The sequence below is a fragment of the Emydura macquarii genome, unplaced genomic scaffold, assembly GCF_026122565.2.
Source record: "Emydura macquarii macquarii isolate MOO-44397 ecotype Brisbane River unplaced genomic scaffold, CSIRO-AGI_Emac_v2 contig_1043, whole genome shotgun sequence".
NCBI classification, from domain to species: Eukaryota; Metazoa; Chordata; order Testudines; family Chelidae; genus Emydura; species Emydura macquarii.
Genome location: NW_027131180.1, coordinates 4965917 through 5254274, shown reverse-complemented (window position 1 = coordinate 5254274; position 288358 = coordinate 4965917). Strand labels below are relative to the sequence as shown.

Below are 288358 nucleotides of genomic sequence, written 5' to 3'. Positions count from 1 at the left end.
CTCTAATGCACTCAGGACTGGTCATTATCACAGTCAGGACTCCTGGCAAGCAAACATAAAGATAATGCATGGAATTGCACAATTTTCTTTTACTGAGTATAAGGTAGGTATTGGGGTTGTTTTTGTTGTGTTTTGTTTTTCAAATGTTTGTGTTTTTTTTTAAATGTCACCACTTTTTGTTCAATTCTACCTTTCATGTCCCTTGCGTTAAACTCTCCATAATTAGTCACTACTTGCTTTGCTTCACCCAGAAGTGGACAAACCCTCTTTAAATGGAAAATGAGGCAAACACCTGTATGCGACTGTGGTCACCAGTCACAAACGATGGATCATATTATATCTGAATGTCCCCTTTTTTTCTTTCGCCACGGGTCTGAAGGACATTCATGCTCTCGCTGCTGTGGCAATGTGCTGGCTATCAAACCTACGTATAAATTTGTAATCATTGCTACCTACCCAAGCCACACAAAAGAAGATGTCCCAGATGTGAGCCTTGCACCTTGGCATGTGTGTGATACTGTGCGATATGGTCATGTGCCACATTTAGAGAAACAGTTTCTCAGCATTTTAAGTGACTAATTCTTGGAAGAGTAAGGCAAGAGAGAGGAGAAGCTGTTCTAAGTAACACTCAGGAGTTAGTTCAAAACTATATTTAAGTCCTTTGGTAATAGTGACCATCATATAATTGCATTCTATTTCCTCTGGAGAAAAAACACACCAAAAGCTAACACTGACACAAATCTTCCATGAGGGGAATGTAAAACAAAAGAAGAATGCCAGTCAAAAAAGATCCTGCAGTGAAAAATAAGGTAATTTAAATTGTTAGGCTTAACGTAGAGGTTCTTTAAGATGTACAGACATAAAATGAAGCCACAGAAGGCATGTATTCCCCTAAACAAAAGGTTTCTTAAATGAGGTTATTGAGCCAAATAGATATCCTTCAAATAAATGGAAAATGTAGCCCAAGTGAAACCACTAGGAAGGAACTAAACTATGGCAGGAAAAAAATGTAGGATGAAAACTGGGGAGCAGAAGAAGCAATTTGAATACCAAATAGCTGGCTAGAGACATTAAAACAGATAATAAGAAACTGTTTAATTATATCAGAAGCAGGAAGACTGCAAGAGAATTGCTGGGTCCATTGGACTGCAAGGGAGTGAAATAAGCAATGGATTTTACACAGAAGTTAAATGATTTCTTTGAATCAGTATTCACTACTAGAGAGGATGCCGAGGGAGAAACCTACCACAGACCCTTTCTATTCAGTGAATAACAAGGAACTTGAGATGTCAGAAGAGGACGTGCTGTATCAAACTGACACACTTAATAGCAACAAGTCACTGGGAATGAATGGGATTTATTTAAGAGTTCATCTACATGCCACTCCACCTTAGCAAGAGTGCTAGGTTCCACTCACAGCATATCATAGCAGCATTGACATCCTTGTTACCTATACACCCCCCAAAACTCCCCAAACCAACCAACCAAAAAAAAAAATGAACCAAATGAACAAACCAATCGATAAACAACAATGAATATCCCAAGTCCCAAGCAGACATTTTATACTTAAAAGGGAGAAGAGTCTTTGTGGTGTCTGCTACGGATTCCTCTTTTGCTGCTGACTTTGCATGCAAGACTCTGAGATACTCAGATAAGAATTATGAAGTATCAGGAAGTGAATTTTTTAAAAAGAAATCTATTATTAAAATCAGCAGCTACACTGGATGTCTACAAATGTTTGCATATCTTTAAAGAAGGCAGTAGAGGATGATCCCAGGGACTGCAGACCAGGGAGCTTTTTGTTAGTACATGTGTGATCACAAGACCCCTGAATGCTATTTAGTGAAATATTCCCTGTTCTGTAACAGTAACTCCTGACAGACCTGGCAAACTCACTGCACCCAACACATTGCTTTCATAATATTTATCCAAAAACAGTCAAGTGAGGTCTAATAATTGCTAACATCATCCTGATCTTCATAATCATTGTGAGATTTATGTACAGATGATATGTAAGGAGTTGTGTGTCTGTACTGAATATATGTTTTGAAGTCTGTGACTAACCAAAGAGAAAAAAACAGGTTTCTTTCAGATAGGAGGGAAGATGTGTATCTCTGTCAAACTTAAATTAGGCATTGTAAGCCAACACAATGGAAGCTGAATTTGCATGTGAAGTCAACACAGAGACAAAACACCAGAAACTGAACCACAAGGGGTTGTCCTGACTTTGAGATACAAGCAACAAACTTTGGGGATTATAAACCTTTTCATCCTTCACTGAGGAAGTAAAAAGAGCAGCATTTTTTGCACTCATGAAACATTAATTCCAGCCATGTTGGTCAGAAATGCTGGGAGATTGTCTAAAGCAGTTTATCTCATCTAAAGAAAAAGGTTTATAGCCTGTTAAAGTTTAGATTAGATTCTAGGAAGCGTGTTGTACTTTATGTAACCATTTCTGTTTCCATCATTGTCCTTATTCACTATCTCTTAAATCTTACCCTTTGATAATAAACATGATTATTTTCACTGTAAATATATCTTAGTGCTATGATGTTGTATTGAGAAGCAAATCCAAAAAAGCCGGGGTGTATATGATTCCATTGGGGAGATCTTACCTGGTAATTACTGAGTGTCCAGTGGTTAAGGGTACAGGAATGCTTCAATGGGACTCGGGGATTAGGACCTATTGTTAACCTCCAAAGCAAAGCCCAGAGCAGATTGTTTGGGTGGCTGACAGATTGGTGGTGTCAAAGAGCTGATATCCACTTAAGCACAAGCTCTCACTGAGGCAGGAGATAACAAGGTCGCAACCAGGCCTGGACACCCCAAGAAAATGTCATAGTGACATAGTCCTGTGTCCTTACACACAGTTTTCCGGTTAGCTAAGACTCACTCGCCAAGCATTGGTAAATTAAATTCTAAGAGATGCACAGATTAGAAGGCTGGGAACAGACAAAGAAAAGTTTACAGTTTGGGTTTTGTTTGTTTATTTTGGGTGAGTGGAGTAGAACAAAAGAAGGTATAAAATGAATGAGAATAATGAACTGCTAAAAGAACTTTTGAGGGCAAAGACACAACCAGCGTGAGACAGCCATACAACTCCAAGTGGCTGATGTGGAGGTACATACAGATAGAAGAAAGAACCAAAAAGCTAGACCTGGAAGCAGAGAGGCTAAAGTTGGAAGCCGAGGAAGCAGCACACTGAAGAACACTGGAATTTAAGATGTGAAAAGATAAAGAAAGGAAAAAAGAAGAAGAAGAGAGACTGCATCCCCTGAGCATAATGGAAAAACAAGGACAGATCCCTCAGCCCCCAGGTACTCCTCCATCCCAGGAGTCATCCAGCTGGAACAAATTGTGCCCTGCATACAGAGAAACAGATTGTTTTGAAGAATATCTCATTACTTTTGAAAGAATTTGCAAACTGCACAAGATTCCAGAAGAAAAAATTAGCCAGGGTTATCTCCAAACACTCTCAGTTGAAGCATTGCATGTGTTTAATGCAATGGACATGGGGGAGGGAGGGAATTGAAATATGATGAATTTAAAAATTAAACTGTTGCAGGTTTAAATCACCCCTGACGTGTATAGATTAAAATTTAGGACTCTCACAAAGCATAAGTTAAGTCAGAGAATGGGTATACAATGTGTGATTTAATAAAAATGTGGGCAAAGGGATAGACTTATGACCAGTTTTTTGCTTCCTTTATACAAGAACATTTCCTGAGTAAATGCACTGAGGAGATCAGAGCACCATTTGGGATAAACCCCTTGCCACTCTTCAAGAGGTAACTGATTTTGCTGATCCCTATGTACAAACCAGGTCACCCAATGATTGAACACCCCAGAGAAAAGGACAGAAGCCTGATGTAAAGGAGGGGGCCCATTTTATTGGTGAGAAAAAAGAGGACAGTGGGGAGTCCAGGTACCCACCACCCCAGAACCTATCCGCTATAGACAGGGCCAGCCCTAGGTTTCCCAGGCAAAGAGCGTCTTCGGCACCCCCTCTCCATTTTTAAACTTTTGAATACCTTATTTTTATTGCATTTGTAGCCAGTTTTACAACTTTGATGCACAATTTGCATGCATGATTTATCCCTGTCATATAATACAATAAATTTGCATGCTAGGATCTGTAAATCTGTATTTATTCATGCCATATATGAACAAATAAAAAAAATTGTTTCCTCTAAGCTTATAGAAACTTTTTAATTTTAAGAATAACTGAAATGTACTAACATCAAGAAACTGAACTGGGTGAAACTGAACTGGGCACCAACATTGGGTGGACCAGTATTAAATAGTGTTATAGTAGGTGACAGCTTTAGAATGTTAACCCTAGTCCTTTAGTTCAAAAAATCATCTTTCTCACATTTGCCCTTGCGAACTGAAGCACAATGGAAGAAAGATCCAAAGACTGGCCAATGGCATTTTCAAGCGATAAAATAGCAAGTGATGTCAATCTCTCGTCAGCCATCATCGATCAAAGATGTGTTTTAATGAGACTGAGCTTTGAAAAGCTGTGCTCACCACTCATGACTGACCGGCAGCGTGAAAAGAATCCTCAAAGCTATCCACACATTAGGAAAAGTGTCCTTCAGCTTTTCACCATGTACTTGTACTTGGAGTAGAGAGTGCTTCCCATGTGGCAAAATGTGATGGATGTTGTCCAATTTGACATACAGGTCTTTATCACTGACATCACTGACATCCAAATATTCCCCATGTGTCAGCTATGGTGAATGTCTGTACAACTGTTCAAGAGTAGCTTACTGTCCGCCAGCAGCTTACTTAGGTCATACAAAGAACCTCAGGTCTTTTCATGATTCTCCGTTTGTCTGAATCTTTCTTCAATGGACACCCGAGCAGTGTTGATAAGCAAGCAGAAATACTCTTTTGAATTGTTCTTCCAAGCTTCCAGTTGCCTCATCTCTGCCCTCATAACCAAACTCTCTTTTTTCATTGAATACAAGATTCCCTGAAGACAGACTCAACTCCTAAGTTTTTCGCCATTTCTTTGGCAGCTGTGATGGCATGTTCAAATCTGTTGTCTCTCTAGGACACAACGTAATCAAGGCAGCTTTTTATCAAAGTAGTGGTGGTCACAATGTCCATTGACTGAGTTTTTAATGGCTTGCTTACAACATTTGCTTTGCATTACATTGCTTACAACAGGATGCTTAAACAGGATGTCGTCCCAAATGAGACCAGAAATTTTAAGTCAGTGATCTCATTTGCCAGGGTTTGCACCTCGTGTTGGATTCCAGCCTTGGTTTTACTCAACTGCATCAGTTCCATCAGGGTAAACCTCAATCACCTGGTCCCTCACTGGTTTTACGCTGTCAATGTGACTCTCCCAGCAAGTGTCATTTAGCAGCTCCATGGTCAGATTTGTAACTTATCCGTGAGGATCTTCCACCTGATAGTTAATGCTGAAAATAGGATGTATATCCTTTGCAGCACTCCAAAGAGAGATACTGAATCTAAAGAAGATGACGCTGCAGCTGACACAACCAGGTTGAGGGAATGGCAGCCACAAGTCAGGGAGAAAGCTTTTGGATTCAGCACAAGTATCCTTGCCCGGACACCACTCTTTCTTCCCTTCATGTTTGTGAAGTTGTTGCAGTTTTTCCCGCAGCAGCCCTGAAACTTTATTTTATTTTGATTCAGAATGTTCATAAAGAGTTCTGTTAGGCCTTTTCCAGTAGAGTCATCCACAGACTGTAAACAGATAAAGTGTTCCTTTACTTGGATACAGCCATCCTCATCATCAATAAATCTTACTGAAAATGACATCTTTTCACTGTGACTAATGTCAGAAATACAGTCCATTATTACGGCATACTTTGCTTTGCCGAGCCATATCTATACGTTATCAAACACCTTTCTTGCCATAAGGTCAATCAATTTGTTTTGAATTGCTGCAATGTAATGTTCCATAGCTTCATTATGAACTATTTGACATAGGTGTTCACGGATGATGTCACTGTATTTCTCAAGGAGCTCTACCAAACCAAGGAAATTACCATTACATTCATTGAACAACTTATCTGACAAGCCCCAGAAAGCCAAATTATTCTTTGCCAGGAAGAGGGTAATTCAGATCAGATGCTCAAGCATGTTCCTCCAATGCTGGGTTTCTACATTAATAATGTTCTGGTTTTCTGCATCTGTGCATTTATTCAGCTTGAGCCTGTACTCCACCTTCATCCATTTGGAGTAGGCCGTAAAATGGCCAGGTGACTTGTCATGTTACTTCAGAGCATCAGCTAAATTATGCCAGTAATTGTACCCAGAAAGTGCAAGCTATGATTTGGCATTCTTGCCAAATATTTTGCAACAAAAACATAACACTTTCTCAGTTGATTTTGAGTAAACTATCCAATGCCAATTCAGTTTCTCACCATTCTTGAGCACTCTTTCATAGTGTGTCTTTGAGAAGTGTCACTTTTGCTCATAATGTCATATCCTCAATTTTGCCCAGCCCATTCAAAATTGTATGACCAATACTGACAGTGTTTAGGATTGCTGGCCATAAAATTGGATCTGATCTATCAATTTGTGGTGTGCAATTTTTCTCACTGCTGTTTTTGTCATCACGCAAGTCTTCTTTATCATTTCTCTCCTTTTTGTGCAAACCAGATTTTTCTTTATCATCACTCTTCTTTCCCTGTGAGCCACACTCTTCTTTATCATCACTCTCCTTTATGCTGCCAGGAAAAATGGACGATTCTCCATCACTTTCCTCACATTTCCATTCCTTATCTTCAGATAAATTTAATTCCTTAATAATAGACTTCCATCATTTACGCATTGCTCCTCAATTTCTTCTGCACAGGGATGATCGCTACTGCCTACGGCCCAGTCTATGTTGTTCTGTTTCAGATATTTTCCCATCAAATTTGCCTCTTGCTGCAAACTAGTTTGCAATTGAGCTGTTTGATTCCTATACTGAGCTCCTGAAGCCTTCTTAGAAAGCACCTTTATTTTCTATTGAGGAAAACAGATAGCTATTGGGAGAGCAAAAGTCTATGTTCCGCAATCTTAGAAAATCATCAAATATTATGTGTTAAGCATGGCAAAAGAAGTAACAGTATTTCTTTTATACTATTGTGTAGATAGGAGTTCGATAGATATCTCTGGTGTCTCATTAAAAATGTCCTTTATTAGTCACTGCTTACACTCTTCAAGTCTTAAAACATAAGTACACTTTCATAATTACACAATAAAACAAGGTTCACAATATTGCATCTGGGCTTTCAGTTCACTTCACTTCACTTCACTACATTCTTATATCTCACTGACTGACTGGTGATACCTTGCCCCTTATATACCCTATAAACTATATATATAAAAACTAAGAGGTTTAAGGAAAATGTAGTTCTCAGAAAATCTGGAAGGTTCCATGAGATTCTATAAAGGTCCAGAACATTCTAGGGTGTTAGCGAAAAATGAATCCACATACGGAATACCTGAAACATTTTATTTCAAACATTCTATTTTCCCTTTTGTCACTAAAAACAAAAACAGTACCCTGAACCCAGTGGCCCCCAAGCACAGCACCCCAGGCATTCTCTTGGGTCACCTGCCCCTGAATCTGGCCTTGATTACAGATCTCTATCACAGGAGGACATCCAAGAACATGCTACTCATGTGACTTCACTAAGCACATGAGAAGAGGGGAATCCAAATACAAACCCAGGTCAGCCCAAGTTAATGCAACTACCTTAGACATAAAACCCATGGGGATGATTGAGGGTGTCCTAGTGAATTTTGTAAGGTCTCATCCATTGGAGGTTGATAACGAGTTTATTAAAGTTGCCAAGTTTGGAGAGATACAGACACCTGGATGTCTCTGGTCACAAAAGACATGGTTAGGGAAACTGAAATACTCCCTGGGAGAAATGTAAAACTCCTTACATTGGGAAAATTTGAAAAAAGTATGCCCTTCACTCAAGTGCAATTGGACTGTGAAAGTTTAAAAGGTGCTTTAAATGTTTAGACACTGGATAGAGCATGCCAGCAGATGTGTTAATTGGTAATGATACACTGTCTGTATCCAAAGCTGTCAATATTGTATCCTGCAGCAAAAAGCAATATGCAGCTGAGAAATGAACTTTGAGGCTGAAAAGGCAGCTGGGGTGTGAGGGATAGAGGTCTACAAGTCCCTATCCACACAATATAGCAATGTGTCTCTTGGGCCAGTGAGAGAGGGGTCAACCTTCTTAACTGAGACAACCCCTTAGTGCTGGCAGCCTATAAGTATTTACAGCAGAGCAGAGCAAAGACCCCCTCCCTAGAGAGCATAGGGGAAATCATCCTCAGTAAAACCCAAATAAGGGGAAAAGGCAAGGTTTCTGTAGAAGAGGGAAGAGTGTATAGAGAGGCCCCAGTAGGGAAAAGCAGAAGTGGGCAGCCTTTCAAACTGATTGTGCTTGCTAAGCACCATGGGGAGTTACCGTTGTTAGCCCATGATGCTCAGTTGGGATCGAAGAGAACTTATGAGAGATTAAAGGTTTTTTTTTTGGCCAAACATTCAAAATGAGGTAAAGGAACACTGCACGTGTGATGTATGTCAGAAGCCTGTGAGGCACCATAAGGTTCCACTGCACCCCTTAACAATAATCAGAGAAGTGATTGACAGGGTCTAGCACTGTTGTTGGTTTAATGCTCCAGCCAATCCAGAGAGGAAAGAAATACATTGGCAGTAGTGGACTTTGCAACCAGATAACCAGAGTCAGTTGCTGTGTCTAATACAGAGGCTGACACAATGGCTGCAGCCCTGTTTACTATATTCAGCTGAGCAGGTTTCCAAAAGAGATCTTATCAGATTTACCTTATCAGGGTAAATTTCGTGACCCAGTTATTTAGTGAATTGTGGAGAAAACAGCTGAGATCTCCCCCAAAGACAAACGGTTTAGTTGAAGGATTCAACGGGACACTAAAATCTGTGCAAACAAGAGGGCAAGTGACTGGGATGAAATGCTACACTTTTATTTCCTTATACAGAGGTACCCCAAGGATTTGCACCATTTGATTTCCTCTCTGAAAAAAGGTCAGAGTTTCCTTGGAGCTCCTAAGGGATTCCAGGGAGGGTGACACTGAAGAAGAGGGGGAACTAGTGTCTGAATATGTATAGAAGATTAGAAAGGAGTTAAAGTCCATGATGAAAGTAGTTCAAGTGAACCGCACTAAAAGTCAAGCTGCAGAGAAAGCATGGTAGGAACACAATGCCAATGAATGCTCATTTGAAGTGCAGGGACATTGTGCTGATGTTACTCTGTAAAAAGCCACAAAATGCATAAGTCATGGGATGGACCTTATGAGGCTGTGGAAAGGGTTAATGAAGTTACTTGCAATATACAGAAATCCCTGCTGCAAGGTTGTTCCACAAATTGTGCATGTTAACATGCAAAGCCTACCACAATAGAAAAGCCAGTTGTAAACATGATATGTTGTGCTGAGGATGGGTCTAAAACAGCTCCACTCATTGATCTGACGGCTGAATGCCATAATGTTACATCACTAGGGAGCAACGAGATAAGTAAAGAGTAAATAGATTGAAAGGGCAGAAATTCTGGCTGTGCTGCAGAAACACCAGTGAGTATTTTTCAGAAAGCTAGAGTTAACTCATAAGATGGTCCATAAAATTAACACTGTAGAACTACTTGCTCCTAGCAGAGCCTACCAAACCACTGGGAAAATGCAGGAGAATTTGTAAAGAAATACATAGTATGCTGGAAATGGAGATAAAGGGTCTGACAATCCCTAGGCCTCACCAGTCATTATGGTTCCTAAAAGAGATAAGACTATAAGGTTGCATGTTGATTTTAGAAAACTTAACACTGTCACATCACCTGAGGCTGTTAAGGAAAGTAGCAAGAGTCCCTCATATCATGATGTGAGACATAAAGAGATGCAGTTTTGTCATTGACTTAAATGGAACAAGATTTCAACCAAAATTCTTTCGTGGATTAAAAAGTAGAAAAGAGACAGAAGATGAAGGGAGGCAATCAATGACTAATTTTCCACATGAGAAGAGGCTAACAGGGAGGCTCTTCAAGGTGTAAAAGGACTGGTGAAGTTGATCTAGAGAAGAGGGTGAGCAGATAGGTGGCAGAATTTGCAGATGATACAAAATATTTAGATTATTTAGATTCTCTACCCTAGAGAAGACTAGTCACTAGGCTATGACTACTTCAGAGAGACTTAAAGATAGGCAGGTGTGCAGTCTAATGGCATGTGAAATTCTATAGACAAGGGCAATGCAATGCACATTGATGAGTCTTAAGTTAACTGAAACAACTTAGGAAAAATACAAAGGTATCATTTTGGACAGCTCAATTAATCTTCTGTTCAATAATCAGCAGTGGTCAAAAGGGCAAACTAAATATTGTGATATATAAAATGAGAGATAATATTAAAATATTATGCCATTATATTCATTTATGTTTAAAAATATTACTGTGTTTAATTCTGTTCACCCTATCTCAGATATGATGCAACAGAAACAGATAGGGTCCAGAGGCAGGGGGCAGGAGACAAATAAATGAAGCGTGATAGAGATAGAGATAGAGATTAGTGAAGGGAATATAGCAGTTTTTTTCTCATATTATACTACAAAAGGAAATGGATATTCAATGGAACTGAAAGGCAACAATGAGAGAGATGTCCAGCTGCGAGGGAAGCAGGGAGATACCCCACCCTCGAGCTGGCAAGCCTTGATAGGGAGGGTATGTGAGGGGGTGTTCACCTCACACCGGCAAGGAAGGGTTAAAAGAAGCCTAGGGAGGCTGCGCAGGGGGCAGCCAATTGGAGAGAGGCTCCATAGAGCAACAAATCAGGGTCCAGAGGGCTCACATAAAAGGGAGCTGCAGGGCAGAGCAGGGTCATTTGCTGCAGGGAGCCCAAAGAGAGAGGCCTGGATCCTAGTGGGCTACTGCAGGGCAGTACCTTGAATAGAGCAGTTGCTAGCAGAGATCAGGGAAGCTAAAGGGAGGTCCTGGCGGGCTGTGGGGATTTGCAGGCTTGAGGCCCTGAGAAGACTGTGAAGAAGGTGCTGGGGAAGTGGTCCAGGGAACTTAAGCAGCACTGGTGGAGAAGTTAAGAGGAGACAGCAAGAGGCTGCTATCTACAGGGTCTGTGGACTGGGACCCAGAGTAGTGGGTGAGCCTGCTCCCCCTCCCACTCACTACTGGGGAAGTGGTTGGGCTGTGGAACTGGGAAATACTTTCCTCCCCCCTTCCCCTAGAAGGGAGAAAACACAAAAGTTGACATGGTCAGAGGGCCGAGTCATAAAGAGAATGCTGCGCGACTTGGACTGGATTGGGGCTGCAAGCAGAGACCATGACAGGAGAGGCACCACTGGGAGAGGGTGCATGGGCTGAGAGAGCTAATCCCTGAGATGGCCAAGAGGAGGCACCACTTTGGTGAGTGAACCCCATCCCAGTATGTCAATTTAGTCTACCTTCAAAGAGGTGGACCCATCCTGGGCTAACTTTTACAATAACATATAAGACAAATGTATTAAGGCCCCCTTTTCTAGTCATCTTTGTCATCTACTTTTCGCACCATTTACAAATAGTGCGCCCTCTGCAATATCCTGCTGGCTTCCAATTTTAGAAAGCCAAGGGTATTACTAAAATAGCACTAAAGAGCCTATTGTCTCTTCCTCCTCCTCCAATGAACACAGTTAAATGACAGATTTGTTTCATAAACAACAGAAAACATCCTGTGCAGATGCCTATGCAGGACACTAAAAGCAGATGTTGAGCCAGATTTGAACAGTTTGTATGCGACACTAAAAATTTGGAGGTGGAGATGCTGGAAGAGGCATATGCTGCTGGGCACTCCATATTAGAAGGGGAAAGGCTTGGAAAACCATCGTTTTAAAACCAGGGGGAAAAGGGAGAGGAATCTTGCCTTTGACCTGCCAAACCACTTACTGCTAGTGACAAAAGCATCAGGATATCACTGACGAATGGGGCAGTTTAACTTGTTACACCTTCACACAATGGATATGTCTGAGACTATTTCCTGCATTTGCAATAAGGGAGTAACTTATGGCAGGCTTCCAGTCAACCTGGGCACATTTACAGTTAGATGCCATGTACAATGCTACTGGTAGTTAGTTCATGAATGACAGGGCTATGTTTTTCCACCCTGCCTCACAGTAGGTAGTACCTTATTCTATCAGCAGTTCTTGGAGATCAGTGGGTCTACTAGTAGAATAAGGTATTATTCACTGTGAAGAAGGTGACAGAATCTAGCCCGTAGTGGTTGCTTTGTTCAACACCCAGAATTATTTTTCCTCCTGCCTTCTCCTCCTCCAAGAGTTTGATTATGAATGACAATCACTATATACTGTAGAGCAGGAGTTCTATGTGACAATGTTAATGCTTGGTCACCGCAATGGTCACTATTAAAATGTTCACAATTGCCACGCCAGACTCATCCACCCATACTCACACTGGTTGGGGCCATACTCCAGGAGTGATGCCATTGGAATAAATGGGGCTACTAATGGATAAAGGCATGATTCAGAATAAGAGTGACAGAATCTGGCCCTCTGTTTGAAAGTCATGTTACTGTGGTATTCAGCGTCCTCATGATCCCTAAACATAGGGACCATCCGAAATACTACATTACATTTAATTAGGGAAAGGGTAACATTGTTCACATTTTAATGGAAGACACTGTGTTAAGTCTCAGTCACAAGAGTAACCTTGGTCAGTTGCGAAGAAGACTAATAACCTGATAGCAATATAAGCTCTGTCTCTTTTAAAAAGGAAGTTAATTAGTTCCAACAGACTCCTTTCTGAATACAAAAATCTGAGTCATCCAAAGAATACCTGGTGGATACTTCTGGTAGCTAGCAAACACAAGACCACTACTTACTGCTGCCGTGTGCCACTGCTGCCTTATCTGCACTAGACGACACATCAATCAATTGCTTTAGGAGCAGTTTAGAAAGGAGGATTTGTTAGGGGAAACGTTCACACACAGGTAAGAAACAAGAAGCATTTTTTTCATTTTTGCCACTCTTAAAAAATCTCTTATTTGTCCCAGTGTCACAGGGTGTGTGGGGAGAAGGGATTTCTCTTTCCTGTGTGATAATACTGCTGAATATTTCAGATATAATATTTGGTCCAAACCCAGGCAATCATTTGCAGGTAATTACTTGGCATCATGACAGATATTAAGAGCTCTGAATTCAGTAGAGGGCTAAAAAACAACTAACAAACAGACATTAAATTAATGTATTGTTCCACAGTCATAAAGCGGTAGACTTAAGTAGTTTTATTAAGGGAAATCATTTAAGTGACAATATAACTAGACTGGGGACGAACAGGAAACAATCAAGCACCATACGCTCACTGCAGGGAACACAGAAAAAGGTCATGGCAATGAAGAGAGAGATAAAAGCGAATGATAATTACTTTTGAACTTCTACCATTGATGTCAAAGAGCATTGAATTATTTGAGAGAAACAAGAAGATAGAAGATACCATATACAGCAAAGATTAGATGCTATGGGAACTCTTGTATCTGGTGGATGGCCCACTCTCTTGACATCAGTGGTAGCTAGCAAAAGATTGTTTTTTCTCAGGCTGGTTTAGTGAAAGATTGAATATTTTCCTCCTTCATAACTCTCTAGTTATGTTTATTAAATATTGTTTAGGCTGTTGAAATTGCCACAATTAAAGCCAGAACACTTTTCCAAATTAGACATAGGCCAAAATCAAATCCCTGTGTGCAATCCTCTTGGTTCAGGACCCCACTTTCCAGTCCCTACTCATAATCAAACAAAAACCCTCCTAAAACAAAACAAATGGAAAACATCCTTTGTGGAAGTTTAGCACCATATTCCAACATCACAGCAAGTCCCAAGCTCCGTAATACATGGAACTCCCAAAACTGAACACTGGTGTGCTTTGGGGGATATTGTATCTGACCTACTTCTTTGTCCTGTTCCTATTCTACTTAAAATATGAAAGCTCAACTCCATTTGTATCCAGTTATTTCTTCCAGGGTGGGTGTAGGTTTCACAGGAGTGTCAGCACTGAAGCTTTTCCAATCACAGACATGATAGCAGCCTTTAGAACTGGAGGTTTCAGTAGCTAATGTGGATCAGATTCAGAGGCACAGAGTTCTAGAGGACAGGAAGAGGTTCTAGGATGGAAAATACTGGGAGCTCTAGAGCTGAGACAAAGGATAGGAATATGTCAATGGTTTTAAGAACCTCTTTTTAGTAAAGAGAGGTAAAGTATTTCCTAGTCCTTTCTGGGATCCCAGCTGACACATTATCCACCAGGGTTACCCCCAACCACTTTCTCTAAATCATAAATTTTGAAGGGGATCTTCACTGATATTTGAAACAGTTTCATAAGCCATTTTGATTTCAAAGAAAAGGCACAGAGCTGACATACACTGGAAAGGAAGTTAAAAGTATGTGGTATTAAAAAAAAAAAATCAACTGAATTTCCAAAAATCTAGGGATTGTAGTTAACACAAATGAAAGCCACTGGAATTACCCAGATAACTGTCTTCCTACCACAGCTTTACAAGTAGAGATTAGTTTGAAAGAAATCCCCACACACCACAAAATTTAGATCTCGATAGGAATCCAAACTTCATGGATTTCTTTTGCTCTATCAGAGACCAAACTAAACCTCTGGATTGGAACCCCCAAATCATTCGGGGGGGGGGGGGGGAGGGGGAGGGAGGGGAGGAGGGAATCAAATAACAGTTCCAACTTTGTACTTTGGGACTATTTGTATTTAAAAGTGGTTTCCAAAATCCCATACACACATGCATAAAAGTGGATTTTATTCATGAGACAGTAAATTCAAAACAGGAGTTAAATAAAGCTTGGAAAGCCAGGAAGAGAGAAGAACTGTGTAGCCGTTTGAGTTTCATAGTTTGATCCAAAGTCAACTGAAGTCATCTGAAAGACTCTTATTTACTTCAGTGGTCCCTGGATTCAGCCTCTTCTGCTGATCAAACTTAGAAATATTATGTTTACAAACTTCATCTAGATAGTTGTGATGGTTTCAGGATTTCCATCGCTGTATGTTTTGACAAATTAAAATACCAATAATCCAGATAAGTGAGAAAGAGGGGCCAGGGATTAACATTTAACAGGAGAGAGAGTTTAAAATCCCATGAGAGATTTAAAAAGTGAAAATGCAGAAAATAAGTAACTGATAGCTAAAACTAAATGACCAACATACTATATGCCAGCCTTAAGTGGCCATAATAACTGAAGAAATAAGGTTTTCTACAAGCTGCATATTTTAAAGGCATCATTCCATTGAAGTCCATGAATTGCATAGTTGAATCTCAGCGCAGTATTTGGCCACTGTATTTAGTGTACATAAAGTGCACTAGTGCATGTCTGGGATTCTTCTGCAGTGATGTTAAAATTCCATTCAAGTATAAGCTAAGTTATATTTATCAGTTAATTAAACTTAGTTTTAGTATGATATTTTTACATATTTTTATATAAATATAAATAGTCAAGGCTGGCTGATTAGGAAAATATTTATATATTTTTAAATATTTGATATTTTCATCTTAAAATCTTTACATCCTCAGATATCCAAGTTGTTTATCAGGTAATTAAAGATAGTTTATTGCTAACTTACAGCATTCCTTGCTTGCATCTTAAAATGTTTTTGATGTTCATATTTATCCATAATTGCTATATATTTTTTTTTCATTAAAAATTATTTGTTTGTCGTAAGAATCTTATCTTTATCAGTGCTGGCAGAACTTCAAAAGATGCGGTTAAAAGTTCCCTCTAAAACTAGCTGCTATTCCTCTGCTATATTTTCCTGATTGCTTGATAATGCATGGCATTGGGCCCTGTGCAGTCAAACATCCTGTTCATTAGCCTTTGCTACATGTGGTTTGTTTGTTTCTGTTTCAGGAAGGAGGAAGGGACAAATAGTATTTTTCAACCTGGGTCTATGTATTCTATTCTATGGTGGTTCTTTTATTGTGCTCATCACTAGTGTCTGAGAACCTTCCAGTAGTGCATTAGGCAACATGAGTGCAGATCTGTCCAGAACCAAAATATAGTGCTCCGTCCTGTGCAAAAGAGGATAGGATAGTTCCCTAAAATTTCTGGAAATCTCCTCCTCCACTGCCATCTCTTTCCCCATTTTTCTTCATTTCCCTTTCCCTCAGTTCCCACTTCCTGAGAAAAGTAAAGCCCCATTGATTTGTACAGGCATTTCTTTTATCAATAAAGTTTAGGTTATGCAATCAGGAAGCACAAGAGGTACCTTGTGACTTAGCTGACAAACCACATGTAGTGAATTATAATGAGTAACAGCACTCAGCTGACCAATAATCCACTGGAGGATGTTATATGGCCTGACCTGTTGCAGATACTGCAGCAAACTCTTCATCTGCTGCTTCCCAAGATATTTTAATGGAATAAGACACCTCTGAGTTAATTCATAGATTTAGATCTGGTCCTGGTAAAGACCTAAATCTTGAAAAGTCATGGTTGCAATGTATCACTTTATCCAGGTTGTCCCTATACTGATCACACCAATGCATGGTGGCTTGTGGGGTGAATCTATATTGCCAGATAACCTGTGTCTGTGAGTTAAAGGGAGGTCTTCTTTGGCTCATAGACAATGTGAGCTATGGACAAACATTACTCTCCTTCTCCTTTCCCTCACTTGCCTTAGGATATGTAAATATAACACGATAAGACGCCAGTAGTTGCTGCAGCACTCAAATAGTCAAGACTGGCTGATTAGGAAAAAATAATCTAAGTCAACCCAAAACAATGTTTCATTTCATTTTCATGTTTTGAATAAAGAATTCTTTTTAAAACTATAAATACGTTTAGGAAAAATTAAAAAAAAAGTCATTTCAAAATGTAAAAAACAAACATTTGAATTAAAAAAATCATAATAAATGTTTTAACTTTTTCAAAATTTCTTGTTTCTGGCCAAAACAATTTGCCAAATTCACAAATAGTTTCAGTTGACCTGGAATTTGCATTTTTTGGTGAATATAATATTTGTCTGAAATTTGATTGAGCTTTAGTTGTAAAAAGAACATATAGAATAGAGAGTCTTAACTTGAAACTCCTGAATTAATTATGCTGTGATTCCACTAGAACTGCTACATCTGTCTGCAGATAGAGCTTCTGACACTTGAAAATCCCAGCTGGGTGATCAGCACTTTGCTATTTGTATCATAGCACTTAGGAGCCCCAGGCACGAAACGGGGCCCTATTTTACTAGTCCACAGCTATCTCTCTTCCAGATAGTGTCACAACCAAGTTCCCTGAGCTAGGTCCCTGTTTTGAAAACCCATGAGTGGGCAAATATATTTTTAGCCACATTTGGGTCAACCAGGAGACCACTTGCACCTACTCACACTTCTGAATATTTCTAGAACTTTAAGGCCAGTCAAAGAATTGTCAGAGCTAAGTTGAGGGTATAATTGGTAACAGCTCTAAGGAAAACAGCAGTGATGAGCAAGACAAAGAATCTATTAAAATTTTAATCAGGAAGGGGAAATCAGAGGTCAACTGTAAGGAAACTGTCAGAATAGATAAAGCATAAATGAATGGTTCTTCATACTAACTGATCTTTTAAAATATATAAAGTTGGAGCAATGGATAAATGATCCCCCCACCCAAAACAAAGTGAGTCTCTGTGCATGAAGTCTTTGTCATGCTATGAGAATGTGTAGGTTTAAATACTGAGAAAGAGAACCCTGCTGAGTCTACTGCTGCAGTTTCCAGTGTATGGTTCTGTGGTCTGTCTTACATAATAACTTCTGAAATTCTGATTCTGCAATACATGATATGTGCTTTAACAAATAATGAACAGTCTCAAATTTCTGAGGCAAATTCATCAGTAAATCTCAATCAAGCCAGTTTCAGAGCATTCCTAAAAGGAGTCCAGGTAAGATACGAAATTATTGTAATCAAGTGAAATCTGTTCTTTTTATTTTCCAACATTTGTTCCCAATGCTCAAATGTATAACCTTGTATAGATTATACATTTTAAAAGATCTCTTGAAAATAACTGGGAAAGAAAACTTTCCTTTAAGAGGTCTTGCATGAAACAGAGCAAATGTGAGTTTTAATAATAGTGAAGGATGCAACTGATTGGAAATCTCCCACCTTTATCTGAAGTTCTGCAGTCAAATATTTTGTGCTGCTCAAACAGGTCTGAGGACAGACCAGATCAAAATGATACAAACAAAGTCTGAAGCACAAAATGAGTTACACCTAGCAAGGGACATAAAGCAGAAGAAGAGGTTCTTTAAATACATTAGAAACAAGAGAAAGAGGAAGGAAAGTGTAGGTCCCCTATTTAGCAGGGAAGGAGAGTAATGACATCCAGAAAGCTGAGGTGTTTAATGCCTATTTTGCTTCATTGCTATTTATTTTATTATTTGATATTTTGCTTCAGTCTTCACTAAAAAGGTTAATGATGACCAGATACTCAATATTAAAAGCAAGGGGGAAGGAATACAAGCCAAAATTGGGGGGAGAGGGAAAACGGTTAAATAATACTTAAGTAAGTTTGCAAGGCCTGCCAAAATTCATCCTAGGGTACTTACAGTACTATCTGAAGTAATCTTGGAACCATTACCAATTATCTTTGAGAATTGTTGAAGAACGGGTGAGGTCTTAGAAGAATGGAAAAGGGCAAACACATCACCTATCTTTAAAAAGGGGCGGGGGAGAAAGAGGACCTGCGGAATAATAGGTCAGTCAGCCTAACTTTGATACCTAGAAAGATACTGGTACAAGTTATTAAACAATTAATTTGTAAGCATCTAGAGGGTAATAGAACAAATCATGACAAACCATGCTTATTTCCTTTTTTGACAAGCTTACGGCCCTACTGGATATGGGGGAGGAAGCAGTAGACATGTTATATCTTGATTTTAGTTGCTATTTTAGCCTTTGACACAGACCCACATGGTATTCTCATAAGCAAACTAAGAAAATGTCATTTGGTTGGAATTACTATAAGATAGGTGCACAGCTGATTGAAAGACCATACTCAAAGAATATTTATCAATGGTTTGCTGTCAGACTGTAACTAAGACTCCTGCAGGGGTCAGTCCTGGGTCCAGTACTAGTTAATATTTTCATTAATGACTTGGATAATCGAGTGGAGAGTATGGTTATAAAATTTGCAGATGACGCCAAGCTAAGAGGCATTGTAAGTGCTTAGGGAGGACTGGATTAAGATTCAAAAGGACCTTGACAAATTGGAGGAGTGGTCTGAATTCAACAAGATGAAATTCAGTAAATACAAGAGAAAAGTACTTCTTGTAGAAGGAAAAATCAAATGCACAGTCACAAAAGGGGAAATAATAGGCTAGATGGTAGTATTGCTGAAAAAGACCTGGGAGTTATAATGGATCACAAATTGAATGAGTCAACAATGTGACAGTTGCAAAAAAAAACAAACCCTAATATTCTAAGGTGTGTTAACAGGAATGTCGTATATAAGACATGGGAAGCAATTGTCCTGCTCTGCTCGGAACTGGTGAGGCTTCAGCTGTGTGTACTGTGGCCAATTTTGGATACCACACTTCAGAAAAAACAAACAAATTGGAGAGAGTGTAGTGGAGAGCAACAAAAGTGATAAAAGGTTTCCAAAATCTGACCTCGGAGGAAAGGTTAAAAAACCTGGGCATGTTTAGTCTTGAGGAGAAAAAAAAGACTGAGGGAGGACTTGATAATAGTCTTCAAATATGCTAAAGACTGTTACAAAGAGGGCAGTGTTCAATTGTTCTCCATGTCCTCTGAAGGTGAGACATGAAGAAATGGATTTAATCTGCAGCAAGAGACATTTAAGTTAGACATTAAGAAAAACTTTAAAGGAAGTTAGGCGCTGGAATATACTTCCTCGGGAGCTTGTTGAATACCTATCATAGTACATTTTTAAGAACTGGTTGGACAAACACTTGTCAGGGATGGTCTAGGTTTATTTGATCCTGCCTCTGCATGGGGCTGGGTTTAATGAAGTTGAGGTCCCTTCCATCTCTAGATTTCTATGCCCTTCAATAGATAGTGATAAATCTTAACTGGAGTGGATAAAAAGGCTGGACCTATGGCTTATGCTTATCCAGATATGAAATAGAAATTTACTTGTGTCCAATGAAAACTACTCAGTTTTTCAATTAAAAATGTCAAATTTGGAACAAACTGCATGTCATCAACCACAAGTTATTTCCAGAAATAATAAGGCAACAATCTGTGAAAAAATGAACACTTAAGAAAATTATATTGTACTCGTGAGTAGTTTATGAACAGAAAAAGATTTGTTGAATAACTTACGTTGCAGCTGTTTGCTCTTTTAACAAAAATTAAAATTTTGCTTGACCGTAGTAAACTGAAGTTTTGTCTTTATTCTTTAATCACTTTTCCAATGTGAAGTTTATCTACATCTTAGTATGAAAATAAAACATTATACAAAGGGACTTGGTTTGGACAGTTACTACAATCATGATTACGTCAGAAGGTAACAAAACAGTCTGGCTTTATTTTTCCATGAATGCAGCATCAACAGACAGTAGAAAAGTACATGCAGCTCATGTCTTTTGTTCAGGCTTATTTTTCCATCTGGCTATCTTAGCTTTTTCAATATTTTTCTGCACAATACTATTCCATTTATAAAATTAATTTCCAATCTGCCACAGAAATGTTAATTGTTTTCCTGCCCCAAGGGTGTAGGAATGGCTTTAAAGTTGGAGACAGAGGCATCTGCAGGGAAAGCAAACAGCAAGTTGGTAATCATTATTCTATTTGTTTTTCTTTAATTTATTCCAAAAGAACAAGATCTTATTTCTTTAGAGTCAGTAGATAACACCTGTCTAGAAAACAGAATGTGAAGAAAATTCCATTCAATACCTTCTTCCACAAGAAGTGGACCTATTTTGTTCTAAAAGGCCTGGGCACCTCATTAAGACATTTCCATGCTATATGGTGGGCTGAACTTCAGAGTTCTCCCTGAGATGAAGAGGGATCCATCCATTCAGTTGAAATAAGAATTGCTTTCAAGTGCTTTTAATTTGTATTCCCAACATAACTAATCTTTGTTATGTTTCTCTCTATTATTATTATTATTGTTATTATTATTGAAATGAAGACAGAAAATTAAAAACTATTGTTTCTTCCTGTAGTCACCTTATGAACTAATCTCCCACTTGTCCCTTTTTATAAGGCATGCCCCTTATTTCTCATTTTAACTGTGCCTCTACTCCAAGGTGACCTTACTTTTATTACTGGAAATTGAATTTCAAATTGCATAATTGTGACACTGTTCAGGTTAAAAAATAATTCTCCAGTGTAAGCCTGCTGCTCTACTATTTAGTTTTCTATCTGATTTTGATTCTCTGTCCCATATTACAGTATATGCCACATTTGTATCTTTGCATAACTAGTTTGATCAAAATAAGTAAGACCTGTCCCAAGCTTTCATCCACATATCAAACCATTTCTGATGGTCAGGACTGAGCTATTTAACACAAACTCCCCTGCCTAACTAAAGAGTCTTCTGAGCAAACTCAATGGACCTACAGAAAATCTCTGGCTAAGAAGATGGGTCTTACAATATGCCATGAAGATGAAGAAACTCAAGCTCTGTCTGACCAATGGGAAGAAAACTACAGAGGTCCCTAATGGACAGTGCTGTGTCCAAAAACTGAAGTCTAGAATTTCTCAGAATGAGGTTACAACTGATCTCAACTTACACCCACTATAAAGCACTATTACACTGCCCGAGTGGTGTAAAATGGCCTTAATATAAATCAAGAGACTCAGGCCCAATGAATGGATTAGAAAGAGTAGGTTACACCAAACTTCATTGGAGATTTTTTTTTACTAACTCAAATTCACTTCTAAAGTTGGCCTAGGGATGTAAGATATATTAACCATTAAAGTATTTGTTAGTCAAAAACTATATTCTGAATTGCATCCAGAAATGAGCCATAAGTTTATACAGTCCCTGGAGCAAAGGTGTAATGTGTTTCCACCAATAAACACCAGTAAATAGAATTGCCACATTCTACTCCACCTGAAATTTCTGAAGTGGTCTTAAAAATGTCTTCACAAGAAAGTATGTAGTGACATTGAGACACTAACAGTTTTGTTTCTGAAGAGATTAAGTATCTTGCCCCTCTGCAGGGATGAATTGCTGATCTCTGCTAATAATGGATCCAGTATCTCCCTACATGAATTTACAGGGAAAGAAGGATGTATGTCCAAATTATAGATAATATCCCAAAACTCCTCAAGCACCTCCCAGAATTTCTGTGATGAACTAGCCAAGCCCAACAATAATGACTACTTTCCCCCGGGTCCCCAGTACACATGGTTCTGCCACCATGGAAGCCCACAAATTGGCCTGATCTCAAACAACCTAGTTGATGAAGCAGACAGAAAACTCCTCAGAGTGAGAAATACTTGACTCTGTGTGAAAACAATCAGGAGCTTTGCCAGGCTATTCATCACCAAACATAATTCATTCACATGGGATTTTGCAGGTGCTGAAGGATGGATACACTTTCATCTGCAGCACATCCACAAAATAACATTGTAAAGTAATCATTGTCATAAGTGATCAAACTCAAAATGAAGCTGCTGACACTGTCCTTCCTCCATATCACATTTGCTCCATGCCTTCTTATGATGTGGTGGCAACTCCACACAGGATTGGAAGGGGTTAAGATGGCCAGGCAGGCCAATTAACTCCACAGGCTGCACCTGGAGAAGGAGCCAAGGATCAGGGCACTAATTGAAATCAGGCTCACCTGTGCAGGTGGGGCCTGTATAAAATCAGGTAGCTGGAAATAGAGGGGGGCTGCTAGGGAAGGCTGTAGGAAAGCAGACATTTCCTGGGAAGAGGGTTTTGGTGCTAGAACACCTAGGGAAAGAAGGGAACCAGGTGTGGAAGGAAGCAGTCTGGGGAAGGAGCAGTGAGGGCTGAGAGAGGAAAGCCCAGAACTGCTGAGCTGGGGGTCCCTGGACTGGAACCCGGAGTAGACAGCAGACCCAGGTTTCTCTACCAGCCAGAGGTAGTGGTACTGAGGCAGTGGAAGGGAAGACTACCTAGAACTGGTGGTAGGAAAAAGGGACTTTGCTATCCCAAAGAAAGGGGGAACACTGAGTGATCTGGCAAGAGGGCTGAATCATGAAAAGTGTGCTGTGGTTCCTGGAATGGGAGAGGGGCTGCAGACCTGAGAGAGACAGAGTGATGACATGTACATTGCAGGTGTAGTCATTGACCTGAAGAGTTAATCCCCAGAGCGACCAAGATGATGTGTGAGATGAGTCATGAGTGGTGAACCCCATGATAATGTGGTGGAGAAAACAGATACATGATCGCTCCTGTTACAAAGGGAATGTGAGAGACTGTGGAAAAACTGACAAGGTGATTATCCGGCTACTAGGGCATAGGAAAGGCTGTAACAGAGACACTTGAGGCAAAGAGATGAAGGAGCCACAGTATGTAGAAGCTTTGTTTTCAGAGGGCAGTTATATCCAGTCAGCCTGAACTTCTGAGTCCTTGCCCCTGCAGAAATAGAGTGACAAACAGCAGGAATGGATTCAGGCCCTGCTGTAGCAGGTGCTGGAGAACCAGTAGAGATAGTGGGAGGCACATGGAATCTGCAGAATTATTTGACACAGCTGGCCAAACAGCAGCAGGCTCTAGTTAAGCTCCTGCAAGAAGACCTTAGTTGAGCCCACAGGAAGCAAGCTTGGAAGGTTTAGAGGACAGGCCTGAGTTCCCCTATCAGCCAATGTGGTGTAGCAACAGCTTTGGAGATGCCAGACAGACAGCAGGTCTAGAAGGACTTTGAACTCCCTGGAAAGGGAGGACCTTAGTGACCTGTCCAGAAAGCCAAGCCACAAAGAGGAAACTGCAGTCCCTGGAGTGAAAGGAGTCGCAAGGTGAGACCACATGGGGGAAGACATTGCCAGAGGGAGAGCACAATGCCTGGCATCACTAATTCCCAGGGCAGCCAGCATGAGACGCCACTAGTGGTGAGTGAACCCTGTGACACTTCTGTATACCAAAGTAGTCTGTGATGATGACAAAGGTGAAGGAGTAATGAGAAGCCACTTTATAATTTCCCACAGTCTATTTTAACCACACCCACATTACACTTGTCCTTCTTCAGAGTCATCTGAAACCTGTTTGGTGCCATTTACCTCTGAAGGTAGATCAATAAAATAGGACTCACTGAGGCTTCTCTCTATACTCAAAAGGAAATATTCCTTACTATTCCATGTCACATAATTTATGGCAGTCAGACTCCTGGAAGTTAAGTTGTGGGATATTTAATGACTTGTATGGGTTACATGAGACTACCATGTTGAGGACGTGGTAGTGGAGAGGTTGGGAAAATCTGGTGAGATATCTGGATATAGGATCATTCCCATGAATTTTCTGTTTCTTTTGTGACAGATTTATGAGAGCAGGCTCCCCCCCTCCCCCCCGTTTGGATGTCTGAGGTTTGCCTCCATAGCCCAGGGAAGACTAATACCATTCCCAAAGTCTTTCCAGGCCCTCCCTTCAAATACAATAACAGGTCAACATAAGTTCCACATGTAAACCTGATCTGTCCCCTAACTCACGATCTTCCACAGGGTCCCAGAGGTCTTTCCCTCTGCCTCCATGTCCACACCTATGGCCCCATTCCAATCCAGAGCCTGCCACAGTAACCACCCTGCTTCTTACAGCTCCTCCCTGCATCTGATCTTTCATAATTGTATTGGAATTTGACCCCTTCCCAGCTGAGTTTGATAATTCCCTCTCCCAGGCCAAAACACCTGTTTAAAAAAAAAATCCTCTGTCTTAGAACGGGGCTGGCTAGCTCCATGTCTTTCCCCCTTAAAGGGGTAGACCACCTGTTATAAAATCCTACCCCAGAACAAGCCCCACAAGCACAGAAGTGACTCACCAGCCAATGCCCCCTTTGGGCACAAGGTTATTGGGCCTTCTCTTTGGTCATCTCTATCTGCACCTCCATGGCCTACCCATCTGGCCGAATAATTTACTCAATCCCTTTCCAGGCTATTCAAGTCTAGCTGTAATTGGTGAGGCCCCCAGCTGGCTTCTCCCAGCTCATCTATTCAAATTCCCTTTGCACAGCTCCCTGCTGGGCCAGAAACATTTTTCCAAATCAAACCTAAATCGCACTCTTCTTTCACAGAGCAGTAGGTCCCAGGGCTGCTCCCTAGGCACCTCAGTAGAACTCCAAAACAACAATCAAAAGATGATCAAAATATCTTTCAGCCTTCATCCCTTGTGGCTTCTCTTGAGCTCCCTGTTCCTCTTGTGGAACTCTGGTCCCAAGACTGCATGCCTGGAACCTTGCTCAGGGCCCACAGCAGGCATTAGCGCCACTCTTGTGGCCCAGCTCTCCAGCCACAAGCCACTTCAACTCCTTTCCTCTACCGCCAGCTCCAAACTGTTAGGCTTCATCCATCTTTCAGGTGCTGGATCCAGCCCAGGTGTGGCAAAGCAGGATTAATTAAACAGGGCTGACCAGCTTCCTAAAGGGATAGGCCACCCTGTGACATAGGGCTAAACTTCATTATGAATCAAAATGACTGCCACTGAATCTGTATCTGCAGACTTCCTCGGATGATTTGCGCCACAATTTTGAATAATGTTGTGCTGAGTTGGACTTTGGCCCAGCATGCAGCCACTACAAGTGAAAGTGAAATGTATAGTATTGCTTTAAGATTTGCCAGGTGAACATTTTGGGTTTGATCCTGCTCCCATTGAAATAGCTCTGCGTTTTCCATTCCTTGACCTCAATGGGAGCAAGATCTGCCCCAGCATTAAAAGCTGGTCTCCACTGATTTATACTATCCACTAGTAGTTATCACAGGGGGCTTAAATATATTGTCATTCCAGTGGCCTCTCACGGCATGATACTTTGCAGTGGATAACACTTTAAGCATTCCAAAGATAATAAATAAGAGTTGCTTTTTTCAGGACAATCATAGTGCAAGTTGACATTGCCTTTATGGTTACAAAGCAAAAGAAAGTGTGCCAATTCTCTGCTGTAACTGCAGAGAAAGCAGAACATTTTCCTGAGAATGGAATGTGGTTATTAAAGTGGTAATAGTCTCAAGCTTACTGAGTCACTTCCCCCCCCCCCCCCCAAAAGTCTGTTTCAATATCAACCAAAGAGCTTGCCTTATCAAACAGTAATGACTACATTGAAGAAAATATTAAATATAATGTTATTAAAGTATGGTTAGAATCATACTGCACCTTTTATGCAGTATTTACACAATATGCTGTAATCCACTCATGATATCAAAGGTCTGATTCTCCATCACTTTCTACTTTGTTTGGGGCTTACATTTGTTTTAAGTGAGTAGGTGTAGATAGCTCCTAAATCAAAATAATAATACGTATATACCACTCCTTTTGCACAAGTGTAAATGACCATGTAGGCTTTTATAGTATGCTCATCACCATAGTGTTTGTTCACCCTTCAGTAGTGCATTAAGCAAAGTGGCTATGTCACAAACAAGGTACAAGGCAGTGGGAAAAAAGGTCCCATAGATTTTGAGTGTCAACATTCTCAAAATTACTTACACATAAAATCAACTGAAAGGAGGGAAAAAAATAAACATTAGGAACAATTCTGATCTCAGTTACACTGGTCTAATTCCAGAGTAACTACAGTGACTTCCGTCAAGTTACTCCACAATTTATGCTAATTTAATTGAGATCAGAATCTGGTCCTGCGTCTTTATCATTTCTAAATTCAAAACATTGGTGACATATGCAGAAATTCAGAGCCTAATCCTGAAATCTTTGCATTCATGACACTAAGGGCTTATCTAAACAAACAGTTAATACATGGCAAGGTTAGGTGTAAATCTACAATGCACTAGCCTTCAGTGCAATAACTGTCCATGTGGACCCTGCTACCATTCACTAAAATTTCTCTAGATGTGAGTACATAAATACCTCTGTTTTAATAAGGGTGGTAAGCAGCATGGGGGCAGTGGCAGGGTGGATAATAGGACCAAGGACACTGAAGTAGAAATTACACATCTGAAGTAGAAGTCAAACCCAAACTGCTTAATGGGACCTAACTGGAGGGTCTGAATAACCTCCATCCAAGAATATTAAAGCAACTGGCATATGAAATTGCAAGCCTAATAGCAAGGATTTTAAATGAATATGTAGACTTGGGAGTTGTATCCTATGACTGGAGAATTGCAAATTAGTACCCGTGTTTCAAAAAGAAAAAAAAAAAAGATCTGAGAAACAGAACCAATAGTTTCATCCATAATATATGTAAAATCTTAGAACAAATTTTGAAAGAGAAAGTTAAGTTAAGAACATAGAGGTTACGGACATAGTTAAAGACCTATAGGAAAATGGTAATTGGGTTAAAATACAACATGATTTTACAAAAGGTAGATCATGCCAGACCAATCTGGTCTTTCTTGGAAAAGAGAACCAAAACTCCAGACAAAGGAAATACAGTAGATCTAATCCATCTTGTTCTGAGTAAAGCGTTTGATAGAATTTCTCATGGAAAATTATTAGTTAAATTGCAGAAGATGGGAATGAATACAAGAATTAAAAGGTGGGTGAGGGACTGGTTAAAAGGGGGAATACAATGAGTCATACTGAAAGGTGAACTGTTAGGTTGAAGGACATTTCTAGTGGAGTTCCTCAAGGATCGGTTTTGGGACAAATCGTATTTAACATTTTCATTAATAAACTAGGCACAAAAAGTGGGAGTGTGCTAATAAAATTCATAGATGACAACTTGGGAGGTTTTTGCCAATATGGAGGAGGACTGGATTATCATAGAGACTATTTGGACAACCTTTAAAACTGGAGTAACAGAAATAGGAAGAAATTGAATAGTGCAAAGTGCAAGGTCATGCACTTAGGGACTAACAAACAGAGCTTTTCTTAAGATGGGGACTTACCAGTTGGAAGTGACAGAGGAGGAGAAAGAGCAAGGTATATTGGTCAGTCATTTCATGAGCTGCCAGTAGGATGCAGCCATGAAAAAGGCTAACGAAATTCTAGGATGCATTAGATTAGGTATTTCCAGGATAGGGAAGTATTATTACCATTGTAAAAGGCACTGGTGAGACCTCATCTTTAACACTGTGCAGTTATAGACTTCCATGTTTAAGAAAGATAAATTCATACTGGAGCAAGTGCGGAGAAGGGCTCTTAGGATGATGAGAGGAATAGAGAAACTGCCTTATGAGAAGAGATGTTAGGAGAATGGCTTATTTAGCCTACAAAACAAAGGCTGAGGGGAGATATGGTTGCTGTCTATAAATACATCAGCCGGATAAAAACCAGGGAGGGAAAGGAGTTATTTAAGTAAAGGCCAATGATGACACAGGAACACGTGGATAGATTTGTCTTGAAATTAAATAAAGGTTTCTAGCCAACAGAGGACTGAAGTTCAGGAACAGACTTCCAGGGGAGTAGTGGGGGAAGAAAAACTAACTTGTTTCAGGGTTTAGATTGATAAATTTATGGAGGGATTGGTATAATGAGGTTGCCCACAATGGCATATGGCCCATCCCATGACTGTTTTTAACAAATATCTCCAATGGCCAGAAATGGGATACTAAAAGTGGAGTTACAATAGAGAATTCTTTCCCTGGTGTCTGGCTGGTTGGTCTTGTCAACATGCTCAGGTCTAGCTGATTGCCATATCTGGGATCAGGACAGAATTTTTTCCCAGGTCAGATTGGCAGAGATGCTGAAGGTTTTTGCCTTTCTCTGCTGCTTGGGGCATGGATCATTTGCTGATTTTAACTAGAGTAAATGGTGGATTCTCTGTAACTTGAAGTATTTAATTCAAGATTTGAGGACTTCAGTAACATGGCCAGAGGTCATGAGCCTACCGCAGGAGTGGGTGGGTGAGGTTCTGTGGCCTACAATTGTTCAGGAGGTCAGATTGTTGGATGGTCTGTTTTGGCCTTAATGTCTGAGTCTATGAACTTTTAGTGTAAGTTATGAGTAACTACATTCACGGTTAGTGCATTCACAGTTAGTGCAGGGTAGATTTACACCCCAACTGTTCATTTAGACAAGCCCGGAGAATTCAGTGGATTCATACGTATGATGACTTGATCTTAGGGTCCAGAAGGTATGTACTTACTGAAGGACCTGAGGAGGAGGCAGGAAGCAAAGGTGGCTTCACACCACCTCTGTGCTTCCCAGTTCCTAAGACTGCAGGGGATTGGTTTGGTATCTAGTGAAAGATTAGAGCAGCCTTCAGGCTCTTCATCTTCTGTTGGCTGTTATCAGCCCTGAAAAATGTGATTTGATGATCAGGTATTTGCAGCATGTTCCAGCAATGCCTCCAAAATATTTCCTGTGTCAAAAAGGTTGTGAGAGAGGAGGTATAGAGCCAGCTAAGCTCACTTGTGCTATCTGTCGATCTCCCCATACTTCCATCACTGAAATAGCTCAAGGGATCAGACACTGCAGAGGATCTTGCACCAAATTAATGAATGCCCAATAAACTGGCATTTTTGGACTACAGCGAATATGTTGTCATCTTCCTAAGTTTCCTAGATTTTTCATGATATTTTATTGGTTACATTTGATCTTGAAAATTCTCAGCACTGAAGCAGCAAATGGTACTCTTCAACTGCTTTTTGGCTTTGTCATTTAAAATCCATTTTCTAGAGCTTTGACTTTACAAGTAATTATTAATTTGTCTTGGCTTCCACTTTACAAGAATTTAAGTAGAAATAAAATTAAAGAAAAAAGGAAACATAACAAATTCTATTGTGTTAAGCTGCCAGCATCCATCTTAATAATGCCTGAGTATTATTTGTAACCATGCCAAACAAATCTATAGCTCAAATAACATTATTTGTTTATATAATCATAGGACTGGATGGGACCTCAAGAAGTCATCAAGTCCAGCCCCCTGTGCTGAGGCAGGATCAAGTAAACCTAGATCATCTCTGACAGGTGTTTGTCTAGCTGTTCTTAAAAACTAATGAGGATTTCTCAACTTCTCTTGGAAGCCTCGCCCACTGTTTAATTATTCTTATAGTTAGTAAGCTTTTTCTTAATATCTTATCTAAATCTCTCTTGCTGCAGATAACCCCGTTACTACTTGTGCTATCTTTAATGGACATGGAAAACAATTGATTACTGTCCTCTTTATAAAAGCCTTCAGGATATTTGAAAATGGTTATTGGGTCCTCACTCAGTCTTCTCCTTTGAAGACTAACCATGCCTGATTTTTGTAACCATTCCTTATATATCAGGTTTTCTAACTATTTTATCCTTCTTGTTGTTTTCTTCTGTACTCTCTTAAATGTGTCTACATCTTTCCTAAAATATGGTGCCCAGAACTGGATACAATACTCCAGTTGAGGCCTCAACAGTGCTGAGTAGACAATTATCTCCCATATCTTACACCCCAGAATGATAACAGGAGTGTTGTATGTATTATTAGCCTTTTGCACAACAACATCACATTGTTGTACAATCAAACAATCTTGAACAGATGTTTGTGGAGAACATATTCTCAAAACTTATCTTGGGTCTCCACCTTGAATGCCTGAAAAATGTATTAAGCTATCTTTAATGTACCTTGCAAGAGGAAAGAAAAAATACAGATGTTTTTTGTCTGTATAGATCTTTCATGGTGATGGTATCAGAATTTACAGCAAAATAGCAAGGGCAGAAATCTAAAATTATCTAGTGTCCTATTATTTTTACCCTGTATCAGAAGCTAGGTTCATAGATATGGGGCATCATTTCATTGGCAGGTTTTGTTGTATCCATTGCAGTAACTGCACAAGTTTTAAAGCACAGAAAAGCAATACATATTGATCTGTTAGCAAGAGTTGACAAAGAGATGGGGTTGCAGGTGCTGAAGAAATAAACTGCTTAGAGAGGAAATAAAATATATGCTTCTAAAATATAAACATTTAGTCATATCCATAACAATAAATCATGTAAAAAGAAATACAAAAAACATGACTTATTACTGTATCATTTTTTTCCATTACCCTTTCATAACTCCCATGCATATCTCCTTGCTGCATTGATGCCACAAAAGGCCAATAGGAAAAAATACTTGCATCACTTGTTTAGGTTGTTTGAACTGGTTGTGGGGGTGGAGGAAATCAGATGAGCAACACTTCCAGGCTGTATACAGCTAATAACATGCTGCCAAGTACTTAGCAACTTTAAGGATTCAAGAGTGTTACGCATGTGTATTTTAAGGATCTATTAGATGCTGCTGTCTGAAAGACGGAAAATGTTTACTTGTTTTGTGCTGCAGGGGTGTTGAACTAATGAAATGCATTTTTATTACCTCCCTTTCGTTGGCTGATGAGTTCGGAGTATGCTTGCAGGATCAGCAGACAAATTCCCTATTGAATTTATACTGTGATTACTATTGGAGCAAGCAGAAGCCTTTTTTCCTACTCTTCCTAGCAGAAAATTAAACAATGTCATAATTTGGAATGGTTATGAATTGACAATTTCCCAGTGGCTTTCACCAGAATATAATAAATGAGAGAATGAACAACGGCCACTCTTTTTCATGAAATATTAAAATAAAAATACATTAAATGCTTATAACTTGTCTCAATAAATCATGGATCAACCATTATCCAGGAGTCTATTATAAGAAAGAGAGGTTTGTTTCCCCATATGTTCGTCTTGCCATAAATAGAAGTGAAACAAAATATTCTTTACCTTTAACTTAAAAATAGTTTTATAAAATTTCTTTGAATAAGCAGATCGATCAATTGCACCATGACTAGCAGATGCTAGAGACGTGAACCAAAGATTTAATAAGGTTTGTATAAACACCAGTATGACTGAACAGTACTGCTCTCCTTGCATATAGGACTGTGCAGTCCTATAAAAATGTTTTCTTTCACATTGAACTTTCTTTCTCTTCTTTTAAAATTGTTGCTAATATTCCACCCAGACTTCTCTCTTTTCAAAGACTGACATGCTTGACTGGGAAAACAGAATTTTTATAAAGAGATTTTTAGAGGTCAATGGAGGTAACAGCTGTAGGAAAGAAAGAACTTGCATTTTGAAGATGTATATGGTATTTTGGGCCTGATTTAGGAAGATACTTAGGCATGTGCATAATTTTAATATTGAATTAAATAGGTCTCTTGTTATGCTTAAAAATAAGCATGTATTAAATAACATCTGTGAACATACAAGTAACATTACAGCAGGCACTGCTCTAGTTAGCGATAAGTGAAATGAGTGAACTTCAAAAATGTTAACAGTTTGAAAAGACTTACCACTTTCAGCACAATAGTCTCACTATCTAATAAGTAATTCTGCTAGAAATAATAGAATCTTTCAAACTTGGATACATTTTCAAGGAAGCTCATTACAGCCAGGGTTGCAAACGAGCTTGTATTACCACAGCTTTTTTCCAAGCATTCCAATGTTTCTGATATATTCCAATATTTGTTTTCTGCTTAAAAAAAAAAAGTTCTTGAAAGTCAGAGCAAACTCCATTTAGTCATTGCAAAGTGAAGAGAGACCTTAGACGTATGTTTTTCCTGCTGTGAAAAAATGCAACCTGCAAGAAAATGTCTGAAGGGTGAAAGTTTAAACCTGGCATTGACATTAAAACTGTTTTAATTTATTATTTTCTAGTATTAATATACACATTTGTAACTCAGCCAAGTAATAAAGCAGGGTAGCATAAGTAGCAAGCATATCGAGTTGTGGTTAAATTAAATGTCACAGCTTCAAATGTCCAGACAGAGTCAACCAAAGGAAATGGGAAGAGTTCAGATTAACATTAAAGGGAGGGACAGGATAGCAGTAGTAAGACAGATGTATTTACATAGACTATATATGGAACTGAGTGAATATATGATTATTCAGATCTGCTGACAAAGAAAAATCTTGGGGAAAAAAACTGGTTTGTTTCAAACTTAAACTGATTTTTTTTTTTCCTTGCCAAAATGACACCACCTCTTCCCATTCGGTTTGAATGAAACGTTTCAAACATGTTTGGAATGACATTTTCTATACGAAACGTTGATTTTAAATGACATTTAGAAAATAAATGTTTTGTTTCCAAATGAGATGTAGAAAAAATTCATTCTGAACGTGTCAAAACAAACTGTTTACACTTTTTCAATTTTTTAATCAGGCAAAACTATTCACTGATAGACCCAAATTTTCAAATAGTTTAATTTGCCCTCAGCTGCATGTTTCTATTCATTTACTATTTCACTGAAATTTTTTGCCTACCTGCAACTATGTGCATAACTTGATGGTTCCAAGTCACTTAAAGTTTTAAACTATATATAATCAATAAATATAGTACAGCTATAAATTGTCCCTAGGTAGGTATCATATTATATACCAATTGAAATATACCTTTTTCGAGTATTGACTGGTTTCCCAGTGTATTTCACCAGTAGGTGCAATTTTTAATGCACACAATATGGATTACTAAGTACCACAGCAATTTCTTTGGGCTTTTCTCTTTTTTTCTTTCTGTCTTGAAGCCTCTTACATTATTATTAATAAAAGAGTAATGAAATATAAAAACCCACATGCAATATTAAGGAAGCAACAGTGGTAAAAGCAATAAAATCCTGAGTTTACAAGCTGTCACTCTGTCCTTAGTTGCAGACTTTACTATGCGTATATAGTGTAACACATGAAACCAAGTTTTAGTAAACCTGTAGCCAACAATGGGAGCATAGGGTGGAATTTGCTCCTCCGTGTTTTGGTTCCTTTGATCATAAAGATTCTACTCTACTTGTCCTCATTTAAAGGGACTCCAGGAGCATGGAACATGATGCAGCTAAGGCATCGGGGAGGGGTCTGCATACAGTCTCTTCCTTCACTGATTATTTCTAGACTTGGCAATTGATTTTGCAGGTACTTGGGCATTTGGTTGCTGAATGCCAAAATATGGGTACATGCAGCATATACATCTGCTTGCTTGTTTGTGGGATACTTCTACCACTTTCCTTGCACTTTAAAGAATTTGTCATGGTATATATGATATCTATTATGTGTCAAGTGACACCAGAAACTGATGTCATAAAGGTTTGAGAGAGGCTGATATGGCTAGTTCTTTCACCATAGCTGGGAGGAGAATGATCAGAAAGTGGGGGGACTAAAGATCACTGGATGCCCAGTCCCACTCCCATAAAGAGCAGTAATCCCATCATTTGAGACCATGAGACCCCCCCCCCCAACCTTCAACCATGCTTTCCTGATATTAGCATCAACTTTCCTTCAGTTCTTTCTGACTCAGAGCTCTCATTATTTAGTATAATTTGGATTACGATTGAGTCCACAATGTTCTAAACTCTGTTTAGTGATCTGATTTTTTCCCCCCAATCTAACAGGTCAAATGCCTTGGAAGAAAAATGTAATCAAGATATTACGTATATAGCCCTTTATATTCATTTTAATATACATAATACAGTTACTGACCACTCCCTTACAGCTGTTCAGTCAAGCATTGTTGCTTAGCTAATTTCTTGTAGGTGTCATGGTAACACTGAGTCTTCAAAGGTGACTTGTTTTCCTAGGCTGCAAGAGGAATCATTTTCCCCATCCCTTTGAATAGAGAGAACTTACTTTTAAAATAAAATTGAATAGGAACAATATTGCTATTATATTTTCTGTTTATGACATTACCTGCCTCTGCTAAAATCCATGTACCCACTCTACCCATCCTACTCACTCATTCAGTCACCTCTTTCCTCACTTCCAGTTACTCACTGTCCATAGTCTTTTTAAGGTACCTATAACCTTTAGTATCTAAACACCATTGTATTTCTTAATCTGCTCATTAATCACTCACTATCCTCACCTATATGGAGCAATACTATAATGAAGCTGTTGGATTATTAATGGATTCCCTTGAACGCCTTCACAGAATGAACTAGAGGGAAAGATTTGAACCACAGGGAATCATGGGAAGAGCAGGGAACCAGCCAATAGAGAAGCACTGTGTTAACTGGAGTGACCAAGGCAAGGACGTGACATTCTGGAGGTAGAGAGGACTAGCGACAGGAAGACAGAGGACTGGCGTGTGTGAGCAGTGAAGTAGGCAGACTGGGAGCTGGTTATGGAAGAAAGATTAGAGGGAGTGAACTACAAGAGTGGCAACTGCTATAGCTGGACAACAGCAGGTCAAAAGAGAGGGATCCCCAACAAGACCACTGACAATGGAGGCTATTGAGGCCAATCTTCAATCAGTCCAATAGAAGAGGCACCCCAGTTAACCCCATAGGGCAAGGTTATCTCTGTACCCATGTAATGGACTCTCTTAAGTGATGAGCTAAGATTAACTGTGTGTATCCTCCATTTAAAAGGGTATAACCATGGTACATAAGGTTTTTGTACCTTTTAGTTTATACTACCCTGAGTTAACATTTTTTCTAGCCATTCCAAGTGCTCACTGGACACCTATCTGGTGCTATTACCTATAGCCTACCAGCTGGAACACCTGCACTGCTTGCCTCTGAGCTTGTGGTACACCTGGAAATTAAACACCAAGTAATTAAAAGGTATGAGTGTACCACAGTGAGTCCCTGTAGTGGACACAGTTAAGTACCTTTCCCTAAGCCCCTCTGGCACTAATTCCCTACCATCACCCATCCACCCCCACTCTCACTCAATCACCCACACTAATTATTTTCCCCTGTGTTCCATGGTAGCATCTCTCCCTGCAGGTTATAGTACAAGAATTAGGAGGAGCGGGGAATCAATGAGGATATTCTCCTTTATTGACACCCAGAAATTCTTCTCAACAGAAGCCTAAAGCGAGGGGTTCTAGCTGCTGACCCAACATGTGGGAGAACTGCACTCTCCACATATGAACTGGTAAATCTGGGCAGAGCCTGTATAAATAGGGTGCATCAGGACAGAGACTGGGTGGAAGTAACACACATGTAGAAGAAGAGTCCTCTAGGAATCTCTTGTTGCTAATTGCTTAAATTGTTTCCTTGTGGAAAAATATCCTATAGTGTGTGTGTGTGTGTGTGTGTGTATATATATATATATATATATGAAGGGGATCACTTTTTATAGTATTCTTAACCAGCTATGTAAATGTATGGCAGGAATTAAATTCCTTGGGATGGTTGAAAAATTTGATAGTATATATTTTTCTATTAAATTCTACACACTTTTAGAGTAACTTCTATAGAACTTGGAGTTCCATTCCTATTAAATTTGATGACACTTCTCAATAAGAACACACTTGCTGGGTTCCCTGTGCTCACTGTTAACCTAGAGCCTGGGACTGTTACCACCTGTCCGCTGTTAATAGTAAAGACAGTCAATAATATACCACCATTATTCTGAGTTTCCTGCAATATACAGGTTAGGAACAGGATGATTAAAGGTGATAAAATAGCTTTAAAGACTGTAGTGCCAGGCTTCTGTACCTATAAATCAGAGCCAGACACTGAACAGTACTGTAACATAGTTTACTTTATTTCATACATGGAAAATGAATATAGAATCATAAATTGTAACAAACTTAAAACACATCCTTCTCTGTAATTAAACCCACTGAATATTTTTTTAAAGTGGTGCATGTGTGTGAGATAAGCTACAGTGTCCTTGAACTCATTCAGCTGATCAAAGCTTTTTCATGGTCCAGCTGGCTATAAATGGCAAAATGGCAAATCTTGACACTTCTTAATTATAATGCAAACTCTGATTTGGAATACCACCATATACTTAGCATAAAGCAAGGTTGTTTACTGCAGTCTATGTCAAATCATTTTACTTAAGAGAAATAGAACTGCTTACAGAACATACTTGTATTGGACATGGACAATGGGAAACTCACACTGGGTTATGTTGACTCTTAAGTGTTCATAGTACAAAAAATAAAGCATCTTTCTCTTCCCTGTAAACAGGACTTTTTTTTTACATTGTGAAATAATGGCATATTTTGCTTTGAATACCGCAAAATGTGAAAATCAGTGATGCTCTGCACAAATCAAGGATGCTTGCCAAACACCTGCTCTTTGGAGCTGATTATAAACTGATATGAAAAGATATCTCCACCCTTTTTTCTCTTTTGTTATCATTTCCTTGTTGCACAACCATTAGAAGCATACCATGACACAGGTGGAGCGAAAGGTATTAAGAAGAGTTGATCTGCATAACGATATATTTAAATAAACACGCTTAATTTGAGCTGTGGTAGAAAGAAACACTCGATGTTCCGGGTAAATACATGTTTTACAAGAAGTATGTAAATGAAAAATTGTTATTCCACAGTCTGAATGCAAAAAACCTTGAAGAACTTGTGGACTCAGAGCAGCCTGAAAGGCCTTAGCTTTATGAGTCTGGGTCTCTGGAAGCAGAGGAGTTGCCTCAGTCGAGGGGCGGGTGTGACTGAACAAGAATACGAATAGGGCTTTAACTGAAGAAATATGGCTCATTTATTTAGTCATCAATATTAAGTAAAGAGCATAAATGTAAACAATACAAACATGAAACCAAAGAAAGATACAAAGGCCCAATATTTTTCTAAGCATGCAATCATTTCTCATAATACACAATTCTATTATTGGTCATTTTATGTTTACAGACAGATATTTGCTTGTAAACTCTCAGTTATTTACAAACAGGGTTGTTTGTAAAATCCTAGTTGCTTTTCACAGACAGATAAACAGACAGATGTTCGTTTGTTATCTTAAAGCAAGTGCTACTTTCATACGTTACCAAAAGCGCTTCTCTCCTTAAGCCCCTTAGGCCGAGTCGACTGATAAGTGTTAGCCGTCCCTTGGACGCTGCTGGTTCATAGAAGGGCTCAGTCCAGCTACCGAGGATTCCAGCGGGCTGCAGACCGAAGTGCCACTGACTTTTGGGGGTTTAAATACCCTCAGGCTGATCTCCAAACTGATCAGCTTAATCAGTATGTAACCAATCAGTGAACTGTGTCACTTTTGCTATCAGTATGTAACCGATTAATGAACAGTGTCATTTTTGCGGTCAGCTTAACCAATCAGTGAACAGTGTCACTTTTGGGTCAGTATCATGATCAGTGAGCATTTCTGCTGAGGCATCCTGACTTACAGGCACTTTCAAGTGTTATTTAGTTGGGTGTGGTCAGCTCTGGTCAGATTTTGTTTTTATGTTTGCCCTCTATTTGTGCTGTGCTAGCGCCCAGACAGCCCTTATCAGGTCCTTTCAGCCCTTTTCCCAAGCTATATACTTTACTATTCTATCTTAAAGCACAAAACCCATTAACTATTCTTTCTATATTCTACGGAACTAAGTACATAAATGTAATAAACCTGTCTATCATATTGTAACTCCACTTTGAGTGATAATTTTGAGTCAGTCATTCTGATGTAAAATTTCTTCAGAGTTAAGTTTTAATCAACTGAAAAGATCAGGTTTCATTCAAGCCATTCATGAGGCTTCTGTGGAATAAAAAATCCTCGAGGTGCCTAATAATATCAAGGGACTTCTTTCTTATGAAATCTCTGCTTTGGAGAATAAATTATTGAAGGTGCATAACAGCACTGTAGGAGTTCTTTCTGATTTCTTGACAGGACTATCTCAAGGTCCTCTCTTTGTTAGAACTATGTAACCTCTCTTCGGTATTTGGGAAAGCATCCAAGAGTCAGATCCTTGTGTTCTCTGTTGTAGGTGGATGTTTTGTGCCAAGCAAAGTATTTTGATGTCTATTATTTCTCCTCAGTTGCCTTCTCCTCCCTTCTCTCTGGTTAGCTCTTTCACTGATAACTAAATTAGAAAGAACAGATTTCTTTTAAAGAGGATTTTAAAAATCTTTGCTCATGGCAGATTTAAAAAACACAATGACTCACAAAAAATCACAATTAAACAGCTTAAAGAAGTATTTCAGTGGAGCTTGTTTGTGACCTACTCTAAAAAACTGAGGAGTAAGGATGAAAGGAAAATGAAGGTTAAAGTGTGACAATGTTCAACTGGCTGCTGTAAAAATTGACTAAATTCACTTCAGCTGAATTCCACCTGCAGTGTGGAGGCCCAGGCAAGATCCTCTGCACCAAGACAGCTCTGAGGTGGGACTGTATGGTGAAAGCAGGTGGCATTCAAGAAGGTTAGTGGAGGGACAGAAAAAGGATCACAGGATGTGTGACTATGTGGATCCCATAATCCAAACCTCCAGTTACAAATAATTGACAAATTACATATACATACATACATAATTACAAATAATTGACTTGCAATGTTCTGAGCAGCTGTTCGTGGCAGTGATCAGCCTCAGCTTCCACGGTAGTCAGTGGAAGGTGAGAAGGCTCGTCACTTCCTGGAGTAGCTTTATTCTCGGTGTTGTCTAGTCTCTACTGAAGTATAGCATTTTCTTTTACTGAGTTCACAGAGAGCGAAGGAGCACTCAGATTCTCCAGTTAGACTTAGAATTGTTCAGTCACAGGGCTTGATTCTGATTTTAGCACTGCACTTATTTAGAGCCAAAATTAGAATCTTGCAAAAGGGCTAAAGAAAATCTCCAAACAAAAATATTGCTCTGATGTGCCATAGTATCTTATCATGGATAATCTTTTTATACAGCCTTGAAGACTATATTTGTAAGATGCTATTCAGCAAGATCTGAAAGAGCTCTTCTCCCTCCTTGTGCAGCTTGTGTATAAATGACTTTCCTGGATTGTGTTTATTTGGTGTGTGTGTATATATACAGTAGTCCACTACACCAGAAGATGATATTCATATATAGTTAAGGTTGTAGAATAAAGTATGATGTGTGTGTCTCTGTGTGTAAATTATTTAGGGAATAGTAGATTATATTTAATTAGAGATTATTATAATGCATATGTAAAGAGAGCAGAATTAAGTTTATGAATTTGAGTGGAGTTGGTTGGAAAACTGGGGAGGGGGGGAAATGTCAGTTTGAAAAATGTTTGTTTTTCACTGAATTTCCATTGTTAATATTTTCTGACCAATGCTATACCTGAACAAGATATGGGGGGAAGGGTGGAGCATATTTTTTTTCAATTTTTTTTGTAAAAAATTTCCTGCCAGCCCTACTACAGAATGCTTAAAACAATCACATTCTCAGCATAGTGTCTTTTGTGGAACAGTAATATATGACACCCAGATCATACATTAATGGGTTAATGGATGCAAAACCAAATATAGAATAAATAATGCTACACATATTCCATTCTGAAAGAAGCTTATCAGAAATACAAAACAATTTCATGTGCTTTCTGGAATAAATTACATACGTGTTTCTGCAGATATATAATTATTAGAGAAATATCTGATTTTACACAAATTGGGACTTCCTCAGGGATTCAAATGCAAACTTCAGCACTCAGGAGGATTATCTGAATGTGCGATATGCTTTGGGACTTTTGGCCAATTAGCAAACTAACAAATTAGTCACATTCTGCACATGTATGTATACATTTTTTTAAAAATTAGTAGCACTCATTTTGTATTATTTTTTAATAAGTAATTCAAGTGTAATTCAATACAAGTTTTTCAGATAAATTAGAAATATTCTGTAGTTTACATAACTGATTCAGAATATCATGAATACCAGAATGCAACTGAATGGATATAGTCTATACAAAATGTCAGAGCGGGCAGCAGCATTTTGTGCCATGTCTTTTTCAGTTGAGGCATGCAACCAAGGTTGTGAGATGTCAGTGAAAAAGACATCCTGTGATCAGCTTTTCATTTAAATGAGAGGCACATCACACGTCACAAAATATTTGTTCTATCAGTGACAGTTGAAATCTTAAATTCTATATAACTAAGCAGTAACGTACTGCATTACAATAATGTTAGTAAATTACAGCAATATGGGTACACTGTATTTCTTGCTCTCATCCTTGATATACAGGATGACTGGAAAACAATGTTTGAAATGGAGATATAGTTAATATTGAATTTAATATCAGTAACTACAAAGGTTTGTTCAATAAATAAACAACAAGAAAGCCTATCAGGGATCTAAGACAGCCTTCCTCTGCAGCATGGGGCACGGATCACTTGCTGGTGGATTCTCTGTACCTTGAAGTCTTTAAACCATTGTAGGAATAAAATTGTAATTGTAACCCTGGAACTTAAGTCAGAGCTTTTAATTGTAATTGTAACCCTGTAGATTAATTCATAGCTTTTAATTCATACCCTTATTTGTGTCAACCTCTATATGGTTATTATTGAAATCATGTAACATTTGAACTTCTCTCAGTCATACTCCATATTGTGAATGTAAAACCCCATTTTGACCTATGTACTCCATCTTGTGTAAAAACCTCATTTTGACCCTATCTTGTGTCAAACCCTTTCTAAACCTTTAGATGAATAAGATAGTTATCTGAACAAGCTATGAATGGAGGGTGTATGTGTGTGTGAGTCAGACCCAAACTGCCAGCTTGTCCTGATGAAGTTGTCCTGATGAAGTGTGAAGTCCATCCTAGGCTGAAGAGTGTGAACATAGCCCCAAAAAGCAAAGAAGGATCCAGAAAAACTTAAACTTAATCAAGACATCAAAGAACAAGCTGAAAGTCACGTCTGCTATTGTACCAGCAATCAACGGTCACAGAGAAGCGACGTGACACAGCAGAACTCAAAAACCTATAAAAGACTGGGTGAGATTTCCAGGCTTTGGGGGAAAAACAGCATTCTACACATCATCTAAAGAAGAGCGTCGGTGCGCGCCCGACAAAGACCCTGCTCTCCTCGTGCCCAGCTTCCCTGGCCAGGTAGCTGCCACGAGCCACGAACTCCAGCAACGGACCCTAGCTACGATCTCAAGCCACAATCAGGACTGGTAGCTATATATAACTATAGAACGCTTTCTGGTACGTTTGGGCGCGTGTATGTGTAGGTTTAAGTTAGTTATTACTTTAGTTTCTGTCAATAAATGCGGCATACTGCCTTTTCCCCGTGAAAAAGTCCCGAGTGCTTAATTTTGCACAACACCATGATTTGAGGACTTCAGTAAGTCAGTCATAGGTTAGGGGTCTATTACAGGAGTGGATGGGTGAGGTTCTGTGTCCTGTGTTGTGAAGGAGGTCAGACTAGATGATCATAATGGTCCCTTCTGACCTCAAAGTCTATGATTCTATGAGGTGGTATGTGTAGAGTTGAGTTAGTGTCTCTATGCCACCTTCACTTCCAGAGAAATTATCTCAGCATGCCATAATACCATTGTTCATTGTATCCACCCAGCAAACAGGTTCTGTTATTCATCAGAATGTATATTTAATTGACCACATTCCTGCATCTTTCTTTACTTTTGTTTTTCCAAGTCATGATACTACATCCAAATAAGGATTCTACTAGTATCCTGTTAGTTTTTCTGACATTTAGATGATATTCAGTGATGCTCATTGTTTAAAAACCGAGTGCAAGCATAAAATCATTTAAATACGGACTTGCTTCCCAACTGGTTCTTGAGATTTTCAATGACAGAGCTATTTTTTGTCAGCTTACTTGAGGAAGCTAAATTTATTTGCAACATCCCCCACAGAAAACTCTGTATCTTTCAGCCTCTTGATGTGGATCAACACTTCACTTCATTGCTTTTCAAATCTGCTGATGACCCCTTACTTCTACATCCCTTCATTTACTATCTTATTTCCTATATTTTCTTTGCCTTTCTTCTTCTTATTATTATTACTGCCATAGTACCTGTAAGCCCAAATCATTGACCAGGACCCCATTGTGATAGGTGCTGTAACAAACACAGAACAAAAAAATGCTCCCTGGCCAAAGACTTTATGATCTGAGTATAAGATGAAAGAAAACAGATGAGTCAAAATGAGACATATTGTAGAGAAAAATCCATATATAGCCACGGATAGAGTGTAAATGCTCAAGAAAACTAGATATAGTATCATATCCCTAGATTAAATGCACTTGTTTGCCAGACATGTACAGAACTATGTGGTGTAAACTATGCTGGTCTTGTAGCAAAGAAAACAGACTATGAGACTATGGTTTGTAATTTCTTATTTATGTAGTCTCTAAGTCCAGTAACTTGAAGTGCAAAAATTTCTAGTTTCTCTCCGCAGTTCCTCAGAATTTCTTTCAAGAGAAATAGAAATATTTTCAGCAAGCTCTTCAAATTCTAATAAAAAAATCTATCCCTACCCATGATGTTTAGCTTCCAATCTCTCTATTCTTACTGATCAATGGCTCGATGTCCAGTTGGCAGCCACTAACAAGTAGAGTGCCTCAGGGGTTGGTGCTGGGGCCAGTTTTGTTCAACATCTTCATTAATGATCTGGAGGATGGGGTGGATTGTGCCCTCAGCAAATTTGCAGATGAGACTAAGCGGGGAAGAGTGATAGATATCTTGGAGGCTAGGGATAGGATACAGAGTGACCTAGACAAATTGGAGAATTGGGCCAAAAAAAATCCAAGATTCAACAAGGACAAGTGCAGAGTTCTGCACTTAGGACAGAATAATCCCATGCACTGCTACAGACTGGGGACCAACTGGCTAGGCAGTTGGCAGTTCTGCAGAAAAGGACCTGGAGGTTACAGTGGACAAGAAGCTGGATATGAGTCAACAGTGTGCCCTTATTGCCAAGAAGGCTAATGGCATACTGGATTACATTAGTAGGAACATTGCCAGCAGATCGAGGGAAGTGATTATTCCCCTCTATTCGGCACTTGTGAGGCCACATTTGGAGTATTGTGTCCAGTTTTGGGCCCCCCACTACACGAAGGATGTGGACAAATTGGAGAGAGTCCAGAAAAGGACAACAAAAAGGATTAGAGGGCTGGCGCACATGACTTACGAAGAGAAGCGAAGGAAACTAGGCTTGTTTAGTCAGCAGAAAAGAAGAATGAGGGGGAATTTGATAGCAGCCTTTAAATACCTGAAAGGGGGTTCCAGGGAGGATGGAGCTAGGCTGTTCTCAGTGGTAGTAGATGGCAGAGCTAGGAACAATTGTCTCAAGTTACAGTGGGGGAGGTCTAGGTTGGATGTTAGGAAAATCTTTTTCACTAGGAGGGTGGAATAGGTTACCTAAGGAGTTGGTGGAATCTCTATCCTTAGAGGTTTCCAAGGCCCGGCTTGACAAAACTCTGCCTGGGATGATTTAGTTGGCGTTGGTCCTACTTTGAGCACGGGGTTGGACTAGATCACCTCCTGATGTCCCTTCCAACCTTAATCTTTTATTATTCTATTCATTCATGGTACTGCAATTCAATGGAAAGGCAGTGGCTTCTGCTGTGGCTATTGTAGCATTCTTCAATGCTGGCATTTTTCAGCTAATAGTCTGCTGGGGTACATACTGGAGCAATCATTAGAAATCAGGGGGAAAGGCACAGAGAAATAGTTTAGGATTAACCAAACAACCCAGATGCATATGTTGCTCTCCCTCAATATCCAATTTAACGCTGGGTAGCTTTCAGTCGGACACACTTTGCTTTTTTCACATTTTTAAACAGAATCAAAAACTTTGCCCACAGTCTGAAAGTAGGACTGTATTTCTGGAAGTACAGATTTCCAGGAAATTTGTACTAAAAGTGTAGGTATCTGAGATAATGACGGCAAGCACTGGTTTGGAGGCAGGTGAAGTAATCAATATGTCTTCCTGAGCTGAGGTCCCAAAACATTTGTGTATTTGTTTTATGGAGTAGGTCTACAAGAGCATGCTGTTGAAATGCCAGAGTAAATCACAAGGATGTATGCCTAGATCTGGGATTTAAATGTACAGTCAGTTAAAGGAAAGATACAGATGAGGGAAGCTGTAAGAAAAAGGGACATACTAAGGTTGTCTTTGGAGACCTCAAATTCAAAAAGTACATCTTGGAAAGATGAAGATCTTGGTTCAAATTCTATTTGTATAAATATGAAGCAAACCTGTCAGTCAGACTCAAAGCACCATGGTTGAAAGAACCATTTGGCATCTATTGTACATCCTTCTTATAAAGACCCAGAGAGCCAAATAAAGACCAACAAGGGGGGGTCTCTGAATAACTCGATGAATCACATTTCCTTGTGATTCACAGGAATAAAGGATACACAAGGTAAAGAAAGCATGGAAGGGGTGAGAAAGGGGCTACAGTGAGGAGGTTGGGCAGAAGGGCTCAACATAGGGTCCTGTTGATAGGTGCCTAGGATCCTGTATCACCGTTTTCCAGATCTGCAGCAATAACCCTTTAAGAAAACCCTTGTTATGAATTCATTTTGCTACTGAGACAGTGTCTATGGCAGTTTTCTAAATTGTGTTTCTAAATTGATTGAGACCATCTCCCAAGTTGAACAATCCAGGGTAAATGGCAAGATGAGAAAATATATCTTTAAATACCTGCACCATTGAGACATGCCAAACAGTGCAATGGAACAATAATTAATTTTAAATTGCAAAATGCTCACTTTGCTAACCTTACCATAATGATTTGCAGTGATAGCCCTTCACAGCTTTATGTAGACTGAGTCTGAACTACTAAAAGGTATTCTGTACTGTTGATACTTTGAAATTATTTCTTGAAGTGGATATATCTTTTATGGTATGGTCCAGCTTACATACAGACTGCAAAAAAAAAAAAGTTACGGGCTATCACTAGTGTCCTGATCTTTGCCATATAACAGAGTTAGTACACAAATGAAGATTTTTCCTCTGATAGCTCTAATAACTCTATAGCAATATCTCTATAGATGATGGATTGCAACAGAAGATACCTATAACTGGAAGCAATCTGGAGAGTTAGCGTGTAGTGAAATCTTCCATGAACTACACCTAGGTCTAGCAATTGTGCCCTGAACAGAAGCTTTGAAACACTAATAGAAGTAGTTTTAAAACCTCCATGTAACGTTTAAAGACGGATATTGTTACCTGTCTTAAAATATTTCATTTAAGATGCCAATAATGGCTTTTTTGCAGTCCCTGAAGTTTGAACTTGTACATGTCAGTAAAATCCATAGATAAAATTCTCTCTAGTTCTTAAGTCTGATTTTGAGTCTTCTCTGACTTCCTCATAAATGTTGCTCTTTATATATATTCTCTAACCTGAGGAAGTATTATTTCAAAGTTTGAAGATTAAAAGGCATCGTGTCTTGAGTATGGGAAAGATTTTTTGCTTCTGGAGGAAAAAAACAAATGTTTTTGGAAACATTTTATCTCAAATATCTCTTGGTTTCCAGCTTTGTTTTATTCAATAGCACCCAATGTAAACTACTAAACAATGAAAAATATCAGGTGGGAGGTAATTTTAGAATTAAGTACAAAGACTCATGAACCCTTGCAAATTATGCCTGATACAAAGGAAACTTGAATAGTTCTATGGTTAAATCTTTGTGCAACATTACCATCATTTTATTTATTTTAAGGATGATTTTCATATTGAAATAAAAAAAAAAAAAACCCTAAATATTGATGTTGAAATTTCTTATGGGTGGTGTCCTCCTTTCCGTTCATTTTCCAGCCCATTCATTGTCAAAGCATCTCTCACCTGCTGGAACCTTGAGCGACAAAGCTGTGACTAGTGGGAGCACTGCAAAGCATCCATGCCACTTTCACAGGATGGAACAGGCAATGATATGTCCTTTAATATTCACCCTTTGTACTAGATTCTATTCCAGTTAGTGTCAGTTCTTTAACTACAACTTCAGTAAGGGAGTCAGAAAAAAAAAAAAAAGACTATTTTTTTATCTATCCAGTGTCCCTTCCATCTACAATTTCTAATTCTTAATTAAAACTTTAATGACGCTAGCATTATGATCCACCAATTTTTTTTCTCAGGACTTTATCAATGTACATTCTGTCCTCTGTCAATGGTTGTGAATAGGCCTCAACTACTCTAACTGAATGGACTTTGCTTTTATCTACTTTCCCCATTGTTGTTACTTACCCTTGGATATGTATATATATACACATCCTATGTGATTTCTATTCCTTACATCTGACGAAGTGGGTTACAGCCCACGAAAGCTTATGCCTGCAGAAATTAAATTTGTTAGTCTTTAAAGTGCTACAGGACTCTCGTTGTTTTTGTCCTCTGTTTATTTATCAGAACCTTTGGTTCCTGCCAGAGGTGTTACATAGATTTTGAATAAAGCCTGGATCTCTAAAAGCTTGGATTTGCTTTGGTGAAAGTAATGTTGTTTTGCAATAATTTTCTGCAATAACTACCATCTCTGTCACTGCAGTATGGTCTCAGATTTCCTTTTTGATGTCCTTTAGATTTGTTGATCAGGTCTTCAACTTTCATCATTTTAGTAAACAGCCACTTTGTTTTACTCTTCACTGAAGTAAGCCCATTTTAAATTAATTATTTCCATAAATTTGGTGGAGGCCTTTTTGTTCTGGAGCTGTGGGGTGCTGGCTAGCACAAAGAATTATGAGTTTGTTCAATGCGGTACTCACTTGCCAAAATGATTCTTAAGTTTGCGATTAATTTATTTACATATATATTTAATTCAGCCTTTCCAGAGCATGGTGATGTCATGGCAGAGTTGTTATTGCAATTCTAAATAAAAAACAAGCATCACAGCTGTTTTATTTGTTTCAGATTTGTACAGCTGCATTTTCTTTCAGGGCTGGAAGACTCATCACCTTTTTGAACTTATATTTTGTACTAAATCAGTGGATGTGCCCTGACCCTGTTTTGCCCTTCATCAGGGCTCCTCCAACAAACACCAGTCTCTTTCAGACACAGCCCTTCTTAGGGTCTTCATTTTTTTTCTTTTAAATTAAATGAACAAAGTTATCAATCAAACAAGCAGTGGTCTACCAAGGCTTAATCTGGGCACAGCCATTGCTTCCCTGAGGAACTCTCTCTTCCTCAGGGACCACTGCAGGATGTTTCCATGCAGCTTCACTCTGCAGCTCCCTCTCTGTAGCTTCCTGCTTCCTTTTACCCTAGGGATCACCTGATGTAAGCCTGGTGGGCTCATCCAGTGTTCAGGGCTGGCCTAGCCCCAGACCTCCAACCCCTGGGCAAGTCACCCTATTACACCCATGTATGCTTACTGGTGATATGCAGTAATATTGAACATTTACGGTCAGATTATGAAATGTACACCCCTTTTGACATGAAGGATTGTTTTGTAGAGGGACACAATTTGTTGCAATGGTTAGAACAAAAGAAGGTGTCCCAGGATATCTGGGTTTTGTTCCCATCACTTATTTACTGTGTAATGTTAAGGAAGTCACTTAACCTTTCTATGCCTTGTTTCCCCATCAGTAACAAAACTGGAAGTTACATACATGCATAAATGAGAAAATATGTCCCAAACTATTAATCAGATACATGGAATTCAACTATTTTGTTATTAGTTGATTGAATGTTCAATACTGATTTTTCTGTAGCAGTTGTTCAATGCATTTAAAAACTACAGCAGTTTGGAAAATCTTAGACAGTCCTTAATCACTCAGAAACACTACTATTGCATTTTATTTTATGTTTCAGAACTCAAAGAATGAATTGACTTCTTTTTATTATTTTGTAGTTTTATTCAAGTACTTAGTAAAACAGGACATTCTTCAGCCCAATATCTACTTTCAAATAAAATACTAGAGAACAATAACTTATTATATAATATATGCAAATTAACTGAAAACATATGGACATAAAAACAGACATGCATATACTATATATAAAGGAGAAATATCCCTTTGTGCCCAAAGACATCTTTGACAGGGTAGTTCAGGGAATGGAAAGTGAATATTGATGCTTTCACTTTTAGATCAGCTGTCCAAATGAAGCCAAAAATTACCAGTGACCAAAAGTCATCACCATTCAAAAGCCCTTTGTTGGCCTCTGCATGTGAATTGGTGTCAGTCCATATCTTAGTGGATCAAAAAATCAATATCAAATTCAGGACTCACTTGTATCACCAGAAAGGCCAACTATTGGATGAGCAAAGTGAACTAATTAGAGGGGCTTATTTAATACGGTATTAAACTGATTTTGCCTTTTTTCTTCAAATAACTTATTTGATCAGTCAGGGTTTCTGAGATTCAACCAGCTATAATAATTAAGCTCCTTTCCCCTAGAGAGGGTAGGGTTGATATAGCATTTTGGGGAAGCTTATATATTTGCTGCTCATGCTGTACCTATAAACATAGGATTAATTTTCCATAAAAGCCCTCTGTGTAGCAACGTTCCCTATTAAATTTAGTAAGGAAAAAATAAGTATTTATCTCACATTTAGAGATGGAGGGCTGTATTCTCTTTTCAATTTATTAAAATACTTGCAGTAGTGGGCGTTGTGTACATATGAGTCAAACTGAGAATATAAGACAGAATGTGCCTTTTCCATAATCGCAGAGGTACTCATTAAAACAATACTTAACATGGGCAGGGTTGGCTCAACACTGAAAAACACTTTTTACTCAAAATGTTAAGCACAATATCAATATTTGTATGTAATACCGTTGAACTCCTATAAAAGTGATAATTAAATGTGAATGGTTCAGTACCGCTGCAAAGGCAAAATGCTCTTTGCAGCTTTGCTTGGTAGCTCAGTTCTAAAATTTTACTCCTCTCTACATGCACAGAATACCATATGTGAAATCTCTACAGTAGATGTGACAGGAAAAGTTTATCCTCGTTCTGCCTCTCATCCATAAGTAAATGGCACAAACAATGTCTATTTGGTTGTAGAATGGTAAGAAGAAATAAGGCAATGACTAATATTATACCAATTCTTAAAAAGAGTTAACAGGAAGATGCAGTAATTGTATGCCTGCCAGCCTGACATTGAGTCTGAGCAAGAAAATGGAGCAGCGGATATGGAATTCTATTAGTGAAAAATTAAGGAAAGGTAATATAATAAATGAAACTAACTTGATATCTTTGTTTTTTGGATGAGATTACAAGGTTGGTTGATAAATGTAATAGTGTTGATGTAATATTATTATGTTATTAATATTATTAGTAAAATATTAATACTATTAGCAAAAATTAGAGAAAAAATTAGTAAAAAATTAAAGAAAGGTATGTAATAAATGAAACTAACTTTATCTTTGTTTTTGGATTAGATTAAAAGTTTGGTTGATAAAGGTAATAGTGTTGACGTAATATACTTAAACTTTTCTACGGTATTTCACTTGGCACTGCACAACATTTGGATTAAAAAAATTAGACCAGTATAAAATTAGCACAACACACATTAAGCAGATTAAAAACTGGCTAGCTGATAGCTCTCAGAATGTAACTGTAAATAGGGAATCTCCATTGAGTGGATCTGTTTTCAATGGCATCCCAAAGGGATTTGTCCATAGCTCTACACTATAACATTTTTATCAGTGACCTGGATGAAAACATAAAATCATCACTGATAAAATTTTCAGGTGACACAAAAATTGGGGGAAAAATAAATAATGAAGAGTACAAGTCACTGATCCAGAGTCATCTCTGTCACATGTTAAATTAGGTGCAATCAAACAATATGAATTTTAATACACATAAGGTAAATGTATGCGTCTAGGAACAAAGAATGTGTGCCATACTTACATGATGGGGACACTTGTGATGCTGGCTGGATTAGGGGGGGTACTTGAGGTGTATTCAGGATCATGTGTTATATGTGTAATGGAAGTTATGGATATGGCTGATATATCTGTATTTCAAATTGTGCTGTGTCTGAGCCACACCCCAGATAGGATGGCTGCAGAACAATAGCCTGCTTAACGGCCCATTAAGAAATTCACAGGTACAAGGGGCCCAGGGGGAGAAGCCAGGGATATACCTGAAGAGTCACCAGGACTTACTCATGTGACTCTGGACTCCATTTTGGTTCCTGTAAAATTCCACAAGCAGCATGGCATAGACCAGAGGACATAAAAGGCAGATGCCCGAGATCCATTTTGTTTTCAATCACTAGTCTTTAGTCTGTCTTTCAGTCTTTTAGCCTACCTCTGGATCAACTCATCTACAATAACTGAACTGAAACTGTGAAACAAAGGACTGAGACCCGTCCTAGTACTGGATGTATACCAGAGGGGCTATACAATACTGCAAACTACACAATTCTTCTACAAACCTGATATATATGGACTTTCAAATCATTTGTTTGTATCTCATTGCTTTAATCCTTTAACATTTCTCTTATAGTTTGTTTCTTTCTTTTTATAATAAACCTTTTTTTTTTAGTTACTAAAGGATTGGCTGACAGCGTGGTATTTTGGGTAAGAGCTAAACTTATATTGATCTGGTACTGTGGCTGACCCTTTGGGGTCAGGAGAAACCTTGTGGGTAAAGAGCATAGAGTTTTAAATAAGTGGTCTGATTGGGAGCCAGACACTAAAATGCAGTGAAGGGGGCTGTATATATTTGTATATTGGCTTCTTGATAACCGGTATGGGGAATCAGAAGCAGTTTGTGGCTGGTTGGGAAGTCTGACTTCAGTGTCACTCACCAGTGTTGGGAGGATCTGCTGTCCTTTTGCGTTCTGCCCTGACCTTGGCATTTTCAGGTGTCTACCCTGGGTATGGAAGGGTCACAACACTATCCTGGGAAGCAGTGACTCTGAAAAAGATCTGGTCATTTTTGTTAAATGTGATCTTTCCGTGTTACACAGTGACCAAAGGAGCTAATGCGATCCTGTGATGCGTAAATGGAAATCTCAATTAGGAGCAGAGAGGTTATTGTATGTCTATATTTGGCACTGATGTGACAGTTGCTGTAATACAGAGTCCAGTTCTGGTACCCACAATTCAAGAAAGATATTGACAAATTGGAAAGGTTTCAGAGAACAGACATGAGAATGATTACAAGATTAGAAAACATGCCTTTAGTGATTGACTCAACAAGTTCAATCTATTTAGTTTAACAAAGGGAAGGCTAAGGGGTGACTTGATTACAGTCTATAAGTATCTACATGTGGAACAAATATTTAATAATGCTCTCTTCAGTCTAGGAGGGAAAAGTATAGCATGCTCCAAAAGCTGGAAGTCGAAGCTAGACAAACTCAGACTAGAAATAAGGTATACATTTTAATGGTAACAGTAATTAACTGGAAAAGGGCCATCGTGGATTCTCCACCACTGATAATTTTTAAATCAAGATTGGATGTTTTTCTAAAAGATATACTTTAGAAACTATTTTGGGGAAGTTCTAGGGCCTGTGTTATATAAGGGGTCAGATTAAATGATAACATTTGGTCCCTTCAGTCCTTGGAATCTATGAATATGAATGACACTGGAAATTAGACTTTCATGGGAGCCCAGGGTGCACAATTACTCACTCAAAGAATGCAAGGAGATGCAACCATTCACTATGCTGCTATATTAGCCATTCATTATGCACAGCACAGATTTAGCATGTAGAGTAAAAGAGCTAAAAATGTACTCAAATGTACTCTTTGAAAAGTGCAATTTTGAAACTCTCATAACTCTATCAAATCAAAACCAATTGTCACTGGAACACTCAAAAGCAATTCTTCTCAATGAGGCCAAACTTCAACTTTCTGCTCATAATTGTTTTGACACTAGAACTATTTAAGAAAACCTCACACAATTGCAAGATTTCTTTTTTATAATTGGAAAACAAATGTAGTCAGCAAATTTAGCAGCTGAGCTGACTCTCAGCAAATGCTGGTCCCAAGAAAGCATGGATTCAGAGTCCTGAATCTATCAGATGCATGTTGTGAACAGAACCTGATAAACACAAAAAGGGACTAACAGGCATGTCATTACTTGGTATACTGTCCTCCATAGTAGAGGGACAGTGATAAATGGCTACATCTGCCTGGACTGGGGTTGGCTTTCAAATAAATCAGGAAAGAAATAATACTATAAAGAAAAGTAGGTGACATTACTGAGGCCCTATCTACAATGGATATACAATAATTATATTTAAATCACGTCCTGAAAAGTGGTTGTAGCACAAGTGCAACATATAACACGGTTTTCTTCTTGCCCATATAGACCAAAAAAAGAAGGAAAAAAAAATAATGATGCTAGAGATCTATGGTATCTACCAGGATTGAAAATGGTTCACTAGCATGTATTTTTCTGTCCATTGGGCAAGAACAAGTATATTACAACATGTTTTGGCCAAAACCTTTGTTCACAACTTTGTTTAAACCTCGTTATTTCTGATTATACACATAGGACTGGAGAGTCTAACTACAGCCAGTGATTGGTCAGAATGCTCTCATGAAATCTGAAACTTTCCCTCTAACCATTATTTCTCATGTGCATTCCCGAAAGCTAAAGAACAGTTGACTGACAATCTGCATTATTTGGCCTGCCAATTATGGAAGGTATCTCTAATATTTGGCAAACTTATTACCCAATTTACCTACCCCTACTTGAAGGTAGATGAAATGAACTGCTTGGTTGATGCACAGAAGGTCTTGGTGCTGTTATTTGGGATGTCATGGCTGAACAGACTGATTTGTACATCAGTGGCTCACACTTTCATTTAGAGACATAAGTCCCAAATACATCAAGGCTAATACGAACACATGATAGCACCCATCGTTTTAGAGTGTTTAGGATTAGAACTGGGCAAACAGATTATTTGGATTCTTGGCAATTCCAAAACACTGAAAGAAAAAAAGTTGGGGTTGAACAGAAAATGAAATAGTTAGCAAATTGTAAAGTTAAAAAAAAATTCCTTTTCTATAAAACAAAAATATTTGTTTGACTCAAAATGAAGCATTTTGTTTTGATTTTCAGTCTTTTTAAACATTTTAAAAATATTTTTAAATAAAATTAAAAGAAATTTCAAAACAAATAATTTTGCATCAAAAATATTGTTTTTTCAATGGAAAACATTTGGTGAAATCAAAATGAATTTGTAAAATGTTTTAGTGACACTGAATCTGCAATTTTCACTATTAAATAAATAAATGTTCATCTCTATTTGGGATAAACTCATGGACTATCAGTAGATCAGATCTGTTTAGTTTAGCCTATTCTGAATGCCCTTCTATTTCTTTAAAACCATAAAAACGATTTAAGTGCTTCATGAATAACAGACAAAGTTTGATTCATTCAGAGCAGTTTCTTTGTATTAAAAACATCAAATTAAAATGCAAATCACATCGATCTTACAAATACTGTAATAAGTGATATCCAGACATCTGGGCAGCAAAACACAATTTAACTCTGTTTAACGATACTTATGTAATCAAAGTAGAATAGGCAGAAAATCATGTACAATGACACAGAGATGAAATGCAAATGTAAGCATAAAACATTTCACAAAGTAAGATGAGGTTTTGAGGAATATATGAAATCAAACAATCTTGTTAAAAAACCAGCATATCAAAAACTTTCTATTTTCTATAGTGCTAGCTTTTAAATAATTTTTCAGCTAATATTTCTTTTTTCCTTACCTAATAGACAAAATCCATGGTGAGAAGCAGGACTTCAGTTCCTAGTTTTACTTATTACTGAGGTTACAATTTTGTCATGGTTATTTTTAGTAAAAGTCACTGACAGGTCGCGAAAAATAAAGAAAAATTCACGGAAGCCTGTGACCTGTCTGGACTTTTATTAAAAGTAATGGGAGGGATTAGACGGGGATGACTAAAGTCCGAGTGGGGCAGATGAGAGCCAGAGCCCACTGCGGATAAACAGCTCTGGGTCCCCTGCCACAGCCCAGTTGGCTCAGAATCCCCCAGATGCCCATGGCTGGGAGCTGGGGGGTCCCTGCTCTGGGTCACCCCAGCTGCCCATGGTGGCTCGGAGCTGTGGGTCCCCTCAGCTGCCTGTGGCAGCTTGGCGCTGCAGGTCTCTCAACCGCCCATGGTGGCAGAGAGCTCTAGGGCTCCTGCTGGCTGACAACTCTGGCCCTGCCACTCTGGGGCTGAAGCAGGAAATGTCACGCAGGTCTTTGAAAGTCAGGGAATCCATGACTTCCATGACCTTCATGACAATCTTATTCTTACTTATTACCATGGCATCAGATCATTCTTTAGGCTATATTGCCACTCTTAAGCCATAATCCACAGCAGATGTTTGTGAGGAAAAAGGACCTCAACAGCAGGAGTCATTTGAAGCATTCTAGCTGACTCTGCCAGAGGACATGGGGGATGCAATGAGGAGGTCTGGCCTCCTTTAGAGATGAACAGAAAGGAACCCTGGCTCACCCTCTGGTGGGCAGATCCAAGACACCCAGGCCCACTGCTGGAAGCAGATGAGCGGGATAGGAAGAGGAAGTATAAAAGGTGGGCCTTCTAGCTGAGTTTGGCTGAAGCTACCAGAGGAGAAGGATGTTTTTTTCCTGCTGCTGGAGCTCATGCCCAATGGAGACCACTATAGCACCAAGGACCCGGAGGAGCTGCTGGAGCTGCCAGTCGCCAGGGATGCTGAGGAGCTGATGTTAGTTGTGTACCCTGGAGAGACCGATGATAACCCCGAGATACAGGTACACTTTGAGGATGATAGGAATACCCCAGGGATAGCCAACCATAGTCTGGCTACATTGCTGCCTGAATCCAGGTTGGCATGTTTCAGCTGGATCTCCGCTGACTCAGAGGTGGATTCGGCTGGGACCCGGTGGAGTAGAGTGGGCCTGGGTTCTTGTGCCCCCTGATGCTGGCAACTCCCCACCTTAGTCCAGAAGGCCTGTGTTGGTCTGCCTGAGCCAGTATGTCAGTTGATAGGCTGCTTGCAGCTCTGCACTGCCTGAGGGTCAGAGTCCCAGATGCTAATTCCCCTTTGAGCTTTACATTTACATAGGCAACGCAGCAAGGGGGCAGGGCCTCCTTCCAAGATGGACAGGACTGGATGGCCCTGACCGCCTACAGGGGAACTATTTATATCTTAGGGTTTTATACTGTCACCCATAATCAAACTATCTATCTGAGAGCCTTCCTTATAAAACAGACTGGCAGTAGCAAATTCCCCAGTGGATGTCTCTGGCTTTTTTTCCCCTATTTTGGGAAACTCAAGCCAAAATGGGACAGTGCATTTTTAAGAAGGTGCAATATGTTTTCTCCACAACTCCACCAAATGCTAGCTGAACTCCAGGGACCAGTGAAGGAAGAATATGTGACCATGATCCATCTTCACCCCACACCTCACTATTCCTTCTGAGGAGTTGAATGGAGACAGCCATTTTAGAATCTCCTAGCTCTTAAATTCATTGAGTTGAATCCATGAAAGTTCTGAGTGCTTTCAACCCCAAGTCAATGAGTGATTAAGCCAGTTATCTCTTCACAGGAGGTGCTCAACATAATTAGACCCAGGGAGCAGTGATTTAGGCCCTGAGGCTGGCCCCCTGCTCAATGGTATAATGGAAAACAGGGAAACAATCTTTCCCTGACCCTTGTAAACCTCCATGAGATCAGTCAAATTCTGTCCCTTTGTATTTTGCTCAAGGCAGTATTTTAAAGTAGAACTTCACTCCAGACACTTAAGGTTTCTAACACAATTATGTGCACTATTAACTTGGGGATTTGCCAGCATCTGGAAAAAAATGCATGATGTCCTTTAATAGCACATGTGCATATGAGCATCAACAACATAACACCTTGTTGGAAATCAATGTCAGGCATAGGCTCCTATTATAAATATCAATATTTAGTCTCTACAAGTGGATTTAATTTCCTAAAGTGACTTTAAAATTAATAAAATTATAATGAAGATATTTAAAATGTATAGTTGGATGGGTTGTGATACACATTTCTGAGAGCATAGCATAATGCAAATCCAGAATATTATTTTTTAAATATCTGTGCTCACTAATTGGCAGCTCCTACCCCATCTCAACTTCTGTCCCCAGGGGATCATCACCACCGCTGAAATGGTTTTGGTCTGCGGTTCAGTCCTGCATATGTGATGTCAGTAGAGGTTTTCTAATGGATTAGAAGTGGACAAAAATGCAAACATTTTTAGAAGTGTTAACTGAGTTCTTTGAAGTTAGGCTCTAAAGATTTCAATTGAAGTTAAATAAAGAAAAAGATACTTAGGGAAAAGTGCTGTCCTGTCCTTCCCTTTGAGCTGTCTACATGAAGAAGATTCATGAGTTTAACTGAAGGTGTGATTTTCAGACACTGTAGCTAAACCTGTGCCTGTTGTATGTGGACACTATCTTGGTTTTAAAATGGCATATATTGATTTAATTTGCTCCATCAGTGTAAGTAAAGTTTAAACCAACATGTGTTTACATACACCATTTCACAGCTTTAACTACATCAATGAAACATTATATTTTAAACTCGTACAACTTTTGTGTATATCAGGCTCTTTCTTTCTACCTACCTTCCTACCTACACTGTCATGGAAGTCCAAGGCACTTTAAAACATGAGAAAGTAAGGAGGGAGATTTCTGAAGGGCACAAAGTTCAGTTAGATGTCCAAATCCCATTGAAAGTCAATGGGATTTTGGTGCAAAGCTCCCATATCTGCATTTGTAAATCTCCCCCAGGTAGAATCTGTCCCTGAAGAATTTACATTCTCATTAGAGAGCCCATAGTAAAAGGATGAGAATGGGCTTCAAATTGGTGTCAGCTCTCAAAGAGCTATTGTGTCTGAAGCAAACCGAAAGCCCCCGGAAATGCTGCGGAACACACATTTAAGAAGTCATTGTGGCACCCTTTAATAATGTACAGTGTGCACTCTCTTCAATGTTGGCTTTTGTTAGCTGGACAGTGCAGAAGTTAAGCCAGAACCTTCTTCTGAGAATTCTAGCTTTGGGATGGGTCATGAATTCCTTCAGTTCTTACATCCTGAAAGAACAAGGATCAGGCCTGTCTGGTTCCTAAAGAGGTGAACAGGGATGGGAATGGGACTTCTGACTTGCCAAAGACAGATATCTTTCCATCCCCACCACCACCACAACCCACACATCTGGCCCTATGTGCTTTAGCCTAACAATTTCATTCATCCCCAACTCTAATACATTCCAGTTGTGAATTATAGTATAATCTCTAATTTAATCAGTTCTTCAGGCTAAAACATTTTTCACATATCTCATTTTTTTTCAATTCTACCCAAGTCTACATGTTTGCATGATCATTTAATTGCTCAGGTCAGATTTGCTATATAAAACCCTAAGTCCGATAGATAATATTGCCTTTCCGTAGAGCAGTAGCAAATTGCGGGGCCTTACAGTTTGGCTGATGGTTGGATGAGAAATCAGTCACATAGAATGTGGGTATTTTCTAAGTGTAACTTACTGTATTTACTCTCCTTAAACAGAGGTGGTCATAAAGAGCCTGTAGGCAATCTCCACTTTCAGAACTCTGAACCCCAGTATTAGTGCTCATTTCCAAAGAAACAACTCTGCTCAAAGAATTGACTGTAGTTAGAGAGATCAAGGCAGAAAGCAAATTTTTTTTGTTTGCAACATCTTCTCCAGAAAGAGCCCAAATCATAAAACCAATAATATAACATTTATTCTATGATTTTATACTGCTTGCATGCTAAGAAAATTAATGGGTAAGATCATGTAATAGCAGCATCTATTCCTACATTAACAATAGAATAAATCGATTGCTTTGTAATAGTAGTGCTTTTATTTGTTTTGTTTTTTAACAGTTATTTTCTGACATCAGACTTACAGAATCTGAAATAAAATAGCTGCTTACATGGGACAATCATTCACATTGACACACTGATTACACAAATGAAGGATCACTTTACTGAATACATTTGATTCTGTGCCCCGTAACGTGACCAGAAGTGGTTAAATCAGTTTCTTAAACAAATGATCAATAAAACCCACGATTCACTTAATTTTTTGTGAAATACAGTCTTCTTTCTTTAAATCAAAGACTCTGGCAAAGCTTTAAGAAGTAGTATTACTAATAATACTAATAATAAAAAGTAAGTTTCCTTGTAATATTAAACTCTTGATTTATTATCACCGTCATCATCCCTACACCTAGGACTCTAATCATGAACCAGGATCCCATTGTGCGAGGCATTGTTCAAACACGGAACAAAAAGACTATTCCTGACCCAGAAGCCTACAGTTTAAGTATGAGAAAAGAGACAACAAATAGATAAAGGCAGATAGACAGGGAGTACAAGGAAATAATGAGACAATATATCTCATCATGAAAGGCAGTGATCTCAACACACCAAGAGCCTAACTGTGGTCGAGTTTTTTGTAGTGTTGTTGTAGCCACGTTGGTCGCAGGATATTAAAGAGACAAGGTGGGTGAGGTAATATCTTTTATTGGACCAACTTTTGTTGGTGAAGAGACATGCTTTCAAGCTATCCAGAGAGTTATTCTTGAGCTGTGTGTATATTGAAAGCTTATCTCTTTTACAAACAGAAGTTGGTTCAATAAAAGATATTACCTCACCCACATTATTAACTTTTCTTTTTTTTTTTTTTTGGTTGCATCACAGCAAAGAAGAGTTTTGAAGAATGATTTGAAGGTGAATAATGAGGATGTTCATAGATTCAATGATTTCAAGGCCAGAAGGAACCATTGTGATCATCTAGTCTAACCACTATCCATAGAACTTCCCCAAAATAATTCCTACAGCATATCTTTTTAGAAAAAATCCAATCTTGATTTAAAAAATAATCACTAGTAAAGAATCCACCATGATCCTTGGTAAGTTGTTCCAAAGGCTAATTACTCTCACTGTTAAACATGTACACTGTATTTCCAGTCTGAATTTACCTAGCTTCAAGTCCCAGACATTGGATCATCTTACACTTTTCTCTGCTAGACTGAAAAGCCCATTATTAATTATTTTTCTCCATATAGATACTTACAATCTGCAACAACGTTGTCCCTTAACCTTCTCTTTGTTAAGCTAAATAGACTGAGCTCTTTGAATCTATTACTAAAAACATGATTTCTGTAATGGGGTAGCATGGGAAAAGACATGAAGGGGCTTGTTTGAAAATTTAACAAATGAGAAATGGTATCATGGGCTAACTAGAGGTGAGCAATGACAGCTCAATAGCAAATGACAGGTGAAAGGTAAGGTGGAGATAGGCCATGAAGGAACTTCAAAATGAATACAAGCAGTTTATGTTGGAAGAAAGGGGAGCCAGTGTAGGGATTCAAAGAGAGTGGTGACATGGTCAGAGTGATGGGCTAGAAGAATGATATTTGCAGCAATAAAGATCTTTGACATTTGTGGGGGAAAAGATGCATATCATATACAGAAAACTATTGATCACTGGTAATAAACATAAAAATAAGGTGAAATTCACTCCTGGTGGAAAGGCAAACAGCTTAATAGGGCCAAAGATATAGAGCTGGCTGGGAAATTATTTTGTTCCCCATAAAAATAAGTACACTTTTAAAATTTTTGTTTAAAAAAAAAAAATAAAAAGTCAGTTTTCGGAGTGGGGGTTCACTGAAAAAACAAAAACCCTAACCATTTTATTTTTCCAGGTTTTCGGGTTTTTGAATAACAATTCTGAAATTTTAAATGAAAAGAATTTGTTCTGTCATGAAAATATCCATTTTGTCACAATACCATTTCCCATCAGACATCGTTTTGATATTTTTCAATTAGCTCAACACAGTTGGAGCTTCTGTGCAGGAGATCTGAGGCCAGATGTGTACATTTTCATCTCTCCATTGGCTTCATTTGAGCTATGACAGTATATACAAGTTGATCCTGCCATCTCTGCAGGAGAACATCTGCCTTCCCTGAACGTTCCTATGTGGACTGTTCACTGACCCCGAATAGGCCAATGTGCAAGGGTTGGATTTGGATATGGGACCACCCATGTAGTGGGTATGGAGCATCAGAAACTGCAGTTACAGTCCATAGGTTGGAATAACAGATACTGAGGGGCTATTCTGACCAAGTGTCGGGGGCATGAATTCCACTAAAACCACCCTTCAATCACCATGATGCAAATTACTCCTGGAAACTGTTTGGCTTTATGTGGGGATGATGAAATAAACCCATAAAAAGCTGATTTCATCAACATTAAAGCTAAACACTTAACTTGTTCAACTTGTTTCTTATCTGATGATATAAGAGAAGTATGTTATTTCACGTGGAAAATGGCACTTCAGAATTATGCTGCAAAGCTATTAAAATGGATGTTAAAAATATTATATTACATCCAAAAATCTATGTTAAAAGAGCATCAGTGTTGTGAAGTCAAGCATTAACAAGTTAGGAAATACCAGAATTAAGATTGCCCATGCATCCTTAATTTGGCCCGTGTGCGTATGCGTTGAAATACAGTTTTTAATAATATGATTACATTGTATATTTTCCATAGGATCCCTGCCTCATTCAGGGAATGAGTAGTGATGCAATATTTCTGTTTACCCTTCTCATTCAATGTGTGGCTGCAGCCTTATTTATCATACACCATTCAAATCCTACAATGAATACAAAAATATTAATTTCCTCCTTTGTCTGCTTATGGTGCCCTTACCTTAGTATCAGAGCTTTACAAACATTAATGAATTTATCTTCACAACACCCATGTGAAACTGGGTGGTGGTATTGTCCCCATTTTACAGGTGGAGTATGAGACAGGCAGAGATAAAGACCAAATTTATCAAACAGAGGAACCTGATGACATTCATCATGGACTCTCAGCCAAGGCTGTAACAGAACATATTTACCTACATATATATGATAGTGTACTTAAGATAAGTGTCACTACTACTCTAGCTGCCTTAAGGAAATGCGTGTAGTATGGCAATATTTCATACTTCTGAACTATAATATTGTAATATGGAAATGCGGTTGAGAAGTTTTCATTTTGAAATTAGAGAGTAATCCAAAACACTCAACTAATTTATGTGTGATGCATTAAAATAATTTCACACTGATAATGATTGAAAATTAAAGAGGGCTCTTTATGGGGAGACATTCTGGTGAATCTGAAAATCTCATCTACATGAACATCAGAAAGTGCCACTGTCATTCAAAAAAGTGACACACAGACAAACAAATATTGTGATTGCATTTCTCAACTCTTAACATTAGCAGCTGGCAGTATGAGAGATATCCAAGTAGACCATCAAAGCTTCAAGGATCCCACTGAGAAGCTGGAGGGATTCATAGTGCCTCACACGAGTTCCCTGTTAAAGAACCAATGTATATGGTTTCATGAAGGAATAACTTAGCTTTCATGACAAAAAAAAAAGAGATGGTACCTAGCCCTTTTATTTAGGGAGATAGTTTTGAAAAGATAAAATGAAATAAACTACTTCAAAATGATCTCTAGGGGAATGGCAAGAAGCAGCTGGGCTCCATTTCCATTGGCTGAGGTTAACCTAGAGGCACACATGCACTTTTGATAAGTTTGGGGTGTGTCTGCTCCTCTGCTCCAAATCTTTTTACTAACCCTTCTGAAAAATCCTTAGCCTGACCCTGTGCATGGGGATGTGATTATGGCGAACAAGATTTGTTTGACTAGATGTGGGGTGGAATGAACTCATCTCCCCCAAAATTTCAGGATGGAATTGCTTGTTTAAATATTCAGGCTCTCTGGGAATGGCAACAAGATGGATGCTCTCCAGGCAGTTGTGGCACTATTGCCCTCCTATTGCCATAGCAATTACTGCAAAGGGAATTCCCCATTAAGAACTAATGTCAAGAATTGCACAAAGAAGCCATTTGCACAGCAACAATTTAGATTGTAATCTCTTTGCAGCCAGGATTATTTTATTGTACGGGACCTAGCACAATGGAACCCTTATCCATGACACGGCTTCTGGACACTCATGCAATGCAAAATAAAATAAATAAGCCTTTGTAGTCCTTCAAAACCTAAGAACTATGCTACATATTCTTGAGAACCATCTATTGGGATATTGTCTATTAACTATTTACCTACATACAGATAAAGAGCGCTCCTGTAACACTCTCCTCCTTCATCCTCCACCAGCAATGTAAGATGCATCAGGGGAATGTGCCATGTATTCCCTTCTTTCCCTCAGACAGTCACTCCAACAGTGCCCAATGAGTTGAAGATTGTATGGGTGAGGGTGAGGAGAAATTGTGTGAAAACTGACTTGCATTACAGAGAGAAAATTGAACCTTTACTGTGAATTCATTTAGATTTGTGGAGGAGAGAGGGGAGGGAAATAATGAGTATGCTGGGGAATTCTTTATAAAGAAAACTGATGTTGTATGTGATGGTATGGGAAAATTATGTTGGCTATGGGGGAATCAGTCCCGGTCTGGAGGTGGCAGTGGCACTGCAGGAGAAGGTTTTGGTTTGACAACAGTAATGGTGATGGGGGAGGTGGCCCGTGTGATGGCTTCAATGCAAAAAAGTTTGCGAATCCTTGTATAAGTCCATGTTGCTTTTGCGGGAGGGGGCATCACCATCATATTCCCATTCAACAGGCTTTTTCACAATCAACAGGTGTTAATTTTCTACCCAAAAATAGCCTTTGAAGTTGTCACAGTGAGAATTTTCTTCTGGATTTTTGTCTCACTATATCTATTTTGCATGCTGAGAAACAGCTAAATGTCAATGAATCTCTCACTCTAGTTATTTGTAACATGAAGCAATAAAGATTTGTTATCTAAAATAAACTGTTCTCGCTCTCTTTATTTTTAAGCAGTATTTCTTTACTAAGTACTATAGGAACATCACACTGACCTCTGACTAAATGGAGTTTTTCAGGGAAGTTCCTTTTCACTGTGAACCTAGTTGATGAGAAATTCTGAGCATGTGTGCTTGTAGGAGAAAGGGGATTCACTGAAGCAAGAAGACAGAACTGGTCACCACTGTCCTGGCCATTTACCTTCCAGTCTACAACAGCCCCTTTCTGAAAAAGAGCACCAAGAGCATGGTAGCTGCACAAACTATTAGAAGTCTGAAGTATCCTGGACCCAGGAAAGCTTCAGACCAAGTCATTGTAAGGAAACAGCACTAATTGTGGCATTCAGTAACCTCAGCACTACAAGAAGAGGACAGATATCTCTGCTGATACTCCTCTGCCTCTCAACAGCTTTCTACATGGTCAGTCATACAGAGCCCCTGGCATGTCTTCAAGATCTGTCAGGGATGGACAGAATCACAATAAACTGATTCTATTTGTTCTTTTCTGATCAGTTCCAGAATGATGGGGACTGCAAAGTCTCATCAGAATCCTTTCCAGTTCGTCATGTCACAGTTCTTTAGCTAATTGGCAAAGATGGAGGCAGCAGAGAAACATGGCATTTATTCTCTTTTACTGACATCTTGAATGGCTTAGGTATAGCTTTGTAAAACATCCATCATGATCGTTGCCAAGTAATGATGTGTAATAAAATAATGATAATAATAATAATTAATAGCAATGACACAGTAACACCAACTAAACAGGTCACTTTTGGCACTACCAGACAGAGAGTGCTTCAACATGAGCCAAAGATAGCAAATGCATATTACATATTAACAAATATTTTGTATTAAACTGTGTAATTTCTCAGTGCCCCCACATTGTTTCATCGTGTGACCGTAAACATATACATGCTAAAATAGGAATGGCTAAATGGCAAGAGAGCAAACCTGGAAAGGTTTATTTCCTCCCTCTGCCTGAGATACGCAAAAGAATTTGAACAGGTTTCTCCCACCTCTCATATAAGTGTCCTAACCACACATCTATGAGATAGTCTGATGCGGAGCACTCTCTTTCTCTCCTCTTGAAGCGGTTCTACTGTGGATAACTAACAAAAGAGTCAGTAGAGCAGTGGGACTGCCCCTGTGTCTCCCACTTTGGTGTCTTAGCTCCTTGGCTATAGAGGAATTCTTACTCTCTTTCTACCCCAATGACTATTTAAGTATTTACAGACAGTGGAACAGGTTCAATAGGAGAGCTTAAGAAAGCCCCACACCAGAATATTCCATAGCTCAGTTCTTAGAACACTTTCCTAAGAAATGGATAATCCCTGCTCACATCTTTTCTCCCTCTTAGGAAGGGGGGAGAGGAATTGAACTGACTCTTCCATGTCCCTGGTGAGTGCTCAAAACACTGAGCTAAAAGCTTATAACATGGGGTCCACCACTACCTCCAGTCATTTTGTTTGGCATAAGGTGGGTGCCTAACTCATTCTCATATGAAACTTGCCTAAACTGCCTAATTCCAAAAGAGAGGTTTCCCAGCTATGGATTGCAAGCAGCGATACCTCCCTGAAGCCTGGATTTAGGCACCAAATTCTATGAGAGGGGTGGGAATTAGGACTCACCCCTCTTGTCAGCATCTCCCATTGGCTAATATAGGTTGATCCTCAGTTAGCATGCTGGCTTTGGTGGATTGCATTCTTAGGCACTTGTCTCTCCCCATTCATTGTACCAAAAGCTTAGGTACCTAACTCAAACTTTGTGGATTGCATTGTTGTTCATGTGATTTTTCTAGGCACCTAAAAGTTAGGTACCACAACGCTGAGCTAATCAGTGCTTAAGTACTTTGTAGTTCCAGACCCTAGTCTTGAGGTGCTAAAGGCAGGGGTAATCATAGCAAGGTCTACATCTAAGGCAAATGGTTGCATTTCTTTTGCTGCCACAGCTGCTACCTGAGTGTCCAGAAGCAGCCCCGGACTAAACAAGAGCCCCAGATCACAAACCCGAGATAAAGAGTGAACATACTGCCTCACTCATACAGTGGTACCATTAATCTCTCAACATCTGTCCTTATCTGAATTGCTTTCTATGTCTTCTCTTGTTTTTGTTTCCCTGACCTGATGTATATCATAACTCTCTAGATCATAACTCTATTTTCCATGTAAATTAAAGGATTGTACAGATGAATAAATACATTCATTCATTCATTCATAATAATGTTTTTGAGGCAGAGTAATCTTTGTTTGAAAAGGAGGCCTTTTCATTTCTAAGATGTGCACACCTAAACTCAGATCTTTGTAAAAACTAGCCCATTCGGTGGATACAGTATAGTTAAAAGATTTAAAAGAGAAAATAAAGGTCCCTTTTTTTGCTCCTTAACCTAACCACTTTCCCTTTGTTGATCAGCTTGGAAAGTATATCACTCTCTGTAGCCGGGGGTGGTCCCCCTCTGAGAAGGAGCCAGACCCACCCTGGCTGATTGAGCCCCAATGGAAAAACCCTGACCAGAAGCAAGTGAGCAGGTCAAAGCCTTTAAAAGCCCCAGAGACACCACCTGACTGGAAGCAGGGGGGGCGGAGCCAGGCCTTTAAAGCCCAGGCCTGCAAGCCCAGTCAAGAGAGAATAGCTAAGGGAGAAGGATCCATACTGAAAGGGAGTGGCTGGTCTTACCCACGGCCTGGGAGCCAGAGGAGGCCCCACCTGAGACACCCGCGGCCTGGGAGCCGGAGGAGGGCTGACCCGAGCAGTACAGGACCTGGGACCCAGAGAACCTACCGGCCTGGGGGCCGGAGGACCTAGAAGAGCTGCCCTCTGAGGAAGAACCCATGGATCTGCCAGAGCTGCTACCCGTGGACAAGGAGGCTCTCATCGGACTACCACGCCCCAGCGACCCAAAGGAGGCAGGTACCGTGGGTTTCGGGGAGGAAGAAGCCCAGAGGCAGCCACAAGCTCTTGGCTGAGTTTGGGGCAACCCGGGTGACGTGTTGTGGCAGGAGCCCTGCCGACCCCGTGGCAAGCGCTTTTTGCCACTGCAAGGGCCCTGGCCTGGGACGCAGTGGAGACGGGTGGGCCTGTGTCCCCCTTCCCTAGCAACCCCCGAGAGAGAGCCTCACCCTCCATACTGCTCTAGAGAGTGGGCCTGCCTACTTGCCCGCCCTGCCTGCGGGCCCGGCGCTAGACTGCTTACTTGCCCGCCCTGCCTGAGACTGCTCCCGGCAGGAGAGAGCCAGGAGGCTTGGTCCCACTCTGAGAAGGACCCAGAGGGAGGGGCCTGGACGCTGTCCGCTGTTTCCAGGGGCCAGTCCACACTCTCCCAAACCTAAGCATTCTATGAGTTGGGTTTGGGAGAGCAGTACACTTTCCAAACTTATCAATAATAGAAAATGAAGGGAAAGTAGTTAGGTTAAGGAGCAAAAAAAGGACCTTTATGGCTACATTTCTGCCTAACGATCCGTATAGATTTCCAGTTGTAAACATGCAGACAACCCTAAGTCAAGTGATACGGAAATGTTTCCTCATGCTGTTTTATGTATGTGCTGGCCAGTGCCTACAAAAGTTTCCTTGGTTTTCGCTAGTTTTTCTATATTATTGGCCTCAATTGACATAGAAACCTTCTAATAAAATTATGTTTCTAAGTTTCCATACATATTTTGTGTAGATTGAGACATTATAGACTTCTTTAAAAAAAGAGGATAAGACAGGAAATGGTAACAGTGAAAAAGAATATGAATTTAAAAATAAAATGTCCACAATTAAGTTAAGCACTGAATTCTAGTGAGAAAATCTGGCTTATTTCTACACAGCTTTGCCCTTCAGCTCAGCTGTTGGCTCTGCATTAGCATTCAGATAGCAGTATTGCCATTTCTAGTGATTCACTGAGGTATTATGAATATGCAAAATAGCAGGAGCTTTTTATGTCTATGGGTTTGTCTTTCTTAGATGTTTGAAGGAATAATTGAAGCCAATCAGCTACTGATAACATGCATATAGATGAATTCGGCTCATGGAAGAAAAATGATTTAATAATTCATTTCATAACAGCCCAAAAGGTTGATTTCAATCAGGTTTTTGAAAACAAAACCTCTTGGTTTCTTTTTCAATTACACTGATTGATTTACAGGTTAATATGTCATATCATTGTTGCTTCTCAACTTATTATGATAGCATATATTTAAGAACCATCTATTCAATGAAGTGTTTGGTTTTCTATTATTTTCTCACTTATTTATTTTTTTTTAAATCCAGGTTGCCACCTGTAAAGTTATGATCTGCCCTTCCAGGCTAAAACATTGGAGCATTTTCAAAAAAGCATCTTAAATCACACAGTCAAATCCTGCTTCCCATACACAGGCAAGTTGCCCCATCAAAGCCAACTGAGGTGAGCAGAATTTGACCCCTAATCAATCCTGCCCTCTTTTTATAATTACAACAATAATATTGTCATTAAATAGCTGGCAAAGATATATTATGTGACTTAGAAAAGGAATGTTTTTTGTGGCCTTTCTAGACTCTTTTTGCTGTTGATGGAGAAACAATATTTATCAAGAGGAGGGAAGCTGATGATAAATAATTACCATTGGCAAGAGCAGTGCCAGGCTATTTTAAATGTCAGTACCAGGGTCAGGTAATTATTACTAATGACATAGTTATTATAATTAATGGTGTAATTTCTAACATGGCTGAGACTATTTAAATATGGTACCTAATAATTCTGGCATATTGTAACTTAATTTGGGATTTATTGGTTTAATTTCATTCTCAGGCTATGTATCAAACTCTCTACATATAGCTACATATAAGCAGAACTTGTTGTGTGACACAAGGGTGACTCACTAATATCAAATCAACTAATGATGGCCTAATGCAACTTTATTTTCAAAAAGAAAAGATGACATAGCACTGCACATCTGTATTTCCAGGCAGAGTTAAATGAGTGAAAAATAGTCCCACCAAAAATTTGGATTTAATTAACCACTCACTTTAGATCTAACAAAAAATATTCTGATGCAAAATTGTTTTGAAGAAATGTAAATAAATAAAATGACCATGTTATAGACTCATAGACTATAAGGTCAGAAGGGACAGGTATGATGATTTAGTCTGACCTCCTGCACTATTCAGGACACAGAACTTACCCATGCCTGTAAAAGACCCCTAATCTAAAACTGAGTTATTGAAGTTATCAGATAATGATTTAAAGTCTTCAAGGTACAGAGAATCCACCAGCAAGTGACCCAGGCCCTATGCTTCTGAGGAAGGCGAAAAACCCCCAGGGCCTATACCAATCTGCCCCGAGGGAAAATTCCTTTCCGACCCCAAATATGGAGATCAGTTAAATCCTGAGCATGTGGGCAAGACTCATCAGCCAGACACCCAGAAATTATTCTCTGTAGTAACTCTGAACCCACCCCATCTAATATCCCATCACAGGCCATTGATCACATTTGCTGCTAATAGTCAAAGATCATCCTAGTAGCCCTTTCTCTGCACCTGTTCCAGTTTGAATTAATCTTTCTTAAACATTGGAGACCAGAACTGCACAAAATATTCCAAAAGAGGTCTGACCAATGCTTTGTTTAACGGTACTAACACCTCCCTATCTCTACTGGAAATACCTCACCTGATGCATTCTAGAACTGCAATAGCTTTTTTCATAGCCACATCACAGTGGTTACTCAGTCATCCTGTAATCAACCAATACAATCAGGTCCTTCTCTTCTTCTGTTACTTCCAACTGATGCATCCCCAGCTGATAGCAAAAATTCTTCTTGTTAGTCCCTAACTGCACGATCTTGTTAGTCGTAACTGCATCTGACGAAGTGGGTAGCAGCCACGAAAGCTTATGCCTGCAGAAATTTGTTAGTCTAAAGTGCTACAAGACTCTCATTGTTTTTGCTGTATACAGACTAACACGGCTACCCCTCTGGAACTTTTCTGCATAACCTTGCAGTTTCCACTATTGAATTTCATCCTATTTCTATTACTCCATTTACAAAGTCATCCACATCTTTTTGTATGATATCCCGGTCTTTCTCTGTATTAGCAATACCTCCCAACTTTGTGTCATCCACAACCTTTATTAGCACATTCCCACTTTTTGTGCCAAGGTCAGTAATAAAAAGGTTAAATAAGATTGGTCCCAAGACCGATCCCTGAGGAATTCCACTAGTAACTTCCCTCCAGCCTAACCGTTCACCTTTCAGTAGGACTTGTTGCAGTCTCCCCTTTAACCAGTTCCTTATCCACCTTCCAATTTTCATATTAATCCCCATCTTTTCCAATTTAACTAATAACTCCCCATGTGGAACCATATCAAATGCTTTACTGAGATATAGGTAAATTAGATCCATTGCATTCCCTTTGTCTAAAAAATCTGTTATCTTTTCAAAAAAGGAGATCTGTTGTATTTTGTCCCAATTACCATTAACCTTGATGTCCTTTATTACTTTCTCTTTCAAATTTTTTGCTAACACCTTGCATACTACTGAGGTCAAACTAAAAGACCTGTAATTACCCAGATCACTTTTTCCTTTTCTTAAAAATAGGAACTATGTCAGCCATTCTCTATTCATACAGTACAACCTCTGAGTTTACAGATTCGTTACCATGTTGATTTAATTAATAACTTAGAGTTTTGGGTGCATTGGTTTGGGGACGTGTTTGTTTTTGGTTTTTTTAAACTATTATTTTCCGCAGGTATTAGCTTTGTTTTAAGAGGAGGCAATTTTATTCTTTGTCCATTGGCAGACGGGGCACTACAGAATGGCATCATCTAAGGAGCAATACTGGGAAGACAGGTACAATCTCAAATCTGTTTCATGTCAACAAGGGAAGAGGAATCTTCTCCAGCCATTAAAACAGAAGTAAATTAGGATTCAGCAAATTGTGGTCAGCACAAAGAGAAGGGGAATCAAGAAGATACTTCCTTCTCTTTGCCCCTCCACACTTGTTTTCTTCCCTTTTGAGGATCTTGCCATAATCGTATTAAACAATTATTCACCCCCTTTTTTTTTTTTTTTTTTTGCATTGACCTACTCACATGATTTTTAGATGTCTGTTGTTTGAAGAGAGAGTCAGCTAAGGATTTAAGAGTCCCAGTCCATACATCACTTCTCACTGGTTATTGCCTTCAGCTGCATAGGATTTCTGGCAGCTGAGATATAGATGGACATAAGTGCCAGAATGGGCAGGCATGACTGGGACCAGAAGAGGAGGAGCCAGGAGTGCTTCCAGGGCTAGAAAGAGGTCAAATCAGTGAAGGGGATTAGACAGGACAGAGGTTAACATATAAATTAATAAAACGGGAAGGGAGACAGTGAAATTATTGCAAGGTTAAGTAGCATTAAGGAGCCAATACCATGGAGCTCCATTATTGTAGGTGCTATACAAACACAAAAGAAAAAGAAAATCCCTACTTACAATTTAAGTTGTTTGCAGTATTGTTGTAGCTGTGTTGGTCCCAAGATATTAGAGAGACAAGATGGGTGAACAATATCCTTTATTGGACCAACTGCTGTGGAAAAAGACAAACTTTCAAGATTACACAACAGAGCTCTCCAAGAGCTTCAAGTTGTGTAAGCTCAAAAGCTGGTCTCTCACCAACCGAACTTGATTAAGTAGAAGACAAGAAAGAACAGATGGACCAATAGGAAACACTGAGACAATATGCTCTCAGTATATCAGCAGCCTAGCTATTCTCAAGGTTTACATGAATGTTAACATGAATGAATCAGAAAAAGTTTTAATACCCACAATAGTGCCATTTCTATCTGTCATTTGAAGCAGTTCACCAAACAGAATTCAGAATTTCTATGTGCAAGAAGGATTTTAAAGTAGCATTAAACAGGGTATTTATCTTAAAGACTAATTAATTATACAACTAGATGTATAGTCATATAGTGTATAGACTAAAAAACTCCTTTAGCCTTCCAAATTACCAGTGAAGTCACAGAAGCAATTTGAAAACAGGGAATGCAGCTGGTTTACTGCCAGGAGCATTAACTATTTCAAAGAGACGTTCTTGTTCCAGGAAATTGTCTCTAAGTTAACAGCCATTTTATCCTGGGCAAACCCCTTGATTCATAACATAAAAACAATAGTAAATATGGGGCGATTAAATGTTATAAGAATGAGTGGTGGGGTTTGGTACGTATATGGTAGTATTATACTGTGTATAACCACTATTTCTTTTCCTCTATCCAGGCCAGTCTATTCCTGGGTTAATTGTTTGTGTGTATATTTTAAAAGGTATACATTTAGAACTAATCAATAAAAGGCAAATTATCTCTACACATTTTTATAAGAAAGTGCTTAAATGGGTTGGGTTTATGGGCCAAATTCAGGCTTTGTGGAAACCCAGAGGAACAACCTTGCAACTAGTGTGACAGAGAAGAGCTCAAACACAGAAAAACACCTTTTTACTCCACTAACATTTTTTTCATGCTACTGTCAAATTGACTCCTTTGGTTCTGCTCTCTGAAGTCAGAAAATTTGAGCCACAGTGGATCTTAACAACTTCAGCCGAGATCGTTAAGCTAGGTGTTCCACAAGCACATAACAAGAGGTAATACCTCCCTAGAAAAGCTCACAGTCTAAAGCAGTGTTGGAGTGGATGGAGGAGATATAGACAATTGGGTTCCTTCATCCCAGCACGCTCATAACAGGGTCAGAGATAACTTGACCCTGATTTAGAACCTCAGGATAGTTTTGTCGTCATTCTCTGTTCTACTTGGAAATATCCTTCTGTTCTTTGGTAGGTAGGAAAATAGTTCAATATTTATCTTGTGACTTATTTTTCCTAAAGTGCCTAAATGTGGCTCCTAATATCTGCTGTTTGTACTGGAGCAACATATTGTAGACCTTTTCTTCAAATGGACATTTTTAAAAGAAAAAACGCTTATTGATGTTACTGAGGTTGCTTAAATCTATACATTTCTTGCAGCGTTGTTCAGTTCTTTGAATAATGTATAACTATAGTGTTTCATCTATTGCATGTCAATGAAACGATCCACCCCTGCAGAAATGTTGCCTATGTTTGTTTTTCTAATTTTGAAGAATATTTTAATGCATTAAGGTTTTACATTTACTAGCATTGGATGCATAAATCTCCTATGGTTCATAAATATTTAGATCTTAGATTGGCAAGGAAAATATAAAAAGGCTGCATATACCACTATCTTCACACAAATATAACTGTGTTCCTAAATTACTGCAGCATGAGAGGTAATACCTTTAAACTAAAGATAATTTTTATTACAGGAAAGAATTTCTCCAAGGTTCAGTGTTTATGAATATATAACTCAAAATGTTCTTAGGAGATGAACTTTGTTGGCATGTAACAGGGGTGGCCAAATTTACTAACCTCCCCCAAGATCTCCTTCCCCGCTGTGCAGAATTCTCTAGGTCCACCACCGTGCTGCAGGGCAGAAGCTCTGAGTTCCCCATCCCAGTCTCATAGACAGAGAACTAGGGAACTCTGAGAACTGCACATTAACTGTAAAAGAGCCGCATGCAGCTCCTGAGCCACAGTTTGGCTACCCCTGGTACATACTACAACTAAATTCCTTAATTTTCCTTGTTTGGATAACAAAAACTATCTTCAGAAATATGCGCATGTACATACACACAAAGTAATAAAACATACCAATAGCACACATAGAGTTGTTGACAATCATACTCCTTCCCTGGTGGATCTGCATAGTTTTGGATCTACCACTCTCACCTTACCTCAAAATTTGCCCTCTGTGGCTATGCAGGGGAGCCACTGTTAAGCTTCTCTGTATGTTGCACATTGACTGTGTGGACACCGTACCCAAACGTCATTAATAACCGCCGTCATCTGAGTTTTGCTTTTGGCAGGGGAGCCATGAAAAGGGGCAGACAAAATTTGGCCTTCAGTCCTGCAAATCCCCTTTGAAGTTAAGACCAATGACTTCTATGGGAGTTTAGATGGAATAGGGATTGAAAAAGTATTGCAGGGTGTGACCCCTGAAAAACAACATAACATATGACAGTAACTGATAGAATGCTTTACAGTACTTAGCAATTTTCAGTCAACTGGCCAAATTCTACGTGGGGGTGGGTGTGTACCTCAAATTACCTTCAGAGAAAGGTTGGTACGTGCACATCTGAGAGCAGAATTTGGTGTTAAGTAAATTATAGAATTGATAGCAAAGTTGGTTTTGTATGACACAGCATAATTAGTAAAATCATGGACAAATCATATCCTGATAGACAACCTGTTCTGCTCTTTCAATGGAAAATCTGGACACCTTAATATGGGGGGGGGGAACCAGATACCTAGAGAAAGGGGGGAAAAAAAAAGACCCAAATCTGCAGACCACATTCATGAGCTGATCATTCCCCACAGACCTGAATGTGCTGTTTCCACCTTCATGCACCACAGAAATTCAGATCAGGAGTTAGTATAGTACGGGCACTTATTTCGACATCAACAACAACAAAGTAACATCCTATTTTAAGGAAACACGCACAGGAGTATAATAGCATTTTTGATTTTATGTCCCAACTTCCACTGTTGTTTGGCCTATAAAACATTGTTACCCCTTATAACCAAAGCTGTTAGCCAAAATTTGAGGCGCTGTGGATTTCGGTTCCAAGCCTCTTTCAGTCAGCACTCAGCCCAAAAGCTCTCTTTTCTCATACCACTGAGAGTGTGGCCCTATTTGGCTCTCTACTTCTTCTCTTTGTTTGTGTCTTTGGTGTTTCTTCTCAATGGTGCCCACAATCATACACACATTTTGCAAGGTGAGTGCCATTGGTAGTGGTGAGGAGCAGCAGCACTGGCTCCCTGCCTGCCCACTCAGGTTTGTCCCTGCCAGATCTGGGAGGTTTTCACCTTCCTCTGTACATGGGGCACAGCTCACTTGCTGGTGGATTCTCTGTACCTTAAAGTCTTTAAACTATGATTTGAGGACCTTAATAACTTAGTTGTAGGTTAGAGGTTTATTACAAGAGTGGGTGGGTGAGGTTCTGTGGCCTGCATTGTGCAGGAGGTCAGACTAGATGATCATATTGGTTCCTTCTGACCTTAGAGTCTGTTGCAGGGTCAATTGAAGAAAGAGATTGAGCCGGGTGGATTGATAAGGAGCGTTTACTTGGTTACAGCTTCTAATCCACTCGTTCCCTTCCCTACACATCCAATGAAGTGAGCCCTGAGTTCACTACTTTACATCTAAAAGAATATGTAAATACACACAACTTCTATAATATCCCAGAAAACCCCTATTTGGTGATATAAATGGTTATAAAATGAATGTTAATGGCTATGGAAGGCATATAATTATACTTGCCCCTGTTTGTTATTTAACACTTAACCTGCATGGCATATGCATTTTCGCCATGAATTTGGCTATCTTGACAGCAGGAATGACCATATATCTCCTTAACGAACCAACTGCAAGGGAAGAACAAGGGGGAAGATATCCCGAGTTTTCTTTAATAGGCATACTGTCTAAAGAAAGCACTTCTTATCACCTTCTTTGTCCAGATGGTGAGGGGAGGAATAGATAGCGGGGGGGACATTATAAACCCATTACCATGGAATCCCTCCCTAACTCCAAGGTTAGAAAACTGCTGTGATCAGCATATGATTATTGCTTGTGTAGTACATGGCCCTTTTAACCCAAGCCAAGGGTCCCACAGAGGACAATTCGTGTCCAAAGCCTGGGCCCAGTTCCCAGCCCCCCAGGAACGTGGTCCAGAGCTGACATCCTTTGTCCCGCACCCACAGAGTCTATGAGATCTCCCTCGTGACAGGGGGCGTTGTGCAACAGAGGGACAAAGTTGAGTGTATGGCAGTGCAATCTGATGCATGGGAGTCACAGAGCTGCTCAGTTTTGGCTATGTGACACCCAAGCACCACATCAAAAAGCCTTTCACTCAGTTTTGGTCCCATGCTGCCTCTCCACCCTGTGATGAGGGAGGGCCCATAGCAGTGGCATAGCTACGGTGGCCATGGCCCACTCACTTTGAAAGCAGGCCTACCAAATCAGATTTTAAGTAATTCATCCCGCTTTTTTATAGCCTCTGTTTCGCTCATGACACAAGGCTTGTGCCCACCCATGTCAACCACAGGCCCTGCCAAAAAATCAGTTCTGGCTACACGTCTGGGCCATAGGGTGGTAAACACTTCTGTTCTCTCTCAGGAATGGGAGGTGACACTAGACCTGGGCAGGATGGGCTAGAAGGTTGGACTGAGCATGGTGTGGATTTTGTTTTGCAGGTGAGGAACTGGGTCAAGTGGCTACAGGGGGGATGGCTCTACAGGAATTGATGGTGTATACCATGTCAAAAATTTCTGAGGTGCCACTGTGGTTCCTGCTTCTCTTTCTCACACACACACAGCACTCTGCTCAAAACAATACCTAACCATGACCACTCTTACATAGTTGAAATTCCTGAGGGATGCCTTTGTTTGGGGTAGTGTCTCGTGCCTGAGTGTGGGTGAAGGTCACTATTGTCTCATAAAGGAGCTTAATATTTTCTTACAGATATGTTAAATGAAGGATGGTGGTTGCACTCACCAGCTCCAATGACATTTTCCCAACCCACAACAATCTGAATGTTTTCAGGTGATTGAAGCTCTTTTTTGAACTGCAATTTACTCAGCCACCTTTTTGTTGCTTCATCCTATGTCTAGACTCTGACTCTTAAGAATGTATGTAAGTAAGCAACTGTGCCTTACCCTCAGGCTGACATTTCTTCTGAATCCCATTCTGGGGTTAGGAAAAGTAATTGCTGCTGCTTATTATCACCTTCTTTGATGGCATGTAAAAAGGGGAGTAATTCTGGTCCCTGCATCAGCGCTTGCACAACTGTCTCCTCTTTGATTCTTTGCTGTTTATTGTTAACCCTCTGTTTCTGGGCCTTCATTCAATTTTCAATCTGTGCAAGAGAGTATTTGTATCCAAGCCAATCTGAATTAATTTTCCAAGTACATTTTCAGGGATATTGTTTCAGACGTTTTGCTGGAGTGTACATCTATTCCACCTACTGCATTCACTTCCTATATTAATGTTTAAATTTGATATAAAAAGTAGTCAGTTTACAAGGCATGACTTACTCCTTTATGTTTATGTGGTTGAACTATGCCTCAGAAATATGCATTCAGCTCCCACGGGAGTTAATAGGAGCCAGAGGGCAGAATTTGGCAATGTTGTTTATTGTCCATGATTTCATGAGGCTCTCAGTGCTTGTGGATATGTTTCCCTTAGTATTTGTTCCATAATTTTGCAAGATTAGACTCACTTGATGTTAGACTCAATAGAGAGGGGTAGGTTATTCACAGTAAGTGGTACCTTACTTCAGCAGTGCTATTCTCAGAATAACAATCTACTCAGTAACTTACTGAAAAAATATAAGGGTCTTATCATATAAGAAACTAAGTTACAAATAAACATGTATGTAAACAAACTGCTGACCCTCATTCTATTGTGACGTACTAGCACTATCCACTAGCACTATACAACCCCCCCTATTCTTGCTAGCTCCAGTAGTCTTTTAGAGTTATTTTATTTCTGGTTTATTCTTTGTTGCTGTTTATTTCCAAGCATTTAATATTAGAAATACATTCTTTTATTTCCAGTGAAACATTTCCCCTCTGCTTATACTTTCTTTAAATACACACACACTTAACAAAAGAATTAATTTCTAAAAGCACTATTCAGACATTGGCAAAGCTGGTAATGATGATGATTTTTCAGATCAATCTCTTGTGAAATAAGAACACTTGCTCAGACCCTTCTGCTTAGGGTTTGCTTCTCCTCTTGTATTTCACCCCTGTATACTCTTTCCCCAGATACTATCACAACTTCCCTGTGCCTATCCTCCACATTTCTGCCTGCGCTATTATATGATGCCTAAGGCTTGGTCTACACAACAGCATTAGGTCAACATAAGGCAGCTTACATCGACCTAATTAGGCCTTGCTCCCACCAGTGTAATGATCCTACTACACTGACATAATAACTTCACCTCCATGAGAGGATTAGGGCTTATGTTAGTGTAATTAGGGTAACTCAGTGTCCACGTGGACAATGTGGATTACTTACATCATCTGTTGGCTGTCATTCTTGTCAATTTCAAGGCTCCATCCTTGCCGTGAAATTGGTAAGAAAGATAGGTGAGGAGCAGGGGCCAGCTAGAGCCCGGCGGCCCTTAGGTTCTCCATTCCCCACAGAATGAACGAATGAATTAGACAAGACAGATGGCTGCTTGAGCTCCTTGCTCCTTCTTCAGGGACGGGCTGCACCCCGGGGTCCTGGGTCCCTGCTCCCAGCCGGGCTGCTGCCCGAGGCTTCCAGCTCCCCGTTCCCAACGGGAGCCTGGGTGCTGCCCCGATGCTCCAGGCTTCCTTCTACCTGAAGTGCCCAGCTCCAAGCCAGGAGCATGGCAGCTGCTGGGGTTCTCAGCTCCTCGACAGGAGCATGGCAGCTGCCCAGCAATAAGCGGGGAACCAAGAGCCCAGAGGGGGCAGCTGTAGTCCTAGCTGGCAGCAGGAAACTGGGAGTCTTGTGGCAACACCAGGCTTCCAGTGGAGAATAGGGAGGCCAGAGCCTGGAGGGCAGCCTGGCTTGGAGTGAGGAGCCGGGCAGGCACAGCCCGTCTCTGAGTGGTGAGCGGGGGCAACTCCAGGAGGGAAGCCTTGAGATCTGCCAAGGAGCAGGAAGCCAAGAGGCTTAGGGCAGTCCCCAGGCACCCAGCAGGATGTGGGGAGCCAGGCCACAGGGGCAGCCTGGCTCCTGGTGGGGAGCTGCATGCAGAGCTGAGAGACCAGGCTCTCAGCCCCACACACTGCCCCTCTTAAGTTGGTGGACGCTCTCCTGGGAAGGGCGCACATCACTGACAGAAGAAGGGCAGCATGGACATGAACCACCACAGTAATTACTGCAAGTTGACCTATGTTAGCTCAGGGAGCTGACCTATGCTAGGTCAATTGAAGTTTTTAGTGTAGACATGCCATAACTATATGAGTTCAGATAGTTGTGCTCTTTTGAGAACCAGCGTCTCTCATTTGAGCCTATCCCTACTATCCTCACTGAAGCGGCTTGACAAGCAGATGGAAAACAAACAAACAATCTCAATCTTTTAATGTTTGGAGGGATGGTTTGTATAATTCCTAGGAAGTGTGTATGCTTATAAGAACTAATGGATCCTATGGAGAGAGACTATTTCTATGACTCCCTTTGTTATAGGGATGCTTCCTCCTCTTCCCTCAAGTGACAACTGCATCTTTTGGGAGCCAATCTATAGTCTTATGCCTGTAGGAATCATTTTGGGGAGGCTATGCAGCACTCTGACAGCGATTCCACAAACTTTCCCCTAAGCACTTGCCCTGACCTGTGCTGTTGTTGAGTGACGCTCTGCAGCAACCTGCAGGAAGCGACATCACACCTTCCATAACCTGGAGTGTTATCTGGAGAAAACTCCACACTCCTTCCTCCACCTGCAGCACCATAAGGCCCTGCAGCCTTACTCTGTCCCTCTCCATGGAAGGTTAAATGGGGAGGTTGCACCATCTCCAAACCTCAGAAGCAGCAGCTGGCAGTACTAGACTCTCTCGACTATTTTGAATACAATACCCTGGGCTTTCCTGGGGAGAAAAGCCACAGAGTTTACACTGAACTTAAGACCTAGAACATTTGAGGTTACCAGGAACAACACTAATTCCACCAGGCACCAGCTGAACTGAATGGAGAGAACCATATCAACTTTCTGCAGCTTCAAAAGCGGTCAGGCCTGAGGTATGGGTGAAGGTTACGGTTCTTTTTTATTGCAGAAAAAGAGTTATCAGAGTATGTACAGTGTGCTCAGCCATTCGATAGCATAAGCAGCAGCCAGGTGAAGAGCCGGTAGCCTGCCATTGACATAAGTCAGTGGACGCTTGTCAAGGATATGCGACGTAGTATGAAGTTGACTGCATTTACATTGCTGGTCATTAAAGAAACCCTGTTTGAAGAGATTGGCCACACAGTTGCCCTGTCCTGTTCAAAACTGGTTCAGGGATGACCACAGATGCCTTGGCAGGTCAAAACCTGATAGGCAGATGGTTGGGTCAGTGATGAGAGAGGGATTAACGACCGTCATCTCTGATTACTCATTACGCCACACAGATTCCACCATCGCGTCCTGTGGTGGTATAAAAGACTACAAAGGATGTTTAGAAGACAAGTGAACTGGCAGGTGGTTGAAGAGGTCTGACTTCAGAGGCAAGTCAATGTTCTCATGGATCTTGGCCAGGAGAATGATGGAGACCCCTGACAGCAAATATGGGGTGGTGCTATGTTACTAAATATTGGCAGCCACAGCAACAGAGTAACCCAGTAACAATGCACATATCTTTGATAAGCTCTACCTCGACCAGCCTTGTGTGAGATGAGCAACACCAGACAGGAGCACAGTACTCTGCTGTTAAATATCAAAGGGCAAGGGCTGATTTTCTAAGAGGCCGGTCAGTCACTTGCGCCCCAGGTTGAGCCGGCCAGTATTCTGAGCAAGTTGTTCCATCTTGATCTTTCCCTCTAGCTCCTGGCTTAGCCTCCCAAGTAAAACTGAACAAAATCACCACATTGAGCTGAGACCACTGCCTGTCATGTGGATTAATATTGTCTTATTGTTTCCTTGTATTTTCCCATGTCCTTGTATCCATCTGTTTTCTCTCAGATTAGACTTCATTGTAAGCTCTTAGGGCCTTTTTGTTCCATGTTTATACAGTGTCTGTCACAATGGAGTTCAAGTGGTTCCTAGGCAATACCACAATATAAAACAGTGAACAATAAAGCACCAGATTTGTTCTACAGACCAGTGACTCCATTTTTAAAAGAAAGGAAAAAACAAATTGTGCCTTGAGGAGTTATAGTTGGTTCCAGAAGAGTAGATATCCTACATTAGTAAAATATCTTACCACCCGGCTTAAGGTACATGGTTTATGGCATTTATGAAACCAGGTTTTCATGTGCATTTCTTGATAAGGTGTCATTACAGCCAACTGAGTGGTAAGTTACCTGTGTGTACCCCAGGTTGTGGGGAAAAAAGCTTATTTTAGCTTTAGTGTAACTTGAATTACTGATTCCCAGAACAGTTTTGACTGAGAAGTTCCATGCTCTCATTTTAGCCAATGTTTTGTGTGACCTGCAGTGCTAAAACATTATTTGTCTTGCTGCAACTTTAGAGAACCGTGGTTTCTGAAAAGAGAGAGCTTTCTTTTAAAATGACAGTTTAGTATGGTGAGGAAACAAACATAATTATGAGGTCAGTATGGTAGCTATTATACTTTCCCTACCTACGGGCATGCAGATACAACTACTACTCAGAGGAAAGCAAATAGTCATTAATGTAACCACAAGAACTTTCACTGTGTGAATTCAACACCTGAAAGGAGTCCCATGGACTTTAAAAATTAAGACATTGTTTGACATGAATGTCTTCTGTGAAAGTTAGTTTATTGCTTGTTTGTCAATTGCAAGGATACCTAGAGCCTGGGGAACACTATTCTCCCAAATGTTTTTGTGCTTGCATATTCCTACCAGCCCTCCCTTCTGTGAATTGTTGATCACATTCAAAGTAACTTGCTCAATGATAGACAAGCAGCACATGCCCATTCTCTCCCCTCCTTCTCTATCTCTGTAGGAGAGCCCTGTAAACTCAAGGAGGTTTTATCATATAGTCATAATTCCCTACCACATTGATCCATTCCACAGGCACAAGTGTCTGCGAACAAATGTGTGCCTGTGGGGGTTTTGGGCAAGGATATAACAGTGAGTGACTTGACAATTTTGCAGTAGTACAGTATCATTGTAATGCTCCTAGTGAGTCAAGGCAGACACCAGAGTAAAATATTGATTCTGGGCTTACCTCTTGCTAAAGGAGGAGAAAGAGGTCAGCAAACATCTTTGCTATTTACCTTCTTCTGGAAGCCACATCCAGTCTATAGTAAAGTGATAAATAAGACTGCAAAAGTCTCTCTGGAAATTACCCAAACAGCTTAGCAGTCAGCAATCTTTGTTTAGAGCTTCCTTGTTTGAAATCCAGTCCAGAGAAATGAAGCAGGAAATGAAGACAAAATGGAGATGTTTCCAAGGTTTTTATACCCTCTCCTATGTGGACGGAATTTTACTGTCCAAAACAAAGCCCACAGCACAGTTTGTGGAAAAGTAAAGGCACAAGATGGAGTCCAGGGTCACATGGGCAAGTCACATGTCCTTACATGGCTTGCTGATTCACAGGGGCAAGTCATTGGCCGCGTGGAAGCTAAGGCATCTGCAGGAAGAGCCATGTGGGTGGAATGAGTTTCTTTTATAGCTCATTATAAGAGTCAGTTGCCTTTTGATGGGCTATCAACACAAAGCTGTCTGGTTTCAATGTAGAATTTACCTGGTGGGTATTACCCCAGGAAGAGACATTTCAAGTACAGTTATATAGTCAATGTTCTTAACTTTAGATACAAAGATGATACATGCATATAAACTGGATAAGCCTATTTGATAGATGTAACTTTTCCATTGATATCTTACGTGACATACTTTGTAATAAGATTTGTTGCAATTATATAACAGTGGTAGCAACAGTGATATGCATGGTTACATTTCAATCATACAGCATCACAATACCCCTTTTTATTGTGTCTAAACGCTCTTCCTGCTGTTCAAAATTAGAGAATTTTGCAGCACTGTATTACAGAAGACAACTGTACAGTGAGGGGCACCATTGATTTGCTAAAAAAGTTCTCCTTACATCTTTTTGGTTGTGTGTATGGCACAAAAGAGACAAAAGGACAGGGTTTTCCAATTAATTGAAATGCAGTCTCTCTGTCTCCCATGTCTACCTTCCCCATCCTTTAAATCATCAGAATATTTGCTAAGGGTATTTTTTTAGACACCTATTCCAAACCTTTTTACTAGAAATTAGAAGTTTGGTTAATCGAAGTCCAAGAGGTAATGCTATGTTTGGAAGTACCTGAATTAGGAAAGAAAAAGAAGAAGAATCAGTTGAAACTGCCCTCAGATATTTAGGTTAAACCCTTAAATATGAACTAAATAATAACTAGTTGCTTGAAGATCAATTCTAAATTGACAGAGAAACTATCGCAACACTAGATTTTAAGTCAGAGGCCAGTAACAAACCCAGTGTCTGGGAATACTGTATGAATAAAGATGTTTCCAAAGTTCTGCTGTAATGAATAATGTTGATAAGCAGTTTACTGGGTTACGTAAGAAATGTATTCAGGTTGGTTTTCTACTATGTTTTTCTATCATCTTCTTTGTGGGAACCAAAACAGAGATGGTTTGAATTTGATTCAGTGTGTGTCTAAAGTGCATTTCTACTCTGAAAAGTGACTGTATGAAAACAAAACCTTCTCATTCCAAAGATTTGCTACTTGGGGGCATCATTTGAAGATAGAAGAATTGCATTGGGATAACTGAGGGCCTGCAGAGAAACTTTATTACTATTGATGCTGCCTGAGAAGGAAAGAAACAACCTCGACACCAGAAACCAGTTGGATCTTGGAAGACTCGCAATTGGGGGGAGATAGGAACAAAAAAACCAAACAGCATCTGATCCAATTTAGTATCACAGTTATTGAAAGAGGATAAATTTTGAACCACACGATGCCATTTCTACGTTGTCATTGCTGAGTGTAGAACTGTACACCAAGCAGTTCTAATAAAATCAATTGTAATTCCTTGTTAGGTCACAGAAGTCATGTGATTGAACTGAAATTAAGAAAAGAAAGCTCAGTTTTATATGGGAGCACAGTAAGGAAGTCTATAATGACTGCATTACAATAGAATGTTACTTATTACATTTCCATCTTTTTTTATTTTGCTAGTCCAATTTAATGAATATAACAATAAGCTGGATAGTAAATAAGAAAACAGTGACAATATTTCTAGAAATACTATATAGTTAAATAGGTTGCTGAGATTTACTACTGAATTAAAAAATTAAAATCCTCAGCTTTGTGTACTTAAAATTTGGGAATTTACTCCTCAATCTAGCTGCTGAAGCAGGAGGGGATAGTGTATTGACCTGGACAGCACGCACTTGATCACTGTATTTGCCTTAAGGTAACAGGATGGGAAATCTGAACTTTCTAAAAGGGGGAAAAGGTTTAAGAAAATAACCATGTGCATTGCCCTATAATTTTTAAAGCTATTGTAAAACAACATGCTCTTGTTCAAACATGAATTAATTCAGCAAAGTCCTATGGCCTGTGTTATACATGAGGTCAGATTAGACGATCAGTGGTCTCTATGGCCTTCATAGTCTATGAATCAAAGAATATCATCAACTTTAAGGTCCCTCCTGTATGTCAGAAAGCTTAATAGATTCCAGCATCTGCCTGAAGGGTGATATTTTCAACTCAACTTTAAGTTTTAAAAATGAGGAGTGCATGCAATAGTCTCCCTATTCAGTCTTTAAGATTTTGATGGATTTGGAGTGATTGAAATGATGTTCATGTTTTGTAAAGCATTACAAACTTTAGGAGAGTTGGGTACTTTGTAATTTAATATTCTCTTCTGATCTGTGTGTCAGTTGCTCTGTTCAGAGTTAATTAGAAGAAGCTTACAGTGGGGTAATGCAAGGAGGTTTTCATTAGAATTATGCTGAAGGGTTAGCAAATACAGCAGAGACCTCTTAAATTGCACAGTCTTAGTATACAGCAAATCCATTTATTTTGCAGGGTTTTAAAATCAAAGGATTTAATTAAGTAGAGCATTGATTAACTGTACATTGAATGGGTACCAAGCTTTGTTTTAGTATATTATTTAAAGGTGATATGAAATATTTAATAAATACAGAAGTGTGTAAGCCTCTAAGTCATTAATAAAATGCAGATGTATTCTTACGAAACACAAATAAAGACATTTTAAAACAAAATATTTCAGGATCATCTTTCCATTCAGCCTATATGAACCTGAATTCAGAGGGTTGCATTTCTTCTCCAGGAATTTATACTCCAAACAGCTAACACAAGCACCTTGCTCCCTCTTGGGTTTTGTGATGTCATCAGCTCTTTCAGAATCCTACAATCACACCTTCTCAGATTTAAAAGACCTAATGTCATTTTAAAATTATGCATGTATTCAGGTACTGAATCATTTGGTCTTAACCATTTAGGGACAAATACTCTTATCACAGTTTTGCAACCTTGTTGACTTAAATGGAGTTACACAGGCTTAAGTGATAAGGATTTGACCCTTAGTGTGCAATTGTGGCCTCTCTAACACTTGTGCACTAGAGGAAAGATAGGATGTTCCCTCCTCACCACATCAGTGTAAGTGTAAGCCATTTGATCTACAGGGATGGGAGGTTGGGGACATGCAAGCACTATTGTCATGCTGGAAATAGACACACTGGATGTATAAGACTTGTATAAGACTTATAAGGATGTATAAGACTTTGGGAAAATAGAATTGAAGTCCTGAAGAAAAGGGGATTGGAATCCTGTGGGTAGGGGATGCTCTTTGATACATTAGTTCGGGAATTAATCCATCAGTTTAAAACTACCTGCAGTGCTAGTGGATTAGAGGACAAGTAGAACTGCTACCTCATAATACCTTCCGACTCTGTTTCTGCTTTTGCTTATTGACCCTATACTACCACTGCACATGTGCCACTAATACAGGGTCATATATAAAGATAAAGTTGTACCATTGACACTGTCAGAACCAAACATTGATTTTTCCTTTTGAAATTACTTTGATTTTTTTACATTGCATATTGTATCAGAATAGTAAAAAAAAAAAAGTTTCAGTTTTGTTGAGATAAAACACAATCAGTTGATGTGAAACAATTGTTCTCCTTGAGTTTCTTTCCAAGAATTTTGAAGTTTTTAGAATTCTTTCCCAGTTTAAATGAGTTTCTTTTCATATCTCAATCTTTCAGGAAACAGATTTTCAGTTCTCTGCCCAGCTCTACTTTTAACATTTCTGTTCAGAGTATAAATGTTCTTTGCTTTAGCTACTATACATGTTATACAAAGAGGGTTTTTGTTTTGCTTTCAGGATATGACTTCCCTAATAGCACTTAATAAATGACAGAAAGGATATAAGGTATTCCAATAAGAACAATATATGTTGATAAATGCAGGAATTGTAGTGGTGACAAAAACTAACATTAATCACCAGAAAATATAATTAAGGTTCAGCTTCTTGTTAGTGGTTGGTACCATGGAATCCTGCTATTTTAAGATTCAGCCTGTAAATTGAATTAATTATTCTAATATTATTGGTGATTCAGCTACTTAAGTAAAAGTTGTAACTGGATTATTCTTGAGCTAACTGTATTAAGCATGTGTTAAGTATCACCATTTAGAGTACTAGGACATTCTCACATGTATTGTATTGGTAGATAGGGGGTCTGTCACAGGGTACACTCACTGCAGGTAGCACTGCCCCCTGGCTATTCTGGAGATTAGCTCTCTTCCAGGTCTGACAGCCTCTCTTGGGGTCTCTCAGTCCATTGTCCTGTTTCGCATTCTGCAGCCCCTCTCTTGCTCTAAGAGCTGCAGCTTCCTCTTTGTGACTCGGCCCTTCAGCTAAATTGCTATGTGTTTTCCCCTTCTGAGGTATAGAGTCTTGCTGAACCCAAATGGACAGGAAATGCCACTTGATCAGTGGCTAGTAGGGGAAACTGGGCCCACACACTACTTAATCTTCCAGGTTAGGGACCCTACAACACAAAAACAAAGGTCTACTCAGACCCCAACCTTGCTACTCTCTCCTTGGGCTGCTTCCTACTCCACCTCCCAGAGGCTCTCTTCTCCACCCTTCTAGAAACATCTTTCCCTCAGGGTCAAGCTCCAAAAATCCTACTCTTTCCTTGGGTTCTCTCCTTCACTCTCTAATGCACAGAGAATGGTTGTACACTTCCTCCTTGCCACTATTTCTGTTGCCAGCTTTTGGCTTTATACTAGCCCAGCCCACACCTGTTCAGCTGAGTTTCATCTTTTAATCAGGGTTTGTTTCTCTAGCCTAATCCCTTCACATGGACTATCACACTAATTGGCCCCTTTCTGAGCTTCCTTATCCCTTTCAAGGCTGGTGTGAGGAATGAACACCCCATCACAGAATCTAAGATATACTAATCACTGTTACCAAATGTAAGAAACATTTTAAAATAATGATATCATTACTGGATATGACCACAGCCATTGTTATGACTCAAGGTTAAATGTAGCTCTGCAGGGATCTGAAAATGGGATTATGCAGTTTATTAACTTTACCAGAGGAAGTGCTCTTTTCTCTTTTCAGGTAAGAACTTTGAGCCAGATCTTGAGCTGGTGTAAGTGAGCATAGCTCCATTTCCATGAAATAAAAGGAGTTATATGGCCATTTACACCAGTTTAGTATTTGTCATTATTTTACCTACCAAGAATATCACTTATTTTTAGGGCTGCCAAGCGATTAAAAAAATTAATCGTGATGAATCATGCTGTTAAACTAATAAGAGAATACCATTTATTTAAATATTTTTGCATATTGTTTACATTTTTCAAAAAGATTGATTTAAATATAACACAATGCAAAGTGTAGAGTACTCACTTTATATTTATTTTTATTAGAAGTATTTGCACTGTAAAAAACAAAAAGAAATAGTGTTTCTATTCACCTCACAAGTACTATAGTGCAATTTCTTAATCATGAAAGTTGAATTTACAAAGGCAGAATTATGCAAAAACATAACTGCATTCAAAAATAAAACAATGTAAAACTTTAGTGCCTACAAGTCCACTCAGTTCTACTTATTAGTCAGCCAATCGCTAAGACAAACCTTATGTTTACCTTATGGGAGATAATGCTGCCTGCTTCTTATTTCAATGTCACCTGAAAGTGAGAACAGGCATTCGCATGGCACGGTTGCCGGCATTGCAAGGTATTTACGTGCCAGATATGTTAAACATTTGTATGCCCCTTCCAGGGGACATGCTTCCACCATTCCAGGGGACATGTTTCCATGCTGATGATGAGTTCTGCTCGATAACGATCCAAACCAGTGCAGACTGATGCACATTCATTTTCAATATCTGAGTCATATGTCACCAAAAGAAGTTTGATTTTCTTTATGGTGGTTTGGGTTCTGTAGTTTCATCATCAGAAATGGTGCTCTTTTAAGACTTCTGATAGCATTTTCCACACTTCATCCCTTTCAGATTATGGAAGGCACCAGATTCTGAAACCTTGGATCGAGTGTTGTAGCTCTCTTTAGAAATCTCAAGTTGGTACCTTCTTTGTGTTTCGTCAAATCTGCAGTGAAAGTGTTCTTAAATTGAACAACATGTGTTAGATCATCATCCAAGACTGCCAAAACATTAAATATATGATACAATGCAGGTAAAACCACATAGCAGGAGACACACAATTCTCACCCACAGAGTTCAGTCACAAATTTAATTAATACATTATATTTTAAATGAGCGTCATCAGCATGGAAACATGTCCTCTGGAATGGTGACCAAAGCACGAAGGGGCATATGAATGATTAGCATATCTGTCACATAAATACCTTGCAGTGCCAGCTACAACAGTGCCATGCGAATGCCTGTTCCCACTTCCAGGTGACATTGCAAATAAGAAGCGGGCAGCATTATCTCCCATAAATGTAAGCAAATGTATTTGTCTTAGCAATTATCTGAACAAGAAGTAGGACTGAGTGGACTTGTATGTGCTAAAAATTTACATTGTTTTGTTTTTGAATGCAGATGTAAGAAAGAAATCTACATTTGTAATTTGCACTTTCACAATACAGAAATTGCACTACGGTGCTTGTATGAGGTGAATTGAAAAATACTTTCTTTTGTTTATCTTTTTTCACATTGCAAATATTCGGAATCAAAAATATAAAGTGAGCACTGTACACTTTGTATTCTGTGTTGTAACTGAAATCAATATATTTGAAAATGTAGAAACACTTCCAAAATATTTATAATAAATTTAAATTGGTATTCTATTATTGTTTAACAGTGTGATTAAAACTGATTAATTGCAATTAATTGTTTTAATTGTGTTAACTCAAAACAATTTAATTGTTTTAGTTAACTGTGATAAATTGACAGCCCTACTTATTTTTGGGCAGCATGCAGGAATCTGCCTCCATCTCCAACTAACTCCATTTAACATTTAAATTAACTTAAATGTGCTTACTTAACTTAACTGACTTAAGTTAGTTAAGTTTAACTTAACTTAAACTAATTTAAAATGTGGTCCTTGTTAAAACTTCCACAGGCAAGATTGCTGCTCCTCACTATTTTGTCATCTGAAGCTACTATAGAAAGTGCATAGAATAACTTTCACATCCAAAGTAAGTCATTTCCCAGGTTGGATATGGTGGATGCCACTGTCCTACTCTTTTTGTCCTCCTTGTCTCATTTTGCTGATATCTTGTGACCATTTCACTGTTGTAGTAAATGGTATCTTGGGTATTCCTTAGCACTGGATCATAAAGAGTACACGCTACTGACTCAGAGATATTAACAGGAGAGAGGAAATAAATTTTAAAGCCAAAGGGACAAGAGTAAAAAGACAAAAGAAGGGGAAATTAAACTGTAAAACAAGAAAAAGGGAACAATGCATCCCACCAGTCTTTTAACCAAGTACAATAAGAGAGCCTGCTAACCAGTAATGAGAAAGTTACCCAAATCTCTAGCTGTGAGCAATTAGGGTGGGGGCAGGGAGGGTACTGGATAGATGCTCTGACTCGTCAAGGGCATTTTTTAAAACCAGAGTCTGGAGGCAAAAATAAAGCTTTTCAGACAGCCCAGAATGAATTAAATAAACCTTTAAACTACAACACAGAACATCTAAAACTTGATAGCTTTCAGACACATCTAGACTTTCAGATCCTCAGCTGATAATAACATGCACACTGACAAATACCACAGAGATAATAAAAGTCAGAGCCTATGGCCATCATTATCAATAAATGTTTTTTCATAAGAATCAGCAGTACTGTTACAACAAATGTGTTTAGCAATACACTCTACCTATACTTAAAAGGTTCTTTGCTATATCTTTCTAATATAAGATCTCGACTTTGAGTTACATTAAATTTTATTCACTGCTGTCACTGTAGAATACCACTGCATAAAATACTTAGAACTCATGGCTACTAGAACGTTATAAAGAGTTTATATGTCTAATAAAATTCCATATAAAAATCATATTACACTTTTCATTATACACAGAGCTGGTATCGACATCTATATTTAAGATTGCCCAACACTTTCATTATAAGACACTGTTTTGTGTTATCTATAATTTTGCCAACTGTTCAGGCTAAAGGTTTCCACATTGGGTGATTGTCATTGGATGAAGTTTTTGGAAAGTATCAGCAAAAATGGTGCTGGTGTAAACAATGGAGGGTAGTGAGGGGGGAAGAAATGTATTGTTTTGTCAGTCTTAAGCTCTTACAGCTGTTTGACTGAGAAGCTCTAGTCCTGACATGATTAGGAACAGTGGCTTTAAATTTGGCAGAGAGGTCACCTTGGAACTAGAGAGGTGCCTTTTGCTGTTCATGTGAAAATACAACCAAATTTGTCTGAGTAAGTTGCCCCTGAAAATTGCTATTTGAACATGATCACTAGAGCAGTGTTTCTCAATTGGTGTTCCGCGGAACCCTGGGGTTCCGCGGGAACACTGTTAGGGTTCCGCGAGGAGCTGTTCTCTGTGCAGCCGAGAGCAGCTGTTCTCCGTGCCGCCGAAAAAGGGAAGATGTCTCGGATTTTCTGGCGGAAGGTATCCAGTGTAAGTGTAATTTAAGTAAGAAATGCCGACCTTTGCTTATTTCGACATTTGAAGACTGTTAAGAGTTTGGGGGGTTCCGCAATTATTTATAGAGTTCAAAAGGGTTCCGTGGCCAAATTTAATTGAGAAACACTGCACTAGAGATTAGTTAGTTTTGCAACTAAATTATCTGAAGATTGTGCATATCTCACCCATTTCTCTGCACTTGCTTCTCCAGGCTTCCATGATCTACTGTGGCACTGGGCACCAGAACTTCAAAGAGACTTTCTTCTGGGCTCTCAATGCGCCGCCTGTTGATGTCTTGGAAGTCTAGAAGGGAAGGTGGAAACAGCCTGACTGCAGTGCAGAATGGTGACGATCAGAGGAGAAGCAGCAGAGCCAAGCTGGTGAGGAAAGAAGAGGAGAGGGACAAGTTGTGGAGAAGTGGAATAGGGACACAGAGAAAACAGTGAAAGACTGAGAGGGACAGGAGCAGCAAGAGATAGAAGCAGAAGAAGGAAGCTTTGGAGATAGGGACAAGAGATTCTGTTACTATACAAGTACACTCCCTCTCAGGACCTGGAATTCTCATAGACTCTAAGGTCAGAAGGGACCAATATGATCATCTAGTCTGATCCCCTCCACAACGCAGGCCACAGAACCTCACCCATCCACTCCGGTAATAAACCCCTAACCTATGGCTCAGTTATTAAAGTCCTCAAATCATGATTTAAAGACTTTAAGTTACAGAGAATCCACCAGCAAGTGAGCCGTGCCTCATGCTACAGAAAAAGTTGGAAACCCCCCAGAGCCTATTGAGCCTAGGACTTCAAAGTCTCAGTTTTCCTCTGATGACTTGCAAGCTACCAGAAACATTATCTCTTTGCCCTCCAATGGCTGACCCATTGCAGCCTATTATTGCTGCTAGTTATGTCTATGATGTGGATCTAATGGTTCCAAGTAATATGGGTTCAATATGGTTTTAATGATCTGTACCTTATTTCCTCATGTGTACCTGGGGATAATACTACCCTTAACTCACAGGGCTATTGTAAAGTTAAATTCATTAACATTTGTGAAGCACTTAGATATTATGGTAATACACTCCAGAGAAAACCCACAGAGAAATTACTTCTGTGTGCAGTGCAGGGTTTGGCTGGTGTGCAGTAAGCTCTGAGGTCACATATGGAATGAAGAGGGAAAAGAGAAATATACAATTGCTACCCAGAGTTGATAGCACTTCCTGACTGTGCATGGAATGAGGCAGGGATCTTGGGGAAAAATAGTATGTGATCATGCAGTTAAAGTCTGTATTATAATGGTTATGCACAAGATGACCAAATTAAAGTTGTGCAGACAACCTTAAATCTGGTATATCCTATTGTTTCAGAGCTTGAATTTGCAATTGTAATGTTTATTCTGGTATTAGAATTACAAATCAGTTAGAGTTGATTAACTACATATGTAGTAAGTTTTAGCCCCAGATGCTTCAGCCTCCCATATAGTTAACTTTATTAATGTAACAATCAGGATCAGCTCAATGGAAGCTCTTAAATGTTAAATATGGATGCTGAAAAATGCAATGTGAGGCAATCTACTGAAGTCCTGATTCATCTTTGATATTCTAAATCTTTTGTGCAATGTGTTGTATTGTAATACAATAATTAAAAAACAATGATATTCAATCTTTACATTATGTACAAAAATCTGTATTTTATATCACAGACTAAAATTACCACTAGTTTGTGTCACATCACAACTGTACTGTAGAAAGATTAACATATCATCAATGGGACCCTATCTCTTCTCATTACTTTGGTCAAGTTTCCTTCCTCCTTTCTCTTTTCTCAGGTTCATTGTTCAAAGTTCTTCTTCTTATCCCAGGGTCCTCGCTTTTCTGTGGTACAACCCTGTTTCAGCGAATAGTCTAATCAACATGTTTACAAGGAAAACAAGCCCAAGTGATAAAGCTGCCTCCCCCTTTCCACTTCCTCTCCCTACACACAAACACAATTCCATTTTTCAAAAGGATACTTAGGTAGTAAGTGTAGTAAATTAGATATGACTGAGATACAACACGCAAGTCCATATCTGTAGGCCAAATAATGAGATAAGCAGGCCTATATTCCAACAGGAAAGTGAGTGGAGTATCTGAACACCTACAGCTCTTTCTAAACTCTTACAATGCTGAACTCTGAAAAGGTTAATGTGATTAGTAATTCGCCCACTTTTGATTCAAGGAAGCAACTACATAATTTTATGGATGAGGAACTGTTCTTTGTGCTAAAATTACTAAGTAGAAGCACTGTAGGTGGTAGCATCACAACACTGTATCGTAGGATCAGCTGAGTCCCAGAAGATTGCATTATGCTTGCGTATAATCCCCTATGGATAATTTGATATACAAAGCACACCTATTGTCCATTACATATTAAATCCCAGAGACAGATTTCAAAGTTTGTTTATTTTTTTGGAGGAAGTGAATATTCCACAATAGAAATAAATCATTTAAACATATTCTCGTGGCTATTGCATCTTTTACTATAGCAAGTTGTACCCAATGCATTATTTATTGTCACTCTGTAGAGGTGACAACATTTTGTAACTTCAAATCTTAAATGCCAACAATGTCCTCTCAGATCATTAGTGTCAGTTCTTTGGATTTAGAATAAGTTATGCCAGATCTGACAGCATCTCCATGCCCACATTTGTTTAGCTGGTTGTCTGCTAGCCTCCAAAAATGTCTAGGTCTTTGACTCCACCAGTCCTGAGTTCGTAATAGTCACTCTGCAAATGGAGACATGATTTGGGGAGGGGAAAAAGTATATATTTTTGCACAATGAATAAATTATTCCTTTTCAGTTGTCTGAAGGAGACAGATTGAGGCAATTTAGTGAATATTAATAACTTGGGCTTTAGAAACACTACTTCTCCATTTCTTTAGATGTATAGCCAATAGGAAGCTTTCTGGCTACATGAGCCTTTACACATTATTCAGCTAAATTAAAAATTAAAATGTAAAGTCTAGCACTTAAGGAACATAACCCTACAAGAAACTGAAATAGATATATGTTGCTTAACTGAGTGATAAGTAGGGGATATGGAAACAATCCATAGATACCTGAAGAATGTAAACACCAAGGACAGAGATAATTTATTTAGAATAATAATAGGCAGTATAATAGTTGCCATTAGAAAGTCAACATTTGCCAACAGATATGACTTCGTTCCCCAAAACTTCATGCATCTTCATGCACTTCATGCACCTGATGAAGTGGGTTGCAGCCCATGAAAGCTTATGCCCACAGAAATGTGTTAGTCTTTAAAGGTGCTACAGGACTGTCGTTGTTTTTGCTATATACAGACTAACATGGCTACCCTTCTGGAACTTGGTTTCCCCAGTTTTTCCATGTTATAGGAGGGAAACTAATGTGTTATATACTATTTTGTGGAAACTATTGGCAAATGATGACTTTTTATAGTGATTTGCATTAATAGGAACAGTGGGGTGAAAAGGAAGGGGGAAAATATGACCTGGACAATAGGACAACTTCCTGGGATGTATTATCTAGTGCATTTATCAAAAAATGGAAGCAGGAGAAAAAGCAGTTAGAATCTAGTAAATACAGAACAATCCTACACGTGCAGAAATATGAACTCAATGACACAGTAGTTATGGTCAATATCAAAATTCTATGATACACACATTTAAATTTTTCAATATACACTGAGAGGTTTGGAATTAATTGGCAAAGGATCAAGAGGAAGGAAGTGACTACACATAGGTCAGTGAAGACAAGTCTCTTCTTTTCACTTCCTTCCCAGCAGAAGTTATGTATTATGCTAAAAGAAGGTAAAAAGAAGACCTGGATTAATAGAAATAGGCAAAGGAGAAAGAAAAGGGGAGAAGGCTGAAAATAAAAATGGGATAAGAAAATGAGATGAAAGGAGCTGAAAATGGAAGAAAAAAGTACAGCTGTTGTCTCCCAGATGTACAAGGGAGTCGGAATATAGAGGGATAGATATTAGAAAAATCCGAATCCAGGGTATTCTAATGCCATTGTAGAATGTGTAGGAAGAGAAAAGAACAGGTTTAGTTTATGAAGGGCTGCTCAATTCTGAATTCAGAAACACTATTCATACTGCATTACAAAGGAAACAGACTGTATAAACTACTTATGCATATATGCAATGGAGATGAACAATTTTAAATATTCTCTGTTGAACACTTTACATACCACATGTAAGTGCTTTTTAAAAAGGTTTTCCTAATTGAATTGTGGTGTTCTTGTACTGATTTTTTTTTCTGTGCAGTTTGAATACTGTGTATTGTGTCAATCTCTTGGGGCAATCATGGGGATATTTGCTCATTTAACTGAACAAGAACAAAAAGAAAGCAAAAAGAGAGACAGAGAAAGAGATGGACAGACAGACAGACATCACTTCTAGAGTTCAATCATCTCCTCTGGTGCAAAGAAATGTGAAGGGAAATGAACTGCATCCCCAAACATGCACAAATTATTGAGCAAAAGTTGCACATTATTATCCCCAAAATGCCTAAGAAGATGAACACAGAGTCAGCAGTGAATAATGTCCAAAAGAGACAATGTCCATGGTCATAAAAAGGAAGTGGAGCTACAGAACCAGCACAAAATTAACATCATTGATGAGTCCTGCCAGCAATCTCAGCTATTTATGTTGCCATTGTCAGTAAGCCGTCCTGATGGAAATGGTAAATCGGACCTAGCACTGATCTAAGATATGATCACTGTAAAACTGAATAATACACAGATGGCTGATTCTGGAATACCCTTTTGAGGACAGATAAAGAAATACTGTGCCCTTTGTTTGGGATGTGCCTTTCCACAAACCCACCTTATGTTTGATACATAGCTGACTGAGAGACATAGTTTGTTCTAGGCTTCAGGTTGGTTCAGGAACTACTCAGTAAGGCTATGTCTACACTGCACATCACTGGTAGCAAGGTGTAGGTTATGTGTAGCTACACACCACAGTGAAAAGCAGGCTGCATCCACACTGCGGCGTGTAGCTACCCATGTCAGTGAAATACTCTGGCAGGGGAGAGGCAGTGGGGAAAGGCTCTGCAGTGGGGAGCTTCGGGAACCTTTCTCTGCTGCCTCCCCCTGCCAGAGCCTTTCCCCACTGCTGGAGCCTTTCCCTGTGGTGAGGAAAGACTCCAGCAGCAGGGAGGCAGCAGGACATTACACTGCTGAAAATAGCAGTGTAAATGGGGGAGACACTGCTTGGGTATGTAGAGAGCCCAGTAGGGTGCATAACCGTAAGGGTTCAGCCCTGTCTTTACTTTCTCAGCTAAGCACTGCCTCATCTTCTGTTCTGATATTTAGACCTGTGCTATGAGGGCTTGCTGTGCATATACTCCACACCACTGTAAGGCATGTGCAGTGTAGATGTCCATAAGTATAAAATGTGCAGCTTATTACTGCATGTGTATAGTGCAGAGGATTGTGCACCACAATACACTGAATTACTGAGTCCAGTCTATTCTACATAGGTTCTTAAACCACCCTCACTGTCGCTGAATCTATGTCTTCCAGTAGTGCATTAAACACTGTGGTTAATATCTGTTGATGGCTTGTCGTTCTAGGTCTATACTGACTCCATCCTCCCGTTCACGTTCTCCTAGCCATCACTGACCATAACATTGCATTATGCCTCCTATTACTACTTACACATCCCCCACCAGCCAAAGGCTTAACACAAGCAGAGAAAATGCCGCTCTCCTGATACAAGAAGGTTCTTCAGGAAAATAGGCAAATTAGAGAGGAGTGTGCAAGGGGGACCAAAAAGCTGCCTTATTGCTGACTTCCTTAGCAGAATTAGTGAGGCAGCTGCTCACCCAGAACTGAAATCAGAGCACTATTCCTGACAGGCCTCCCATGCATGGTGGCCCCAGAGAATCTGCCCCAGGATTAGTAGTGGCAATGCCTTTCTGACCTATTCAGCTGTGCATCCAGATCAGTTCTAACAATCCCCCTTCCACAAACATCTTAATCGCCTGCCCCCTAATATGCATCACCCAGTGCCCCTATCCAGAATAATTGCGTGTCGCAACATGCAGCTGCTGAGGGTAGAATCTTAGCCAGTATCAGGGTTATTCATTAAGAAGATGGGAGAAAAGAAATCATCTTCTCATCCCCTCAAGCATAATGTTCTTTTCAGTTATGTCCCTCCTTTTCAATCATCTTCCTAACTTCACATTCTCATCACACTCATTTGTCTGCTCTTCCCTTAACTTACCTTCCTTGCTGTATATAGTTTCCAGAGACAACCACTTCAGCTCTCACCTACCACCAGATCCCAACCCCTGAAGACTTAGACATGTTATGGACATGCCTAATGATCAAGCCCAATTCTCTTTCCAGGTGCTTCATACCCATCTTGAATATCCCACTTGGGCACTTATGCCATTGACCATTCTCATAATAATCAGAAATTAGGTGTGCCTATCTCTGAGTGCAGTGAGGTCATGTATGTGCCTAAGATACACCTCTGAAAATCACTTATGAACCCCTACCCCCTTTAGGCACTTATCTGGCCAATTAGGTGCCTAATAGGCTTTACTAATTCCAGTCCCAGTTCTAATTACAATGATCACTCAGTTTCACTGATCACTCTGTTATGCCAAATCAACCCTATGTTTACTATTCAGTCATTCATTCAATTTTGATTTGAAAGATATGCTACAGCTTCTGCATCTTTCCACAAAAGATATCCAGATGGGCCCAGAGTAATTTGATATTTGATTTACTCTTATTTCAAGGTGCTGTAGGAGAAATGAAAGTGTCAGCATAACTTTGAGCCATTTATTACTCCAGCTGATTTCTACATGGTTCTGGTTTGCAAAGAACAATTCTGAGAATTCCAAATCCTATCAAACCTTCACTATGAATAAAAGATTAGGAAGCTTGCCTAACTTTTTGCAGGAACTGCACATCTACCAACAGGCTGAACCCCTGCAATAAGCAGGTGTTCCAATTTACAGTTAATAAAATGAACAGATTCCAATTCTAAGATTTGAAAAAAAATTGTGTATGAGATTTCACTAGTAATTTACTAAATATGCATCCTCCTCTGTCACTTGTTTTATTCATCCCTGGAGGAGCAATTACTGCTAGTGAAGGTTACAGCAGTTCTGAGGATATCCTCAGGATGGTGGGAGGGACATGGAAAGTGGAGAAATGCCATCTACGTCCCCCCACCCCAAGTCATGCTTCCCAGGTGCATCTAGCATCATAGAAATATAGAACTAGCAGGGATCTCAAGAGGTCTTCTAGTCCACTCCCCACATGCCAAGGCAGGACCACAAACACCTAGACCATCTTAGACTACATGAGGATCTGAACCTTAGAATGATATTGGAGAGTATGATTTCTGAGCATTCCCTTCAAGACTATACTAAGAGACACTGAATGAAGTGGGTATAATCTAGTATCAGGGACTGAACAAATCAGCTTATCTGTATGACTGCAGCAAAAGTAATGGATACTTTGGTATCCATTTTAGATATGCCTAATGCTAGTTGTGTTTTTGCCTTTGCACCTGTGTCTGGTTTAGTGGTCTAATGACAAGTTTGAAGTGACCAGTCTCTCTGTAGCTATAGAATATTGGGAATGTTATTTCAGCCCTTCATCCTTTTGATGTAGACAAACTGAATAGCTAAATTCACTTTACTTTACAGGAGTGTCTTTAACAAAAGGACTTGACATAAAAGTTTTATTTGTTCTGTATGGATAAAGATCCCCTACCATGCTTTATAAGAGGGGGGTTAACCTGATGTCCTCAAGAAAATTTCCCTCCTTTCCTTAGTGTGTAACGTGTTGTGCACCAGTCATCCATCATATTGCTACCTTCTATGACAGAGTTTGCCACCTATCAGTGGTTGCTCTATGTATCATTTGCAAAAAGTTTTGGGATAAAAGGTGACAGACACTAACAATAATATCTCGCCTTTATGAATATTTCCCTACACTGAATTGAATAGGAGCGAGGTCCCTAACTCTTAGACTTCTTCGCAAATTCCAGCTATCATATTTAACTACTGGGGATAGGTAACCACAATCAGACACAGAGTTATACATAACAGTCCCTACATACAGAGACTGTCAAGTAATATATAATTGTATTAATTACCATGATCCACAAGATCATATTATAATTTAATTTGTTAGTGAAGATAAACCAATGCAGGACATAGATTTGGAAAAGTGTTTGCAACAGGTTATCTGGGACGATTCTGTGGTTGTTAGCCTGCATATTCTGCTACTGTCTACATAAAGGCTACCTAACAATTAGTGAGAGGAAGTATGGGATGCAGCTAGAGACCTGATTCAGCACAGCACCTAAGCAAGTCTAGAGGACTAATGATAGCAGAGGCAGAATAGTGGTAGATAGTGACTACATAAAACTGAATTCTGTTCTCTCTCTTTCAACAGACCACATGCAGGAGAAAGAGCATGAATATCAGTATTTGGGGGATGCGTGGAGGAGTCAGGTAAATACAGGAAGAGTACAAGTATCTTCAAATATGAGTGTCAAGAATATTTAATATGGAAATGAGGGTCAGGATGGATCAGAACACAGTATTAGGGATACAAAATAAGAAATCAAGAGAGCAGCATCAAATTACCTACAATTTGGTTATTTCTCCTGTTACTAATTTATTTCTACAGGTGCCTAATGGGAGTTCTGCCATCATTCTAGTACAAACTTCAAGTTCCACTGGCCAGCTGGAATATGTCTGTGCTTGTGAGGCAACCAACGGCCATTGTTCTTGATAATTCAACTTCAAAGTTACCAAACTATGAAGATGAATGCTAGAAGTTAACACCTCTTTTGGCATTATTGATTTCCATCTGTTCTAGCAAGAATCAAGCCGACAACAATTTGCATTGTCAAGGCTATATTCCTGACTGGAAAGGTTTGAAACCTTTTCTTAAAAAAAGAAAAATACAGGCCAAGGCTTTTAAAAGTGACTAGTTATTTGGGACATCCAATTGGAGCCAAAGGAGCCTGATTTTCAGAGGATAAATACTCAGAACTTTCTTAAAATTATGCATGGAAAACCATCGACCCCAAATCAGTAACTTCAAAATTTAAGACACAATATATATTTGTTCTTAAAAATTTAGTTTGTATCTCTACAGAGTAATATTCCCATATGGTTGTGTTGGAAATAGAGTTTTTGCAGTAGCAATTAATACCATTATATTCTGTAATAAGCAGACCTACAGTTACTATTGACAACAAGTTTCAAAAAAGTCTCAGCAAAAGTAAATAGATTCTCTATCATTGGAGCCAATCAAACTGGTCTAGACCCACAAAGGGACTCAGGCAATTAACTGTCACTTGAGTCTAACTTGCAGGCACCACTGAGATCCTCAAGACCACTGCTCAGTGACTGCATAACTTGTAAACACCTGAAGTCCCCGGGCAACTACATTTTCACTGTTAAAGTCCCCTATGTACCTAAAAGTCTGCCAATGAGCATGTGCACAGCTACCTCAGTATAGGAATCCAAGCCCCAGAGGGATCCTCAAAATAGATGTTCCCTGCCAAGCTCACCTGCAAGGTCTGGTGCAATAAGTGTTCTCACAGTATGCTTAACCCCACACAAAAGAGGAAGAAGACCAAGTAGCTTCTAGTTTAGTAGTTGGAGTACTCATCTAAGATTGGAGTTCCATTCCCCTCACCCCCTGATATGAATAAGGGAGTTGAAATTGGGTCTTCTGTCATCCTAGGTGTAGGCCATAACCACTGAGGTCCATCTCTCAGTATTGCCTTTTGAAGCTGTTCCACAGGAGGACTAGAGCCTGGATCACTCACCTCCACATGAAGGCACTAAAACTGCCTTATAGAATTGTTCTCTCTCTTTTGTTCTCTGGCCTAAGACAAGTGAAAAATAATTGATCTTAATTTAAAAGTACATAAACATAGGATCTACTATACTTTGATTATAAGCTTTTTGAAGATGGGATCTTCTTTTTTTCTGTGTTTATACAGTGCCTAATACATCAGGGTCTTGTCTATGACTGGCACTCCTGTGTTCTGTGGTAACATAAATAATAATAATGTTCACTGTATTATTCATTTTCCTATTTAGTTCATTTTAAAAAAATCTATTTTTAAAATTTAAATTAAGCGGTCATGAAATTTGCACTGTGCTACACCAGAGTACTGTAGATTCCAGAAGCTGTGCTGAAGAATTAACATGTGCTGAAGAATTAACAAGAGCACTGTGGAGTACAGAGAACCTTATGTATATGGTACTTACCGTTAGCAGTAAAATGTGGCAAAATTGCATAAATTGCTTTGCTCTGCAAAACACATACAGTATATACAGAAAGCATCCCCAGCATCCCCCAAGACCTTTTAGAATTCTGCAGAGTTCATTGCTGGGATACAAAGACAGAAAAAACTCTGCCAGAAAGAGGAAGACCAGTTAAAGTATGAGGATGACTGTCCTTATGTATGGCATGGAAAAGGATATGTATGACCTGCTATTCTTTGTCTTCCATGCGCGCTGCCATATTAAAAACCAGATTTTACTGCAATAAGCAGGCAAAACTGTTCCTACTCTAACAAAAGACAAAAAGACAAAAAAACAATAGTTAGACAAAGCATAAATGCATCTTTTATCACTCCCAGTAGGTCCTGGAGTACATTCTTCTCTCACAACATTTGTTCATGCAGAAGCAAAGTCACTGTTTCTGTCATATTGGCTGACTCAGAGTTCCTCTATGGCTTTGGACAAGTTATTTCACTTCTCTGCCTCTGTTTCCCCATGTGTAAAATTGGCATTAGAATATTTATGTATATCCCGGGTGCATTGGAAAGATTAATTAGATAATGGTTTTATTATAAAGGTTATTGGAGGAAAGTCTGACTTTGAAAATATATATATAGATAAGTAAGTTGTTACCAAATGCCATTGTCAAAGGCACATAACAAACCCATTTTTCACTCAACAGGACACTCAACAGCATTGTGATAAAGTGACTTTTACTGCCTGGTGCACCTCCTTGTGGATGGGTGTGGTATTGTAGAAATTTTTCTGTCAATAATCCCACTGATTGGCTGTTCAGGTCTATTGCTGGTCCCCTTTGTCTTATTACTTGGTCCTCCAGCCAGACTACATTTAGTTCCACCCCTTTCAGGGTAAACCACAAATAGTCAGCTCAAAATAGTCCCACGATCTCACATCAGATCATCAGCTCAGGTCTAGAACCAATAGTTCTTTTGGCCCTCATGTCTGGCTTCTTTGCTGGACTACTTCCTACATCAGTCTACCTTCTCATCAGGGGACCCATATTGTCAGCAAGGGTTCATGCCTGAGGTCCCAGTTCCCATCATGACAAAGGAAAGGTAACTAAACTAATAGATATAAAGGCCAGCACACAGGTGTTCATTTCTATGAGGATCCTCCAGCCATCTGTGCTACCACTCCACATTGGAAGGAAAGCCAATAATAGCTTCATTCTCTGCTGTGCTCCTCTCTAAGAAGTCAAAATGAGAAAGGCCTGTCTCCCTCCCTCTGAGTTAGCCTCCTTTTTAAGGCTCCTCCTCCAAATCTGGCATAGTTCACAGGTTGGGCCACCCGAGCCCATGGTTGTTCTCTAACCCCTTCCTGTCTAATGCAAGGTTGATATATCCCAGCACAAGCACCGATCCACATTATGTCCTAGTCTTCAGCTTGAAATGAGTCCTTAATCATTGCTATTCCAGTGTGGGGCAGATACACCCCATCACAGAAATCTAGAATATTTTAACACAAATTGTGAAAGTTATGGAAATTTCTGAGCTTCTGAAATCAGGAAATTAGAATGGAGACACCTATGCACCCTTAAGTATGGGAGTTGCTGCTGCATCATTTGAAAATCATAGAAAATCATTTGAAATTAATGAGTCAGAGAAATTGTAACATACATCTTATCAATGAAAGCAGGTTAGATAAGGTGTATTTTGCATTTTTCTTTAGTTTTTATTCAGAGTTCAGAGTAAAAGTATTCTTGGAATAGAGAGAGAAAAGGGGCTTGAAGACTTTTGCAGTTAATATTCTGCACAGAATATGAAGCACATCAGAGTTATTTTCAAACCTTTAGCTCCTACATAGAAGATAAAGACTGAACTTTTTTCCTTTTCCACTGATAATTACAATACCACATAGTGTATACACATAAATTTATAAGTACACAGCTAAGATTCCTCTACCACACTGTCACTCTTAAAAAAATTAAAATAATATCAATTGCTTTGGAACGTCTATTTACACAACTATCTGTAAGACTGAAAATTGTAGTGCTGACTAATCTCCATGGTATTCTTTTTGTTCCAGCAATAAGATGGTTGCTATTAAAGACCTGAGCTTGGCAGACACAAGACACAGATGACTTGCTCTGAATTCTTTTCTAACAGTGGCATCTGGGTCTTATGCTGGCTTTCTGGCTGGCTTTGCTTTCAGCTGTTCTGATAGATACAAATGGCTACAGATTGCTGAGAGTTTATATCATTTGATGAATAAATTTTTCATTTCTGGATACATTGTTTTCTTACTGTTTGTCACGTATTCAAATATAGGGCCTCACGCAAATGTCTTGATTTACCAACCTGTGAGAGTTCCATAGCAGAAAAGTTTTTGTTTTTGTTTTTGTTTTTCCAGCATGATCATACCTGATATGTTTATGTTTTCTTCATAAGTATTCACAGCGGTTTGAAAATCATCCTTTTCCTACTGGTATGTTTTTCATTTGCATTCAGTTTTCTTCTTGATTCAATAGGGTCAGATCCATAATATAATTACACTTTTTAGTTTATATGCAGGTTGTTTCTTTTCCTGAGTAAATATAACCCTAGTTTACATTAACCATTTGTAAATAAAGATGAATATGTACCAGAATCACTGGTTGTTAAAAAAAAATCTTTCCTACTAATGGCTCAAAATAATTCTGCAAAAGCTGTCCACAAAACCCACTAAGTGAAGGATGGTTTTATAATATAACTGATATATGTATTAACTTCAGGCATAGCCTAGAACTAATACTGAATGTATATCAAATATGAAACCCAATTGGGTGAACAAATGAACTGCCTGCATGAACTCTTGCACATTTTCATAACCACTGCTGCTGAAATACTTGAATCCAAACAGTCATTTTTACAGAGCTCTGTCCAAGTCCTGAATAACAGGAACCAGTCAAGAATCTAAAATGATTACTTGAAATTTTGCACTGATACCAGTTATTTAAGTTACACCCTTTGAAGCTCAGATATGGTAGGGACATAAGTGTTAAGCCAGGATGGTCAGGGACACAACCCCATGCTCTAAGTGTCCCTAAATCTCCAATTGCCAGAATGGCAGACTGGATGACAGGGAGTGGATCACTAGAAATCGCCCTGTTCAGTTCACTCCCTCTGAAGCATCTAGCACTGGCCACTGTCATAGACAGGATACTGGGCTAGGTTCTTATGTTCTTAAGGACTATATGTTCTCTTACCTACACACACAAAAAATCCCAAAAACCTATGTCTGGAAAGAAAAATAACTTACAACCCGCAAACTTATTCAGTGTATTCCTGTTAGCCAATATCCATATGGGCCTGTATGGGAGCTGAAAAAAGCTGAAATTGTTCTTTCAAGGGTGCTTTTATGGTGCATAGGAAATGACACAGAAGATTCCATGGTTCCCAGGCTCTTTACTGTTATTCTTTTTTTCTCTGTGCTGCTCTTTGTTCCCTGCCACCACAGAGCTGGCAGAACGTCTGGCACAGTAGACAGGCTGCAACCCACCCACCAATCAGAGTCATACATATAAACCACTCTGATGCGGTTCAGAGTGTCTGGCTCCAATTTATGTCTTGTGCTCAGGGGAACATGTTTCCTCGAGTGAGTTTCCCAGTGTCTATGATTCCACAGAACGAGAGGTGCACTCTGTGGCTATAGTTGGGAATGCCTGAAATTATGAGGAAAGTTGATGGTGGGAACATACTATGTACTTGCTATTTCCCTCTCTATGGTCCACCCAAAACATCTTATTTTCCACAGAAATACAGTTAATTTAGCAGCTGCCTGCATCATGATATGGAAGGGATGATATGGCTCACATAGAGTACACACTATATTTTCCTTACTTTGTCAGGGAATTTGATTTCTGAATTAAACTCTTGCACGAGAGAGAGAGAGAGAGAGAGTGACAATTTGACTCCAATGGGATCTCCTGGATCCTCAGCACTTTTGAAATTCAGGACATTTATTTAAGGAGTCAAATGCCTGACTTTAAACACACACTTTTGAAGATCATGGCTAGTGGTGTTCAAGTGGCAGATTTGGTAGTGTCAGAAAAAGCATGGTTGAACAATGCAGAAGTTGCAAGTTGAACTGGGTGAATATAAGTAGAAAAAGTGTTTATGAATATTCTTACAAATTAAAACCTCATGATGTACCCCACAGATACTTGTTGTCCCTTTTATTACCTCATACTAAAAATTTGGGTGAACAACAATATTAATGGAAAGCTCAAGTTTAGTGAATAATAAGATAAAATCTACATACAAGAAATGTTCAAGCATCCATTTAGAGATGTTCTTCTTTTATTCACACACAGGTTTTTAGAAAATTATGAATAAACTTCTCAGCAGAAAATAAAGAAATCTTTCTGGTTGTAAAGTTTGGGTTGGTCAATCAGGAAATAGGTAAAATATCATATAGTTTATGTAGCTAGAATGTGTAGTGACTCACAAGTAGTAAATACTCATAACACTCAGCTCATGAGTAATCTATAGGCTAAAATGTGTTTGCACAAAGTGTTTTGTCCAATAATTATGAATAACAAATACATCTGTAAAAAGCAGTTCTCCCCTCAGCTCTTCCTGCCCTTTCAAATCAGTCTTCACTCCCAGGCCCTTTATAGTTTAACCTTATTATAGTATTCTAAATGTTTCCAAATCTAAATATTCTAAGATAACACTGAATCAATAATACTCCCCCAAACAAACATCCAGATTAGAATAAAATCTAAATGTTATTCCTCCTTGATTCTTCTTTTCATGTGAAGTGTGTGCATAACCTATGGTGTTTTAGAATTGGAAGTAGCTTTGGACAGAGCGAGAGGGTAAGAAAGCACCTGGTCTTTTCATGAAGCTAGTAGCATTGCTGCTGCCTTCGCTAGGCTACTTGCACAAGTAGAATGAGCAGGATTTAACCCCAGATGACCAGGCAATGATGATGTTCAGATGCCTCTGCTACCCTAGTAAGAAACCATGAGACCAGCCCTCTGCTAGCTGAGCCAGGGCTTACTGACATACTTCAGAAAACCTGGTTCTTCTGCATTTTTAAATGTTTCATTTTCTGGCACCCATTTTCTATAGCTAGAAGGCAATGTGTGCCAGGGTAGGTAGCATGCGGCAATGCAGTGTGAATTGTGCAGCTATGCCACCTACAGCCACATGCATGCATTTCTGTCAGAAAATCCATTGCTAAATGTAATAAGAAAAACAAACCGAATGTAAACATGTGATGTGCTGTCTGTATTTCACATGCAGATTTAATGCAGTTCAGATCATATGAGTCTGTTCAGATAACAAAGGGAAATGCGTGGATTTGTTTGGTTAGTTTTCCAAACATAAAGAAGCTTGAAAGAACAAGAGCTGCATATAATATTGACAGGTTGTATATTATTTCTCTCCATTGAATAATGATTTAATATTTTTATGTTGCTGTTCAAAAATGGTTTGTTGTCAGCATCTCCACTGTAATGAATACATGGCTGATGGAATAAGGTTTTTTTAAAACTGCAAACGTATCCAATTGTGTCATGCACATTTTAAATGAACCTGTAATGTCTAACTATAATTTCCAACTAGCTGATATATTAGTGGTTTTATACTTGCCATCCTTTCCCTGTTGGCTATAAAACTAAATGTTATGTAAATGATTTACTACAGCAATTTTGATTTTGACTTCTTTTTAGCCATTTTCTACTCTTAAAACATAAATAACTAAAGGAAAATACAACCTAAAATAACACAATCTAAAGCCAGAGTTCCTTGGAATTTCACAGAGATGGTCATGCTTTACCTAGCAACAAGACAGAGTTCTAAGCAACCTAATATCACTGCCTGTTGCGATTCTCATAAGCTGTTGCTAGTGCTGCAATTTCTCTTCTTCAAATGCTCTGCAAAAACATTCTCAGTCTTCAAAGCACAGTTCCTTAAAATACATTGATTTCTCTCCACAGAAAATGTGTCCCATAATATAAAATGTTTAACATTTTGCAAGTAGCAGGATTTTCAAAAGGTTTGTTATTTGGAATAAGTTTAACAATCTGCAGCACAGCTATAATGCAGCACTCAATCAAGGTGGGGAGAAAAGGAGAAGATGCTTCTGATTTTGTTAAACTACTCGTGTGAATTAAGGTGCTGTAGAGGACCAAAATTTTTGTATTTTATTTTATTTTACTTTCACTTCACAATGTAGGGAAGGCAGATAATGCTCAAGCTAATCAATAGAAACCTGCCTCTTTAAACCTGTGAGACATAGTATGACAGCAGTTCTGACATTCTTCTGTTACAATACAGGATGCATTAGAATTTTTGTGTAGGGAAATCCTGAGCCCTGACATCAAAGAAGGAATGCTGATAGTTTTAGTGAAACATTACTGCTATAATTAGAAGGGGGCAGAATGTCAGATCTGTGTCTAAGGTTGGGTTGGAATACCATCTGGGCTGGACCCAGCATGTTCAGTAAAATGTTGGAAGGCATTAACTGGAGTTGCAGTTGGACAGATGTCAAATGTCAGACCAGTCAGGACTGTGCAAGTAAAAAATCTTATTCTTAAACCCTGCTTAAGGCCATTTTGTGCTAAGTGTTGAGAGAGGTTTTTCCTGCTACTCTCGATGCTTCCTAAAACTGATTGAATAAACATTTTCTATAAGCCTCCACAAGTTTCAAGACTTTTGTGGAGTTAGCTGCAGCTGAGACAGATAGAATGTTTGCAGCAGGATTGGCTAAGGAACATTTAGGGGCCCCTGCTGCCCATTTGTTTGTACCACCTCCCATTATCATCTTCCCCTGAACCTGTGAAGGCTTATTATTTAAACTAAGTGTTGATGGAAGAAGGGTTAGAGACAAAGGGATGCAGGGACCTGCAGGCTGAGATGGGTGGAAAAGAATGAGATGTGGAGAGAGACAAAGACAGATAGGTTTGGTGGGACAAGAGGAGAGGGGATAGTCAGGGTGGGACAGTAAGAGATATGAGGAAGGGGAACTGAAGAAAGCCCCACTGGAAACAAGAGAAGCTGCCAGAAGGGAGGTGTGAACTGAAGTGAGAGAAGTATAAACTTATTAGAAGAACTAGTCAGCCTTTAGGCTGATTGACTCTTTTTCACCACACCAGGCCGTCAAAGCAAGAAGCCAGCAGCAGCAGTATACATTCTTTTTCTTCAGTTTTTGAAAATGGTGTCCTAGATGGTTCATGCCCCTTATAACTTCTCCCAGGAACTTCTTGGTGAATCAGAATGGGGCACTCATCTCCTGAGGTCACAAACAAAGAACCTTTGTCTCAGTAAGTCCACAGATCGAAATCTATACCCAGTCAGTCAATCAACAGATCCATAGATATTTTGAGACATTTGAGATCCTGGGTTAGTCCACAGGTATTATCTTAACTGTGCTAAAAAGCCTGACTCAAAAATAATTTTAAAAATGGAAAGCTAGCAAAAAGCTGGAAATGAAATCATATGAATACACCAATCACACGTTCATCAACCGTGGCCAGAGAGAATAGGTAGAAGAGGGAAAGAGGTGACTGCTGGGAAGAAGTGGCAGCAGGGAAGGGAAAAGTGGTGTAATTAGATGGAATAGTGGTCTGCCTTTGAGTCATCTTAACGTTTTTCTCCAAAAGTATCTAGAAATGGTGTCCAAATTTCTTCAGATTCATATAATTGTTCTCTATGGCAATAAACTGTCCTTTCTTTGGCTGCTGACTCAGACATATCTGAATACCACTGCTCTTCCATTTTTTTCTAAAATTATGTGCTCAAGAACGAAAGCATTCATATGGGAGTTAAAACCAGTTTAGCAGGTAAATAACGTAGGATATAATTTTCAGCTTCTCCTGCTTTATTACTTTAAAGAATAACACATTTAATTTTTGTAGGCATAAGCTTTCGTGAGACTCAGCTCACTTTGTCAGATGCAGAGGTAGAATGATACAGTAAATAGGAAACACAGATATACGAGTGCATAGAGAACAATGGGGGGCTCTGCATCTGATGAAGTGAGCTGAGTCTCACGAAAGCTTATGTCTACAAAAATTATATTTGTTAGTCTTTAAAGTGCCATAGAACTCTGGTTGGTTTTCCGTATACAGACTAACACGGCTGCCCCTCTGGAACTGCTTTATTACTGTTATCCCCACCCTATCACGTTATGTCTATGTAGTACTTTCTGGTTTTGTACTGCCTGGTCTTGTGGTTTTGATAAATTTTAAAATTACATAATTCTATAATACTGTTGAAGATCCCGGGAAGTGCGCAGCGTGTGGAAACGTATGCAAACTGTAAATCATTCACCTTTTTTCTTCAGTGTCGGTTTCTTTACAAAAAATCAATTAAAAAATTAATCACAAAAATCACCATCCTTGGAGATGGACAGTTCCTGTTTACAGATACTTATAATTTCCACTTTCTGTTTTAGAACTCAGCAGCTCAACTTTGAACAGTGCTTTTTGCAACACAAAATCTGGATGGAAGCTTAGTCAGAGTAGAGAGTCTTTTCTTTCTCCCAAAATCAGAACTGTAAGGTTCAATTTTTATATGCATGTCTGTATGCCTCAGAGGAGGAAACACCCCACAGGGGCAGTAGCAGAATCAGTGGGTGTCAGGGCCCAGGTGAAGTTCATGCTATTGGAGAGCAGCAATTGTGGAGCGGTAAGGTAAGGAGAAAAGGGGCTGAGAGAGCAGAAGGTTTGTTCCAGTGGGCTGGTGCCAAAGTAAACATATGTGTTTTTATTATCATGTTTCTTTTCCTGTCTTCTTTATTTTGCTTAAATCATACTCACTAACTTTATTTCCTGACATCAATTTGGTAACTTGACTTACAAAGACCAAAACAAGGAAAATGTGGAATTCTACTTCTGACTTCCGTTATACTGAGGACAAAGTCACGCAAGCTAAAATGTGAAACAAAACCAATGTTTGGTATTATATTTGTACGTTACTGAATAAACTTTTTTTCTCTACTGAATTATCTCAATGTCAACTGTTCTCCTTACATTTGCTGTCTCCATCATTCTTTCTCTTGACCCCTTTCAAGCTACTTGTTGATTCTGATTTTCAAAGTGCCCAATTCCCATTGAAAGTTGGGCATCTCGCTCCCTTAGCACTGTTAATCTGACCCTTTATATATTTATTACATTTCTAATTCTTAACATTTTTTTTCATTTTTTTAAATCCTTCTTTTTTAAATTAGTTTATTATTCTTGTCACACTGTGGCCACTACTCACCTCTATTTCCTCTTCACCGGGTCCCTTATAAGAACTCACAAAGTGTTCCAGTCTCCTTCTCATCCCCATTGCACATTATAGATGCACCAGGTGACTGGTAGGGGATGGATAACTATGAAGTGGAAAGGCACTGTGAGATGCTGTGCATTGGTTTAGTGCCCTCAGTTTCCTGTGTATGTTAAAAGCTTTACAGGTTGATAACAAAATGGCTTTCTCCACCTTTGGGAAAAATGTAGATTTCAGAACCATGTCAGGGAAATTCTTGAGGAATCTGGCAGATGTGTAGGGTGTATAGTGTGAGGTTGACTTTGACAGTTACTTTCAATCATATCCCCGTGAATGATGAGGGACAGTCATTGCTCAAGAGCAATTCTCAAGAGCCCCACCTGCAAAGTCACACAAAACTCAGTGTTCTCCCCTCTCGTGATCTAGATTAGATATCACTGTTACACACACACACAACGAGAGAGACATAATGTCCACAGGAGAGCAATGTCTGGATGAAATACTGATGGTTGAAACTTAATACAAGCATGATAGAAGTAATGTTGGTAGGCAGAGGGAAACACACTGAGGGGCTAACCAACAATGTGACCAGGCCCACCGCTGAAGGCCTCCGACCTCTAACTGTGAAAATTGGGCAAAGTTCAGGTTATTGTTAGACTCCTCACTGATCCCTCAGAACTTGGCGGTGACAGTGCCAGATTCCATACATTTGTCATGTCAAGACACAATTAATGTAACTCCTTTTACTTTTTGCTAACAGTCAAAGCCATTAGAGACTCCAGTGTAAGTAATTTATGTCAGCTTGTCTATTCAGCAGTCAGTAAGAACACACCACACCAGAGTTCTATTTGTTCCCTCCACTGACTCCTTGTCCACTGATGGACCCAAATCAAGGTCTTGCTACTAATCATGAAGGTCCTCAATAGACTAAAGCAGGCTATCAGAGATGTTCTCTCCCTCCCTGACCTTTTAAGACAACTGCAATCATTGGGAACACACAAACTCTCCCACGCTTATCCTTGGTGACTTCAGCTTCCATGTTGATGACCCATCCAATCTCTTAGCTATCTGTCTCATTTGACCCACAGTCTTGGATGAAATCTCCCACTCAGCTAAATATAACTACATAACATCTCTAAGATATGTCTTTCCTTACCACTTACACAGCTAAATCTCTCATCAGGATCCTCATTGTCTCTTGTATCAACTACAACAATCTCCTCTCCAGCTTTAAGAAACTCAGTTATGCCTATACTATCAAGATGTCAACTCCCACCTTCAATCAGTCAAAGTTGCCAGCCTATTAGGTACATTTTCAAACAGATGTGCTTTCTCCTATGCTGTCCTTCATACGTGGGAAAAGTGTTTCCTTCAAATCCCTCCTTAGAGCTCTCCCTTGACTTGATACCTATAAAAACTGGACAAAGAATAGGCAGCTGGTGTGCGGAGTCCACTGCTTATCATGACTAATAATGTCTCATTGTTTCCTTGTGCTCCATTTGTTGTCGCCATCCATTTCCTCTTATCTTATACTTAGATTGTAGGATCCACAGGGCAGGGACTTTCTTTTCATTATGTGTTTATACAGTGCCTAGCATAATGGGGTCCTGATCTATAATCGGGGTTACTTCACACTACTACAATACAAATAATAAATAACAATATGAAGAAACTATTATTGACTGAAGGGGAACTTTCTGTAACTGGAGACAATTCATTCTCAGTGCTGGTTGCTGTGTTGTGGACAGACAACCAGGAGGGATCAGACTGTGCTCTATATTCGCTGTTTTCAGAGACTGGAAAACAAAATCTACCTTTTACAAAAGCCTTACCTCAATAACTGAAGCTGAAGAAAAATTAAATGAAGGGGAAAAAAGAATAAAGAAAAGAATAAGGCATCACAACTACAAGAAAAATCTCCAAATTCATGTGGTTGAAAACAAGGATAGCAAGAGTCTAGTCCAGTGGTTTTCAACCAGGGGTACATATATGTACCCTGGGAGGTACGCACTGGTCTTCCAGGGGGTACATCAACTCATCTACATATTTGCCTAGTTTTACAATAGGCTGCATAGAAGGCACTAGCGAAGTCAGAACAAACTAAAATTTCATACAGACAGTGACTTGTTTATATTGCTTTATATACTGTACACTGAAATGTAAGTACAGTATTTATATTCCAATTGATTTATTTTATAATTAAATGGTAAAAATGAGAAAGTAAGCAATTGTTCAGCAATTGTGTGCTGTGACACTTTTGTATTTTTATGTCTGAATTTGTAAGCAAGTCTTTTTAAGTGAGGTGAAACGTGGGGTATGCAAGACAAATCAGACTCCTGAAAGGGGTACAGCAATCTGGAAAGGTTGAGAACCACTGGTCTAGTCCACTTCTAATTATCTCTTCACAGTACTCTAAAATAGTGCAGGCTGGATTGATGTGACACTGATTTATACCAGCTGAAGCTCTGACCCTGTTATTAGTAAACAATAGCTGATGCACTGTCAAATAAATTAGATTACTATATTAGATAATTTACAACATCTGATGTAGGAGAACCAAGACAAAATTGAAAAGTAATCTGTATTTTTAGTACAAATTTGATTTTTTTTCTTATTCTTTATGGCTCAGTGAATCAGAAATCTTGCAGGGACTTTGGAACTGAGGTCACAAATAGTCCACTTTGACTAGTTTTTGTGGTATCCCACTAATTGGTGTACTTGTGAATGAGTTCTGTGCCCTTAAATTTGATTACTCTATTCATTCTCAGAAACACACTAAAGACAATGTTTGACTTTGATTGCAGGAAAAAGCTAGAAGATCAGAATAATCTATCCTGATCTGCTATCCATCCCAGTAACCATCAACGTTTCTTCAATTTTGAATTCCCATCTTCTGCTCTTTTAAAAAAATTGTACTTTACTAACCATGAATAACTGATTCATCACCTTGAAATAAAAAGCCAAATGTCCACTTTCTGAATGCAGGACAAACTGTATACTTTTGCAAATCATCCACAGTGAGCATTTCTACAGATATTTAAACGAAAACAGTTTTTAATCATTCCAAGAAGGCATCATATTGAGATAGCAATTCTGAAAACACTAGGTGATTGACTTAATATATAGTGCATTTTCATAATGGTAGAATTATGCACTGCAACATATTTCATTGTGTTCACCATAATTTAATGTGCAACTCCCCTGATGTTTCATGCTTTTATCCTCTGCTGAAGTATATTTATAAAGATTAAAATTTAGCTGTCTCACTGTAGCATATAAGCAATGATGAGGGAAAGAGACTGAAAGAGATAGAGAAGTGTGCAGCAACATAAACAGCTCTTAAACTGAACTGATCTTTGGTCTGGGGAGATATTAGTAAATCAGTTTATCAGTTGGATGCCCTTCAGGGATTGAACAAGACATTGATGTTCTCCCAGGGATTATGTGATTGAACTAAATAGTCTTTTGCTGTGTACTTAAGTAACTGTGGTTTGAGAGAGGGAAGAAAGGAGTGAACCTTAAACAAACAGAAGCTTATTGCAAAAATAACAAGGGTGTGGGCTTTGCTTTAGTTGATCATGTTACAAAAATATTGGCAAAATGACGGTTTTAAAAGTGAAAATTAAAGTGAGAAAACCACACAGGAGAGATATTGCTAGCCCTTTTAGCTGCTGTACTTGAGATGTTGATCTGATTTTCTGGTCCCTGCACTGGTAGAGATTTGGTGGACTGTGGAAACAGCAAGTTTAGCTCCACGGAGAAAGGGAATGCTTCTTGTCATCCTTAATACACCATCTCACTAATTATGGAGTGGTGCTGTCAGATTCTAATGGAACCCCTTCCCCCCTTCCGCTAGTCTTGCTCTGCTGGAAGAACGATGGCTGAAAAGCTGAGCCTAAAGGGTTTGGATTAAAGCAGGAGAAAGGACGTTGGCAGGGTTGTATCAAAGAACCAGAGAGGAAATATTAGTACAAATGAAATGGTGGGGTGGGGGATTCTCATGGGAAGCACTTGGGTGTTATGAATTAGTGAATGTTTGTACAGTCCTTTGAAAATATATAGTGCTATATAAGTGCTAAGTGTGATTATGTATTTTCTGCAATGTGAGTTTCAAGACAATTCAGTAAGAAAGAAACTATAGCAGGAGTTTATCCCTTATTATAACTTGTTTCTGTTTAACAGGCAGAAAGCTTACACATCAGCAAAGAAAAGAATAAGGAGTGTGAATCAGTGCTGTTTGTTTTTTACTGTGCACCTGCAGTATGATAACATTTCACTCAGGTGCCAGGGCCATATATAAGTATATTTTTCTTTACAAATAAGAGTTCTTGGACAGTGAGGAAAGCTACAGAGATGAAGATGGATATTTGACAGGGCAAGACTTAGCTATTCATGGAGTTAGTGTTCATTGGCTGGAAACTCTGAAGTTGCTTTATGTTTTTAAAATTATGATATACATATAGAACTATTTTATGTTGTCAGCTGGCTGGTTATTTGTTCATAGAGCTTGTGTCTATGGAGGAAAGACAGTAAAATAAATAAATAAAATAATCCCTCCATAAAGATGTGAATATGTCTTCTTGTGTAACCAGGGCAGTTTTGGTCTGCTTCGAAGATGAGGAAATAAAATCCATTTACCTTTGTAAAGGGAAACTACAATGGAAGATATTTAAGGTGGCTTAAATCACCCAGCTTTTTCAGTAGTTGTCAACAACAAAGGCATTAAGACTTCATTTGCAAGCTTTAACTTTAATGTAAAATGGCAGCAACTGACATTTCAAAACTGTCTAGCATGAGACAGGCAGAAGCAAAGAGTCGCTTAAGATGAAGGAATAGCTTGCACATTTTTTTCAGCTGTCTGTAACTAGTAAAAGGTTCTTATTTATAAAATGGCTGCACCTTCTTGACCTTAAATTCAAGAGAGTAGGTGCTGGGGGGATTTTTTGCGGGAGAGGGAAGGGTTGATCATGGATGGAAATTTGTTGCCTCTTTCTAGAACATCATTCCTAGAGTATACATGTCCCAATTTACTGTTCTTTACAGGATTTTGCTTGCAGTCTAGAAAGATGGCATTCAAAAACTTGGTTTGTTTCATTTTGAGTAACTTGCTTTTCTTTGTAAACATCAGATCCTGAACTATGTAGTTTCCAATGTGAGTTGTCAGCAGGGCCAATGAGAAGCTGGGCAGATGAATTTCTTTTTCTCACATAGTTCAGCTTCATCTGACAACAATTATTTTTTGCAGCTCATAGATAACAAGCACAGGTAACGGAGGATTTGTCGGTAGTTTCTTTGTACACATTTGTTCATGGTTAAACCAGGATAACAGAGCTGTCTTTATTATAATGTAAAAAACAGAATCATACTAAAACACATATGCAGCTATTAAAACAACCTATTCGTTTTCCACTATTTTTCCCAGAAACTCTGTTCCCATTGACTATATTTATCAGTGTATTCTCCTACTCCCTCCACCTCCAAAAAACAACTTGAAGGGACTATCATGTTTATGCATGTGTGTGTATAAATTATATTATTTTATCTATCAAGAACATATACAGAATAACAGCAGCTGCTCAAAAAACACTCCCCTGCATCAATTACTGTTGCATGCTAAATAAGGAATTTACATCCTACACACCAATCTAGTTACAAAATAATTAATTTGATTCAAATGTGAAATTAAGTATGGCAAGAAGGTTTCAGATTATAGTTAAGACTGCAGCGTTGGAAAGCCTAGAGCATATTTTGCACTGAACCTTGGAACAAACAGCTTAACTAAAGAGTTAGTTAGCCTGTTTCTTTGATGGTTGCATTACCAAGTCAAAGTCTTCCGGGCCTCATGAGGCTCAATGACAGAGAATATTGTAGTAGCTAGATGTAGGACACATAGAATTTAGAGGTTTTGATCAAGTTGTAATAAACAGCTTTAATTAACTGGGCTTCCCTGAGGGGATTAAAGAGAAGTGAAGAATTCCTGTTTTATTATTTAAGATTTGAACCAAAGCTTCCATTAAACATATGCAGTCAAAGTTTACTGATAGGGTCCTTTATGGGTTCACTTCAGTGGAGATTCCACATGCAATACATCAGATACATTAACCTGCTTGGACTCCTACAAAATGCCGCAGGTCCCATCTGTGTTTCAAAATGGTAATTAAAGCAGTCGTATTCTTGTTTCCCAAAAGAAGCATCTGTTGAAATACAAAGGGAGGGGGAGGGGAAAGAGAAAGTTTTCATACACTATGCCCTCATTTCAATGCCCGTTTTCATTTGACTCTGTATTCTGTTAGGCAACTGCAAATGTCTCTGTGTATCACATACACAGTGCAATCACTGGCAGAGGGCTGGACATTTCTATGTCTTATAATTCTTCAGTGTAACTCTTCATCAGAGCTGGTTTGTAGCATGTCTGACCTGTATGACGTCCAGTTTACAGGGATGCTGAACACTGGATCTGATCTCCACAGGAGTCTGATTAGGAATGACCTTAGAGGTCAAGATCTGTCACTCTCCAAAATACCATGCAAAAGAAATGGAGTTGCTGCCTCTTTAGTTAATCAGGATTTTTAAACTGTGTTACTTAGACAATTCTTAGGAGTGTAGCTCCTTGTCTAAGCCCCTGGCACTGCAAACGCACAAGAGCTGAACTTTATGCACATGCTCCAAGTTAAGCAAATAGATAATTGTTTGCAGAACTGAGGTCTATAACAATAACAACCAAGAATCATAAGAATTAACCTGTGTATTGCAAAACAAGAAACCTAAGGAAAGAGTTGATAGTTAAACATTTTTCATGAACATTTTCAAGAACATATATTCTTCCTTTGATGCTGAAATTTTAAATGCTCTGACCAGTTCTAACTGATACTGACTGGCCCAAAGGGCTACAAGGTGGTTTGTCATTTGTAAATTGGCCAGTCTTGCTAGGCTTCCTTAAAATCTGCTTCACCTTGTTTTCAGTTATAAGAAATGTATTTCAAGAGCTGCTTGTTCACTATTTAAAGAGCTTTTTAAAGCTCCAGCAAAGGATTAAGTTCCTCAGAGGTAAAAATAAATAAATAAATACATTAAAAGGATCAGGCTTATAAGCCTGTATGAGGTCACTCTTCTTTAAGGATGCAAATTCAGAACTGAAACATCAAAATAATGGAGTCCTATTAATCCCTCAGCAAAGTTTCAAAATGCTAATGAGATATACTCTGCCAGCAGTTTTAAAGTCTTTAAACACAGCAGTCAAAAAGACAAGGTGGGGAGGGAAGGGAAATTCTTTAAGGAAAAAAGGGAGAAAAGAAATAATGTTTTTAATGAACCACTTTGTCAACTATTTGTTTCAAATCCTGAAGCACTATATAGCATATGTTGTATTGGGTACATGTTCTCTTGCTTATAGCAAATTATTTGATTTTGATATTTTGATATTTGCATGGATCTGTTTCATTTTTTAATTATGTAATGAACTGCATAGGACTGGACCTAGTTATCATACAAATGGGAAAATCAAGTCACAGAAATGTTATAAGTATTTTAAGAAATGCACAGTTATGGCAATTCCTCACTTCTTTATGATGCTTCCTTTTTTTTTAACTCTGATTAACATTAGTGGATGGTGACTAAAGGCCCAGTTCTGCTTTCTTGAAGTCGATGGCAAAACTCCCATTGACTCAGTGGTATAGAATTAGACAACTAGCGCCCCAGGCTTTTCTCATTGAGTGAGTGGGAAGATTATTTCTGATTGTTATTATTAATTTATTATTTGAATTACGGCAGCACCTGGAGGTCCCAAATGAGACCAGTATCTCATTGTGCAGAGCACTGTAGAAACGGTCATTGAGAGATAGTGTCCATCGCAAAGGACCAACAATCTAAACACACAAGACAGAAAAAGAGTGGGAAGGAAGACAAAGGCAGAGAAAGATGAAGTGACATGCCCAGTCATGCATCAAGGCAGTAGCAGAGTTGGGAATGGAATCCAGGTCTTCAGATTTCCAGATTAGTGCCCTATCCACCAGCCCACCCTTAGTCAGAAGGACACAGTAAAAGGACGATAATAAGCCTTTTAACATATTTAAAGGATGTGAACCCTAAAGGGAGATTAGGCATTATATATGGTGACCCTGTAGGTGGAAACTGAAGTAATGAAATACAACTGAGTGAAGGAAAATATAGGCTGAATATCAGGAGAAATTATGTAGGAGGGATACTTTTCCAGTCTCCACAAGGGAAGTGGTGAAAACACTACTAGTTGAGTCATTTAAAACTAAACGAATCAGCCAGAAAATCTATTTCAATGAAAATCTCCTGCATCACCTGGGGGATGAACAAGATTGTTTAATAGGTCTTCTTCATCTCTTACTGCTACAATAATAAGAAAAAATCCCATACTAACCTGAAGAATTCCTCAAGAATTTTTAAGTGTAAGAGAAAAATCGTAGAGAATATGTTTCAATTTATATTCAGATCAGAAATGCACTGTATTATATAATGACAATGGTATGATGCAGTAATAGAGCTAAATAACACTTTAAAACAAGTAGAGCAATTAGCATTTTAAGGTGATAATGTAATAATGTATTATTTAAAAAGGAGAGTGGGCGGATGGATTCTGAAGGAAGAGCAGTACATTATTTGTTCAATAGACAGGAGGAAGAGGTATAATCATGATACTCCCAAAATGATACAGGTGAGGAGGAGATAAGACCAAAATTAGAAAGGCCAGTTAATGAGCTAAAGGAATAATTATTTCACTACAAGTAAAGTATTCTGTCACTTTTTGACTGGCTGTAAAAGTATGAGGAAGGAAGGAACATTTAATGGTTAAAGCATGGAAGTGGGAGATCATTAATGAATATCTTTTTTGCCACAGGTATCCTTTGTGACCTTGGGGAAGTCTTTTAACCTCTCTGTACCTCAGCCTCAATGACTGGCCTGTTAAATAGGGATAATATACCTTGCAAGAGTATTGTGAGCATTAATGTATTAATAGATGTAAAACAGATGGAGATGCTCAGCTTGAAGCCAATGTAAAAGGGAACATGTTATTTTTATTATAGAAGTTTAATGGGTTGGACATACAGCTATGTAACAGTACTATTGTTTTTATTAGAAACTATCTTTGGCAGAACGGATTAGTTCTGCAGGTGAGAAGTTTCACTTCTGTCAAAAATTGATGTCAGAAATAAAGCTACATTGCTCTCCCCTGAATTTGCAAAAATACAGTTTTGTTGTGATTTTCATAACAGAGAGTGTTTGTTGTAGAGCTCTTGATCCTGAAAAGCACAGGAGTGTGGGTGTTCAGAAAATATGCACTATGTATTGGGCAGTGAAATTAAACATACATGCAAGAGATTCTCTATGGAAAGGGTAATACACACCCAACCAACTAGCTCAGTTTGGGAATAAGGCTCAGAAACTTTGCTTAAACTCTAGTTAAACTCCATTTTAGCAAAACTGCTCCGACACATAGTTTGATGGCAAAGCATTCATGATAGTAAACCACGCTTAAGTTAGTAGGGAAGATCAGCTGATTCAGAAACAGTCTTTTATTCAGGAAGTTCCTGTCTTGGGATTTCAAGTGTACCAGTTACTACAGCAATGGTCCTACAGCAAGGTGCTGTGTCCATTTTTTTTTTAGTGTGAAATTAGTTACCAATAAATGGACCAATTTCTGTGCTCAGCTACACTGGTATAAATCCAGAATAACACTATGAAGCCCAATGGAGTATCTGCATTTACTTAAATGTAGCAGAGCAGAGTTTGGCTCATCCTATTTAGTTCTAGAACTAATCCACTTCTACTGCTTTCAATCCGTACATGCAACATGCAGAAAATGGTGTTCCACTGGGGACTGAGAACAAGAGATGGCCATTAGTTAGAGCACACTTAGAAAAACATCTGGCAACTACTTGCCCTCTCCGTGTTGTAAAACAGTGAGATTCATTAGTCTATTAGGGACAGGGATTGTCATTTACTATACATTTGTGCAGCCCCTAGAGCATGGGAGCCCCATCCTGGCTGAGACCTCAAGGCTATACTGAAGTATAAACAGTAAATAATAAGTGTAAAAGCCTGTGCTTGTTGTCTTACTCAGGCAAAATTCCTGCTGATTCTAACAGGAAAAATAAGGGTGAAATCCTGGTCTCATCAAAGTCCATGAGAGCTTTGCCATTGACTTGGGGCCAGGAGTTTACCAGAAGTGTGTAATCAGTGCAGCACTGTACTCCTTACACGCAGAGGTAACTTACAGTAATAGGGAGAATTATAAATATGCTTCAATAGAAGACTTTAACCTATTTTAAAATGACTTACCTAAATATTAGTTCCCTCAGGATGGAAGGTATGGGGAGAGAAAGGGAGAACGGTGGAAGTAGGTCACTTCTTGAAAGAAACTAAAGATACAAAAAATCATGTGTTTGGCATAAAAATCATAAGATTTTAAAAATAAGATATGATGGGTTCTTTTTGAAGCCATTAAAGTCAGCTTTGCAAACTCTTTACCACAGCCATGAGGGCTAAAATCTTTGTTTTTCTTTTATTATTAATGAAAACTGAGATTTTCTGATAATGAGATGACTCAAGGAGCTGTGGTTTAAGGAAAAAACCAAATATCAAGAGACTCCTGTGAGCTGACAACACGGAGTAATGTTTGTGGCACTCAAGTCTATGGTATCAGCCTACAGAGACTACAAAGACTTGTATAGCATTTCTGATTCCTCTCAGTTATTGGCCAAATGCAAAAGCACTCAAATTTCTTCACTGTGCTTAAGGGCACCTTGTAGAAAACAAGCTGCTCTATTATTACCTGAATCTAGCTTTTGTAAACTTTATTTTTATTAAAAAAAGGGGAGGGAGGGTAGTGTGTCATTTCTGCTAGGGAAAAAGAAAATGCTGTCCAGTCATAAGTATAAAGACTGAGTCACTGCCAGAGTTAAACAAATATATTGATATCAGTGTGTGATGGGGTGTCCATCCCACACAGGGCCTGACGGGGTTATGGTGGCTAAGTGGGCCAATTAACTGTATAGGCTGCACGTGAAGAAGGAGCCAGAGCATAATGAGGGTTAATTAAAGAGAACGTTCAGCTAGACAGGAATAGGAGGGGCCTCTATAAAGCCCAGTAGCTGAGCATAGAAGAGGGTGGGCTGACCAGCCGGCCACCCACCACACGAAGGTGGTATGACATAGCCCAGGGACACTGCAGTAAGGGATAAGACTATTCATATTTTGACTGCTTGTTGTAATGTCCCTGGGCTGCAGCCCATTGTAAAAGGTGGGCCTGGGTTCCCTACCAGACACAGGAGAGGTGGCACCATGAAGCGGGGGGGCAGTGTAAGAGAAGACTGCCTATGATAGTGGGTCTGGACAGACTTAAATGCATATGATTTCTCAGGAAGGGAAAAATCACAGTGAGCTTGCTGGAGGACCAAGCCACAAAGCAGGAGTAGGAGAGAAACTGAGAGACAGATGGAGTGTGACTGCAGAAAGGGGTGTTGACCTGGCAGAGCTGATCCCCAAATGTGGCCAGAAGGCAGTGCTCCAGAGGTGAGTGAATTGTGCCTGTCACAGTGATATATAAACAAATTATAGTATAATGTATTAACAAAGATGCAAAAAAACCTACAACCCCTAAGTCCTCTTTTTTTTTTTTTTTTCCATTTGCTTTTCTTAGTGAAACAAAGGGTTCCTATAAACAGGCCATTTCTGTAATACATTATCTTAAATTTGCCTCACAGGAGATCACAATAAATATCTATCAATCCCAGGAAAACTGGTTTTAATATAATATAAATAACTATTTTAAATAGTTAACATCCCCCCAAGTACTCCAGACATGAAGAGATGCCATGGTTCATCAGCATATATTAAAACAATTAAGTCAAGCAAAATGATATCTGGTATCAAGCATTCCAGCAATGACTTTTTCATAATGCCTCTTCTCCATAGGTATCACTGTTGTTTGAAATTCCACAAAGGACATCCTTATAAAATAAAAATTTAAAATGTTCTGACATACGTATTCTATTTCCTTAAAGACACTAGTTTTTTCAAATCATATAACTAATCTGTGTGCAAGATGGTGGATTTACTGACTTCCTCAATTCAGCTCAATGCATTTCTTGAAACTTATCAGATGTGACTGACAGATTTACACTGAGGCTTAGTAATTACTCCATTTTTAATGATATAATGGACAAACCTTTGAAAATAATAAAATAAAACAAAATGAATTTTAAAATCCTTTTGTATTAACAGACAGTGATGGTAATTATTCCATAATAAAAGTTATAAGGCAATTTCCATTCCATAAATCTATTCTTTAGAGTCTGAAGCTTTTCATGCTTAAGTCAAAGTTGTCCCTTTATGAATGTGGGATGTGCTAGAGATAGGGGTGGGAAGCATGAATGGCCAAGTCTGGGGACCATGAAGCATTCTGGGTGACATTCTATCTCCACTGAAGTCAATGACAAAACTCACATTGACAACTTCAGTAGGGCCAGGATTTCACCCACTGTCTGCCTGGCAGGATCTCTCAGTGGCCCTTAAGGTAGCACATGATGTAGCACTCCTCAACATAGCTTTGAAAAGAAGCAATGTTGGGTCCTTAGTGTCTGCCCCAAGCCATCACACTGGGCCTCTGTGGGCCCGTGAAGTAAAGTCAAGCCAACAGATGCATTAGCCAGCATCTAGCCAAGTTCTCCTGGGAGCATTAATACTGCATTTTGTGCTAGGTATTAGGATATGAAAAAGTTCCCTGTCCTCTTTTTCCCCTGCCCACTAACAAAAGACAGTCAAAAGTTTTACTCTTATGTAAGAGGAGAATTTGGGGCAACTTTTTTCAGAAAAATATTTTCTTTTTTAAATTGTGGGTTTGTAACTCAAAGTATCTTGGAATAAAGACTTCTAAGTTATTCCCCCTCCCCCATCATTGCATAAGAAAAGACCATTCTGGAGTAGTCTTTAGTTATTTTCACACAAACTTTATATATAGTATTAATGCTAGGCCAGCACAGCCATTCCAAAATAAGACTTAAGCTGAGCTTTCGTTGCCCCTATGCCATGTGATAGACCTCTGCTCAATGGTGAATTTCACCATCAGTGAATTACTTATAAAAATGTTGATGCTTGACTGCATAAGATTATATATACATAAAATCAGACATAGTTAAGCTTCGGATTACATAAAGCATCTCCAGAGTTCTCAAGCTAACCTCAATAAAAACATAATGCAAACCTCTCTATATTGAGATAACTGGTAATTTTCTTTAACTGAGACATTTTGAAAAAATAGTTTAGAATGATCAACCATCTATATTGAGCTAATTCAATTTATTAGTCAGAAGCTGATCAACCTGTATTTGCAAATGGTTTACATCTGACTATAATAACTAATATCATAATTTAAATCATGTGATATTTTACACTATTCTAAGTTTGCAAATGAAATGAGTGCTAAACTAAAGACTTCTTGCTGATAGGGATTTGTACATTCTCACAAAGAAAAGAAAATAAGATCATATTTATTCTAGTTAGCGCAGAGTCTGGAAAAGAGCCATGCTCTCCAATTAACCTTTACATTCTATCAGCTGACTTCTTTTCACTTCGCCTGAAATTTTGACAGGTCATTTTTACAAATCCACTTTTTCTCCTCAAAGGTGTGAAACACACAGGGCATTGCTGAACACTGGCAACTTGAAATCCAAAGGCTTTTGACTGTGATTTAAAAATAAAAATTAAAATTAAGTGGCAGCTAGTAAGGGAGACATGATTACAGAGTCTCTGGTGGCGCAGTGGGGAGGATGGATGGGATGGCTGAGAATAGTTTTCCTGGTCACTCCTAACAACCTTTAAACTGTCAGATCTATGAACTGCCTCCCCAAGAACTAAGGATGATCACAAACCTCACCACTTTCTGCTCCAAGTGCAAAGATCACTTCTTTGACATGGCCTTCTCTGATATGGACACTTAGCAACAAGTATATTTTTTTAAAAATAAGAAAACACCCCTCTGCACACATTTCACCCTCTGGGTAAAGGATGAGAGAACAAATATGTGACAGATGTGTAGTCACATTACTTAATGAACTACTGGAAGATGCTCAGATACTACAGTCAGGAACACAGTATAAAAACCTACATAGAATGGAATAGATACCCCTTCTTTGCTCCTGTAATATTGGAGGGACCAGATTGAAGACAGAAGCTGTTAGCTAAGAGGCTTTTAAGAGCTGAACTATGAGGATAGCTAGTTCATGAAACCACCTGAGGCCCTTCCTGCTATCCTCCTTCCTCTTGTATCTTCCCCACCCCAGAAGCTACCAATAGCCTCACCCTCCCAATAAACTGCTCTAATCTGGCAACCCATAGCAGGAGCATCACTTTTTAAAAACTGTCCCATACCTAAAAACAGTTGAAGGGAGTTCATTTAAAAAATGTGCACATCATGTATGCATGTGCATGTGTACACACACACACATCATCATCATCTTAGGACAAAGAACAAACAGCAAAAATGTCAGTCCATTGGTAATTGTTTCACAAATCAACGAGCTACAGTAAAGCAAGGGATTATAGTGGATTTTTTTTATTTGCAACCTTAATTATTGCAGGTATGAAAGCACTCGTAATGGACACCAAAGTAATTAAGAATCATCCATTGTGAGGCACTTCTAATGTCTTTGCATTGTATGTAATTGATCTGATCCATCTTACATATGTATCAACCCAGCAGGGGACGTCCAGTAATGACAAATGGACACAATGGCTCAATCCCCTAACATACCATGTAGTTGTATCAATGAGTGGGTCATACCCATCCTGACAGATACTTAAGGAGTCTGTCTCTCTCATACTTTAGCAATACTTGCATAGCTCATCATGCCAATAAAGTGTCATTTAAGTAAATATTTCTATTTTTCCTTGCCCAGGAGGTTTTTTTAGAATCTTGATTTTTTTTTTCCTGATGAACATTGCATAATGAAGCAAACAATGCACAAGTTAAATGAGGTTTCTTTTTAAAAAAACTTTTTAAATTGCTGTTGTCTTTAATAAAATTGTATTTGTTTAAATTTTCAACTCCACAATTTCAGCTGTGAACTGAGTGGCATAATTAGAATTTAGTCCTTGTGGTTAACTTTTATTATTTTGCTCCATTGTCCTGTAAAGAGCTGGGATTTCTCCCCCTACTGAGTGTCTAGTTTGTAGAAACCAAACCCTAAAGCTTTCAGCTAATGAAAGGGAGTCTGCAAATTATTCTTCTGATTTAAACCCATTATTCATTTATGTTATTGTGTAATCTCCCTCTGTCAATCAGATTGCTTGTTTAATGCATCTGTGCTGGTATTCTGAAGAGCAGTGTTGTTGGAATTAATGAGCAGAAATGGAACTCAGATAACAAACAGGTCCCAGTTCGGTGACTGAAGGCACATGGGAAAAGTAGGTACCATGAGGTGTAGGATCAGGGCCTTAAAAGTGAAAGGCAGTGTGGGGTGAGGGGAAGAGGAAAGCCAAATAAAGGCCCAAATATATTTCCATTTGCCTCCTACTGTTTGTCTTTCCTATTTAGACTACAAGTTTTTCAGGGCAGGGACTGCCTCCATGCTATGTCTTTGTACAGGGCCGAGGACAATGGTTCACTCATTTGAGTTGGGCCCTCTAGACACTACCATCATACAAATAAATAATAATAGTAGAAAGATGACCATATATAAAATGGTCACCTGTCTTAATAGGATTGTTGTGAGGTTAAGTTTAATAATTGGTGAAATTGGCTTCTGTGCACAGAGCTTGCACAAGGCCCATGTACTCTTAAACCCACAAGGGAGGGCTGAAGGGAGACTTCAGTGGTGCATTGGCCCTTGTGCTCAACAGCCCTTTCTATGGAATATGATCCTATTGTTTTAAACGGCTTTGAGATCCTTGCCTGGAAAGCACAAGGGAATTACAAAATAATAATAAAAATAGTTTCATCTCATTTTCCTGCCAAGTCCCGAGTTTGGATTCTGTGTTCTAGCCTCCAGGATGAATAAAGGCAGAGCAGAGAAGATTTGGGCCTTGTCTACAAGATGTGTTAGTGCTCACCAACTACAGTGTACACTCTAGGGTGCACCAGCATGTCACAATCTAACTGGCTGTGTGGACTCCATTGGCATGCACTAAAAGTTCTCTAATGCATGTTGATGTAGTACTGTTTCGAGCATCAATTCTGTGAGGTGCTGAGCACCCTCAAACTCTACTAACTTCAATGGAAGTTGGGAGGGGATCAACAGCAATCAGGATCAGAACATAAGTCAGTAAAAAGAAAACAGAAGACAGGATAGGGGTGCAACCATGTCTTGTGATAGCTCTGTCAATCAGTTCCCATATTCTATTGATCACTTTTAATGGGTGCTTATCTACTCCTGCTCTTCCTCTCACCTTGACTTTGATTTTTTTTCTGCTCCTTTTATTGTATATTAAATTTTACCACTATACATTAGTAAGGCACCCACACCACCACCATCATAACATTCTACAGCATGTTGGAGCCATGCAAGGTAACACATCATCCATTTATCAGTACAGATCTTCAGGACTGGCTGCTTTCTCAGCTGATGCCCACAATATCCTTAAATACTGCCTCTGTTCTTGTGTTGTCTGTGTGTACAGTTGGAGAAGAGAATCATGTTTAATGAATATAGAAACAGTATGTTCTCTTCACACTTGTGGATTGTAAGTATTTTTGTGGCACAGCTGCTCTTAATGTACCTCATAAGCCTGTTGAGAAGCAATATAAGAATGGCTGCTGTTATTGTCATTATGGTTATTAACAGCTCAATTTTCAATTCCTTTTCTTCAGTGTCTAATAGAAAAGAAAACTGTACATAAAAACAAAGCTTGAAACAGTTAGATTTGACAACACAAATTGTTTCCTACCATACAGTATACAGTGCATCTTGAGAATGAGATGATAAAACATACGTAGCTCCACTGATGCATAAATTATCAATAATATAATTCAGATCCAGTCCATACAAAAAGAATCACAGCAATTCAGTGTAACTGACTTTGTCAGATGTATTCCACTCTCTGGCCCTGACTCAGAGCCACAACTTTTAGATTTGCAGCTCACGAAGGAGGAGGGCAAAAGATTGCTTTATGCGACCTTTGCATCTTTAGGATTCTGAGCCTGCCAAGGGCTGGATTACCCCAAGTGTAATCTAAAGCATTCCTGGGACTGCTGTAACATATGCCTGGCATGCAATGATCCCCAAAGAACTGGCTGACACCTCAGAATAGTCCTCCCCTCAATATATCTTCCTTTCCACTATAGGCTCTTTTTATCTCCCTTGTGAGACCTCGTAAGGAAGGCAAGTTAGTGCTTTTGCATTAGGCCTATGCTTCTCAGGGAACCTCCTTGTGCCAGAGGAATTCTTTAATACAGGCCCCACTATTTTCTATCCCATTCCACTGCAGGTGTCCCAACCTACCACTCTCATTTATTTTATTCAGGAGCGGTGTGAAAGAACCAGAATGCAGCCCAGAACTATGGCCTTCAACTTTTTTCTTTCTCAGGCTACTATGACTGTTTTCAGTGTGGCAAGATAGTAAAATGTAATTTATTCAGTGTTCCATCAACGTCTGGACTAGAATATTGTTCTTACTGTCGCACAATTCGTATTTGAAGTCAGTAATAAGTAATAAAATAGTGGTTCAAAGAAATGAGCCATAATTAATAGTTTATTTAGTTGTTATCTTTTTATTAAAAATATTTGATGATTATACAAATTATTTTCTTACATAAGCATTAAGAGATATGGTGACTGTAGCAAGGCTCTGTGACCTTCCTTGGAGCCCAGGCCCACAGAAGGGCCCCAACGCCTCTGCTGGACCAATCAGGACACTGCAGGCCACAGACCCCGGGAACAGATGGGGAGGGCCAAGAGAGGAAGGGAAAGTAGAAAAGGCCGGCCTAGTGGCTCAGTCAGGGGAAAGCTGCTGCCAGAGAAGGACGTGCCTTCCCTGAGGCTGCAGTCTGGGCCTGACCCAGGCCCCGTGGCTGTGCAACGCAAGACCTCCGCTGACCGGAGCCTCAAGGGCCTGCCAGGGCTACCAGGCCCTAGTGATTGGGAAGGGCTACCAGATGCTGCTGACTGCCCGGGCCAGCCACGACCTAAAGGAGCTGCCTGTTGCCTAAGACCTGCCGGAGCTGCCTGAGCCCTCTGTGCCAGAGGACCCACCGGGACCCTGTGACCTGGGGAAGCTGTCATCTGTTGATGACCCTGAAAAGTTCCCGGACCTGCTCCTGGCCGCCGGCAAGGGACTTGTGGAACTCCCGCTGGCCATCTACCCCAGGGAATCTGAGGAAGACCCCTGGCTCCAGGTACCTGGGTTCAGGGTAGGAGGAAGTAGCCCAGGGGCAACTGACTATAGTTTGGCTGAGCTTGTGATCACACCAGTGTCAGCATGTTGCAGCTAGAGACCCACTGGCCCAGTGGCAGAACCCCTTGCCACTGATAGGGCCCTGGGCTGGGACACAGTGGAGTCGGGTGGGTCTGCGTCCCCCTCCCCTCTTCCCTAGCCACCCCAGGAGTGCTTGTCTCCTCTGGGCCTGCCACCATAAAGAATACCAAGCATTGTGTTACAGACTCTTTGTGAACTCCGCTCCGCTTGAGGGCTGGGGACTACAGGCTACTTGCCAGCCCTGCGCCACCTGGGGGCTGGGGCTACAGACTTCTTGCCAGCTCTGCCCCACCTGGTGGCCGGGGGCTAAAGGCTCTTTGGAACCCGCTAACTTTCCCCTTGGAGCAAAGCACTGGTGCCTTCCTCGGAGCCTGGGCCCGAGGAAGGGCTGTGCCACCCCTTCTGAGTGGATTCGCCAGCTTACAGTGACATACCAAAGGTAAGGGAATACAGTACAACTGGGACAGTGCAGGTTAAATTTTTTTAATAATTTATTCTATAAAAATTGCAGTCTGGTTTACCCAGAACTAGTTTCAAATTTGACACAAATAGCTTCAGCCATTCACAAAGTGACTGGAGGAGGAAAAGGTGGTGTTGCTGCTGCTGCCACCTCTGGATAATGTTTAGTCCAGTAGTAAGTGCATTCACATAGAATGGGGAAGTCTCAGGTTCATATCCCCATTCTGCAACAGATGTTTTTGATTCACTGAAAATTCCAAGAAATATTCAGGCTTTATTCAGCCTAAAGTGACTCTTCCCTGACTTATTTGGACCTGCCACTAAACTGAAATCAGTTATTCACCCAGCTGAATAATGAGTAATAGCCTCTTCGCCTTTGTAAAGATTAGGGGAAAAAAGTTACATTTAGTTTGGCCTTAGCTACTGTGTCCTAGCTAAGGCCTCATCTACACTATCAAGAGCTTATTGGGTACAGGACACTAATGCAATCCTAGGGTGCCTCAGGTGAGGTATTTCCAGTAGAGATAGGGAAGTGTTATTACCATTGTATAAGGCCCTGGTGAGATCTAATCTGGAATACTGTGTGCAATTCTGGTCTCATCATTAAGAAAGATAGTTCATATTGGAACAGGTGCAGAGAAGAGTTACTAGGATGACCAGAAAAAAGGAGAACCCACCTTATGAGATGAGATTTAAGGTGCTTGTCTTGTTAGCCTAACAAAATGAAGGCTGAGGGATAATACAGTTGCTCTATAATACATAAGAGGGATAAACACTAGAGGTGGAGAGGAATTATTTAAGCTAAAGGCCAGTTCTTAGCACAAGAACAAATGGATATAAACTAGCTATGAAGTTTAGGCTTGAAATTAGACAAAGTTTTCTAAGCATCAGCAGAGTGGAGTTCTAGAACAGCCTTCCTGGGGCCTTGTGGGGTGGGGAACAGTGGGGGCAAAAAATCTAACTTGTTTTAAGACTGAGCTTGATAAGTTTGTCTACAATGACATATGGTCCATTCACAACTGCTATTAGTAAATATCTCCGATGGCTGGTTAGAGGACACTAGAAGGGGAGGGCTCAGAATTCTCCATAGTAACTCATTCTCAGGTGTCTGGCTCATAAGACTTGCCTACATGCTCAGGGTCTAACTGATGGCCTTATCTGGGGTTGGAAAGGATTTTTCCCCAAGGTCAGATTGGCAAAACTCTGGGGGGGTTTCACCTTTTTCTGAAACATGTGTCATGGATCACTTGCTAATTTGAACTAGGTTAAATGGTGGATTCTCTGTAAATTGAAGTCTTTAAATCAAGGTTTAAGGGCTTCAGTAACTCAGCCAGAGGGCTTTTTTTCCCCATTTGAATATTGACTATTATCGAAACAACTGCAAATTTTCAGTCACCTCTGGTAATATAAAATCCTATGAATGACTAGTTTGTTGTGTAATTCAGGATTGGTTCTTGAATTATTCCTGGTCCTTAATTATATGCATTATCAGATCATGGGATGGAATATGTTTGTCTTCTAGATTTTATCTTGGAGCACTATTTACTCTGTGAGAGGTAATTGTTTATTGGTAGCCAGTCCTGCTGCTTTGGTAATCTTGGCTTATAAATGCTTATATTTTTCTTTTAATTACACTGCACAATACCTGTAGTATCTTTTCTTTTTGTTTGCTTAATTGTACATTTCCTCTCAAAATTACTTGTGTTTAAAAAAAAGAAGTTGCATTTGGAACAGAACGGGTATAATAAACAAAGACTGAAGAATTATAAAGTTATTTTTTAATCTTTGGGCAATATATCAGCTTCTGTTATTCAGATTAGCAATATGTGACTACATACAAGCAAGGTAAATTATTGGTAACTAATATTATGTGATACTACAATATAGCATCCTAGATTTTTTTTTTTTTTTAGTCATAGGGGATTGTGTATGTGGATTTATTTTGGGAAAGAGAAAAAGAAACTCACTCAGTAAAATTCACTACCAAGGATAACATGACATTCTTGTGCCCTTGAAAACTAAGTCTTCAAAAACTGTAGTGAACAGGGCTGAGGGGACAGACACTTTCTCACCCGAATACTTTGTCTGCACATACAGAATATTTAACTCCAATGTCCATTGATGCTGGAAGCCTACCATGTATCTTCCTGCTTTTTCTATCATTTATGTTTTGGAGTTGGTTTGGTTTTTTCCCCCCCTGTAGAAACAGGAATAGAAATATTGAAAGACTTATGTGAATCACAAGATTATTCTTCCTCAGACAAAAATATGTGCCTGCAAATGAAGATGAGAGTAATGAGAACAATCAGCTTTTCCTAAATTAAACGTGTTGGGTCATTCATTTACTGGTATGTTGCAAGACGAAGGAACAGTGTATGGGATAGATCATACTGTTCCCCTCTGTGTCAGCATAAGTAGAGGGGAAAAAAGGTGAAAGTATCCCTCTCTACTTTCAACTCAGCATGGTCCCAGTTCTTAGATTCATATGAAATCAAGGCTTGTGTGTGGGGAGTTAGACAATGGAAACAGTACTGAAGTTGTAAGGTCATTCCCTAGGCCCTTGCATTGACTAATGGATCTGATCAGCCATGGAATGTGTGCATGCTGCACCTTCCAAGAAGGTGACACAGTATGTATGCTGACTAGATGAAATCCAGGCCCCACTGATATCAGTGACAAAACTCCCATCGACATCAGTTAGGCTAGGATTCCAGCTAGTCTGTGTAGTTCTAGGGAGTTCTGGGAAACTGAGCCATTTCATTGTCTTTGGGGACAGTGTCTTTGGAGCTCACTTCTGCAAGGTGCTGAGCACTCTGACCCACACCCAGCAACTGCTCAATACCAGGCACTCAAGGAGACCTGAAGAGACACTGAATTCAATAGGACTACTCGAATGCATAAAGTTAAATATGTACATAGGCCAGAGAGCTCAGCATCTTGCAGCACTGAGCCTTAAGGCACAATTTAATCCTGAATCCAATATCACATTAAAAGACAAGAGGAAACAAAGGTATGCAGGAAGCAAACAATAATAAAAAAGTGGCACAGTCACTTCATCTGGAATTATAATATTACATTTTCTCCCTTTCTTTCTTGATCTTATTTTCCTACGAAGTCAACTCAAGTTACAGCTTGGTTTTGCAGAGTCTGCACACACTGACTTTGTTTTCGAGGACACCAGACTCTTGTGCTCATGCTAATTAAAATGGTTTAGCATCATATTAAATGTTAAGCCATGGTTTACACCAGCACTTTGAAGATCAACACTAAGCATTTGACAATGACAGAAAAAAGAATGAATGCAAGCAAAAGCATATATCTTGTTAGGGGTTAATGGAGTTAAATTCAATCTAAGAAGCATTCATTCAAAACTGCATGCTGTGTTACAAAACCATTAAAAATGTCATCTTAATCTTATTTTGGAATCCCAGCTGTAATTGTTCCATTATACTTAATACCAAGTGAAGTGATTCCATTTTAAAATAAAATAACGGTTAATGTTTAAAGCTACAGTATAACAAGTTTAAATTGCTACTCTTGCTACATCAAGCAGGAAATATTGGAGGCTTATAGGAAAATAATGAAAAAGCTTTCACAAATCCAAAGTTATAAGCAAACTCTATTTTGTATATATCGCCTTTATTCTGAAATCTTCCAAAATCAGTTGTCAATAGCAGAGGTTTTAAGAAAAGTAGTAAGAGCATTCATTTTAGGTCTCTGCTTATAAAAAATTCCTCATGAATTTTGGCACTACAGAAATCCATATAAAGTTATGGATTTACTCTTTTTACTAAGCCAAGGTAGCCAGCAGGAAAAGCATCCGGAATGCAAAAGCTTTTTATCCATACTCTATGACTGCATCCCACTGAGAGAACTTACATGGAATAAAAGTTCAGTACAGTAATTGTCATTTTTCATGGAACGTGATTCGTGCTTCAACAAAGTCAAAAACTCCTCTTGGGGAGTAATCAAAGCTGTTTATTAGGTATGCAGTTAATGCACCTCTAATTGAGGTTGCTACAGATACTACCTCATCTTTACAATGGTGATGGCAGATTGAAAATCAATCAGCATTAAGTTCTAGAAAGAGGGTTACTAGCAACACTAAGATGCTTTGAGAATAGAGGGTTAAAATAAAGATGAATTGAGGCATCCTCACAGCTTTAGCAGATATGTGAAAGGCCATTAAGAAAGGGGACTCTAATACTAAATACACACGGAGCAAATATATTTCCATCTCAAGGGATATAATTCTATACAACAGTGTTTCTTCTCAGCACTAAAGGGCTTCTACTGAGGGTGCTTAGCGGTGACCCAAACATCTCATCATGCATATGCTAAGTGATGTCTAAAGTAATTAGGAGTTTTCCACTGTAGCCAATCAATGGCAATGCAAGTATGGAAGCATTTTACTCAGCAAACAGGAAATATGACTACACAGGAGTTGTCATAGCACATTGAGTCAGCTGTGAATTAGTGATACGACGTAATCCAGTATATAGTGCTTATTATCAGTCACTTCCTGATCACTCAGCCCCCTACCCTCATAATTGCTATTCTCTTGGAGCCAACATAGACCTCAACCCATTGACCATGTGATTATATTTCCACAGCGCACTTTCATATTCTGCAGCACCTCAGTGGGGGGTCAGTAAATATAGGAGAAATTTGTGGTAGTGGGAGAGGGTTTTTTTTTGTGTCCCAAATTAGGATTCTGTCAGTCCTTCTGACAATCAAAATTCTGCAGAGTCTACATGACCCAACAACATAAAAGTCAAATCTCAGATGAATAGGGCCTTTAATTTCCAATATCCATTCTCAAAGTTTTTCAAACACTCAGGCTACCCTGCCATTGATCACACAGCTTTGCTGAGGTGCAACCATACTTTAAAATAATTTCAATCACTGGATTATTGCGTGGAGAATTACACTAAAATACCTCCATTTTTAGTCTTCTTCTCATAGATAACCTATTAGATTACTGTTCTGCTGCCATGCTAGTACATATGTACATGCATTAAAGGAGCCGATTTCAGATGGATTCTTTATATAAACCTAATAGAGCACTCCTATCTAAGGAATGGGTAGGAAGGACATGACTCTGTAATATTGATATGAGAAAAAATATTTGGAAATTATACAAATGGCCATGGTGTGAAACAAGGGTAATTATAATGGAATTTAACCTCTTGCATTTATTCAAAGCAAGGTGGTGGTCCATTGGGAGACCACCACCTTGCTTTGAATAAATGCAAGAGGTTAAATTCCATTATAATTACCCTTGTTTCACAGTGAGGCCAATAAGACAGTAAGACAGTAAAGAGAATGGTGCGCGCTGACCACCGTGCTTTTGTCGACGACCTCGCAAAAGAGGCAGAAAGTGCTGCAGCTCGAGGAGAACAAGGACAATTGTACAGAATTACTAAGCAAGTGTGCGGCAAGTACCACTCCACAGTCAGCCCACCCATCAAGGACAAGCAAGGAAAACTCCTCACAACACAAGCGGAACAAGACGCACGCTGGGCTGAACACTTCAAAGAAATACTCAACAGAGAATCATCGGAAGAAGGTGCTAACATATCAGGAAGGGAGACAGATTTAGATATCAACATCGATCCACCTACCAAAGATGAAATTATATCAGCAATCAAGAAACTGAAGAACAACAAAGCCGCAGGAAAGGACAACTTGAATGCAGAACTTTTCAAAACAGACCCAGAGACAGCAGCTGGAATACTGGAACCACTTTTCAGAACAGTTTGGACAGAAGCCTGTGTACCGGAGGATTGGACCAAAGGGGTGATCATCAAGATCCCAAAGAAGGGCACACTCAATGACTGCAACAACTGGCGTGGAATCACCCTTCTGTCAATACCCAGCAAGATCCTCGCCAAAGTCATCATAGGTAGATTATCAACAGCAGTTAATGAAACGCTGAGAAAGGAGCAGGCAGGTTTCAGAAAAGGCAGGAGTTGTACAGAACAGATTTTTGCTCTGCGTAACATCATAGAACAGAGTGCAGAATGGCAACGACAACTCCACGTGAACTTTGTAGACTTTGAAAAGGCCTCCGATAGTGTAGACAGAGACAGATTATGGCAGATTCTGAGGGCCTGTGGAATACCGCATCACATGGTGGAGCTCATCAGGAGCTTCTACAAAAACTACAGCTGCTGTGTCGGAGGAAGCGACATACGGTTTGAAGTTAAGACCGGAGTTCGTCAAGGCTGCGTAATGTCGCCACTGCTCTTCAATCTTGTCATTGACTGGGTGATGCGACGCACGACTGAGGAGGGGCATACCGGCATCAGATGGACGCTCTTCTCCACACTTGAAGATCTGGATTTTGCCAATGACTTGGCACTTCTTTCTCACACTCATCGGCATATGCAAGACAAAACAGACAAATTAAACCAGTACAGCTCACAAGTTGGCCTTAAGATAAGCCAGAAGAAGTCAGAAGTCATGACCCTGAACACCACAACACAAACCCCCATCAAGATCAATAACAACGATCTTCCCTTTACTGACAGATTTGTATACTTGGGCAGCATCATCACCCCAGATGGCGGAGGTAAGCAAGACATTCAGAATAGACTGAGTAAAGCATGGAATGCCTTCATCAGCATGAACAACATCTGGAAATCCTCGAAGTACAGCGTGCGCACCAAGCTGAAACTATACAACAGCTGTGTTCTCCCAGTGCTTCTCTACGGAGCAGAATGCTGGCGCATGACACAACGGGACCTTATTAAGCTGTCCACATTCCATACCAAGAATCTCAGAAGAATAATCAGGATATTTTGGCCAAATAAAATTTCCAACGAAGATCTACTGTCTCAGTGCAAACAAGAAGACATGGCCACTATAATTATGAAAAGACGCTGGCGATGGATAGGTCATGTGCTACGAAGAGAGGACGGATCCATTATCAAAATTGCACTCCACTGGAAACCAGACGGGAAGAGAAAGAGAGGAAGACCAAAGACAACCTGGCGCCGAACGGTAGAACAAGAATTAAAAGACCACCACCACACCTGGGGAACAATAGGCGCTCTGGCCCGCGACCGGCAGAAGTGGAAGGACTATGTTGCTGCCCTATGCGCCACTGGCGTCACGGGCAGTAAGTAAGTAAGTAAATTTATTCAAAGCAGGAAGACAAATGTAAGGAAATTCATGAAATGCTGCAGCACAGGCCTGAACTACAGATCAGAGCACAGGGGTTATACACTAAATTGGGAATGAACCCTTCAGAACAGATAACCTTCTGCGACTCATCTAGTTCAGCACTAGCTGTAAGTACTGAAAGAACTGATTTAAGACTCCTATTCAACCCAAAAGAGAAACAGGATTGTTCAGAATAGTCCAATGTGTGTCTTCCAGTAGCAACTTCTGGTAAATAAGAGGGCAGATAATTGGCGCCAGAACTAGAGTACACTATATCCTGATGCAATACCACAGATGATCATGAAGTCCAAGGTAGCTAGGGACCTTACAGATGTGAACCAATCACTGCTCAAAGCTGCTATTAAGTTTTAAGGTGCAGCTTGACAAAGCCCTGGCTGGGATGCTTTAGCTGAGGTTAGTCCTGCTTTGAGCAGGGGGTTGGACTAGATGACCTCCTGAGGTCCCTTCCAACCCTAATCTTCTATGATTCTAAGACAGCAACAGAAATGATCAGCAATCCATCTGACTAGATGGGGGCACTGATAACCACAGTTTCCATGGTCTGAAGAAGAGACAATAAGCGACAATGGGTGAAAGATTTACAAAAGGGATGAAAAATGACAATAAGAATGGAAGCTTATACCAGAGCAGTGGAAAAAGGAGGAATGGATATGGAAAGAACAGCAGTGACAAGAAAAGAAACTACAAGGGGAGATGAACAAAAAGATGATTGTAACAGTAAGTGGGCAGACTTACAGAAAGCCTTTGAAGACACTGAAGCCTATTCATTTCCCTTGTGGAGAGAACTAAAAGTATATCATACAGTACTCGATGCCTATAGTAAGTACCTTTGAGAGGGTGACCAGACATGCTCCTTAGCACAGAAGCAGGCCATGTGGTTTACTCCAAGCCTCAGCAGGAAGGCTGCAATGTTCTATCTGTCTAGCTGTTCCCCAGAAAAGGGTACTATCTTTGTGTTGCCTGATCCTATAATAGGCTTTCCCTCCTGCCCCCCATATGTTTTGGATGCTTTTTCCCCTTTTCATTGGCCAGACCTGAAAAGCAGAAGTGCCAAAATACTGTGAACATATATATTGTGGCAGTCCAAACTTATTGCAAGTCTTTATAACTTGGTTTAATAAATGCTTATCTTTAGTTCACTCCGTACACAAAGGCTACAGCTAAGGGTATGGGAAATGTACCATTTTTGTTGGAATTAATGGTCATGCTTTCCACTGGGCAGTAGCTGTCATAGGCAAACTTCCCTGTATGTAGGGAGCAGGTGGCTTCAAAAGAAAAGGAATGGCTTACTATCAGCCTCTGAAAAACAGGTCCTTCAGGTGTTCATGTAGCTCACATGAACTGAATTCCAGGCCTAGTTCAGGTGGTCCGCAACTCTGCAAACCATCATGACATGGAAATGTCAGAACCACAGATGAACTGATAGTTATCTATGATGTGTTGTGTAATTCTGTAGTCAGTTTTATTAAACAGGTATCTGCACTTAAACATTGTTTTGGTCTTTTTCTCAATTCTATAAACAGTTCTAATATAAAATAGCTTTTGAATATTTAGAATTAAGATGCTGCAATTTAACTCAGAATTATTATCACTGGTTTCATTAAATGGCTAATTTCTTTTTTACTAAATTCATATAAGACACTATTGATTGTGTGATTTCAGTAGTCATGCAAGCATCAGTTGCTCAGCTGGTTTAAAAGCTTGTAACTCTATGACTTCAATGGAGCTATGGTGATTTATACCAGCTGCGGATCTACCCCAGGAAAATAAATTGATGAATCCAATAGGCATATCAGCTTTAATGTATTTGTGCACTCTTGGGAATCTTTTTAATTGTTTCAAAAATTGATAGTAGTGAAATTCACAATATTGTATGAAATTAAAGAACTAATTAAATCAATTACATCTTTTATATATATATTTTATATATATATTTGTATCTCATATGGAACATGTGAAAGTCACATATTGGAAACATGAAAGGAAATTTCACTTACTGACAATCTCTGCTTGCACTGGTTTTTATAAATAATATGTGATTAGATGGTATGATAAAAGAGTGACATCCTAGTCCCATTTAAATCATTATGGTAGCAAAATCAAACACTCAGAAGTTAGGAAATGCCAATATTAATGTTGCATGTATGACATTAATTCAGCCCTTTTGTGCATATGCATTACAAAATGCCCTTTAATTACACAATCACATTATTTTTTCCACAGGACCCCTGCCTCATTCAGTGTACCGTCTGGACCATGACGCTGGGGATAAATCAGGGTTGTATAGTGAAGGAGGCTGATTGTAAGATCCCTGTCTCATTTGATGCAGAAGTTTGAAGGTGTGTAGGGGATAGCAGGCAGAGAAAAAATGGTTGAATGGTTAAGGGAGTTAACCTGCCCTAGAGACTGCTGCCCTAGAGATTGTATTCTGTCCCTGCCTGTGCCACAGAGTTCCTATGTGATGATGGGCATATCATTTAACCAAACTTTCCAAAGGTGCTCAGTCATTGTGTTCCTCATTTTTTCAGGTGGCTGACCTGAGACCCTGGGTTCTGATTTCCAGAAATGCTGAGCAACTAAAGTCAATGAGTGCTATGCTTTGAACATATAAAGTGCTCTATAATGCTAAGTGCTCTGAAAAAACAAGTCCTAGACATCTCAAATTGAGAACTCAAAATTAGATAATTTTCACATTAATCTCTCTGTACCTCAGTTCCCCATCTATGAAATAGAGATGACGAGAATAGCCCCTCATTTTACAGGGTGTTGTTAAGATTGATTAATTAACATTTGTGAAGCACTCCACTACTATAGTGGTGAGAGCCATTGGAAACTCCATGAGGAAATGATTAATTCTGTCTTCAGAGCGCATGGTTTGAACAGCAAAGAGAGAGCAAAATATTGCATAGTTGCTCATTAAGAAACCAAGGTCCATCGTGTACGCTGAGTGAATCAGAAGTCCATGGAAAAAATAGTATGTGATGCCAGGGAATTCAGAGTTTGCAGTTGCAGGAAAAGTCCTGCTGAGTTAGTGTATCCTGAGTCCAGACAGTCTTCAGAGCCCTAGCAAAAGCCTTTAGACAAGCTATAGGTCTAACAAGACTCTACTGAGCAAATTGAGACTTTTCAAGCACTCTGGCCAAATTTTGAACAGATTTTCAAGGGGATGGCAAAATGCACAGTATTGGCAAAAAATATCCCCCTCTCCAGAATTTTAAATCCTTGCTCCAAGGTGTGGTGGTGCTAGGTTTTCTCAAAAAATGATCACCAGAAAACTTGCATATGGGCAAAACAAAGTTTTTTTGTTTTGTTTTTTTTCTCACTAGCCTCATTCTCAGAAATGGCTAAACTGTTTTGGCTAAAATTCTCTAAAAGCATTCAGCCTGAGACAGATATCTGGCATGAAAACTTTCAACCCAAAAAGATGGCACTTGGGAACCATAAGTAATTTAGGACGAGATTTTATGACAGAACATGTTAAGCAACCTTAATAAAAAGTGGTGCTACTAGCCCCACCTATAATAATGATAAACTTAGTGAATAACTAAACTTATTTTTCTACTCCCTTCCACAGTTTACTTCATCTAACTATTCATGAAAAATATTCTGTCCTATCTATCACTTATTACATTGGGGAATTACAGCAAGGAGTTTACATTACATACTCACCAGATGTGCCTTCCTCAGCATCTCGGTCGGTCAAGATGCTGTCCTGCATCCAGCGGGGCTGCTCCAGGGTTAAAAATAGCTGCTGGCTGTTGGGGCAAATGGATACCCCACTTGCCTACCCCCCATTCTCCTGTTTGTCCTCTTCCTCATCCATAGTGTCATCGTCTTTGAGCCGGGACTCAGATTCCCCTGAGGTATCAACACTGCATCTGGGGGCATTGGTGAGGTCACTGCCGAGAATCTCATGCAGCTCCTTATAGAAGTGGCATATCTCTGGTAACAAGCCAGAATGACTGTTCACCTCCCGTTTTTTGATATGCCTGCCTTTGCTGTTTGATTTTAATGCGGCATTGCTGTGTGTCCCTGTTGTGCCCCTTCTCCAACATGCCCCGCAATATCTATTCATAGATATGAAGTTTCTTTTGCTGGATTGGAACTGAGCCTGAACAGAATCTTCTCCCCACAGACCGATGAGATGCAACACCTCATGTCTACTCCAGGTTGGGGTGTGTTTGGGGCGTGCAGTCACCATGATCAGTTGTGCTGGTGAGCTCTCCATGCTGACCAGACAGGACAAGGGAATTCAAACTGGTTTGCCCACTCCTCAGACTAATTTAGAAAATATACTTTTGATCATGCTTTCAGTTTATGTTTATAACTTCTTACGTAATAGTGCTATGTGCATTTTGCCATGACATTATTGATCAGTAAATAATGAGTTACAAGCATACGTTGTACAAATATTATTACAATAGTGTAGAGGATGTGAACGCAGGAGTATATTCGGTCACAGGCACAGCTTCCCGTATATTAGAGAGGGTTCTAAATTGTACCCCTATGCAGGCAGAGATGACTTAAACCCTCTGTTCCTGGAATAATTGCTTCTGAATCTAATAGGTTGATCCCATGGGTTACCAAGTATGTGTTCTTCCAGAAATGCTTTGATAAACATTTTGGCTACCCCTTGTCTACAAATATCTGAAGCTTTATTTCCAAATGTTTATTTATAGTCTATGGCTCTAGCCTACTTGTATGATATTATATTATACTTTAATGGAAGTTTACCTTTAAAAAATATTTTATAATCTGTTGTAATGTTTAAGGTGAAACAATGAAAGATGCATGTGTCACATCTTTGATGCATGAAAAAACCTGTGTAAATGCAGCTGTCAGCTTTCAGGTGATAGCTGCTTGAATTTTAATATCACCATTAAATTAAAAATAAAATGAAATGCAGATAAGACCAGGCAATTTGGAACCATTTGGGGCATACGTGTTTGCATCAAACACAGAAGAAGAGAGGCAATCATTGAACTAAGTGGACCTCTCCTGGTAATGAGACATCAGCATTTGACCTGAGTCCTACTCTTCATAAAAGGGAGTGCAAAGAATGTTAATAACAGGAATATAAGAGTCATTTTTATAAATAAGTTACAGGCTGAATGTGTTAGTTTTTTGCATAGTTCTATTGCCAGTATTTGGTCTGGTCTTTGACTCAGAGCTCGTTAATATAGCTAGCCACAGATTAAAACAAAACCTTATATCCCTTTGCTACTATTAGGGTATGGGGAGTCCAAGTAAATGAACTCACTGGAAGTATAGTGAACATTTGCAATATTACCAACTCTCACCACTTAATTGTGTCTGATGGCTTGTTTTTGATTTTTTTTTTTTCCTTAAAGCCCCAGCTCCTGGTGTTTAGATTCTTAGATGTTTTTTTAAAAAAGTCAGTTTCCAATCCTCATGGTTGCAGAGAAAGTCTTGAAAATAGAAACTCTAAAAACTCAAAATAGTAGAAAACAAATAAAAATAACCCAACATTCACTTTTAAAAAAAAAACAAATCTCATGCTGGTTCTGTTTAGTGCAGATAGAGTAAGGGACGATGAAAGCAAAAGACACATACTTTTTACACTGCTTTGCTGTGAAAACAATCACTCCTGATCTACTCACACACAGCCTCCAGCATATAAATTATTCCTACCTATACTGTAAAAGTCCTATGGCCAGCCACTCTTGAATTACATGGCAAAGCAACACCAGCAATTCCCAGTCCCAGATTTGCCCCCAGAAATGTTCATTTTGTACTGCCCAGCTTTCTTCTTCTGGATAATATAAGCTCATAAAAATTTCATCATTTTATAAATAGAAAATGATATGCACAAACCCTGTTATCTCAGATGGAGATTCCCAAACACTTCAATCCAGACACACTGGTTTTAGATAAAACAATAAACAAGTTTATTAATTACAGAAAGATAGATTTTACATGATTAGAAGTAATGAAGCATAAAAGTCAGAATTGGTCACAAGAAATAAAAGGTAAGATGCAACTAATACCTAACTTAACAAGCTAAGTGAATTGATAGTAAAAGTGCTTCAGCAGTCTTACTGGCTGAATTCTTTTCAGACAGGAATCCTCCCGCAGTCCAAAGCTGTTACTTCATTCTTCAGATGTTGTTGCTGAGGTGGATGAAGAGAAAGGGAGGAATATTTTGGGGCATCCGTTCCCATTCTTTATACCTTTTCCTCTTCTTTGAGAGTCATCTCCAGCTGGGGTTCAGGAGACAAAGTCGGTGGGGATGGCAACCTTCAACTGTGATTTTGCCAAGTTGTAAATTTCTCATTCACACCCATTTTCCTGCCAAAGAGTGGCCACTTGACCAGTTGATAGTCCATTTGAACTTTTTGACATCTGGCTGAGGCATCAGGTTGCTTTTTGTTTCTGGAGAACTGGTTTGTGGCTGTTTTTGTAGACTTGGAACATGTCTTCATAGAATCTTATAACTCTACATAAAATGTTGCCACATGTATTTTACCAGGACAATAATGATCAGCAAATCATGAGTTTTCAGATGATACATTACAAGACATAGTTTATACTAAATTTTTCATAGTCTTGAAAAAAGGGTGGGCATAGGGATACAGACTGTCACACTTTTCCAAATTCTGTATTGCCAAAACTATGCACCCTCTGGTTTAGTCAGGGAAGAGAGACAATCTGAACCACTCAAATGTCAGCAGTGACAAGGCAAGCAGGAGGTGCCAAATTGAGAGTGGTCTCTTTTCCCTTTGAGGCTGTTCTGTATCCCAACACCAGAGGACTGTGAGCAAGCCCTGGGGAGTCAGAAGACTTGGTTGCACAGCAAAAGACAGATGATGAACCTATGGAACTTCCGGCAGTACAAACTCTTTGCCTCAGTTTATTCATGTCCCAAATAGGTGCAATGTTATTAACGTTAATTCACTTGAGTGAGACAATTATATGTAAGGTGCTTTGATATTTGCATAATAAACATGCTATAGAAGTCTAAAACAATTATTATTGTTTATTGGTAGGAATGGAAGAATCCAGTGGAAGTGTCAGGCTGTGTGAGCCTGATGGTATTCTGAAAATATCTGAATGCACAAAATGTATTCAAATTCAAACATCATTTTTTCATAAATAATACACATGTTGTTTACCATGGAGAGTCCGTTCAAAACCATGTATTTAGGAAGGGAAGCTTGTGTTATGCAAAACATGAAGAATACCATGAAAGATAAATTTGTATGCCTTTGTTCTTCAAGCCAAGAACATAAATCCTACTACTGACCAGTTGCCTTGGAGATAGGTGTTGGATTGTAGTCAAATTGTTGCACACATGGAATGTAATGAAAAAAATGCACTCAATAAATATGAGGAGCCATAATGGAAGCCACCCACCCACTGTATTAAAATAAATAAAAGGCTGGCAACAGAAGTTTTATGCTGTCATTGCCAACCGTGAAATTCACTTTTCTTACAAAGTGAAAGAATTCTGGATGTGGTCCTAGATGCATAGAATCCATTATATTTATCAGTGCATGGCCTAATTAATTTGCCTGTTTTTAAGATATATATTATTTTATAGTTACTCTGTTTTGAGGCAGGTCATAGTAACACAACCATGAAATAGGTCTCTGTCAGAACCTTATTGGACTGAGCTCTATTAATTTTCTGTAGGAAAATGTATGCACAAAGAAAACTGCAGACAAAAAAAAAAAAAAAACAGAAAAAAACAAGTACTTTCCATTTATATAATTTATTCTCGGAAGGACAAATGTTGGTGGGGAAATCCTGGTCGCATTGAAGTCATTGGGAAATTTGCCATTGAGTTTGGTGGAACCAGGATTTTATTTTCTAAGGCCCAGATCCACAAAGGTATTTCGACATTGTGATGCTGAGCATTGCAATGCCTAACTTTTAGGCACCTAGAAAATTACAGAAGCACCATCACAATCCACAAATCTTGTCTTAGCTACCTAGGTTCCCTGTGATAATGAATGGGGAGAGCGAGCTGCCTAGAGTTAGACCTACAAAATCCAGTATGCTAGGCCTGGAGCCTCAGATCTTAGCCAATAGGAGATGCTGACAAGAGAGGTATGTGCAAAGCCTGCTTCTCTCATAGAGATAGGAGCCTGACTTCTGACTGCAGGGAGGTGCTTAGATCTGTTAGGTACCCAAGCTGCCTGACTTCAGAAAAGGTTTCTAGCTTTTGGATTGCTAAGTCATTTCTTGTGAGAATTTGTGTGGGGCCTGCCTTATTGCATACAAAACAGCCAGAGTAGGAGAAAGTGGTGGTGACACCCACTTTTTAGCTTTTTGCCAGGAAATAGAGCAGTCACGTGGGTGACCCAAGTTCAATTCCACCCTCTTGAGAGGGAAGAAGGGATTTGAACAAGGCTCACCTGCCTCTCAAGAGCATACTCTAACCGCTAAGCTATGGGATAGTCTAAAGTTGAATGCCTCAGTATTTCCTGCTGAAACCATTCCACTGTCTATGGCTAAATAGTTAAAAAAAGTCACTGAAGGAGAGAGCCAGAACCCTGGGACTCCCACCACCCAAGTCAGTGTCTTAACCACCAGACTAGAGCATCATTCTCACTCTCTCTCCCCCCCACTGAAAAGTTTTCAGTAAAATCAAATCAACTTTGGATAACATCCAAACTCCTTGCTGCTTCTCTGAAGTGAAACAAACTACAGAATCTCTTCACTACTGATGATTGGAAGTTAGGTATTTGAAATCTGTGGGTAATTTAGTTAATGGAGCTCAGTTTTATTCCATCCCCTCAAAATCCTTTTGATTCCAAAACCTCAGTGCTCTGGATCCCCTGGGGCATGGTAAACTTCTGAAGACTCAGAAGGATACCCAACTGGTTCCTTTTTTGGCCTCTGGCACATTTCCTGGGCACTGACTCTCAGTCTGCTACTACTTCTTCAAAATGGGGGTCCTCTGCCCAACTGCCCTCAGCCCCAGGACCAGCACTGTCCCTGGAGATACTCCAGTTACTTAAACACACCCCTTTCCCAGATCTCCACTCTAAAGATGTGAGGATCTGGTTTATAGTTAAGCTTCCTCAGATGTCCACAGTAGTTGTGAAGAAGTCAAACTGCACAAAGTGTATGTGTGTTAACACCTTAATGCTCTTTTATATGTAATCTTGTAAAACACAGGAGAATATACGTTATACAAAATAATACGCATTAAACACATGCCCCTACCTCAGTCACCTCATCACTGCAGGGCATTCATTGGGCTAGTGTCCAAGACTTTTGGGGTGTCCAGAGTGTTTAGGGCCATCTGGGCTCCGGAAAGTGGACAGCACTCACTCCCAACCCCATGAGGCATGGCTAGTGACCTCTTCCTTCTGCAGCTGCTTACCTGGCTTCTATGACCTTGCTCTCTCTTGCCCAACACTTCCTGTCTGGCCTCCGGTCCTGTGTGTTTCTTTATTTCAACTCCTCCTGGTCACCTGATCCCTTTTTTTCTACTTGTGATAAATTGCCTCTGTTCCTGCCTTCCCTGATCCCTCCAGAAGAAAGAGCCAGACTGCTTTTCTAAGGTTTCAGCTCACCCATTGTTCCCAGATGTTTGGGTCATTAAGTCCTGAACGCTTTCTATTATATCTTTCTGATGCATCTCTGCCACTGGCTTGTCAGCAATATCCATATACACGAAGGCACAGAAGATGAGCTGTATTAGGAAAAACTGATATAACAACACAATCAGAATGCATAAATTGTACAGACATATTCCCAAATAGTCGCAACCTGTTATACATATATTTCACTGGGGCTGCCTGGGTGTAAGTGAATGCAGAATATGCACTCTTGTGATGCTGTCTGGGTTAGGGGTGACCATTTATAATATTATTTAATACCAATATGACAAAATTGCAAAGATTCTTACGAGATATGCCATGTCAGGTAACATTGTAAAGACTATAATTTCCTAAGTATGATAATATTGTTTATGTGTATGTAGCATCTTGGTACTGTAAATTATGGATGTGTGTGATATATGGATATGTGTGCTACTGGGTTACACCTCACAGGCAGATAATGTCAGAATTGATGACTCATCAAGGGCTATCACTTATACAATGAACCCAGGGAGAGAAGCTAGGGCTGCGCCTATGAGTCATCAGGACATGGAGGGACATGCCTCTGGTCAGGGGGACTGGAAGTGTTTTCCCTGCTCACATGCTGTGTGGCTGGTTTTGGGACAAAGGAAGTAAAAGCCTCAGGGCAGAAACTATAAAAGGCTGCTGCACCATCTCTATCTTGTCTTCATTCCTGCTTCCTACCTCTGAATCATCTATTCTTCAGCTGAAACTGTGAAACAAAGGACTGAGATCCATCCAGGTACTGGATGTACTCCAGTGGAACTATATAAGGCTGCAAACTTCACAATTCTGCTAATAACCTGATATACAGACTTTGAAGTCATCTGTATGTATCTGATTGCTTTGACCATTTAACATCTCTTCTTGTTTGTTTCTTTCCTTTTATAATAAACCTATAGATTTAGCAACTAAAGGATTGGCAGGCAGCACGGTATTTTGGCTAAGAACCAAATCTATATTGATCTGGTAATGTGGCTGACCTTGGGGATCAGGATGATTTTTTGTAAAGGGAATAGAGTTTTAAGCTACTTATCTCTTTACTGGACCTAGTTTCTGTTTGGGAGCCAGAGACTGAAATGCAATAAATGGGGCTGTGTTTTAGCTTCTTGATAACCAGTATGGGGATCGGGCACACTGTTTGTGACTGGTTGGTGAACTTCAGTGTTAGCCACCAGTTTTGGGAGAATTTGCTCTTCTTTTTGTAGACTACCCTGATATTCGCATTTTCAGGTAGGCTACCCTAAGAACAGACGGATCACAATTGTATTAATTTTATATGACTGAGAATTAGTTTGACAAAATATCTAGCTAGTATTTGGCATTTTGGATGAAAGTGTGCCAGTAAAACAATCCAATTTTCAACTATGTATACAAATAAAGCATTAGCTGGTAGAGATATTTAAGCGTAACATCTGAGTCAAAATAACACTTGATATTTTTATTTTAAAAATTTACGCAGGATACTGCACAGCAAAATTCATTGATACATTGGAAATGGTAACTTATATACCAATGGGATGCAAAAGTGGTTCTGAATCCTTATCTAGTAAACTCCCACCTACTGCCTCCTGTCATCCTCTCCTAATAGCACATTCAAAAGAGGATTACATTAAAAAGTTTCTTATAAAATAAACTTTAATAAGTTACCAGAGCATAGCTGGAATATCTTGTCCATGGGGGTGATAATGTTCCTTTTCTTGTGACAAACCATTCATAAATTCACTTGCTTCTGAGTTACATATCTACCATGCTAAAAAGGGAAATTAATACATTCCTAGCTCATTTTGAGTGAGACAATCTGTATTTATTCCTCCCAAAGAAATTAAAAATGACATCTGATGTTCTCTGTTCTTTAAATAATTACAGCCATGAGTCAACATAGCACTTCTGCATATGTATAACTTTAGGCACATGAGCAGTCTCTATTAACACGGGACTCCTCATGTTCTTAAGTCAGGCAGATGCTTAAGTTTTTTTCTGAAATGAGGCCTAAATACTTCCACCAAAAGAGTTATCTCCCAGCTTCAGTTAGAAATTAAAACAAATAAAATATTTTAGGAATCTGTGTGTGGCGTATATACAGTTAAAGACTTGGGGAAAAAAACAACTCGTAAAACTTTAAAAAAATAAACATGAAATGTTATACTTAACCTCATTGTTAATAGGGTGCTAAATAAAGTTAAAAGACAGGGAGTAAGGAAAGAATGCCTGCACAAAAGCCACAAATGAACGTGTATATGAGGCAGAGCTCATGGAAAATTTTGATGAAACTGAGTTTTGCTGGGAAATGCCAGCTTATTGAACCCAAAAAGTCCATCAGAAACCAGCCTGGCTCCATGTGGTGTCCATGCTTCTACTTTCTGGAATCTGCAGCTCTGGGTCAGCCCCACTGCTCTGGGCCAGAAACCCCAGGGTTTCCGCTCTCTGTGGCTCTGGGACAGGCCCACCGTTCTACAGCATCCAAGATTTCCAAGCTTCCTGCAATAGAGCTGGGAGCATGAAAGCCCTGAAAGCCCCAAACCAGGACTCTCAAGCCATCCAGGGTTCAGTGACTCTGATCTGGAAGTCCTGGCTTCCTTGGCCTGGGGCAACAAACATGGTGGGGGTGCCACACAGCCTCAAAGGCAATTGCTGACTCAAATTGACATTGTTGTCAGTTCAGTGAGTCAGCAGATGTGAAACTGACAAGAATGTCAATTTCAGCTAGCAGTTGCCAAATCTAGGGAGTGAATATCATTTTGGAAACACCACTAGTCAGTGTTTCCAAAACATTTTTTTTCCTTGGGATTTCCAGTTCAAAAGACCTTTTTAAAAAAAAAAAAAAAAAAAAAAAAAAAAGTTTTGCTCCAGTCTGAATAAAACCTAACTTGAAATATCAAAATTTCTCACAAACCAGAAATTTTGAGTTAAGGTCAGCTCTAATACAATGGTTTTCTTGGAGAATTGGGTACTTTTGATCTTCAAACTTACCTTCATAAACCAAAATTTTGAATTATGTCATCTTTAAAGTCACTAATCCTAAAAGTAATAGTGCCTAGAGATGGATGTAGGCTGCCATTTGGGGATACCAGTGGGAAGTTGGATGATTAAATATTTTGCATCTTTCATCATTTTTAGCTACTGTATTCATGCAAAATCAGTGTTTAAAAAAATCTTGATTTTATTCTGAACTGTCACACAGAATTTCTAGGTTCAAAATAGTAATGAGTGACCCAAAATAAATTTAGGGGTATGGTTTTGTTTGGATAACTAGCACTTTTTGAGAGAAACAAAGATTTTCCAGATCTAATTATCATTCTTTGATCTAGATATGAGGCTGAAAATCTAACAGGAGCAAGTTTACTTCTCAGTTTTGTCCTTCTTCCTTGTCCTCCTCTGGTCACACACAAAAGGAGAATTTGAATGTGTATATGGGCATTGTTCAGTAGCTACCTTCTCCCAGAGAAATAAGATATTTTTAAATGGAGGGGGAGGGGAGACAAGATATTAATAGTGCCATAGTCATTCAATATTGACAAATAAAGACTTCAGCTGCTGTATTCTCCCCACTAACAAAACACTTTTATACTGATTTTAGTGTATCTTTAGTTCAGAATAAGACCTATTTGTTTATGAAACAGAAGAATTACATCAATTTAAAAATGATTATTTGTTTCAATGTCTAATGTGTTATTCTCTATTAATTACTCATTATTCTCATGCTCATAAAAGAAGCATTTGACTTAACTGAACAATCTGACATCCCAAATAGGAATGTCAAAGACATAGTTGAAGACAACAAATCAAAATAAATAGGTTGAAATTTGTTCAAACAATCGAACTGAAGAATTTCAAATAATGAATACATTCATAGTAATCAATATCCATTTGTAAACAATTCAGGGGGAAAAGGGCTCTGTTATCAGACAACTTACAATAAGAATTTGAGCAGGACTATTGGCAATAAGTGAAAGTGAATGGTAAAAAGTAGTGCGAGAAGAGATTTTGCTTTTCTTCAAAGTCAGTAAAAAAAGCAAACTATATGGTTCAAATTTGTATAACAGTATTTCATTGCAATTCTGGTCACTATTTTCCCACTGCCTTATTTTCTTCTGTATATTCTTGCTTATCTAATCATGCAGGTCAGTTGTACTTACTTGATAGACCAAGCACTTCAAAGCTGCTTTTCAATTTTTTATGAACGTTTATAAAGGCATAGAAAATAAAGATACTCAATGATGTAAAAACAAACAACTTTTCCCAAAGAATCCATTCCATTTTTGTGACATTTCAGTGGAAAAGTAAACTGGTAAAATGTTTAAAAGAATTGTCTATAAACTATTTACATGCACTGTAAGTAATTGTAGAGTTGTTCTCTGGCATAGCTTTATTAACAATTGTTCACATTTATGCTTTGTGCTGAAGGAGTGAGCCTTATTTTTAATGCAAATATATATAAGCCCAGACCTGCTACTATAGAAGCCAAAGCCTTGAATAATGCCTTTTTTAAAAAGAGCTCTGGTAGGTCTCTCAATACATTCATAACTTTCTGCCTCCAGATGGTGCAGAGTAGGCTATACAAACAACCCAAGGAAACAGTGGCGCTATAGACTACAAAGTTGTGCTGGATATCAGTGGTTGTGTGGCACAACAGAACAAGGTCTAGATTTTGCCATTTGAACATGTCTCATAGTAAGGGATCCTGTGGAACAATACTATCCCTGGGAAAATTCCCAAGCATGCAGATGATATGTGCCCAACCCTTTGTGTGATGCAAATTATTCCCTTTTGTCAGGCCAGCCAGTTCCAGTGGCTGATTTCTCATGAAGAGGTGGTGTAACTTGGTGGGGAAGACAAACCATAGTCCCATCTCCACCTTTTCCTCCTCAGGCCCCTTTGAGATGCAATGTATCCCCAAAAGAGGGAAAGGAGAAGTCTCTTCACTTATCAGAGCAATTTTGCCTCTTCCCTGTACCAGTGTCAAAGGGAGGCTTTTTAAACTCTCCTATCAGCTGTGTTCCCTGTAAGGGCAAGCCTGGAAGAATCTGGATGTAAGAGAGTTGTGACTGGAGGATGAGACCAAATATTGTATAGGTCCAGTCTCTCGATGCCATGTAACCTGACTTTGCACTAAACTACTGGCAATACGTTTTCCATTTGCTTTGGGATTTTGTATGGGTAATGATGCTTTATGTAGCTGAGGCAATCTTCAAGGCCTCCTTCACCCTTCCTGGCAGAGATCACTCATCCATGGAGCTATCAGCATATGAGTTATTTGCAATTAATCATCTTGCATGCTCTCAACCAATTAATAAACGTTGTGGTCCTTATTAGAATAATGAGTCCTATCCTTTTCCTCTATAAGGAGGAGTGTAAGCGTGTTGGCTCCGGGGGAGGCCACAGCAGCCTCCTACAAATGGGGGAATAGCTCGTGTTCGGCGAGTTAGCAGTCTTGGCAATACCCCTTCATGCAGAGTGAGCACCCTAGTCTACCGCGCAGGCCCCCAATCGGGGCGAGCGAGCCAGGGGTCAGTTGCTCAACCCTTAGGCAGGGTGAGCAGCAGTTAATGGCTCAGGCCCTCAGTCAGGGCGAGCGAGCACGGAGTCAGTTGCTCCAACCCTTCGGCAGGGTGAGCAGCAATTAATGGCTCAGACCCTCAGTCAGGGCGAGCGAGCACGGAGTCAGCCAGGAGAGAGATTCTCCTGAGGGTGGCTAGGGAAAAGGGGAAGGGGAGGGGGACGCAGGCCCACCCATCTCCACTGCGTCCCAGCCCAGGGCCCTAGTAGTGGCAGAAGCGGCTGCCACTGTGTCGGCGGGGCTCCCGCCGCAACACACCGACTATACTGTGGCTTCAGCCACGGGCCGTGGCTGTCCCTGGGCTACTTCCTCCCCACTGACCCCAGTACCTGCCTCCTCCGGGCTGCCAGGGTAGTCCACTGGGCGTAGCGCCACCAGTCCTTCCGCATCGACCGGGGGTAAGGTGGGGAGTTCCTCTTCAGGGGGCAGCTCCTCGAGGTCGTTGTAGGCGGGGAGAGGCTCGGCCTCTGGCAGCTCCTCCAAGTCCTGCCCCGACTCAGGGAGGGGCTCAGCGGCCGGCAGCTCCTCTAGATCCAGCCCAGCCTCAGGGGGTACCCGCCACTCAGGCTGCTCTGGGGTCTCGGCCCAGTCCAGGGGTCCCGGAGCACGGGCCCAGGCTCGGGGTCGGGGTAGCTTGGCCCAGTCGTCCTGGCCGAGTTGCCGGGTCCAACTCCGTGAAGGCCCTATCCAGTCCCCGGGCCCAGGTGGGGCCGGGGTCCGTCGGCGGCTCGGCTCTGGCCTAGGCCTCTGCAGGCAGGGCCGCACGTCTGTCTCTGGCAGCAGTCTGGGGCTTACTGAGCTCAGGGGCCTGGCCTTTATACTTCCCCTTCCTGTCGGGGCTCCGCCCCGCTGCCGCTGATTGGACTGGCTGAGTGGTCCTATCACGGCCTGGGTCCCTTGTTGCCGGGCAGACTCTGTGGCAGGACGTGAGGTGGTCCAATCAGGGCACTTGCGCCCTTCCTCGGGCTCTTGCTCCAAGGAGATTATCTGCAATGTCATGTGTTCAGTGCCCTATATGCCACATTAGAGATGTTTGAAAGTAGTTAGATAACTCACTACATACAAACCAGGAGTTGAATGTCCAGATGAAATGTGCTCAGGTTAGATAACTCAGTGCATACAAACTAGGAGCTGAGTGTCCAAATTACGCAGTCTGGCATTAAGGGTGCTGACTATTACCACAGTATTTGTCATATGCTGAAATAGGTTATACATGTGAAACAACAATATGATCTTGTAAGACTGGAGTGAGATGGATTCTCTTTAAAAAATAAATAGCATAAGGTCTAGTATTTAAATACTATGTTCTTTCTATTCACAAGCCAGAGTTCAAATCAGCTGTGTTAAAAATACTGAATTCAGCAAAATTTCTATTAAATTTATTTAAGCAAAGAGAAATAGAGAAGTCTCTGAAAAATGTGAATGACTGAGTAACAGCCACAAGGATTAGACATGTGGGAGAAATATTAATTTGATTTAAAATAGTTAATGTGGAGTCACAAAAGGAAGTCTAACAAATACAAACAAATAAATAAATACATAATACATAAATATATACATGTAAAATGTAAAATAACAAAGGATCAGTGGGGAAGAAAGCTGCGTACATAAAATTTACCTGAACATCAAGATTCCTACACAACAGACTCATTTACAAGGTCAGTCTGTATGGTATAGAGATGAGTGGAAACAATTCAGGGTGAATAGAAGTAATGTAAGACTGATGATTAGTCTCTATCATGTTTCCTTTATATTTCAGTGATATAAATGGAGTTATCTGCAGGAAGGTTACACTTGCAGAAGATACAAAACCAAGGTGGTGGAATCAATTATTTCAAAGTAAGAGGGCAACTCAGTTCTGAATAACTTGAAGAGACTAGTAGCATCCCAAACATGAAATAAATACAAACAGAAAATGAGTGATACACTGGATCTTTTAAGTCATTTGTATTGCTGGGAAACAACTGTAGTTTGATCTACAAAAGGTTTATTTGATGAGTACTTCATTCGATTAATTTAAAAAAAAATCCCTCTACAAAAATTAATGAGTTTCCACAAGTCCTATCATAGCTGCTTCACACTGAGCCCCTGAACTACAAAATATACTTGTATGAATTTATTCTGAAGGATCATTCCGACAAAAAAAAAAACAAAACCCAAGAACAATACAAAACACCCCACCAAGCTAAAAATAAAGGAAAGAGTCTGAGACCTATTTTATGAGGGTGATTAAAAAAAAAAAAAAAAAGATTCAATAGCTTATCTTTGTGTATGTATCACAAAAATGCAAAAACATTTGTATAAAATAGCCTTTAAGTTTATATTTTTTATTATCTCTTCTGGAGAATTATAGATGTGTCATCAGTCTTAGGAGCTGCTTTCAGAATGATAATGTGGGTATGATAGGTTGAAAGGCAGAGATGCTGTCTTATGCAAGCCACTCTAAGCAAAATGCTGTCATCAGTATGATGGTCTTGAAGGATATTTAACAATCCTATAGCTTAATCCTATGAAGTAAGGAGGGTAACTTTGAAAAGTTTATTTTGTGTGGTGTAGAATGAAGAATCTTCATATTCCTTATGCAGTTACAAATGCTTTATGACTAGACATTTCATCTGGGATATTAGCCAACATTTTGTGATTTTTGAGTAGTAACAGTAATAGGTATTACAGTAGTGCCTGGGTACCCAAAGCCAGGTACAGAGTCATATTGTGTTATATACTGTGCAAAAAGACATTTCCTATTTCAGAAAGCTGATAAGGTAGGGCCTCAATTCTGCCAATATTTACAAATGAGCTTCATTTTAAGAATAGGAGTGGTAATACCACTGAAATCAGAATTGGAACCTATGTTTATGACAAGATGCAATGGACAAGTACAGGGGGGAGAAGAGGCAGGTTTGAAGACAACAGTAAAGCAATCATGTTTTTACATAATGATTAGTAGACTTGGTTTTTCACTTAACCATTGTTAGATTTAAAATGTGTATTATATAGAAGAAACATACTGAATATGTATAGCATAAATTGAAATAGTGCATCATTTCTGCTGGCAGAAATTAGCAGGAATGTTTGATTCAATGATTTTACTTAGAAATAGATTTTTTAAAATGTACTCTTTTTATAGGGTTACTCAAACTGTGTGCAAAGATCTATGCTAGTTTATTATTATTTTAACCTTGACATTTAAAATAGTTTTGCCCCTAAAATCCAAAGAAAGCAAAGAGGTCTGTATGAAGTCCAGATGTTTGTGAAAGGTTATCAGAAGATTGGAATATGTCTGGATTGTATTTTATTTTTTCTTGAGTGATGACACTTTGGGCGCTGATCTAAGACCTGTTAAAGTTAATGGGAGTCTTTCCATTGGCTTCAATAGGTTTGGATCAGGCTCTTGGTGAGATACAGCAAAAATGAAATGAAATAAATTGAAAAGACAAAGCTGTATTGGTAGCATATGGAATGGAAAAATTAAATTACATTCTCTCAGACCAGAAAGACAGTGTTATAATGATGTATAAGGAAACTTTATTGAGCCTACAGAAAGATGTTGTCAGAAATGTTCATCCTCACTTTTCAGGCAGTACATATGCACCAAATCCTATCCCAAAAAAATGTTATTAATTTTGAAGGAGCATAAGTTCAAACAAAGATATGAAACTGTGACCATGGTCACTGGAGGGGCCACACTGAGAATGCTCAATCAGGGCAAACTTCAAAGAATAGGGCAGACGATCCCCAAAACTAATGTTTTATTCTAATAATTAGATTCACCAAACCAGTAGCAAGAAAGCTTCTGCAATACTTTCCTGGTTTTGGAGGCCCAGTACAATTTGAGTTGCTTGACCACTATCCTACAGGCTTAACATAGCATTCAGTTGCTTGCTTGGCTATTCTGACCCTTGTAGCATGACATCTTTCAGTTGGCAGAGACTGAATAACAGTATAGATGTCTCAGTTTCTGCATAGCACGGCACATAACAAGACAAAATACAGATACTGTATGCTTGCAGCTGCACATAGATAATGGTGATGGGAACAAGAAGCTATCCTTGAACGTCTGGGGGGAAACCCAATGTAGGTAATTAGTATATATGATAATAAGAAAAAGATAATTAGGTGAAGGTTGTTTATGGAAGGGTATAAGTAGTTATCACTTAGACAAAGGGGCGCGCTCCATCAACACCTGACTCTGTGGGAGGTGCTGCCGGTTGGACCAGAGGCCACTAACTCCCTGGCAGGGCCCCTGAAGAAAGCTGTTCCTGTATACAGCCTTCTGAGTGACTGCTTAGCTCTCCAGGCTTAGTGAGTATGATATATTGTAGTTAATTTTAGGCTTTGTATCTAACTAGTATATTTATAGAAAACCTTGCACATTAAACCTTATTGATCTGCAAATCAAGCGTACCGTGTCTCACTGGTATTCACACTGATCACAAAGTGTCCAGAACCAACACTGGTTACCAAGAAGCTAAAATATAGTTCCCTTCAAGAAATCCAGCCTTTAGCTCACACCAAACCACTTCCATATGGTGAGGATTACTTAAAATCTTATTCACCATATATAAAGTTCTACCATTCCCAAGAGATCTGACACATTACCCACCAGGTCAATGAATATTTCAGACCTTACCCAAATACACACTTACAGATCATTCTTATTAACTAATCTAAGATTTATTTAAAAGAAAAGAAAGAGTACAGTGGTTAAAGATCATTATACATTCAGAGATGAGTAAAGTTCTTAGGTCAGTTTCATAGTAGAGATGGTGAACTGACGATTTGTGAAAATCCTTCTAGAATTAGTTCCGGAGGTGATAGTCCTTGTGTAGAGTTTATTGAAATTCTTCCATGAGAATTTTCAGTGGAAATTTCCTGGAGACCTCAGTCTTGCAGCTTGAGCTTCCCCAGACAAAGTTTAAGCAGATCAGAGATTACAAAGGATCAGGCCCTAGAGTTCTTTTATATTTCTCTAGCAGGCTATGATAGCCTCTTGACAGCAGACAACACAGCAGGCGTTCCTAGGATAAAGAATAGGTAATATATATTGTTGCTTTGAAGTTAATCTCTATTTTCTAAGCACACATCAGTAAGTAGCTACATTTATTAGCATAAGATAATTAACCATTCAAGCAGTTCATAGGCAGTTTACAACAAACTTCAAAGAGAAACATAGACAATGATATTATTACACCCATGTTTCATCTAAGTGTTAATATTCCTTTCTGATCTCTAAATCAAGAGTAGTAACAGACATTTCAGAGAGGAATCAAAGTTTAGAATCTACAAGCTAATCAGATCACATTGTTATTCTTCTAACAAGATATAGGTAAACACAGACAAATACAATTAGTACCTATTCTAATTCCCTGACAATATAGGTTTACATTTCAAAGAATTTAGTCTACTTAATACGGCTTTGGCAACTATCTACAAGAAATGGCCCTGTTTACCATTTCAATACTTCTTTAATATGTTCTTAAAGATTAATTTTAGGCTGCTTAACCCTCACTGGCCCAGTGTCACAGAGACTTTTTGGTGTCACTGTAGTTTTGTAATGGAATGAAATCCCTGTTCGCTGCACTAAATATATATGTACAGAACATACATAGTGTCATAAGCCCCAGTCCTGTGAACACATTTTCAGCTTTAAGCACATATGCAGTCACATTCAAAGCACTCAGAACTAGTTTAGCTTTCCTTCCATTGAAGTCAGTGGGAATTTTTTTCATTGACTTTAATGGAATTAAAATCCTACCCATTGACTTCATGACATAAAGCTAACCACATGTATAAGTGTTTACAGGATAGCCTGGTATGATACAGGATGGCAATTTCAGATCCAAATGGGAAAACAGCCAAACAACCCGCCCACTACTACCATCACCTAGTATGATTTTTTGCACCTAACAACTCATCTAAAATCTAAACTTTGCTGTTTATTCAAAGAGTAATAAATGTATTTTCTCTCCCTCTCCCGTCCCAAGACCTGTAGCATTCTCAAAATACTTACACAGAGCATATAATCAAATATAGCAGTATACATTTTCACTTAATTGTATGTAGAACTAGGCAGATGTCCCATTAAAAATTGAAGGAGCTTCGTAAGAAATTCCCTTGAAAAATATCCTGAAAATTTACCCCAGGTAGTCTACTTTTTACCAGTTACACTTGTTATAAGGTCCAAAGCTCCTCTATGTGTGCCCAAAAGAGCCTGATCCCACAATTTCAAGGTTGGAGGTACAGAAGTGAGAAGGGTTGCCTTTGTGGCAATCTAAAGTTCTTTCTTGCAGGCTTTCACCATTTAAAAATTTTACATTTGAAAGCAACAAAGAAAAAATGTAAGTGGAGCACTTACTGTCTTAAACAGTTTAATAACTGTAAGGCCAACAATCCCAGACAAGTGTTCTTACTATTAGATATGTCAAGATTAATAAAGTTCACTTGTTTGCTTTAGCCCTGTAGATGGCAATCCGCATGACATCATATTTAATCGCTGGCACTGTCCTTTGTCACTGCAAGCTGAATCTCTGTCACAAGGTAGATTTGGATAATATGGAGTGTTTAAATATTCCTTCCATCCAACAATGTTAGGAGGACAGAAAATACATTATCAGCAGTACTGAAGACAAATTTTCAATAAATAATTGACAATAATCAATAGAATAATTGTTTTGCAGCCTATGTTAAGAGGTACATTATATCTCACTGTACTCTCTGATAATGGATATTCTTTCAGCTCTCATGTGAGTGGACTGAAAAGATAACTCACCTATGATTCTGTTATGATTTGGTTTGTAATTAAACACCTGAGGGAGCCATTAGGCTGTGGATAGGTTGTGAAATTTGGTAGTGCAACTACCTAATGAGTTAATGAAAGGTCACGAAATGTACTCTCTAATCTCATTTTTGCTGGTGGAAAAGAAGTCAGTTTGAATTTCTTTAAAGAGAGGCACTTGAGAAACTAGGTGATGGCAAATAAGTAGTTGCACTCACTGCCTTTCAATACTCTATAGAGATGCAACCTGGGAGTACCAAAGGAGCCTGAAGGCGTTAGATTCCCAGCTCCCATTAACATTCAAAGGTAACTGGGTATCTAACTGTCCTTTGATGCAGGATGCAATATTAAGACGAAATTTTCAGAGGATCCAGAGAGTAATTTATATATATTGCTCTCAGAAGAATTGCTCACTGTACCCGTGGCTGGGTGCACCACAAAGAGAGAGAAATGACTGACAGTTCTCAAATATAAGATCATGTGTTGGGCAGAGTTCGTAATGTGACTACAGATGGACCAAATGTTAGCATTTACCCAGTATTCATTATGCACTCACTCTGTCTTCAACTGGGCTGTGGGAAGTACAGTAATACCAACCTGTCCAATGTTAAATTTTACTTTATGTGGTTATATGGATGATTTTTTACAGCACATTATGTTCTGTATGATGCAAGTACTGTGCAATTGAACTAGGTTTTGTATACATAATCTTCCAATGGGAAGACAGGATCTTCTTTTACAGTATTAATGGAGTTTTACTATCAGCATAGGAATCATTAACAAAAGTGGAGGAATCTTTAGGCATGGTAAGGGAAATGATTGGTGTGAGGATATGTACTTCATTTTTTTTTAGATCTGTAGAAGAAAACAAGGAAGGAGGATGAGAGAAGGTTAAAGAAGGTCTGCCATAATGCAGAGAGAAAGTAGCTCTAGAGACAATCTTGTTTGCCTTATTCAGCGTTCACTATCACTTAATATATAACATAAAAATTAATGTTAATGAAAATTTATGCTCAACTTTTTTTGGTTATTTCCAAGAAAAGTATTCATAATGTCTATGCTCGCCTGAAATAATGGAAAAGTATTTTTGAAGGAGCCATATGTTAATACATTTCCTCACTTAGTTAGAAGGAAATTATAACTTTGTCTAACAGCAGCATAGAGAAGTTTAATGAGGAATATAATCGGTACCTTGACACAATTTTAATGAAATAACACCTGGTTTTATATTTAACCCACTTCAAAATTCAGGAAAGCTTAAGTGCTTGTTAATATGTTGTATAGTAAATATGGTACACCAGTAGAGATCAAAACAACAGTACATTATAATTAGCTGGGTAATGAGAGAAATGGAAAATTATCTCAAGAGCCTGCCTTGAAGATGTACCTATGACAGACTAGTGGGCTCAGGCTGTAATAGAGCTTAAACATGGTAGAAAGATGGGAAATCATCTTTATTTCTTTCAGTTTTCTGTGGAACAGATTCTTATACCCTTATTTTGAGTATCTGCCATTGACTTCAGTAGGACGACTTGAGGAGTAAATACTGGAGTAAGACACTATGCAACTTGAGTAAAGGTATCAGAATCTGGTCCAATGTTGGAGAACTTTCAGAGACAGGCTGCATTATGTACCTTTTTTAGAGTTTTTTTTTCTCTTTGGTCTATCAATTGCCAATAAATAATGTTTATGTTTAATCTAAGCTGAAATAAATATTGACTGCTGTAACAAGTGAAAGGTTATGTACAGGTGTTCTCAAAGAAAGCAGAACACTAGCTTCCATGGAGGCAGAGGACTGTGAACACAGTAACCAGTGTACATGGAGAATGCCACAGCCGTCCTCTGCAAGTGCCAGAGTGGGCCTGTGGGCCCTTTGTGAGCAGTAAGGGGACCATGTGCTCTAGAGTCCAGATTCAACAAATGCTTCACTGGAAGCGTGTGAATAATCCCATTGAATTTAATGAGACTACTTGTGCTTAAGTACAAAGTACATCACAAAGATTTTCATAATTGTAGGGACTTCAAGATTGGGCCCTAAATTAAGCAGTAATTTCAATAATGATTAATGCGCAATGGTGATTGAACTCTAGTAATAAAACTTATGCATTTGAAATTTCATTGCCGTCTGGGTACAGTTTTAGCTCTATTTTTTTTCCCTTCATGCTCTCCTTTGCCCACTCTTGTTGTCATGCATCTTCTACTTACAACAGCCACACACTTACTGCTCCTAAAACAACCTCCCTCTCCTCCTTTAGAACACATTTCTATTCAACACAAAAAGTCCTCCAGTCTTAGAAGAGATATGTTTGACCCCGGAAATTCAGATCCTGAGAGGAAATTCAGATCCAGTCCTGGATTTTCACAGAAGTCAAAGGGTTTAAAATTCTCTTAGGTTTGGGCCCATCTCTAATACCTACTCCATCTCATTGGAGCTACCTTGAATTACCCAAGCTAAGATTCTTTCAGTGTACAGACACATACACACACTGTAGCAGTGACTTTTAATATAACTTTTTTTAAGAAAACATTATGACCACTGCTCAAGATAATAAAGGGAGATCATTTTTATTAAAAACACAAAAATAATTGCGTAGGCTAACTGTTATTAGAAGGAAATCTCACAACATTAAACAATATAAGTAGGCCAAAAACAATTAGGTGGTGGTTATACCTTATATAAAACTGTGCAAACAGCTCTAAAACAAAAACATGTCAACTATTCACCATGTAGATATTGAATAAAAAATGTGGCTTTCAAAAATAAATAAATAAAAAAATAAAAGCCCTAGCCTCTATCTATTTTACCTACCTATGCCAGGCCTATATCAATATCATCTGAGTGCCTCCGTTGTACTTAAGAGTGGAGCTATAAAGTATGTTTTTCCCTTTCTGTGACTGTCATATAGAAATGAAGAAAATTTAATGTTTCTTCCCAGAAAATTTTATAAAATAATCTTTTCCAGTTTAAATGATTAACTTGGTGTTTTGTTATACAAAAAACACTTTTGAACAAATGCACTTTTTTTTTTGCACAAATTGGGCTGGTTGGAAGATATTGACAAAATTTCATTTAATCAAAACCATTTTAGTTTTGATGAAAACTTTGTCCACACTATATTCTGAGGAGGGAGGGAAGTGATCTGGGATAAAAATCTCTGTTCTGAATCAGACAGAGCAGGGGCTTGGAACCTGGGTCTCCCACATTTTAGGTCAGGGCCCCCCCCCCCCCCCCCCAAACACACACACACACAGAGGAGAAAATGGACAATTCAACAAAATTTAGAATTTCTATTTTGGGAAAACATTCACAAAGAAAAGTTGCCTTGGAAAAGTTGCCTTGGACTATGAAGGAGTAGAATCAGGAATGAGGAATGAACTCAGATCAGGGAAAAAAAGACTAGATGTATCAGGATTTGAATAAGGAATGTATAGAAATGAAAAATAAAGACAGGATGAAAGTCAACATTTTATAATTGTGAAATCAGTGACAAAAATGAGAAAATATGAGATATTAATCACAGAAAATGGTAGAATGGAATAAAAGAAGAAGTATTGATGAGGTACAAAGTGCTGAAATGAGCTGACTGGACAGAGAGAGAGAGAGAGGATAAGACACATAAGGAACAAGCTGAAAAATGTCTTAAAAATGTAACCTTAGGGAAAATGAAAGTTACTTTTCAACTGCCTAAATTCCTGATGGAAGCAAGATGGTTTATGTGTGAAGTACTGCCAGGAGTGTCAGAGGATGATATAAAAAAGAGAATAGGTGAAGATGAAGTATTGTTTGTTAAGTGGCTACTTAGTAGGAGAAAGAAAGAAAACTGGCCATCTCAGCTGTATATATAACAATTAAAGAAGGAATACTTCCAGATAGCATCCAAATGGGGATAGCCGGACTGTCTGTGACGTTCCCATCTGCAACCTGGGTTGGTATATCGCTGTGTCACTCCAATCACCCCTACTCCTGGGGCCTGTCTTGCACTTGCCTCGCTGTGTGAACTCCCACTCCTGGGTCAGCTCACGTACAGCACCCGGCAAGCAAGCGGTTCCTGACCTAGTGAATGAATGCTTCTGGCCAGCCACACATGGGATCATGCAATGGTGTGACCCACCAGCCAAAAATTCCCAGTCCCAGATGCAACCCTAGGACTGCCATTTTACAAGTTCAGTGCTGCCCATTGGACTCTGTAAGCCATTGATTAGTCAATTTATCAAATAAATTGATATGCACCAGCTCTGTCACTCTAAATGAAGTCTCTACACACACACAAACCACCTGCACTGCTTTAGATAAAACAAATAATTAAGTACAGAAAGATTTTAAGTGATTATAAGCCAGAATAATATGTCAGATTTGATCAGGAAGAAATAAAAGGAGATCACATTCTAAACTAAGCTTAACACTTTCAGTAGCCTTACATTCTTTAGATTGTTCTCACCATAGGCTGGCTGGATGTCGGCCCCCAACCAGGCTTTACCTCTCTAGGCAGTTTTGATGTTGTCTTGTAGATGGATTGCAAGAAAGAGCTTAAGAGACCAAAATGTCTCTGCTTTTAACCCCTGTTCCTTCGCCATCCTCTGGGGTCAGGTAATCGGCAATGTCCGGTATGGTTTACCCCCCTTGAGTCAAATGAGCAGCACCTTATCAGATGCTCAGGCCAGTCCATTGTTGCTGTATGCATGTCTCAGCAAGGCGTGAACTCTCACTCTGCAGTCAGTGTTTGCCTGTATCTGCTCCAAACAATGTGAGATGCATATTTGAGAATATGATATAGCAGAGCTTCATAACCATGCCTGTGACATTGCAAGAAGCAAAATCAGCAGAAAAATATCTAAAAATAGACAACCTCTTGACTGATCACATTCCTGAGATTTTCAATGAAGGCAATAATACAGTTTAAGTGACACGGTCTTAATAATCCTTTGCTAGAATGTGCATAGTTTAATAATGCATGGACAGGAATTTAAGAAATTCATCCTTGAAATGGGGAAAAAGCCTTATATAATGTGTATGCAAGAAACCTGCCTAATAAGTAAATTGTGTTCAATGTACCGGGAAATTATATACTACAGAAGAATCGAGAGGGTACCAGAGGAGGGATGCCTGTATCTTTATAAAAGAGAGACTTAGTTATATTGAAATCTATATACAGAAACTAAAGTTTTGAACACAATGCTATGGAGAGTCCAATGCAGAACAAAAAACACTTAGATATGGATTTATAATGTTTATAATCCTTGTAAAAATAATTATTTTAGAATTAGAAAAAATAGTTAATGTTAAAAAACCATTCATAATTTGGGAGACTTTAATAGTCATAATGAATTATGGGGAAGTAAGAAAACTGACCTAAATGATAAATACATAGAACAATTTATCAATATGCATAACCTGGTAATACTGTATACAGGAGCACCTACTGAATTTAATGCAGTGTATGGATCCTTTTCTGTTTTGGATCTGGGAATTCCAATAAATATTTTAACTTTTAAATGCAGCTGGGAAATCTATAATGAAGACAGAATGGGAAACGATCATGTCCCTACACTTATTGTTAAGGATATGATTTGATCACGGAGGTCATGGATTCCATGACTTTCCAGGACCTCCGTGATTTCTGGGGCAGGACTGGAGCAGCTGTCAGCCTGGGGACTGCCTCTGAATAGATGATTGCGGTCTGGTCCCCCCCTGAACAGTTGATCAGGTATTTCTAGTAAAAGTAAGGGACAGGTCATGGATTCTTGTTTATTGCCCATAACCTGTCTCTGACTTTTACTAAAAATACCCGTGACAGAATCTTAACATTACTTATGGTGTACCAATGCTGAGGAAATGTCAAGACATACAAAAATTTCCAGATTGGGGCCTGTGATGAATATTTATACAGCAACAGTACAAGTGATAACCTAGGAGAATTCTATAACAATGTAATAAATGGAATTATGGCAGCAGCTGAACTGGCCATCCACAAAATATCAAACTGCCCCTAACTTAGAAATCTACTTCCTTAGTGGAATGCAGATTGCAAATTAGCTATGTAAGCAAGCAAAACACACAATGAATAGTAAAGACTTAATGACTTATAACAGATGTAAAGAGGAAAATCAAAAAGACCAAAAAAGAAAGTTGGAAAACTTTGTGGGAAATTGAACAAAAAGAATCAAAGCTTTCAGAAATATAAAAGCAAATTCAAAGAATGAATGGAATTTAAAGTAAATGTATATCTGGTCTTATTGTAAACAATTAAATTAAGGTCTTCAATTTAGGAAGGGCAAACTTTTTAGCAAAAGAATTCCAAAAGGTCTATAGTAATATGAAACAAAACAATGAGCTTTGTGAAGAAAAATTTAGGTTTACTCAGGATAACTGAACTATTAAATGGATAGAGAGTATGATGATTAAGGCTAAGATTAAGTCATGGATATTTTTAGTAAAAGTCATGAACAGATCATGGGCAATAAACAAAAATTCATGGCCTGTGATCTGTCCATGACTTTTACTATAAATACCTCTGACTAAATCTTAGCTGCTCATGGGGCGCCGCTGCTCTGGGCGGCCCATGGGTGCCACTACTCTGGGAGGCCCTGATGTTCTGGAGTGTGGCACGGTGCTCATGCTCTCAGGGGCCCCTGGAGCCAACAGCTGGCCCCTACTCCTCCGATGGGGCTGATTGTCCCTGGTCGGCTGTTGCTCCAATGCCCCCCGGGGACTGTTCTCCAATGGCCTCCAGCTGCTGCTCAGGCCACCCCTGGGATCGCTGCTCAGGTGGTCCTGGGGCCAGCTGCACCAGCTGCTGCAGTTGTGGAAGTCCTGGGGGTCACGGAAAGTCACGGAATTGTGACTTCCATGACCTCCGTGACAGATTCACAGCCTTAATGATTATCTGGTGAAACAAAAATGTTAGTATGCAGGAGCTTATTACAGGAAAATTACAGCTTCAGGTAAAGATAGTGTAAGTAATTAAATACTTCAACACTTGTCAGAAGGAAGTCTAAAGGTTCCATTGTGGTTATATAATGAGATACAGGAAGAGAACTGCTGCCAATAGAATAAAAACAAATTTTGATTATACCAATTAAGAAACTAGGCCATTTACATTCAAGACCTGATGCTTACAAGCCTATCGCCCTCACATCACATGTGGAGAAATTCATGGAAAAAAATGATAAATATAAGACTAGTGGAATACTTGGAGAAAAATAATATTATAACAAAGGTACAAAGTGGTTTTAGAAAAGGAAGATGCACAGTTGTCCAAATACTGAGACTATAAACAGAGATACAAAAAAGCATAATGACTAAAAACTTTATGGTAAGTCTTCCTTGATATTGAAAAATCATATGATGTTATGGAGGAAGGCCTCCTATATAAACTAGCCACATTTCGAATAAAGAGAATACTTTGATGGATAAGGGATTTTAAGATAGAACTATACATGTCAGAGTGGGAACAGCTTTATCAAAAAGCTACAAGCTTTCAAATGGAACTCCACAAGAGAGTATTAACAGCCCTACTTTGGTTTTCCATTATGATAAATGACCTCCCAGAAAGTGTGCAGACAGGAACGTGTATTTCCCTTTTCACAGAGTAGTGTGCTAAGCATGGAAATGGACTAAGCATAAAAGACTCAAAGTAGCTGTGGAGAAAAAACAAATGCAGTACTCCAGAGAATTTCCAAGTGAGGAAATGATTGGGGATTTAAATTCTCACTTGCAAAATCAAAGAGAGTGCTTTTAACCTAGAAGGAATTTAGGGAAGAATGGGACTTATTTATTTATGGTGGAAAAATAATAATAGTTCAAAAGTTTGTTCCTAGAAGTAGTGTTTGACAATAAATTAACTTAGAAAGATCTCAGATAATACCATACAGAAGTGTAAAAGTAGGATGAACTTTCTTAAAAGTGTAGCTGGAAAAAAACGGAGTCCAGAAAACAGGGTTCTGATGATGATGTATTGGTAAGACCAGTTTTTGATTCTGGATGCCAGGTTTTTGGTTCAGCCTCAAAAACAATTCTTAGGATCTTCAAACTGTTCCAGATCCAGGCTGTATGACTGGTATGTGGCACAATAACTACACCAATGTGCATGCTGCAAATAGCCATTTCAGAAACCTCTATGAATATAAGGATAAAACTACTAGATCTAACTTTTTGGGCAAAGGTAAAAGGGAATCATGAAAACAGAAACACACAACCAGTTTGAGGATTGATGGGAGCATAGTAGACAAAATGATATAGATTGACACAGACCTTTTAATATCATGATAAAAAATGGGTAAAGGAAATATGAAAAAAGAAAAATTGAGAGAAGTAAAAAAAAATGTAGTCATGGAAAAATCAGATGACCACTGGGCAGTTATTTCTCCATTTGTAGATTTGGAACTGAATAAAAAATGGAGGGATGGGGGAAAAAACAACACACTATGACCAATGAAATTTCTGAATTTGTTTATGAAAAATGTGGTCAGCTTTGCCAAGTCTTTACAGATGGATCAAAAGATGACAGCACAGGTAGAGTGGAAACAGCATCTGTGTTCCTGGTCTTGGAATCTAGAAATCTAAAAGGTTATTTATTTATGTGACCTTTTTAACAGCTGAACTAATGGAAATAAAGTTGGCACTAACCTGGATAAGAGATATGCAACTGGCTGCAGCTATAATTTTATCTGATTCCTTGTCAGGCATAATGATAATCAGAACAAGGATTTTGGAAAGCAGAAGTGACATATGTGAAATAATCTTTCTAAGTACAGAAATAATGCATGCAGGTATCTGTGTAACAATAGCATGAATTCCGGTGCATATCGGAACACCTGGAAATGAAAAGGCTGACAAAGCAGCAAATATGCACCAAAAATGAGGAGGTGGATCTTAATATTCCCTTATCTAGACAAAAATTTAAAAGTTGTCACAAAAGAGTTTGCGAAAGAATGGCGAACATTATGGACTAAGTAAACAAAAGAACAAAGGTTCTATGATGTATATTAAAAAATCAAAGATAATACTATACGCAACAGTCATGATAGAAAAAGTGAAGGAGTCATTTTTAGAGTGCTAACAGGGTCGTTGTGCCTTATATAAGTTAAACTTATTAAAAAGACATAAAGATGGTAAAGTGTAATGTATATAAAAGCAAAGAAACTGTTAATCATTCTATGGTATTGTGGGTAGTATTCTACGGAAAGAGTTTCTTTATGAAAAATTGAGTTGTCTTGACGTCAGGCTGTCTGGAGTGGCTCACGAGCATGAGTACCAACCTCAGGGCAGACTGTTACAAGGCACGGCATAAACCCCAAACTGGTTGTGTGTGCTATACTTACATTTTACCAACCAAGTATCAAGTGTGAACTCATCAAGCACTACAACAGCCTTAACATGGAGTTACAGACAATTCCCTGCCAGTTTATCTTGCCACTAGCTTGCCTTTGTGATAGATGGTCCCTAACACCAAAAATCACAACAATATTCAGGTTACTCCCAGTCCCAAAGGACCAGTCACTAGCCCCTGGTCAAGTGCATTCTACATCTCTCACCAAAGAAAATACTTGTAGCCAATCCTATAATAAACTAATTAAAGATTAATTAACTAGGAAAAAGAAATGTTTTATTTACATGTTTAACACAGGTAAATGTATACACACAAATGAATTACAGACTTAGATTCCAAAACATTATAGAAGCTGCTGTAAAATGCAATTGCTATTGTAGGCACCAGCACTGTGATGTAGGCCTGAATCAGAACAGGCCCGGACCATGGATATGTATTTGAAGCTTAAGGGTTAATCCTCAGACTGAGAAAGAACAAAACTAGCCATTATAGATAGGGATGTTATGGACACATTGATTGTTTGCTCATGCCACCCCAGGCTCCACTATGATCATGGACTGCTTGAACGTATGAGTGGGAACATTCTGCCTAAACATTCTGTGATTTAACATTTATGACTCATGTTTGTGACGATCTACCTATGAATGTTTGGGAACATCCTGAAAACTAATTGGGATAATTTACAAGTGAAGTAAAGTGCCCAATGCGTATCAGGAAAGGGGTTGATGTGTAAATCATGGGGCAATGAGAGGGCAAATAAGATTTCTTTTATTTCCTTTTGGTAAAATTGGTATTAATAGAATTGGTGTAGGTATAAGGATTTTATTATGTTAGTAAGTATAAGATAATGTACCAATGTAATGGGATATGTCTGTAATGATTTTTAGTAAGTTGAATGCAGTTTGAGTCTGCTGAGATTAGACGGCAAGGAAGTAATTGCTGAGATAATGGTTCTTAGCATCCAAAGGCAGGAGGGAGAGAAGATGCTTTTGTTTAAAGAACTTTTACAACCCAGATGGCCGAAGATCAAGATAAACCCCGAAAACAGGTGAGTTAACACCCAAGGGCAGGAACAAGACAAAGTGTGAAACAGCAATGAAAGAAGAATGGGAAAGCTGTCACACTTGCAATATCAAACATCATTGACGATTACATCAAACAAGGAGACTATCTGACATGACAAAATTCATAGACCCCAATGGGGATGGATAAGTATAAAAATGGGGAGAAGAAACCTGGACTTCGGGCTCGTTCTGCAAACCCCAAGGAGCATCGTGTCGTGACTGACAGAGCCTGCCTCCATCCTCGTGTCTGAGTCACCCAGTCAGTGATTCAGCTCAAGCAACACAGAGGCTGGTAATTATATCCTTCCTTCAGAGTTGTGTGTATGTGTGTGTGTGTGTGTGTGTGTGGAAGTGTGTTTTAGGCAATTGCTTTTTCAAATATTTTCTGTATTCATAATAAATGCGGCATACTGCCTTATCCCCTGAATAAGATCCTGCTGTTTATTTCATAAGTGCAACACTATAAGTCCTCTAAGGCTAACCCAGCTGAACAGCTGGGGATCCCTTGCTTCTGCTTAGAAATCTTCCCCCTCGGAGTTCAAGGAGTATACAAATACAGTTTCTTCTTGTCAGGAGTTTTTAATCCCTTCCCCCAGAGTTCAAGCTGATGGGAAAAGTCCAACTGCACGTCTCTTTGTTGTCCACTGATGTCTATAGGCCTTTTGTTGGAGGGGAGACGACACCTCTTGGGTTAAAGTAGTATATCACACTGGGTAATGCTTCCCACCTGACTATGGGGGCTTACAGTTTTAGAACAAACACTTTTATAGTTACAAAGCAAACACCTATATTACTTTATAATGTGGGATACAGATATTATAAGTAAGATTAATGCATGCAGCAACACACAAGCATTTCATAAAGTCTACACACATTTTTACACACAGGAGAGCCAAACTGGTTTCCAGCTATGAATTTATCATTGAGTGAGGCATCAGGACCTTGGCATGAGCTAGCACCTGCTCTGCCAGTGTCACACTTGGAATCAAAGATTTTACCCTAAAGGGACTACTGATAATATCAGGGAAATGGAATACTGCAAAAAGTGGTTGTCATAGCCTCATATGATGAGGCTGCTATTCCAAAAAAAACCCCAAACAAACAAAAAACAACCCCCACTCCAAAGTTGAGGGTCTGGCTGGCCAGGAAGGAAGCTAGAACTCTGCTTTCAGGGAGCTCTGTTTGCAGAGTTGTGGGCCTGCTAGCTGGAGCAGCCATTGAGGAGGACTAGTTAGACTTCAGGAGCAAGTGACACATGGGTAAGAAACTGTTTGGGAGAGAATCCTGAAAAGAGTGATGGGGTGCCCCATTGCAAGATAAGGAAATGACCCACTTTTAAGTTGGGTTTGCTTTTTGTTTTGAATTTTACAAGACTGAGCTTCTCCCTTCCTCTACAATAGCTGGATAAGATTGAAGGGGCAATTAGCTTGTGGGCTGGAGCCCTTCTACAGTGGGCCCTGGAGACACAGGCTTCCCTTGCCCTGGAGAGACGTGCAGCTGTGTTGGGGCAACTGGAAGGCCACAAGGGGGGTGCTGCTCCCACCATGCTACTACAGGCCTTTGAAATGTTTAATCTGAGGGGACAACAGGGACTGAAAGAAGTTATATACATGCACATTCGTTTGGTGATGGAGGAAAGGAGAAATGAAGAGAAACAGGGACAATGGGTTAAACTGTGAGTCAGAGAACTAGATGCAGAGCGGAGTTGTGGACATAGAGAATAGTGAGATACAGCAGAACAGAATGTTTGAGGCTGCTTAGCCTTAGATAAGGAGTGACGCTTCAAAGGTTGTATTAAGAGTATGTCTACATTGCAATTAATAAAGCACAGCTGGCCCATGCTAGCTGACTCAGGCTCACAGGGCTTGGGCTAAGGGGCTATTTAATTGCAGTCAACCCGTGATGTCCCAGAGCCCGGGTTTCAACCTGAGCCGAAATGTTTAAACTACAGTTAAACAGCCCCTTAGCCCCAGCCCTGTAAGCCTGAGTCAGCTGGCATGGGCCAGCTATGGGTTTTTAATTGCAATGTAGACATACCCTAACTGTGCAGAGGGCCTGATCCCTCAATGTCCTCAGTGGAACAGGAGCAGCCCAAGGACATGGGAGGAGGTTTAAGGGGATCCTGCACAAACCTGGAAATACTGAGATAACTGTTTTCCTCTCGGTATTCTGCCAAATGCAGAGGAGCACGCTAAATAAATATAATGCTGGCAAGTCACTATCTGAACTCTTTTTGACCCTCAAAATAAAAACACAAAAAAACACACACAAAAATACCCTTCTTTCCCTGCTTTTCACTGACCAAGCCTGTTTGAATGTGAAGTAAAGGTTTTTATTTTATTATGATTGATTTGCCCAGTACATTCCCTGTCCTTCTTTCCAAGTGACCTATATACAGTGTCCCACCAGTTATGATCAGAATGAAACTGAGAGAAAAGAGGAGAGAGGGAACTCAGGACAAGCACTTAACTGTTTTGTATAACCTCTATTAGCCTTTTTCTAGTCACTGATACTTGATGTTAGAGGAAGCAACATTACAGCCAGAATGCTATCAAGGCAGATTGCTCATCTGATAATATAGCCAACTATTAGAAAGACATTTGAAAGAACATCATAAGCCACCCGTAGTCTAAATACTGAATGCAAAATTGGCTAAAATGTTGTACTACGTTGCAAATGCAGGTGGTTGAAATTTTTTGATGGTATAGTTTTCTATTGGAAAATGCATTTTTGTCGATAGTCAAAACATTTCACAGGAATGTATTGATTGTAATAATTTTTTGATGGGAACATTTAAACAAATCATTTAGAGTTTATCTCTGATTCATTTAATCTTTTACAGTGAAGTATTAATTTTACTATATTTAATATTATATTTATTGTTTCAACAATATTAAAATGAAACATTTTGAATGTTGTGAAATCATCCAATTCAGAATTTTCATATAAGAGAAAATTTAGAAATTTTGACTTTTGTTCCAAATCAAAACAAAATAATCACAATTTCTCATGCAACTAAAATTCCCAATTCCAACCTGCTCTAGTTGCAAACTTTGTGTGTGACTGTTTGAAAAAGACACATATATATGCAGTGTTGTTGTAGCCAAATCAATTCAAGGATATTAGGGAGACAAAGTCGGTAAGATAATATCTTTTATTGGATCAACTTCTCTGGGTCAGAGAGACAAGTTTTCAAGCTGCACAGCACTTCTTCAGGTCTAGGAAAGGTACTAAGAGTGTCACAACTCAATACATGATCAAACAGATAGTTTAGCATAAGTAGTTAGCACACATTCTAAGGGACCAAGGAAGGTGAAGTGGTCTGTAATCACCCTGGTAGTTGTAGATTGAAGGGGGTGGAGATTAATGGATTACAGATTGTTGTAATAAACTATAAATCCAGTGTCTTTATTGAGTCTATGATTTTTAGTGTCTAGCAAAGTTATGAATTTAGGCTCCCGGCCTTGTCTTTTGAAAGTGTTGTTCAGATTTTCTTTGAGGATGAGGACTGATAGGTCATATGTAGAGTGAGCGTTTTGTGAAAAGTGTTCATCTACAGGTGATAGAGTGTTTTTGTCTTTTATCATTTGCCTGTGTGAGTTCATCTGAGAGTGTAGTGATTATCTGGTTTCACCTACGTAGTTGTTATTGGGACATTTAGTGCACTGAATAAGGTACACCAAATGTAATCTACAGCCAGGCAATCATGCCACAGAATATGCTCCGAGGAGAAAGCCTAGAAATACACACCTTAAAACACTCAAAAATGCCTTCATCAAACAAGAACTCTCCACCAGAGAAGTAGATCACATCCTGGAATGAGCAACCCAAATATCCCACGAGAACTTGCTTCAATACAGAAAGAAATCCCCTCTGGCCACACACCCTCAATTTTCAGCTACTACCCCTCACTGGAGCCCATAAGGGGTATCATCCAACAGCTACATCCTGAAAGAAATCTTTCCTGAATTCCCCTCTTCAGGAATTCAAACAACCCCTCAACCTCTCCAACCTCATCATGATCAGAAGCAAGCTCCACACAGACCAGGACACAACTCACAGCACCAGACTGTGACAGAACAACAGATGCAAAATCTGCAGACATACCTCTACCGCTACTATGGTCAACACCCCGCACAACACACCTTTCAAGATCCAGGGGTCCTACACATGCCAATCACAATGTGTGGTGTACCTCATCCAGTGCACTAAATGCTCCAGTAGTAATTATGTGGGTGAAAATAGACAATCACTATGATGTCGAATGAACTCACACAGGAAAATGATAACGACAAAAACATCCTCTAACCTGGGGGTGAACACTTTTCACAGAGCAATCACTCTATATCTGACCTATCGACCCTCATCCTCACAGGAAACCTGCACAACACTTTCAAAAGATGATCCTGGGAACTTAAATTCATAACTTCGCAAAACACTAAAAATCATGGTCTTAATAAAGACACTAGATTGATGGTTTATTACAACAATCTGTAACCCATTAACCCTCCCCTCCTACATCCTATGATGCAGGGATGTCACCAGGCTGGTATGACTACATCACACAGGGTGTGGATTTTTCACACCCCACAAGAAACGTAGTTATACTGATATGGGGCTGTAGTGTAGACCTGCCCTTAGTATCTTTCTTAGACCTGAGGAAGAGCTCTGTGTAGTGTGAAAGCTTGTCTCTCTCACCAACAGAAGTTGGTCCAATAAAAAATATTACCTCACTCAAGGATATTGCATTTTTGAGAACTCCATTTCAGGCATATACATTTGCTAAGTCAAAAAAAGTATACTATGAATAGGTGAATTGTTTTGTAAAAAAATAAGAAACCTCTTCTCTCATTCTCCTAGCTGAGTCAAACTCAAACAATTTTTCAGGTTCAGATTATGTATAGACTCTCCAGGGTATTTTCAGAGTGGACATAAATAGCAGCACACAAAGTAGGTAAATCAGCATACCTCAGTCAGAGTATAAACTGGAGTAATTTAAATTCAGGGGTGGAGCATGGAAAGATGTCTTTGTAGCAGGAAAAGCAACCAATATGAAGTTTTAAATGTAAAACAAACAAACCTGGACCGTTAGTACAGATCAGAAATATCACATTAGGGAGTGAGAGAAAACCATTCTGACAGATTTTTAATTTTTATTTTTAAACGGCAGCTGTTTGAAGCTGCTCAGATTATTTTTAATATTAGAAGTAGTTCCAGGTGAGCTCTAGTTGTAAGAAATGCCCAGGTGAAACAATGAAAGGGGATTTTATTAAGTGCTGTTTGTCATATGGATCTGCAGTTTATTATTTGGTCTTCGAGGCACGATACTAGTATTAGCTATTAAATAGAAAAAATATGTTTTTATATTCCATCAACTATGTTTGACATACACTTGTTGATATAATAACTTTAGTCTGGAAAATGCTTCACAAACAGAAGCTAACACCTGTAGGAGAGAAAAAAAAGAACTACTATTCCTATTTTAGAGTGAGAAAAACTTAGGCAAAGAAATTGTGTGACTTTCCTAAAGTGATAGCAGGAATCAATGGCAGTGGAGGGATTAGAATTTAGGAATTAATGGTTTTGAATTATGTACTTAACCATGCCTATCTTTCATATATATATATATATATATAAGAACCTTTTGTCTCTTCCAGACTTTGCTTCCCTCTTTCATATTTTCCTTCCACATTCCCACAGCCCTCTGCTCACTGAAGAACTTGATTTTTGACTAATGTTTACAAATGTTTGTATTGGTGCCAAATTTTCCTTGATGTCTGCCACAGCATCCCTCCCTCCTTTACCCCAAGCAAGCTCCTGATGTTATGAAAGTGAGCATTTCTGATCAGTAATCATGAAGAGCAAGAATTATACATAGGTTCAAAGGATGCAGCAAGCTGAATATCAACTTACAATTTCAGATCTTTTATGATCTGCAATTTTAGGTTTCAATAATATAGAAATCACTGAGCAAACAGCAGAATTTCTGGCTCTTTCACTGAATTAGTAGTAAGTAAATGTCATCAGTTACATTTTAAGTACACATTTTTTCCCCACACGGATGTAGCTGTCAGTAGAGATTTGTTCCTCTGAGTCTGTTGTGCCATTTACTCAATGTTCCTCAGTGCAACTACACTATCCTTCAACAATTAGCATTCCTTTGTTCTGAGGTATTTGTAATCCATCAAAAGAAAAGTTTGTACGCATTAAAAAATCCAATAGATTGATCAAGATATAAATTCGTTTAATTGACTCCTGTATGTTATGTGTATCTGAGTCATTGTCTTTTTTCTGAGATAAAAAACTGTTGAAAACATTGTCACGGTGGTGATTATTCTATCTGAAGTGTACTTTTTTAAATGCATAGGTCGAGGTCTCACATGAACGTAAAGTTAAATAATGAAGAAGAAATGATCTCTGTTAATTATGGAAGGGTAAGTGTTTTGAATGGCTGGAATTAACTGAAGATTACTTACCTAGTGTACATTTCTTATACAATGAATGACTACATAGAAGTGCTTGTTTAATGTAAATCATTTAAACAATGTCTTTTGGAGTCATAAAACTTATCACTGTTAAGAGTGACATGAAAAAAGATCTACTACAATTCTTCAATCAAACTTTGAAATGATTGTTTCACTGAGAACACAGTAAATATATAAAATATTACTAGCTTAATTTAGTTTCTTTTTAGTTCTGTGTCACTGAAAAATGAATATGACAGTCCTATGGGAAAGGGATGATTCTAATGAAAACTCTATTGAATGATCATAGGGTGTATTGTATGTTTGAATTCAACAATAATTAGAGATTGTTGAACAACAGGCTCAGATGGAATTACTTAATCAAAGATTATCAATCAGAGATTAGTACAGCACTATACAGAAAACAATATATATATATATATATATATATATATATATATATATATATATATATTACCATTGGTGTAACATAAAGAGCTGGCCTCTATGTCTCTTTCCTTTCTAATTAGTGGGATGCTGGCAGTTTACCACCTAATTTCCAAAAGCTTTGTCTTTTTATAGGGTCTGAGATAAAGAAAACCCTTTTAGGAGGGGAAAAAACTTGCACCATGATTAATTTCACCATGTGTCGTGTTTTAACTTTGTTTTACCTAACTACTTGTGTGATTTCCTTTATGGTATCTTTAGGTTACGTGATTGATAAACTAGAGGGAAGTATAATTTGGTCATTATTACTGACAGCTGTGACAATCGGCAGTTCTTACTGAGTTAACATAAATATATTTCAATTGATCCATATTTTATCCCTTACAGAAAACATCTGCAACATCAAGTACCTCTTATCAGTTAAAAATGTATAACTAAATCTTAGGCACGCTTTATAACTCAATATTGTTTATACTATGTTTCTGTAGTTTGCAGGGTCTTTTCCCTATTTTCCCCACTGTAGCCAGGAGGGGTGGCTTCCCTTGGAGATTGATGGTGAGGGAAAGCCAAACCTCTTCTGGGGGGCAGAGCCCATGAGTACAGCACCACCTGACAGGTAGCAGGTAGGCGGGGCAGGAAGTATAAAAGGCAGGGCTTCCCGCTCAGTAAGGAGAAGGCGGCTGAGGGAGAAGGATGCCTCTCTGTTGGTTCTGGGCCCTTGGCCTGCACCCGACCATTACCTCGAGGAAAGGCTGCTGGAGCTGCCCACTGCTTGGGGCCCTGAGGACCTGGAGGAACTACCTGAGCCTGGTGAGCTGGAGGAGACCCCTGGATCTTGCGACCTAGAGGAGCTGCCCTCTGCAGATGATTCTGAAGAGTTCCCGGACCTGCTGTCGAGTGATGAGGCTGAGGGATTCTGGAACTTCCCTTGGGCAGAGTACCCTGAGGAAATGGGGAGCGACTCGAGGGATCAGGTACTCTTGGGAGAGGGTGGGAGGAAGTATCCCCAGAGCAGCCAACTACCATCCGGCTGAGCTTGCGCTTGCACCAAGTCAGGGCGTTTTGGCTGGAGCCCCGCTGACCCAGTGATGGGACACCCTGTCACTGAGAGGGCCCTGTGCTGGGACACAGTGGAGTCAGGTGGGTCTGTGTCTTCCTCTCCCCTTCCTACCCCGACCTAGGGGTGATCACCCTTCTGAGGGCTAGAGAGTGTTTCCCTGCTGCCTGCCCACCCTGCCTAAGGACTGCAGCCTTGAACGGCTTGTTTGCCCCACAGATGGCTAGAGACTGTTCCTGTTTGCTTGGCCTGCCCTGCCTAGGGACCGGGCCTTAAACTGTGTGCTCACCACACAGAGGGCTAGATACTGTCCCTGGTTGCTTGGCCTGCCCTCTCTAAGGGCTGGGGCCTTAAACTGATTGCTCACCTTACTTAGGGCTAGAGACTACTTCCCCGTTTGCTTGGCCAACCCTTACTAAGGGCTGGGCCTGGAACTGGGGCTTGCCCTGCTAAGGGCTGGAGACTGTACCCCCTTTTGTTTAGGACACCCCACAGGGCACAGGAGCTGGGAGGTGTGGCCTTCCTCGGAGATCGATGGCGAGGGAGGGCCACTGGCCACGGCCACAACAGGGGACCTTCTGCACCCACCTATTTGGAAGCACCAGCCATAATAAAGTACAGCCCAATATTCGGTCACATGAAATTACTGAATACAGGCCATTCAGGTTAAAAATCAACACTCTGGCCTTAGAATTCAAACACTCTTTATTAATACTGTAAAGATTTGGGGAGAATAGTTAATATGTGAATAAATTTAATATACAAAAAGAGAGGACTAAAAGAGTTAATATTTACTAATGGATGCATATCCAAAACTGGATGAGAGGAAAGGACAGTGCTAAGTATGATGTCACAACTAGTTAGAAGTAAATGAAGAATCCAACACATTATCTGTTCAAGTTGATGTGCAGAGCCATCTTGAAACAGATCAACCTGGAAGGAACCCCTTGGATGGAATAGCCCCCAGAGTGACAGAACTCAAGGCAATTCATACCATGTGGGAGTAATAGTAGAAGCAGTATTTTCTGGAATGATATAAAAATTCCCATCATATAACGTACGCAAGTATTCTGGGTATTTTTTGGTGAAATATCCATAGGCAGAAGGATGGAGCAAATATTTCAACACTGCCCCCTCTGTCACTTCTTTTAAAAAATGTAATAGGGTGGAGACAGTGTTTGGACCTTCAAATCAGGATCATCTCATCTTAGTAAACCCACCAATCACCCAACACCTCTATATTTCAGGAGGTAAGTTCATTCTTGGGATAAGGCCAACTGAATCAATTGAGTTAGATCAGGTACTGATTTGGCCCCAGCTCTGGGTTTGATGTGTTCTTAATGACTGGATTTCCCCACATTTTCAGCAGTTTGTAATGACACATTATTTCACAATAAGTACAGGACAAGAAGGGACTAGTACACAGCACTGCAGTCAAGTGGAAGCTGTCTATATTAGACTTGTTTCAACAAGAAAAATCAAAGGCAGTAATTGACTTAGATCAGTCACTTTCTAATTAGCCTGGTATAACCTGCAAAGTTTGGCACAAGTATATAATTATGTTCCACTTTCTACTGCCTGCAAGGTCAGATTGACCGCTTCTTTTGGAGATGCTGCAGGCTGTAGCCCAGCATGGGTTTCATACACCTGTCAAGGGGCAATAAACATCTTTCAGAGATTCTCTTACAATTTTCTTGTGAAGAAGAACACTTCCATGAGTCTTTCTGGCAGTGCTAACAAATGTTCTGAGTATTCAAAGTTTCTGCTATTGGCATATACTGCTTTTGCTGCTGTAGGGTTCTAACTAAAGATTTACTTAGAGAAGAGATGAAAATCCACTTTTTTTAACTCTTGCATTCACTATATCATACCTGCTTACTGCCAAGAGTCCATGTAACTGGACCATTCAGCCAAATATTCAGTTGGATTGGACTGGCTAGAGAATATGACATATCTAAAATACAGCCAGGTACCCTAAGCTGGCATCTAACATAAGAACATTGTAAAGTACCCAAAGAGATAAGTTAGGTCTATTCCTTTGAGTTGAGTTCAGATGCAGAATGAGTGAATCACTGTTTCTCCGTCTCATGGAAATCTTTTGTTCTTTCTTGTTTTCCTTCATATGAGGCTTGTTAGGCTGAAAAATACATTATTTCCTCTTTGTGTATAAGCAAAAACATAACACTGACTTTTGCCAAGTCATTTGATCTGATGGAATGTAATCACAGATCTCATTAACCTCTTTTATTCCTTTTGATTCCTGTTGGCAGAGAATCATTCATCACCATGCAAGTGGAAAGAGCCCTTGATGAAAACTAATTGTTATATAAAAATCACTTACAGACCCAGGTAATAAGTTATTGAACACTGGGTATTTTATTTGCTGTAGCGAGTTTATATCAGATGGCAAATCACTATTCATCACTGATTTGCACATGCACAAATATCACATAATGGAACATAATGATCTATCATATTTCCTAGGTAAGCTGTCCCTTCTAAGACCCCATTGCAATCCCCTGAATGCACCCCTTTCAAGTGGCAGTTCCGTGTCTCCTCTTCTTTAGAGTGGGATCTCTCAATACAACCACTCTGACTGGGTCTCTGAGTTACACCCCTCTGGTTGTCAACAATGATAAATAATAAGCCCAATGAGCTTAGCACTTGCTAGAATTTCCATTTGGGAGCCTGTGGACAGTAATAGTTTGCAATGACACAGATATTGCTTCTTCAAAACAAAGTGTAATTTATTTTGAGAAAAGGTGCACAGCACTCAAAGAAAAGGGTTTAAAGCAGAGACCTATCTGCATATTGTCTTACCTATGCTTGGCATTCCTCTCAAGCCCCTTTTTAGACATGACTTTTGAGGTCCATCATTCCGCTTTCTGCAGACCCCTGACTCTCTACCAGTCTGAAGCCTGCAGTAGCTGACAATTTCCCCTCACCCTTCTCTTTCATCAGGGAGGATCTTTAACAAATTAGAATCTTTTTATCCCCATGTCCCTATAAAAGTATGTAAGTCTAGCTGTGGGAGGAATTTGCAGCTCTATACTATAATACTATCACCCTGATTTACTTGTGGTTGATGATACTACTCAGAGTGAGTGAGCACAGCAAAACTGTGTCCATTGTGAATGTGTAGTCTTCAACCCAGAGATCTGGGGAGAGGTTTAAGCCAATTTTGTTCATCTACAATGCCTCATTCTTACTTTCAGTTGCAACTGAGAAATTGCAACAGCCAGCAACAGTCCTTCAGGGCCTATCTGGCAGTTGGAGATAACCAGAGCCTGCTGGGCTCTGGATACTTTCCTTCTCTGCTTATTTCCCAGTGGTGGTAGAAAGAGAGAGGTATAGGAGCTGACTAAGATACTGCTATCTTCAGAAAGAAATTTATGGAGAGTATCCATTCTCTTTGTACCACTCAGGAGACACAAATAGAGCAGGACAGGACAGTTTATCTAGCTCTGAACCAAAAGGATACTGAACATCTAGGACTGACATTAGCTGAAACACTTTTTTTTTCTCTGCTAAAAGAGTGGAGATCCAACAGACATTTCTTTCCAAACTGGATTAGCTTTTGGTAGCATTTACTAAAAACATTACACATTGAAAACATGCAAAGTACCATGCAAAGTACCAATACGTTTAGTCTTCCCCAGGGGCCACATTCCAAAGTGGTAGAAGTTGAATTACGTTATAGTTTATGGCATCAGTGTCAATGAATAAAAAACCTTGCGATTTACCTGAATTTTGGCTAGATCTTGCCAACAAGTTCATAGATTTTAGGTCCAGAAGGGACCAGTATGACACAGGTCATAGAATCTTGCCCATTAATTCCCCTATCAAGCACAAAACTTCCATTTGAGCTATAACACATTTTTAGAAAGACATCCAGTCTTGATTTAAAGAGTTCAAACGATGGAGAACCCACCACTTCCCTAGGTAAGGGGCATTTGATAAGTAATTTTGTGTTACATGTCTTTTACTTCTCTGATAGTCATGTAACATGCCACAAAACATTGTACCATCATTTCATATTTTGAATAAGAATTTCCATTCTGAGGTGTTTACTTGCATACAGTGTTCACTGGAAAACTGTCCTCATTTTTCACATGCCTGAGGTCTATATTACAGATAATGATACCAAATTTATTTTCCTTTATATTTCTCAGTTTACAAAGGGAGATGCATATTTTAGATATACTTTTGTTCTATAATAAGGAAGGAAGTATAATTTCCCTTTTAAATCACAGGAAACTGAATTATATATTTGTCACAAGTTGGTACAATGATATTTTTCATGACATCCCTCCAGGGATTGTCTCAAATCTATAAATCTTGAGTTGCTCACCTGCAGTCAGAGCTCTGATTTTAAAAACATATTCTGAACCGAATGACAATATTTCTATAGGTTTTCAGAAACACCCTATGAAATTTAAAGTTCCAATAGAATGTTTTTAAGTATAAAGGAATTATCTATTTTTACAGATTTGTAGAGTATTTTTATAGAGCTCTAAAATTCCCATAGAGCTTTATAGATTTCATCTCTATTAAATTATGTAGGATACTTCTAGAATAAAGTGCTGCTGGATAAGAATTTAAACTTGTGCTTCCATGATGTTTCACCAAACAATTAAAGTTATTGGTCCATATTCCCTCTTATTTACAGCAAGTATCCCCATCGTTTCCAATGTAGTTGCATAAGTGCACATATAATTGGCATGTTGATACTATGGAATAGTCACATACTGCACATTCAGAATTCCTTAATATTGGTTTCAATGGAACTAGTTGGGTGAATGGTATGTAAGCGCTTGCATAGGCCATAGCAATTAAAAGAAAAAAGAAAAAAAGATCAACTATAGTACATGTATTTTTAAAAGTTTACTCCAATTTTAGCTACATTACCAATTTTAGTGTTATTCCTTATATTCAAAATGAAGAAATACTGCTAAGGCAAGTAATATCTCCAGGAACAAAATGAACTTTTGTGCCCATATTCTCTGTTGGAATAACCTGCTGCAGTTCATTGACTTCACTGACTCCATTGACTTCACTGGAGATATGCAGAGTTATACCAGCTAAGGTTCTCTAACTCTTAGGCATGATGCAGCATGGAAGATATATTGAATGGCTTCTCTACCATCAATGTTCCATGTAATAGGAAAGTTTCAGATAATTTATTATTCTAAAACCAAGACTTATCCTATTTAAAAGAAATCAGGAAAATAAGAATGTTTGGTAGGATCAAAATAACTCATAAATACTTCATGTATTTTCTGTTCAAGTACATATGGGCTAGGAAGGTTTGAAAGTAAAGTGCTTTAGCGTCATCAAAATAATTAAACACAACTTACACTTTTACATGCTCAGGATCTGTAGTCATTTCAAATACACAACTTTGTATGGACGCCATGTTAGTCCACATGCTCACTTTCCATAACTCATTTCAAATTTAGTTACTAGATTTCAATACTTTGTAATGACACCGTTAAGTGTTTTCAGTACTTAAAATGTGCATATGTATGTAGTTCTCAATGAGACTGGTACAGTAAGTTTGGAATCTCTAAGTACAGTGAGTTTTCAAAACTCTTTCCATTGATTTCAACGGACATGGAATTAGAGCCTTAAAAACAGTTTCCTTAAAAAAGGAAACCCTGCTTTGCAAATTTTTGTTATTGATAAATTTGCAAGATATGCCTGGTTTGGCAAATATGGGCAAAGGCAGAATTCTTTTCCATTTTAACAAAATGCCAAGAAATACTGCATCCCAGGTGATGCAAGAAGGTATTATTGCCCTGTAGCATGGTAATACCCTGTCAGATTGGAAGGGGGGGAAATAAAAAACCCCAAAAGACTGTAACATGGCACAATGTTTCTCTAAACCAAAAAGCGATCAGTTCATTTTTCATAATGGTTAATACTGTTTTTCTGCTGCCTGTATGGTAATGATTTGTAAATGTGTTAAAATCTCTTCAATAGTTTAGTTATAAAATAACTCTAACACTTTACTGCTCAGTAAAATATAAACAATATGATTGATATTCTCTACTTTAAATATAGGAATACCAGTGCATACTGGCAATACCATTCCTTTCCTAATGGGAAAAGAGAACTTTTTAAGAATATCATTGTATAATTTATCATTTTCATGGCTTTATATTAGGTATGCAACATGTTTCATTTCAAGACTGTACCTTAGAAAAATATACTTCCATTTGGGTCTTAGTGTTTTTACAGTATGCACAGCTGACACTATATTCTGATAATTTACTAGTTGTACTGCATGTGTTGTTCAGCTTGTTTTTGCCTTGGAGGGAAAGGGGTCATTTGCTCTTTTGTATGCAGTCATCCAGGAAGATGCTGGCAATTGTTTTACAGACCTAATTAGCAGTGGATGCTTTCCTACACATTGTGTGGTGAACTAAATTTAAAGCCCTGGACCAAGGGCAACATTTACTCCTAACATAGGTCTCTAAGAAAGCTTTAAACCAACTAAATTTTCATTAAATTCAAATAAAGTGGTAAATGCCAGGGATTCTAATTGTCTTTACCTCAGAAAGAATGGAAGAATGTTTTCTACTGTGAATATTAATTGTCTGACTCTTGAAATTAATCAATTTGCACTCCTCTTTACCTACCTACCTAGTCTCTCACAGCACTTAAAGTGATGTGACTACTAGCTATCTACTGTGAACATACAATTCTGTTCGAATGATCTAGGGAGGGCAATTTGGGGTCAGATTAGCATCACAAATTCAGAGAAGATGAAATGCTATTGGTTTAGTACAGGGTGTTGTTTGGCAAACAGCTTGCCCTTGAGATATCCCATGCAGGGGGAAAAAAGGAGAAGGAAATGAAGCAGAAAAAAAATCTTGAGGTCTTGCACTTTTTCAATTAAATATGAATTAAGGTGGTCTCATTTGGTTAAATCAACAGATTTTTAAATTGTCTGTGACTTTTCTCCATTCTGTGGTCCAGATAAGCAGTTTGTTCAAATTTTTGCTTTGTGCAATTGCATTCATAAGAGATGCCTTTAAAAAGTTAACTCTTCAGGAGGTCAGTTTGCCAATCGGAGTCATAGCAAAAATTTTCATCTCAAGAAATGTCACCAGAGTAGTATGCATCAATAATCCCCATAGCTCTACATCAACATTAATATTAAATGTGAAGTGTGTAGTTTTATGTGTGTTAAACCACTTTCCCTCAGTCTTTTTACTTTTGAAAGCATCATAAGATTTAGGGGTCTGATATTTTCCATTTGAAGCCAACTTGGCTTGAGTGGGAGCAGGATCAGTCCACTCAGACCCAAAATGTAATATGCAATTGAAATAATCAAGACCCAGTCTCACACATCTTACTCACCAGAGCAGTAACAAAGTAGTCAATGGTGATGTTCATGTGATTAGGAGCTGTGGGTTTAAGTAGATCTATCTTAGGTTTTTTGATATCGCCTATTCGCCAAAGCCATGTTAAAACATGAAACTGAAACTAGTACTTTCCATTCCATGGAGTGCAGTGACTGACTGACAAAACAAGCACTTTATATGTAAAAAGAGAGAAATTATTTCCTGAGTCTTCTGGTTGGATCTAGATTCCTAAGCTCAGGTCCTTCAGTTTAGAAGTTGAAGGACTGTTCACTTGACCAAGTTCAGACTCTTTTGAAGTGCTCTTTACAATGGCCTCTGAATAGTCATAGAAGGACTCAGTGAATTTCTTATGGAAAGGCTGCAGTATTTAATAGTCTTGAAATCAATGTGGTTGCTCAAGAGACCTATCAGATTTAATAGATAATGATGTCCCTTCCATAGGTCTATTTTTAATGATTCTATAGAACTATAGCGAAACAATAATATGAATCTCTATTGAATTCTATAGGATGGTTCAAATACTTCCAGATAATTTATCATTTTTTTTACTATTTTTATACGACCTTTCCATTAGGATGGGAAATGGCTCCTGATGATGCCAGGATATCAGCTGGTAGAGGTCGAGGGCAAGGGCACAGCAAAGCTCGATGGAAAAAGGAAGTATTCATATGGCTATTTCATTCCCTGGGATCTCCTGGGTTGAGAGACACCCAATTTATTCTCACCTGAAGGACAATGAGAGACTTAGTTCCCTCTAATTGAGTTCTTCATGGGGGAAGGGGGTTATTCACATCAACAGAAATAAATATTCTCTTTGCCTAGCCATTACTTAATATTACTCTGTGACCTTTTCTTTTGCATTTCTTTCAAATAATGTTAGACACAATATTACTGGTACAGCCTTCTAATCATATTACAGACCATATCACACTATCCTTTGAAAAAAAATAGTAGTGACTTGAAAGCCATGTGACCTTGAGTATGCACAGCATAATTTGTGGTAGTTTTTTTATTTTTTCCCACTATACAAGCATTCCCTTAATATTTTTGTTTCCTCATCAACTATATGGCAGTGCTAGCAAAATATGTAAAAGTTAGATAATATGGAAATACCCCACAAAGAGAATACCTGTGATTTGATTTCACATGTGGAATATTAAACTGTCAAATGAAAGTGTAGATACCACTCTAATTCTGAAATCTATAACACTTGTTTTTTCCAATTTAACTATGCTGGGATTCATATAGTTTAAAGTTTCCTTCAGTTGTCTTTTGTTTTCTTCACAAAGTGGAAATGATTTATTCACATGATCTAATCAGTCATTAAGTAAAATTGAGAGGACAGCGCTTTTTCTGACATAGCTGAGATCTTGATTTGTCCTATAAAAATGTTCACTTGTTTCAGTTGGACATGTGTTATCTTGATCTGGAAGCTTCAGGGAAGATAAGAACCAACAATGATGGAGGACAAGTCAGTGATACAGAACAATCTAGATTACTTAAAACATTGGATGAATTTAATAGAGTGGGTGAATTTAGCATGTGTTTTAATACAGCCAAATGCAAGTTCTTATATTTAGGAGCAAAGAATGTAGCTTATACTTAGTCTATGGGACTGTTTCTTGGATAGTACTGTCACTTGAAAAGGATTTAAGGGTCATTGTAGACAACCAGATCAGCATGAATTCCTAGTGTGCTGCAAGGACTAACATAATCCTTGGATGTTTAGATAGGGATATTGAATAGAAATAGAGAGAGGATTTTCCATCTGTTCTAGAATATTGGTGAGACCACTACTGAAATACTGTGCTCATTTCTAGTACACATACTTCAAAAGTTTGTTGAAAAATAAGTTCATATAACAGCTACAAAAATGATTCAGGGAAAAGGAAACAAGTCTTACAATCAGATACTTAAAAAGCAGAAATCCATTCAGCTTTTTTCAGAGAAGGATAAAACATGACTTGATCATGGTTTTTAAGTATCTACATTGGGAGAAAATATCTGACACTAGAGAGACCATTAATCTAGCAAATAAACACATAACAAGATCCAGTTAATGATAGTAGAAGATAAATATAACTCTTTAAGAATGGGTGTGGTTGATCAATAGAACAATTTATAAAGAGAGGTGACAAAATCATCATCTTATAAAGAATTTTAAATCAAGATTAGATGTCTTTCTAAAAGATATGTTCTTGTTCCACCACAAGTTATTGACTTAATACTGTTCACTTATGTGCCTTGGGGAAAAAAATTAATTGCAGCAGTTGCTGGGTGAAACTGAATGGTCTGTGTTACGCAGCAGGTCAAGCTAGATGATCATAGTGGTCATTCATGTGTCACAGGGTTCACTCACAACTGGGGCATCTCCTCCTGGTTGCTCTAGAGATTAGCCCCTTCCATTTCCAGTGTCCTTCTCTCACTCATCACACACTCCAGGGCCTGCCTTTCTCTGCAACTTGAGGTGCTCTCATTTGTGTCATGATCCTCCAGTCAGGTCATTATGTGTTTTCCCCTTCCAGGGATTTCAAAGTCCCAGAGGACAAACTATCCCAGGCAGTCGCCAAATGCACTACCCCCTTTGTGCCACTTCCACAGTGGCTGGTAGGCCCACCTTCTACTGTGAGTTCCAGCTAAGAGACCCTCTAATCAACAGTCAAGGTCTGTAATGTCCCACCTTGCTGTCATTTCCCTGGACCTTTTCATACTTTTGCTCCATGACCCTTCTGTGTAAACCCTTTATTCAGGGCAAGGATCCCCGGGGCTTCTTCTCATCCCCTGTGATGTTCTCCTTTTCCTCTCTAATACCCAAAGGATGACTGCAGACTTCTATTCTACAGCCCCTTTCTGCTTCCAACTTCCTTCCTTTAAATTAGCCCCACTTGTGCCTTCTCAACTGGGCTTCATCATCTACCAGGGGTTGCTTAGCTAACCTAACTCCCCTCTTGGTGGTCTATAAGGTTAATTGGCCCCTTCTCAGCCTCATGAACCCTATCCAGGCTAGTGTGGTAAATACCTCATGACATATAGCTGTAACATTTATGAATCTCTGAAATGCTAAAATATTGAACAAGTTTCGCCTCTTCTCTTTTGTTACACAAACTGGTAACTTTAAAAAGGAAGTCTAATAATGACAAATAAGAGAATAACCCCAAAAGAGCTACCAGTTGTGGACTGATTTCTACCACTTAAATTTTTCCAGTATTGTCCAACACTGAGATGTCTTACAATAGTCCAAACAGGGTGACCTGCTCCTTTTAGCTGTTCTAAAGGCATTCTGCATCTTTTTGATCTTTCTGCTGGTGACTAATTATCTTCTATGATGCTGTACTTATGCACAATCTGCTTTTGCATTAAGGTAAGGGTGTTGAAGAGGTATCACTTAAATGGCTAACATTTTTTGTACTACCATCAGCATCGCTCAGTTGAAGTCAATGGTGCTTCACTGATTTATATCAGCTTTTAAGATTTGGCCTTTAACGTGTTTTTAGTAGTAGCAGTATATGGAAGCTAATTAGATGTACAAAAACTAAATAAGAAAAAAGGTTAAAAAATCCTTATCTAGTAACTGCTTTGGAAAGAAGTGTTAAACAGGTTACGTACATCTGACATTCATTTCCTTAGGACCAGATTTTTCTATGCTTACATATGTAAAACTATTTTAAATTATTTATTTTATGACTCTGCTCATTTCTTATAACTCTCTTGCCTGTTTTTGCTCTCTCTAATACCTCTTGAAATATAGCTCTGAATGGCTTGTGCTAGATTTCAGTACAGGCCTTTTCTAATTTGCCTTAATAAATTCAGTGTTTCTCTCCTGAAGACCAAGTTAAAAATATATGATTATTTACAATGATGGAATTTGTCCAGCCATAATTCTTAACTCAGGATTAGATTTTATCCTTTACATAAAAACTATAAACAGCCATCTTTTTGACTGAGGATGTTACTTATGGAGCATTGTGTAATCTGTTAGATAAAAGAAATGTGATGCAAAATATACAAGACAGATGTGTTTTTACATTAAGTAGTACTGTATATTGCCCACTCTATCATCAAAGTTCCAAAAAATTAAACACACACACATATTTTGAATATATATATATATGTGTGTGTGTGTGTGTTTGTTTTATTGTGTGGAAATATTTTACTAATGATTAATGTTGTCAGTCATCGCAGTTTGAATTACAGCTGCACTATTTCTGACTCAATAGCAAAGCTTGTGTCATCTTTATACGTTTTGTACACTAGTACATCTTTACTATTTTTAATGGGGTTATGGCTGACTCCATAAGAAAATATTGCTATAGACTAGACAGTGTCCATATTGAGACATCATCCATGATCCTGAACTCAGGCATCAGTTATACTTTCAGTTTATTATTTTCTAAAGCACTTGAAAGTGTGCTAAGAACATCTCAGAAGACAAAGACATGGCCCCTACCTCAAGAGTTTATAACAGAAGGCCACAGTCCCACAATGACCTCTGCCCTATGGCACTGAAAGAATACAGGAGTCTTCCTGAATGGAGCTCATTGAAGGATTTCAGCCAGGTGGCATGAGGGTGGTGATGAAGAGTAGGAAATGTATACGGCAGAAGACTGAGAACTACAGTGATGGAATCACATAGTTATTAAGTTTGGGCATGTGCATCCCAGGGTGGTTCAATTACTTTTCAAAAAAAAAAAAAAAAAAAGGATAAATATAAAGAAGGGAAACTTCATGTCTAGTAGTGCTCAGGGGGATCTGATTTAACATGCATATTGAATATTTTAAAAGACTCTCAGTGGTGTCCAGACCTTTATGTGAGTGAGCTTTTTTCAGCAGTATAAATCAAAATAAGGAAGTAAATATTTTGACTCAATTGTTGTGGGTGTTAGGGAAGAGGTGAGTTTTCTGGAGGAATCTAAATGAGGGGAGAGCTGATCTTTGACTATCCAGTGTAAAAAATATGTTCCATGAATTGGGTGGGGACTTAAAAAAAGGCACAGAGACCTAGGTGGGAGAAACAGAAAATGGGTACCCGGGCCAGGCTGAGTTCACTAGCAAGGTAAAGAGAACAATAGATAATGCAATGATTTTTCTCTTTCCTAAGAGAAAGTAAAAGCTCCTCATATTCACTATCTACTATCGGACAATTTACATCAAGGCAGGAGTCAAGCCACTGGGGTTAGCAGTTTGAGGCTTTTACAAAGGGAAACATTAAAACCTATAGCAGTTTCATGCATCGTGGTATCTGGAGTATTTCCCATTCTAAGTATAGGGAATAAAGAGCAAAAGGGAAGGTCTTCAGTGCAGTGAATGTCCTTTGTAATGATATCCAATCACTCACTCTATGATGAGACTCAATCTTGCTTCAGACATCAAAACCTAGTCAGCATGTAGCAAGAGTTAGGAATCAGCCTCAAGAAACAGATGTGTTAAAATAATTTGACCTTAACTTAGCTTGTTTTGTATGTTTTTTAAAATTGTTTGCAGACTTCCCTACTTTGCTAATTATTCCTCTTCTTTAGATGAGAGAACATGATGTGATTGATAATAAGAGCTTGTGGCAGGTCCAGAATCTCTGCAGTGGGAGAGAAACTCCTCATGAGACCCAGGGTAAGTAGCTATCTCTCTAGTATTTCAGGTTTATTCTTTTATGGGTCTCTTGCACACCCCAAAAAATTCCCAAACATATCAGTTGCTTGCTACATTGCCAGCCTGTGCCTTGTATTCCTAAACATGAGCAGGAAATGTGTACACAGAGCAAAATATAAACAATACAGCCCTCTGTCTTCAGAATTCCCTGCTTTGGTTTTCAGTTAGAAACTCCCTTTTCCTCACTAAAAGTAGCCTGGACTCTTTTTTTAAATTTTCTGAGTCTAAGTTCAGCTGGACCTGATCACTTCCCAGTTGGGAGTGACTCCTTATGAAAACCCCTGCTGAAATTGAACTCTAAATCCAATATTACTGCCTTGCTTTGTGGGGCTTTCCCCTTGGGACTCTACATGGGTGTGATGTTTGCGAGGTCCCCACCAGAGATTACTGGAAGACCTGTTCACTCTATCACACCAGAAAGCAAGTGATCTGCTTAAAACAAGCAATGCACACACCATGTTCTGTGAGCACATTTGACATGTTGCTGATTGATGCTATATTATAGAGTAATACAAGAGCAGTCTTTGTACAGTTCGGCACAATGCACTCTAATAAGCATGGGTATTGTACATTTATTCCTACTAATCATATACAAAAGCCATGTGTAAAGTTCAATTCGCATTCACATACTTTTAGCCTAACACAAGTCAAGCAAAATACACCTTCACCGCTGCTGCATATACTAGGAATTTGCCACCACACAAAAGATACAAAAGTAGGCACTGATGATGGTTTTAATCACAGTATGCAAACTATGCTGTTACTGTATTAATGTAAATATCCCAACCCTAGCTAAAACTTAACAGGCACTTTTGCATAAGATGTGGCTTAAAGGAACTTCAAAGGATCCTATTCAATCCATTTTAGAATCAATATTATTTCAGAGTGACTGAAATTCATGGAGTTTGGAGGCTTTGCAAACACCTAAAAATGTTGTTTGTTAGATAGATATTAAAAACTTGTTACCCATTTTTCTTGTAATTTGTCCCATATATCTTACTAAACAATCGTTTACTTTTCTCTGAATGGGAAGCCTCTGCTATGTTCTATAAAGAGAAGACTGGCACAAATGGTGCATGTATACTATGTATAATAGATCTGGTCTGTAAAGGGTGTTCCCATCTGATGAACTTTTTTAAGATTTCTCAAGTTTTCCTGGTCTGCATCAGGATATTTTTTGTGCAAAAGCAAGTGAGAAATAGACTAGAATAACCAATAACAAGCTGTTCAATGCAGTCACCTGGGATGGGGGGGAGAGAGGTTCAAGTCCCTACTCTCCCTCATTTGGAGCAGGGAGTTGAAAACTACTCTCCCACATCCCAGATGAGTGCCCTAGCCAGCAATCAGTTGGCTATTCTGGCACTGATCTCTCAATTTTGATCCTGCTGGAGGTGTTCCACTTTGTGTATATAATTAAATACGTATTAGGCTAGAGATATTAACTCTACAACCTGGTGAGATGGGAAACACAGGTTCAAATCTGCTCTATATCATCCAGAGCAGGGACTTTATCCTGTCTCTCTTACATCCCAGGTGATAAAACCACTAAGCTATTGGCTCCTGGGATCTCTCTCTAACCTGAAATTCCATCCTGGATCTAGGAAATCTTCCTAACTAAAGTTTCATCAAAATTGATCCTTTTCTGCAAAAAGTGTCAATTTTGACAAAAAGGCATTTTCCAGTGGGAAAAAAGAAATTTCCGGCCAGCTCTCTGTCTATACATATTGGGTCATAATCAACCTTTATTTACATCAGTGTAAATGTATAGTAACTACTTTTATAGGGACATGATTGAACAGACTTTGGCCCACTGTGGATGGGTGTTCCCCAGTGTAGTTTTTGTTCTGTTTTCCCTCCATCTTTTTGTCTCCCATTTCCAACTCCCAAATATCCTTCCCCCAACCAACTTTAAGTGGAATCTAAACTCAATGGATTAGATCCTCCACTGTGCTATTATAGGCTTATGTAAAGCCCTATTGTAGGCCCGTGGCTTGACCCTCAGTTATTTTTATTGGTTTATATGTATATAGTTAGCAGATATCGATAATGGATCAGACTCCATAGCGATTCTAATGGAGCCTGCCTCTGTGCAGCAGTGCTGACAGTTGCAGGGGGTCAAAAGGTCAGCCAGGGCAGTGCGTGGTCTGGAGTCAGATCTGCCTGGAAACAGCAACTGACCAATGAGAGCCCAGGCCAAGTAGGCTAGCGTGCTGTGTGCACCCCTGCTGGGTGCCAGATGCACTACAGGCTGTGTGCAAAACTATCAAGAGCGGGAAATTCCACCCTCCCTATTGGTTTATCTGGTACCAGCCAAGCCTATATAACTTATCTGAACCAAGAGACCGGTGCTGTCCATCTTGGAGACAGTGTGTCGGGTGGTTGTATTCAATTAAATTGGGTAGGCTCTACAGGACTAGGAAGAGAAGCAGACGACATCAGGACGTGGAGTAGAAGCAGACGGTTAACATCTAGCAGACGGACAACAGCGCCTGGAGACGAAGACCAACCATGAGCAAACCATCATAGCAAGAGACATTGGGGGCATTTATCCAAGGGTTTTGTGTTCTGAGGTTTTGGGTCCAGGGGTTCAACCCTGTCCTTGTTCTGACCCATGTGTTTGGTGTATAATTTGTCACCTCAGTAAATTGACACTTGTTTTGGAACGACTATCTGTGTTGTCATAACTGTGCCGTTGATAGATGCGCAGGGCTAAGACCCCCTCCCCTATCTGTAACGCCTTGTACCAGTGGGTTCCCAAGCTTACACTATACAAGACACTGGCACAAAACCTTATACTTAAGAAAAGTGAAGTGGGATTTTTTAGGTACACAGAACAGACAAGACTCCAGTTTTAATGATCCCATCAAAAAATAAGCTTGCACACTAAAATAAATAAACCAATGTATCTCTCAGATACTAAATCCACCACACAGGATATAAATCTGTTATCCAAGGAAAGCAAAGTATTTTACACCTGCCTACACTATCCCTCAGTTTTCTGTTATAATGACCATTCTTATCAATTTACATAAACTTTCTTTTCAGCAATGTTGTCAGGAGAAAAATCTGCAACAGCAAAATATTTCCTTTTAATGCGAAGAGCTGCCAAATATCTGATGAACTGAAAGCTGCGTATATGTAAACCATACTTGCTGAATCATCACTGGTTCATGCTCAGATTTGGCGTTTCTGTTTTTTCTTTACCTGGAAATCTGAGATTCCAAGGGGAATTCTCTTTGCTTCCAATGTGGCCTGAATTAAATGGATCTGAAAGCCATTTCTGGAAACAAAAGCAAATGTGAAGTGATAATTAGGTCCCATTGATAAATATTGTGGTAAGGAAACCGTATGCTAAATACATGCTTTCTTTGTAAAAAGATTACAGGTAGGTTCAAGTCAGCAAAGTGATACATAGCTTGTTCTAAAAAATATTACTTAATTGTTCACCACGGGTAATGTTATTTGAGTAATCCTTTAAAATAATGGCCTAATTACTGCTATCCCCCCTTAGGTATACCTTTTATGATACTGAAATGCAATTCTCTCAGACAGCCTGAGCACAGCAATGCTGCAAAGACATTTAATATATATAACCATCCAGTTTTTTCCTCACATTAAGTATTTCTCTTCATTCTGACTGTGGAGCTCTGATTTGCATGGTCAGCTGATGATGAAAATCTTTGTGCTATGTTTGGTGGACCGTCATTATTAAAGCATGGATTCTCAGTCCAGGGGGAAGTAGTTTGCGATGGCCAAACAAACGTTAAGGAGTCGTGATCCTACCCCTCCCTTTCCATATTGCTCAATGGAAGGAGGGTCATGACTTGATGGAAAGTGAATCCTGGTGTGGAAAAGGTTGCACTTCCCTGTGTACACAATGAGGGAATACATATGGACTGTATGGTTATTTTTCAACATGCATGTCTCTCTACACTGATGGGCTACTGTAAATCTGGCTACAATGTTCTGCTGTGTTGGGGAGGAACACTTCCCATTCAGCACAGAGCCACAGCTTCTCTGTGCAGTGGCATGCTACCATAGGGCCTGGGTATGATCTGCATATCCACTGCTGTACTTCCCCCAATTCTTGCTACCTCATATGCAAAAGAGTTTTAGCAAGGTCTGATGTTATCAGTAAAAGAGGTAAGGACGTATTTTAAAATATGAAATTTAGGCTGACTGTTTTCCTTTAATGAGTGTGTACAAACATGAATGTGCATTCACACAGACACATTAACATTCAAAGAGGGAGAGAGAGAGAATGTTGTTGAAAGAGGTAGTGCTCAGACGAATTAGACAGGGAAATAGTGAATAAGAAGGTAAGGGACCCTTGCCACCCAGAGACTCAGGGTATGTCTACATTGCAATTAGAGGCCCACAGCTGGCCTGTGCCAACTGACTTGGACTTGAGATAAAGAACTGTTTAACTGCAGTGTAGATGGTCTGGCTCTGTTAGATGTTCTGGGATGCTCCCACCTCACAGGGTCCAAGAGCCCAATGTCCTAAACTCAAACATCTACTAGATATCCCCCAGACAAAGAAAATGGCATGTCTCTATTTTGAAGAATTTACAGTGTAATCTCTTGATCCTGAAAGAGACACCATGCAACTGGACCCTTTTGCTCATGTTCAGCCCCATTGACCCCTAAGAGTTGTATGTTATTCAGCAAAGACAAAAGAAGTGTTGTTTGTTTAGACATCTTCTTTTTAACCTACCATTGTCCAAGAGTGCATGTGTTCAGGTATGTGCATTCAGACACGTGGAGGAGATGGCAAAATGTCCAGAGTGCTTATGATAATTTCTTTTCAACAGCCTTTCCTAAGTTCTCAATGAGAACAGTGAACTTAAAAGGTGGTTTTCTTTACATCTTCCTTATGTACAATATTGGCTTCTGAGTCATCAAGCTATTTTTCATTTAGATTCCCATGCTTTATTTTTTATGATTTCTTGCAATTATCAGCATGTTCCAAGCAGAGTAGACAACTGCTTCAAAACTAAAAAAAAAAAACCCGCATATACTTCCTTGTGGGGAAAAGCATATTTCTTCAGTATAGTGGTGTATCTTTCAAATGTTTTGATATTTTTGTTATTCCAATGCTCTCTCATGTATGTATGTTTGCGTGTGTGTGAGAGAGAGTGTGTTGTAAAACAGAAGCATTTTCAATATTTTTCCCCTTTGCAAAGCAAGACTTCCCTATTTATAAAACATGAGCCATGGAGCTTAAAAGCCTCACAGAAAATTATCACCTTGAGGAAAGCAAACTGTCCGACTACTACTTTGGCAAAATTAAATGCTGTGACTAATGCCAGCAATTATCCTCCTTTATTAATAACTATAAAGGGTCTATTTGTTTCCATGTTGGTGCTTACTAAATTGATCTCAGTTATATTGAATGTTGAAGTGTGGATTTATTAGTATCTCTTTCAATATTGGAGCATAAGAGAGCAGTAGCAGCAGGGCTAATTCTGCCCAGAGAAAAGTTAAATGGAGTCTTCAGACAAGTATAAATTTACCATAGTAAAATGACATCAAGAAGGGGTGGCAGTTAGGACTATTGAGAGTGTGGTTAAAGTGATAAAACAAAACATAAAGCAAAACATCACTGGTACAAGACCATCTCTTTAATGCCTGATTCAGCTGAAACTACTTGAAGACTAAACTGAAGGACACCACACAAGAAGCATCACAATGTAGCTGTTTAATGTTTTATAAGCTGAGAGTTGCATAAATTGAATAAGAGCCATGTAAAAGGGGCAGCTCAACAGTGACAGTGCAGATGCAGTCAAGCCTTTTATTTAGCTCTAACATTAGATGCTGCCAAACAAATCTGTGCCTTTCATTTAAAATGCAAATTTCAACAGACAGTAATAGGAAGGCACCATAATAATGGTAAATTAATGAAGAAGATGTTGGTAAGTTTACTTTTTTTCTTGCTGGTGGCACAAGTCCTTGTGTGATCTGCTAGAGTTAAGTACCAGAACAGTCACCTTTTCCTTTGAGGAGATTTAATTACCATAATTATCATTAATTTAGCATTGATTAACATGTCTCAAAAGGAATGTTTCAAGGTGGCATGATTAAGGTCCAGGCTGTACATGCAAGTAAAACAGATGTGATTAGGTGCCTTGTGAAGTTTTCTGCTTATCATAATAATCAAGATGGCTTCTTGAAAGGCAAACTAAACCAATAATAGTTTTAATCTTACCTGCTAGAAGATTGTAAGTCTTCTTCCAATAAAAACTTGCACTATTAGCTCAAAGCATCAAAGAGTAAGCATATAAGTCCCACATGATTCATAGAATCTCACTCCCCCTTCCCACATATATATATTTTCCATGGAGGGGGAAAAAGGAAGGAACTCTGTATACTCATCAGTATATTAAAGTAGGCTACCTAATCGATAAAATGGGCACCTAGTGAGATTTTTGAAAGAGCCTGTGTTCCTAACTCCCATTGATAGTCATTTTTCTATTGATTTCAATGGGAATTAGGTACTTAGGCACTACTGAAAATCCCACTTGGTGCCCATCTGCATCCTTAGGCACGTACCTACATTTGAAAATCTGGCTCTTGGGTCCTGCTCCCATTAAATCATTAACAAAAGTTCCATTGACTGTAATGATGCAGAATCAGACCTTTGCCAAAATTCACCTTGGAATAGTATCAGTTTTTATGTGTTAGTAGGAGCCCAAGCCATCATGGGCCTGATTTGCAGAAGAGCTCAGCACCAACAACTCCATTTGAAGTCAACGGGACTAGTAGATGCTCAGCTACTCTGAATATTGTAGTGGTTATATTGTATATGTAGTGGCAGAACTAATTGTGCATCCAAAAGGCCAAAATACAAGTGAATCTCTTCCATCAACCGATAGACAACTCAACGCCATCTGGGATGGGGTATCACTTGCCCACGGTTGGAGTACTGTTTATGTTGGAGTGACACTAGACTGCACTCTCTCCTTCAAGGCACACGTGGAGAAGACAAAAGGGAAGGCAAAGTTAGCAGCCAGAACATTACATTCAGGATGCTTGCAAATTCAAAATGGGAAACCAAGCCAGCAATACTAAGAGCCATTGCACTTGCACTTTGCTATTCGACAGACAAATACATAGATTAAACTCCTTGAGTCAATCACAGTAAGGCAGGTTTTCTAATCCTTTAATCAGTCTCATGGCTCTTCTCTGAACCATCTCCAATGTGTCAACATGTTTCTTGAATTGCGGGTACTAGAACTGGACACAGTATTCCAGCAGAGGTCGTACCACTTCCAATACAAGGTAAAATAACCACTCTACTCCTATTTGAGAGTCCCCTGTTTATGTATCCCATTGTTGCCTTAGCGCTGTTGGCCACAGTGTGACACTGGGAGCTCATGTTCAACTGATTATCTACCACAACCCCCAAATATTTTTCAGTCACTGCTTCCTGGGATAGAGTCCCCCATTCTGTAAGTATGGCTTACATTCTTTGTTCCTAGATGTGCACATTTACATGTAGTCAGATTAAAATGCATACTGTACTCTTGCACCCAGTAGACCAAGTAATCCAGATCACTCTGTATCAGTGACCTGTTCTCATTAGTTACCCCTCCCCCCAATTTTTGTGTCATCTGCAAACTATACCAGTGATGATTTTATGTTTTCTTTCAGGTCATTGATAAAAACATTAAATAGTGTAGGGACGAGAACCAGTCCCTGGGAGGCCTCACTGGAAACAGACTACTTGATGATGATTCCACAGTTACAGTTACATGTATAAACCTAGCAGCTAGCTAGTTTTTAATCCATTTAATGTATGCCATGTTCATTTTATATCATTTTAGTTTTTTAATCACAATGTCATGTGGTACCGAGTCAATGCCTACCAGAAGTCCAAAACATCAACACTATATCTTTATGAACCAAACTTGTAATCTCATCAAAAATATATCAATTTAGTTTTACAGGATCTATCTTCCATAAACCCATGTTGATTTTCATTAGTTATATTACCATGCTTTAATTCTTTAGGGTCCTATTCTCCATTATCTTGCCCAGGATCAATGTCAGGCTGACAGGCCTATCATTACCCAGGTCATCCTGTTTACTCTTTTTCAGAAATTGGCACACCATTAGCTTTCTTCCTGAACTTCCCAAGTGCTTCAAGTCATATTGAAAATCAACATTAACTGTCCAGCAAGCGCCTCAGACAGCTCTTTTTAAACTCTTGGCGGCCTGTTATCTGAACCTGTTGGTTTAAAAATGTATAACTTTAGTAGCTACTGGGTAATGGAAAGAATGTTATCATCCCCATATGATGAGACTATATAATCTGTTTTTTCCCAAAAATACAGAACAGAAATATTTATTAGACACTTCTGCCTTTTCTGCATTATTATTGATGATTCTATCATTTGCAGCTAGAAATGGACCAATACCATTGTGAGGATTCTTTTATTCCTAATATATTTTAAAAGCTCCTTTTTATTGCCCTTAACTCTTCTGGTTATAGTTTTCTCTTTGTGTCCCTTGGCTTCCCCTATCAATTTTCTACAATTCCTACCTTCTGATTTGTATTCATTACTATCAACTTTCCCTTTCTTCTACTTGTTTTATATATATATACATATATATATATACATATATATAATTATTATTTATTATTACTACATAAGAATGGCCTTATTGGGTCAGACCAATAGTCCATCTATCCCAGTATCCTCTCTTCTGACAGTGACCAATGCCAGGTGTTTCAGAGGGAATGAATAGACTGGTAATTATCAAGTGATCAGTATTATTTTATTATTATTATTTATAGCTGAATTCATTTTCCTTCTAAACTGGATCAGTTTTTTAACCAACAAAGCCTTCATCCTCAGTTGTGAGATCATGGTATTTTCAGCATCTACTAAGGCATTTTTAAATGTGCCTCAATTATCACTCACTCTTTTCTAATTAAATCTTTCCTCCCAAATGATTTGTCTATTAATTGTTTTCAGCTTTGTGAAACTGACCTATTAAAGCACCAAATATGTATATTACTGGTCTGGACTTTATTCCACTTGCACATCATAAATGTTATCAAGTCACAATCACTTGTAACTAAGCTACCACAATTTTTTTATTCTGTGATTACTTCCTCTTTATCGGGTAGGCCAAGATCTATCTATCTATATAATTCCCTCATGTTGGCTGCAACATTATTATGTTTAGAAACTCCAAGGATGTTTTAGTAGTACTGGCAGCGTGAGATCTCTGGCATGTGCTACTCAAATTGTGGTACCCATGATCACACGGATTTTTTCCTACAGATCGTAGGTGCACAAAGAAGTGGTCAGTGGCGTACCCCCCGGGGCCATACTTACATTGGCGCCCCCCACTGTCAGTGGCAGCACCCGGTGGGGGGAGGGTCTACATGCCCGGGTCCCTCTCTCCCATATTCACTTGAGTCGGCGGCGGCAGCAGCGGTGGCAATGCCCCATGGGGAAGAGGGTCTGCAGGCCTCTTTTCTGCTCTCCCCCACGCCCCACCCCCATCATCGGCTGTAGCAATGGTGTGTCCCGCTTTCCCCCACTCCCTTACATCGGCGACAACAGCAGCGCCCCACAGGTAGGAGGGTCTGCGGACCCATTTCATGCTCTCCCCCACTCCCTCCCCATTGGCGTCAGCAGCAGCAGCAGCAGCAGCACCCCACTGGGGGGGAGTCTGTGGGCCCATTTCCCTCTCTCCCGCCCGCCTTGGGGGATATGGGGGCTGCCTGGCAGTGGGGGGGGGGTGACGGGCTTTGGTCCCCATGGCTCCCTCCTGGTACTCAGCGCAGGGGCAAAGAGGCCAGGCGTACCAGCTTCTCTGAGGAGGGCGTGGCCAGTTCCCCCCCCAGGCCAGCACCTGGAGGCATGCTCCCTCCTCCCCTGCCCCTGGTACACCACTGGATGTGGACATCCTGTTTCCTAATATGATTTGGTGGTCTGCAATAAATACCAATTAGTACCCCATCTTGTGCTGTATCTGTTAGGACCTTTACCTATAAGCATTTCTGACCATTTTCTTCTAAGTTATCAGTGACTTGGAAACAAGTAAGACCATTGCTGATGCAGAGTGCATTACCCTCCCCTTTGACCACTCGAGCCTTCCTAAATAGGTTATAACCATTGATTTTAACATTCCAATTGTGTGACTCATCCCCCCAGGTTTAAGTTATAAAAACTAGATTGAACTTGTAATCATAAATGAGCAATTCCAATTCCTAATTGATTTCAGTGAAATCAAGATTCCACTCCCAGTTTTTAAAAGCTGCGTGTCTTTAGCTTTTTTAAAAATAAGTAGTAAAACTGGGATATATCAATAAAAGTAGAATAATCTTCACTGTATATTGTTTTCACTCTGTCTGTTCTACATAGAAATTAGAGTAATGAAGTTAAGGCAAATTTATGGTAGAAGAATAAACCAAAAATTGCCATATTTCTAATAGACACAGACTTTGAGATCTTTTGAATGCATTTTTAATATTTACAAAACTTCAACAATCAACATGAATTTCAGCTCTGATGTTGCAAACACCTGAATTAAGTTATTCACGTGCATAATTTATTGTGGGACCGGAGTTTTCACAAGCAACTTAGGCTAGTTACAATTATAAACAAAATGAAAAATATGAATTGATTTTTGCTACTACAGTCACTGATAAAAATAAAAAGCACTACAAACACCTGCTATTATTAATCCCACAGATTAGAGCAATGGAGTTGTTATTGTGATGAACAGACATAGTTAATGAAACTGAAATTTACCAGTACTATCATCTGGAGAACTATTCCTATAACAGAAAGATTCCTATAACAGAAAGCTAATCAGTGAACACATGGAAAAAATACAAATTGTTTCATAACACTGAGTTATTTGACTGCTTTTTTCCCCAGATGGTGTTCAGATTCCTGAGTTCTATATCATTTTCCTAGAGGTAAAACAATAAACAACAAACATCTAGGAAAATATTGGTTTTACTTATAGAAAACTTATGTCAGGAGTTTTTTAAATGGATAAAAATCTATTTTTCAAGCTACTAATCCATCCTCTCACTGTCCTACATTCTGAAATCACAAGAATATTATGGATTTTTCAGAGAGAGCTATACATATTTTTTCCATTTTTCCCCAGTTTATGAAAATTAATGCTTGGTATCCTAGCTTGAATGCTGACTACTGAAATAAAAGAGGAAAATATCCCATGAAATATATTCATTAGTTCTCCGACAGGGATTAGAGTAGCCTAGTTGCTTTTCTAATTTGTGCCAGATGGCTGTGGTCTCCAAGAGCTTTGACAGCCAGAGAATGGTGCACCCCAGCCACTTCCTTTCCTTGGCCTCAACATGCCCCTTCACATCCCAGGATGCAGGGAAGTATGTGTATGAGCTAAATACAGTTTCTCTGTACCCTCTATGGTTTTCACATCAGCACAATTCACCACAAAACCTGATTTCGGATCGCTTTGTGATTGCTGGTCGGTGCAAATGGAATGGAGATGCCCAGGGAATCTGTCACGGTCATGTCTTTTGGGCACCTTGAAATAATATGTATGGCTTTCAGACTGAAAAGTTTTTTGTATGTACTACAACTAGTACAGTAATGGATGGAATCAAATCTGTCATAGACTTTAGACCACTAACAACAAATAAAGATTCTCCTTTAACTTAAACGGAAAAGTCATGTACTTGTGGATGAGAAGGAGCTGGATTTTATTCCCACTCCTACTTTGGGGTGGCTGTGGTGTGCAACACAACAAGGTCAACTGTCAAGTTCCTAGAGGACCCTAAGTTTCTCACCAGTCTTACTCTTTGAGCTTAATAAATTACAAACACACACAAAGAATGAGGACATTAAAAAATTACAGAGCAAAAACACAAGGAAAAGTAGCAGTAGAATGTGAGGCTACCCTTCATGAAGGAAGTGTGGTAGTGAAGTCTGTTGCATATGACATAGATAATTCATGTCATTGCTTTTTTAGTATACAGCTAGCTTGAATTTATTCAGAATATGAAGGGTGAAGTTTTCAGTGCACTGTAGTAACTAACACTCCAAAATTATAAGTTACTATTATTTAATAAGTGCCCAGGCATCAATGCCTTGTAGAGAAGAAAAAATGGAAGTATAGAGAATAAACCCATGGCCTAATGGCTAGATGTCTTCAATAGTCAGAAGAAACTCAGACTTGCTGCAGCCTGTTTCAAGAACATACCACTGGTACAGCTAAAGAGTCTTCTCCCTTTTTCCATGTCTGTGGATAGGTAAATGAATTAAAAATCATATTCAATTATCAAATATTAATATTATATGACGTGCTAGATATAGTAGTAATATGGTGAACTTGATGGAATCTAATATTATAATTAAAATGTATGTAAAAGGAAAGTAAGCCATAAGACGTACAGCTTTGGGCAAAATATTGTAAACTTTAATGACAGGATTTAACCTCATGGGCAATCCAGTTAATAAAGTAAGAGTTGTGTTCATATTGATTTTTTTAGTTTAAGTGATAAAGTGAAGAAGTAAGGCTAACATTTTCAATCTAGCACTCTTATGCTATCAAGTTGGTGTAATAAGCCGGTGCTGAAAGAGGCAGGAAATAAAAGGAACTAAAACCAAACAGTGTGTTTATAAGGACACTTGACCAGAAAGAGGCACAATCAGAAATGTAATTGTTTAGTTAATAATGCACAGACTCAACTCAGCCTCACATACCATGGTCCCACCACTGTTATTAAAACAAAGGGAACAGAAACAGAAGATTTATACAGCTGTTCTGGCCAGCTGGAGAATACTTCTTGAAATGACTTTGCATTGTATAATGGATTATTAAAACAAGCTTAAAGAGCATCAAAGAATATGGAGTGACTTTGTATGAACTTTAACCTGGACATTTCAGTAACTATCAGAAACTGAATCTTCAGCAAGCATATCTGCAAAGATACACCATAGAAGGCCACAGAAAGCTACTTGTGAAGGTAAGTTGCTAACTGGAGCAAACTAGCCAGTGTTCACTGTATACTTCAAGGTAGTTGTAACAGCAGCTATGGCCTGACTTTACACAAACTGGTATGAAAGATGTGTTGCAGAAAGAGACTGGAAAATTCCATTCCTGGTTGTGAGAACCCAAAAGCTGATGTCTCATTCCCTGATTGGAATGTCAGTTCCTGTTGTGAACAATAACTGAGTTGAAAGCCGATAACTGAGCAAGTATCTGGTCGTAAGTAATACATAAATTTTCTCTGGGTGATGCCCCAGTTCTGTTGATTGACCACTTCCTGAAACAGAATGCCTAATTAGGAAGGAAGTGTATGTGCTTCTGTATGTGTTTAAAAGATTGTCACAGAGGTACAATGTGTGTCTTTGTTTTGGAATAGGTTCTACTCAGGATTGCTGTAAGGTAGCTTTAAAACTGAACCAAGTTACTGTTTTTCACTAAGATTATAGAACACTGTACATGTGTGAATGGTTTCATGCTGCCTTTCAGGTTCTAGGTGTATATATGGATAACATGAGACCAAGTGTACATGCTTTTTGAATTGCACTCAGTCGGTACAGTCTGTCATAAATGTAGATGTTTATGTTAGATAATTAGTGGTGCTAGTCGGATCCTGGGACTAATATTGTTATTGGGAAATAGGTAACAAGAGTTGACTACTATCAATTCATTGGGAAAAATATGTTGGTGATTTGGCATTTAAGTAATTGACCAGATTGTCTATGATCTAGTTTTGGATTGTTTTTCCTCTGTTGTGGTAGCAATACCACAACTGATAGCCAGTTGGCACAAGTGAGGTCCTGTTCTCAGGGACTCAGTCAAATTTTTTTTAAAAGTCACCTTCCCAAGATTATGATTGAGTATAAGTGGTATTTTCAATTGTGGTTGTCTGATTTGATTTTGAAAACCTGAATGGTTATATTGACTAATGTTCTAGTTTTTGTTAGCCAAATCATAGCCCAATACTCATTTTGCATTTTATATCCTAAACTATTAGTTGCTGTTGTTAAGGATATTTAATAAAACTCTATAAAACTAAATTCAATTATTGAGTCCTTTTCTTTAGTTAAGCAATCAACATTAAAATAACAGTAAGGTAGATGGAACCGGTAAGCTGTTAAGTAGTTGCTTAACTAAAATTTGTCCTATATGCTATCTTACTTACAACGCCATCCTTCTTGATGGATAGGAGTCTCCCTTAAGAAAAAAAAAACAGTTCAAAATTCCCCCCCTTATCATTTGGCTCCTTCTTTTGAGCTATTTTTTTTTGGCAAAAACAATAAAATGTGTTGTATAACATTTCTTTTATACAGGGTCTACAAGGTGTAATATCACCTCACCAGTCAAAAGAAAACAAACAGAAGAGTTCCTCACAGTTTCCCTTACAGTTCCCTAACTTTTCCTTTAGTGGCAAATACTTTAAAACAATTTACACAATGAGCTTACATAAAACATGAAATTTCCAATAAATTTTTTAAAATGTCCAATTGTAGCATTCTTATGGGACCCTGCACCATATCATAAATGAGGAATTTAAAAATATACCATCTAGCATTAATGGCCCAGTTTGTCCTGGGTCATAAAAATAGTTCCATATGGTTTTCTGTAGTTATTTATTTGGAATGCTTGTTATAGGGTTTTTTTCTTTTCTGAAAACTGTGGGCTGTAAGACTTTGGTCTAATGTTCATTGTTGGGGTTAGTGTATGTGTGTGTGGACCCGTGTGTGCGCTGCATGGTGTTGGTGGTCTGTGATATACAGCAAGTCAGACTAAGTGATCCGCTAGTCCCTTCTGGCCTTAAACCCTATGAATCTAAAGTTTTTTGCAATTTGCCATTCTCGTTCTTTACCCCTTCATTTTGAAGTCCAGCAGAGTCAACCAGAAAAGGTATGCTGTTGTATAAAATATGCATATTAAAAATCACAAAAAGTTACAAGTAATAGAGGAGGGACTAAGTTAAACCCTCCTAAAATCCAGGAAATTCTGGAAGTTGGATCAAACTCAATTCTTAGCCATCACAAAACATATTGGAATATATTCTTCTTTTGTCTACACAAGGTCTATAATTACATCTTGTGCTTTAAATAGAGCACTTATCTAGTTCTTTACTCAACATTTACTCTTTGACAAGCTTCAGGTTTATTTAAAACTTACATATTAAATAACCCTGCTGAGATAATGAGATGAATACCAATAATTAGTTACTGGTAGTAAGCAGATAATTTTGCTTTTTTATTCAAAGGGTTTGAATATTAACAATCAGTTAACTTGCTTTATTGAAATATTATGCTTATACATTACAATGTCTTATACAATTAAATGCTTTAAGTATAGATAATTGTATGATCTTATGGTAATAGATTACATATTAAGTGGGGAAGTTTATTTGGCTTTTGTTCCTTTTTGATAGTTTCTCTTTATTATGTTTTTATCACAGAACCATAGGGTCAGATTCTGAACCCTTTATTCACATAGACAAGCAGTTAATCATGTGTAATACTAAAGCTAAACTTATAACTAAAGTTGCAGGGAAGTCAAAGAATATAAAATTTGAGATGAAGCCTTTATCTATTCACTTTTAGAATCTTTGGGGAGGTCCCCATATTGTGTCCCTATTTGGAGCTTGATTTCAGTGCATCAGGGAATCTGGCCAGAATTACAGAGCTGATAAAAAAAAATTCCAATACAATAACTTTCCAAATTGTTTTGATGAAATTGAAATGTTTTGGGGGAACATAATTGATTCCATCAAAATTTTCAGAGGAAATAATCAAAATGTTTCATTTCAACACAATTAAAACATTTTGTTTCTATTTTGTTGGTTTGACTTTTGTTATATAGTATTCATATAAAATAAATAATATATACAGCAAAATGAGAGTCAAAACATTTTTTTTGATAAGATTGAAACTATTTTTGGAATATTTTGTTTCAGAAAAAATTGTGAGATTTTGAATTTTTGTCTTGATTTTAGACGAAAGCAACATTTGAAATCTTGGAATTTCCAACAGCATGGGAATTCTGAATTTTGAACAAATCTAATTACAAATCACTTGGATGTCACTATTTTCTTGTCAATTTTTCCCTAGGAATAGGAGATTGGAGAGAGTTTGATAGTCCAAAAGGTCTCCTGTAAAGAGGGTTGCTTTTTGAGGACTGGGAGGACTATTAGATTTTTCATAGAGGTTGGCAAGTTTGCTTGTATGACAAGGCAATGAAAATTCCAGTTAGCAATCAGTGTCTTTCACCAGCAAAGACTGGGCAACTGTGTTGTCAACTTGAGATTTGTATCACAAGTCTTGTAATATTTAGTGGTTTTGTTAAAGCTTTGGATGGTCCGTGCTGAGAAGCCACAATCAGGGCAGACTGCAAGAAATAGGGCAGACAATTCCCAAAACTAGTGGTTTATTCTATAATTAGAGTCACCAAGTCAGTAACAAAAGAGTTTCTGCAGTACACAGGGTTAACCAGAAGCCAAACACAGTCTCCTTTAGGCATTCCAGCCCTGGGCTCCCATCCAGACACCAAAGTCTAATGTAGTGAGAGGTTATTGAAAACCCATTTCACCATATGTGACGTTCTTACTAGTCCCAAAAAGATCAGACATTTATCCTCAAGTCAGTATGAATCGCAGATCTTACCCAAATATCACACTGTCAGTCAAGCCTTAGTAAACTAACTAAAGATTTATTAATAAAAGGAAAGAAGAGAGATATAAATGGTTAATAGATCATATACATACAAATGATTGCAAAGTCCTTATGTCAGGTTTGTAGCAGTGATATACACACTGTTGGCTTGCAAAAGTCTCTCTGGTAACTTCCAAAAGATTGGAAGTTCCTCAGTCCATAGTTCAAGATGCTCTTTTTTAGTTCTAAATCCACAGTTCAGAGAACTGGAGCAGGACAGAGGCAAAATGGATGTCCTCTTATGTCCTTTGCCATGTGCCTGGAAATTTCCTGTCCCAAACAAAGCCCACAGCCCAAGTGTATTGAAAGTTACTGGTCCAAGATGGAGTCAAGGGTCAAAAGTCCTCATTACTTGTCCTTACATGCTTTGCTGACTCACAGGGCAGCCATTGCCCATATTCTTTCCGTATTCATAGGAGAGGCTTACTGGATGGAATGAATTTATTCAATGACCCATTGTGAGCTGAGTGTCCTTAATAGCTGGCTAGCCCTGATGTAAATCTACCTGAAGGGTGTCACCCAGCAACAAACATGTTTAAGATACAAGTACATAGCCAATATTCATAACTTCAGATACAAAGATGATACATACATATAAACAAGATAATCATACTTAGCAAATCTTAACTTTTCCATTGTTACCTTACATAACATACTTTGTACAAGGTTTATTGCGATTGTATAACAGTCATAATATCAATGATATAAATGGTCACCTTTAATCATACAGCATCACCGATAATCTCAGTTGTTTTTTTTTAATTAAGTTTCTAGCCCTTATGGTTAGAAACGAAAACTTGAAAACGTGAACCCTGCATGCTGCCACACATCAAATAAAGCAAAGCAAATACGAAAAGCAAAGAAAGCAAATAAAAAGAACTTAAATTTTATTATTTTTAAAAATCTCAAGTCTTTTTAAAGCTAATCTAAATTATTGGGTATATGGGATGGGGAGGGAGGAGGAAACTCATGAGTTTTTTGGGTGCCTGTGGTTTCAATACAGATTCAGATCTTCCAGGTAGGTGGTTGCCTGCATAATGTTCTCTTTGAATGACAGGACCAACAAATCCTTCCACTTTCCTTTAACAGCCCCATTTTACCCAGAAAAACGAGGAAGCGATTACTCTTATGCTTGGGCTTCCTTACCAATATACAAACGTAGAAAAATGGACGGGGAATCCAGTACAGCAGCAATTTATGCAATGTTAATTTATGCATGCCTTTTTTGTTTTACACAACTTTTTCTTTCAATAAAAAATGCATAGTTACCATAGAAACTGCTACACAGCACATGGTAAGAAGCAGGCCTATTTGAAGAAAAAAAAATACTGTAGACACATAAATACTAATCGTGTATGTACATGTTCTTAGATCAATAGAACTTTGTCTCTGGTTCCCTGTGCCGTTGAAGGCACAAATCGTACTTCCCACAGCAGCCAACATGATATCCTTCTACACATGCAATGGTGAAGATATTTTCCTACCTCAATACATCTTTGGACATTTCTGTTCAACAGCTCCTCTTTCCAAACAGAAGGCTCTCAAAATAGAACACTCTCACACTTGGAAACGTATCACTCAGAGTGCCAGCATGAATGGCTTCTTGTAACTGAGAGGCAATTAATAAACCCATGAGTCTATCAGTAGATCCACAAGAGGTGAGACTCGTGCATATTGAGACTAAATACATAGGATGGAAAAGACAAATGTGATTTATTTCACTGTTCTGGAATAGCTGCCTAATCTACTCTTCTTTCATTTGTTATTAATGCTATATCTTGTTTCAGTCTGTTTCTTCTTACAAAAATTCCTGGCTTTTCGTTCTTTATCATTTAGAGTTTAAAATAACAGGTTTTTTTCCCCCCTCTGGAAACTACCTTCTTCATAATTGTATCTATTAAAATTCTTCTTGGTTGCTATGTGAACACTGTCTACTTCTATTTTTCTCTGCCTCTTTGTTCTATTTAACCTTTCATGTCTAAAAACAATTACCTTGTTGCCTGATCTAATTGCCTGATTAATTACTTAAAAATTCCCAATTAATACTCTGAGATTTAATTGGTGCTCTTCCCAAGATCAGGCCCAATATTATTAGAATTCCTGTTTAATTGGGAAGACTGACATGAATGGTTGCAACATTCACACTTAGGAAAAAGTTTTATTAAGACAGTAAACAAAGTTACAAGCACTGCAACCCAGTAGGGTAGATAGAGATAATACAGAATAAGCTGAGCAACCATATACTCACACCATCCCTTGCAGATCAACCTTAAGTGTTAGTTATCTTCCCCCTCACCATCATCACCAGTGATAGTCATTCTGGCATCTTCAAAGGCACATAGGATAGGGTACAGCTTTTATAATGTGCTGTGCTGACACCACTTTTCCTAATGCATATTCAGTAGGAGTTTCAACACCTTTTCTTTATTTTTAGTTCCCCATTCTACCAACATTGGGATGCCCTTCACCCATAGGTTATTAATCCTTTTACCTCAAATTCATTAGCATATATGTCCATTAGTTACCATGGCATTCTCGAGGTCAGACATCAGCAGATGTCCCTAACTTAAAAAATCCTACTTTCGTATAAATTTAAAGAATGGGGGAGGCAACCTAGTGACAGAGGATGTGGAGAAAGCTGAGGTACTCAATGCCTTTTTTGCCTCTGTCTTCACAGACAAGGTCAGCTCCCAGACTACTGCACCGGGCGGCACAGAATGGGAAGGAGTTGAACATCCTGCAGTGCTGAAGGAACAGGTCCAAGACTATTTAGAAGGACTGGGCATACACAAGTCCATGGGGTCAGATGCAATGCACCCAAGGGTGCTGAGGGAGTTGGCTGATGTGATTGCAGAGCCATTGGCTATTATCTTTGAAAGCTCGTGGCAATTGGGGGAGGTCCCTGATGACTGGAAAAAAGCAAATATAGTGCCCATCTTCAAGAAAGGGAGGAAAGAGGATCCAGGGAACTACAGACCAGTCAGCCTCACGTCAATCCCTGGAAAAATCATGGAGAAGGTCCTCAAGGAATCCATTTTAAGGCACTTGGAAGAGAGGAAGGTGATCAGGAACAGTCAACATGGATTCACCAAGGGAAAGTCAGCCTGACCAACCTGATTGCTTTCTATGAAGAGGTGACTAGCTCTGTGGATGTGGGGAAAGCTGTGGACGTGATATACCTTGACTTTAGCAAAGCTTTTGATACAGTCTCTCACAGTATTCTTATCAGCAAGTTGAAGTATGGGTTGGATGGACTATACATGGACTATAAAATGGATAGAGAACTGGCTAGAGCATAGGGCTCAACGAGTAGTGATCAATGGCTCCATGTCTAGCTGGCAGACGGTCACAAGTGGAGTGCCCCAGGGGTTGGTGCTGGGGCCAGTTTTGTTCAACATCTTCATTAATGATCTAGAGGATGAGGTAGATTGCACCCTCAGCAAGTTTGCAGATGACACTAAGCTAGGGGGCGTGGTAGATACCTTGGAAGATAGGAATAGGATACAGAAGGACCTAAACAAGCTGGAGGATTGGGCCAAAAGAAATCTGATGAGGTTCAACAAGGACAAGTGCAGAGTCCTGCACTTTGAACGGAAGAATCCCATGCACAGCTACAGACTGGGGACCGATGAGCTAGGCAGCAGTTCTGCAGAAAAAGACCTGGGGATTACAGTGGATAAGAAGCTGGATATGAGTCAGCAGTGTGCCCTGGTTGCCAAGAAGGCTAATAGCTTATTGGGCTGCATTAATAGGAGCATTGCCAGCAGATCACGGGAAGTGATTATTCCCCTCTATTCGGCATTGGTGAGGCCGCATTTGGAGTACTGTGTCCAGTTTTGGGCCCCCCACTACAAAAAGGATTGGACAAGTTGGAGAGAGTCCAGCGGAGGGCAACAAAAATGATTATGGGGCTGGAGCACAAGATTTATGAGGAGAGGCTGAGGGAACTAGGCTTGTTTAGTCTGCAGAAGAGAAGAATGAGGGGAGATTTGATAGCAGCCTTTAAATACCTGAAAGGGGGTTCCAGGGAGGATGGAGCTAGGCTGTTCTTAATGGGGGTAGATGACAGAACAAGGAGCAATGGTCTCAAATTGCAGTGGGGGAGATCTAGGTTGGACATTAGGAAAAAGTTTTTCACTAGGAGGGTGGTGAAGCACTGGAACGGGTTACCTAGAGAGGTGGTGGAATCTCCATCTTTAGAGATTTTTAAACTGCAGCTTGACAAAATCCTCGCTGGGATTATTTAGCTGAGGTTAGTCCTGCTTTGAGCAGGGGGTTGGACTAGATGACCTCCTGAGGTCCCTTCCAACTCTATCATTCTATGATTCTATGATAAACTAACATCATGCCTCTCAGCTGTTTAGTCATTATAGCATTCTATATTGTGATATCTTATGATCTATGGTTACTCTTGGTTAGCTACTTATGCTAAGGAGACTTATGCATTGATTAGTTTAGTTCAGCTATTGTCTTACAGGCCCTGAAGCCTGTAGACTCATTGTTTTACTGCCTTAACTTACACCTGTGCATATACTTATGCACCTATACCTATAAGCTTAACCTTTCACAGAGGAAGTTTCAAGAAAATATTGTGTAATTATTAAGAGCATTTGGATAAACTTAAATTTATAGTTTAAAGTTTATTTTTTTTAATAATGTGGATTATCTTTTAATGGGAGAGCATTTATCTCCTATTACATGAAGTGCAGAAACTTCCTACTTCGAGACATTTTTTCTCCTTTATTTGCTTTATACAATATCAGTCACACAGCCATATTTTTAGAAATGTTCACTAATTGCAAATGCCTCATAATACATAATACCTAATGATATGGTTATAACAGAGAAGTGAAATTAAGTTAAGAAAGGGAATATTTAGGGTAAACTTCTGAGTGAGGGAAACAAACAAAACCCTACAATTCTTGATAGTATGATATATTAGATTATGGAACCATCTTTTCTCAGTGTAAGTTAAAGAAACCCTACTGTCTAAGATGTTTAGACTGGACAAAACAGTCCAACATGTCATCTAGGAACCAATTCCGTACTGTCCTGGAGCCAGACTGTATCACCCAATATGACATTTACATTTCTATTAACATAAGAGTCGGGCTGATAATCTCTCATTTATTTATCTATCTATCTTTTAAAAATAGTGATTATCTAGACTGTTAAGCTCTGATAATATATTAAAAACTAAAAAGATACTTGTACTTGAACTAGACCCAATCTAAATCTAAATCCTACTGAAATCCATGAAAGGACTCCCTTAGAGTTCAATAGGAATTTTATTAGACCAAAATATTCTACATCTAAGGACAAAGAGTCTTCACAACAACTTTATTGTCCATATCTACTGTAGCTGTAACTTGTCGAATTGGGAGTTCTGAGTTCAAGAATATCCATAACATTATAATATTAGCTTCAATATAATATTCAGATTGTTAAATATAGAACTGGGCAGGAAATGGTTTTCCCATTCCATGATAATTTTCAGATTTTGAAACTTTTTCCCATCCAAAATTGGTACAAAAATATGAAATCATGAACCAAAGATTCACAAAAAAAATTACTTTGTATCAATCTAAAAGTTTCATTTTGATTTTGACCTTTTCTAATTTTTAAACTATAAATTAAACTTAAATTTGAAAAGTAATTTCAAACTAACAACAGAATTTTTCATTTAAAAATGTCAAAAAAGGGACATTTTGACAATTTCTAAACTTTCTTTTTGAAGGTTTTTAACATGGGCAATATAAATAGTTGTTGTTTTTTTTCTCTCTCTCTTTTTTTTTTTTTTGGTGGTCCTTTCACATTCCATGTTTCGGTATTTATCTATGAAAAATGTTAGTTAAAAAATTCCCGACCAGCTGTATTCATTAACATATCCTTGGCAACAGAAATTAAGATGACTGCAGTGAACCTCTGCACTGTTCAGACAAAGATTGATTGGATCCAGTTTGAACTGCTTACTTTGCCTTTGTCTCCATAAGGATTTTTCCTTAGGTTTTCTTATCGTAGGTACTTCTGGCCCAGTATTACTAATGGTAGCAATAACAGGACTCCTACAATAAACAAGGCATTGTCATTTTCACTATTGTGCCTTCACTGATGCATTTTAAACCACATCATCTAGACGTAGTCTGAGCAGGTTAGACAACATGGCAGTTAAAATGCCTATAGCACCTGGGAGCATTCCTTACACTAAAGCTCCCACTGATACTATAATCAATGTAGCTGAATCTTTCCATCAGCACAGCCATACTGCACTCTACATATTACCTTCACTGCATCACTCGAAGGTTTCCACTAGGGAAACAAAATGCATTATACTGTAGTGAGGGGATGCAAGTACTAATTATATTGCTTTCATTTTCAGAAGATCATATGGTTAGAATATGTGAAGTGAAGCTCCATACTCATTTGAATTGAAAGACTTCATTCATACACATTAGACAGTAAAATACATGCTGTACAATTGTTTACCACTTACATTTTTCAAGTACCCAGCTATATGGATTAACCAAGCACAGAGTACGTGAAATTAATTAGCGTACTTTATAGCATTTATGTCATTTAGCGTACTTACACACTAACTTCATTGCTGTTACATTTACAAAGCCAATACATTACATCGGGTCTTGAAAAGCTACCTTGTAATTAATGTCAAATGGTTACCATGATTAAAAGTGATAAATCCAGTGGGGGAAAATAATGAAGCAAAAAATGGTTGGTGACTAAATTAAATAGGTTGCAGGACAGAAACACTAAAAGCCTGTTGGGGTTTGAAATCTATTTTTGCTGTTTACATTTGGATGGGAAAGTCTCAATAAAAATTAACCATACTAAACTTTCAAGTGAAATCACTTGAAATGTGGAATCAGCCTTAGCTGATTTAAAATGCTGTGGTTCCAATGATTTGAAGAACTGTCCCATAAGCTACTAAGGTCATAAGAAGTATGATATTTAAGGCCATATTCCCAGACACTGGCCTCTAGTTCCACAGGTGCAGATTTGCACCTGTAATTATTTGCCTCAGAAATGTAGACAAGTTTATATATATATCCCCTATTTATATAGATAGATAGACAGGTAGGATGAGGGACTTAAAAATCAAAATGTCCTTAGTTGTGGATAGCAGCAATTGCAGGTGAAAAACTGCACCTACATTTATTTGGTCCCACAGAAATAGAGGCTTACTTAAAGCTGGGCTAAAAATGTGGATCTTCAACTAGATTTTATTAGACAACCCATTCAAAACAAAACATATATGGATAGACTATAGCTTTGCACTCAGGCTTTAGAGTAAGAGGGAGACTGTAGCCAGTAGTAGAGTCTAAGGATCACAGTTCCTCTTGCTTCCCCTTGATCTGAGGAGGGAATAAGAGACTTCATTCCTTTTCAGCAGAGCTCTCTCTCCCCTTGCACATTATCTGATAAGTGAGCTAGGTGGGGAGAGGAAACCAATTCAATTCCCACTCCCTGTTATGGATTTGGTCAGATTCCCCCTGCTGGCAGTTTACCTGATTGTTTTGGGAAGACCCAGCCATTGGATCCCTGGATAATGTCAAATTCCTAGGCACTGTCCCTGATCTTGAACCCCTAATCACACCCTCGGGATGCAGATCCTCTTTCTAAAACTCTCTGTCCTGTCAGCCCTCTCCCACTTGGCATTGCAGGACATGTCCATACTACAAACTTAACATAGGTCAACTTAACAGCCAGTGCAGTAATTACTGAGTTTTTTCATGTCCACACTACTCTCCTGTCAGTGGTTCATGTCTTCGCCAGGAGTGCTTCCACCAACTCAGAAAGGGTAGTGGTGGGGTACTGGGAGCCCAGGTTCTCAGCTCCACACAGAGCTCACCACTGGGAGCCCAGCTGCCACCTGGGCTCTCAACTCCACACCCCACTGGGAGCCCAGCCAGGGTTCTCAGCTCCCCACTCCCTACCAGAAGCCCGGCTGCTGCCCAGGGTCTCAGCTCCACATGGAGCTCCCTGCTGCTGCCTGGGTTCCCTGCTCCCTGATTCTCCCCAGGGCTCTCAGATCCCCATTTGGAGCATGGCTGCCCCTGGAGGCTCTTGGCTTCCCTCTCTGTCCCATCGGCATAGAGTATCATCACCAGATGCGCTCTAGTGCTTCTACTGTAGAAGAGCCCTCCCTGTCTACATGGACACAGCATCACCCTAACTACACCGACATAAGTCTTATGTCTCTCGTGGAGGTGGAGTGATGATGTTGGTGTACTAGGGCATTTACATTGGTGGGAGCAAGGCTATGATATAGAAACTGATATAATTAGGTTGACGAAAACTGCCTTATGGTGACCTAACTCAACATGGAGGTAAAGAGGCAACAGAAAAGACAAAGAACCTCACATCCAAAATGGAGTCTGTGCTCTGACACAGGAACATAAACAGTTAATAATCTTCTATGGGATTAATACACTGTACAGGCAGATTTCTTCAAATCATCACGCTGCCTATATGAGTGCAGCAGGCAGTATTGAACACATAGTCCCTGCTCTTCCCACAGCAATTACAGTCATAGTCTGAGCAGGGCCTAGTAGGGAAATAAGGAGTCTTACTCTCTCTCCTACTGTCCTGTGCAGCCTACTGAGGGGTGTGACAATCTGTTTTTTACAGCATTATACAATACACATGAAATAGCCTGAATATAGAGAAGGAAAATATTTTTGAGGGGGTCACAATAGTCAGGCCTCCTTTAATGAATTGTTTTTATTTTTTACATACAGACTTCAGTACACATGCTATGGTTTAGAAGGCAGGTGAAGTTATCATGCATTGTTATTAGGAGAACTACAATAAGCATATTGATTCAGTCAAATAAAATTACAAGCTCATCACACACAGTCTTAAAACAACCCTGTATGAGAGTGTAAGCTCCACCCCAGAATACTGAAAGAAGAAGCACATGAAATGTAATTACAGTAGCAATTATTTTTAATAAATCTATCAAATCAAGGGTGGTACAGGATAACTGGAGAACAGCAAGGTAAGATGTATGCATCTATATTTAAGAAAGAGAAAAAAAGTAAACCAAACAACTGCAGACCCAATAGTGTGCCTCAAAAGTATGCAAGGCTTTAATTATTTTTTCCTTCAGAATTTGTTCTAAAGATGTCAGGATAAATGGAAGTGGGATAAAATGCACCATGGGTTTATCAAAGGCAGATCATGCCAGACTAACCTGATATATATATATATAGATATATATAGATATATTTTTCTAAGAAATTGCTTATCTTGTCAAAACAAAAATAATGCTGAGACCTTATCTGGACTTCAGTAAAGCATTTGACATGATATCACATGGGAAATTATTATTTAAATTGGAGAAGATTGTGTTTAATACAAGAATTAGTGGGTAAGGGCCTGGCTAAAGGGGAGGAAACAATGGGTTGTGCTGAAAGGAGAACTATCAGCTGATAACAGTCCATGACAACTTGGCCTTCCCTCTAAACCATAATGGAGTTCATCAGAGATTGATATTTAATATTTTCATTAATGACTGGCACAAAAAGTAGATGTATGCTAAAGAAACAACAAAGTTGGGAGGCGTCATCAATATAGTGGAAGGGAGGAATATTGTACAGGAAGAACTGGATGACCACAGGGACTGGAATAACAGAAATAGGATGAAATGTAATAGTACAAAGTGTAAGGGATTTAACAAACATTCCTGCTATAAACTGGGGGCTTATCTGTTGGAAATGACAGAGGAGTAGAAAGAAATGGGTGCATTAGTCAGTAAATCAGTTTGATGATGAGTCACCAATGTAATATGGCAAAAAAAAAAAAACAAACAAACAAACAAACCCCAGCAAAAGTGTGCCTAGGCTATATCAGGAGAGAGAGTTCCAGTAGAGATAGGGATTTATTAATGCCGTTGTACAAGGCACTGGTAAAACCTCATCTGGAATACTGTGTACAATGCTGGTCACCCAGGTTCAAGAAGATTAATTCAATCTGGAAGAGGTGCAAACAAGGGCAGCTAGATTTATCCAGGGAATGGAGAGCTTATCATACAATAGGAGACTAAAAGAACTTGGCTTTTTTAACCTAGGAAAATGAAGGCTCAGAGGGTATATGATTGCTCTATAAATACCAAGGAGGGAGAAGAGCTATTTGAGCTAACGTACAAGGTTGGCTCAAAAACAAATGTGTATAAACAGGCCACGAATAAAGTTAGGCTGGAAACTAGAAGAAGGTTGCTAACCATCAGAGGGGTGAGGCTCTGGAATAGCCTTCCAACAGGAACAGAGGGGACAAGCAATCTACCTAGTTTTAAGATGAAGCTTGATAAATTTATTAATGTGATTATATGGTATGAGATCCTGTGCCAACAGGGGACTGGATTCAATAATCCTAGAGGTCCTTTCCAGTCTTCAGTGACACTAAGGAAATTTAATTTTTTTTCTTACCTTCTGAAAAATTGTTCTCTCTCTGTTTGTACTAATCAGTGCATAACTGCTGATGGCCACTGATATCTTATGGTGAGTGTAAATGCCCTGAGAATTAGAGTCCATTTAGAGCAATATAAATTAACTTCAATCAGTTTTGTGATAAGCGAGAGCATCTTTCCGGAATGATTTGCAAATGAAATGAAAAAGTAGTTTTATATAAATGCAAAGTACTGTACTTTAATATATATATATTAACAAATACTGCTTTGCGACTGAGATGGTTGTTCCTATGGTAACCAGTTATTTGTGCTGCATGCATCATCATCTTTATTTCAGGAACTGGAATGCTGGAGAGAGGGGGTGGGAAAATGAACAGGTGCGACAGTGAATTAATTCTAATGACATGTTAGTATTAAAATGCTTGACCCTTTTAGGTGAGAGCACAACACCTTTATGTGATTTCATGCGCTTGACATTTGAAAGTGTAGTGATGCTCTGAAAAAGGACCATATAAAATTGGCACTTTCTTACTCATCTGTACAGCTTCTGTGTGTCATAAATCACCTGTCTGTAATTCATTGTCAAATAAAAGTTTTACTCTTCTTAGATCAGCTGAACCGATGCAGCTACGAGAGAAAGAACAGGGTTCTTTTCTGTGCGAGCAGAGTTACAGATTGTGACACAAAGCTGGTAGCCAGTTGCAGTGAGGCTACTGGTCCATCTGTGATGCCATAAATTGAGGAGGTGCAGTGCAGTATGGAGTGTGTTAATCTGCACAGCCATCAAGATTCATGAGGTTGTGACTAGCCCAGATTTCTAGATCCCGATACACCCACCTGGTTTAATGTCACTAATTCCTTCCAGTCCTGTGGACCAGGTGAAAAATGTGCCCTTGTTACTCTAAACTTTTACATCAATTTGTTCCCAGTCCACGTGCTTTGGTCCATATATTCCAATTGCTGAATTGTCGAGCAATAGTGCTCAAACCACAAAGATGCAATCTTGCCTTTCAGATCCCAGACTAAATATACAAAACTGGCAGTTATAAAAGCATACTTTCACTTGTAATCTAAGAACATTTGGTCTGGTGTCACTGAGAGACAATACACAAAAAACTCTACAATGCTATTTTAGAGAGATTGTTCAACGTACATCTACTGTTGAAGAAAAAAAAGATGGTTAAAGGTTAGGTAACTTTGTGATTAAATTCCAATTAAACATATGTGGATATACATATATGAGGACATATGTGAATAAATGTTAGCTGGGAGGGGGTGGGAAACAAAGAGAGAAAAAGTCATACTAAGGTATAAAAACTTCTTGTCTATTAATGTTCTTTGGTAATTTTCTATAAAATCAGCAAACCCTCAACCTGTTAATAGTAGTGAATATTGCAAAAGTTCTCAGAACACCAATTTTTTCATCTACTTTCTTATTTTTCCAGAAAAGTACATGTATCTTTAAAGATTTTAAAAATAATCCTCAGTTTAAACCATCCATTTCCCCCCAAATAAAACAGAATATAAAAATCTGCACCCCCCACCCCCCACCAACTATAAGAAAGGCATTTGTGGTATCAATATATTGTACAGGGAATAAAATTTAATCAAAACATACATGTATGCAATCTAGAGATAACAAGAACTAGCATTTTAGCTACGAATACCTTTGTCAGGATGGCAAAAGTCCATTTTCCAGCATACTCGAGAGTTATATCAAGGTGGGCTGTGTGTTGGGGTGGGTAGTTTGTGAACCCATTACTCAGTTATTCATATTGGTAAAGTGTTTACAATCTAACCCTTATTTTTTTATTTTGCTTTTTAAGGCTCCAGGAAAATCATAGCTGACAAGTTGTGTACAGCTCTGCTATATTCTATGCAAATTACATGGATATGCAAATTAACTAATTTATTAATTGGCGTATTTAAACACAATTTGTATAGGACTGTAAACTTCAACATAAGGTCATTTTACCCTGCCCCAAACAGTGCTGAAGGGAAGACATGTAGTGTCACAAAATTTGGCAAGCAGGGTGCCTGGGGAGTAGTTAATTTTTCAGCAATGGGGATATCTGGATGTGTGGGGGAGTGTGTGGGGGAAGATAGATGTAGCTGGGTTTTTTTTTCTGTAGGATATGTAAGGAATGCATCATTACCAAAAAGCAAGGCTGAATGCAGGTTAAGTTGAACAAGTGTAACTTTATTAAACCCTATGCACTGCTCCCTCCATGTGGCTGAGTTGTTTCCAGACTAATTTCCTGCATTCCCTCCTCCACTGGTGTTCAGTCCATAACAGTCCCTTAGGTAACATAGACCTCTGACTGCACTGATTGGGATACATCTTTGCTGTTTTACAAATATTTTAATATAAACGTTAAAAATAAATAATTGATGCCCAGACCTCCACCCCATGAGCCTTCTCTCTCTCTCTCTCTCTCTCTCTCTCTTTCATCTGCTCCCTGCCCATGAGGTTGTCCTCTGGTGATTCTCCATCTCTTTATTCTGTAATCATTTCTGTATCTCTTTAGGCTTTCCCCAGTGTTGTGTCTGCTGGCTCATAAGTGCTTCCTGTTCCTTCAGATCACTTGTTGCTTGTGTCTTATCAGCTCGTATGATTTGTGTATCACTGCCCCACTCATGACTCCCTGAGTCCACACCTTCTGGGGTCCTTTTAATGTCTGGATCCCCACAGGAGTGCTTGTCTCCAGGGTTCACAGGTCCTTAACAGATCTGGCATACTCTGTGTCTGTTTTCTCTTATTGTTAGCCAATTTTTTCTGGATGTTACCTTCTGTCTGAAACAGGTATTCTATCATGGTTCTGGTCCTTCATCTCACCAATGCTTGTGCTGGACTGTTTTGGTACCCATATGATGGAGTATTCCTGTCTGCCAAAAATTCTGGGGTCTGAACCAGAAGAAACAGCCTTGTCTAAGAGTCTCTTAGCTACTTCAAAGCATCAAAATACTTTCTGTTGTGGACCTACCCAGATACATTCAGTGTTCTGCCTTGTGAGCTGACATAAGGGTTCTGTTACTGCAGACACATGTGGACAGAACTTGGACAGTGAATGTATCATTCCTGTGAACTGTTATGCTTATTTTCCATCCACTGGAGCTGACGTGTCTCTGACTGCCTTGATCATGCTGGGATTTGCTTCCAGTCCCTCCGTTGTGAGCAGATGTCCAGTGTATGTCATCTCACACTGTTTGTCAATTTTTTTTCTGAGTTGAGTTTTATGTTCTTTTCCCTGCATGGCTATAGACAACCTTGTAGTTTCCTGCCATGGTACTGTTCACCTTTGGCATCATAGTTCCCTTCACCTATAATGAAGATATCATCTGCAGTTATTTTCACCTCAGGCAGTCCTTCCAATACTTGGGTGAGTCTTCTCTGGAATACCTCTGGTGCTGGGTTTATGCCCATTGACATGTGCAGCCATCTATAGCAACTGATTTGTGTTGCAAAGTTTGGCAGCATGATAGACTCTTTAACCAGGCTTATGTGCCAATACCTGTTCCTCATGTCACAGATGGTAAAGATTCTGGCACTGGAAAATTCAGACAAGATGTCATCAGTCATGGTCAGTGGCATTCTTTCAATGCTTAGATTCAGTGGTTTTGGGTCTATGTAGATGTGTAATTTGGCTCATGGCTTCTTTAACATCAGCATGCTGCTTAGCCAGGCTGTACTGGCCTCTATGTGTGCTATGATGACCCTTTCAAGCTGCTTGCATACTGGATTACATAGTGCTACCGAAATTTCTCTTTGGAGTAAGCACACAGATTCCACTCTTCTTCTTCCAGTTGCAACTTTCCTTTGAGGCACCCATCAACTTTAAAAATATCCCTATACACTTTTAAAATTGTCTCTATGGTCTATGGGACTCTACTTGCAATGCATCTATAGAATTCTGACACTGTACCTTAAACATATCCATGGCTGTATTCCTCAAGAAGGGTCTATGGGGCTTAACCTCCACCACCACAAGCTTCAGTTGGTACGGCCTGTTATTTTTCAAGTTAGTTACTGTTAGGTCACATTTTGCTACATTACACTTTTATTATACATGATTAGATTGTGCCTACTTCTTGTAATGAGTAGGTTTGAATCCAATTCGCCCTGAGAAATCACATTGCAGAAGGACCCACTATCCAGCTGAAATTGCACAGGGCAATTCCCTATTAGCACTGTTGCATGAACAGAAGCTTGTATTGTCCCTTGTTGATTTTGTGTCCCAACAACCTGAACTTGATAGAGTCGTGATGCCATCACCTGCTGTCTGATGGGCCATCCCCCTCTTGTACAAGTCTGACTGAATCTTTCTGAGACCTTTCTCCATTCTTGCACACACTACTAAAATTGTTCAACTTACCATATTCCTTGCAATCCTTTCCTAGTATGGGGCCCTTCTCCTTTACCAACTCAAGCTGCTTCCACAGTAAATCCATCTCAGTATGGGTGTGGAATCTTGGCCACCTCCTCTTCTTTGCTGTTGTCTCACTGCACATACTTCTGTTGTGCCTCCTTGGGCTTTCATCCTTTCTTTTGAGACATCTGCTTCATGCCCCATGTCTAAATATCTGCCTAATGTGAGAGTGCTTTCCAAGAGCCACTCTTGTATGTGGCAATCCCACATGTTGCAGACTATTCTGTTCTGAATCAAGGAGACCGTCAAGTCCCAAATATTGCATATAACAACCAGAAAGAGTAAAACTGTAACATATGGGTTGTCCCTTCCACTTTGGACTGGTCTCTAGTGACAAACCTGTGTTGCTTCATAGTTTCATTCTGCTTTGGGGAGCAATAGGTCCTAGAATTTCTGTGTGGCTTGAGGCAGTGGTGAGCTTCAGAGTGCTCTGCCTTGTTCCCAAATAAGATAAAATAATGATTTTACTTTCCTGAGGTTATCCTCCTGCATGTTCAGGTCTGTGTATAGCTTAAACTCCTCCTTTCACTGGGTCCATTGCTGGGCTAGGTTTGTGGCTACAAAATCCAGTGCTCCAGAGGGCTTTAGGCTGAGTTCCATGACTCACTCATTGTCAGCTTGCAGAGAATTCACAGCTCAGACGGGGCCACTATGTTGCATTCACGAAGTATGAAGCTGAATGCAGGTTAAGTTGAATAAGTGGAACTTTATTAAATCATGGACACTGCTCTGTCCATTTGGTTTAGTTGCTTCCAGTCTAATTCCACGTTTCCTGTTCCACTAGTGTCCCCTGAGTAACAGTCCCTCCAGAAAACCTGGGTCCAGTTCTACTGGTCATGATATGTGTGGGGAAGCATGTGCTGGTGGAAGAAGGAGGCAGATGGTTAGGGTGGCTGGGTGGGACTGTCAGAAGTGGCACTGGATGGATAGGAATGCATGGACAGAGCTGACAGGTTGCTGGAGGAGAATTCTGTGGCCTGTATTAGGACCACATAACCTTCTGTCCCCCGCTGCTGTCTCCAAGAACTTGTAGTCTCTTGTTCCCTGTTCAAATCCAGCAGAGGGAGCAACGTTTTGGCAGCTTTCTTCAGCAGCCGTGAGCCATAGTTGTTGGTTATTCCTGCAGTTCCAATAAATGAGTGAAGGCAACGTGTGTTTACTAGTGTCATGAGGAATGCATGACCAGTGCCAGGTCTTCAGAACACTTACACTCATTTAGTCAATAGGGCTACTCACATGCTTATGTACTTCTCTGGATAAACACGAGGCAGTGTGTTCTAAGAGCTAAAGCAAGAATCTGGTCATCAGGCCTCTGGGTTTTATTATTCCCAATTCTGCTTTTGACTTATTGTGTGATATTGAGCATTTCACATAACCTCTTTGTGCCTGAGAAGACGTCTACACAATAAAACAAAAAACCTGCAGCAGTGAGTCTCAAAGCCCAGGTCAACTGACTCAGGCTTGCGGGGCTCACCTCTAAGGCTAAAATTAGTAGCGTAGATATGGGTTTGGGCAGGAGTCCAGGATCTGAGATCCTTCCCCTCAATGGGTTTCAGAGCCCAATCCTGGACATCTACACTGCTATTTTTAGCACCACCGCACCAGCCTAAGTCAGTTGATCCGGGCTCTGAGACTCACTGCCACAGTCCTTTATTTGCTGTTTAAATGTACCCTCAATTTTCCCCTTTGTAAATGGGTAAAATGCAGTCTTGTCCACTGATATTCATTCAGAAATCTGCTACAAAGATTATTTTCCTGACCCATTGCTTTGACCACATCACTGCTGTCTTTGCATCCCTTCACTAGCTCCCTCTTCTTTATCACATCACTTGTCTTCACTTCCAAGGCCCTTCACAACCTAGCCCCATTCTTTCTAATATTTCTCATTCTGTGTCAAAAAGCTGACTCCCACCTCCAGTTGGGCCATGATGTCAGCCTCTACCACCCACTTGATAATTTTTTAAACAAAGCATGTTCATGCTTTCTCCCATGCTGTCCCTCACACTTCTCCATTAGGATCCTCCTTAAGATTCTACTTTGCTGTGAGACCTACAAAAATATTTGACAAAGGATAAACTGAGAGTATTACCTGTCATGCTGACCAATGACCATCTTACTGTTTCTTTGTACTCCCCCACTTCTCTCGATATCCGTCTATTGTCTTTGGTAAACTCTCCAGGGCACGGACTATTTTTGTTTGGTTTAGTGCCTAGACCAATTAGGTCCTAGTCCATGATGGGGGCTCCCAGATGTTACGGTAATATAAATAAATAATAAAAAATAATAATAAGAAGAAAAGATTTACCTACTCCACAGAGGTGTTATAATGCCTAAATTACTATTGTTTTTTAAAGTGTTTTGGCCTCATAATCTTCCTATACAAATACAATCTACAGATCATAGTGTTTGACCTGATTCTCCAAAACAATCTTATGACTTTAGCTATTCCTCATGAAGACGAAAGAGTGACTGACAATAATTGGCACCTAAGATAAGAAGTATTTCAAATATTTTTCAATCTACTTAGTCAATGTACACTATAATAGGGATTGGGAGGATTGCAGAGGTTTGCGTAACCTTAATTTGGACTTTCTAGTCTTTCAAAAAAAATTTTCCCCTGAATGTAACCTTAAAATTAAAATGTCTTGTTTTCCAGTTTATTTTTTCCTTTTTAAACTTCTGCAATGTGATAGAAAGATTTGTTGTTGCACATCTGCTAAAAACCTGTTTTTCTACCTGAACTTTATTCCCCAATTTTGGAGTCAATTCTCTTTTGCTCTCTCTCACATGCACACACACTTCCACATTACATTCAGTGTGACTACTGGAGAAGTGATGTATTAAGTAATCACAGTCCCTGATCTAAAGTCTAAGTGGGCTATGAATAAGGCTTATTATGAGTAAGAGTGACAGACTCTTACCCATAATAAGAAAAGAACCCATTATATCTCTTTTATACATGCTTTTCTATTTAAAAACAAAAACAATGAAATATACACAAATCTATTTAAAAATATTCTATTTTGGGATAGAATAATTATGCAGGACCATGTACCATTGTCCCTCATAGGGAAAAGTGTAAGTTTGAAACACTGAAAATTAGGGGTCAATTTTCAGACATGCTTGCATTGCAATGATTAAATATACATACACATGCAAAGAAAGGTAATTGTTTGGTCAAAAAAGGCATTTACACATGAAAAATGGGCAATTTTTTGTTCAAATGAACACTTCTTCATGCAAACACCTGTTTAAGAGTCAAATTATTCATTTTTTGTGGGCTCAGCTTAGGCATGTATGTTTGATAGCTGGGCTTTTTTGTATTAATGTGCCAACCACCGAAACATCAGTTCTAAGAAAATGTGTAAGCAGCTCTCTGAATTTCTCATTTATTAGTTATATGGGGGCTTTAGCTCAAAGCCATTTACATACATATATTTTCTTTACAGTATCATGGCATCTCTGTGTTTTTCCATTACCTGAAATGAGCCTATTTCAGAAATTATACCATACACATTGAAAAGGGAGGTGGAGAAAATAGCCTGGCTTTCAATTGCTTTTAAGAATTTGCTGATAGGATTATAAAAAATAAACAGCAATGTAATGTAAAGGAGAAAAATACAAAGCATTTGTATGAGAGAATAGAGATGTTCTCTCTCTCTTCCCTCACTTTTTCATCCTCTCCATTCATTTTAATGGATGATTTTTGACCCGTTAGATTTGGGAAGTAATTTAAAACTTAGCACTAGAAGTAAAATCCACAGGTCAATGTGGGTGTGGGAATAAGCTGTAAATTTGATCAATAAATGTGACTCTAAGTAGGTCTAAGGAAGTCTAAGTGGGTCAAACATACTGAGGAAGCTAAGAAAAAATGTAAGTTGCAATATCTTAGATACCGTCTAGACTTTTTTAGACCCACCTTCAAATTTGGTATGAGGTGCAAATGTAAAATATGCTCACTCATATGGCTTGTGGATATTCATGTAAACTCATGTTTGAACATACTCACATTTTTCTGAATGAGTTTAGCCAAACTCCAATTACATTTTACTTTGGCAGACTAATGAGTAGCACACCTACATATACCAAGGGAAATCAGCTGCTTAACACTATTGGAATTGATGTTCCGTAAAAAGAAATAGGAAAACTTAATATATACTAAAAGCACATCCAGCAATTTGTTTCCAATAATTTGTTAATAATGAAAAATCTAGATAAGCCACTTACAAAATCTCAATTTTTACACCTCTTTAAAATTTGTAATGCAGAATCTCTAGTGCTGATGCTGTTGTAGTTTAGTGTGAGGATCATTGTGAAGCAGCAATTTCATTCTGCTTTCAGATTGAAGCATTTTTGTTTTTTTCATTTAAAATATAAACTAGATCCATTTTAATTTGTAAAATAATTCTACATTTCCTAAGATCTTTTGCAAATTGCTTTCCCCCCCCTCCACACACACACAAATTTGTTGTAACTTCCAACCCCACTGTACAGCTCAAGTGGCTCCTTTGTTTAAAACACATTGTTTTCTTTAAGTCTTCTCATCTGCTCTGTCGATGAAGTCATCTGTCTGCATTTTCACCACTGGCTAAGAAACAAGTCAATGAAAAGCTTGTACATCTTTTGCAAAAGTTAATAGCGAGAGCAACCTGATCCAGTAATTTGACGTTCGGCAGCATGGTAAATAAAAGGACTTTCAGCAGAACACCAGCTGCCCATGTTACCTCTTAAGAAATTTTTTATTCAGATGCTTAAGTAGTTAGAAATCTTGTAATTACTGGTCTAACAGTGATGTGGTAGAGTGGAATTCTCATTATATCTATTATGTGAAAAGAAAATGTTCATTTATTTCAGTTCACAGAGAACTTTATCACACAGCAGAATTTGTTAGGTAATTTTTATAAATGAATTTTCAGTGACTCAGTGCTTGAGAAAGGTGAAAGGAGTTTTGTAGATCAAGAACCTGATCTAACTTTGTTGAAGTCAATAGAAAGAATCCAACTGAGATCAGAGGGAGCTGGATCCAACTGTAATACCTTGCAATGCCTGGACAGTATTAGTGAAAGCTTTCTCCACTACCCAACAAATACGCCTCAACACTAACTGGAAAGAAAATCTCCTTAGTATGCAGAGGGCAGTCCTGGCTCCAGACCATATGAAATCCTTCCTTGGTTTCTCTGCTCAGCCTTCCAGTTAATGTCAATAGTGTGGGTTATGTGTTGTGAACAGTTATCCTCTGAAAATGGAACTGAGACCACAAGCTTATTTTATGTTGGTCTTGGGGAGGATATTGCCATCCAGTCACTGCTGACCTGAGCTCTGGTTGAACCAGTGACAGAGTTCCATTACTAATCCTGACAGCTGATCAAACAGTAAATGGTTTATGTGAAACATATTATCTGAGGCACAAACAAAATGGCAAGATGGGTTGAGTAACAATTTACTAGCTATACTCATCTGCTGAGTTATTGAGCTCCTCCATTTATAGGAAGCTTAATATTATATGTGAGTGAGCACTAATTACAACTTTTGTTTTCTGAAAAGTGATCAGATTCCTTAGAAATTTTTCTCCTGAGTACCTGAAATAGAGGATAACTGACCAAAGTGTGATACAACAATTTGTTTCTTTCTCCATATCACAAGACTAATCCAGCACAGGACTTTTTAGGACTGAAACAGATCATCCCTGCAATCCCATTAACAAACATACAATTATGACACACAACCATCCAAAATTGGACCTGACTAAACTTCTAAAGGATATAGTAGCAAAATTAGGGTCCAACAATGGGCAATTAAAGTGACTAGAGGTATAGGATAGACCAAGGTCCTATTGAGATTCAGAAAAGGATTAGACATTTATATGGATCATGATAACATCCCAGTTACATTACATGAGATAAAATATTTATAAGATATATAAAACCTCATCTTTGGGGCATAAGCTAACTAATAACTGCCTGGATTTTAGGAAGATATTCCTCTGTGGGCAGTTGTTCCATAGCCATGCATTATGGCCTCTCTTTTATTTATGTATTTAGTTTTATAGGAACACTAAAAATGTCTCTCTCTGCTGCAGCAGGTATAAGCCATTCTCTGAAGCAGGATACCTGGCTAAACAGAGCACTCGCTGTTATTTGGCATAGTGTTATTGTGTTCATTATGTATACAATTGTTATTTCATCACTTTAGTATCTTCCACCACCTCTTCCAGTTTTATTGTAACTTCACCAATGAATTAAGAGGATATGTCTTAATTCAATAATTATGAGTAGAGAAACTGTCCATATTGCTGTTTTGTGGACCCACTCCTCTAATGATCCTTGCCTCCCTCTGCTTTGCCACAGTATTCAATGCTCAAGACTAGAACCTTTATTCCCAGCCTTGTGCTCACACTGTGCTACCAAAACCTGGAAAATAAAATTTGCATTTTTACTTAAGTTATACAATTAAACATTTTCTGAAAGACTATCAAATGTAGGGAAGAACAAATGAGCTTTTTGAGAGTGGACAGCACATAAGTTTTGCCCTCTTTACAACCAATTCATATCTGAACCGCTTGTAAAATTCCAAAATGGCAGCATGGTGGATTTGTAGAAGATTATACCCACCAAAAGATACTCTTCAAAGCCAGAAGAAGGAGCAGGCCTATTGACAGACCTGGTCTTTGGTTGCTCTTTAAAGACTTTGGATAGCTAGTGACCCCCAGAAAACAGATTTGAGGGAAACAAACCTAGTGAATAATGTCCTAAAAATACAAAAGGGGCATGTACTGTCTGGCTACTCCTTCAAGAAGAAATTGTATTCTAAATGATTCATAGATTCTAAGGCCAGAAGGGAGCACTGTGATAACCTGTCTGACCTCCTGCATAACAAAGGACATAGAATTGCCCTGAAATAACTCCTGTTTGAATAGAGCATATCTTTTAATAAAACATGGTTGTGTAGTCCAAAAAAATAACTGCTATCAGGTAGCACTACTGGAGAATTCTGGGGGCCAAAGAGTGAACGTTTTAGAGTCTCCTGGGTAGAATAGGTTTTGTGGAAAATCAGGGGAGTTGGTATGTGGCTGCAACGGAAGTTAAAGTTTGGATAAACATTCAAAATTTAAATGGCTAATGCAAACTGAACCCAAGCTTTTAACATTTTAGGCCCTGATTTTCATTTATACCTAGGTCCTTTTACACTACTCTGATCATAAATTACATTTACATTACATTAAATGAAGTTACGTTTACTACTTTAAAGGAACTGTCCAAGCAATGTAAAGGGGTGATCGTATTAATGAGAATCTTGCTTGCTTAATTGAAATTGCACAAGATTATACAGTATATATGCGAAGTTGGACTTTTGTACTGATCTTAAAAGCTTGAAAGCATTTCCAGTTTTGATCCATTCTCCTTACTTAGATCTGGTTTGGTATTATCCCTTCATACAACAAAGCACACCTAAAGGGTGAAATTTTCAAAACACAGTATGGAAATAATCACTGGACCCCATTTTTCCTTATGATTTTCTGCACATAGTAAGTTATTTCATCTTAATATCTCTTTGTAATGGTGACAGCTAGAAGTGCAATTCCTCCTTCATTAATGTTTTCTCCAGTGCTTAAAACAAAGATTATAAAAATCAACATATGATAAATCTGCTTTTCTGTATTTTTCTGTAGGCGACAGCAGAGCATTCACATTGCAGCCCCTGTCAGATTCTCTGAATCTGTGAATCCTGCTGAACACCAACTACTGCAATATAACCAAAGAATATGTCTACTGCTGAAAACTGATGCAGCTGTCTGCATAACCAACTGACAGTACTTGAATGTCAAAACAACGAAAGTCCTGTAGCACCTTAAAGACTAACAAATTTCTGCAGGCATAAGCTTTCGTGGGCTGCTACCCACTTCATCAGATGCATGAAATGGAAATCACAGATAGGAGGTATGTATATCCATCCAAGGGTAAGAAACAACAATGGGGAGGGCAAGTGCTAGCAAAGTCAATTCAGTTAGAGTAGATGAGGCCTATTCACAACCGTTTATTAGAAGGTGAGAATGTATGAACAGTGACAAGTGAACTTCTTGTAATGAGAGAACCATTCCAAGTCCCTATTCAGACCCAGTCTGATTGTATCAAGTTTACATATGAGTTCCAGCTCTGCAGTTTCTCGCTGAAGTCTGTTTTTGAAGTTTTTTGTTGAAGAATGGCAACTTTCAAGTCAGAGTGTCCTGGGAGATTGAAGTGCTCTCCTTCTGAATTGACTTTGTTAGCACTTACCCTCCCCATTGTTGTTTCTTACCCTTGGATGGATATATATACCTCCTATCTGTGATTTCCATTTCATGCATCTGATGAAGTGGGTAGCAGCCCACGAAAGCTTATGCTTGCAGAAATGTGTTAGTCTTTAAGGTGCTACAAGACTCTTGTTGTTTTTGCTGTATACAGACTAACATGGCTCTGATACTTGAATGTCGACGCACTCATCGGTGTCACTCAAAAGGGTCCTCATTAGGACTGGCACTGAAAAAGTTATCAGCAAATGTTAAAGGGCTCTTGGGTGCCAAACAAGACCTTACAGCCAAAATCACAATCGCAAAGTGTTATGCCTTTAGGAGACACACAGAGAAATTAACAATGGCACCCAGATATTCAGGATGAACTTGGTTATCAATAGACCACATGAGCAATACAGCATCACCATTTTCATCAAACCTGATGTTTTTATCAACACAACATCTGAGATTGATAATAATGACATTGAAGTCCAGACTGTAGAAACTGGTGGCATTTCCATCACATCTGTCTACAAAATGACCTGCAAATAATTCAAGTTGGCTATCCCACACATAACCACAAACATGACAAAACACAGGTGATCTTTGGTGACTAACAACCACAACATCAAATAGGGTTATAGAATAACTGAAATAGCTGACCCATGGACAGATGCACACCACTTGAGATTAATTTACAACCCCAAAATCCCAAGTTTTTTCAGCAGCAGATGCCTGATCTGGCATTTGTCAGCAACAACATACCTGGTTCATGTAACAAACTTAGTTTGGATCTGTTTCCACATTCACAGCACCAGCCCATTGCTATCTAGATCAATGCAGCCATAACAGACTCAGTACCATTCTGACACTGCTTTAATTTTAAGGAAGTGGAATGGAAGAACTTCACAAATGACCTCAATGCTGCTGTAAGAAAAATCAAAGCATACCAGAAAATTACAACCAGTTTGACAATGCAGTGCACACTGTCTCAAATAAATAGATTCCATGAGGCTGCAGAACAAACTACATGACAAGACTAACATCCAAGTTATCAGATCGGTATGCAAAATACAAGCAGAAATTTGAAGCAGACCTATTTCCTGGAGACTATTGCAGCTGGTGAAGAACTGGTCTCTGCACTAAAGGGAGAGAAACAGAAGTCATAACAGAATTTCACTGAGAGCATGAACATGACCTATAGCAACAAGAATGCATGTATAACCATCCAGAAACGTAATAATGACACAAAAAAGGCAGAGCAAAACAACAATGTTGCTGCAAACCATGTCTCACACCAACTCCTAAAAAAGGACAGGAAGAAACGACCCAAGATCTGGCTTAAGTAGCAAGAAGATGAGGATACTTATAATTTAAGGGCACAGTACATGACTGAATTAATCTCTGGAATTAACGCCCTCAAGGATGGGAAAACCACTGGTCCAGATGACATTTGCAATGAACAAATCAAACACTTCAGGACAGCAATAGAGAACTGATTAACCAAGTTGTTTAATGCATGCTCAACCACACACAAAGATATGGTGATGAGCACATGTTGTGGCACTCCTGAAGTCAGGGAATGATGCAACAGACCTGAAGAACTTCAGGCCTATATCACTACTAAGTCATTTCTACAAACTTTACGAGTATCTTTTCTTAAACCATCTATCACCAGTCTTAGAAAAGCACCTAATCCCAGAGCAATCTGGATTCTGTCCAAGCAAGTTATGCACTGGTCAAGTACTAAACATTACTCAAATACATCAAGGATTGCTTTGACTAGGCTATAGTACTGGAAACGTGTGTTGACAGACGTCATAGTAAATCACCAAAGGCTCCTGATTAAAATATAGAACATGACAAAAGATCACCATTTCATATAACTGATATAATTTCTTATAGAGAATTGACGTTTCAGCTTGGAGAGGTAGATTAACTACATTGATAGAAAAAAAACTTTTGTGAATGTAGGAAGTGTCTACACTATGGCACTACAGTTGTAGCTGCTGTAGAGTAGACATAATCTTATACTTTGGATAAATTGTTTTCTGTGGATATAAGAAATCCTTGAGATTTATCTGGCAACCTATCCAGGTCCAGACATGGAGCCACTATGATAAATTAAAATCAAGGTGAAATGCCCAAAATAAGAGAAATCACAAAATTAAATACACAAAGATATTAAGAGATGTGGAAGAATGTTGTAATATTGATTGCTATACAATGGAGATATTGGTTTCCAGAAGGGAAGTGATGACTTTATTAGTCACATATTTGTACAAAGGCTGTCATCACATCATTTTATTTTTGGTCACTCAGACTATGACAGCAGTCATAACTATATGTTATGGATAAATCTGGCCAGAAAACAGAATTCCATCCTTTTGAAAAATTTCTCATTTTTGAAGTTATTCTTGTCCTGAACCTGAACCAAATAAATAAATCAAAAACATGATATATTTTTTTGGGAAGGGATTTTCATAAAAAATCTGTTTTGGGAGCACCAAAGAGGAACTTTTTGGCTTGCCAGCTGCCTGCCTGGAAAATTCTGTCTTCAGGTAGAAAGTAAAGTTGAGAAGAGCTTTCTAATGGACAGCCAAGGAGCATCATTTCAAATTTTCCTCATAGACAAACTTTTCCCCAAAAGTGCATTTTATACCAGAAAAATTATTCAGAGGGAAAATCCCTGATCAGTTGTAGTTGTGGTACCATTCACTATCCTAGCAAAATTAAACTAGACATTCTGACTAGTTGTCTCAGTATTTTCATAGCATTAGGCATGCTTTGTTTCATACCATGCAATTACTTGGGTTCAGCTCTTTCTGTCCTTATATATTTGCTCTACTGCAAGGGTAAGGTTAATAATACATTTGTGGTACTGACTCTGGAGATAAGCACACAAGCTCTGTATTCACATCAGTTAAGAGTTTGATTCTCCCTTAAAACAAACAGTTCTTCTGAAGGGAATTCTTTACTTCTGATTTTCACTGGTAGGCTTCAAGAGGAAGGAGGATGAAATGAGAACCACACTCCCCATAGCTCTCTACAAAGTGCTAGTGCACTGATCTCTAGTGCCAGCACATCAGCATCACTAACTGTACTCCTTCAGCACATTTATCTATGGAGGCATAGAATATGAGGTACAAATTGAAGGCCTTTATCTTCAAAGTGGTCAAGGATCCAAGCCCAGAATACTAAAAGGTTACCTAAAGCTTTGGAATGAGGATCACAGTCAATGGCTCTGTTCCTGAGTGTAGAAGATCCACTGTAGGTGGCAGTGCTGGTGGCTCTCCCTCTGCATCAATCTCAGAGGGAGGCCACACCTCTTGGCACCTAAGCCCTTCGGGGAGTCCGAATAAAGGGGCCGCCTCCAGCTCTCAATAGGGCAAGCCTTGGTTTAGGCCATTCCTTTGGGGGAATAGTCTCTTGCCCCACGGGGCGTGCTAGCAGTCTATGGTCCGGCCCTCAGCCAGGGACGGGCCAGCAGCGGGAAACAGCCCTCAGCCTGGTGAGAAAGCAGTCTATAGCCTAGCCTCCTTGGAGGGCAGGCCAGCAAACAGTCTCGAGCCCTGGGCAGGGCGAGGAAGCAATCTCTGGCCCAGCCCTTCGGTAGGGCAGGCAGGCAAACCCACACAGGCTTGAGCCCTTAGCAGAGTGAGCAGCAGTCCATGGCCCAGCCCTTACGCAGGTCAGGCATGCAGTAAGGGACCAGTTCTGGCGCTCAGCCAGCATCCTCCCCAGGTTGGGGTGAGGGAACGGGGGAGGGGGACGCAGACCCACCTGTCTCCACTTCATCCCAGCCCAGGGCCCTGTCCGTGACAGGGTGTCCCGTCACTGGGTCAGCGGGGATCCAGCTGAAACACGCTGACTCACAGCAAATATCAGCTCAGCCGAACCGTAGTCGGCTTCCCTGGGCTTCTTCCTCCCACTCTCTCCCTAGAGTACCTGAGGCTAGACGTTGTCGCTGCACCAATTCTGCCATGACCACTCCTCGCCCCCCCCTACCCATTTGGTGCTAACGGTCAACCCACAATCTGACCTTATTAGCTGTGCCTTCTGCTCCCACATCATATATGGGAAACGAAACTTAATTGACCATGGGAAACGAATCTTAACAGCAACCAGGAAACTAAACTTATTGCAAGTGTCCCCCGGCCAATCCAGTGCTGGCACAAAGCCCATAGCCCCATCCCTTGCTGCATCTCTGACCTATCAGTTAACCATTCATGTCCCATTTAGCCCATAAAAAGGGGTCTTTCCCAAGCTCCTGCTGAGAACCTTTCCGAACTACCAGCCTGATCACCTGGTCCGGACTCTTCCGCTCCCGTGTCCCGCCCCCAAGCGCGAATTGTTTGTTAGCCGGCCGATTTCGAGTTTTACGTTTATTATCCTGTGTCCCTTTCTCGCCTGGCTGGTAAGGAGTTAACTATCAGTCTGTATTCTGCAGCCAAGCTGTCTGTTTAACATTCCTTCGTATCATTCTGTGTCTTACAGTTAACTGTCAGTTCAAATTCAGTTTATATTGTATAGTAATTGTCTGTTTTATATTCTATTGTATTAGTCTAGAAATAGTTAAAAATCTATATTATTCCTGTTGTTTTATAATACAATTCATTTAATCATTAATCGACTCATTACTGACTCTCAGGGATCATTAACCTGTCGGAACAGACGTCTCCTTCTGGGTCGTTGGGGTAGATGTGTGAGAGTCCCACGAATCCCTCACTGTCAATCGGCGGCAGGTCCGGAAACTGTGTGGAGTCTTCTGTGGAGGGCAGTTCCTCTAAGTCCTCAGGCCCCCAGGCAGTAGGCAGCACCAGCAGGTTCTCAAGGTCCTTGGCAGTAGGCAGCTCGGGCAGGTCCTCCGGGTCCCAGGCAGTAGGCAGCTCATGGAGGCCTTCCTCCGGGTCGTACGGTTCAGGCCGCTCCTCTGGATCAGCAGGGCCCCATGCCTTGGGTAGATCCGGTGGCTTCTTCTCTGGGTGGACGTTGGGCGTGGCCTAGGCTCGAGCACCAAGGGAGAGGTGTCCTTCTCCCTCAGCCGCTGGCCCCTGACTGAGCGAGCAGGCCTGGGTTTTAAAGGCCTAGCCCCACCTTCCTGCTTCGGGTTTGTGAGATGCCATCATGACTGTGATAACATTCAACAACTTATTGTTAATATAGCAGTGAAATATGATGATCCCGAACCATAACCCATTTTAGCCTTAGATGCAGCAAAGACTTTTGACAGGATGGGCTTGAGTTATATGTTTTAAACCCTATAAAAATTTCAGTTTGGACCTGTGTTTAGTTCCTGGAGCCAAATGTTATATTCTCAGCCAACCTCTTGCCTTACAACCAACAATGCGACCTCAGATACCTCTTCAGGGATACTAGGCAATAATACCCAGTGTTTCCATCACTTTTTTATTTGATTCTTGAGCCTCTGGCAGTAGCTATATGGATTCATCCAGGGCTCCAGGTTATATAACTCAGCTCCATGGAGTATAAGCTGATGCTATATTCAGATGATGCCCTTCTGTGTATCTCTGAGCCAGAAAATACAATTGCATTTCTTTTATCGTCAATTAAAATATTCAGATCAATACCTGGTTACAAAATATATTGGGAAAAATCAGAATTACTGGAAATCTCCTGGTTGCCAGATAGTGGTTCTCTCTCAATGGAATTTCCATAGGCAAACTGATGCAATAAAGTACCTGGATATAAAACAACCAAGAAATAGTAACAAAGTAGCAAAGATAAATTAGAAGTGTTGCATAAACTTCCCAGGCCCTTTTCCACTATGTATACTTTATTAAAAAAAGAACTACATTAGCCTGAAGAATTCTGTGAAAGCATGGGAAGGGAATCTACTTGAGACTTTCAAATAATTTGTTTTCAGGAAGCTGCCTGGGCTGTCATGCCACACTGACATATCGGATAATTGGGAATTCAGATTTGGTTGGTCCAGCTTCCAGGGTTCCACAGCCTGCTTCCTGATTGGCCACTTGGTCTTGACCCTGATTGTCTGTGATCCTACATAAACTTCCTGCTTCCTTTCTGGCCTTGTCTGAGCAACAAGTCATGCCTTCTGCTTGCTACTCACCCCTACCGGACCATGTCTGGAAACCCGACCACACCTGATCCTGCCAGCCACCTCACTGTACCTCTCCTTTGGATTGGCTCTTCCAGCTATTGGACCCTTCAGTGAACTCAAACCAATGATCTGGACTGCCATTTGATTGGGCTGATCCCTGGGCATTACAGAATCCCAATGGCAGATTATATAAAGGTAAAAATGCTTCTGTGGATCACAAGCTATGCTTGATACCACAAAAGATTTTATTCAGAATGAATTGGACACCACAGAGGCTTCACAAGATAAAGGTCTTATCCTCTGATGTCTGTTGGTGCTATAATAAAGAAAAAAGAACCCTGATGCATATGCTGTGGAACTGTCCAGCAGTAAGGCTACTGTGAAAAGAGGTGGAAACAGGAGTTAAAACAGTGCTCAATTTCAAAACTCAACCTTCAGCTGAAAATTATATCCTAGGTCATTTACCTCTAGAGATGGTTCAAAGAATGCCAAACCTCCAGACCTTCCACCTAATCTCTCTGATTTTCCTTCCTCCCTTCCCTCACTAGCCCTCCTTCCACATTTTCCCTATTTTATTACTATTAGCCTCACCCTAACGTGTTATGTCTATGTAGTATTGCCTGGTTTCGTATTGTCTAGTCTTGCAAAATTGCATAACACTTTTGGAGATCCTGTGAAGCATATGGTATTTGGAAACATATACAAGCTGTAAGTCATTTACTTGTTTATACTTTTTACTGTCTGTTTCTTTATGAAAATCAATTAAAAAAAAAGTAATCACAAGCAACACAATGCACACAATGTTACCCTGTGGAGATGATGCAAGAAAGAACAAATCACGTATGACAGATGTTAACCAAGTTGCTTAATTCAGTACTGAAAGGCGATTAGATATCATGGGAATAAGGGGTTGTATAAGAACTAGAATAAAAAAAAAAAGAGTCCTGTGATAAACTTTACTGCTGGAATCATTGGTGGGTAGCGGAGTAACAAAATAAAGGACACACCATCCATATATATAGAACCTACCAAGGTCTCAGTATGTCAGAATAGGATATGTCTGTATCAAATTATTAACTCCATTTTATATTGTGTTGAACTTGTCTGTCTACTGTATTGCATTCCAGAAGCAGCCCTACCCAGTAAAGGTATTTAACAACTTGTTGAAGGATTACATGCTCTAGAAATTATATTGGGGAAATTCTATGACCTATCTTTTTACAAGAGATCAAACTAGAGGATCACAGTGGTGTCTTCTGGCCTTGGAATCTATGCATTACTTCAGAAAAACATTCTGTTCTTTGCAGGGGACTCAACCATCAATCACACATGTAAGGAGGACTTTCAGGAGACAGAAGTCAGAAAGGACTCTTCTCAACCTGAAACATGAATAGACCTTGGACTCAGAGGGGGGTGAAAACAGATATGCGAAAGGTACATCACAGGACTTTTGTTATTTTCAAAGATCAGTTACACTTAAGGCACCCAAGACTTAAGTCATTGTGGTGAAGAAATTCCATTGTTAAGCCTGTGTTCCTTGCTTAGCCTGCCACATTGCCCTCAGAGGGGTTAAATTTGAAGCTAGAGAGCCCACAAACTAAGCAGAGCTCTGGGGAAGTGTGTATAAATGACTGGGGTGGCTCAGGTTTCAAGATCCAGCATGGCTGAGCAGCGGTACCGCACATCTCAAGGAAGGGCTTGGATAAGAAGTTTGAGCCCAGGAGTGTGTCCAAAGGTCTTAGAGTTAGAAATAGTGAGTACAGTCTATTCAGTGGGCATGGAAACTCAAAGGCTCCAGAGACTGGGTCCACACACAACAGACTGGTCACTATATAGAGGCCAAGCCAAGTTGTTACACTCAACACTAGTACTATATATCCTTTTAGGAGAGTGTTCTCCCCATCCCATGACACAAGTGGTAATCAGTAGTATCATGAGTCTAGTCATTACAGTGAACTCTAATTCTACCTCATGTAAACTACTAATTCATACTATTGACTGCTTGAAATGGTAATTCAAACTACAAACTATCTTGTCCAAAACACTACCTGGAAGGCAACTGCAGGATATCCCATTAACCCTCAAGGGCTGGCTTTGAAAGTAATTTGAATTGGATGTTTGACTTTCACTAATCCTGACATATTTCTTATTTTACTGCAGTTAAATATCAACAAGATTCCATTAGGTTTTCATACGAGTTATAGATATGGGTACTTTTGGTCTCCATTTAATAGTCAGAAAATAGTTATATCCTTAGCATTGCATTAATTTTGTACTGATATGATTATGCATTTCACTCTTCAGCTACATAGGCCATAGAAAAGATCCCTTTTTGTCTGTCCTCCCAATATCATGAGTATTTTCTTTTATTTCAGTGAACAAGAAATGGATGAGTAAGGTGTTCATTCACAGAAAAGTTCAAAACAGTCACACCTGCCATGGAGCAAAGTGTGGGTAGGAGTCAAATAAATACTATCCAGCCTCCTTTCACAGTTGAGCAGCTAGACGGGTTGTGTGACTACCTACCTCTTACTGATGTAACCCCAGCCCTGAGGAGTGGCTGCAGCCTTCTCCGTTTTGTTCTCAGGGTTCTGTGTTCATCTGTAAGGGGCTCCTGGTTCCTCCATCCAAGGAAACTTCTCCTAGTGCAGAGAACACAGCGGGCTTGTCCCTTGGGAGAATGCTCAACACCCAGTCTCATACAGAGAAGTGTCAGTCAGAGCACACAAAAATAAAACAGCTATCAGGATTTCCAGAATAATAGAATAACTGGGGCTTTATGGAAACTCAAGAAACTGAAAAGGGGATTAGGATAATAAAAGACAAAAACACTACATAAATTCTCCCCCTCCCAACATTAAAACCTGTACCAACCACTTTGTGCTCTTTCCCATCACCTGCCTAGTGAGTTTAATCACAGTGTTTGATGGAGGGTGCAGCACTGAAGTCAGTGGCCCACTTAAAACAAAATAACAAAATAAATAAACTAGGGTGTTCTTATCAAGGATCCACACTAGGGATGGGAAGACTATCCTTGTGGTTCTCTGGTCTGGATTCCAATGTGCAGTTAGGCTGTCTTGTGGTAGCTTGATTACAATTCTTCCCAGCCTCCAGGGATTCTGGTCTCTGCTGAGATAACATTGTTCAATGTTCCAGAAATCCCAAAAGGATGAAGAGACTTCCCTTGGGTAGGAATGTGAAGGGTAGAAGGGTCCTCCCTGCTGTGTAGCTTCTGTTTCTTCTCCATGCCAATGTCCAAACTCAGACAAAACTCAGAGTAAAACCAAACCCTTTGTCTCTGAGTTCTGGCTTCTGATTGGTTCTGGCAATGGTGCTTGCCCGTTCTATTTCTGCCTTGGATCCTAGGTAATCTGGGAAACAGAATACTGAATCTCTCAGAATTCTGAATCTCAAAATACTGAATCTCTGAATTGCCGCTACAGTCTGGGAAAAGTTCTCTAGATGCTTAATACGGTATTTCAGGAGCACCCCCTCCAAAGGGGTTACAGTGATGTAAGAGAGTGTGCACTACCAGACTTTGATTTTGGGTTATATAGCAAAACAGGATACTGTTCGATTACCTACTTTTTTAAGTGTTCACAAACTTCAGTAGCACAAAACTCACATTATTTTAAATAATCAGCTATCTTTGGTTGAACAAAGTCGTAAGAAAATCAACTGCTGCAAGAGTCGTTGGAGAGTATAGCCTCACTCCAGCTATTTGTAATAGTAATTCCGCAGCACCATAGCATATGGAATGGTGACAAGGTGGTAGTTATATGTACCAGTAAAATCCAGAACTATCTTTTCTCAGGTCTTTCAGGTGATGGCATGGGGTTCAAAAGTGTATCAAGCTGTTTTGGTTTATGTGAAATTGTGCCCACCTTCCCAATATACTTATATAATAAATTCTCCAAACTCATTACTGTTTATTCCCTGATTGCATAAGCAAACCATCATCTGCAGCCTCAACATTAATTCTAACAACAGTTGCTCCCGAATATGTTAGACAGAAGATTTTTCAGCCCTTTTTACCTTTCATCCTGCACAGTACCAAATGCTTATGTTTTTAAAAGCAGCTATAGACCTTGCCAATAGACCATGTATTTTACCTTTGAATTTGTAACATTAAGTAAAGGCATTGATGGTTGAGATTGCTGGTGTAGTGTTTTCAGTGCAATTATATATTCTGTGTGAACTGTTGTAGCTGCAGCTGGGGTGATAATGCCATAAATTCTGTCTCTTTCTTTCCCTAGGCAATGCAGTAAAAGCATCTTCTGGTAAATAATTTTCTCTTGAAGTAGCTATTAAATATATTTGAAATATTAATGTCAGTGCCCCTATGATGCAGTTCGAGTCCCTGATGAAGGCAGAAAAATGTGGGGATATAATAGAAACCATTTCATTCTCCTTTCATGTGTGTGTCTGTCTGTCTTTTCTCCCTGGCTTTATTGCAAAATGTACAAAACTCAAACTAAATCCTAGTTTCTGCATTGACTTTTATTATGTGAGGAACCTCCCCCAAGCTAAAATAATTTACTCAGAGAATCAGTGCACACTGTGAAAACACAACAAAATGTACCCTGTTTTCCTGCCTTTTCAAATTTTACCCAGGAAGTAGAACCATAGACCATTTGACCATTCACCTCAGAAGTACATCACAGAATGAACTACACCACCAGTTGGGAAGATTATTGATCAGAATAGCCACAGAGATAGAAAAAAAAGGTGCTAAATGAAGATGACAACTCTATTATTGCTTCTTGAATGGTGATGGAGAAAGTACACTGGAGGAAACAATCACTGAATTTGGAATTGTAAAAGACGTATTGGGGTCATCTTAGCCATCCTCTGCTCTTGCCAGTTTGTTGCCTACAGCATGCTCTTAAGTGTGTTGTCCTAGTAATCTGATAAGAGGTGGCTCTGAAGTTCTGCTTGCATTTGCTAATTTGTTCTTCTCTGTTGCAACTAACAAAACAGTTAGAATATTATTTCTCTTGCAGTCTCTATTTATTTGGCAGTTGCTCTCAGGGTCTACATGTGGTTGATTTGTTCTTTCCACATGCTCTAGCTGCAAGGAATAGAGTTCCCACTGTAATTCATCCTAAAATCCCTATTGTTTCCCCCTCATCCTTTTATACTGCTGAAGTTGACTCAAGCAGAATTCAGTCACTCCCAGCAGTCATTCCAATGTCTAGTGCTTCAGATTTGGTTTCCTGTAGTTTTTCACTATTGCTTACTATTAAGACGTCACAGTTTATACCACTTGAACTAAGCTTGATCACTTGATCACTTTATATCACTTGATTAAAACATGCTAAGAGTGTTCTACTCTCCATAGTTATCAGCAGACTGCTCAGGAACAGGCCAAGGTATGGGTCAACTTGGTGTGTGCTCTGGGTCTGCTTCACTCTTGTGTCCCCTGTTATGCTGAGTCAGAACATGACCCTGATGCCAATCTGCTGCTGCTTACACACTTTTTGAGATGTAATTTCATGGAACCAACTGCTCTCGTCTCATTAATTCTTGTCATATTTCATTGGATCCACTTGTGTTACGCATGGGCTGGATCCAGCAGCTTCCATACTTATTACCAGGTCACACACACACACACACACACACATGGAAATAGAACTTAAAATTAAGTAGATAAAAAAATAGAAACTAGGGATTTAAATAAAAATTGAAACTAAGAAAGTAAGCTGTTATTTGTGTGACTAGTTTTTATTTATGTGAAGAGTCTCATTTACTCCAAGGAGAATGACAATATTTATTACAGTTAAACCCTTCCAGTATCAGAACAGAAACACTACCATGTGATTAAGCTGATTGATTACACCATGATAGTAAGAAATAGCACATAGTGACTATATGGAGGGCCCAATTCCAACTCCCATTAAAGGCAATGGTAAAATTCCATTGATTTCAACAAGAGCTGAATTGGGAAAAACAAATTGCAAGGTGTCCCTAGGCTCACATTTGTTTACATGGTGTTTTCATCAGATAGATTCAAACAGTGAACCAAGTTTCAAACTCAGGATCTGTTCATGTACGATTTGTGAATATATATAATATATATAAGTTGTTTGTCATAAGTAGTTCACTTCCAGCTCTATTATTCAACAAACATGTTAAACCTTTGGGGACTGTGCAATTACATGTACTCCAGGACCAGGAGTATAGACATGACACCCAGCTCCACATTACCCTCATGAGATGTAGAAAGCACCCTTGATTGATTTCCCCAGTGTCAAAGCAAGGTTAGTGCCTGAATGAAGAGCTGAAACTGAATATATGCACGATAGAAGCAACATTGGATAGAGATAGAAATATCTGAAGAACCAGCCAATATAATACCAAAGCATTTGACCTCTTTTAGCCAGTGGTGTGGAGTCTCAGGTTCTTTCTGGACTCTTCTCTGCTTCCGGACACCTAAAGGTTTCAGTAGCCAGAAATGCCAGATACAATCTCTATCTTTTGATGCTTTCTCTAACACACCTTTACTGATTGCTTCTCTCAATTCAACTCCACCCTTCTACCCCCTTGGAGTATAAATTACACAAGTTTACACCACCTGATGTTGATTTACTAACATGTCAATAAGACCACAATTTATGTCATTTCTACATTTGGGCCAATACGTCAGCATTCCCACATCACAAATATGAAAAAGTTCTGGACATTTATGTATATAACAAGATTGTCCAGATTTACAAGAGTAAGGCTTAAAAAAACCACACACACATATATACATCCCAAGAGTTTTGGAAGAGATCATAAATATAACTGTGCAGAGAATGGAATGACCTTTTTGCAGAGGATTTCAGTATTTTGAAATTTGGTTTATTCCAGTTTGAAACAAAATCCAAAAAGTTTTGTTAGTCTCTATGAAAGGGAGAGCTCTGAGGTCTGCAACCTCAGAATGACTGCCTGGCTGCAGCCCTGAAGGTGGAAGACCTAGGAGCCTCAGAGCATGGGATCCAGACCTTGGCCTCCCATCAACCCACCAGACAAGCTGCCAAGGAGCCAGGTGGGTAAGTGGGCAGGCAATTAGTCAGGTTCCCAAAGGAAGCTTGTTGAACACTGCCTGATTTCCATCTGACCTTTGTCAAAATCAAACTATCGTCACGGAATATTTTGATTTTGATGAATTGGTACTCTCCAATGGAAAAACATTCTGTGAGGGAATTTCTGACCAGTGCCTAATTCTAAACACTTATGATTCAGAGCATATGCTAGCATAACAAAAGGTCTAGGAAGAAATTTTCATGGCAATAGATTATTCCATAAGTGTCTACTTCAGGGTTTCTGACATCTTTCTTTGAAGCATCTGGTACTGATCACTGTCTGAGACTAGATGGACTTCTGGAATAAAATCCTGACAAAAGTCAATGACAAAACTCCCATTGATTTCAATGAACCAACATTTCACCCTGGGCTGATTTAGTATGTCAATTTCTATTTTCTTGTGTTCCTGTGATATAATTCTGCAGTTTATATTGAAGTTGGTTAAATTACCATGCTTTCCAGACTCAAACAAAAAAAGGGAATAATAATACGGGAAGGTAGTATATGGGATACTTTTCAAACCCACTAGGCAATTTCCAGGACGTTATGTGAAATTAATGATTTACCACTAGTGGATTTCATGTAATAAATGAGCTGCAGGAAGATTCACAAAATGTTTTGTTTTGTTTTGTTTCTTGCATGTACTACCCAGCACAAAACGTTTAAGTAAATTTCTCCCACGCAAGTGGAAACATTTAGTTCTTGCTTTAATCACTTGGTCCTTGGTGCACTATACCTTGTCTAATAAACTTATTTGACCTTGTATGCCAGTTTTCTTCTTTGCATTTTGTTATCTAAGCAAAATTTAAACTCTCACTAAAAGGATTCTAAAAGGCAGAGAAATTTTCATCTTGATGCCTTATCAATATCAGAGAAAAAAATCCCACCATGCTAAACTAATTAACTGAGTTCAGCTAGAGCCAAGAGTTTAGTTTGAAAAAAAATATGAACTTTGACTTTCAGACCTTTTACCTGAAAAAAAAAACAAAAACAAAACAAAAACCAACAACAGTTGGATGCTTTTTTTTCAAGTTACAGATACTACCTATGATAAATTTTGGTTTTATTTTTCTTAAGGTACAGGATAATATTTCTCTAACCTTTATATAGTGGGTCATGTTCTGATCTCAGTTACATTAGTGTCAATCTATTGACTTCACTGGAGTTCCTCTGGATTTACATGAGCATAACAGAGAGCAGAATTTCGCCCAATATCTTCTAAGAGCAACATGAGTGCTAAAGTTAGATACCTAGGTCCATACCTAAGCACCTAAGTAGTGGCCTGATATTCAAAGATGCTTTTTACCCAAAGCTCCTGTGAAATCAGCAAAAGTGATATGGACCACTGAAAATGGAACTTAACTTTACTTATTTTATGTGCTTTAATATGAAATTATCTGTCTAACTTCAGGTATTCAACTTGGAAGATGTTTTTTCCACAGTTTTCAGGTTATTTGAAACTTCTGCAGTGGACTATAATGAAATTTCAGCCAAGTCAAATGAAAACATTTCAATGAAATCATTTGCCTGTCCATTATCTCTCTCTCTCTGTCTGCTGCATGTTGCCTTTTATTTATAATTCTCTCCCGCCTTTACCCATCTGGCCTATAGTAAATAGAACACTTCTCATCCATTCATATTTTGTAGAAGTGTTTCAAAGTATGAATATGCAACTGAAATCTTGCTATGAATCTAATGCTGAGGTTGTTTACTGGTTTTAACTCAGTCTCCTTCTCTCTCATTTCCGCTATTGAAATTAATTTGCACAATTTCCAGATTGGAAATCCTCCCCTCTTCAATCCCCATTTTCTTCAGCAATTTCTGAACGTTCTGATAACAATATATCAGCAACCATCATATGCTTCCTTGCTAAATACAAAAGTTGAGTCTGCACACCCAAGGTGTAGCCCTTGGATGGCAACTTCTGGCTGAATGCCTAATGCTCCATTTCATTATTCTGACGAGGTGATGAAGTATAAAGCTTGTGCAGTGTAATTTTGCCATATGTTTCTTAAGGGATTGTGAAAAAGGATCAACAGCTTAAAAATAGTCAGTAAAAAAGTTCTACTTTTGGAGGGTAACATGAGGAAGGTCATGCTTTGCATTTTCTGAGATTCTGTTTAAAATATGCCTGAATCCAGTCCAAACAAATCCAGACATATTGATCCCAGAAGTAAGCTTGTATTAATAATTAGCAGGACTATTGTATAAGGCATGCATTACATTAAAAAAAATCCTCTGATTTTTACTGTGGGGATACTCTGTAGGATCACAAGAGAGTTAAATTTCATTTAGCAAAACCAAAACCCAGAAGAGATTAAGGTTTCTTTCATTTCAACTACAAATATGTATGACACTTCTGTTGAAAATACTAATAATACCATAAGTTATCTAAAAGTATTATGCTAATGGTTAATATTAAAGGTTTTGATTTTAGTTTTTCCTTAATAATTCAGTCCTCCCACTACTCTATTCTAATCATCCTAAAACCTGGCCCACGAGCTCTCAACCTAGCATGCCCTTTTCTTGCTAAACATTGCCTTGAAATTATCAGTGTGTACTATTTTTGCATTGAAATGAAGGTACTCATTTGCATGTGTTGCTGGATTGGAGCCTGCTTGTTCAGTGCTTTGCAGGCTTACAAAAAGAGGAAGGATGCTCCAGTGATAAGGGCGCTAGCCTGGGATGTCAGAGACCTGTGTTCTTCACACTGCCACAGACTTCCTGTGTGATTGTATGCAAACCACTTAGAGTTTAGCTACACTGCAATCAGAGGTGTAACTGCACCATGTGTAGTCCTCACCAAACTAGCTTCGATTTAGCTAGCTCGAATAACAATAGCTGTTAAGGGGCAGTGACATGGGCTAATCACAGGAGTGCATAGCCAGGGTTGCAGCTGGGCCATGGCTTCACTGCGATTGTTATTTGAGCTAGCTGCATCATAGCTATCTTGGGTATGTCTACATGTGCTGCAGTCATACCTCTGCAGTGCAGACGTAATCTTAATCTCCCTGTGTCTCAGTCACCCAGCTGTAAATTGGAAATAATAATATTTCCCTAATCACAGGGGTGTTGATAGGATAGAGGTCAGATAAGTACCTAAAATAGACAGGCAGAATTCAGCTTTAAGGGCTTGATCGAAAAACCCTTTGAAGCCAATGAAAAGATTCCCACTGATGTTAATGGATCAGACCCAATGTGCATAAAACAGGATAAAAGTGTCTATGTACATAATGGTTTTGGATTGATTTATCAAAGAGTAGGAATTGAGTTTAGTTTTCCTCCCCAGGTTCTGGTAGTTTTCTTCCAGTCTGCACATATTTTCTGCTATCACTCTTTATCTAGAAAAGGGGATTGGTTTTGAAAAGCAAAGTTTGTATTCATGTGTACTGGTGCTTTTGGCTAAGAGTCAAAGTGGCTAAACCACAGGGGACCAAATCTTGAGGTCCGACAGTTTTTTTTCTATCCTTATCTGGGCAAAATTCCCACTAAATAGGATTCTGCCAGGATAGGGATTGAATAAAAACTGAGAAAAATATTTTGCACTTCATTTTAGACACAAATAATTGATTTTAATGGGGGATTTCTAATTAAACATTGATGATAAAATATATCCTTCGTAGGGCATTAGGATTTAGAACATGAATAGTAGCTATTTGACAGCAATAATTTCAAAGGAGAAAGTGCTCATATATGTGTACAAACACACACATGCACTCCTTCATGTATGTTAGGAAGGCAAAGATGAAGTGATTTTAGCACCAGCAAAAATGATTTACACTATGATAATTAAAAAGTCAGATCCTTGCCTTAATCATTCTGCATTTACACTGGTGTAAATGAGATCAAAATCAGACCCTAACTCAAGTAGAAGACTGCTAAGGAAGTATGTTACATTTTAAAATAATCAGCATTTAAATAAACTGTTGATCAAAGCTGCACCCTTGAAAATGCCTTAAGCACCGTAGCGCGGAGGTTCTCATAACATTTTTTTTGGTGGCATCAGAGCGTGGCCTCCAACTCTTGTTGGCAGCTGCTCTGACAATTTTTCCTAAAATACTTAATTAATTTTAGGAAAAGCAAATAAATATACATGCCCAAATTGTTGTAATTTATTTATGTAGGATTTTTTTGCAGACTCAATAATAAAACATAATGTACAGTTGTCTCAATTCTTTCCTGGACCTAAACAAAAGAGAAACACAAATTGAATGCTTTGCATGTTCTAGTTTTTGTTATTAAGGTTGCTTTTTTTTTTTTTTTTTTTTTTTTTGCTTGATAGCTAGCAAGTCTGTTTCTGTGAAAAGTGATATTTGTATGTATGTTAATATCACTTTTCACAGCAGCAGATTTGCTAGCTAGCTGGGAGGCAGTGAAACATGATATTAACAAACATACAAATATCACTTTCCACAGTGGACTTACTCAGTTCTGGGAAGCTGGGAGACAAACTAAGCCCTGGATGGGGAGGTGGGTAGGGAGGCAGCAGGGACAAAAGGTGACAAGGGGATGGATGAGGGATTGGGAAGGCAGCGGGCATCAAGGGTAATGTGGGGGGATGGAGGAGAGGCTGGGGGAGGCAGCAGGGACCAGGAGAGATGGGTGGGGGGAAGGGGTGAGCCCAGGGCTGGCACTCACAGCTGTGCAACTGGGGCCAGAATCCAAAGCCCGCTGGTTGGATCCTGGGGTCCCTCTGCTATGCCAGAAACCCAGGGCCAGAGGAGACCACAGGAACCAGGGATGACTGGGGAGTGGGGAGCCCGGGGCAGGCACCCACCGCAACACATCTAGGGGATGGTGCCAGAGCCCATAGCTCTGCGGCTGGGGGACAGAGCCCACCACTGCACAGCTGAAGTCTGCTGCCTGCCACCCCAGGGCTGAAGCCGGAAACCCGAGCTCCACTATCCCCAGAAACCGAGCTCCACTACCCCACACTACCTGGTGGAACTCATACCAGCTGCTTGATCCTCCAGAATTTGTGGCTTCAGAGGGGAGGGCAGAGCCTAATCCCTGTTGATGGCCCTGCGGGAGGGGCCGCTGATTTGCCACTCCCCAGTCACAGTAGGCTGTGGCTGCAAGAAAAGCTGCTGATGGCCACATTTGAGAAATGCTGTCCTAGTGTATGAAAACTTTGAAACTCATATTTACTTTTTAATATTGTTAACATCCTTGCTTCCATTTCTTTTCAGGATATTTAAATACAGACGTTAGCACTCAAAGACATCATGAAACCTGTAGCAGTTTTGCTTGCACATAAAATACCAGAAAGGTTTAGCATCTCCAGCTCTCTATCTGGTAAATGACCCAGCAGCTGTACTCTCAAGAAGAGAGAGAAACTGTCAATGTGCATTAATTACTGTGAATTATTAGGCATTGACTCCATTTAGTAAATAATTCTTTGTTTAATGTAGCCTTTAAAAAATCAAAACAAAACAAAAATACTTCCCATTGTCTGTATTACCCTTCTGGAAGCTTATAAAAATGCTGGGCCAGATCCCCAGCATTATATTTCTGAGCAACTATTTTTAGCTTTCCCCAAAGTTTAATTGCTTTGACTATTTGTACTGAAAATAATATTCTCTGCATAGTGGGTCCAATCTTGGAAACCACCCAGTGCCCAAGTACATGCTAGATCTGTCCTGGAGGATGGCCACTAAAATAAAACTGGGGTGAAGATGTTAGAGCCTGTCAGATCCTCACAATAGGGCTGTGTTAGCCTCAGTGACGTCCTCTCTTCGGGGAAGTCCAAGTAATGTACTGCATCAAAATATTTACCACAAAAGTTGCAACCAGCAGGGGAATATGGAATAGGATCTGTCCACTCAAATCTGTGATCCATTTGCCCTTATCGCTCCTCCCACAGTACCTACAGAGAAGCTACGCTACAGGCTCCCTGCTCAAGGGGCCGTGGAGGGATGATATGAGACAGTGCCGAGAAATCCCTAGGAATGGTCCATATTTTTTGCACATGTATACCTCTGAGATGGCAAAAGCTCTCATCTGCACATTCCCATGGTCAGATTATTCCTTGTCCTCCAGTAGTAGGAATAATCTCTATAGGAGAGGGAGTTGTGCATGGAGCTGCTGCGGGTGTTCTTGTAGCTCACCACATGCATATCTCCATTTAGAAATGACTAAGATTTGGCCTTAGGTAGAGTGTATAATCGCATTTCTGACGTTCATAACAGAGCATGGATACCCTCACTAAATCGTATGATGGGTTTATAGATCATGTAGGTTTAAGGATCAGTTGACTGATTTACAAATTGCGTATCTGAATTACGGGCTGTTACTGATTTATAAATTGTATGATGGTTTACCTAAATCATATTACTTATTTATGAGTCAGTGGACCCGATTTACTAATGCCACCACATAAATTGTATGTCTATTACAAATGATGCAACTAACTTTTCTTTCATGTAATAGATAATAGAATATTGTTATAGGTCTTGTTATGAAATAATCATTAGCTTTCCGAAACTATGGTGCTATTGTGTTTTAACCCAAGGTTTTATAGTACAGAGTCTGATTTGTGGTTCAGTTTGTCAAGTCTAATTCTTTTCTGTTGTATAACCTGATTTGGAATGGCCCTGCATGTTTTGCATACTCCATGACATGCTAATAGGGTGAGAAAGAGATAGAGAGAGAATGTGTAAACAACCATTAACCAAGTTGAATTAAGGAATGTGAATATTTTATCAAATTGTTTCTGCCTGAAGTTAGTGTCATATCTTATCACATCTTGCCATTCCATCTACTTTCCATATATGATACCCTATATTGCACTTATGCATTAATTTTATTTCTCATTCTTTTTGTAGTCTCTCTTCCTTACATTTGCTATGTGACTGTTTATCTGCAGGCATCTTTTAAAGGCAATTGGAAATCTCTACATTTTTCTTGCCTATAGGGTCTCTCTGTAATCACCTAAATGTGGAACAGCCTGCTATTGGGGTAAGTAGAGAATATGAACAGTCCAGATGAATTTAAGAACCACATTATAAGCTAAATTTACCCTGGGTTGCACCATTATGATTCTATCATCATTACGTTCTGCCCTCGGATACATTTGTGCCAGATCAGAGGCCCAGCGACAAACCCACGACTGGAGATACAAAAGAAAATGTTCCTGCATTGACACTGAGCATCACAGCCACCGACATCAGAAGCTGCAGGAGATCAATTTCTAACTACATAGTGGTGGCATGGGCCTGTGTTTTTTCCCCAGAGAAAGCGGTTCTGGTGCATCTCCATGTCTTCAGTGCTTGGATGAGAGCTGTACAGCTGTGTCCATGTTATGGGAAATTATAATCAGAGAACTCACCCAGTACGTGCCCTAACCACTAAACTATAGGACAGTCTGATGTGGATGTTTCTTCCACTGTGTATGAGTAAATTTTCATTGGCTGTGAAAGAGACAGAATGTCTCTATAGTCCAATGGTTAGGGCAATCACCAGAGAGGTGGAAGCCCATGTTCAAATCCCTGCTTCTTATCCGGGGGGGAACTGATCCAGGGTCTCCCAAATCCCAGGTGAGTGTCTAACCATAGTGCTAAAGATTATAAGAGCAGCTGCTTCCTCTCTGTCCCAGCTATTTTGAGAAGTGAGGTATGCAGCACTGCTATTCTTTCAAGAGACAGATCAGGAGGCTGATTCCAAGAGAAGATTCCCGGATGTGAATCCCAAGCAGTGAAAGGTACTTACCGCCCTGAGAGAGGTAGGGCTCAGGACACACCCCTTTCCTCAGCATCTGCTGTTAGCTAGCTTGGGCAGCTCCCCTCCTAGCATGAGGTCTTTTGTGGATCCCATTCTTAGTCTATGTCTACATTACAAGCTAGGCATGTGATTCCCCTGATTACATACACATATTTGCACTAGTTCTCATCAAAATAGTGCTATTATAAATAGCAGCATTGCAGCGATAGAACTTTAGCAGCAAAGGAGGCATAGCTGAGATCAGCCAAGTACAGTGCCTTTCATGTTCAAAATATTTTAGACAATTTTTAAATTCCCTATAAAAGGATAAGTGATATTATCCCCATTTTATAAGTGGAGAAAACTAACGCAACAAGGTTACTGACTCACCTAAAGCCACTGAATGAATCATTCTAAAATCTCTTATTGTTCGAGTCACTACATGTGATAAGCCCAGCATCTCAAAGTTTTCAGACTAAATCCTAAAAAACTCCAATATTGAAGGCCTCGGGGATTAATTTGGACCAAGGGCCTTTCTGTAGAGAAAGCTCAATATATTAGAATCTTAGTAACAACCCTGGAATGTAAATATTGCTAGAATAGAGCCTCTTCAACCTATGCAGTCAAGTTTGGTTAATTCTAAGCCCATCAGCTGCATCATATATTCAGATGCTGGCAAGTTGCTGTGATTATATTAGCCCCTACTCAGACATGCTACAGTGAACATTTTGCTATGTTTGCTCTCCATTGAGAGCCTGACTGAACCTAACTGAAGGAGACCAATATTGTTGTTTCATTGAGTCAGTGAGAAATCCTGCCTATTACAAGGACAGGGGAGCTGCTGAAATGCGAGGTAACATTCTGAAGTAGATTAATGTATTATAATACCTTTGTGCAAGGTTTGAGTGTGAGGGAGAAGCCTTAGGCCACACTATACATCTGCTGGAAAGACACAAGGAACATGCAGTGAACACCAACCTATGGAAAGCAGCATTTTTAAGTCTGATTTTTATTTTTCTAAATAATTTCTTAAACTCTCAGAGACTCAGAGAACAGGAGTATGGATTAAGCAGTGAGCTATTCAGCAGCACAATCTGTAGAGATCACAGCGTATTGCTGACTTAACATTTTGACGTATGCTATTAGAAGAGCATCACATTCACCTTAATGAGAAAGACCTATTAAATGTGACAGGTATTAAACTAATAAGGTTGAACAGACATTACTCTAAAATGTATGCAATTTAATAAAGAATAAAACCAATACCTTTTCTTTAGCTTTAAAAACATCCCCAACATATGAAAAAAATTAATAGTAATAAATATTTCTATTATGGTAGTACTCAGGGGCCCCAATGGAGATTGGAGCCCCATTGTGCTAGGTATTTTCCAAACATAGACAAGAGACAATCCCTGGAGTCGAGGGTTTACAGTCTAAAGACAAAAAGAGAGAAAGGATGAAGGTGAAGCACTGGAATGGGTTACCTAGGGAAGTGGTGGAATCTCCATCCTTAGAAATTTTTAAAGCCTGGCTTGACAAAGTCCTGGCTGGGATGATTTATTTGGGGTTGGTCCTGCTTTGAGCAGGGGGTTGGACTATATGACCTCCTGAGGTTGCTTCCATCCCTAATCTATGATTCTATGATGGAGTGCAATATACAAGCCAGTTAATCTGGTGAAGAATTCGCCCAGCTTTGTTATATGTATTTGTTGCAGGATCGATTAAAGAAAGATTGAACAGGGTGGAGTGATGAGCATTTATTCAGTTGCAGTTTCTAATCCACTTGTTCCCCTTTGTCTCACGACCAACAAAGTGAGCCCCGAGTTCACTACTTTACAACTTTATATCTAAAATAATACGTAAATACACACACTTCTACAGTGCCCCATAAAACCCCTATTTGGTGATATAAATGGTTATAAAACGAATATTAATGGCTATGAAAGGTATATAATTATACCTGCCCCTGTTTATTATTTACTACTTAACCTGAGTGGCATATGCATTTTTGCCGTGAATTTGACTATCTCGACAGCAGGAATGACTATAAATCTCCTTAACAAACCAACTGCAAGGGAAGAACAAGGGGGAAGAAATCCCGAGCTTTCTCTAACAGGCATGCTGTCGGAGAAAGAAGAAATAACACACTTCTTATCACCTTCTTTGTCCAGATGGTGAGGGGAGGAATAGAAGCGGGGGCATGGCCTGCCCATATTATAACCCCGTTACCATGGTATCTATTGGTCAGGTCATTTTGTCCTGCTTCAGTGTTTACTTTCCCCCCTTCCTAACTCCAAAGTTAGAAAGCTGCTGTGTATTCAGTGCCTGATTATTGCTTGTGTAGTACAAGGCCTTTTTAGCCCAAGCCAGGGGTCTCATGGAGGACAATTCTTGCCCAAAGCCTGGGCCGAATTCCTAGCCCCCCGGGAATTTGGCCCAGTGCTGGCCTTCTTTGTCCCCGTGCCCACAGTATTGTGAGTGGATTTTGGGGTTTTTTTGTTATAAAATAAATGGGGGGTGGAGGTAAGAACCAAGGTAGGGTGACTAGATGTCCTGATTTTATAGGGAGAGTCTCGATATTCGGAGCTTTTTCTTATATAGGTGCGTATTACCCCCCACCCCCATTCATACTTGCTATCTGGTCAGCCTAGACCAAAGAACAGAAAGAAGGGATATCATTTTTTATTACATTTTGTAAGATTACCCCAACACCTACTGAAAATCATTTTCTAATCCTCTGGGACACCATTTTCCCCCTAAAAAGAGAATAGCTAAATCAATGGGAGTTTTGACTGAAAAGAAGTTCAGGACTGGGATCTAAGACACAAATCATCCACATACTAGCATAGGTTCTTAGCTGTATGCATGTGAATAGTCCCATTGAGTTCAGGGAGACTACTCATTTGTAAAGCCAATCCAGTTTGCAGGATCAGGGCTAAAACTCATAGATTATTTTCTTCACACTGGCAGCAATTACAGTGTCTCTTGTTTGAATCTGAAATATCTGTAACTTTTAAAATAAAAGAAAAATACCCATGAACATGTTAGTAGGTTGAGTTCCCCAACTCCTCTCAGCTCTAGAGCATATAGTCGCAACAATTTTACACAGCTCCTTATCGATCACTGTTTGCTTGTTTTTTCTAGACTATAGGTTAATTGCTTGATTGTTAGCCATTCTTGCAAATAATTAAAAAAGGCAAAATATAAGGTGATTGCTGGTGCAGAAAAAGCTTTCAAACAGAAAAACAGTGGCTTGGTCATTCATGCCAACTTACGAAGCGGTGCTGTGAAAAGCAAGTGAGGCCCATTGAAACTAGGTCACAGCTGCTCATAACAAAGTACTGTTATACAATGATTGCTTTTAAACCCTCAAGGTGAAGTAGATGCTAACTTGTAACCTGAACTGCAATGTAATGAATTGCATTGGTCTTTAAGGACGATAGGGACTTACCTACACTGATTTGTCTTCATTTAAATTCCTCATTACATTAACATTTCCGCTGATCTGAAATTCATTATTAAAAAGCATATATTATAGGCTTTATCCTTCTCCCATTGAAGTGAAAGGCAAAATTTTCATTGATTACTTCAGTGGGAGCAGGATAAGCCCTATAAGTTAGTTTGGTAAGGTGAGAGTATCCTCCATGAGAAGGAGGACCTTCAAGAACAAATTCCAAAATACAGACCTATATCTTCAAAAGTGACTAGTAATTTTGAGTGCCTCGGTTTATTGGCATCCAACTTGAGATACCTTTTTTTCAGAAAGTGCTGATCAACTACCCTCTGAAATCACTAAGACATTAAGGTGTCTCTAGTTTGGCACCCCAAAATGGAGTGTCCCAAAAAGGAGCCGCTAAAGACTCCTGCTGGTAGGCACAGAAGTAGCCAAAGCAGGGACTGCTGCATAGAAGAAGGGGGTAAAATGACCTCAGACAAGGCCATTCCTTCCTCAAGCAGTTCCCTGGACCCAAAAATGTGAAGAGGAGACCTTTCCACACTGGGGGCCCTAAGACTAGGTGATGCTTCCCCTCCCCCCCATTCAGCTCTGGGGAAAACCTGCAGAGAGGAACCAGCCAGAGACTCCAACCAGTAGGAGCAGAAGCATCCAAAGCAGAGATGTCTGAACTTTCTACATTTATGACTGGACTTTCTTTGTCATGTACTGATTGGCTGTTTGCGCCAATCCTCTACCTCACAATCTCTTCATCTTAGTTTCACTTCTCACCTGTCCCTCTTACCCTCTTCTCCACCAGCCTTTTCCTCTCATTCCTCTTCCTTTCCCATTTCTTTCCATTTAACTGATCCCTTGTTATGTTATTCCCCAATAATAAACAAATAATGAAATTAACATAACATTTGCTGCCATCACACTGTTCACTCTGCTATATCCTTTACTCTACTCTGTCTCTGTCTTGTCTAATTAGATTGTAAGGTCTTCGGGGTAGGGACCTTCCGCTATTCTGTGTTTGTACAATGTCTCTGTTTACACAGTGGGACCCCAATCATGGTTGGTCCTGAGGCACTATTGTAATAAAGATGATTAATAATATCACTTTTGAAAATGTATCCCAAGTTTAGTGACTCACATAACTGATACGTACTTCTGGGAGAGTAACATAATGATCACTTATTTTGACAGATGAGGCTATTTGGATTAAAACTTCACAGATGTATGCACTTTCATCCATATGGCTGAATTTGAGGGTGATAAACCTTTTGGCCCTGCTCCTGCAAACACTTATGCACATGCAAAAGTTTATGCCTCAGAGTAGTCACAATGAACCCAATAGGGCCACTCACCTGTAAAGTTAAGCATGTTAGTTGCTTTTAGGACTGTAGCCATATATTGTTGAGGATTTCTTTAAAAGGTATGCGCATATAAAGGTGAAAAGCTTTGAAATGGAGAATCTGAGTTAGAGGTTGTGGGATTGTAGTTTACCATACAGTTTTATGCAGTGTGAAAGCGAATGAAGGCTAAAGAAATCGAGGGAAATAAAATATCCCAGGGAAAATTACCAAGACAGAGGAATACTTAATCAGAATCCAGGGCATTTAGTCATGTTAGGATATATATGTGTTCACATTAATGAAAAAAAAGGAGAAACAAAATTGTTTATGGCATTACATTTAATGCAGGGAAAAACTGATAAAGCTGAAGAGAGTATCTTCCCTTGTCCCAAGTATATACTACAATTAGGCTCACTGGCTGTAAACTACATATGACCTTTAAAAGCTGGGGAGGGGGGGAATGAAATCAATCTAAATTTTGTTTCTGTTCAATAAATCTTTAAATAGTGGATTATATTTCACAGCATGGAATTTTTAAGGCTGAACTTTCATTCAGTTGGCAGTTGCAAGAAATACAGGTGAGTACATGATACATGACATTGTTAAATCAAAATATATTGCTTTAATTGCTACCTCTCAGAGAATTCATCACAAAGATGAAGGGAGAAATAACGGATTTAAATCAATGGCCTAGTGACCAGATTGACTAAAACTAGTTACTTGGTGTTCCAGGAGTCGGGCACATAACAGAAGATGTACTAATATTGGAATAAGATAAGGATTTTGAAGTGGTGTTATTTAAAAGTATAGCATTAGATTAGATTTAAAAACAGGTTTTGGTAGACTTATATAGTATCTTTAGCACTGCTAACTTTGGAAATCTTTATATTAAGATACTTGTAAATTAAATTATTCACATGTGTAAAATCAACTTCATTAGTGTATAAAATTTATGTATCCAGATAAAAGTTAAATACCATGCAATTACTAGAACAGTGTGTGTGACCGGGTGCCTGGGATGGGCCACACTGAAAATGTCACACTCAGGGCAGACTGCAAGAAATAGGGCAGACAATCCCCCAAACTGGTGTTTTATTCTATAATTACATTCACCAAGCCAGTAACAAATAGCTTCTGCAGTACCACACTGGTTAACCAGAAGCCAAACACAGTCCCCCTTAGGTATTCTAGCTCTTGGCTCCCATTGAGATAAGCAGGTCTAATACGGTGAGGGGTTACTGAAAACCTAATTCACCATATATGAGGTTCTTACTAATCCCAGAGGATAAGACGCATGTCTTCAGGTTAATATATATTTCAGATCTTACCCAAATATCATGCTGTCAGCCAATCCTTAGTAAACTAACTAAAGATTTATTAATAAAGGTAAAGAAGAGAGTTATAAATGGTTAATAGGTCATATACATACACATGATTGCAAAGTCCTTATATCAGGTTTGTAGCAGTGATGGAATACACTGCTGGCTTGTAAAGTCTCTCTGGTAACTTCCAAAAGATTGGCAGTTCAAGAAGCTCCTTTTTAGTTGTAAATCCACAGTCCAGAGAATTAGGGTAGGAAAGAGGCAAAATGGAGATGTCTCAGGTGCCTTTTTATATCCTCTGCTATGTGCATGGAAATTTACTTTCCCAAACAAAGCCGAAAACACCTGTGTATGGAAAATTATTGACCTGAGATGGAGCCCAAAGTCACATGAAAATATCACATGTCCTTACATGGTTTGCCATTTGCCCCTTGCTGTCTGAGGCATCCTTAGGAAGACCTACTGGGCGGAATGAGTTTCATCTATGGCCCATTGTGAGAGCTGAGTGTCCTTAATGGGCTATCAACACATAACTGTCTAGCCTTGATGTAAAAATTGAAGGGTGTCATCCAGGAATACAACATAGATTTAAGATATAAGCAATATTCATAACTTCATATACAAATATACATATCTTCATATACAAATAATTATATTAATATAAATAGGATATTCATACTTAGCAAATCTTTGTATAAGAATTACGGAAATTGTGTAAACAGTGGTAACACAGTTGATATAAATGGCCACCTTTCTTATTCACAGCATCAGGGTATGAAAACCAATTTTTGGGTTCAATGATCAATCTGGAAACAAAAACTTTTTTAAAAAAGATTTCTTTTGGTCAAACAATACATTTCAGTTCAGGGTTATTTTTAAGATTTTAATGTGTTTTTTAAAGTAAAATACAAGAAAATTCCCAAAATGAAATGCATTTCCAAAACGAAAGTTTTTTTTTATTTTATTTTTTTCAACTGAAACAATTTTTTAAAAATTACCCAAATTAGCAAACCGTTTTGGTTGACCCTAATCTGCTTTTTCGGGTATAAAAGGTTTTCACACAAAAAAGTCATCTAGTGCTAGTAATTATATTATTGTTACATAGAAGCAACCTGACATTACCTGACTCCAGACTGTGGAGCTCACCAAAGTTGTGAGACCTGCTTTGAGTACTGAGAATGGTGATGTTATTTACAAGAGGGCCATATTATGTATTGACCAGCTCTGCACTTTACTCCTACAAGGTAGGGCAATTTTTCTGTTCCTATCCCTCATGCCAGGCTGACAGTACTCAAGATCAGCCACTCCACTACACATCCAGATTACTCATGGTCAGATTCTTCTTCCCTTACTCACCTTGAGTTGAACTCTTCAAAGAACGAGGTGCTGTTGAAATAAATGGTCTATTTTATAGTAAACAATCAGCCAATTCACCCGCACAGGTGAGTTAGGGGAGGAAAGATGTCCCCTTGCTATTAATATTGTGAGTCACAAGGCCAGAAGAAGAGAAGCCTTACTGCTGCTGATATTCCTCCTATCATGAAGGTGAGTAGGGTCTCCATCCCTCAAAGTGCTGGCCAGTGTAGCTGAGCTGCCACAAAGGGGAAAATTAAGCTATGTCTGGAAAAGGAGTGTATCTTACTTTCTCCATGAAGCCACTAAGAAGAAGGATTGAATCGTGACTCCCTTGCCTTGCTCTTGGGGAATCACAGCTATGCACTATTTCTTAATCAAGGAAGATTGCAAGTTGCCAATCAATACTAAGGCAAGTAAGGTGGGTAGAATTAGGCTATGACCCACTTAAGACTTTTATACTCATTAGGGACTATAAACAAAGTGCAGCGCTTGACCCATAGTTACTGCATTCTACTTGTACATGGATACCATAACTTTGCTTTATATTCTATAGTTTTTCTTGTGGTTTCTCATAATATTAAAAGGCTTATGGATGCCAAAAATTGACTGTTCGCCCCAGTATCTATTCTTTGTGCAGACTAAAAATGCTTTCTCTGATGGTGTCTGGACCTGCTAATAAGAGTTCAGAAATCCTCAAGATACTTCCTCCCAATGCATTAAAAAAAAAAAAAAAAAAAAAAGGAATTCCCTCCTGATTAATTTAGAAATGCCTTTGGAGGACTCTCAGAACTTTCATAGTCTCTCTGGTGGCAATATAATTTTTGAGTGAACAGATAAAAATCAAGTTCCTCCTAAGATAATATGTTCTCAGAGGACTTACTACATACAAGGAATTTTCATTCCACTCATGTTATTATTTCTATTAGATGTGTGAAAGTGTATCCCAGTAATTTAGGTAAATAGCAATGAAAGTGATATACAGGAAAAAATAAATACAGATTTAACTAAAGCACAGCTTTAAATAAAAAATTAATTAAATTAAAATTGCATACTGAGCTCAAAAGTATACTGAAACAAAACTGATATGAAGGATATGAAGCACATATTGTAGGCTGTGGAAGATATCGTGACATGAGTTCAGCATAAGTGGCAACGGCTAGGTCCGAGTGGCCTAGACATGAACCCAAGATAAAGCAGAAGTAAGCTAACCACAAAACTGATTTAAAGTAGCTTGAAAGCAGTTAAAGTAGTAAACAACTAACCACAGCTGATTGGGTGCCAAAGGTGCACCAATAGTGCAAGGAAAAGCAAGTGTTAATAGCCAATCCATTAGCAAATCAAAAGATAACCAATTAGGATGAAGGAGTGGGCTATATCATGACAGGGATGACACGCTGAAGTTGAAACTCTCACTAGGCCTGTGCAAGGGTGCTATGTGTTAGGTCCATTCCTGGTGCAGCTCGCTTATAGTGAGGAAATGGGCTTCCCCTCCCTGATTGTGGTAAGCGCCTGAATTGTATTACTAACAGCTTCAAAAAACAGACCTTGTGGGCACTGATTAGCCCGACTGTTCTTTTCTCGCTACCGAGATCTCTAAACACAAACCCTCTGTCTCGGCGGAATACACATATCAATGAAGAAAAGTTTGTTCTCCCTCACCACAGAGAGCAGACAAGAGGCAATGGGTTCAAACTACAGCATACCAGATTTAGATTAAATCTCAGGCAAAACTTCCTAACTGTAAGAATAATAAATAGAACAATGGAACAGGCTGACTAGGAAGATTGTAGGTTTTCTGGAGTTTTCAAAATGAGGCTGGACAGTCATCTGTCTTGGGTAACTTAGACCTAACAAAGTCTGCATCCTGTCAGTGAGTCAGACTAGATGATCTTTAAAGTCCTTTCTAATTCTAGGATTCTATGTTAACAACTGAGTAGAACATTCACTGATTGTATATGACTATTGATAGGAAGAGTTTAGCTACATTAATCATTTTGGAGAAATAAGGATGTAAGAATGTGGGCTCAAAATAAAGCTCTGAATCTACATCTTCCATATTATAATCATAGGCTTTTCAAATATTATTAGACTTCTAGGTACATTACTAAGTGTGATCTAAGAATGATATAAAAATGCTTCTAGTTGAACTTTTATCCTACCATGAACAGCTAAGGTGCACATGGAGGAAGGGTGCAGATGGGGCAAAGGCTTTGCCTCTTCCTGAATACACCCCATCTGCTATTCCTGCATACCTGAACCCATGCTCCAGATAGCTCATGCAGTGGCTTAAGGAATAGGAAATTACTTTCTCTTGCACCTGCAAAACTCAGAGACCAAGGGACAATTATGCCCCAAATTTGGATTCAAAGCTATGTAAAAAAGTGTGTTTTACACTGAAATAGCTCTCTCACGTTTACAGTTATAAAATCCAAGTGGAGACAAAGGATTGTATTTTTTATCTTGATATAGCTAACTGAAGTCAATCCCAGGTGGGGGGATTGTGTTCACCGCAAATAGGCAGATCAAGTTAAAACCTACAATTTTACACTGAGGTAGCTGACTCAAGTTAGCCAGCTTTGTAGGAAAAACACGCACACTTTTTGCAATGAAGACAGATCAGGCTTAGGATTCAAAACTTGACCAAAGCTTAGGGCTATTCAGATTTGGGGGTTTGATTTGGTCTCATCTCTAGTGTTGATATTTTCTTGCAAATAATTTTACCTCTCTTCTCTTTTTTTCTACCTACTTACGTCATTTGGAAAACAAACAAAAACAAAATTAAAAGTACAAACCCAAAACTCCTAAACATTCTTTCTCCTTTTATAGGATTAGTAGTTGCTTTCCTCTGATGTTGTCTCAAAGTGGGATACCACTTTAATGTAGGACTCTGTCAATTTCTGCAATTGCACTGATATCAGCTGCTCAAAACAGCTATGTATTGGCCATTCAGCCAAGTGTTAGTTCAACACTGTTTCACTAGAGAGGAATGGTTCCAGATTCAGCTTCAGTGAAGTTCTATCCTAAATCCTGATATCATAAGCCAATTACTTAGGTGGATTTTGTCTGATGTGATCAAAAACAAGGAGAGAGGAATACCTTGACGTAGATCTTTGAGAATTAGTTTATAAGAAGAACAATTAAACTCAGAGATCCAAATCCTGAGGGCTGTACAGAACCATTATTCCTGCCACGGGGAGCTCTGTATCAGCTTGGACAATCCTATAGTCAGGACAGCATGGTAGGGGTTAACAACAAGAAGTAAGATACAGAAAAATCATACAGCTGAGACACAAATGCTTCTCTGTGCAGGGGCCACAGAAGCTACTGCAGCCATGGGTTCCATGTCCTCACCTAGTAAGGGAGTCAGTATTTGATACATAATGCTTTTCCCCAGCAACAAATGTTTTAATAAATACTCCTAGTGTTCTAGTCCACGTGATGCTCAGGTTCCCAGACTCAAATAAAGATACCACCACCTACAGGACATCTTAAATCCTGGTGTGTTAAATATATCTGTCTCTATTTTGTAGCTGGGAAAAATTAGTCAGAGAGGAACAGGTTCTAATAGCGGTACCATGTTAATTAGCACTTTCCATCACAAGTCGTCCCCCAATGAAGTCAGTGGGACATTTCATGGAGTAAAGTACTATTCAGCATGAGTAAGGGTACCAGAATCAGGCCCAGAGAAATCTTTAAGCACAGACTTGAGCGAGGGCTGTAATCAGGGGGTGCTGGAACAATTTGTATAGTGGGGGTGCTGAGAACCATTGAACCAAACTGTAAACCCTGTATATAATGGAAACCACTTCAAGCCATGGGATGCGGTAGCACATATGACCATCAATTGCATTGCCCCAGGAATAGCACCAGGAGACATTTTGATTCAGAGGCACTTATCTCAGGCACAATTCCTCTCCTGCACCCCTCCTGCTTTGTGGGATCGTAAGGGGTGGGGCCCTACTTTCACAAAACCCAATTTACTTCTCTCCTCCAGGCTGGCTAGCTGTTGGTTAATGTCCAGGGTAGGCAGAGCTAGGTTCCACCCCCTCTCCACTTGTCTCTGCTCCCTCTTCACACATTTCCTTGCAGTCTGAAGCACAGGGGCTGCATTCTGCCCCAGGATCTAACCACATAGGTCTTACCTGACCACACAATGAAGCAGGGAGAAGCCTCAGTGTCCCTCCCATCTCCTGTACAACCATGCAATAGAAGAGTGACCACTAGCCCTGAAGGCCAAAAACCACACTCGTATTTAAGTCAAATGGCAAAACCCCAAATGATTTTTAACTGGATCAGAATTTGGTCCTTATTTTAATTATCCTTTCAAATATTTTTTTAAAAATAAGTCAACTCAAACACATTTCTGTTAGCACAAACCCTGTTGTGAAATATGTACATAAAAGTTACAGCCCTCTTACGGATATAAAACTTCTTTAAATGTATGTGAATACTTTGTGAAATACTGACCTGCCTCCCCAAAACATGAGACTACATATTAAATGAAGTAATACCTTAGCAGTCACATTTTACAAATTATTAAGTATTTCACCAAGGGACAGATGGTTTCCTGATGTAAGCAATCACAGAGGTCTTGTAAGAGGGTTCCATTCTGTTAATTTTGTTCCAGGAGCACACTTTACATACTTAGTTCCAAAGGACATCATTTTCCTCTAAACCTTGGTATGTTTTCCCCTCTAACATGGCAGGTATTCAATATCTAAAACTACTTTTAAATAAAATAGTTTATTGTGACAAGCCTGATAACATTGAATTTATTTATAGGGATATGAACTATGACTGGAACTATGACCCACACAGGTGAATAAAGAGTCAAGCGGGAGCGTGGAGGAATTACTTCCTTATGCATACTACTTAAATTTGATAAATACATATATTGGCTTTTGGACAAGGTACATGGGGCGTAGGCAAGGAATGGAAGTATCTATGGCTTCAGCCCGAGTTTGATGGCCACACTGTAGAATTATGGCATCAGGTGTTGTAAGTAGAGCTGACCGAAACCCAGAATTTCTATTTCATGGGAAAATTTGACATTTATTTTAGTGAAAAATCAGAATGAAAACATTTTCAAGCTTTCCTGGAAAAATGAAAATTCTGTAAAAAAGTTTTGTTTGGAAAATTTCATGTGGAAATTTGTTTTTTAAACATATTTTTACATTATTTCATGACATGTCAATAGTGGAAGTGCATAATATGATACGTCATGTCAATTTATGTCATAATATGACATATCGTGACATAATATAATGGTCAAATAGCCTTTTTTTTAAAAAATAATAGCTGTTCCTTAGTACAGATTGTTTCATTACAACACAACAGGAAACACTATGATATAGATAATAAAAGAAGACATTTCAATCTGTACTAAGTAGCACCATACCATCCTTTTTTAATTAATTAAAATAAAATAGAATATTCTGACTGTCACATTATGGCCTGGCCTGGCAGGTTGTTATGCCATAGTATGTTGTTATTCATCACTACTGCTGACTTGTCATGAAATAACCTAAAAATAGAAAAGTGAAACAATCCTCTTCAAAGCAAATTTCATTTCTAAATGAAATTAACCTTTTCTCCCCCTATTTTGGAAAATTTCATTTCTAAAAAAAGTCAGTGTTTTGAAAATCAGTGTTCCTAAAATTGATACAGTTTTGTGTGTGTGTGTGTGCGGGGGGGAACAGTTTAGTTGAAATGGCAGTTTCTAAAAGGAAAAGTACAGTTTAAATCATAGCTTTCCAACCAGCTCAAATTATAAGCTGCTGCTGGCATATACCAGTAGCAAATTACTATCCCCTTTTCCTTCTACCCTAGAGAAAAAGGGAAGAAGGAATTGTGACTCACAGAGGTATCTCAAAGATACATTAGCTGCTAGTACTACTCATGGTGGTACGCAGATTATGCACCATGCCTTGGTGAGGCCCATTCCTAAAATTAAAATCTAGCCCTTGACATTTCTGTGGAACTCATCATCATAATATCTATACCAGACCTGAAGAAGGGCTCTGTATAAGCTATAAAGCTTCTCTCCCTCTCTTGCGCTCTCTCTCACCAACAAAAGATATAATAAATTATATTACCTCATCCACCTTGTCTCTCTAATATCCTGGGACCAACATGGCTACAACAGCACTGCATACACTTTCCTTCTGACATCTAGCTGCTTAACTATTTCAAAAGGGAAGAACAACACTAATTCAACTCTAGGGTGTTTGCAGCCTCAGGCAAACAGTAAAATAAATAACCTCTCCTCAAAGGCTGTAGCCATTCACACAGTAATTTTTGCTGACCTAGAATACCTAGATGCTCTGTTTATAAGAAGCCTTGGGTGATGAATATCTCAGTAAGTCAAAATGTAACCCCTAGCAATCAACCATAACGCCTAATCTAAGAAAGAGAAGACATGCCGCCATTTAGTCGCTCATTCTCCAATATAACACCATCAACATAACCAAAACCATACTTGTATTTATCTGTCATTATTCAGTGGTGCACAAAACTGGGATTCAAGGATTTAAGGATTTGTATGTAGTTTTACAGTTGTAAATGTCAGTAGGCACAAAACTATGTCTGCTTTTAGCTGAAAATCCGGTCCAAAACCCTATAAGGAAATTGTCCATTCTCATAATCTAGTTTAGCACACATTTTTAGCCTACAGCTATGAAACAAAGTATGTAAGTAAAAATCCACTGAAGCCTTAAGACAGAATGTGAAAAATGTTATCAAACTACTGATGCAGAACTTTTAAAGCATCTCTCTACACTCCCTTCTCCTCCTCCCGCAAATTAAAGAGAGTTTGATTGTTGTTAATTTATCCTAAATTCTCATAGTCCTATCGATCAACAGACTAGAGTTTGTTGGGAAAGCAACAGAAAAGAATTCTTCCTGTTTCAGTAACTAATTATGCTGTGAATAATTCTCCAGGGGAAATCTAAGGACCAATAACAGGAGCGATTTCTGTGAAAACATATCTAGTGGCTTCCCGGGCTGAGAGCTATATTAAAAGTCTTTGCAGAGTCAGGAGATAGATTGGATTCCCAGTGCAGTTGGAAGAGGAATTAGTTTTGAGGCTTTCATGTACTAAAGCTGCTGAAATACTGTATGGGCTTGTGCAAATCCTTAGATAAATGCAAAATCTAAGGATCTTGGCAGATAATAGGAACCTTTCAGATGCACGTTATTATTTTTAACTTAACAAAAATAAACATGCAAAAAAATTAATGTTCCCTTACTATATATTCTGACTTTTATGACTGTTTTTGACTCTTTTATTTAGTGATTAGTAAGTATAATAAATTTGTGAGATCATATGCCAAATAGCACTTAATACTAGAGTAATAAGGAAATTCAAGTGGAAAAAATTTAAAACTTTGTGGGCCAGTGAGTATTTTGAGGTGTCTGCTAGTAAACATGGATTGCTCCCTTCAGAATTTCTGTGAATTGAGTTATGTGTTATTAAACAAGTGCTATTTTCAAAATGCTAGAATCCTACTTTCACTAGTAAAATAGTTTACAACTCCTAACTGCAATCACTGTACTTCACAAATCCCTCTAACACATCACCTATCCAAACTAAATCATTCTGGACTTTGCAACTCCTTTCATGAGATCTGTTATACTGAAAACTATCTTGGTTCCCATTCCCCTTCCCTCTGCATTTTCAATCCATGCAATATATTTCTTGAAATGAGATGGCCAAAACTGGAAATGATGCCTTTGATCACAGATGACTAAAAATAAAAGCATACCATAGGTTGTCAGCTAGTGTGAACTGTCGCAGTTTCATGTAGTCAATAAAAGATGCAAATTGGCCCAGCTTCACTGACTTTATATATTACATCAGCTGAGAATTTAGCCCACTGATTCTCAGTATTGTCACTGTTGGGTTTTTTTTATCCCTTCTCATTCATGTTATTTCTTTTAAAAACTGACATGACAGATACCTTATTCGCCTATCCTCATTGATTCCTGTCATTTTTTTTTAAAAGGCCCCTAAAGTTCAGAGACCAATGCCATGGAGTTTTGATTATGTTTGCCAGAATGCAACATCTTACAGTGAATATGTTCCTGTGCTTAATACACATGCATTTAGTTATACTACACATTACATACTGCTACCCTTTTTGACCCAAGTGGCTGGCCAAAATGTCAGGATCTTGGAGGTTGTGCCAGTTAAGAGGCGAACGTGATATCAGTATTTCTTTGATGAAATGTCGTTCATTTACAAAGAATGCCTAAAGCCCTATTTCCCTCAGCATAACAGAAAACAAACAGCAGGAGATATTTCCTTTGTTCACTGTTGCAAACCTGCCTTTCCAGCCTGCACTCAGTATCCCAAAAGCTTTTTCTCTAAGTTTTCTCTCAGGGACACATTACCAGCCTTCAGTTACTGTCTGCTTGGCATTCTCTGACTGCTTCAGCTTGTACTCTTTCTTTGTTTCACAGAAAACAGTTCCATCAATCAAAGCCCTAGCCCCCTACATGATTCAGCTTTTCTATGTGCCTGTGTTTTGGGTGCTACTTTGGTTTTTTCAGGCTTCTTTACATTTATCCTGAAATACAAGGTAGTGGCCACACTTGACCCAAAACCAACAAGATTTGACACCATAACACTAGTATAATCCCATTTATCCAAAACCCTATTATCCAAAATTCTGCATAACCCAAATCCCTTCCTCATCCCCCAGCATGCTGCAGAGGGTTTATATCTCATGCTGGGGGGAGCCACCAAGGATACACTGACTGGTGCTGAGGAGGAAAAGTGTGAAGCCCAGCAAAGGTATCCACATGCATATGTGCTCTCCTAAAGTCACCCTCATGAAGTGGGAATAAAATAGGGTCATCTGTACCCTTCAGCTGTCTGTGACTTGGGGGCAGATGGATGAAAACACCCGGGTGCTGCTATGATATGTGAACTGGGGAAGTAGAGGACCTGTTCTACATGGTAGAGCACTACCATGGAGTGAGGGACAAATCACACACACAGCATCCATACCACAGTTCTGCTCCCCTGTGCACTCACTGATTCGCCCCCAGCGGATGCAGCCCAACATGTGTCTGAGCACTGGCAGCCAATAAACATGTTACTCCATAACTAGCACTGTCACGCTCGTGCTGTTCGAGGTGCTACATATCAGTGTCTTGGAGTCAAGGCACCAGCTAGGCTACGTCAGTGTGAGGAGTCAGGAGGAGAACTGGCCAAAAGCTGAGACTTGTCAAGTGACAAGGAATTGCAGCACTCATTTTTCACAAAAGCCAGTTGTAGATAATGGGTTATGAGTAGAACATGAATTTCCTGATTTCCTGAGTTTAAGAACCCCCTGTGTTCTTAAAGTGCTCATTCCTTTTTCATCAACATACTTATGCGAGTCAGGCTTCCCAGCACTGGCCGCAATCAAAATTAAGTATTGCTCCCATCTTTCAGTGGAATTTGAAAGTGTACACCCTCCTTGAACTTCCCCATCCCCTCTCAGTGGTCATCTAGTTACATGAACTAGCTAGCGTGTTGCCAATTCAGTCGTTTTTCCAATCCCCCTGTAAATCTGTACACTCCCTCTCATTTTAATTCCTGGGGAAAACACTGGTGGAAGATGACTTACATCTTTACCTTTGTACATCGCAACCCCAAATTCCACTACTTTGTGCAATTAGGAAACAAAGTCACTCCTCCAACTCATAATGTAGGACTGGTGGATACTGACACAATCTATAATTGTTTGATTTTTATTATTTACTCAAACATTTGTGTGGTTTTATTTTAGCTGCTGTGATTTGTGCTCTTTCTAAACAGAACAGTGGAACAACATGAAAGGCGATTTATGAAATAAAATTAGTACTTTTGACACGAACACTCTTATTATAAACATATTGATTAAAGCCCTTCTACTAAATTACTCCCATTATTGCAAAGTATGGGCCTTTCAGTTCTTTGTGTTATCTTAGTAAACTATAGAGAGGCACAATTATTTTTTATTACCATAGGGAGGCTCACTATGACAAAATTTGAGAACCCCTTCTCTAGACTCCCAAATAAATTGATGGATGGGTTGGGAAACTGTATTATGAATCCTATTCTTGGTAGGGATCCCATGAGCATACAAACAAATCCTAATGTGTGATAGGTTTCTTGCATATCTTGATGATGTGCTTCCCTCTAACTCACTCTCCACTCCTTCTCTTGGTAGCTTCCCAAACTTAGATACATCAGGCACTGCAGTCATTAGTAAAACCACTAAGGGACAGACAATACATTAATAGCTACTTTGAAGGACGTGGGTAGAGCTGGTCAGAATTTTTTTGTTAAAACTTTTTTCAACAGAAAATGTCTTTTTTCCTCAAAATTAAAAGATTTTAAAAAAGTGATTTTGACAAAAATTCCTATGGAAAATATATTTTGATTTCAGAATAATATATTTCATTTCAGAATTTCAAATTTTCCATTTTGAGAGAGAATAAAGTAAGTGAGGAATTATATTTAATAAAAATATTAATAAAAGGTATTACCTCACCTACTTTGTCTCTCATATCCTGTACAGGGCTACAAAACTACTGCAAAAATCAAATTCATTTTATTGTTTCTTTCATTTTTATATTATTTTACATTATTTCATGCCATGTCAGTACTTATATGCACTACTACAACTAACATGTCACAATATGACAATGAAATAGTGGTAATTTAATTTTTTATTTTATTTTGTTTTTAAAGTCATTAGCAGCTAATACTATTACTGTATAAAACATTTTATCTGTTTTCTAGATTAAAGTATCTCTGGTTTGTGCTGTAATGAAACAGTTTGACAGTTTGTGCACATTATGCATTAGCACTATTGTTGACATGTCATGCAATAATCTAAAAATATGAAAATGGAGAAATCTAAAAATATTTGAAATTCCAGAATGAAAGTTGGAAATCTGTAACAGAATTCTTCAATGAAAGTTTTCTGAAACTGAAGATTTTCAGAATTTCCAATTTGTGGGAAACTGAAAATATTTGGTTTTGTTTCACTAATGTGCCAGCTTTCCAGAAATAACTAAACTGGCAAAAATATATAACTGATTCAATTCTGTGCTTTTAGAGAGGTAGGATGTTCAGTGGATACAGCAAAGGACACAATCGGGAGAACTGGATTTATTCTTTGGTTCAGCATTTGATTTGTTGTGAGACTTTGGGTAAGTTATGGATCTTACACCCTTTGTGTCTCATTTTCCTCATCAGTAAAATAGGAATAATAATGCTCCCTCAACTGTGTAAAGTACTTTGAGATCTGTGGATGAGAAGTTATATAAATAGTAAGCATTATTACTGCCATTTAAACCAGGCAAATGTTCAATGTTTGTTGCCAGTGAGAAATAAATTATCTGCCATATGACCTAGGTATTTTGCTCAAAGACAGAAAAATGGGCAAAGAAAAATGAAAGCCTACATGAAGAATAAAATAATCCATGCACCTTGCTGGAAGTAATTTTAGGATGATAGGTAAGAGAAAATTATTTTTCCCCCTTTCAGCAAAATATGACATATTTGATATCTATGACAGTTGCCTCATAAACTTTGGGAGAAGTTATGCCACTGTCAATATTGGCTGGATATTATGCTGAAAATCTAACACCATCACAAACTGAGTTACTAGCAACATTAGACACATGGTTGCATAGTGCTCAGTTTTCAGAATAGGCAACGCTGATCTCATCTTAAGTATTCCCTTAGGAAACAGTACAAAATTCATGCAAATTTCAGGTATTGCATTTTGTTCTTGTCATAAATTTATATTCAGGAAACTATATAATACAAAATATTAAGCCAGGCATTGCAATAATGAGTAACTATTTGTCTGTTAACAATTTGTTTACATTTTTGTCATTTTTATTTAAGCTATGGCGGCATTGGTAGATAGCTCTTAAAAGAAGCAACTATCTCAAGTGTAATTTGCATCTGAACAAACAGCTGGTATTTTCCATTCCTTTTTGTAGGAAAGGACACACTGCTGTCTTTCACTGACTTGGATTTACTGCCTCTCTGGTCTGAAGTCCATTCTCAATATGCATTGAGGAATTTTACTTGAGTAAGGACTGCAGGCTCATGTCCTTAGTTTTCTTGATGAATATTACTCCTATGAAAAGCCAAAATTGTCTTTCCTTAGATATTTTGTGTGTATTTATTCAGAGTTTCTGCTTGTCCATTTGTTTTGATGCAGTGTACTTCACCTAATACATTCTTCTAGGAAGACACAAGTTTCCAGTGTGGGAAACCTCCTATAAACTAGGGGGAAGTCAGTTTTCTGGGTGTTCCTGCAGAATGAAATGTCCTTAAGAGAAGACTGATACGTCATTTCATTTTGCAACAACAATATGACATTTTATTATTTACTGTTCACAAAAGTAATCATTGTTCTAGTGCTATATATGTTTGGCATTATATTATAGAAGATTTCTGACAAACACCTTCTTACAATTAAAACATATTTCAGGATAATATTTTGGTAGCCAAAAGTAAACTACCCATTTTTCTTTTTCTCACGCTTATGTATATGGCGATAATTACCAAGAAATCAGATTTTTTTGCTTATGAATATATGTAAATACATTGTTCCCTTGATAATAAATGGACCTCCCCATCTTTTGAAATCTTGCTGTCACTAATCATCATAATATTAATTTATTTGAAAGAGATTGACCAGGGAGTAAACAGCTAAGAAAAAGCCAGGTAACAAACTTGAGCAATAGTATATAATTTAAACTTCTATACTTGTTCAAGTAAATGTAACTAAACAGACAAACTAAAAAAACCAAAACCCTAAAGGCTATAATGACTGACTACTGGATTATGTAAAATGAACTATTTCTATCCAGAGCTACAAACCCCTAAAATTCCAAGTGAGTATGTCCCATTTTCATAGCCATCTTTCGTCTGATTTTTATTAGAGATGAAGGGAAGCAGTTCTGATCAACCTACACCAAAAATATTTATTTCTAACTTTCTTTTCCATCCTCTTATAATGGGCTTCTCCTGTAGTATATCATAAAATGAATGGAGCCAACAGGACATTCAGATGGACATTCAACAAATGGACATTCAGAACAACTGTCATGACCCGTGGTATCTCAAAACCATGGGTTCCACTTCAGGGCAGATTATTCAGTAACAAGGAAGTTAGCCAGTGCCAGCTGTGACTAACTCCTTAGACACGTCAGCTAATTGCATTGCTTATTAACTGCCTACAGTTTTGCCAGCTTTAATGTAGAATTTAAACAGTCCCCTTAGAAACTTCTGTCCCTCTTGACACCAAGTAAATGGCTGCCTGTGATATTAGGCCCCTTTCACGGTAATATCACACAAAATTCAAGTTCCTCTATTCCCAAAGGACCAGACATGCCACAGGTCAGTTCCTCCTTAGATCTCCCTGCTTTATCCAATAAGACAACACTCAGTCTGATCCTGTAATAAACTTATTTAGGTTTTATTAAATTAAATGAAAATGAAATGAGCTATTTGCACAATGCTAAGAATACTAAAGACACAGACTGACAAAGACAATCTTAGATTATTATCTTGTCAAACTTCTGTTCAACGTCTTATAGGTTCAGCTACGGAGGCTTATCCCAGCTATAGCAGTTACAATTCCTTTACCTGGCAGACAAAGTCCTTGCCTCCTAGAATCCAGTGTATTAAAAAGAACCCTGTTTCCTTCCACTAGGCAGCTTTTATCCCCCAAAAAACCTGCCGTGTGTCTGCTCTGACCCCAAAGCTAACAGATGCAAAAGATGAAGTGGGGATGAGAGTTCATGAAGTAATTCTTCAATGAAGTGATCCTGCATGACTTATCGCTGGGTGGGAGTTTCCCCTTCTCCATTGTCCTGTAAACTAGTTTCTACATGCACTATTGAGAAATGAGGCATTTCCTCTGGACATCTTGCTTTTTAATGGATATGAACTGACATTCTTTCCCTAAGGGTGTAGCCATTTCTATGGATGAAACTCAGCAATGATCAATGGCTCTTTTTATCATGGGTTCTGTCCCAGCCATGTGAGAGTTATGTAACACACATGTTCAGATATTACTCTTAAAATGATAAATACAAAGATTAGCATGTGAGTATTGCAGTCATCTGATCACCAGCATTTAGGAAAATCCAAACACTACATATTTTCCTGCAATTTTAACAACTTAATTTTAATAACGTTTTAGCAGCATTAAACCTGACAGACTTTCAGTTGATACATAGGCCTAGAGTTGGCCTAAGCCTCCAGCTTCACACAAAGTACCTTTGAAGAGCAGTCAACTCCTGTGGTGTGAGATTATGCACTAAAAATATGTAAAATATGTTTTGCAATATAATTTGGTTATATCCTGTGTCATAGTCAGGGAGTCATTGGTTTATAATGGATGAAATAGCCAAATTCCACTTTCCAGATAGGAAGTTTGGCCATCACACTATATGGGAATATAAGAAACCATTTTAGGACATTACTAGTATCATAGTTTTGTATTTCTTTATTTATACAAGTATATATGAGACTGGGAAAAAAACAAACTTAAAAGCCAGAATTCCTCAATAGTATAACTCCATCAAAATGATCAGAGTTATAGCAGCTACTAATTGAATTTCTTGAATGAACATGGCAATTAAAAAGGCCTGTTTGCTCCTGCCTCTTCTCAATAAAACAATCTGAGGTAAAGAATTTTTTCTTCACAGCAATACTTTAGTTCTTTGCTGTTTTCCATGCAGATTTTTAATCTGGAAATCTGTGGGATCTTGGGATCATAAGAGTGGGTGATATGCCCCCAGCCCTTCCTCTGCCCCCAGCTTGCCATTCTTCCCCTCTTCTCCACGCAGCACTGCCCCCTTCAAGGAGCCTTCTGAGAGGTCTTGGGGAGGACTGATGCTGTGGAGACAAATGAAATGCCTCACTTCCACATAGGAGGGGTGAAGATGTGTGCCCTGGAGGGTCCCTTCTCTGTGTGACTTTGAGTAGGACAACTCAACTCCATGAAAATTGAAGGATATTTGGCAGGTTCTAGTGAGGACTCCACATTCTAGCAGAATAACTGGGTTTTATGAGTTTCTCTTTGAAAAGATTTGTGGTGCAGAATTTATTTACCATTAGTAAAGAAACAATATTTAATAAGGAAATTTAATTACTATAATAGTATCTTGTTTTTTTGTGAAAAAAGAGAGATTGTTTCTTGCTTTCAAATATCTTCTATGAAATATGTTGAAAATGCCGCTTTTAAATCATCCATCTCTCCAAATATTTATAGTTCTGTGAGAAAGGTGTGACTGACTCTTTATGCAATGTGGCAAACACTTTCAGAAAAGATGAGCGTTTGATGGAAGGTGTGTAGAAATAGTCACTGTGTGCCAGACAGAGAATGCAACAGCTCACTAGTGCTTTAAAACTTCCAGTGCCTCACACTTAGGCCAATTCTACATTTCAGGTGGTACTGCAGTACAACTACCGCACTGCAGCTGAGCTACTGTAGTGCTACAGCAACAGAAAGGATTTTTCCAGTGTTGTAATTAATCCACCTCTCCGAGCAATGGCAACTAGGTCAGTGGAAGAATTCTTCTGTCATCCTAGCCTCACCTACACAGAGAGTTAGGTCAGTTTAAAGACAGCACTCGGGGATGTGAATTTTTCACACCCCTGAGCAACATAGCTAAGTCAATCTTATTTTTAAGTATAGACCATGCCTTAGCAAAAAAACATATTGTTCTCCTAAATGATTATTTGAAATTAATAGCAGGGCCTGAGTGAAAGTAGTGAAGTGAGTAGTAATTACATTCTCACTATACTTATAACACCAAAGTTGGGTGTTGTATTTGCATATATTTGTGAATAAGATGACATACAAGTTAACCCACACTTGGTTTCATGTAAATATCAATTGAAATATCATAGATTAATAAACAAGCAGATTTATACTTGTGTATAGATGGTGAGCTGAGTCCAATATCAAAAATCTTCAGCCCAATGTCTTGGCAGACAAAGAAGTGCCAGGAAGTACATAGAGTCTAGAAGCACACCGTGCTCGAAACTCTCCTCCTACTGAGCTCATAACCACCTCATGCTGAATCATTTTGCAAGCACTTTACTTCATCACTGCCTTTATGGCATGGAGCTGGTTCTTGTTCTCACAGTTCTGGGGTTAGCTGCTCCTCGGCCCCCTTTGCACCCATCTCCAGGGTACCACCTTCAGATTTGGACCTCTAGCAGTCACCTTCCTCAAACCTGGAACCTGTGTTCCTCTCCCTCAAGATTAAGGCTGCATTTCCTTTGCACTTCACTGTGCTTATCCCAGCAGATTTTAGTTCAGCACCTGCACTTCTGCTGTGTCTGAGGGACAATGACAGAGTTAACCAAAAACAACGAGAGTTCTGTGGCACTTTAAAGACTAACAAATTTAATTTTAGCAGGCATAAGCTTTCGTGAGGCTCAGCTCACTTCGTCAGATGCAGAGGTAGAAATGAGAAACATAGGATCAACATATACATATACAAGTGCAAAGAGAACAATGGGGGAGGTGGATGAAAGCTGAGTACTTGAGGTCTAATGACAGTCATTGAGTAGGAGGTGAGAATGGGTGAGCAAAGCAATTTACCTCTTCCTTATACAGACTAACATGGCTAACCCTCTAGAACTCTTTTACATAGAAGAGTTAACCAGTGACAGACAGCTTTCAGAAAGCATTAGAGAAAACATACAGTAAAACAATAGTCTACACAGTTTACCAGGTATTACTGTGACATTACACAGGGTACAATATGGACTGTTGAACAGCTGTGTCCCCTCAGTTCTCCAACCTGGAGGTGCCTGCTCTGCTGTGAGAGCAACCACTCCTGGTCTATTCACACACAGCCTCTAACCTGTAAATTACTCCCAGATGAATGTTTTGGCCAGCCACTCCTAAATTACATTGCAGAGCGACACCAGCAATTTCCCAGTCCCAGACTTGTCCCAGAAATGTGTCTTGTATTACCAAGCTCTCTCCTTCTGTACAATACATGCTCATAGAAAGCCCATCATTTCATTAATAGAAAATGGTATGCCCAGAGCCTGTTATCCCAAATAGAGTTTCCCAAACACTTCAGTCCAAATACACTGGCTTAGATTTAAAAAAAACCAATAAAACAAGTTTATTAAATACAGAAAAAAAGATTTTAAGTGATTACAAGTAATGAGGCATAAAAGTCAGAATTTGATTACAAGAAAACTAAAGGTAAAACATAATTAATATCTAATTTAACAAGCTAAGTGAATTCAAAGCACAATGTTTCTCTCACAACATGCTTTTGCAGTCTTACTGGCTGGATGCCTTTCATGCAGGAGCCCTCCCCCAGTTCAAAGCTGTCACTTTTCTTCACTTGTTGATGCCGTGAGCAGAGAGAGAAAAGGAGAAAGATCATCAGGGGAGTTTGCTCCCCTTTCTTATAGCAATTATCTTCTTTGAGAATTATCTCCAGCTGGGATTCAGGAAGTCTGTGGGACAGGAACTTCCAGCTGGTTTTTTTGCCAACACCTACATTTCTCACTCAGATCCTTTTTCCAGACATAAGATGGCTGCTTAACCAGGTGATAGTCCATCTGATTTTGTTGACACCTGACTGAGGCCTTAGTTTGCCTTTTGTCTCTGATGAACTGTTTTTTTCCTGCTTTTCTGAACTGGGAGCAGATTTCAGTAAAGTCATACAGTAGAATCCTATAACTTTACAAACAATATTGCCACACATATTTTACCAGGACAATAAGGGTCAGCAGATTACGAGTTCACAAATGATACGTCATAAGGCATTAGTTGTACAAAATTTATCATAGTTTTGAAGAAGCGGTGAACAAAGGGATACAGACTGCCACAATTACTTATAAGCTGCATATAATCCGGTAGGAGTGTACACAATCTTTTGTTCAGAGTTTTTTCAAGTCTCTCGTGAATATCAGGCTGACACTTTACATAGTTTTGATGGTCTGCCCCCAGGGAGCTTCAGAGGGCTAATTATTTGCCTAACTGACACTGGGAATTTACATTAATATCTTCCACCCTCCAGTACTTTCAGATTCCAGAGGAAACCCACCCAGTGACCCAGGAACACAATGATACATACACCATTTATTGATAGAATAGTTGATGAATATCCTTATGACCCTAACAGCACCCCATTACCAGATGGCTAGGGTATGTAATAGGAAACCTCAGCTGGCCTGACCAGCTCAATACACCTCACACTGGTGGCTTGTAAAATATCATTTGACAACTAATAATTTATGCTGCTCATTCATCTCACTGTGACATATATGTAACAATGCTATATGTGAAATTACGAATACTCTGTGATACAATGTTTTGGAGTCTGTAAAGAGACCAAGGAGACAAAACGGGTTTATTTCCAGACAAAGGAGAATGGCCAACACCTTTTTGGCTCAATTGCAAATCAAGCCAGCTGTGGCAAAAAATTAATAGGGGGCTAGTCTACACTAAAAGCGCTATAACGGCACAGTTGCATCAATGCAACTAGGCCTCTGTAGTGCATCTGGTAGAGATGCTCTATGCCAACGGGAGAGAGCTCTCCCATTAGCATAATAAAACCACCTCCGTGAACTGTGGTAGCTGTCCACACAGGTGTTTCTGTCAGTGCAACTTATGTTGCTCAGGCTTATTCCCATCCCCGAGTGACATAAGTTATACGAACATAACCTGTAGTGTCGACAAGCCCAGGGCATCGAGCTGAGGCTGCAGGAGCAATTCCTTAATTTGAAAACAAAGAGGATTTAAGAAACTGGAAAATGACTTTGGGGTATCCATCAACTAGGGGAGAAAAGAAAGCAGCACCCTTTGAGTTCATGACAAGTGGATCCTTTTGACCTGGGAGGCAAGAGAAGCTGGAATCAGTATAGGTGAGAAACCTGGTTAGACAAAGACTGTAACTTGCTGAAATTAAGTTTTAGTCACTAGGAAGAGAGTTTTGTTTTACTTGTAACCATACCTGTCTCTTCTATCCTTACTCATTATCACTTAAATCTCTGCTGTGTGTTAATAAACTTTTTTTTTTTTATTACAAAACCATCTCAGTGCTGGGTGTTAAACTGAAGGATAAAATCCTCAGCCAAACTAATAGCTGATGTGTGTATTCTGTCTTTGGAGGTAGCAAACTCTATAACTTCTGCGAGAGTCCACTGAAAGGGATGGGACACTCCAGGAGAGACAGTTTTGAAGAGACACAGGAATGGAAGGGCTGTTGACATCACCTTGCAAGGAGGAATCAGGCTGGGGGAAGCCAGGGTGAAACCACTGTGCTGGAAGTAGCTGGCTGCTGGTGTCATGGCTCTGAGGATGTGTTTATGCTTAAAACATTACAGTGACACAGCTGCGTTGCTGCAACTGCACTGCTGTAGTGCTTCACTTGTGTATTTGCTTTAAATAGTGTTTATTTAGTTCCTTTGTATGATATATAGAAAAATTGGAAGATATTTATTGTTAGAAACCCATTAGTCCTTGCTCATGCATTTAGATTTGAGATTATATACTTAATATTAACTTATAATAAATAGAGTTGGGGAGGAAATGGATTTCTAAACCCAAGTGTGTGCCCTAAGTACAAGCCCATAGGCTATTCTGGGGTGCTTCCCTCTCCCCCCAATCTTTCCCATTGAAGTTGTCCCACTTTATATACATAATTAAATATTCATGGGAGCAGAAACTTAACCTGAGTCTCCCACATACCAGTTAAGTCTCCTAACCACTGGCATACAGAGTCAGTTTTTCCTTGTTCTCTGGCCCAATTAATACTGAATTATTTACACAAAGAAAAGCAGTGCCAGCAACAGAGACTGAAAGAGATCCATCCTCATCCTGAAAAACCTTTCCTGAATAAAGTGAGTTTTTTTTGGTTTTTTTAATACTGGTACAATCAACAAGTCAACATTTTCTGACAAAACTCATTTTGTTAAAACATTCCCAACCGGCTCTAATAAAAAAGGACAATTTTGGCTTCAGGCCGATTTGTCAAGAGGAAGAGGATGGGAGGATTATAACAAAAGCCAAAACCATTTGTCAAACAGCAAAATAGCAATGAGAGTTCTTAATTATAGCAATAGAAATGAGGGCACACAAACAGAAGGGAATAAACCAGCAAGAAATCTGTTGATTTGGTACAAGGATACTTCCATTATGCATATGAGTGACGTAGAAGGGGTAATTTTTGCCTTAATTGTAAAGTAGCACAGTTGATAATAGGTATTTTAAATACAGGGGGCTAGCTGAGCAATAATGACTATAAAAGTAGAACAAAAGAGGAGTAAATTAGGTTGTGTGATCTCAGCAAAGCAATTTCTGGCAGCATGTGCGACACAGGTTAACAATGCAAGCAATGGAGACAAATGACAGGGAAAAGGAAAAGTGTTCAAAGAAACATTCATGTCTGTCGCACTCCAGCATATGAAAGCATCTATATGGGTAAAAGCAAACATGGAGAAAGTTGATTGAAACAGCTGCAAAATGATAGTTAATTAATAGTATAAAAGTAAAGAAATATGAGGGGAAAAGATCACAAACAGCAACAATTCAGAGTCCCTTATTAAAGCCCCAAGCCTGATGGGTGCTGATCACCAAGTGCAAGTTCCTCAATGCTTTCTTCTTCCACTGTAGGACCAGGCCTTAACAGAAGCAGTGGTGAAAGGTGAAGTGAAAAAGGGGAATCTTGATCTCTCTTCCCCTTTCTACACCATTGCTGCCTTCATTCACCTGTTCCATGGTTTCAGTCCCATTCTATCTGCTTATTAGTAATACTGGTTAGAGCCAGCTGGGAATTTTTCTGTAAACCATTTTCCCACTGAAAAACTTTGATTTGTCGGAACCAAAATTGCTCATGGATAGGGTCAGTTTCAATTAATTTCTCAACTTGAAAAAAAAAGTTATGAAATTATCAGTCCCATTTTGACATTTGCTAAACAAAATTCTTCCATTTTCCTAGTTCAGTATGACATTTTTTATTTGTCACTTGTTGAAGACTTTCAAAATTGACTTTTCATCTTAATTCAAAGGATTATTTCCCCCCCTCAAAATCTCAAATACTTCCCAGATGGGAAAACTGTTTCTCACCAGCTGTAATACTGGGCTCCTGGTCAGCACATTACTGAAGCTCTGGTCTTCTCACTCATTATTACTCTAATATTTGGTGTAATAATAAGTGCTTGACCAGTGAACGTTTTTGTAGTGACAGCAGGTGGCAGGTGTCATCTTTCCTCAACTTCTATCATGAGAGCAACAGGAGGCCCACACACTTCAGAGTATCCTGTATATGGATGAAAGCCTTTGAAAAGTATTAAAATATTACTTTCTTTGGAAATAATGGACCACATGCTCAGTTGATGTAAATTGGTATGTATCTGTTAACTTCAACAGAGGTATTCTCATTTGCACCAGCTGAGGATCTAGCTCATATAGATACAGTAACACAAGAATACATGAACAATCCTATTCCCAAATATGTTAATGTCTAGGCCTATAGCCAATAGGTGAAACTCCCTCAAAGTCAATGGAGTTTCACTGGTTTAAACATGGATTTAATTTGGCCACTTAAGACTGTGTTCCATGCTGAAGTAAGGAAAGTTACTAACTAAAGGTGATAGATTCTTTGTTTGCTTTAAATTAAGGTTAAATGATGATTACATTCAATGTTTCTTACAAAACAGTTAATAAAGCAAACAAAAGAAATCATGATCATGACAGTCATAATTTATTGTTTCATATTGTGGTGTAATTAATGAAAAGCATATACATAAAGACACGATTCAGTAAAGTGTTCATTAATGTATTAGTATCTCTGTCTCTGCATATTGATATCCCAGGTACCTAGACCTGTCTCTAGCCCTGTTAGTGATAAAACCAGGAAACCTCATTTACACTTCTCTATTTTTCTCATATGTATCTAGGGAAATAGTCTTAAAACAACTTCAGTATCTTTTTAATGAGTTACTGAAAAGGAACTCTGCAATTTTGCCTCAATTTTCAGCATATCTTTAGAGCCCACTTCATTTTGCTTTATAGAAGCTAGCAGAACAACTTCTGAAACTCTTAAAGAGAAGAATAATTACCAGATGGTCCTGATGGCTCATTATCACCACCTTCAACATTCCAGCCCTCATCCCACCTTTCTCCCACTGTGAAAAATTTCCCAAGAGAGTTTCATTGAATAGAAGCTGGGCTGCTCCTTGAATAAGATAAGTGGAGATTGCGTTACAGTGATAATTTCAATACACTCTTGACTTGGAAGGATTATCTAAATTCTGGTTTTCTTATAAAGATGCCCAAAATATTTACCCCAATCACTTAAAAATAAATAAATCCCAAACATACACAAGGACATAAATCACTGATTTTTAGCATATTAAGTGCATTTTTTGCTTTAGGATCTTGAATAGCTGTACAACATTTCGGTGGCTCAAAATGTTTAACTATATAAAATAATTTGCTGAATATCTCGTATACCTTCCAATATTGTTAGCAATAGCAGCTCTTAAGTAACAGTTGCCAATGAATAATCATACAGAAACATTCCTGAGTGATGAGGGATAGGACTACTTAAATATCACAGTTCTGGCAATTAATAAAAAGCTGTGGAACATGATCATAATTAAAGTGTCTGTCCAATAAACCAAAGAGAGTGTTTACATTTATTTGTTCTCTAAACTCTTTTGTCGGAGCGAGTGAATAGGACTCAAAGGAAAAGGAAAGTGATTTAAGTATCCCAGAGAAGAAGTATAACAGTAAGATTCATTGGTGATTCTGCAGCAGAACAAACATGTTTACCTAGGATAGAGTGTTACACATAGTTTACATTTGACTGAACAACAAAAAAAGTGTTCAATATCACAACCACTGGCTGCATCAACCAATCCCTGATCACCATACTAATTATATGGAGTCAGCATCTCCATATAAACATGGTAGTCTAAAATGTAACTGCAAACACTACAAGAAAGCATGAAGACTCACAGTTCAGATTATTGCAATTTAAAGAAAATTCCCAGTCCCTGTTATTAGTACAGCATTACAAAAAGTACACATCGTGAGAATAAAAAACTACGGAACTCCACAATGATCATCACTAATATCCTGCAATGGTTCCTCAGGAAAGGCCACCAATTAATCCTTGAGGAAGGACCTTACCTTAAGACCACAAGAAGCAGAGCAGGAGGGGATGACGCCACACATGGGAAAAGGACTACTGAGTTGGTGCAGCAATCATTGTTCATTAATGACCTCTCCCTCCTTAACTTTTTAGGCATTTGTGAGTGACTAATGCTCTTTTCACTCTACAGGCTGCTGCCCAATGTCAGCAAAGCAATTCATGCTGAAAAAAGGGAAACCATAGTAGTTAGTGTTTTGAGACCTCACACCAGAGCTGGAAGAACAGCTGAAAAGGCACTGTGATAAGATCCTACCTGGGGGTTGATCTCACTCTGCTTTCAGGATTTAGTGATGCACATGTAGATCCAGCGTAGGGGAACTTGTTCTTTGTCATATGAAATTTGCTGTTGGTCAGAGCACTTTATGTGTTTGCTACAGATGTCTGCTCCCAAGAAGATATTCTCCCATCCTGCTTTTCTTCTGCTGTGTACTCAGGACTGGATCTGCATAGGGGACTAAGAGTTAGTCTTGCAATGCTTAACTTGAAGCGCCCTACCACCTAATGGAATCCACAGCCCCAAGTTAGGTGCCCATGTTCCCTGTATAATGCATGGGGAAAGTTAGGTGCCAAAGAATAGGATTCACAAAAGTCAACAAGCTGAAGAGGGAGCTGCCTAATTGCTAGCTTAGAAAATGCTAGGGAGAAGGGTGGGGCCAAGTTTCACTCCACTTGAGGTTTGCAGCTATGAACCTGGAGTTAGGTGTTTAAGCTATGTCAGTCCTTTTCCCTACACACACAAGTGAGGAGAGGAGACCCCTTTAGAACACGTAGTCTAATGCTTACAGCACTCACCCAGGATGTGGGTTGAAATCTCCACTCTGCCTGAGAGCAGCTGGGATTTAAACCCAAGTGGCTGCAGTAACCACCAGACTACAGGGAACGTGTAGGTGGGTCTCTCACACTCTCTCCTGTTCACATCTCTGTTCCACTAAATATCCATATCCAAGGTGAGTGCTCTAACCACTGGGCTGCAAGGGGACCACCTGGCCATTTTGCACGGGGCCCAGTCTAGTAGGTATGCTCTAAGGCAGCCACAGAGGACATCCACCAGATCAGACCAGCCCTGTAGGCAACTCAGGCAGGGGCGTGCCTGGTTTGTGAATCCTGATGAATGTAGGTGCAAACTAAATTCCAGGCATCATGTCTTAAGTGACCATGTATGTGTCCAGCAGCAGTTATTTTGGCACCACCCAGGTTAGGTAGCAGCTAATCTTTTTAAGTATGTAAATTTTGGCACCTGAAGTGGCAGTTAGACACCTACAAAATCCCTTTGTGGCTCTAGCCCTCAGTTTCTACATTCTCCCTCATTCATCCTGTTTTGCCATTCCAAGCACTGATCTGTTTCTCCTTTTTGTCTCCATAAACTTACCCAATGTACCATCAATTGTTCCTCAGACACTGCCAAAATCCACTTCCTCATTTTGGGTGCTAAAGATCCTAGTTGGCAAGTAGATCTATAGAGTGGTACTTACAAACAGCTGCAGCAGCACTGGCCTCAGCTCTTGCCAGGGAGCATCTATCATTATACATTGACCATCAGAGGGACACAAAGGCAGTAAAGTCAGTGGAAACACCTGTTGCTTTTGCCATTGTTATGCTAGATATAGCTTTAACAGAAAATTCCTTTGTGATAAGTCACCATGCTTAACAGGGGTTCAAAATACATAGTGGCTGAAAGTATTTTAATGTCTTACCATGAATTTTGACAATCAAAGAAAACCTAGTTCAGTTAGCACAAATATTTATAGTGCAAGTGGAACTTTTGAAAATAACAGGAATGTTAGTCTAGTTAAATAATTCACCATCAAACGAGCCATTATAAAGGCAAACACAAATGAATGACGTCCTAGATTTTTTTTTTTTTAAATACACTTCTGAGTTTTCCATTTTCCTGCTGACTTTTGAAAAGCCTTAAGCTGCTCACTGGTAACTACAAGAATTCTTTCTTAAGACAGGTGTTTTATTCTTCAAGTCTTGTTTGTTTCAGAGTTCCACAATTCAAAAATGCTTCTGCAAGCCAGGAGCTTTATTTCAGAATCACGTATATCCTCTGAGGAACCATTTAGAAATGAATGGATCTGGAGATAGACTTTCACCATTAAAAATACAGAACAAACTGCAGATGAAATAATCTATTTTTCACACTAATATTTCAGGAATCATTGTTTTAGTTGTATTATTTGTAAATATGAAAAGCAGATTGAATTCCTGCAGATACATTCAACACTGAAAGATTTCTACAGACTTAATAATTTTGGTCCAACAAGGAAATTGGCTCTAGTTTTCAGAAATATGCTTGCAGCATAATGAAATCCCATGCTTCTACTCTCTAAAGACTGCTCTTGGTCTGCAGGACTTCTACCTCGGCCTCTGTCTGACCTTGCACCTGCAACCATCATTGCCCCAGGCCCTGTTGGACCTTACAAAGTTCAGGAAGCATTGCCTCAGGCCCTGTTGGACTTTCCAGTGGTGGAGTTTTAATTCCTTTCTGTGCTGCAATCTCAACTCAATCATTAGTCTTGTTTCCAGGAAGAGGTGTACTTCATTAGGTTCAAATGACTGCCATCCCACTCGCTGTTGCTACATGTAGTAATTTTTAACAGCTTAAATTGCAGAGTGAAGAGGCAGGTGTATTAACCAGTGATAAAGAATTAGTAGAAAATTTAGTTATATTGGCTAGTAAAATGCATTGTGTATTAAAACTTCAATGTGATACCTCTGTCATGCCTATAGAGGAAATAGTATAACTCAGAGAAATGCATAGATTGGACCATTGTTGCAGTTTATCTAGTTCTTACTTAAATGTTGACCAGACAATACTGATTTTTTTAAAGTGATGCATACCTGAGAGTCCATTCATTTCTACATGCCTTAAAGTGATGGAGAGCACTCAAAGTCAGCACCCAGGTGAATTAAGAATGTGCAAAAGATATGCTTTACAGTGGGTTTCTCCTCCTGATGCACACCCATATTTCAGGGCCTGACTGCAGCTGTTCCAGCCCTAGGGGCTGACCCAACCTGGCCACTACTCCAGCAGGCTGGCCACTGATAAACTGTTCGGCAGTGGCTTCGGATGGGGGGCTGGCCACCAGTCAGCTGTTTGGCAGTGGCCTGGGGATGGCTGCTGGTCAGCTCTTTGGGGGTTGATCACGAGACATGATCAGTCGTCCCACAGGGAGTGGGCGCTGGTCACCAAACAGCTGATTGGCAGCTCCAGGGCTACTGCTGTGGGCGTGGTGTGGATGCGTATACACATAAAAGACAGAGTGCAGATTGCGGGTCACAGACAAGTTGATTCTGGCCAGTGAGGATGCACATTTTTGTATCCCAACAGGGCTCAAAAATATAATACAGGATAGATGAGGTACTGAGAATTTTGGTACATGTCTGATTGGTAAAAGCCCATGAGGAAATATGGCAATTTATAGAGAAAGCTGAAGTTAATTAGGTGAAGATTAAAGGTATGTGCTCAATGTCTGTAGAAAACGATGCTGACATAAGAAAAAATGAAGAGTATGGAAAGAAAAGAGACACTCCACTGATTTGAGAAAAGGTAGAGGAAGAGAGATGCTGAAAGAATAAAAATAGACATCATGTAACAAAGGTTCAAATGAAGGAGACTTGACCCATTCATTGCTTATGGTAGTACAAAGAAACCATGTAACTAGAGACAGAAAAGTATTTATATTGTTCTTATAATACAGTTGTGCCAGAAATTACATCAATAAAGACAACAACCTAAGCAGTGCAGTCATTTGTTTCTGCTCAATCTAACACAGAGAATTATATTTATAGAGTAATTTGCATCTTTGGACTCACTGGAGCATATGGTACTGTAGCTCTTAAGCTATTTAAATACTCGGCTACTGAGTGTCAGTAGAAAGATATTCACTGCTGGTGATTTTAAAGAACCACCTCTGCAGTACAGCAAACTTTTAAAATTTAAATTTAAAATATATATAAAATCTGCTGCACTGATATTTTAGGTATTTCCCTCATTCGTCCCACCACCATATACTTATATTCTATGTTTCCAGCAGATGACTTCTCCTGACTGCTTCATTCAGTGATGTCACAATTCACTATTTGTAGCATCACAATTGTTTCCATGGTGATGAACTATGGTGCCACAAACATAGGAATTTAACATAATGAATCAGACAAAAAGGGGAGAGTGACTAAAAAGCTTTGATGTACATGCATCATAGGTGATAACAGATCATAGCTGTAGCAGTTGTCAGTCCAAAGGAGTAGATGGAAAGGTTTAACATGCTTCATGAAGGGTGGGATTTTAATAAAATATCAGTGCTGGTTTAACTCTGCTCCAGCTGCAGTCACTTTACCATTGATTTCAGTAGGAGCACATTTAAGCCATTGCTGAAGACTTTGGGTAGGATTTTCAAAAGTAATCAGTACAACGTCTTTGCAAGAGCTTCCAGAAATATATTTCAAATATTAATGAAGTATATGAGAGAACCACCCAATCTTTGGTGCATTTATGCTCAAAACACTCTCTATGAACTACTATTATCCCCATTTTAATAATGCTGAATTGAGGCACAGAGACTCGATGGCCAGATGTTTAAAGGTATTTAGGTGCCTCATTCCCTAACTGCTAGATCCACAAAGGGATTTTGGCATTGCAATGCCTAATCCCTAGGTGCCCTGCTACCTAGTGGAAGACTTAATCCTGAGTTAGAGGCCTAAAGTCCACATAAAATGCATGGGAAGAATCAGATGACTGGTCCTCATCTAAGAACAAGGTCCTTAGAAGCCAGAAAGCTAAGCAGGGATTCACTTAAGCTAGAAATACAGAAGAAATGGGCAGCGCTAAAAGGCCAGATTCACTAACATATTTAGGTATCTAGCTCTCATTGATCTGTGCCTCACGGATGGGTCAGAGAGAGGTACCTATCTCGTTGCAGCCATGAATCTTCTCCTGGAGTTAAGGCCCTTTTGCCAGGCCAGCCATTGCTCATGAGACTTAAGACTGTCATTGTAGGCAATAGCCCAACAAGTACGTTTATCAAGTGGGAAATCGGAGGCCCAAATTCAAATCTCGGCCCTGCTTGATGTGGAGCAGGGACTTGAACCTAGGTCTCCTATATCCTGGGTGAGTGCCCTAACTAATAGCATATTGGGTATTCTTGGGTGGGGTTATCTCCCCGTAAATGGTACCCTGTTGTGGGCAGCACCGGTGGCTCTCCCTCACCGTCTATCTCCAAGGAAGGCCACCCCTCCCAGTGCCTACGCCCTGTGCAGAGTCCCAAACAAAGGGGCTGTCTTCTGCCCAAGGTTTCTGGGCCAAGCCCTTAGGAGGGTGGGCCAAACAAATGGGGAGTAGTCTCTGGCCCTTTAGTAGGGCACGCACATTGTCCAAGGCCCAACACTTAGGCAGGGCGCGCTGGCAAACAGGACCGGTCTCGAGCCCTTCATAGGGTGAGTAAGTAGTTCTGAGGCCCAACCCTTAGATAGAGTGGGCCTGCCAATGGGAACCATCTCCAGCCCTCACCGTGTGAGGAACTAGTCTAAGGCCCGGTCCTCCACAGGGTGGCCAGGCAGTGAGGGAAGCAGTCTCTAGCCCTTGGCAGGGCGAGTCAATGGTCCAAGGCCCAGCCCTCAGGCAGGTCGGGCAGGCAAGGAGGAACAGGCTCTGGCCCTCAGCAGGCAATCACCCTTAGGTCGGGATAGGAAGAGGGGAGGGGAACGCAGGCCCAACCATCTCCACTGCATCCCAGCCCAGGGCCCTGTCAGTGATGGGGTGTCCCGTCACTGGGTCAGCGGGGCTCCAGCTGAAATACGCTGCCTCAGAGCAAGCGCAAGCTCAGCTGAACTATAGTCAGCTACTCCTAGGCTACTTCCTCCCACCTTCTCCCTATAGTACCTGGTCCCTTCCGTTGCACTCTGGTCCCTTGGGGTACTTTGCCCTTGGGGCGTTCCAGAAGCCCTCAGCCTTGTCACTCGATGGCAGGTCTGGGAACTTGTCCGGCTCATCCATGGAGGACAGCTCCTTCAGGTTACAGGATCCAGGGACTTCCTCTGTCCTGTAGGGGGTTGGAAACTCAGGTAGTTCCTCCAAGTCGCCCAGTCCCAGGGTCTCCTCTGGCTCACTGGGCTCAGGAAGCTCCTCCAGGTCCTCTGGGCCCCAGGCAGTGGGCAGCTTCTCCTCCAGGTAACAGTTAGGCACAGGTTCAGGCCCTGGCACCAAGGGAGAGACATCCTTTTTCCTCAGCCACCTTCCCCTGACTGAGTGGGAAGGCCTGCCTCTTATGCTTCCTTCCCCTCCCACCTGCTTCTGGTTAGGTGTCACTGCAGTGGACTCTGCCCCCCAGAGAGGGTGTGGCTCTTCCTCCCGTCTATCTCTGAAGGATGCCACACATCCTGGCTGCACTCCCCTTTGTATTAAATAATAAAATATTCATTAGGCCAGACAGAAAATGAGAACAAGATTGACTCTACAGACAGTGGTTAAGATATTCACCAGGGCTGTGAAAGAGTCAGGTTCAAGTCCTTATTAAGTGATTATCTAATTATTCATACAAAGTGGAACAGCTCCAGTAGGAGAGACTGATGATACCCAGCCCCAGAATACCCAATAGCGCCATGGTTAGGGCAGTGAGATGGGAGACCTAGGTTCAATTCCCTATTAAATTTAGGCAGAGAAGGTATTTGAATCTGGGTTTCCCTCCATTCAAGACGAGCGCCCTAATCTCTCTCACACACAAAATTCCTGACCTGCTCATCCCCAGTTATCCTCTGTGTGGGAGAGGCATCATTTGAGTTTTCCTGCTGGATTGGACCCTATTAAAAGGATATATAGGGAGTGCCTAATTTAGGAATTCTGCTACAAACTTCCCCTAACTGAGAGAATTGGAAAAGGAGAGAAAGAAACATGACATACACTAGTTATACAGTTAATGAATTTCTGAGTGGTGTGAAGATACCATCCCCTTGAAGTAAAAGTGCTATAAGAGTCATAATAGACTAGAACTAGACAGAATAGCATGCAAGAGAACCCTGTATATGTGTCACAAACTTCCTGCCATCTCCAGAAGGAAGATTTGGGAGCAGCAGATCTGGTCAGGGTGTAAGACATGATACCCCAGGACTTGAACACAGGCCTAGGAGTCCTCAGACAGCTACTGCATCATAGCCTCCACTGAAACCTGCTGGGCCTAGGAACTAGTAGGACTGTAGCCTCAGCCAAGGCACTACCTATGTGGGCTTTGATTGGAGGATTGTCCAGCTCTACTGATTAGTTCAGCCACACTATTTAATCCAGGCACAGGAAGTTTGTCTGAGTAGCAAGGTGATTTCCTGTTGTGGGCAGAATTGGAGCTTTTTTTGTCCCTGCCTCCTCCACCCAATGCTGCCCCTGCCCCTGCTCCTGACTCACCCCTACCTTTGGTCATGTTTCCATTGTGCTCCTGCTCTGTGTTTGATCCTTGCTTCTCCTCCAGTTCCCGCTCTTACACCTCATCTCCAATCAGCAGTTACGAGCACTGGCTCTGGTCTCCAACTTCTGACTCTGGCTTGACTCTTGGCTCTGGCAGTTGGTATCTGACCTCAGCTTCAATTTCTGGTTCTGACCCTGGCTTGAGTCCTGGCTCTGGTAATTGGCAGTTGACTCTGGTGCTGATATTTGGCTTCACTCTCCAATCCAGATGACTGTTCTGCCACTAGACCTGATGCCTTCTCTGAGTACTAGGCCAGACAGCCCACATCCCAGAAGCTGGAAAAAATGGTCTTAAATTTTTCATCAAAGTGAAAATTCAACAAAAAAGAAGGGAGGAATGTCTCCCCACACTGCCATTTTCTAACCATCTCTAATGGCTGGTGCAATTGTTAGCACATGGTAGGAAAGACTGCATAAACCATCACTTCTAAAGCTCTTTCATAAGTAGACACTCTAATTAGAAATGATTAGGGATTTGCCATTGG

General features: G+C 39.2%; 1 long non-coding RNA gene across 1 annotated transcript; it reads right to left on the bottom strand.

The window, feature by feature from the left end:
* Positions 1-155638: 155638 nt before the first annotated feature.
* LOC137151068 (uncharacterized) lies at positions 155639-281830 on the bottom strand. The gene is made up of 3 exons (XR_010919157.1): positions 281787-281830; positions 280671-280859; positions 155639-155955 (listed from the first exon to the last, which is right to left on the bottom strand). It is a non-coding gene; the product is annotated as an uncharacterized lncRNA (long non-coding RNA).
* Positions 281831-288358: the final 6528 nt, after the last annotated feature.